This window comes from Colius striatus, chromosome 2, assembly GCF_028858725.1.
Source record: "Colius striatus isolate bColStr4 chromosome 2, bColStr4.1.hap1, whole genome shotgun sequence".
NCBI lineage: Eukaryota > Metazoa > Chordata > Aves > Coliiformes > Coliidae > Colius > Colius striatus.
This window is the reverse complement of record NC_084760.1, coordinates 68,418,870-68,707,227: the sequence shown is the minus strand read 5'-3', so window position 1 is coordinate 68,707,227 and position 288,358 is coordinate 68,418,870. Positions and strand designations below refer to the sequence as shown.

Here is a 288,358-nt window from a genome sequence, read left to right as displayed (position 1 = left end):
GATAAGAAGTTGCTTTAAACCTTTCTTGGTTATTGAGATTGCTATTAGGAAAGTTCATTTTCTAATGCAGGAATTTTTTTTCAGTTGAGACATTCAGTATATGAGAACATTCTGTGGTATTCAGTGAACGAGTTGAGACATTCTGTGGTCTACAGGTCAGGACAGAGCCAGCAATGCAGATTCCAGGTGATTTCTCTGAATTTATAGAATATTTTAACCTTGTGACAGTGTCTCTAGCTGTCAAGTTTCATAACTACATGTCTGCTTCCATGCAGATGTGCGCATTAGGTGGTATATTTCGACCACATTTTTTCATAATTGAGGCATCAATACTTGAATAGCCTCATTGTGTCATACATTCTCTTTCCTAGGTCACTTTTTCCTCAAAGCAGGCAGCATTTAAGGAGATTAATTGATTTTTGAGTGTGAGTCAGCAAATTACATGTTGTGTTTTATCTTTGTCATACACAGAAAATTACTATTACAGTGTGTCAGTAATTCACAATGACATAGAAATTGGACTGAAGCCGGCACGTATCACAGAGTGGTGAAAAATGCTCATTATTCGATTTATATTTATGGACATCAAGAAGAATTAAAAATAAATCTGTAGGTATTATTGAGGCTTTTGCTGTTTTGCCAAGGTAATCCCTGATTATTGCACATACTTAAAGAATTAAAGAGCACAAGCTCAATGCCACTTAATGTAAAAAGTCTTTCAACCCTTGCACTGTGAAAACTTACTGGATTGCTATATTTTCCTTACTGGAAAGTGCAATCTTTAATTTTGTAGCTGAAGTTTTAGATATTCCTTACTCTTTGTAAGGTATTGACTTCTTCTCGTAAATGGTTCTCAGTAAGACGCTGAACCTAAATACATGCAGTAAAACCTATGGGAGGAAGTTTTTCCAAATGGTTTCCAGTTTCCACAAAGGAGCTCTTCCTGAACTACTTACCACTTCAAAACTATGGTTTTGGGTTTTTTAATCCTCTGATCTTATTCTGTAGCAAGTGTGATGCACTGATTATCTTGTAGGAGGCAGTGAACTCTGTCTTCTTACTCCTTTGATGCTTCTTGTGTTTGATTGCATCTACACTACATCTCCCAGCCAATAGCAGGAGCAAGGCAAGGGAGAGAATGTAAGTGGAGAGAACCTCCTGGGCTTACAAATGAACAAAGCCTTGAATCATCATTTATTCCACAGTTACAGTTTATGATGCCCTGGATGTATGTGGAATCCCAGAAGAAAGTTGGTTTCTTTGACTTTTCTCTGTCTTTGCAGTGATGCACCCTGAAATGAAAACAACCATGCAAGCTATTTTGGGGTGTCAGATCTCCTTTTCAGACTTGTTTCTGCTCCTTAATCTTCCACTGGGGTAGATCTTCAGGTATTCTGGTCTATAAAAACACATAAACCCTTCTGTTCATGTAATTTATCTTCCTTTCACACAGACTTTGATTAAAAAATGCTTTTCTTTTATGCCTGGTAATAACCTATATACTTTACAGCCTCACCAGAGCCAAAAATAAGAGGCAGAATATGGCCTCTGGACTGAAACTGAAAGAAAGTTTGACTCACTATATTCTGACAGGATGGTAGAACATCCTTTTCTATTCCTTGCCTTTTCGCCATGTCGAATTGGAAGAACCTCTCTTCTGTATATTTTCTCTTGTGAGATGGAGGGACAGAGCTAGGTGGATGGAGGACCTACAAACTTGTTTCCCAGCCTCCAAGCTGACACAATGGGCACCTAGAGTTATGCAGTCAGGGACATCTGAACTGTTGTGCTGCCTCCAGATGTGCACTGGACCTACACCTGTGTATGAATGTCTTGAACAAGAACACATACTGAACTGCACAGAAAAACTGACAAATAATGAGTCACCAAGAACTACAGTACTGGTCTGATTCTGAAGAAATGTGAGAGCAGATTGGCTGAGCTGCTATCAAAATATCTAGAACTGTTTAGACACTGAAGAAAAATTATTTTAGAGGCAAGTAAGGGAAATAATTACCCAGAGAAAAATTGACTTAACAAAAATAGTCTACTTGAAATATTCAAATCAAGGGGAACGCAAACAGTGAAAGTTTTTGTTAAGGTTAATCAGTCTATTTCAATGTATTCATTCAGTCCTCTTTGTGTGTCAGAGAACATAGTTGGAAAAAAAGAACTTGTAGGAGGATATACTTAAAATACCATCAAACAATAAATTCTATACACATATTTGTATTTTGCTATTATAAAAATACACAGATTACAGAAGATCAACTTTAGCTTTGCAGTGGAACTTTCTATCTAAAGGATTTGCTAAGTGTAGGTTAAAACAAACAAACAAACCTCCACATCAACAGAAATTGTAACAAACCCCTATAAGTTTGTGTGATTTTGAAAAATGTGTACTTGTAGAAAAGCTATTTCAGGACACAGTCCCTAATAAAGATGAGACAAGTTTTTTATTCCCTCACCTCTTTCCTACATATCTTACAATCCTAGCAAATACCAGAGAATACATACCTCCAGAAGTTAAACTCTTTCTAATTAAAATCAGCTCTGAATTTTGAATGCTTATTGCAGGTAATAGCCAGCAAACTTCACTTTTGGCAATGTCCTCAGTCAAAGGGAGAACTGTGAGGCTAGACTTGTTTCTTTAAAAAAAAGACAAAGAAAAGGAGTGAATGGAGGAACAGCCTTTTGTACTGTATTTGATACCTTAGTGTAATTGTAGCACATCTGTGTCAATAGAGACACTGATTTCCTTTATGCTGCTGGCCATCTTTTGTACGGGAAAAGTACAAGTCTTGCTTATAGTTTTTTGAAGCAAAGAAAGTGTTAATGCCTGATCTAGAGGATTAGTTTTTATCTGTACTGTGAAGAAAATACGAGGTCACTGCATAGACGTTTGCAGCTGATAAAAATGAGTGGAATGGGAAAAAGTGAGCAAGGCAGGTAATTTAAGAAGACCTGGTGGTATTGCGTTATGTGCATTTACACATGACAAGTGAAAGGCTGTGTGTTTCAGAAGCAGAAAGGTGTAGATCCCACTTAGTGAGGGCTGTGCCTTGAGAAAGAAAGCTTCAGAAAGGACGGGGAATGGCCAGGGTTTGAAGGATAATTGGTTGAACATGTACTCCTGGTTTTCCACTGAGGCTAAGTAGCTAGCACAGTCCTTGGCAGTGTAGCAGAGAGAATCCAGTAAGGGGGTCATGCAGCATTAGTGTGCCTGTTACTGGGCTTCCTTGTCTTGTGCTGGTGTTAATACACTTAGAAAAGGAGAGATGAGAGAAGAGTGAGTAGAGAACTCAGTAGATCTCCCTGAATAAAAGGTAAGATCTCACATTCAACCATTCAGGTGACTCGGGGTGACTTAATTACTCTTAATACACCCAGGAAGATTTGTAGTAGTGCAGTTTTAATGAGCTCTAATAGGGGAATTGGGCCAATTCATATTGGAAGTAGAGTTCCAGATTTTCTAATGGGATGGTAATTAGCTCCTGGGACATGGCAGTCGTGATAGATTTTCCATCACTTCCAAGACCTTAAATCTGATTATTCACTTCTCTATACAATTAGTTTTGACTGCAGCTTATTAAAGTGACTTGGGAATTGTTGGGTGAGGCTATCTGCTCTGGCTAGGGGAGTGTTTTCTATTTTAAACTTACTTGAAGTTGATGTACAGTCCTAGTCTGCAGAGAGTTCCAAGATTCAGTTTTGCTGAAAGTACAAATGGCCTTTAAAATTGCAGACCCCTGGAACTTGTGTTGGCAGGAACAGAAATGCCCTCCCTCATGGTTTTTCTCTCAGGCAGCATTTAGTTTCTTCAGTGTGGTCTCTGCTTATCCTGATCATCTATGTCCTCACTGAAACTCCAGTAACACCTGGCAGATCACTGTATTCTTGCCACTGTTTTTCAGCAGCACTTGACCATGTGAGAGTAATTCTCTGCACTCAGTGGTTATATCTATTGGAGAGTCCTGTAAACTCCACTGAATACTGCCATAGTATTTTTGATGTGACAGAATGGGAAATCAACTCCAAACCTCTTAAATGTATGTATGACTGTGGAAGGACAAGATGCAGCTAATTCAAGAGAACTACTTCTGTAACCAGTCCACCACTGTTCAGTGTAAGTCTGTTTCTTCCAAAGCTGATTATAAAAAACTGAAGGCAAGTACTGTGGTTACCTGGACACACATAATTTGCAGTGGTGAGGAGAAGTAATGAAATTGCCTTTTATCTCAAAAGAGATGGATGTCTGTGGGATGCATTCTACTCTATGATCATAAAATCATAGAATCACAGAATCATAGAATGGTAGTGGTTGGAAGGGACCTTTAGAGATCATCTGGTCCAATATCCCTGCAGAAGCAGATTCACCTAGATCGGGGCACAACCTGATCCGTTGTTACTTGCATGGGTTTGTTGTGGTGTGAAAATACAATATATCCTGTGGTGTCCTTCCCATAGATGGGCTTGTGTTTTACAGAAGTGACTTGTATCACGTCTCAACAGTGCAAGAGGGAGCTTCAGGAAAATCAAAGTTCTGTCTAATTTTTTAAGAGACAATGTGTCTCATAGTGCCTACAGTTTTCTCCCTGCCCTGCCTTTATTTTACTTCTACTCTCTGCACATCAGCTTCAGTCCTCCCTGCTGGGCTGAAGAGATGCCATCCACAAGAAAACTCCATCAATTCACTGGGCACAGAAGAAGTTCTGGTAGAATCCAGAAGCAATCTAAACCTGACCTTGGCTGAATGGGTCATCTAAAGATAACAAAGCATCCATTATTGTAGCAGGTTTACTTGCATTTGTTCCATCTCACAAAAAAATATCTGTAAAGGGAATGGTTTTTATTAGCTGTAATTTTAGCTAACTACATTACTCCCTGTCAAAGTAATCTCTCCTACATTTATGATTCCCTATAGAGGCATAAATCTCTTAATATTGTGGTTCCTAGACTAACTGGCTGGTGGTTCATCAGAACAAGGTTTTTGTTTATTTGGATGTTACAAAACCAGTGGGTTTTTGTTCAGTTTGGTTTGGAGGAAATTGTACTAACACAGGGAAAGGTGTTAGTTCTCATAGCTGGGTAAGGTAGCTTTCCCAGGCTGCTCAGAATCACACAAGAGTGGTACAGTGAAAAAAAATTAAAAGGTCACTTTTTCTCTTTGAACATTTTGAATGAGTAGGTTCAGAGAAAGGGTCTCAAAGAGACCTCTGCCTGCCTTTATAATTCAGTCCTGCTCAGCGTTGCATTCAGTTAATTTTTTAATCACCCCTTTCAAGACTGAAGCAATCATGCAGAAGAGGAAAAAAATATCCATGGATATCCATTCATGGATGTGGTGACAGATGTTGTAGTTTCTTAAGTTACTTGTATTTCTGATGTACCAGTGGTCTCGGCTGTAACCTAAGTATGGTTTCTCTGTTGCTGGATAGTCCTGCTCTTCTCTCCCCACTCTCTCTCCATGGTGCCATCCCAGACTGAGCCTGTCTGCAGTTCTCAGAGGACCCATTTCTACAATTGCAGTAGAGTATGCCACGGATATGCCAAAGTTATAAATGACCTGAGTTGGTATTGTCTGCTCTCTGTGTGCTTCTCTATGTGCAGACTATACCTCTGGAAGGGAGAAAACAGCACAATCTTTGTATTGCAACAAGGTTCTAAGTTGCAGAAAGGTATCTTGCAGTGCTGACATGCTTGCATTACATCTGGACACATCATATGAAGTCTGTCTGTGCTCTCTCCAACATCTCTGCCCTCTTCTTCCAGTGTATGTTGTGGACACGTGCCCTGACAACCTTGAGAGGTCTGATTTTGTCATAGAAACCACAAGTTAAAGCAACAGTATTGCTCATAACATGTCAGGAGTCATAAACCAAATGGTTATCTCTTCAGAACAGAAACATTTAGGAGTATCCCTCCACTCTTTTAAGCACCTATAACATAATAGTTAGAAAAAATATTCCACACTTTTTTCCTATGAGGTGAGGATGTGAAACTTCAAAAGACTTGTTATCTTCATTATTTTGGTATAGGGGATTTACATGAACTGACTCTCACCGTCATAAGAAGTGGATTTTTATCTTGCCTTTCTATCTGTAGGCAAAAAGTCCTTGGCTACACATACAGCTGTCAAAAAGTTCATACAATACTTTTTTTAATTTTCCATAGTTCTGGGGCATCTGTCACAGGGTCATGCAGTAAATATTGATTTCCTGTATGGCACTATAGAGACCTTCTGCCAGTCCATTCAATACTGGCTATTTAGGGTTCCATTTTTGTTACACCAGGGTGATGTAGACTCCAAACAATTCTTTCCTGTCCCTTGAGCCAGGTAAGGAACTGTTTAAGTAAAAGTAAAGCTAAGTACCTGTAGATGTCAAGGAAAAAGTCAGACAAATGACAGAAATTGCAAGTCCTCTTCAGTTAATAGATAAATAACAATTCCATCCCACTACATCTAGAGGTTTCAGAGTGGTGGGAAGTGAGGAAGATGGGGGTTGACTCTTTGAGCTGGTTTGACTGTTCTGACTCCTTGCTACTCTCAGCAGCCACAAAGCACAACCACAAACTTCACTGACAGTGTGGCTGTGGAAAAAACTACAGAGTGTAATGAGTTTTCTCATCTGGGAACATGAAGGATGTGTCATGCTGTTCCCTCAGAATGAATTTTTAAAGTTCTTCTGGTGCTGTGTACCTTTATTGTATATTTCCTCACTTCCCCTTCATTCAGGAGACATTTCAGTGAAGGGAACTCCATGGGATTTATTACATCTTTCTAACTGCAATGCAAAGAGGTACAAGAGCATCTTCTGCCTCTCAATGAAGCTGCAAGAATGAAAAAAGCTGTCTTGTCTTCTAGCAGTTTTTTTTTTTAAGTGAAGAAAAATTTTGAGGGGAGAAAGAGCCTTTATTGGTGTCTCCAAAAGAAAAAAACCTGTGGTAGAGATTTGTGTTAGTAGAGATTTTAACACCAAAGAGTACACACAGGAGAAAAACAGTATAGTGCCCTATAGCAAAAGATTGCAAAGTTGCAAAAAAGCAACTTCTCCATCCTACTAAATATCAGCAAATCCAAACATAAAACACAGCTCACAGTAAAATAGGTTTGATTAGCTTTGCTGCCCATGGGACTGCTTGTTTATATCGAGGTAATCACAGTGATTTCCTTTAATGAAATTTCTGAGAATAAAGAAAAGCATTTCTGTTGATTTTGGGACAACAGCATTGATTTTTCATCTCCCATACTCCGAGGATGTGGAGGTACACCTTTGTTCCTCAGCTCTAATGGGTCCACGCAATATTCCATTCCAGGATTTGCCACCTTGACAGACTGATGAGCTCAACAGCACAGTAGAGAGCTGTGAAGCAACACCCAATAATATGAACTAGAGTTTTTACCTGCAAGGAGTCTGATTGACCAGGTGTTTAATATTTAGTGTTTAATATTAATGTCAATATTTACTTTAAAATTATATTACATCTATTTATATATAGCAGTAGTGCAACTGCGGAATGACACACCTGGGAGAAGAAGGAAATTTGTATGGTTTAAAATTTGGGCGGCACAGACTCACCCAAGGACTTGCAGGGAATGGCATAAGGAGGGGGGAAGGGAAAGCACAGAAATGAGTAGGCTGGGATAACAGCATAACCTCCCTTTCTGCTGATCCTGCTGTCACATTATCTCCAGGCTTCAAGCAGAGATCAGGAGACCCAGCAAGCATATTTATGTGGAAGCCCCTGCTATGTGTCCTCAGGAGCACAGTGACAGTCCAGTGACCATCAACTGAGGTCTGGTTCTAAAAAGAGTGACTTGGATTCCTTTCTTGTGATTGAACTCCGATTGCAGCAGTTAAGACTTTCCCATGGTTGAACCACTACAAATGTCTCACTTTCCCATAGGCCTTCCTCAGTGTCCATTAACATGTTGCATTGTCTGACTCAGTCATCACACTCTTGGTGGTTTTCTTCCTTCACCCAGTGGCCTGTTCTGTTTTGTTTATCAGCATCTCTGTCAAATTTTGTTTAAACTATCCAAGGCATTGAAAAGGTATGTGGAGGATAGACAGATACATATAGAAAGCCTGACTCAAAATGTAAACTAGATGGCTCTCGAAACTGGCAGTGGATGGTGCAAATTTCCCATGCGTTAACAGTTAAAAAATAAAGAGCAAAGATAGGGAAATAACCATAAAACATTCCTTCAGAAGAATGGGGTTTAGTGGGAGGTGGTTCTCTCAGCACACAGCAGCTGAGATCAATATATTTTCATGCCAAATTTTTCTTTTTACTACTTGATGTGTTATCTGTCTTGGACAGCACCATAGTCCTATTTCAGCTCATAGCATGGACATCATGGAGCTCCTCCCAGAGATGCTGCTCTAGAGCAAGTTGTGTGGTATTATACAATGTTCCCCTTCCTTGTTTTTAGCCAACTTCATTATATTCTGCTCTGCAGAGACTTTTCTGCAGCTGTTCCAAATTGCCACAAGAGTAAATCAAGAATTTGTGTTTCGGTGTGGGTTCCTTCAGTATCTGAAAGGGGACAATAGAATAGCCCAGACCACTGGGAGGACAAGAAGTGTGGTTTGGATACCAATTTATTATCCAAATAATTCCATTTAGTGATAAGTGTTAGCTCAAATCTCTCAGCTAGCAAAAGTTCCTCCACAGCCTGGCACCCTCCTAAACATTTTATTCAGTCTCTCTGCTTAGGAATAGAAACGTTTCCCAGGGTTGTTGGCATTAACCAGAGGTGTCTGTTCAGATTGTACTTTTTGAGTAAGAATGGACTGTCACAAAACTGTCACGAAAGTCACTTCTTTTTCAATGGAAAGAAAATAATTCAGTGAACATTCTAGTTTGATTACTCATCAAAACCAATGGCATGTTTGGTATGTACAGACAATTTCTAGTGACAATCCAGCAAGTCTGAATCTTTTTAGAAGAATGTTGTTAATAACAATATTATTCCCTTATTAACATAACTTTGAGGAAGAAAAATGTGAATACTTTTTCTCTAAGAGCTGACTCAGGCAATAGTATTTTCTGATTGGGTATCTGAGGAAAACAAGTTTTGATATTACCTAAACAATTCCTTTTACAGATTTCAGTTGTGCTGGAAGCACATTTACTTTGTTATCTGTAGTTCTGATCTACTAGCCTAACGTACTATAAACTGCTGCTCCAATTACTGTCAGCAGTACTGTTGAAAACACATATTGGATTTGTGGGAATTCTTACTGAAAGTTTACTTGCAGTTTAATACCAAAGGCTCAAGTTGAAGCATTTAGTATTAAAAATCTGTCTTGTTTCTTAATGTCATACAGGAATAAAAGCCAGTGTTTATTTTCATCCAACTTTATTTTGATAATGGGTCCCATTCATGGTACTTTTTTCTGCAAGTTGTCTTCAGGGTTTCTGGACATAAGTGCTCTGCTTAGGGCTGGGTGAGTGGTTCCTTAAGGCTAGTAAGTTCCACTACTTCATACACAGTTCTAATTGCCTTGAAATTACAATAAATATCAGCTCATAAATTAATTATTTGCACCTGCCTACTAATACTAGAGTCAATTTGGAAGAAGGCACCTGTGGGATATTTTTTATTCTTTTCTTGTGAGTGACAAACATGGATAGATAATCCAAGAGGCTTCAAAGAACTAGTCAGGGAATTGCTTATTTTCCTCATGAAAAGATTCTGATATATGAAAATACTTCATTTTTATTAAGATCAAACAACCCTAAAAGGTCACAAGTCCCAAAACTATGTAGGAATTTTCTTTAAGGACTAAAAACAGATCTTTTAATTACAAGTTCTGTATTTTTACTTTTTGCCAATGAGTTCCTATTTTGTTTTTATGGTGGGTTCAAGCCATTTCAGTTTCTGATTTCCTTGATATGTAAAAAATTTATCCAAGTATCTTGAAGTTTGTTTATTGAGATGTATTTTATAAAATTATAGCACTGAAGCATTTTTGCTACTTTTTAATATTAATTGGGGCATTTTAAAATAATTTTCAAAAACTGAAGGCAATTTGATCAAGTTGTCCAAGTCAAATAACCCGTCCTTTGCCAGAAACTAAATGTGGATATTTTTAGATCAGGAGGAAAATGTTTTGGAAATGTATAAACTTCGGTATTTCTAAGACAGCTAAAACAGATACTGTCTGGTTTGCAGACTGAACATTTCCAAAACAGTACAAGGAACTGCAAGATTTAGTTATGATATGTGTCATCTCTGTGAGAGTATTTTATTCCTACTCTGTGAAAAAAAAACACCCTAAAGTTTAAAAATAAATAAATCAACAATATAAAATGTTTCATGGGAACTCCCTCCAGAAAGCTATATGTCAAAAAACATGCAAAGATATCTGAAAGACTTGAGGTCATATGATGGAAAATACGACATTAAGATGTTGAATTGCTTGGTCTAAGTGAGGGGTTAGAGGGAGAATTCAACAAACTGTAAAATGGGATCAATTTACTCCTCAGTACGTTCACAAAGTACGGAGGCTCCTTGGAGAGATGGCTGTCAAGCACACAGAAATAAGTGAAAACTATTGAAGTGAGTCCATAAAAGGCTTATGCTTTCCTCTTGCTGAAGGGAGATACTCTTCTAATAAAGGAGAGGCAGGACCAGTGTGGTGGGGAATGCCTTAAACCAGGTACACACTAAACTTGTATTTCTCAAACTATGATGTTCGTGGAAAGGCAATCTTGAATAGTTGGATTTACTTTTTAAAAGTTATTTTTCATTACTAGTAAATATTTCTGGAAAGCATGCATTTCTTTGCTTTTGCTAACAGCAGCTGCTTATGCTCCAGAGCAGAGGAGTCAGTGTTTAGACTTGTAGCCAGTATATGCAGATGCTTTTTACTCTTTCAGTCTGGTGAGGCTTAAGGGCTGCTCCGGGTGGAGAAGTGCTGATCAACATGGCAGTACCATCAAAGGTGGGGATTTACTGCTGATAGCTGTGAAGGCATGGTTTGCGTGGTCTCAGATGAAGTTTGTTTGATAGAAGTGAAGGATGATCACTTGAAGATGGATAGACTGAGAGAGATGTGTCTGCAAAAAGCTTGAGGTACGTTGGCTTTACTGTAACCAAATCTAGGAGTACTGGTTCCTAGAGTCCTGTTATGAGACATGGCTTCCTCCATCTTTGACCTACATTGCAGGGCCACTCTGAAGGAAAAACTTAAACAGGATGTAATAAATACACTTAATAAATGTAAGCAGTTTGTTTAGCCCCTTTGGAATGGGACTCAGTACAGGGTGTAATACTCTGGAAAGAATGGGAAAGTGGGTTTTTGATGTCTTTTATCCTAAATGAGGTGGACATATCAGAAGAGTTTGACCTCTGAAGTCTTTCATTCTTTCAAGTCTGTTGATACTAATGAGGCTCCGAGGCAGAATGGTCTCCCCTTTTCTGTTACATCTTTGCTTTCTTTATGCATTCCTGGCTCCTTACCTCTTTGTTCTGCACACCAAAAGCTCATTTACTTGTTTGGGGTTTTTTGCTGGCTGTAACTGCTGGGGTTCACTTCCTTTCTGTGCATTTTCTTCAAAAGCCTTGAAATGTCACATAGCTATGTGTCCTGCTGAGATGCTCTTGTCTTATTAATGTACCAATGGGTGTTTTTTAATGAGAAAACATGAAAGTACCGTAAGCCTTCCTCTGCAGCTCTCCAAACAGATCATGAGAAATTGATGAATTGTGTGAAGTCTGCAAAGACTTGGGAATTCATTTTAAGACTGTTTGGCCACATATGCACAAATGAGAGGTTTTTTCTTCAGGAAATGTTTTGAAAATGGCTTTTCCAAACAGCATACTTTGACTAGGGCTCAGGGCTCTGAGGCTGAACAAAACCTGACACAGTATGCTCAGAATAATATGACCAGTGAAATAAAGGTAACTTATGTCATGGACAGAGGCTTGTATTAACTATTTTCACTGACATTAATCTCTGGAGTTAACAATTTGGGGCTCATATATATTCTCTAGCAACAGCCATCAGGTGCTTATGAGGTGGGTGCCTACTCTCCACTGCTTATCTCCCAAGGAAGTGACACCACATAGCCCCATTGATAGGGAGGAGGTTCCTCATCTCAAGGCTGGGCTTGTGACTCTGCTCGTGTGTTGTTTATAGACCAAGGCACTAGTCATCCCAATAGTGCTTTTGAAAATTTGGTAGGTGTTTCGTTGTAAATTTAGGAGCATTACTTTCAACTCTCAGCCTAAGTTGATCTTTGCTTTGGTTCCACTTTTTGTTCCATGATGCTGCAGTCTGCATTATATCATCATCTTTGTGTCTAAGGGTCATCTGCCAGTATGCTATTAGGGAGTATGGGGCAGAGTCCATTTCATATCACCTACAGGCAATTCTGTGTAAGAAAATGCAAAGTCACCCAAGATCAGAAGAAAAGTTCACCTAATGGAACCAGGAGTAGCTAAATGGGGAAACCTGGAGAGGAGTATAAGAGCAGAGGAAGCCTATAGTGATCTCTCCCCAGAAAACTTTCCCAAGATTCAAGCATTTTTGGCTCAGAGACAGAGCGTGGTAATGCCTTTGTATTCAAAAGTCCTAACCACTTTTCATTGTGACTTTGCCCTTTTCTGAACATACATACATTATTACATGTATTCCTGTGCTAAGATGTTTTGCAGCTTAGCCATATATTGTATCATCAAGAGTCTGTTGTTCGCTTTGAGCTTCTTACCACCTGCTAATTTCATGTAATGCCCAGAGCTACATGTGGGAATTTTACTTTAAGACCAGAGGGTCCCTTGCTTAGCAAGCAATGCGTACAGAAATGTGTGCTGCATGGGCAAATGGGAATTGTAAAACAGATTCCTCTGATCAATGCTTTGTGAAGGCACATTGTGCTACCACTAAAACCATTACTATCACTGTAGGAACAGTTTCCAAAGAGTAACTCACTTTATATTGTCACATACAAAAAATTAAATTCTGAAATGTAGTGTGAAAGCTATGGGAAGAGGTGTGGGAAAAGGATGATGAGGAAGGCTCAGATCAGACCCGGTCTTGATATCTGCATTAAATATGATAACCTAAATTCCATTTATATTTGGGTCAAAAGTTCAGAAGAAAATAAAACACTAGAGAAAAGCACAGCAGGGAGTTCTCTTAAAAAATTACATATCGAAGTGTTAAACTTTCCTCGAAAATAATAATAGGAAGACATAACAATACCGCGCAAGCAAGATTGAATACATAAGTTCTTGATGACAACAGATCTTTAAATTACATACAGCAGCAGGGAACAGCCAGTGTTAAACGACAACATATGCATATCCGCATATTGACACATGTTCTTTCTTAAAATCTGGCCTCCTGTGTTGGTGTTTTCATTGGCAGCAGGGAAATAAATTTTTGCCTAATCTCTTATTTTCATTCCTGACAACATCTTCCTCTTTCCAGCTGCTAGTAGTTACGAGATTGAACTGGTGCCTTGGCCTTACAGATCTCATAGTCCCAATGAACTGTGCTGTTTCCTCCATAGGCTCTGTACCTTCAGTTTTAAGGGGACTGTGTGCATGAGCAAGGCTTATGGAACAGACATCTTGGTGAGGCAAACCATCAATGCTGTGTGCTCAAATGAACTTTTCTTGCTATAAAAGCATATTATTAGTTCCTTCTGTATCATACTTTGTGTGTGTCTAAATCTTATCATGATCACAAAATCAAAGGGAAACCACTCAGGACCTCTACTATTCAGGTTTCTTTATGCCTTGCATCCATCCCTTCTTCCATTACAGACTCACACGTTTTGAAACAAAGAAGCACTGTTTTGATGGATTAAGACATTAAAATTTGGGGAGTTTCAGAGATCACAGTAGTATGCAAAGCAAATGTAGAAACATCTATTTTGAGGTGTTTTACACATCACTTTCCTTGAATGTCATCCCTGCCAACAGGAGTCTGAAACAGATAGTGGCAGATCAACCAAATTAAATTAAAAAAAAAAACTTTTCTAGGACTGCGAAAATAGTATAAGACACTGTCAGAGATCCACTCCCCCTAACTGCTCTGACCAGATGATTGTCCAATTTCTTCTTTAAAATCTCTACTGGTGGAGACTCCACATTCTTCCCTTCCTACTTGAAAGCACTCCCAGTGTCAAATTTGAAGCCACTAATTCTGTCCTATTGCAACAGGCATTGTGAAAAGGCAGTTTGCTGCTTTGCAGTAGCTTTTTGTGTACATGAAGCTTACAGTTTGCTCTCTGCCTTCTTTTTTCCATATTAAATCTCTTTCATCCCTTTCATCATACCTTGCTTCACACTTTCTCAAGATGTCTTCCTTGAAGTGGGCTACTGCAGTAAGCCCATGGCTTACCATGGAGCAGAAGTTTTAGAAATGTCTTTTAATCTATTTACATAGCTTAGTATGACATTTAGCTTCTTCCATCTAAGGCTGACCATTAGCTTCTTTGTGACAGAGTATATTGTAACAGAAATGGCAAATCTGTGGTTCCTGAGCCACATGCAGTTTGCGAGTGGATCACATATAGTTTCCCTGTATTGGGCTGTATAGGGTACCTGGAAGCATTCCCTGTGACTAGAGCCAGAAAAGTGGCTGAAACATTAGAATTTGTTTCTTCAGACTGAAGTGTGGAAGTCTCTTTTTCAATTTGGATTGAATCCTGCAGTACTCCTTAAGAAATTGTGCTTGAAGAAACTGGGATGAATCTTGGCGACTGAAGGCTGTTGAGGAATCAGCCAAGCTACCATTCTAAGACAGGGCAGTGATTTCCCTGGCTGTCCCTGCTACAGAGAGTAAAATTTAGACAAACACTCTTCATTTGTAGTACTTGTATTCAACTATGAAGGCAGTACTGTCAAGTCAGAAATTATCTAAGCTAAAGGTATCCAAAGGGACAATTTCTGCTGAATTGAGCCCATCGGGTATCGCTAGGATGGAGAAAAAGGACAGCCAAGCAAAGAATCTCTGGGATCCACCTCTGTGGTACATAACACTGCAATCATAAAGCACTGCCTAGGGGTAGGCTTAGGTGCAAAGTACTAAGCTGATGTCTTAACAACCAGCACCAAAGTCTTGCACAGCTTGATGAGAAGCCTGCAAGGGCTGTCCCAAGTACAGACATGCATGTGCAGCTGTACATAAGCTCTACTCTATTGGTACAACCTTTGAATGAATAAACACTGATAAGAGACACTTAAATTTTGTGCCTGAGCCATGTTTTGACAGCTGTCGCTTGTACTGCCTCCCCCCAGGTCTATCTTTTAATTACATCAGGTTAACACAATGTTTCATCTGTCACCCTTGGCTGATAGCAGAAAGGGACAAATTCAGCCATGGGGTGAGCAGATTTAGCTTTTCCTGCTACCAGTACACAGTGTTTGCTGCTTTCCACTCGAATCACTCGCTACCCACAGTCACTTATGGTTAGAAAAAGAAATGGACCCGTCTAAGGGTTGAGCAGTGGTTCAGGGAATTGTCATGGGCTTTGTATGACTTTGTAGTTCAGCGAGCTACGGCATTTTTAGCTGAGTCTGCGGCATGTGGTATGATTCTAAATACCAAGGGCCAATTGTGTTTTCATCAGCTAAAAGGGTCTGAGAATTGGCTGTAAAATGAGGAAAAAAAATAATCTTAGCACTTGAGTGATTACTTAAGTTATGTTCCCATCTTTCTATAGTCACTTAAGTGTTGCTGCAAAACGGAATTGCTCAAATATTCCCAGATAATAAAAGGGAGAGCCTTCAAGATTAATGTTCCCTCTACGTGCAGACTGCTAGATGGGGGATGGAAGTAGTTTGCTTTTAATGACATATTTATGGAGGTTATGCTGGGGAGCTGATTCAGTATCAGTATCTTCAGTGGTGAGTTCTGCAGTGTTGCTTGGATCTTGCATGTGAATAACGAGTCTTGGATATACTCCTTACAAGTGGGCTGCCTGCTGGAGAACAAAGAGTGAAATCAGTTCAAAGAACAAAATAGCTTGGAACATAATGTATTTTTTTCAATGACCCTGGAAAATTAATTTCCTTTGGAAAATTTGTAACTGGGAAGGTCTCTGAATAGATTCTTTGCTGACTGTTACAGAACCGATGGAGCAAAATACATTATGGTACAATAAATGTTACAGCTTGCATGTATAAGATCTCATAGTATTGCAAGGTTTTGGAAACACAAGACTTCTAATTTTAAGATTGGTTAGATTATTTTCTACTTTCACGTATGCACTAATATGCACTAACAAATTAATGTGCATACTTAGTAGTTTCTTTGACATGAGTCATTAAGTAAAAATAATGACATTTGTGATAGTGATAATTCATTGGAGCTGAGTATTTGTTATCGTTTAGAACCAGATTTTGCTTTTTCTTTTTCTCCTCCCAGATTCAGGAAAGGAAGAGGAAAGGAAACACCTATTTTGTTTTATGTTTGTTTGTTTGCTTGTTTGGGGGGCTGTTAGTGAAATAAAGGAAGAGGAAGGTCCACTTCCATGCATTTCCTTCAATCCCACACCATCCTCCTGAAGAAACTATCTGCCCATGGCTTGCATGGATGTACTCTTCATTGAGTGGAAAACTGGATGGATGGCCAGGCCCTGACAATGGTGGTGAATGGAGTTAAATCCCTGGCTAAGCAGCAGGGCTCAGTGCTAGGGCCTGTCTGTTTAACATCTTTATCAATAATCTGAATGAGGAGATTGAGTGCGCCATGAGTCAGTTTGCTAATGATACCAAGCTGCGTGGGTGTGTGGATCTGCTTGAGGACAGGAAGGCTCTTCAGAGGGACCTGGACAGGCTGGAGCAATGGGCCAAGGCCAATTGTATGAGGTTCAACAAGGCCAAGTGCCAGGTTCTGCACTTGGGCCACAACAACCCCAGGTAAGCTACAGGCTTGGGGCAGAGAGGCTGGAAAACTGGCAGAAAAAGACCTGGGGGTGTTAATCTAAAGCAGCTGAACACAAGCCAGCAGTGTGCCCAGGTGGCCAAGAAGGCCAATCGCATCCTGGCTTATATCAGAAATAGTATGGCCATCAGGGCCAAGGAAGTGATTGTCCCACTTAGCACCGGCATGGCCACACCTTGAATACTGTGTTCAGTTCTGGGCCTCTCACTGCAAGGACACTGAGGTGCTCGATCATGTCCAGAAATGGGCAACGAAACTGGTGAAGGATCTGGAGGACAGGTCTGATGAAGAGTGACTGAGGGAGCTGGGGGCGTTCAGTCTGGAGAAGAGGAGGCTGAGGGCAGACACAATCACTCTCTACGACTACCTGAAAGCAGGTGGTTGCAAGGTGGTAATTGGTCTCTTCTCCTGAGTAATGAATGATAGGACAAGAGGAAATAGCCTCAAATTGTGCCAGGGGAGGTTTAGATTGGAAATTAGGAAGAACATTTTCACTGAGAGGGTTGTTACACACTGGAACAGGCTGCACAGGGAAGTGGTGAAGGCACCATCCCTGGAGATATTCAAAAGATGCATAGATGAAGTGCTGAGGGACATGGTTAGTGATGAGCTTGGCAATGTGAAGTGAGTGGTTGGACTCCATGATTTTAAAGGTCTTTTCCACCTGAAGTTATTCTATGATTCCAGCTCTAGCCACCTCCCCAAAGGCTGCTACAGTGAGGGTAGGGCTCTCTGGCTGCCTACCGGACGCCTTTCGTGGACAGATGGCTAGCGGGGAATGTACATAGGACAGACCTAGGGGCTGGTGTTAAACAGGGTGATTGCTTTGCTTTTGGGTTGTCACTGCTGTGTGTTGGCACAAAGTTTACAAGGGGTTGTTTTTTTTTTTTTCACTTAGAGATAGCTTACCCTATTCCCCATCTTTGCCATGACAGGCCTCCTGCTTTGATCCCGGACTGCAATCTCTCACACCGTGAGGGAGGAAATTGTACATGACTCAGCATTCTCTGCATTCTCTATTCAGAGGAAAATGTCCTTAAAGGGATTTTTTTGCTCCCTTCCTTGAAGACATTGTCTGCAGGTTAGGTGAGTGGGTTGGAATGAATCACAGAGGAGAGAGTGAACAACCAGTTTGAGGTCATCTTTTTTCTACCTCCCTTGTCTCTTTTCTTCAGTTTTTCAGTCTCATTGAACATCTTTCCTGAGAGCAAAAGGAGGCAAGCAAAGCACATCTTTCATTTTCTTTTCCTAGTTGTCAGTCAAAAACTGCTCAGACTTTAGCACCCATTAAACTGTGAGGAGTCATTCCTCCGCTTCTATGTTAGTTCCTGCTCATTTTGATGAAATGCCTCCCACCTTTCTACTTTTGTAGAAAAAGAAAGTATCTGAAATGTTCTGCAAGCTGACATAAACCCAAGGGACCTTCCTGGGGGAGGGAAGATGTTTGTGCTAGCATGAATGATATGGAGAACCTTCCACAAATAGCTTGTGCACACTGCAAACCTGACAGTTCCCTGTAGCAAGAAATGAAAGACTCTGGTATGTAATGTGTACTGCAGCTGCTCAGGAAACTCCACCTTCACCTCCTTACTGCCGCCTAGCCTGGCACAGGCTCTCCTTGGCTTGAGGGCCCTGTTCCACCTAGACCCAGTAGGGCAGTATTTCCATCATGGCAGTGGCACTGGTTATCTGTTTCTCATTATCCCAAGAAGTAGTAGCTCTGCCCTTAAAACCGCCTCCTGATAGAGCTGCTTTGCTGCTGCTCTGTGTTGCAATGGACAGTTACAGCTGCACTGAGGTGCTGCCAACGTTGCTGCAAGCAGCATTAATTTTGACTGAAAAAGGTGCTGGTCGTTAAGGGTTATGCCCTTTCCAGGAACTGCTCGCTGACTCCTCTGAACCTTGTAGATATCAAACTTTGCAATGATACTGCAAACTCATCAGGAACATGAGGCAAAGCTTTCTCCCTTCTCATCTGTGCTTTTGTCTTGTCCTTTCTTCCAGTTTGCATAAGCCCTTTGCTCCTTTCCTCTCTGCGTAGTAGATAGAAACATTTGGCTTTTTGCAATCAAAGCAGCTATGGGGGTCTCAGTGGGATTATTTTTACATGTAAGCATTGCACAAGTCCAACTCCAGGAAAAGGGGCCAATATTTTCTTTAACACATGCTGGTATAAAATAGGAACAACTCTTCTGAAAGCTTAGAAACTGAGATGGCCTTGAATTAGATCCAAGGACCTCAGATTAGTTACAAAACTAAATCAGAATGAATGTTCTTTTATAGTTATGCTGCACAATGGTCCCTGGACTTAGTGAACCTGGATGTCAAATATATAGATAAGAGTGATCTGTACTGAAGCAGAATAAAGGGCACATTTACCTATCCGTGAATTAAGTGTCTGTCCTTTGCTGAATTCTGCTGTTACTTTACTGCATTTTAACAAATGTAGGAGCAAAATCAGATCTCTGCTACTGAGGAAAGAAGGTCGTAAGGCAAATTCAGTTTGTTTTACTCAGTCTTGTTCCTTTGTCAGAAATTGGTTTCTTCTCTGCTAAAAATGATGCTCTAATGTTTCTTCTGCTACAGAAACTTACAGCATGTGCCACAAAGGTCATCTGTCCCTCTTTTTTAAAGGCTGTCAGGGTAGTGCCTTTCTTAACATTGTGAGTTTTAACTTGCAGAGTAATAACCTGAATAAATTGTAAAGAACTCCCATTGCCTTTTGTAAAGAGATTAACAGTCCTTTCATGCTTTACATAACTGCAGCATGCTTTGGAAAGGGAGTTACATCTCTTTGAGTCATTATGACCAAGACAGCTCAGGCTGCACTAACTGCAGGCAGATTTCCAGGCGAAGAGAGAATTGAGGCCTGCAACATTTTGGGAAAGACAGCATTTGGGAATCACAGGAGCCCCAGGATCTACACTAGGCAGGAGCCACTTGTTCACACAGAGGTACTCCTCTTAGGATGATTGGCACTGTTTTACCCACCAAAGAGGAAGCATCTCCTGCTGGCTTCCTACCAGCAGGCAGAGTCTCTAATTTTGGAAAGCTAAGTACAGGCTTGCATGCCAGTCCTGAAAAGCTACCAACCCTGACGTGGGAACAAGGACAGGCAAATCTGTATGGCTCTAGCCAAGAATAAAAGCACATTCACTTCTGAATGGAAACAATTTCAGCACATGGTGAGCTGGAGAGTCTTGGTTTGTTCATCCTGGAGGAAACTCAACGGAGATCTGATTGCTGCCTCCAGCTAGGAGAGCTGAGGAGATGGAGCCAGGCTTTTTCCAGAGGTGCACAGTGACAAGCACACAGTGGCATCAGTCACACACTGCAATGAGACAAATGCCAGTTTGGTACAGGGCCAAAAATGTCACAGACAGAGGGATACAGCACAGGAACACATTGCTCAGGGAAGGTGGAGGGTCTCCATCCTTAGAGGTATACAAAATTTGGCTGGACAAGTCACTAAACAACCTGCTATCACTTTGAAGACATTCTTACAGTGAATAGGATGTTGGATGAGACAAGATCCAGACTCACTTAAATTTTAATTTGATTCCATGTTGTTAAATCTGTTATTTCTTAACTGAAGTGACTGTTGAAAGTTCTATTCTATTTGCCTGTTTCCTTACCTTCATATTGGAAATGGTATTTTACTTCCATGAATATTATGTCCTTTGTTTTTATTGTCATTTTTAGTTTCAAAGGCACACTTGGGGGTCTGCAAGTCATAAAGAAAATGCCAGTCTGTGGGAAGACAAGAACTGAAAATATTGCAGGACAGTAGTTCAAATATTCTGACACTGCTGTAAAAAAAAAAGGAAAAGGTTGCTTGACGAGGGAATGAAATTATTGAGTATATTTTTCAATTCCTTCCCTTCTTGTAGATCTCCAGGAACAAAACAGTTTTTTTCATCTAGCTAAGCATCATTTAGTGGGGCAAGAATACTGCTATCTGGTTATTCCCAGTCACATCCAGATGAGGATTTGCTTGAAATGATGTAGAAATGGCCCAGTGTTGACTTATACAGATCTTGTGGGCATTTTCAATGTGAGGCTGAATTTAAACAATTACAGTAGCCATGCATGGGGAAGGCAGTATAGGACAGCATGTTCTGCTTACAGACATTGAGGGATAGTTCCATTTCCTAAAATGTCAATGATGTAAAAAAATATTTCCTCCTGTATAGCTCCAACCACCTCCTTCTACTTAGACCTTTTACCCTTAGAAAAAGTATTTTTTTTTTCTTCTTTCCAGTAGTAACGCTGAAACATTTCATTACCCTTCCTGCAGGCAAAGTCTTCCCTACATATGGATACATGAGAATGGTCAGATAATGAATGAACTGATTGGCTGAACATCTGCAGGTGCTTTATAATGACAACAATTAAGCTTTTCTGAAGCTATTACCATATTAAATTAACTTACTGCAATGCTATTAATTAGAATTCATGTTCTAGAAACGAATCAGTGCAGCAATTACATTGGTATTTAATGACCTGTAAAAGGAAAATATAAAAATGGTAAATTTCCTCATGTAATTAATTTAAGGCTTGAAGATGGTGGCTCAGACTGCTCCCCAGTGTAACGCCAGCCACTTCTGTACTTCTGCAACATGAATGAATATGACCCATGTTATCTCTTATCTTGAAAGAATAATTATTTGGCATCTGATAACTAAAGCTCTCAATAGTAGAAATTGGTTAAAGTTCAGCTGATCTCTCTGTGAAGTCTGACATTTGGTATGATTTTGGGAAAAGGTTCACTAAGGTTTGTGACTGAGGTTGTCAGTTGACCTCAGCAGTGTATATTTTACAGACAAGATCTACCAGTGATTACTCTTTTGCATAACATTTTAAGGCTCTCTTTCTACTGCTTTTCTATTCTGCCCTCCCCCCCCGCCCCCGTCATCCCTTGGCAGAAGTAAGCATAAGTACTTTCCACTTTTTATTTGCAATTGATTCTGTGACATGGTGACTTCTTCAAGGTACTTCCTTGAAAGCTGAGACAGGTGTGTCCTGCCTAGCCCTCTGAGGAGAGACCTCTCTGTCTTTGGGCACAGAAGCCTTTGCAGCTGTATGAGTTTCATGAAGCAGTGGGCTTGTACTTCTGCATGTGTACTCATCATGAACCATGCTTGGAACCTGGTTATCGCTCTTAAACAGAACTGTTAGGGTGGGCTCAAGGTGTCTGGCAGCCAGTCCATCTGGGACCCTTGAAACAGCTCTCACTTGTTATTTTCCACTATCTTACAAATGGGAACTCTGGATACCATCCAGTCATGAATTACAGTGTTGTGAAATGAGGTAAAGAGAAGAAGCTGGAACAACTGAAACACTCTTGGGTTGCTATCTGCAACAGCAGTAGAAACTGGGCTAGACAGCTCCTACCCATGAGCTATCATCCAGCACAAGCTGAGTTTGTAGAGCAACCCACAGCTGTTGCTTTTGGCCTGAGGAAGCTCTGTGCCACAGCTTCTTCCATCTCTCCTCCCTGCTGTCTGAGCTGTAGTGTTAGGAAAGGGGATAGTTGTGATGCACATTACCTTTCTGTAATACGTGGCCCTAGACCCTGACTGCTTGTCCACGCATTTTCTGTTGCAGGCTTTTTGTGGGAAAAGCAGAGCAGTGGCCGAAGGCATATACAAAAAATTCTCTGGATGAGAAGCTGCCATACTTGCCCTGGGATCTTCCCTAACAATGCCTACTTTCAGACTAATTTTCTTCCCCTGGTGAGAGAGGAGAAACTGTGGGATTTTAATGATTCGTTTTATTGATGGATCTGAATGTTTATTGTTGTTTTAACTATCAAAATGTACAGAGGCTGGAATCTATCCAGAGAAAAGAAGATAGTTTCTTTTATTTCCTTACAGTGTGTGGGGCAATGGCAAGGAAATATTTCCATCTTTATTACAATAAGCATTTGCTTGAGAAACAGTGGGGCACAGAAGTCTACATGTTTGAAGAAAAACAGAATGACAGTAAAAACCAGAAGCTGAATGTTGAAGTGTCTTCTTATTTGATGCAGGTTCTTGGCTTTCTCATCTTCTCTCTACCTATGCTTTGAAAGTCAAAACTGTTAAAAATGATATCTTACTAACCCAGAACTTCTTGCTCAAGGTCTCCTTTACATTTGCCTTTACATTAGGATTGATGTAAGGACTCAGCATATTTATTTTTAATTGCAGTTAGAGTGTGTGTCTACTTACTTACGCGAAACTACAGTTAGAAATGACATGCCGTGTCTGAACTCTCAGGAAGGTATTTCTGTTTAAATAGAAAACATTATTTAGCCCCAAGTGTTTTAAAATCAGTCTTAATCCCTTTTGTCTCTTAACCAGACTGTAGTACCCACTAATTGTAGAGTTATTTTCATATACGTGAGCAGGGACACAGAGTCTTGACAGACTGCCCTGGTTGTCTTCATAAACTTTTAAGGCAAGCTTTCAAACCTTCAGAGCAGACACAATGTAAAAAAGAAGTCAGAAGGCCCATAATTTACGTCTCTCTTCTTGAATATCTCTAAAAAGGGGTGATGGGGTGTTGCAAAAATGGATTAATGGATTGTACTTAGAGCTTTGTTATCCCTCTGGCTAAGCTATTATAAATGTTCTGGTATGATCTTTTGCTTAGTCTTTCTGTTGAGCTGTTGCTGTAGACGATGTTGCAGTGGACTGTGAGAGAGAAATTCCTTGGTGAGGCTCTCACATGGGGTTCAACTTCTGAAACAAATTGTGTTCTGTATTAGTATTATTTTAATAGCTATTTTGTGAAAATGGCAGTGTGCTTGAACAACTTTCCTTTTGGCATGGATGGTGGAGGCTCGGAATATAAAATTTCTTATCTCACTTTGGAGGCTATTTGTCCAAGTTCCAATTTATCTTGGAATGTGTATTAATAATTGAATCTGACCTGGATTTTTTCCTTGTAAATTTGGCACTAACTACTGTGTCCCTAATAATGGAAGCTTCTTGTATTATGTTAGGGTGCTAAAGTTTACTAGTGAAAAAGTGTCACATGTCCCACTGTTTGTTGTGTGGACTTTCACAGGGTGCAGGCAAAAATCCTAAAGTTCTGCATAACACGTTCTCACTGTAAAACCTGCAGTGACCTTTCTGTGGATACACTTTGCCTTGGCAAGTTGGTAAATTCAGGAATCCAGGGCGTGGGCTGTTCCTCTGAAGCTTAACGTTATGACCCAGGGGGTCTGTCCATCTTGACAGAGCCGTCCTTTTTACTCTTTACACACTGCTTTTGATGATTAAACAGAGCCATCAGTCATCAGAGTCAAGTATGGGAAACAAAATCTTGAAATAATTGTTCCCTACTGCATAAGTGGGGATTTAGTTTAAGGATCTGAGCCCACACAGCATTATGGGTATTAATTTTAGATAGTCACCTTTTTAAAGCTTATCCTAACCTAATTAAGTGTCTGTTTTCCCCTTAGGGCTGGCACTTTTACTAGATGAGATAACAGCTGCATCTCTGTGAGAAGCCTTGTGAAGGGCAAAATATTTGTTAGCAGTTGCTATTTTCAGCCTTGCCAGAATAAACAACAAGCTAGGCACCTGCAATCATTTCTTTTTAAAAGTCAGCACAATTTGTGCATACTCTGGGGTGAGTGGGGGAAGGCACAGAGAAAACGGGCAGGCTCACCCCACGAGGCTTTGGGAAGGTGTGTTAGAAAGAGGTGATAGGCTCTTCAGTTTGGAGACATATGGGATTGTTGGGTGATTAATAATGCTCTTCTAGCAAGGGTGAGGAACACACAGAGAAACAGTGCTTTGAAATTATTAATGCATCTTGGGACAACTCAGTGTGAGACCCAACTGGGCTGTAAATAAGAGAGCTAGCACAAACAAATTGGGGGAGTTCAGACAAAGGCAAAGGCAGGAGAAAAGAAGAAATTACACTTTTATTCCTTTTTCTTTTTTGTTAACTAACCACAACTAGATTTCAGAACACATAATTTTAGGCACTGATTGTCTAAACAATATGTCTTCATCTCAAAAACAATTAGGCTTTGAGCTTAATGTGCCTCGGAGGGTTACATAAACTAGATCTAGGATAACTTCTTACACAAGAAAAACATCCCTGACTGTGTGGGAGAGCAGATGGCATTTAAGTAAACTGTATTTGCAGGAAACCCCTCTGTGCCATTGGATGGCAAATGGCTACTGTCACTACCATTCCCTTGCTTTGGTTTCTGGGAAGCTATAGAAAAAAAATAAGTGCTTAATCTAGTGTGTCAAATGCTGTGGTGATGAGGCAGAGAGGGTTAATCTGCAGACAGGTACTAAAGGGGTCAGCACGGTTGAGCTGCAGTATTCTGCTACAGGGTTTTGTAGAGAGCTCATGCTAGGTGGCAACCAGCAACTTTTACTTTGCAAATGTATATTTTGTGTCTCTGAGCAGTGCCTGTGGTTAGTTTGCCACATCAAACCCCAGCCTGGGCTACAGGGGAGGAATAAGGGGAGATTTGTGGGCTGGCTCATTTCTCCAGAGTAGGCAAAGAATGGCCAGGAGCGAATGCAGCCACAGGTGTGTTTGGATGGAGAAGAAGGATCTACAGCTGCTCTCCATCGCGTGGCTGAGGGTATCTCATGTTGGGGAGATCTGTGTGGATAGGGATTCACTGCTGAGGCTCCTTTAGGCAGTCTCATATTGAAAGACAGTGGAAAATCCACACCAAAATCCGGCCTTGAATTTGACACCAGATGTCTCTGAAGTGGTAAGATCTATCTTGTACTGGATAAAGGCATTTTGGAAGAGTGTCATAGCCCTGGAAACAGTCACAGCCTTAATGGCCCTGATAAGCCTTACCTGAGACCACTCTGCCCATGGCTTAAGGACTCCATTTTATCCCTTGGGGCTGTCGCTCCCTACTCTGGTGATGTTGCAGCAGTGCTGATCTCCAACTCCATGTGGCTCTTGAGCTAGGCCCATGTCATGGTTTGTCTCTGCTGACAGTCAAAGCCCAGGGAAACATTCACTGCTTTGAGTGAAGGCAGAGCAATCAGCCAGTCCAGTGGAGGGTTAGTGGATCTTTCTGTAGGTCTTAGGCTATTTATTACCATGTATTGAGGGAAATGGAGTGGACTTAAGGTAGTTTGTCTGGAGTTGATCACTCATTGCTACTCAGATGTATTGAGTTTGAAAAGAAGGTATTTAAGTGTCTGTTTTCTGTCTACTCTGCTTGGATAACATGTCACACTGTTCTTGGTCCCTCATGGTCTAATTCTTTCACCACAATAATCCTTCTGCCTTCATTTGTCACAGGTTACACAAGGATTTGGATTATTTTAGAGACTGCTTTTGTCTTCTTGTTACCATAGAATTTTTAAAGAAGGATGTGTAGTTGAGAGTGGTAAAGATGAAAATGCAGTATTTAATTCTGTTGCCATGAGTGAGAGTCTTCAAAAAGTCAGATTTTCTAGGTCAACAAATGAATATTTATTATTTGAAAATCTATTGTGAAGACGAAGAAGCTCAAAACTTGACATTGATGAATAATCTGTATTGTTTCTGAACTCTGAGGTAGCTAACGGAAAAATAAATGTCCTTTTTATACCTGAGTGACTCTTGGGGGTCTAAAGGAGCCTGGTAAAACTATATGCGCTGCCTGTTTGTAGAACTAGTGCTAATACAGAAAAGTGAAGGCATTTTAAAGGCCTAGTGATCTGTTTTCCCCTTTGGATAGTTTTGCAATGTTTCTCAGCCTTTCACAACTTCATGGTAGGTTGGGACATTGTGGGAACCTAGGAATGGAGATGCCTGGTCACTGAGCCTTCCTGTTACAAGCAGCCCTTCTGAAAACAGAGCTCTTCCAGCACACTGTTATTAACTTCACCTCCTAATTTGCTTGGTTCATCCATACAAATAAGCTCCTCTTGCTTTCGAGAGGGCATTTTCAGTGGAGCTTGTGGAGAAGCAATTGTCTTTTTTGCCCTGTACTTCTTTACCAATGCCAGTGTAGGGGCCTGAAAAAGAATATTTTAGAAAAATAACACCAACTCTGTGCCCAGTACTTTTGGCACTCCAGAGATGGACAGGGTGCCATTCATGATCAGCCAAGAGGTGCAAAAGAGATGCTAATACAGGCTCCTAAGCTATCTCAAGCTTCAAAGTTCACTGCAGTTCTACTGGAAATAAAGACTGATTAACCATGGGTGTAGTTTGCAGAGAACCATAACTATGATTTAAAAGAATCTAATTTAAAATCATAATCCTTAGTTGATCTGGGATGGCTTGACCGTGAGGTCAGCCTAAAAGTATCCCCAGTGTTACAAATCTAATTAGCCCGATCTGATTTCTTTTCTGAAATTGTGACTAAGGTGTGTGTTGTGAATCATCCTTTCTCCATCTGCCTTCTGGAAGAAGGGCTATGTTTCTACCACAGGCCCTTGGAAAATAACAGAAGCCGTAAGGTCTGAGAGAGTCCCCAGTGCACAAGATAAAAGGATGGAGAGAGGGTGTCTGGGATGCAGCTGGCTGGAAGGGTTACTTTAGCAGTGCAGGGATCATCAGCATGTTGTCAAGGATGTGTCACTGGGACAATGCATCCAGCAAAGGCTGGGAGTACAGTGAGGAAGGGCTACTGTACAGTGCCCTTTAGTTATACTCAGTACAGCCACTCTGTAAAGTCCTAGATAAAACTGCTTTTAAAACTTGGCATATCATTATTTAACTAAGTTGTTAGTTCCCAACGGAAAGGTCTTTTCAGCTTATCTTTGAAAGACAGGGCTTTATTGCGCTCTGGCTCTGTGATAAATTCTCCAGTTTGCCCTCTGCTAAAGGGAGACCTGACCCATAATTTACAGCTTCTTACTCTTCAATTTGTGTACTCTGAGGGCTAGCACTTTTAAATGTGGTGCATCTGAAGAAAATTAATCTAAGAACAGCTTATTAAATATATTTAGGAAGGTGACAGATACTCCGTGTTGCCAATCTGTAACACAGAGATCTGCCCCTCCCAGTCTCCTTGCTTACCACTCCTGGAATTCCAAGTTGCCTCTGTTGTTAAATGTCACAGGTTCCAGCTAAAAAGCAACATTAAATGAATATGTCTCCTCATTGCAAAAGCACACAACTCATCTCTTTTGCCTAAGGGAGAGCAACACAGAAGGCAAAGCTCTTGCTGTTGCCAAGAATCCCCCAGTGTAAGCTCTTGGGAAATCTGACTTAGTAAAGATATTTTTTTCTCTTTCGTTTGCAAGTTACAAATTCACTTTTCCGATAATAGATTCAAGCCTAAATAATGTACCAGTTGTTACTGAACCCAAGCAAATAGTTACCCAAGCAAATCCACTTTGGATTTAGCTCATTGTACTTTATCCCTTTGAGAACAGAAACCAAGTTTAGAATCAAAAGGTAATTTCTTATCACGGACCATGAAAAAAAGAGCATAACACAAAAACATGTTTTGTGCTACCCCAGGATCTGTGGAATTGCTTTCTATAGGGCAAGTGTTAAGAAAAATCACATTAAGCTCTTGCATCACATCTAATGATTATCCCCGAACAGTGAAATCAAACTGAATCAGAAAATGCAAAATAAATTTAAGAGTGGTACTGTCTTTTTCTCTTGTGAAAGAGGAATGGACTAATATGGTTGTGAGGCAAATTTAGAACTAAAAGAACCAGTTCTTACTCTGATAATCATGTCTTTAAATGTGTATTTAAAGTATACATTTTGGTTGGTTTAAGCAAAAATGATTTGAAACCACGAAGTTAAAGAACTATCTGTTTGATAGATCTTTTTAAAAATCGAGTATGAATGCAAAGTTCAGAATGATTTATTAAGCACACTAAAGCTGGAGTCATGCATAAGCAATGAAGGAAGGCATGCTGTAGCTCTGTTCTGGCTTTGTAAATTCTGCTCCTGCTCTTGATCATAACTTTTAAAGCCATTCTCCAGTTATGTTTCTCTTTGCCTTTACTGAAAAGCAAATGTTGGGCCATCTGTGATTTGCCATATGCTTTGCTTAACAATAGTATTGTTTAAACTTGGGATTATTTAAAAACCCATTTCTTGAAATACTCTCTCCTTGCAATGCAAAGAATCTTCTTTTAGATTTTATAGATTCCACCACTGTTTGCTGAGCCATGAAGCTTAACTTTTGCCTTTGATTAAGTCGTCACTCAGCTTTATTCATTCTGGTGCTCAATGCACGAGAATTTGTAGTTTGCCAGATAAGAATAAACTGAAAATATATTTTCTGTAAGAAAGCTTTTATAGGTATGAAAGTGCTGACTGAAAGTTCCAAATGAATGAATGAAAAACTCTCAAGTTTTGCAAAGCTTCTGTCTTTTGCATGATATGTGTGACTTGGCTCAGCCTTGAATCCAAACAGTATTGAAAATAAAAGGAGGAAAGGATACTGCAACTTTTTATTTGGGGGAAATATAATCTGAATCAAGCTGTGAAAATTCATAAAAAGCTTGTACAAATTCGAAAAGAGTATGCTTAAATGATGATAGGGAGGTAAAATGTAATCAAAGGATACACAGGTGGAAGGAAATGGTAGAGAAGGGTTTAAAGCAATAAGTAAATTGATTCTACTGGGTTGAGTGAAGAGTAGGTCTCAGGTCCAAAAAACAAGGTAAAGATTGGAGATTTTTGGATGTGAAGACACTAAAGCACATTTTGTTTTCACCTTCTGCTTTATTTTTGAAATTTATTTGAAGACCTGCAATATCTCTGCCCTTCTGACTACACTCAAAACTCTCTACCATGTAAGGTCGGGCTTGGAGGGGCTCTATCATTTGGGGAAAAAGATCATTTCAACATTATGCTCTTTCATAGGGAAAAGGGGCTTATACCTATCCCTCCTGTATTGCAATCTGGGATCTGCCATAAGCTGAAGAGGAATATGCAGTTCTTGGATGGGGAAAAAAGAGAGCTGTGCTGGTCTACCCAGGCATGCACTAGGATCCATAGGTAAGGCTTGTAGGTATTTAAGTCCTTTTACCTGCCCACTCTATATGAACCGTTGGATGCCGAGCTTGGCCTCTCAAAGTGGTGAGCGAAAACAAACTGCTTTCAGATTAAGCCAAAAAAAAATCAAGATGGCAGTGAGAGACTTGGTAGATACATGCTCTGAGCTTGTCACAGATTCTCAAGAAAGTTCTGTACGCTGCTCTGGGAAACTTTTTCCATTTCCATGCTGGTCTCCAAGGCTACGTGGATAACAGTGAATAAGGCAGGCCAAGATCTATCTTCCAGCCCATCATGAAGTATCACAGTAATGATCATTTCCATATTATCACATGGATTTTTTGTCTACACAAATGGCCTTATCTGGTCTGTTTCCTAGAAGCTGTCCCTAGCCTGTGCTGTCCCCTAAACCAAGCTTGCAGATGTGGGACAGAGCTGCTGGGTGCAGCTAAAGCCCAACTAGTGAGGTGCAGGCTGCTAAACAGCATAGTTGTTCATTCACCAGGGCATAGGTCTGTGCTCTGGCCGTGCTTAGTTTATTAGTTTTGATGTAGCCTGAATACTATGTCCCCATAGGCATTTGAATTTCTTTCTGATTCGGATTCTTATGTCATCAGCAAGAGCCAGTACTTGAGGCTTCACAATGATGATAATCCTCTTCCTGATTATCCCTGGAAGGAAACTTCTTCCTAAGCACTGATGGTGAGAAATCTGTAATGTAAGTTGTTTCCAGCCTACACAGGAAAGCAACTACTATTTAGTGGAAACGTATCTTCCATCTGACTCATGTAAATACCCACTTCTCTATAAAGCATCTTGAACTGCTTGTCTTGTTAGTGTAGTTTTGTAACAGTTAAGTGATCCTGTTAAGACAAAGTTGTTCAGGGGTCTGAATGAATCTGATCATACTGCTCTGGCTTAAAGCTATGGTTATTAAATTTCTGTGTGTTCTAGTGGGTCTACCTTAACAGTGAGTAAAGTTGAGTAAGGAACATAAAAGATTTCTGTAGTCTCATTTTAAAGCCTTTTCTTTCTATATATTTTTTTTCAGTTCAACCACACTTGGTTCTATTAGAAATTTGGTCGCTTATAGACATAAGCCACTGAGATATGTTGTGTTCACTTACTCATAATTTGTTTTTCTGGACAGACTGTCCTTACTACTGATTACCTGCATGTTGCCTGACTGTTTTCCTTTTGAAATCCAAGATGAAAAATGCTGTAACAAATAGTCACATAAACATCCCGTAAGTATTTGGAAGTTAACAAGCCAGCATGGATTTGTCAAAAACAAATTGTACCTGACTAATCTACTTTTTTCTATGACTGTGTAACAGGCTGTTTGGATGGAGGAGAATCAGCAGATGTCTTGACATTAGGATGCTCTGACATTCCTGCAGATAAGCTGAGGAACATTCTCTGGATGTGAAATTTCTCATATGGTTGGTTTTGTGTTTTCAGTACATAGCTCTCCATGAGTTAGTGTCCAAATGCAAGTAAGTAGTAGTGAAACATTTGTAAGGGTCTGCTACGATTCTGGACGTACTCAATATTTTCATTAACAGTTAATTGATGGAAGAGGAAGGATGTGTATTACACTTGCAGATAAGAGTAAACAGGGACTGAAAGATATGTGAAGTAGTTCTTCCTACCTACTAGGCCCACAGGAAACTTCCACTGGAGTAACTATATATAGCTCAGGGTACTGTATTTCAAGGAAGATGTGTATGGCTGTAATTGGAAGGCAACAAGAATGACCAGTGGCCTATGAGAGAAGGCTGAAAGACCTGTGGTTGCTTAGTCCAGAGAAAAAAAACAAGAGGAAAGCTAAGTCTCAAGTACACAGAAAGCTCCCTTAAAAAAGGAAGGGAATAATTTGTTCTCTTGATCTGTAGTGTCTAAGATGAAAAATAATGCACTTAAATTGTACTGGGGGACACTGACATTTTACACTGGGAAAAACTTTTAACATTCAGCATAATGAAGCACTAGCATATGTTGTCTGGGGAGGATGCATTATCTCTTTTACAGTTTGGTTTTTTTTTTTTCAAACTGAACTAGACAAAAATATGTCAGGACTGATGTAATTACAAGTTGATTTTTGCCTAAGGGCAAGGGGATGGGTTAGATGAAGTCCTGAGTCCTTCAAGTGTTATCACCTCTAGTTCTGCATGCCACTGCTGAACTCAGCACTTCCATATTCATGGAAGTCTAAAAGCTGGCTGAACACAGAGGGAGCCTGAGTTTTCACTTGGACCTCTCCCCTGTGCTCTTCTCTAATCCATAAAATGATGCCCAGAAGGGGTAGATCTAATTATGTTCCAGTTTAGAGGCACAAGTATTAGGGAGGTAAGAGATAAAGAAGCTTGGATAAGAAATGTCTTGCCTTCCCAGTGACATCCTGCCAAGTGTACCGAGCTTAGTCTTGTTATGCTCCCAAATGGCCCATCTATGATTGCATTAGCACGAAGTATCACCATCTGAGAAGAGTTCACATGCAGAATTCATTGAATTAAAATTTAAGGCAGTAAATGAGGGCTTATAATGTATTTGCAACATTATCAGTAGCAGTATTGCCAGCATATTAGTGACTATGATGGATTGACTACTGGGAAATTCATTAAATTTACAAGAGTCTCCCCAAAAGATTCCACTGGCTAAAATACTAATTGCTGCCCTTGGGAGCACTTTGGCCATTTAGTTTCCAAGCAGAGCTTACTCTGAGAACAGGATTATGCTACTGATGTTTGCTTGAATTTAGAGTAGAGTCAATTTATGTTAGGGTTTTTCAATGTTGAGAATAGTTTCTGTTTGTACAAAGCTTGCTGCTTTGCTAAACACAAGGCCTGTGAGAGATAATTTTATGAGTGAAAATACGAGGTGCCCCAAAAGCATAAATATAAGTGACAAACAATATTATACTTGTGCAATGAAGCTTAATCTAAAGGCTGTGATGGTTGTGGTTGTCTGGAGGATGTCAGTGACTTCTGTCTGTGCAGCCACCTTTGCTAAAAAGAGGAACATTGCTGAAACTTTGAAACAAATGTACAGAAATTCTCTACTTTCCTTCTTAAGCTGATGGGTTACTTTGAGGTTAAAGGATACTGTTGCAAAGTCAAGTGTATTTGCATATTTGTAAATGTGTTCAGGAGAAATTCTCCAGAGATAAGACTGTAACTCTCTTCAGAGGTGTGGGTCTGTGGGATTGTTCTTGAATAAACTGAAAGTGGAGTGGGTCATACTCTGATTTGTTTTTCTTATTTGTAAATTTTGATCCTGGTTCAGACGACTGGATATGGGTTGAAGCAGAACAGACCTTCCTCAGGTGCTGTGATTGTATCACAAATTGCTTTCTTGTCTACAAAATTGAGATCTGTAGTAACTTTCATGAGTCACTTACTGCAGAGTCAATTTCTTTCACAGAACAAAGTACAACTCAACTACAATGTAGAAAAGCATTTTTGGATGAGGTCACTGATTTTTTGTGTTTTTTGAGACTCTGCATACTAAATACTAAATAAAACAGTCACTATAATAATAATTATCAAAGGCCAAGATCAGTCAGGAAATTGGGGATTTGTTCTTCTAGTGCTGATGGGCTGTTTTCTTCGGGGACTGTGAAGTCCACCACCTGAATCACTGTCTGTTGTAAGGTGAGCATTGGGGTAGAAGAGAAGTTTTCTTGCACTTCTGAGTTTTGTTTCACAGCTCCAGGCAAACCTAAACACAGTTGCAGTGCTAGCTGGCATAGCCTTACCGTTAGAATACAGTTTTTCATTTGGGCTTTTGTTTTTATCTTGCACAAGATATCATCTTGGCTTGTCAAACCAAGGAAATGATTTACTTTATTGTATTGCCCTGTTCTCAGTGAAGTACGATGTGATTCTCAGTTTACCTGCCATATGGCCAGTTCTTCTTAAAAATACAACTGCATGAGCAATTTGTGCCCAAGAACATGGGAAGGGAGCACGTTACTTACAAAGTATGTAATCAAGCAGTGTGATCCAAACCATTAATTAGGTGACATCCTTCTCTATATTTGGACAGTTTACTGGCTCTAGGGTTTCAAGTGGGAGCTGTCACTTACACTTTCTGATAATAAAACTTAATTGAAATTTCATTCCTGTACCAGCAAGTGCCAGGTCACCAGATGGTTCTTAATTGTTATGCCTACATATAATGAGCTGGATTGCAGCAGACATTATTTGTGCTAATGTTACTGGGACAATTGCTACGTGTACTTTCTGAATTTTTAATATACATATTGTTTAAATAATGAAAAAATAATCACTTCAGTATTTATTAAACAGCTTAAAGTAATGAACTTCCATGGGGTACTCTTAATTTGGGTTTTTTTTTGTTGTTGTTCTGTTTTCTAAATCACCAGTAAGACCCAAACAGCTTTTAAACTACAATAAAAATTGAGAAGTTAGATTAGGAGATATTAGCAGGACAAACAAATAGAGGAAACCTGCTCATCATTACAGGTTTATGGCAGGCAAGAATGGAGACATACTGTGCATCAACACACTTCATAATTCTCAAACTCTTGCTCAGTCCCTTTTAGACAGAGAAATATACTCACTGTGCTGGCCTTAGAAGAAGTATGTGTCATCAGCTTGCTCATTGCAGCAGAGGCAGGCCTATCTATGGCAGAAAAGGAAGATAATCACTGAAGCCCATTAAGATGACAAGCATGAGCTGGACCCTGCTTCCTTGCCTGCCTGTGTCCTTGGAGGTCTTCTCCCTTTTGGTCGTGTACATAAAGAGTGGTAGCTTCCTCTTTCTATGACTGCACGTGGGATAACAAAGCAATAGGAGGTAACGGGGTTGCAGGGCAGGAATCTGACCTGCTGACTTAATGGTGAGAGCCAGCTTTCATGCAGAAATTGACATAACTATTATGTCTCTTCAGGAGCATGATGCTGAATGACAGAACCAGCTACCTACTTAGATGTAGGAACTAAGAACAATCCCAAACACATCTTTTGGAAGATAGAGCAGAATAATAGATGATACGGTGCCTTAAGGATTTCCTGATCCATTGCTGGACTGGGGATGGGAGATTTCCTAGATGATGCATTTGAGCAATACATTTGCATCAACAGACAGCTTTGTGGTGACCCTCCAGATGTGCCTAAAGGTCTTGTTAATGTTCCCCTACAGCTGTCAGTGTGATAATGGAGAAAGAGAGAAGTAACCCCTGTCACCACTGATGACTTTACAATAAACTTTCTAAACTTCAAGTGCAGAGCTTCATTTTTGCATTTTTTCCATTGGTTTTGCTTTACTCTGTTGTCTTTGAGGTGGCAAAGGGTATTTAGTGGTGTGTGTATTTCTACATGTACTGCTTACAGAATCACAGAATGGTGGGTGTTGGAAGAGATCTCCAGAGATCATCTAGTCTGGTTGGATAGTGCTAAGGCAGGTTCACCTCTATCAGGTCACACAGGAACATGTCCAGGTGGATTGAGAAACCTCCAGAGGTGACTTCACAACCTCCCTGGGCAGCCTGTGCCAGGGCTGCCTCACCCTTACAGGAAAGAAGTTTCTCCTCGTGATCAGATGGAACTTCTTGTGTTCCAGCTTGTGTCTGACATCTCTTATCCTGTCACTGGGCACTACAGAAAAAACACTCACCCCATTCTGTCAACACCTGCCGTTTAGGTATTTATGGGCATTGATAAGGTCCCCTCTCAGTCTTCTCCAGGCTTCTCCAACCCCAGGTCTCTCAGCCTTTCCTTTTCAGAGTCCCCTGATCATCTTGGTAGCCCTCCACTCTAGAAGTTCCCTCTCATTCAGGCAGTTCTCAATCCATCTCATTGTTCTCTCATCCAACTCACACTGCCTGAGCTTCCCTATGAGGATGTTATGGGAGATGGTGTCTCCCATAGCAATAACATCAGACAGTTCCCTCAGCACATGTGGCTGCATCCCCCCCATGCTTGTTTTTAACTCTTTGTCTAGAAGAACTACCAAACTGAAAAGAAAGAGGAAAGATCAGGAAGTTGAGGTGTTTTGTGCAGGGATGGGTTATTTTATAGGAGTCTAACCCAAGATGTAATTTCTGGTACATAAGTAATTTTTACCCAGATTGTCTTAAAAGACAAACCCTTTGAGTTGAGACGGTTAAGATAGTTGAGATGCTTAAGTTAACCAGGGATTAAGCAAATGAAACTAGAGCTCCTGCAAGAGAGACTCATGTCTAAAACTTACTTCCTCCTTCCCGTTCTTGTCTGTCTTCATTTTTATGTCCTGCAGGTTGAAATTCAAGGCCTGTGACGCTGTTGCAGAAAGACATACTTTCTTTGACCTGGAGTGCAGGGAGCAGCCTCCTGTTGTTAGTGTTGCATCAGTACAGCTTTAGTCTGTTTTATTCTGTACATCTGATCCATAACTTTGGTATTTACGCCAGTTGTGGAACTGTTGGCAGGCCTGTGTGAGATGGCTCCAGTAAAAGCAGGACTGCTGGGATCTACACTATTGCTACACTCAAACCAAAACAAAATGTGCATCTTCACAATTCTTCCCATTGAGATCAGAAGTAGAAGTAATAAATACAGTGAAGGAAGTTGTTCTCAAATTATTTGAGACCTTAAGTGGAATGGGAAAGTGCTTAGAAATATTTCTCAAATGGTTTCCATAAACATTCCTCAAATATCTTTCCAGTGCCAGGTTTGATCTGTGTTTAAGAAGGCAGGGGCACTTTCTAGAAAATGAGTTTTGTCTTCACTTTGGTTTGTTAGAAATCTCACAGAGGCTGGAGAAGCAAAATTTCAGTTCCATTCTGAGACTTAAAAGAAGACAATAAAGTTTCAGAGGACCATCTGGAACTTAGTCCCCCAACTCACCACCAAACTTCTCTAAGACTGCCTGTGACTCATTTTTCTGGACATATAAATGCCAGTGGCAGATAAGGGATGTTTTTTTATACCAACTTCTGTACTTCTAAAAGGTTTCAGAAAAACAGAAAGCAAATTTCAGTTAGAACTCTATTGCAATTAGTGCTTTCCTCAATACAGCCCTTGACTGTATCAACCCAAACTAAATTTACACAGCATGTATGTAATTTGACAGAATTTACCAACAGATAAAAATCTGGGAAAAGGACACAATTAAAAAGTGGTGGTGTAACAGTGATGATACTGTGCAAGCAGTGCAAGGTTTCCAAATCTGCTGCTCTCATTGAAAATTAACCATATTTCCTGTTTTAATGATGGTAAATCTGCTCCAAGATTTTGTTCTTAAAAATGGGTATATAGGTAATGTGCTGAAGCATGTTGCTTTCAGGTTTTTGCCTTTCTGTTGAAGGACACTGTACAACTGATCAGACACTGGTTTTGAGAGAAACACCATGTATCTATTCCACTTTTCAAATAGAATTGAACCATGTTTGGAAGGTTATGAAGCATCATTACAGGAGCAACAGGAGATGAGAGGCCTGCAACAACCAAAAGGCTCTTAACAGTGTTTCAGAAGAGTACAGCAATATCTATGAATGATGGCTATGAAGATTTTCTTATGTATGATAATTCTATTGCTGACTTTCATTATGGATAACAGAATTAAAACCATATGTCATGGTATATCAGAGCTTCTAGGTTAGCAAGGTTTGACCATGTTTCTTGAAGAGTTTACTATATGTATCATTAAATTTGATCAGCATTATCATCAATACAGCTGTAGCCCAGTGTTGGCAACAGCAGTCAAGAGTAAGCAGATTAAATGTTAAGGGCTGCAATGTAGAGAAGATGAGACCATGATCTAGTTGTTCCTGGTTTAAATTCTGTGTCTGGCATGTTCCTGTGGAGAAAAACTCTAAGCAATGCAGTTACCCACAGGCAGAGAGAGCAGGATTGAGATGAAGGAAGGAAACATGGATGTAGAACAATTTACAGATTTTAAACTTTTTTTGTTGAGAATGGAAGAAGTCAGAGATAGTGCAAAGAGTGGGAAACTAAGGTGCATGTAAGAAGGAAAGGGAAAAACCATGCAGAGCCCAGCAGAAAACGAGCAGAGCTTTGGTTTGATATCAAAGATGAGAACAAGCCACTGAAAGTATCTGAGAAGATTTGATGTCTGGATATTTTTTTTTTTTAATGATATGCAGGACAAGATGAGTTGTACAGACAGCATGAAATACATGATGAGTGGAAGCTAAATCTAGCAAGGCCTATCACAATATGGATTTGGAGTGGGGTAGGGGAGAGTTGTCTCTGAAGTGAAGTTCAGGAGGTACCATGAGGAGTAACAGGCACAACTGCATGATGGCACTGAAAGTTACAGGAGAGTCAAAGGTTGTGTACTCTTGATACAACAGCAAAAGGGGTGGGAAAAACACTGAATCTGCCAACAGTTAAAGACAAGTTGAAGAGGAAAAGAGATGGAATTTCCTTGACACCAAGGGAGTGTCTTTCAATCATGACACCACTAAACTTTCCAAATGGCTCGGAAAATATTTGTTGAAGCGTGACTTATCTTCTTTCAAAAACATTTTTGCATTCCAAGAGATAATACTGTTAGAGCCCTCTGCATGGGTTTCCATTCTGAAACCTTCCTTTGAGATGACTAATTCCCATGGAATTTCAGGGGATTTGACCACGTAAATACCTTCACTTCCTTTTGAAAATCTTCTACCTTCTGTTAATGGATATATACAGAACCAAGTTCTTAGTTGATTTAGCTCAGATACTGCAATATATGAAGCAAATCAACTAGACTATCACTCAAAATGTTTGAAAAATGTCTATGATTAGAATACAAACAATAAACATTTGAAGTCGTGGATTGTTTATTTTTTTTCCTTATGATTTTAGGGTTTGGTGTTTGATTTTTATTCAATTAACTGTTCCTGAATCAATTTTTAAATGTTAATTTAGTTAAGAGTAACGTGTATCTCAGATGTTATTTGAACATTTCCTCAACCAAACCCATGGTTACTTTAAACAATTGCTAAGTGAATTACTTGCAGAGGTCTCTGCAGAACTAAAGATTAATACTATTTTCTTCAAAATGAGACATCCAAATTCATCCACTAGAAACCATCAGAGAACCCTGACTACCCTTCTGGGAAAATGCAAGCAATTCCATAAAGTCAGGGGAGGTTTACATTATTAATTTTCATATAAAACTCAGACAAGTAAAATCATAAAAGCCAAAACAAAACCAATTTTGTACAGGTGAATGTCAACACCAAAGAAAAAGAGGCAGTGAAACTGCAGCTCATCTGCGTGACTTCAGCATTACAGAACTGTGTACATATAAGGAATTTAAAATGAGGAAAGAGTATGAATGTGAACAAACCTCAAATTAAAATCAAACAGTGCACTGACTAAAAGGGAGGATGGAAAATGCAAGCAGCTAGCTGGTAGAAAACATTAGCTATAGCAGATGTGATTGCCATTAGCTCTAAATGCATGTTAAATTAAAGCCAGCATCTGTTCTCATGGAGATGGTCCCAGTCATCTTAAAATAAAGGTTTGTCTGGAAATCAAAACTTTAGAAAATTATTAAAGGCAGGGTCTGGGAGAGGTAGATAAACCTGATGTCTGATAACCACAGGCAAATGTTCATAGTCTTGAATAGTCATTTTGTAGCTCTGAATGAGCAACGTTACATTTCACAGGAGCTGGTGAAGATCCTGCATGGAAGTTAACAAAACTTTTAAAGGATGTGAATGTAAAAGTCAATGATTTGACTTCTTTCTAGAAAATCAAAGCTGACCAAGCACTGAAGTAGATGCTGGTGATAAATGCCAAGAAAAGGAAAGCAAAGTTCCAAAGATTTACAAATAATCACTAGTATTTTAACTCTGAGCAGCGTTTACACAAAGAGAAACGAAATTATTACAATAGCAGACATCATAAAATACTGAGACCTAGAAAAAGGAAAGTAGTGAGAGTAAGTAACTCAGTCAAAAAATTCAATTGCATTGTTACCATGGCTGGATGTAATTTCAGAAAGCTGAGGAAAAAGACTTCTGAAATGACAAAGGGATTACAATTGCAAAATAGAGGGTAGGAAATATCAAAGAAATCAGAAATAGAAAAGAAACTGTGTCATCTTAATCAGAGTGCTGAGAGCTGAGGAATAGAAAATAGAGAAACATGCCTGGGTGGGACTTGTTGAAGTTGTTTGTAGCTGCTGACTGAGTAATAAGACTGATCAGAAGTCTTAAGAGCAGGAAAACACTGCAGTAGAAGAGGTAAAGTGACCCAAACTATCAGTATTTGGTATCTTGCTCTTCCCATTGCACCCATTATATAGTACTGCCTACCTAAATACATAACTGATCAGAAGATTGTCACAGCAAACTTAGTTTAAGGTCATACATTTGCAGAATTAATGTTTATACCTAACGAGTTTATTTCTTGGTTTGCAACGTGTGGTTAAACAGTAAGTTCAATTGTATTTGAGATTATTTAACCACCCTTATTTTAAGCAATAAAACTATGGTTTTATTCTCATCTACCTTATTTATAGAATATTGTACAGATTTAAAGCAAAGATCAGTTGCTAAAGCAACAAGTCATAAGAAAGAAGCTAGATGGCTTTGTTTAATGAGGATCTATAATAAACGTAAGTAATTACTTCTCACATTTTAATTTCAGTGAAGTTTGAAGTCCAACAAGAATGTATTACTTGATTTTGAAAGAACTATACTGCTTAATACTGTGGAACAAGATAATTTTTAGAGTTAATGAATGAGAACAAAATGAAAACTACAACAAATTCAGTCAAAATATGATTATATAATGAAATCTCTGGGGGCCATGGGAAATTAGGAAATAGGGAGCTTTTAGTAAATGTTTTTGGTTTGTGACACTTTGCATTGTGACTAGCCACTCACGCTATCAAACACGTAACAAAGCTGTAACAGGGACTCTGTGTTTATGGGGACTGCTCAACCTTCAGTAACAACTGCAAAGCTCTTAAAGCAGACGGCAGGGAGACTGTAAGAAACCATTTTGGTTTTACGTCAGCCTCTCACTGGGTAAGGGCCCACACTGTTATGACTAATAATTAATAATCTTTCCAGGAACTCTGATGAAGAACTACGGATTTAATGCCTGTGGAAGAAATAACTAATCTTGCTCAAAAAGCTGAATTTTCAAATCAGGGGTTTGTGTGCAGTGGGACACAAACTTTGGTTCTTCGTATGACTTCTCTTTCTCTAGTCTGTGAAGCAATCCTTAGGGAACAATTTTAGGAAGATAGTTTTGCAATGCATTGGCTTTCTTAGGACTGAATCAGAAAAGCAGTGCAGAGATACCAGAGACAGTACTGACATTTCTCCTGCTACTTCACTTAGACACACCAGTTCTGCTGCTATGGTTTTCCTTCTTGGGATGCTTATGGGGTATCTGAAGAACAGGCATGTATTCTGAAGTGTCTGTGCTACTTTTGGGAAGGCTGTGCAAGAACTGCAGGCAATATGCTATTGTTACTTGCTTCTCTCAGTGTATTGCCATGTCCCCTGAACAAACATAATCCATGCATTTACAATTTAGAAATTATGTCTATGAAAAATTGGTGTCATACCTCCATTAGAAAAATCTGTTATTGAACCTTTGACATTAACAACTTGATCACATGGATACAGAAAGCAAGTTATGATGCCAAAATTGGCTAGCTAGTACAATGTACTAGCTACATTGTACTACATTATACATTATGTATAAATAACATAGAATGTAGATTATCATAGGATCTGTATAACAGGGAATTCGTTGCTGCCATATTTTTTTTGTATTTTATACTGATAATAAATATATCTGTTTCAGTTTGTTGGGTTGACATAAAGAACCTCTTTGTCATTGGCAGGTACTTCTTGCCAATATATGGTTTCTTAGTTTCCAGTGATAAATCAGTGACACAAAGCTCTGTTTGAATATTGAGTAGAATTTTGTTTACTCTCATATCGTAGGTAATACCTGAAAAGATTATTATCTCAGAGGGTAGAAACTATCTGTTAATATCTAAAACCAAAGTTAAATATGTTGAGCACGATGCTGATGTTCTGTTCTTCTGTAACGTCTCCTATTGTCTTTGTATATGCATTTTCTGCCATTTTCATAGTTCTCCAGATAAAATTCTAAACACTTTTACACAATAAACATTAGAAACATTATCTCAAATAAAATTAGCTTAAAATAGATGAATTTCCTTATTTAAACAAAATAAATATTGTTCCTACCGTATTTGCTTCTGGAAATTGAAAAATGGAGACAGGACAGGGGATAGAAAAAGGACTGGGAATTTGCCTTTGAGTTTCAACCCATTTGAGATTGAAAATGTTTTTATAACTTTATTATAAAATAAACTTTATTTTTTAAATAAGCTTTTCTCAAGTAATGAGCTTCAAGTCGTTGACTCTCATGCACACAGCCACACAGTCAGAATGGTTGGGCAGCATTGTATTTTAACGTCAGTTTTGCCCATGAGAACTGCAACATCTTATTCCATCAATAAAATTAGAATTACTGCCATCTATAAATGACAGTCTGAACCCATGTGCTGCAAGGAAGTCCATGGCATTGCAACAAAGGGAAAATATTTTGGTCTGGAATTGGAGCTGATGAAATAGAGGCACCCTAAATAACATTTAAGAATTGCCCTGGCCTGAGAGTTGTTTGATATACGGGCAATTTCAGCTGCTTACTTTTATATTAAAAATATTAGTAGTGGTGTTCACAGAAGTCAACGCCAGATACTTGAATAATCCTCACAGATGTTAGTACTTTAAATAGGATAAGTACTGTCATTCCTGCAAAATAAACACATAGCAGGATGGAAATTAAAAAATCCCTTCAAGATGTTGAAGTGTAAACACAGGCTCTTGCAGTAACTACATGAAGAGCTACAGTGAAAAACAAAAAAGTTGGGGAAAGGAGTCATATTGTAAATTACAAGGAAAAGGGGAGTCGGCAATTCTGTCATTTAACTCTGAGAATAAATGTCCTAAGTGATGAGATAGGAATGTAAAGCTAGCAAAGGAGATGAACTACCCAAAGAGAGTGGAAAACGGGGGGAAAGACCTAAAAACTAAGGTAGGAAGTTTGAGCTCTTCTCAGATTTGAGCTGAAGGTCTCTGAAATTTTCCACGGGGATATGGTCTCTAAAAAACTGAGTAGTTAAAGAAAAGTTGTTAAGTTTGGTGATTAAACTGGAGGTGAACTAGAAGTTATAAAAATCAAGCCAGAAATAAAAAAATGAACATGATATAGTAGTTCAACCATTCCAACAGAAATGTGACAAGTAGTAGTTGAACCAAAGGAACAGAAAGTAGGATGTGGCAAATTCTTCACTACCTCAAATCCTTAAATCATGATGCAATACACTCCTTTGTTCCGAGTTTCTGGACATAATAAGGGATTTGTGATGCACTGAAAATATACTTCACTCTTCCCTACTCTTTGCACACCCTTAACTCTTCAAGGTCAAGTAACTTCCATCAACCTCTTAAAGCTCACTCAGATTACACAGATTAACTGTAAGCAATAATAAATGATTTTGTAATAAAATGTGAAAATCTGAATTAAATGATGAACCTCAACTAAGAAACTCTAAAAGGGCTCATCTAGTTCTGGTGACTGTATTTAAGAATAGAACAATGAAAGAACTACATTGTTATTCAGACGCTGACAAAAGCCTGTGCTGTTGCTGGCTGCGAGTTTAAGTAGTTGTAATGAAAATGAAGCATGGAACTCTTTTCATGAGGAATAAAAACTTGATGTTGAGTTAGGAATGTGTTTGGTGCTGTTGTTTCTGTAATATCACAGATTCATAGAATAGTAGGGGTTGGAAGGCACGCTAGAGATCATCTAGTCCAATCACCCTGCTAAAGCAGGCCCACCTACATCAGGTCACACAGGAATGCATCCAGGAGGATTCTGAAAACCTCCAGAGAAGGAGACTCCACATCCTCCCTGGGCAGCCTGTGCCAGGCCTCCCTCACTCTCACAGTGAAATAGTTTTTCCTTATGTTTAAAAGCAACTTTTTGTGTTCCAGCTCCTTTGCATTACCCCTTGTCCTGTCACTAGATACAACATAAAAGAGTGATGTCCCAACCTCTTGACATCCATCATTTATATATTTGTAAATATTAATAACATTCCCTCCCTCCCCACCATCCCCACCCCAGCCTCCTCTTCTCTAGACTAAACAGCTCCAATTCCCGCAGCCTTTCCTCATATGAAAGATGTTCCAGTCCTCTGATCATCTTGGTGGCCCTGTTCATCTTGGCTGAACTCTCTGGAAGTTCTCTGTCCCTCTTGAGCTGAGGAGCCCATAACTGGGCACAGGACTCCAGATGAGGCCTCACCAGGGCAGACTAGGAGGGGAGGAGAACCTCCCTCATCCTCCTGGACACTCTGTTCTTGATGCATCCCAGGATGCCATGGGCCTTCTTGGCCACGAGGGCACATTGCTGGCTCATGGTTAGTTTATTGTCAATCAGGACTCCCAGGTCTCTCTCTGCAGAGCAGCTCTCCAGCAGTTTGACCCCCAGCCTGTACTGCTGCTTTTTCCTTCCCAGATGCAGGACTCTGCACTTGTCCTTGTTGAACCTCATGAGGTTCCTCTCTGCCCAACTCTCAAGCCGGTCGAGATCCCACTGAATGGCAGCACAGCCTTCTGGGGAATCAGCCAGTCCTCCCAGTTTGGTGCCATCAGCCAACTTGCTGAGGGCACACTCTGTCTCCTCATCCAGGTCACTAATGAAGATGTTGAATAAGACTGGCCCCAGAACCAACCCCTGTGGAACCCCACAGACCACAATATATATCACTTCTACCCTGGACAAGTTTTGTGGGCACTTGCTGCATTTTCTGCTTCTGTCTTCATCTCTGCTTTCGACAATGTTACATTTCCTATGCTCTTTGGACTACTTTTGTTTTAAGATACTGACACTGAAGTCATGCTGTAGGTACCACTTCAGAGCCATTCATTAGATTGAAATAGTTTATTTTAGAAATACCTTAAAGCAAACCCACCAATGTATTAAATGTGCGGGATAAAGTCTTAACTTGTACACATTGCAGCTAAATGTAGCAGGCTTTATAAAGTTTAAATATCTTAATCCAGATAGTGAAAACTTGTAATTACATTGTATATCCTGGAAGCTTACTTAAGACAAGTTCACTGATGTCTTTGTGTTGATTAAGGACATGCAGTTCTCCCAGAAAATCATCCTCTTTGTCTGACATGCTGTTTGCCAGGACACTAGGTTCATGATCAGACATGTCAGATGGCAACTCAAAGCTAACTAGAGTTATTGGCTGGCTTTTTCCTGCAGCAATCTGCCCCTTTCCTATACTCAGAACAGAATGGGAGCTAACTTGTTCACTCCTCAGTGTAGATACTTGTTTAGTACGCTGACCATTCCCGTTCTCTTCCTTGCTGCTCTGTTGGGCTTCCTGCTCTTCACCTAATGATGCCTCCATTCCAGCAAGGTTAAGTGAATCTACAGATTCATCACTAGCTCTCTTGCTGGTTTTTAAACGGTTTCTCTTCAAAGACTGGACTGGAGATGAAGCTGAGGGCACTGGCAGAAGACCTGAAGTACTTTCAGGTCTTTGACTTGTCTTTGAAGTTCTGGACCTGCTGGATTCTGGCTCTGCATCTGACCAACGTTGCTTTGGGCTTTCAAGCCACAGAGGTTCAGGACTGCTATCAAGAGCTTCCAAGTTTCTGCCCATGCATTCAGCACTGGTGAAATCTTCTGAATAAACTGTATCCTCGGGACTAGCAATGAAGTCATCTGAGTATATGAATTCAGAGTTGTTTTCAACACTCCTGCTGGGGCTTGGTTTATGATCACTTACAACAGATGCATCATCATGCTCTGTGATTTTACGATGGATTAACTGTATTGCTTCCTCATTACTTCCCTTTGCATTCTCATCTGATGGGAAAGCTGCTGCAAGTTGGCTTTTTGTATACTTTCCCTTGTGAGAAGATTTCAACACACTTTCCTCCAGTAAGGGGACTGTAGTTATTTTGCATGAATGTTCCTTGCTTTCAATTTCATCATTGTTCAGTAGACTTGCAGCAGTCTGTCTCTGCAGGTCAGGGGACACATATCCTGTCAAGGAAATGTACTCTGTGAGAGCACTGTTTTCTAATGAAGTCTGAACAGCTTTATCAAGACAACTATTCTGCTTCGAGCTGTTTCCCTTGCTACGTCTGTAAGAAACAATATGCTGTTCCTCAGAATTTCCGAGCAGCTTTCTTTTGGATAAAGGGCTTTTCTCTTTCAGCATCTCCATTTGCTTTTTCCTGTACTGCTCTCTCCTTTCATGAATTATCAGCTTATCAGGGTTGGTCTGCTGTAGCCGTAGCCTCAGTGTGTTTGTCAGCCCATACAACAATTTTTTTCTGGGAGGTCTGTTTTCCTTAGTTTTGCAGTTCCTTTCAGAGCCTGTCTCTCCCCTAAGTACAGTTTTCTTAGGTCCTTTCCCAGCCTGAGAAGACCCTGGTGAGATAGCCTCTTGCTGGCCTTGCTGGAGTCGAGGGCTGGCAGCTCCTCTGCTCCCTCCAGGCCCCACAGGTGCCTCTGCTGGCTTGAGGGCAGATGAATGACTGTGGCTGGGGGGCCACGAGGCCATGCCAGCACTCCCCAGGGCCTGGTTGAGTAATGCAAGATGTGGGTGGGCAGCATCAGACGCAGTGCCGTGGGTGAGCACCAACAGCTCTGCCAGCAAGGCGCTGAGAAGTGGCAGCTGTCCCAGGGGGTTGGGGAGCTGTTGAGAGCTCGTGGGGTGCAGCAATGAGGGCCCAGCACTGGACCGTGGGGGGTTCTGGCCCTTGTCTTTGTCCTGCGGTCTCCAAACCTTGCCATAGCACCACTGCCCAGCAGCTGGTGCTGGTGGCAGATGAGGCTCAGCAGCCTCACGGCTGTAATAGAGCACAGGTGGGCAAAAGACATTGCCCTCTACCTCCTCATCCTCCTCCTCTTCTTCCTCCTCGACCCTCGGCTCAGGGGGGGCAGCAGGCTGCGTGACATTGCCGGGGGTTGCGGGGCTCGGCAGGGGCGGCTCCTCCCCGGCCTCCAGCATGGTGAGGCGGTAGCCCAAGTCCAGCTCCCCAACAGTGCGGCCCGCGGCATCCTGCAGCGGGAAGAGGCCACGGCGGCCGCAGGAGTCAGGCGCCTCGGGCCGCTGCAGCAGCGCGGCGGCGGCGGGGGCCAGGGGGACGTCGCAGCTGCCGAGAAGGCGGGGAGGGCCCGGGGCGAGGCCGGCGGGCAGCGCCAGCAGCAGCGCGCGGAGCGGGCGACAGCGGAGCGCGGCGCAGAGCGAGCCCCGGCGCCAGCGGAAGAGGCAGCGCTTGCCGCGGCCGAAGGGGAAGGGCTGCCCCGGGCCCAGGGGCGCCGCGGCGGCGGCGGGGCGCAGCAGGAGCGGGGGGAAGTCCAAGAGGCGCAGCGCCACGGCCGGGCAAAGCGTGGGTCCCGGCGCCCACACCCGCACCGCCTCCACCCACAGCTCCAGCGCGAACAGCCCCTCCGCTCCCCCAGCCGCCGCCGCCATGTCCGACCCCGGGCCGCGCTCTCGCGAGAAGCGTGTAAGAGGAGTTCGGCGGGTCTGCCGGCTCTCTCGCGAGAGAAGGGCGGCGAGGCCGCCGGGGGCAGAGCGGGCGGAGTCGCAGGGCGGGCCGCTTACAGCAGCGCGCGTTTGCAAAGCGGCCCGTGAGCTTTGCGAACGGGCAGGCGGCGGGTTCCCGGGAGGGGCACGGGAAGCGCTGTCAGCAGCGTGGGGGAAGCACGGCCCCGGGGATTCGAAGGGGCTGCTGAGCCTCTGAGCCCACGGCAGGCAGCGCTCCGCGGCCTCCTGTGTGCCGCCGATGACGCGCGGCAGCCGTGTTGGTGCGTGCCCTGCCCGGAGGCTGCGGTGATGGGCTGCGAGGGGCAGCGGACACGGCCGGCGGGAGCCCGGTGCTCCCTGCTGTCTCCTAAAAGTGCTTTGTGTAGAGATGCAGCTGCTGCTGCGCGCCTGCCTTGGCTCAGAAGGCACCGGTCGAGGCTTTGGTCGTGTTTTCCCCCCTGGGGATGGCGGATAACAGCCAGGAGCTCTTGGGGAGGCACGAAGGGACCTGGCGGTGTTTTATGCTTCTTTGTGGCCTCTTCCCACCCCAGGAGAAACACCGAGATCTGTAGGGAGGGTTGTGTGCTGGAATGTCTCTGAACAGTTGAGGGCTCATACATACCGGAGATTTTAAAATCTGTGGTTCTACATTAGTTAGTCACCTGTAAATGTTGCCTCTTCATATTGAATGCCTCCATCTTTTGTAATGCCTGACTCCCTTGGACATGCGTTGATAAATTCCTGTTTTATCTCCTGTTTGCATGTGAAGTGGGAAGGAAGTGTTGGTGAACAGGCTTGTGGAGGGTTTCATTCCTTGCCTCCTGCCTGGCAAAGAGTTCTCTTCCCTCTCTGACTGCAGTTCCCTGACACCAGTCTCCTTACCACAGGCACAGTAAATACTTGCTGAGCTGGAAAGAAACTTGTTTTTTTCAGTTACTAAGTTGACCTTAAACCAGGATATTCAAAATGGATGGCATTTAGTTATAGTACAACCTTGCCATTTACCACCAGATAAGTAAATAAATATGAATCACCTCTCACTTTCTGTTTTCCACCCCATTCTTGCCTCTGCTCTATCACAATCACGTTTCAGAAAAGCAGAAACCTGTGGGAAATGATTAAGGAACCTAACCCTTCACTGTTGGTCAAGTCTCTTGATCACTGTTATTTACAGGACACCTTTCATTAGCAGTTACAGAGTTCAGGAGTTTAACCTCTAAGTTGTGATCAGGGCTTAAGAAGTAAAGAATTAAGTTATTCTTAGTTGCTCTGCTGCCTGTATTCTAAGGACAGGACTCTAAGAGTTGCAAGTCCTCTGCTGTCAAGGCTGCTAGTGTTGGGGTATTGCCACTGTTCTGACATTGTGGTGGATGAAACAAATGGCCAGTCTGTTTCGCTGCCACATTCACTTGCCATCAGTCATCTGCTTTCCTTGTATTTCCTTTTCCACCAGGCTGTTCCTGTCCCAGGAGGACCTGACAGTTTGTCGTTCTCTGTAAAGGAAGGATGACAAAAGACTACCTGGTACACTGAAAGTGACAGACATCTCTAACAGTGGTCAAGTAGTTGCTCACGAGATCCCCCAGGAAGACAATGGATAAGCATTTTGCCCATTTTACAGATGGGCATACTGTGACTATGACATTTAATCCAGGATTTCTAGCTTCTGAATTTTGAAACTTCCAACTCATCACTATGTATGGTAACTGTGACTAGTGTTAGGAGGTAAGTTATGGAGGAAGTAGAGCCTTGTTTTAAGATGCTGAGCCAACAGTTTCATGTGTAACTGAAATTTTCAGTTTCGTGTCCCTGAAAATCAACCCTATTCCTCTGTTTCATTCTGCATAGACAAAATAAATAAAAATTGCTGAATACTTGTGAAAACTCTAGGTTTTAATAATCCGTTTAAGATCGGTCTCCAAGTTAGTGACCAAACAATTATTTAAATAGAGAGGGGTATCAATTTGTAAGTTTGTTCTTGTTGATGTTCACGAGAACATATTTCTCTTCAAAATAAATACAAACCAACATTTTTTAATTGTGTTGCAAGTTAAAGACCTTTTTCTTTTCAATAGTCCTAGTTTCTACTAACTGCCATCTTAAGGAGACTTGTGCTAACAATTCTTTAGGCTGCGTGTCACAAGAGAATGGTTTAGAAAACAGGCATTTCACTGAGAGGCAGGATTATGGAGCCAAGTGCCATTACCCGCTACAGCCCTAAAGAAAGGTACATATGGGGATCTACAGTATTTAACATTTAGTAATCTTTCTAAAGTAGCTCCTGTTCTCAGTGCAATCTCTTCAGTCCCCCTTTCTGAGAACTAGACTTCAATTCTTTTCCTAAAGGACTGGAAGACTGAGGAATTTTGCTGATTCAGTGAAGTCTTTCACTGACCTTATTTGTATGTTTGAAATACTAACATTTTGTCTTAAAAAATCCCAGCCCAGACAATTGGTGTCATTAGCAGCAACTCAGCAACTTTGCTTCAAGTCTATCTTTTGAAGGCTCTGAAATGCCTTCTTTTGCCTTCGATATCTGTAAAGTTTCAGATGCATTGATCTCTCTACATGAAGAGATCTCTCTATGCAGTTTTATACCTTTTTATGGGTGAAAAAGTGTGACTATAGAAAAAAAAAGATCTTGAGAAAACATGGATTTTGCTGGATCTACAATTAAATCTACTCGTTCTGATATCATTCTACAGATTGCATTTTTACGGCTCAGATGTTGGAATAAAGAGCTGTCGTTCACCTGGATATAAAATCGCTTTTTTCTGTGCAGGATCTGCAGGGCGATGCTTGGAATTTGTGCAAATATTTAGCCTGGTGGCACTCTAATTCAGAAGGGGGTCAGACAGTCTGTTGGAATATTCAGCTGCAACATAATAGCAGTTCTTAAAATACTCCAGCTTAAAATGCCATCCAGAGAATACTTATTTAGTCTTTTCTCAGTTGTCTGTTGAGTCAGCCACTTGTGAAAAGGCAATAAACAAGAAGAAATTCAGGAATAAGGATGGCAGCCTTCACTAACTCAGTTTTCATGAGCTCTCTTCTTTAGTTCAGAAAAAAATGCAAAATTATAAAATACATGAGCAAAGCAATTGAGGGTTTTGCAATATGTTGGAGTTTCTCTCATGAACAATCAAGGAAAGGTTTTGAAATGGAATAAAGTCAAATGAGAATGTTAAACCTATTCAGAAACTACTGTTTGCATATGTTTCTATATATTGTGCAGAGTTTTGCAGGCAGATTTGCTGTTCCCTTTGTCTAGATTCTACTTCATGATTCTTAATTCCATGCCGACCCAGATCTAGTGATGTATGCAGCAGACTATGGACTGTTGCAGTGGTGTTATCAAAATGCACAGGCATTTTGATATCCATCAAAATGAAGGACGCTGTGGTTTCTCACCACATTGCAGGAGGTACTCTGCTGTCCACAAAGTGCCATGTGAGCTGGATGGTCAGAACAGCTGGTACAGAATCTACTGAGAAGTGTAGCTCCAAAATACCTCCCTTGCATCGCTACCATGAAGATGCTTGTTAACTCCTCTTACTTCAGTATGATAGCTCTCACGTTTATTTTCATTCTCTGCTATCTTTAGCAGACTTTGAGAGTGTTAAAATAAATGTTATTTAGCCGTGTGGCCCTTCTCCATTTGGCAAACACCAGTCAGTTCTTTGCCTTTTTAATGATTTCACTGCTGTCCTTGGAATTTTCCTTTCTCAGAGTGGTGAGAGTTAAGGCTTATGGCAGAGTTATTCCTGCAAAGTCAGCAGGGGTGGCACACAGGATTGTTTTCTCATTACCTCAGGGGGAGAAAAATGATTGGCCTTTAAGATATGTGTGAATCTGTGGCTTTCACAGCCAGCTTGGAAATACAACCCGTGCCAGCTTGCCTTCTGGTTCCAAATTTCTTCAAGGATTAATGAGACTGCGGCAAAACACAGCTTCTCCTTCTGTACTGAGCAGTCTTCATCATCTTTCTTGGATCTGGGGAAACTCAGTCCAAGCAGACCCTTAAAGGAAACATGGGAAAATCTGACAAATATTTGTCAGAGAATGATGCTGTGAGAGCCAACAGGAAGCAGGAAGTCACAATGTCACAAATACAGGAGCTTAGACGACGATACTGAACCTGACAGTGAGATGTATCCATAAGGGTCACATCTGAGGTGATTTCCTTTCTTTAAAAAAAGTTCTTATTAAAGCAAATAGGCTTTAAAAACAATGAAGGGTCAACCTCAGGATTTATCCCATTGAATTGTCTTTGCATGATGCCCAGCAACATTCAAAGCCAATTTCCTTAAATATCTGGGTGTCATTAGCACATGGAGACTTTACCATCAGTCTTTCCTTTTATTTGATATAAACCATCATGCATTCGTTTGTTATTAATGGAAACCTCATGGGTTTGCATGCTACCATTTAGCATTAACTAATGTATCATTGTTTAAATTGTATGTGTCTCCAACTAATAGCTGGGGAGCTCTCAGAAAGTTCTCAAAAGCATAACATTATTTTCTTTGGCTGCAGAGTTGCACCCCAATACTTTTCATGCACATATGTACTGGACAACAAAAGGATTACAGGTGCTCAGCCATCCAAAGAGGACACTTTAATCACACAGCAGCACAGAGAAAATCTGTACCAAAAGTTTTCTTCAAGGCATGAGGATCCTTACAATTCCTGTTGTAACTGCAGAGCAGGACAGGTCATCAGCCCCTCTCAGGGTTCAGCATTCTCTCTGTATGCAGTGCTTTTTCAGACTCTCCACCACCTAAAAAGTAGCGTTCAAAGGATTCCTCTAGCTCAAGCTGGGAACCAGTGAGGGTAAATTGCAGTTTAAATCTCTGATGGTGCTTCTGACAGCAAAAGTGCTTGTGAGCCTCAGGATGGTTCTTAAAGTCAATTCAATAGCTAGACAAGATTTCATTTAAATAAAAAATTGGAGATGTCTGCAAATATTTGAGTAGGAAACAGTTAGTATTGTGTGCATTGTACCATCACACTGATGACACTCTGTTTAATCTGTTGTAATTACCATTGTAAAGTATGGATTTTTTCAGAGGTTTATGGTACAGCTGTTTTGTTCACTGCACATTTTCAACCTCTAAGCTGTTTCTCTTTTTCTCTTTAAAAACAAATCATGGTAAAGTTGACTGCATTGAGAGCTCTCCTTTAGAGAGAGCAAAACAAAAAGAGTCAGAGACGTTATTCTTCAGAGCTGGACCAGATCCTCCTCACTGGTTGTTTGTGAAGTTGAATGATACTCGAATGCCTGTGCCTGGTGGGAAGGGGGCAGAAACATTCCATCCCACTTAGTGAACACAAGGTACGAAGCTTCTTGTTGAGGCTGTACAAAGAGGAACCAGTTAGCCCTGTATTTTTCATATCCTTTCTTGTTGTCCAAAGAGACACGTGGCAATCCCATGGTTCAGTAGGGTGGACCATGAGAGAGATGGTTCTCTAATGAACGTTTGTCTCTGGCTTGCCTGGCAGTGACATTTCCACTTTAAAGATGAGATCCTTTGAGCTTTGTTCCAGGGGTGTCAAAAGCAATGTCCCTCTGACATGCTTCATCCCTTCAGGCTTCTTACTCTTACTCTGCCAGGTAGCAAGTATGGAGTACCTCCCTGGTGTCTGCTGCTTTCAGTAACTTGCTGACTCTTACCATGGGGGTGGTTGTGATGTGAAACTTAAATATGTGGATAGGGCAAAATCATGGCTTATTACGTTGCCTTATTGATTAGAAGGAAAGAATAAGCTGTATTTTAGGATGATAAATGTGGGAATCTGGAAATCTAGATTCAAGTAGCTGTAGATTTCCTTGGGAACAACTAACTTCTCTATGCCTGAGTTCTTTCTGTAAGACATGACCAGTGTTTCATAGAGATGCTGAGTGGGTAACTACCTTTTGGATGGGAACAAATCTCTGGAACGCACAGAGCATGCAGCATCCTTGCCAGCCCCACAGGCCCCTGCCCTGAGGAATGATAGCAAGTGACTATCATCTGGATTGTTTAGCTTGCCCCTGAAATGCAGTACCACCGCCCTGTGGTGGGCAATTCCTTTTTGCAAGGCCTAACCAGCTCCTTCCCACACTGCAGGAGTGGGCACTGCAGCACAAGGGGAGACACTCTGAGGGGCCAGTGAACCTACACATCTTGCCATGGTGCCATGAGGACTCTTAGATGCTGAAAATGTGGCAGCCTGCCTGAGCTAATTGTCTGCCCAGCTCTTGAGAGGGCCAGCCCAGGCACAGCAGTGTGCTGACACAGCAGCCCTGCTGCTGGTTCCTCGGCTGCCCTGAGCCGGGGCATCCTGGGGCTGCGCTCCGTGGCAGAGCATAGCTGTGCCCGTAGGAACTTTTCACAGGTGGTTGCGATGCTGGAAATTCACTGCTATGCAAATAGCCCTGTGGGCTACAGTTAGGGAGGAAAGTGAGCTTGTTTTGCCTGTGCTACACTGTGTAGTTTGCATGGGCAGAAAGACAGGGTACTGTCTGTTTTAAGTCTATGACACAAGGTCAGACAAGAGCTGTGCCAGGGCAGAGTCCTAGTCGGACAAATTGCCCTCTTGTCTAACTCCAGTGACCTTCTCTGAGCTAATTCAGTGCTGTCTTTGGCTCAGTAAGTTCAGCCAGAGCAGCTGTGATTGCCCTAACACAAGGTTTCCTGGTTTCACTGGTAGGTATTTTCAAGCTTATTGCTATTTCAGTGCAGTTTCGTGCGTTTCCTATTTGAACAGTTCCTGTCGGAAGCATGTATTGTTTGGGAAGACGTGGCATTAATTACTGTGTGAATTATTTGTTGTGTGGGTACCATGGAAGAAATAGATGGGAACTATTCCAAATGGTATTTAATGAGCTCAGTCATCCAAGATCCTGATTTCCATCTCATAAATAATAAACTGTCCTCAATATGCTAATTCAAATTTGCCTTTAAATTGCTTATTTTAATTTTGCAGAGGAAATAATCAGGAAGAAAAAGTTCTGAAAAAATACAATCCTACCCTGTTTCTGTGGCAGGGCATTCAGAGGTTGCAGCATCTCCCCTTCTTCCCCATGCTAAGTCCTGAGACAGTCAGCATGTGACAAGGCTGGTAATGGTTTCATGCCACGAAGAGTGAAATTTGAAACATAATGAATGAAAGTATATATGAAATCTTTGCTTCATAAAGGAAGGGTCCTTAATATAGCCTCACGCAGCGAATTCCTTGCCATCTCCTTTTGATGGGATCTCCAGTCTCAATTTCCGCTGCTGGTTGTTTGCTGCGCAGGCCAATGGAGGCCAGAAGTGTTACTCTGACAATAGACCTAGCCTCTGGCAAGGTAATAGTGTGTGCTCAGCAGTGACCCATCTGCTTCATCAAATGCAACATCAATGCTCTTTTAGACAAGTCTCATCTAGTCTTGTAGTGGCGGGTGAGGGTTTTTCATACAGCCATGTGTATGAGGCATGAACGGCTGGTAACTGGACTAATGATTTCCAACTCTGCTGACTATAAATAGAAATATTTCTGCTCCATGTAGGCAAATCATTACACTCAGAGAGTTTGGTACCAATAGAACATTTAGCCATGAGATTTTTCTGTTCTGAAAACATCCTTTTCAGTCTTTTTTTTTTTCTTTCCTCTCAGCACTTTTTCTTCAGTAAACACATATGATTTTACATGAAGCTCTGGTCTGTGGGCTGTCAGCAAGTCCAGACTAAACAGTAGTACACACCATAGCATAGCAATAATACTGCAAGGAAAGAAAAAGAAGTATATTTCGGACATGTATTAGCTAGTCATGCATCATTCAGATTTGTTAAGGTTCAATACTGGATAAACAGACAAGAATAGAAGGTTTAGATAGTCCTGCAGGCACATCTTGCTGGAAACGCAGTTGCAGAAATTTCATTTCAGGAGACAATGCAGTGAAAAAACCCCAAACAGGTTACTCTATTTCCTGCCCTGGAAGGAATGGCAGCTTTTTGAAAACATTCATATCCTCAGTCAGGCATTGCAAATATTAGCTCTCAGTTCCTTCCAGGGATAAAACGAGATAAAAATAGAAGTGACTCTGAAACCTCCCAGAGGCTGACAAATGCATTCATTCATTTCTTTATAATGACATCTTTCATGAAGGCCTCAACACTGGAAATTCTCAGAGGAGGATTCTTTCCCCCCAATACTTTCTCACTTCTGTTCAAAGCTATCTGTATCACTGCATGCAGGCAGGGGGTAAAACACTTTCTGAAAACTCAGAAACTGTGCTTTTGTAGGCTGATCTTAAATGGGAAAAGAGCATGTTCTGCTGAATCCACCAAGAACGTGGTGATCTGGAACAGTGTGGGAGTGTTGGGCTGTTGTGGGACAGCCCATGGGAGAGGGGGTAGCTGTCTATGATTCTCAGCAAGGGGTGAGCACAGTGCAACCCCTGCACCACAAATTTGGGTGTGAGAAACACACGCTGCACAAAAAGGGTGTCAGCTTTGCAGTAGCTTTCATTTCACTGTACTCTTCTCATTTGGATGTCTTCCCAGGTTGTCCATCTCCACTCTAAGGCCTTTGTTCACCCTGCTTAGCAGAGGCAACCTAGTCACATTTGTTGTAGGGAGGGAGAAAAGCTCTTCTAGAGCTGTTGGATCTTCAGATTGACTGACTCCCTGTCTGAGGAGCCTCTTTTTGTCTGTTGTTGTACAGGAACCAAGGCCTGTTTAGCTGGCTTGGTTAGTGTTTAAAATTGAGCGGGTTTATCTTGATTTCTGCACTTCAATCTTTGGTAAGGTTGGCAGGCAAACAGAGTAGTCAGTTGATTTATTTTTCTTACACTTAAATTGTAGGAGGTTTTTTTATCAACCAAAGTGTAAAGCAAAGGCCAGTGCGTTGCTTATATCAATACTGAATTAAAGCTGAAGCCTGAAATAGTATTGTTATTGCAGGTGGACCAAATGCAGACAGACACAGAGATGAATAGAGATGAACTCCAAAAGACTCTTTCACTCCTCAAACTATAAATGAGCCTAGACTAAATCGCTCAGCAGCAGTCATGTACATCTGGAGATATGTACCTCAGTATCTGCAGAGCTCCCTCCATGGCAGTCGTTTCAGAGCAAAGGGATCAGCCACGCAGCTGAACTAAAGATCTAGGACTGAAGGGCACTTCCTGAGTCATGCAGTCAATGCCTCTCAAGCTGCAAAGACATGCTGCAGATGCGCAGGCCTCTGCGCTGTAGCTCATCTCACCCTGGGATGCTGTACATTTCCAGGCTTCTCACAACGAACTGCGAGTCTATGCTAGAAGACCAAATGCCACAATAATTGTGCCATAGGAGGAGAACAGGAGAGATCAAGGGGATTTCTAAGTCCTCCTGGCTAGCAGGAGATTTGCTGGATGACATTTGCAGATGCTTTTAAACCATGTTTTATGCTGCAGAGGAAAGCAAACAAAAACCTTCAGTCTCTGATGAGCTATTCTAGAAGAGGATTGCTTACCCATTCCAAACCTGGTGATTAGCTCAACTCAGAGCACTTGAACAACCACAGACAGCTGATGAACACTGATACCTCAAGGACTTCTGGTGGACCTTGTATCTCTCAGTGACCACGTTTATACCCTTAACTGACCCAGTATGAAGTAAAATACTCTATCTTAAACCCCTGTGGGAAAAAAAAAAAAAGGTTAAGTGGGTCATGAAAAAGTATATTGTTCAAGAAAAACGTCATCCTTGGGAGTATAACCTTAATTACTAAACTGCACTGGTCTAATTTTACTCCTATAATTTCCTATGTACACAGCAGGATCTCCAGTGAAGGAAGGGGGTTTCTGTTTTATAAACAAAGGTTTTGCTTTGTAATGCACTATTATTTGGCACAGTCCCTGACTGTATAAAAGGAAGATCTTTAAAAAACATGCTGTGATCTTATCTGATCTGCAAGCTGAAGGATATAACATCAATATAATTTGTGGTAGAATTTTTGCATAGATGTGGTGAAGTGTATTGGAAACTCCTCTGAAATCACACGGGCAAAAAGGAGACGGTATTAGCTTAAATAAGTGGGGCTGTTGGCTAAACAGCTCCATGAAAATGTGTTCATTCAAGAATATAAAAATCACAGTTTGCAGATACTTAAAGCTGGGTAACAGAAAACACTATGATTGTGATTTTCTGTCACTAAGGTTGGATCACACAGGGAGCCAGTCACTACTTACAGAGAGTCTCAGCTCTTGTTCGCAGGTTTATGTGTGTCTCTGTGACTCCATCAATGGTATCCAAAAGCTGTTCTTGGTGCCAGAGTAAGGAGGGCTGAAGGGCTTGGCCCCAGAGAAGGGGAACTACTCTCAACCACTGCTGTCGCAAACAAAATTAATTGGCTGCTCTGCTGATATTCTTGAAAGGAGCTACTAAACGAATGGACATTGCCAGCACAGTTCAGGAGACCAAGCAAAATTATCATAATAGACCCTTCTTGCCAAAAATTCTGTGTGTCACTGAGAGGCGCTTCCCTTGCATCAGAGTGGAGATATGTATTTGTATAATTTAAGGATGAAGTGCAGCTCATGGTGTCAGCGAGTACACTCATACCGTGGATCAAAATGTACTGTAGCTTCTATAGTAGTAATTCTGGCCCCTTTTCACATATTCTATGTTTGCTTGAAGAAAATAAGCTATGCTGTACTGTACATAATAAAGGGCTTCTCTAGCTTCTCTTCCTGAGCAGTACTTATCATTGTAACCTACTAAGAATACTAGGGAAGCTGGAAACATCAACTTTACCCAGACAACCCAAAACTTTCCTTTATATTGTGACAGTGGTTGCACCTTCTGGAGCCTTGGTGCCTTAAGGGGATGTGTGAAAACTAGAGATAATATAAGGCTCCAGATCTGGAACTGAAGCTTTCCCAGTGTGAGAAGTGTTGGTATTGGTTATGCTCCATGTCTAGCTGCTTTTTAAGTTGCAAAAGATTTCCATTTCTAGTATAACACCTTGTAAAAAAAGAGCATGCACTGACTTCTCTTGTTAAAATTCCTTTCTGTTTCCTAGGGGGTTTTTGCCCTTTATTATTTAGGAATGATGGAGATCGGTGGAGCTTTGTAAAGAACCTTTTCAGCAAGGGGGAAACATATTAATCACATGGCAAATCCTGCCTTCTCTCTGATGAGCTGCCTCTCTGTGCTGGCATACAGGCCTGTCAGTGCACTGGGGAAGCTATATGCACATGTGGGCCACCTGATTTATGAGTTATCTTGCAGGGATGGAGATGAGCTGAGAGATGAAAGAGTGAAAAGCAGCAAAATTCTGCCAGATACAAAAGGTAAGTGAGCAGAAGGAAACTCGGAACTATTAATTTTCACTGTCACTTCCTTTGTTACCTCTCTGGACAAGTGTGATACCCAAGTTAACCACATTGCCCGTTTTTCTTGTCCTTGGCTGTATTTGTATATTTTTGTTTATCGTTAGGTTTTGTAATGTTATCAGCTTCCCAGAGTGGTACCCTAAGTACAGAGTTTCTGCTCAAAGCTGTGAGTCTCCAAACAGGACAAGTGTTTTCTTCCCTGAAAATTCAAAATGTCTTTGTTTGCTCCTAGAGTCCTCCATGGACTGCTATTCTGGTTAAATTTAGGAGCTTAGTTCCGGAGTCTTTCCTCCATGAGGGAGATCAGGCTTCTTCCTTTAAGAGCTTGCTCCTGACCAGAATGACAAAGAAACTGAAACAAGGGCAGGGTGAGGTTAGGGAAAGTTTGTGCACTTATGTAGCTCATTAGAGGACTTTGTTGCCCTTGCTACTAAGCCTTTTGGTTCTGCCAAGTTTCTTGATGAGAGCTGCAGGAGTAACAATAGCAAAGTAGGTCAGGAGTAGATCTTATAAATCTACTCAAAGGGCCAAGAGCACAGTTTCTGTAGAAGAAGAAGAAAAGAGAGAAAGGGGGGAAAAAAAGAAACAGAAAGATTTTAGGGTGAAGGACAGGAAGGCCAGAAGTTTAGGTAGGGTTTTGTATGTGGACCATGATGTGTTATTATGCATCTGATTACAGGTTGTTTTCTTATAGTGTCTTAAAAATTCTTCAGTTTCTTCAGCAGGGCTTTCATTAGTGCTTCTGAATCTCTTATTCTGCAATTGCTGTCAGCGGTAAGACCAGTCTGGCTACCTGCAGGGATTTTGACGATACAGTGGGTGAGCAATGTGCTGGCCTGCTGTATACACATTTCAAGCCTGTAGCTGCACCCCTACTGAGACCCAGGGAAAAGTAGCAGCAGAAAAACAAGAGCTTTTTGCAGGATGGACAGTTTCCTTTAAAACGTGGTAAGCATGTGATTTCTTTAGAGAGAAGAAAATCAATAGAAGGATTTTTTTAGGTTGGGAAAAACACCATGCCCAGTGTTGTCTTTGGAAGTGAACTTTCAAACACATCTTGATTTGGGCAATACACACTGATTGCTTATCCAGCACGCACTCAGCATACAACTCGACTTTCTGTTCAGCTGAAAGTTTTGCCATGCTGGCAAAATTTCATACATAGAGCTGGTGTCATGAGTTTTTCATATTTAGGTCTAAAATCCTAGGAGGCTTCTGTAACACACAGTTTAACCCATGATGCACTGACCTGTAATCTGATTTTAAGCAAAACCTGACTGTGGCTTTTCCAGCGCATCCAGAAATCCAGCTAGCTTCCAGCAAACAGTATACATCTACATTATACATGTATTTCTTCTGCTTGGCATTAGAAACCTCATCTGCTGTTAGGGATTTTGCCATTCATTTCTTTTTGAGTGCCTTTAATTTCTTTTTCACTTTTTCTAGCAGTTGGAACACAAGTTTCAAAAAGCATGTTATTGTGATACACTGTTTTTGGATGGAGTAAAAGCCATTTAGCATACACATTTCCTCAGAGAAAGTGGGACTGAGAAAGGAACAGGATTTTTCTTACTAGTGTCACCCTTTCCTTTAGACATTTCCCCTTAAAAATATTTCACATTTGGGACAGCTTCCTGTGGATCAGGCACTTTCTGTATTTGGTGATACAAACCAGGGCTTTTCCCCACCCTCAATCAAGCTGAGTGCAGAACTGCCTGCTGGTTTTTCCCTATCAATAATTAATACCTCAGTTGATAGGTAATGAACATTTTATAAGGGCCATTTAAACAAAATAGAACAATGCCTTCCTTGTATCTAGCAATGAGAGACTTTTTCATCTCTCTTCTGCAAATTCTCTCATTTTCCTTCAGAAAGTTGGAAGCCTCTGCCAAGAAAATACAAACAGGAGACCACTATCATCATAACATCAGAACGCTCTCAATTTAAACAACTACATTTCTGCCTGAACTGTTTTACCTCCTAGTGTTATAAGGACAGCAAGAAACTTACTGAGAGTTTAGGGAAAAATATTTCTCTTTTGTTTTAATTTTTACTTCCTCCTTCTGAGTATTTCTTACTACTTAGTCTTAAGATTTACCTACAGCCTGTCAGTGAGCTCCCTGTCATTTTACAATGAGGGTACAGGCCAGTTTTAAATATACAGGTGCAGAACTCCAGTACATATGCAGGAGTCATAGGTGTACAGCAGTAAAGCAGTTTTGATGTGAGGGTTGGGCTTTTGGTTTTAGTTTATGTGAAAATCTTGGTAGTGGCTCTTTAGACAACACTACAGTTATCTGGAAAATAGGTCTGTTGTGGGTGAGGGTAATTCTCAGCCACAAATTCCCTCTTCCTGCAGCTGCATCCTACAACATGACCCGGAGGCCTCTGTAAAAGCACAGATAGATCAGGGAAGGAGCAGGAAAGTCATACACTGAGGACTTAGTAGCCTGCAGGGAGTGGTAGTGATGGATAGAAGTTTATATTTTTGGTAGCAACCAGAAAAGTCCACTGTGGAGAGGCCTGGGCCCACTGGCTGCACTTGTTTCTGTATTGGAAGAGTTCACAGGGAGTAGCATACCATGAGTGACCTCACACAGTTGTCAGAACTGACCAGCCTTGTGAAAATCTTCCTGCATATTCTCACTACTACACCTGATAAAATGCCTATTTACTGTCCTGACAAAATGTTCTCTATTAAGGTGGAAATGTGAAACACCGTTTTGCTTGGCTTTTGTCTGGACCTGTAGCACAGCTGCAAAGGTGCTGTGTGCCGTTTCTAGATTGCTGGAGGTATCTGTCCCACATGCAAGGTGCCTTTTGTTTCTCTTTGCATACTCTTGGTATTAAGCTGTTTACATGTTGTCAGCCCACTCTCAGGATTCCCGTGGGCAGCGCTGGTACCTGAGCTGAGTCACAGGATGGTAACAGCTGTAGCTGGCTGATGGCTGATGCACTGACCTGTCAGAAAAAAGGCCAGTGAAGGAAATGCAGTATAGAAGCTGCAGTTTGCAATGAAGGTTTTAATTAATTTCTCTCTTGTCATTTTGTGCTTGATTTTTGCATGCTTTTCAAATAAAATATAACACTTTCAGAACTACATCAGACTCTAATCCATTTTTGTTATATTTCATGCCTTTTCCTCACACCATTGTTCACTGGCTAGCATTTCCCAAGTGTTTTCTAAGGGAGCTGAATAATCTTTTGATTGTAAGTAGTATGTTATAGTTGATGCAGTTTTACATAATTTGTTATTTGTGGTGTACATTAATTTAATGTTCCTTATGACTTACAAAATTGTCTTTAATAATAAATTATGTGCTTACTGAATAGATTTTCTTTTTCAAGGAGCTCAATACTGGGGTTTAGTTAAAGAAAACTCTGACTGTCCATCATCCTTGTCCCTCTCTTTTGTAATTATTATTATGTTTATTTTCTAGGTCATTTTCAACCAAAATTATCTGGTAGGACAATGAGGAGTTAAGATTTCGACAAAGGAGAACTGATAGACCAGTTACTATTATGGAGACAGGCACAGAAATATTTGGAATGCTATCAAACAGTTGTTATGGTCTTTTAGCTCCTCTACTTGAATAGGGAGAGACAACGACTCTGTTTTTTTTTCCCACTTAAGTTTGGATGATGCATGTATATAGATTGCTTACTGATATGATTCAGCTGTATGAGCAGAATAACAATGATCTTACTGTGTTCTCTCAGGAATATTTCTCAAAGATTTCCTATATACTTGAATTTTGTCTCCCATCCCATTGCTCTGTCTTTTAATTAAATTTTACCCTGAATTGATTACATCTAGATTTTCCCATGGGGCTGTAGCAGTGAATTTAGTTTCATTCTCCTATCTGTAGTGCTTGTTGTTTAAATCTTTTCTCTCTCTCTGTCTTTTTTTTTAAAGAAGATTTGCTGATTGCAATTTGATTACCTGTTCAGCTCTTTACAAATTATGTTATTCTTAATTGAAGCCTAGAAATAGAAATCCAATAAATGGCTCTAAGTTAACCTCAGAAACGTTTGATTTTGTATTATTCTATTCATCTCAAGATTCTGTGTTATAGTAGATGATACATTTTAAGCCTCTAGAAAATATTGAATTAAAAAATCAACAAGGCAGAATACTTGCATTTATTCAGTACTTCTCCTTAGTGACTGAAAATGTGGACAGATGCTGAGTCTATTGTCATTTTCTAAGACAACAGTTATCTGGTGGAAACCAGGTCTTTTAAAGTCAAATTGTCAAAAAATCTTGTAAGATGTTTAAAGGCAGATTTACACCAGCCAGAGATTCATCATATATAGGGAGGCAGGGTGGGAGGGAGCGTTATCAAAGGGAAAAGCTAATTCCCTCTGTCTATGTCTCTGAGTGAATTTTTCTTGTGGGCAAACCTGGCTATCTGCAGCAGAAATGTGATATTCTTCAGTGCTTCAAGCTGTTCTGAATTCTCACTCTAGCAGTAAGTTGTGCTTAAACACTTGTTTGACTGGAAAGGCTTTTCTCCAAGCATGCTTTCCCAAAGCAGTGGTCCCAGCAGTGTCACCTGCAGCAGAGTATCCCCCACGTGTTTCGAACAGCAGCATTTCCATATTAACCGTATGCTGTGAGACACTGGAGCTGGCTGCTGGTCACCCTTCAGTCCCATGCTCCTCTGTCTTCTGATACATAGTACAGAATCCTTATACTTCACTGCAGCTTAATTGAATTACTCTTGTGTCACCCAGGCACTGTGATGCTATTAAGAGCTGGTTAACATATATATGAAAGCCATGGCTCACCACTGCTCTTTCTGTGACATGTGCTCTTCTCCAAGGCTTTTATCACACAAAACCATTAAAAACTCGTGACTGCTTCTGAAAAGATCCAGAAACAGGACTAACAAGTAAAGAAATCAAAAGGCTCCCACTTTGGATTTCAGATGGGAGGATAATCTCTTGTTTTCATCACTTTTGTTTTCTGCTCCTTCTCGGCACTCAGTGCTAAAGGAGTTAGTGCCTCACTGGCTTCACACTGAAGGCCTCTTGCTGCCAAACACCTGCAATCAGTAGCTGATCATTTGGCTAGGAAGTCAAAGGCAAGACAAACACAATGCTGAAACCACACCTCCCCCCCTTCTCTGAACGTTTCAAAGCTGCAGTAAGAGCACCCAGTGGTGCCTTCGAGTATGCAGTGACCTGTAGGATGCATGTTTGTCTTACATGTGCTCAACAATTACGTACAGAGTCTCTGTGGAAGGTAGCACATCCCTCCAGGATCAGAGAGAGCGTACTGCTCATTGCTAAAATAGGATGATGACGACAATGCTGTCAAAGCACACCGAAGGCCAATTTGCAATATGTTGCTCATGTTGTTCACTCAAGCAATTATTATAATCCGTTTGCCCATAAATGTGCTCTCTGTTGTTATATCATTAACTTTAACAATGTCAACATGCTCCCTGTATGTGGCTCCATTAGATGACTTCATAGGCTAAGAGTGTGGGACACGTCTCATACAGGGAAGAGTATTCACAGCCCAGGCTTTACCGATGCCTGAGGAGATCAGAAAGTCCTACGGATGCAGTCAGACTGCGGAGAGGGGCTGGCTTTGCTGCAAAGGGAAACGAGGAGCCACCTAATCTGCTGCTGCCTGAAGGAAGATTTTCTGCCAGAGGTGTGAGTCTTGGTAAAAGGCCACACGCCCTGGGAGCACTGGTGCCTGAAGAACCGTATAGGCAGAGCAGCCACATGAGAGATGCTGCTTTCCTTCTGCATTCAGCAGCATTACTCCCAGTTAGTACCTGTATAAGAAAGAGAGGAGATGAACCGTGTTTTCAAGGTTTTCTGCTTTTCAGAGTGCTGTGAAGAGGTTATTTTGAGGCTATTAGCCACTTACACGTATCATAGAAATAAAAGAATACAGACTAGCAACCTCAGACTGCTCTCTTCTACACAGAGGTCTGCTTTTAGGACTTGGACTGTATATAGAGAATCTTTACAATCACAGAATATATAACACAACCTATGAGTTGTAAACAGAAACTGTTTTCCTCTCATAGTTCACAATACAGCAATTAAGTGTTTGGGTTTTTTTCTTTTTCACTGAAGTGGGGAAAACCTTAATACTGGTTCTCTTACCTGCAGATAAAATGGGTTGCTCATTTTCAGTGGGATTATCATCAAGAAGATTTCTGTGTAAAGATGGCTAGTATTTACTGTATTCAAGATGTCTACGTAGATTTAATAACACCTACTTATCTAAAGGGCTAACAAAAACTGTCCCTTTAAATGAAAGCTATGCAGTGCTGAGGGATTTAAGACATTACTGAGCAGACGTCTTTGGCTAATAGTGTAAGAAAAGTGACTGAATTGCTATCCAAAGTGCAGCAAGGCTGCTCTGCTCTCAGTGCCTAGCTCATGCTGCAGAAAATAGCATCCTTTCGTCAGCCTCCCTTGAACTGCACAGGGTCTCATGGTGCACCCTTTGGTTTAGGGCTTGTCTGGAAGTGCCTGCTGGGGGATAGCTGGGGTACTTGCAGCTCCATCTTACAGCATTTGCAGTAGAGGTAGCCACTGGCTATATTGGAAGTTCCTTGATGTCTCTGTGGCCTTTCCTTCTCACAGCATTGATAAAGAGCTGGGAGAAAGGATCTCAGCCTGGCTTGCTGCTTCCTACATTTTGGAGAGTGTCCAGTGGATATCTGGACAATGCAGCTGAGAGGAGGATGCCTAGCGTCATTCTTGCAGTGTGCTATGTTGGCCCTAATGGTTAGTGATAACTAGTATACTAGTCACTGATGGTCGTTTTCAACAGAAACATTCAGGTACTGTGAGGATGGACTGCAGGCAGACCTCTGTGCACGATGTTGCCCAGTTTCCTACTTTCACTTCTGCGTCTAAGTTGTTCATGTTTTTTCTTGGAGCATTTACATAATATTTCAGATATATGGAGGATATATTTTACTTTCTAAAAAGAGTTGTAATAGGTTAGCCATTCTACATGGACTGTGTTAAGAATCACCAGCCAAGAGCTGATTCTTATCACAGCTTTTGAGAGATTTGTGCTGTCTTTGGACAAATGGCAGAAGCCCAAAGAGCAACAAACTCAGGCTTTGGTGGGGATTTGTTTTAAGGCCACTCCACATCTGACACACATTCTCTGTTGACTTTCTTGTATTTGCTGCATCCTAGCTGTTAATATCCTAGTCATCCACCCTATTCCTTGATCATGGTTTATCACTGGCAATTAAGTGGCGGTAAAGTAAAAAAAGGAGACTTGTAACCATGTCAGGTGCTAGTGTTGGTATGTCAGTGCAAACTGCCCTTCGATGGTGGTTTACTCTGTGTGGTAGCAGCCCAGGTGCTCATCTCTACAGCTACCTGAAAGAAGACTGGAGTGAGGCGAGAATCAGTCTCTTCTCACAAGTAATGAGTGATAGGACAAGGGGAAATGGCCTCAAGTTGTACCAGGAGAGGTTTAGATTGGAGATTAGGAAGAACTTTTCACTAAGAGGTTTGTTAGACACTGGCAAAGTTGTTAGAACTGGAGTCACCATCCCTGAAGATACTTAAAATATGTGTAAATGAGGTGCTGAGGGACATGGTTTAGTGGTGAGCTTGGCAGTGTGAGGTGAGTGGTTGGACCTGGTGATCTTAAAAGTAGTATCCTACCAAAATGATTCTATGAGTTGCCTGCTGACACTGTAGGGGGTGAGGGAATGTATGGCAGAGGAGAAGGCTGAGGCAGTTTGGGCTGGTTTATGGAAGACCTTGTTCTTTAGCCCAGACCTGGGCATTAGTCTTAGCACAGTTTCTATCTATTAGCAAACTATCTTCTATCCAAACACAAGTGCAGAAATAAATTCAGAAGTTTTAATGGGCTTTCAGCAGGCTAGTCACTGAGCACTGTTTTCAAGCAACTGACCTTGGGCACGTTTGCCAGTGACACAAAGGAGGGCAGAGTTGTCTTTCTCTCTCTCATGTAATCTAGTACAGATGGATGCTTCTGCTTCCACAGCTGGTGCTGCAGGTGTGTAAGCACAGCGCTACCTGAAAGCCGGAGGACCTATGGGCCTGGGCGAGACAGCACATCGCCCTCTGCTAAAACTCTGCCTGAGGAGCACTGCTCTTAACCCCATGCTGCTTCTCTTAGCAGCAGCAAAGGTATTACTGATGAGATTCTCAAGGCTGACTAGAAGCCTGAGTTATATAGCCACTAATGAAATTAATGACAGCTACAAGGCTAAACCCGCCAGCTTGCTTTGGGAAAGCCATCTTCTCTCTCTCTGTGCTTGTTTACTGGAGACCACTGCTGTAAGGAGTTATAAAGTAGCAGAGGATGCAGCAGTATTCAGTTGCTGCAGGAGATAAAGAGAATGAGATGCTTTTTTTTTTTTTTAAACTGGCTGCTCTCTGCCAAAGTCAACAGGGCTACAGCAGTTTGCTCCAGCTCAGGACTTGGATCTTTCAGGCTGTGTCAGAGTATCTGCCATTTCCCTTTGCAGGCAGGTGAAATACTACTGGATGTAGGACAAGATCTTGCAGTCAGGGGATTTTGATAAGTGAAAATATATTAACAAAATATGGTCCTCATGGGGGACTTCAACCTCCCTGATATCTGCTGTCAAAGCCACACAGCCAAGCACACACAGTCCAGGAGGTTCCTACAGATTGTTGGTGACAACTTCCTGTCACAGGTGGTTGAGGAACCGAGGAGGGGTGTGCTGCTGGACCTGGTACTGACGAATAAGGAGGGTCTGGTTGGGGATGTGAAGGCTAGATGCAACTTCGGATGCATTGACCATGAGATGGTAGAGTTCAAGATCCTGTGTGGAAGAGGCAGAACACAAAGTAGGACTGTGACCCTGGATTTCAGATGAGAGGGATTTCATGGGATAAGATCCTAGAAGGTAGAAGTGCCCAAGAGAGCTGCTCAGTCTTCAAGTGCCACTTTCTCCAAGCCCAGAATCAGTGTGTCTCCACATGTAGGAAAGCAGGAAAAGGAGGCAGGAGGCCTCCATGGATGAGCAAGGATCTACTGGGACAACTCAGGCAGAAAGCAGCCATCTATGAGAGGTGGAAACAGGAGCTGGCTTCTTGGGAAGAGTGTAGGAACTTTGCCAGAGCATGCAGGGGTGCAACTAGAAAGGCTAAAGCCCTTCTAGAATTAATCCTAGCCAGGAAAATTAGGGAAAATAAGGGTTTTTTGGGTACATGAGCAGCAAAAGGAAGATGAGGGGGAATGTGGGCCAGCTGCTAAACACAGAGGGTGCCCCGGAGACAGAGGATGCAGCCAAGGCCAAAGTACTGAATGCCTTCTTTGCTTCAGTCTTTACAGCCAAGGCCTGCCCTCAGGAAGCCCAGTCCAGCAAGGACAGAAGGATAGCCTGGACAGCAGAGAACTGCCCTGGGTGGAAGAGAAAAAGGTTAAAGACTTATTGGCCAAGCTTAAGGCTCATAAGTCAATGGGTCCTGATGAGATGCATCCTAGAGTGCTGAGGGAGCTGGCTGATGTGACTGCATCATTTTTGCACAGTCATGGAGGACAGGAGAGGTGTCTGAGGACTGGAGAAAGGCCAGTGTCATTCCAGTCTTCAAAAAGGGCAGGAAGGAAACCTGGGAAACTACAGGCCAGTCAGTCACCTCCACCTCTGGAAAGGTGATGGAACAACTCATCCTGAATGTTGTCACTAAACATATGAAGGAAAAGATGGTTATCAGGGAGAGTCAACATGGCTTCACCAAGGGGAAATACTGTTTGACCAACCTGATAGCCTTCTATGATGGTGTAACTGGTTGACTAGATGAGGGAAGAGCAGTGGATGTCATCTACCTTGACTTCAGCAAGGCTTTTGACACTGTCTCCCATAACATCCTCATCAGAAAGCTCAGGTAGTGTGGCTTGGATGAGTGGACAGTGAGGTGGATCAAGAGCTGGCTGAATGATATAATCCAGAGGGTGGTGATCAATGGCACAGAATCAAATTGGAAGTCTGTGGCCAGTGGAGTTCCACAGAGATGCGTTCTGGGGCCAGTCTTATTCAATATCTTCATCAATGACCTGGATGAGGGGACAGAGTGTACCCTCAGCAAGTTGGCTGATGACACCAAACTGGGAGGACTGGCTGATTCCCCAGAAGGCTGTGCTGCCATTCAGTGGGATCTCGACTGGCTTGAGAGTTGGGCAGAGAGGAACCTCTTGAGGTTCAACAAGGACAAGTGCAGAGTCCTGCATCTGGGAAGGAACAACCCCATGCACCAGTACAGGCTGGGGGTCGAACTGCTGGAGAGCAGCTCTGCAGAGAGAGACCTGGGAGTCCTGATTGATAATAAACTAACCATGAGCCAGCAATGTGCCCTCGTGGCCAAGAAGGCCAATGGCATCCTGGGATGCATCAAGAAGAGTGTGGCCAGCAGGTCAAGGGAGGTTCTTCTCCCCCTCTACTCTGCCCTGGTGAGGCCTCATCTGGAGTCCTGTGTCCAGTTCTGGGCTCCTCAGCTCAAGAGGGATAGAGAACTTCTGGAGAGAGTCCAGTGCAGGGCCACCAAGATGATCAGGGGACTGGAGCATCTTCCTTATGAGGAAAGGCTGCGGGAACTGGGACTGTTTAGTCTAGAGGAGACTGAGGGGGGATCTCATTAATAAGTATATAGATGGTGGATGTCAAGAGTTTGGCACGTCCCTTTTTTCTATTGTACCTAGTAACAGGACAAGGGGTAATGGGATGAAGCTGGAACAGAAAAAATTCCATTTAAATGTAAGAAAAAACTATTTTACTCTGAGGGTAACAGAGCCCTGGCACAGGCTGCCCAGAGAGGGTATGAAGTCTCCTTCCTTGGAGGTCTTCAAGACCCGTCTGGACACATTCCTGAGTGACCTGATCTAAGTGGACCTGCTTCAGCAGGGAGTTGGACTAGATTATCTCTAAAAGTCCCTTCCAACCCTACCATTCTATGACTCTATGAAAAATCAATGCAGGGCCTTGCTCCTGTCAGCATTTGTTGTGTTTCTCCCCCCCATACACACATATCCCATTCCTTCTTTGTTCACTGTGATTGCATCTGCATCGCTATGGTAATTGATGAATGATTATTTAATTTACCAACCTCTGGATGTGTCATTTTAGTGTTTAAAATATTCCATCACTGTCAGTCATACACATATGCGCAAGCACATACAGTCTGTTGCACAGGAAATACTATGGGTGCTTGATATTCTTATTTTGAGATAAATCTGTTTACCTGTCTCTTCAAATGGGACGTGAGAGGTTTATCTACTGTGACGATGGCCACAAGCTAAATGGTATGTGCAGATAAACATAGTTGTATTATTTCATGTTTACTGTCACTATGTGTCAGCTGTCAGCCAGAACACTTGAAATGATGGCAGCACCATTTACACCCCAAAGGATTTCTGCTCAGTTCTCAGGTCTTAAGAGTTATTGCATGTTCATAGGAAATTGTCATAAGAAAAACGGTATTTCATGTTTTTAAGAGCCAGTCTAAAAGTGTTACCTTGGAGGACTGAAAGGGGAAGAGCAACTCTTCCTGGTTTTTCAAAGGAATGATGGGCCTTCAGCCATTTCAAGTCTTCAGGTTGTTCTTGGAGTAGTTCCTGGAGGAATACTAGGGCAGCTTCATGCTCTTCCTTGCGTGTGATATAAATGAGGACTAGTTGGAAAAGTTAGATCAGCATCTACTTACATCACATTTTCTCCCAGCTCTCTACCTGTTTTGGACAAGTGGGAGAAGCCCAAAGGGCAATAAACTCAGGCTGTGGTGGGGATTTTTTCTAAGGCCACTCCTTTGTGTGCCCTTAGTGCTTTGATGAACTGGACATTTTCAAGAGATCCCCAGACAACCAGGTACATTTTTGCATGGAGGAGACTCAGTTTTATTCTATCCAAAAGGAGTGCATCTGACTTCAACTCTGCAAAGGGAATACTTTCCCAGTAGAATTTACTCCAGCTGCAGGTGAAGCAAGTAGTTTTAATAAAGTTACTGGCTTCAGGTTTGGGGTTTTTTTTCTTCTGTGACTACTTGAGGAAATAAGGGTGAAAGAGCTGAGGGACAAGTGACAATATACATTCAGGCATGATATGCCCTTATGCCTGCTGAGTGGCTGTAAGAGAAATGACGTGTTCCTGTCCTGTAGCTGGTGGATCCTGAGACCTGACCATTTCACGGGCACCTTGCCTGGGGCCTGCAGAGGAAGGTTGCCCAGGCTTGAGGAGAAGGAAGGGATTTCAGGTACTCTGGGAAGAGCTATGAGAGGTTTAATGCTTTGCTCACATGGGAAAACACAGCAAAATGGACTGTGCAGATACCTCATTGCCCACAGACTGAAGGAGGTAGCCTGCTTCTTTTGCCCATCCTCTGTGCCGTCCTGGGATACCCAGAGGTAAAAATTCCAGGCCTCAAGCAGATGTTCCTGCCTCGCTTAGCTGACATGTGCACATATTTATACAGGCAGACTGTATTTGCAATGACACAACTCAGAAACAGCTGTGAAGCTGAAATCTCCTGGGAACACTCCACTTTGCCCAATCCTTGTCCCTAGGAGTAGCTTTTGATATGGTGGCTATGCTTCATTGTAGTTTCGTATCTGAAACAGTGGGACCAAGAACTTCTAAATCATGTCCTATTGTTGATATACAAGCATGCAGTGATCCAAATAGGTAGTTTTATTGCTGGTTACGTGAGACAATAACTGGTTGTATGATGGTCCCCAGTTAATCTGTGGTAAGGTGAAAGAAGAGGCACTGATTGGAATGAGTTGTTGTATCCCACAGTTGATTTAAGGCTGAGGTAGGACCTAGATCCACCCAAACTGTGAGACTGTGTAATCCCTCTGCAACAAATGTTTCATTTCATTGTCCCCATCCAGAGCAGGCTGCCTTAAAAAACAAAAATCTCCTTCCTGAGTCCTGATGATCCCCTGAGCATGAAGCAGTAGCCTTGGTAAAGAGATGGGTGAAGTATATACCCTAATAATCCTGAGCTCCTGCAGCTCTCTTGAAGTCCATGTTAAACTGGAATCTCTGCTCCCAAACTCTGAGGAGCCTCATTTAATCCAGGCTTAATTTAAAAGCCTCTACAGTTCTGCATGTGCCCATTATGTGCTGCACTGCTGCTCACCTGGAAGCTATTGAGTGTCCCAAAAGAAAATTACACCCATCTTACATGCGTGAGTCATCTCTAACAGCTGGGTGAGAGGCGATTTTCTAGTTGTACACAACTTTAAGCCTTTTTTTCTTTTAAAAAAACAAAGTGAAACATCATACAAACCCTTTCCTGTTCTGCACAGAGCTGAAACCAAGTTCCTTCTATTTTTATGGGATAAAAGACTGCAGAAAGAAACATCCTCACTTAGTATAATCAACAGTTAATTAATCAACTCACATCAGGTGAAAAGGAGTCAATGTTGCTGGCCTCCCACATTCCAGAAAAGTACCCTGACCACAGATATATCAGGGATCTCCTTTACAATCTTTGATTTTTTTTTTTAATGCAAAATGGAGTAGTGTCAACCTGTGAAAGTAAGCAGCTGACTTTGTAAGTAGTTAATAGCTTGGTGATTTATAGTACCTGCCTAGTGCACAGGGGTCCTAAGTTCAGGCCTGTGAGAGCTCAGGACTTTAGGCTATGGTCGATTCTAAGCCTCTCTCAGTTTTTGACCATAAATCACATCCTGGAGATGAAAAATCTGTCCTGACAGAAGTTCTGGCAATACTACTGTGTTTCCCTGCAAAACACTTGTTTCGGTCACTGTTCTCTGATAAAAAACCTCCACGTTTATCTGAAGAGCTATCTCTAAGTGGTAGCATTGGGTCTTTCAAAGAGGTTAGAAAGATTAAATTAATTTTGCTGTATTTTGGATTGCAAAGACTTTTGGTAGGTTTCCAAAGACCTTTTATTTTCAGGGTGGCCCATTTTATATGTCTTGGTGGTGTCTGATGTGCATTTATTGGTATCTTAGCTCTTCAGAGGACTTTGGGACACAAGACCCTGGTGCACAGTGTAGTAAAAAGAGAATTTCTAAAGCATGAAATTTCCACTTCCATGTGGATGAAAAATGAGAGGAAATAGCTATTTCCCCCATTTTTACTTAAGAGAAATCTAAGAATACTTGATGCCACAAGTATTGGGGTTAGCTGATGACAAAGGATAACGTTGGTGGCTTTACTGAGATCCATGAGGGCAGAATAAAAATGATATGAACTGTAAAAACAAAAATGTCATTCTAGTGTCTGTGGTGACCTCCAACATAGCACAGACCTGGGATTCCTGTGCTGACCTGATTGGGAAAGGAGAGAAGCAGTCTTGCTTGCTTCTTTCTAATGATTACTGTCTTGAAAGTGTGTCTGAAGCTGCCTTGCTTATTTGCTCACCTGAGGACTCTCCCCTGCCTTCAGAAGAAGTCTGCTCAGAGGGTTTCTGTGTGGGATCACTCAACTCCTAAACAAATGAAAAAAAATGATGAATCTTTAACAAATCCTTCCCTTCAACTGTTTGTCATACCAAGGAGATAAATAACACTGTTAGTTCCACCCCAAGTGCTTTTTCCCAAGACAAATCCTATCTCAGCTACTCACAGAGAAGTGGCATTTTCTATTTTGCCCAAGAGACCCTTTTAACCCATTCTTGGCTGCTGGCTGCAGCCTATCGTCTGGGATTTGGGCTCCTGATTGCAGCAGATGAACACAGAACTCAGGACTATAGGACAACACTTGAGCCTTACTTTTATGAATCAGCCTAGCAAGAAGGAGACAAAAGCATAAAGAGAAATTAATCTGTTTGTCTGCTTGTGGGTACTGTACTAATGGGGATAAAATTAGTTAGAATAGTGAGGATAATGTAGGCAGACTGAATAGAGGAGTGGTCTTAGCAGTAATGCTGTAAGTGCTGACCAAAAAGATATTTCAAAGGGCCTGTCTACTCTTTGCATGCAGTGAATTCAAGGAGAGAGCATTTCCTTCTCCCCACACTAAGATTATCTCTGTGCTGAGCAGTAGCAATGTGGTGCAGAGATGGCATCATGCCTTAGTCCCGCATATGGAGAGCAAGCATTTGGCTTGTGTCAACTGGATGCTTTAGCACAGACACTGTGTTACCCTGTACTGGCTGTGCTTTTGCTGGCTCTGGAGTGAGCTCGGGCATCTCTGCTTCACACCTCCATGCACAATGGAGGCATTTCCTTGAAGGAAAATCTTTGGGGAACTGTAGTTTGCATTGCCCAGAGGAATTGCCTACATGTGTGCACAGGTTATATGTCTGTTCTGTGTCTAATCTATTTTGTCCCTTGAGATCAGGCCCAAACTTATCCCTGAGTTTGAGAAAGAGTGAACTCACTAGCTTACATATTTTTATCTTTACTTAAATATGCTTAAAATGAATCTTGTACGCAACTATCTTTACTTAAAACTCCAGTGTTCATGACTAGAGTCAGCAATTTTAGTTTTCTACTTAGGAAGCACTGATAAAACACGAGCAAGGGCATAAGAGTCCTTTTACTCTCCAAGTACCAGCTAGGCTTTGTTTGTGAGCTTCTGAAGTAGCCAGGGACACAAGAGAGATGAGCACACTTTAATGTTATTCCTCTCAAGTGTCACCTTGGGGTGACTTCTTACTTATAAAACTGCTTGAGGTTGTCTCTAGCTAAGATCGCTCCAAGGCAACACTTTTGATCAAGCATGACAGTGAAGTGCATTCACTGAGGCATGACATTGAATGTGTCCCGCACAATAAGTAGCAGCTGGATACAGGGACGATCTGCAGCAAATCACTGTGGGCTCTCCCACAGCACTGCTATCTCTCCCACGGGCATCCAGTGGCAGCTGGAACATGCTACTGGCCTCCTCCAGTGCCACCTGCCAAACTTGGGTGTGAGTTTCAAAGGCAAAAAGAGCAGCATTCTTTTTGATCATTACATTTTGTCTGTCTGTTGGACCTTCATTTATTTCTTAACACTTCGGCAAGTAACAGCTTTGCTTTGCTTTTCCCCACCCACCACTGGCTGTGTATTACTGCCTGGTGTGAACATTTTCAGTACTCTTTGCTTCTACTTGCCAAATACAGTAACAGGGGAAAGGGGAACAGACTTACACTGGTGGCAGTCTCTCCGTGCCTCTGTTTCTTTGCGGAATGGGGAAATGCTGCCCTTGGGAGGTTTTTTTTTTTCTGGCATTTTTTGCCACATTGTGTTGAATTGCCACTCTACACTGAGAAAACCCAGACTCATTGTAATTTTCTCTTTTGGCACTGATGGGTTGTAATACTGAGGTGTAAAATCCCGAATCCGTTTCCAAGCTGACAGGAAAAGGAATGTATTGGCAAGCCAGGATGGTGTGTACTGAGCACAAAGAAGGGTCAACATACAGTTTAAACACCATATTTAAACATGAGTTTCTGTCTCAACATTAGGCAACATTTTTTACTGTGAGGATGATGCAGCACTGGCACAGGTTTCCCAGGGAGGTTGTGGAGTCTCTAACTTTGGAGATATTCAAAAGCCATCTGGACGTGGTCTTGGGAAACCAGCTTTAGGTAGCCGTGCTTGCATGGGAGGGTTGGACGAACTAACCTCCAGAGCTTCCTTCTGACCTCAACCCATGTGATTATGGACTTTAGGCTGTTATAGCCATAGCCCTGCCAGGTCATAAGGGAGATAGGGTTTGTGAGTTAAGTACTAAGATATTTTAAATATGCCAATAATATTGTTAGGAAAAAAATGGACAGACTTTTGGACATAAGCTTTCACTGTGCTCTATATGCATAAAATCTTGGCTATTTTTATAAATACAGTGACCATTTTAATAAAAGATACTGACTTTATCCACATTTTTTTTGGCTTACTATAACCACAGATATACAATGCAGATAGCCCTCAGAACTGAGGAGAAAGGTGATTAATTCCTTTAGAACTTATGCATAGCAGCCACAATCAACAAATGTGCACCCAGATCAGAATGCACTCTCTCTGATACAAATAGCTGCTTTTTCTGTAGAAAAGCCCTCAAAAGGGCTGTTTCCTGAAAGTCTTCAGGAAACAGTGGAAAAAGGCGTGCTCATTGCCAGTTTGAGTCAGTTTATCAGACAGTTTCTTTTAGTTAATATAGTAAGTTGTGCTGAGATATAAGTAGTATGAAGGGGCAGGCAAACTTTTAGCAGAATTGTTCTATTAGGCTTTTGGAATCAACTAAGCAGATCCCTATGACATAGATGTGACCAGAAAGATACTTCAGTGAACAATATGAATTACAAGCATGAAGAGCCTCCAAGATCTAAGCAAGTAAGATTCTCAGTCATAAACTCTGCAAAATACATGGCAAAGCAGGGGTTACGTTGCAACTTCCAGTTTAGTGCTGCTGGAAATTGCTGAGCCTACAGCCAGTCATTGCAGTCTCTCCTTCCTCAGCCTTGCCATTTAGTCTCATACCTACCAAATGTATTTATGATGCATTTCCAAAATGTTTAAATAGTGCCTCCCTCTCAAATATGACTGGTTTGTCAGAAACTGATGCCCCCCTCCATGTAAAGCTGTGACTTTGTGCCAAATAAGATTAACTTGAGGGAAATTCATCCAGAGATGCAGAGGTTTGTAAGACAGGAAAAAAAAAAAGATAAAGAGGCCATTTCATGGCTTTCAGATTGACTTCTTTAATGACATTTTCATTAACAGCTCTTGCTGCTAAATACCATGAGTTTGTCCCTTTAGAGCTGTCTGCATTAATAATGTGTGACTCTACTGGGAAACGATTTACATAAAACATGTTTCTCGTTACAGAGTGTGCTGGGCCAGTGAGAGGAGAAGGAAGGTAAATGCACTCTGTAAATGAAGGGCAGTTTCCTATGTCAGGCTGTGAGCAGCCGTGAAAAATCTCCTTCTCCTCCACCACTGCTCTGGCCCAAAATGTTTCCCAGCTCAGAGTCCACATCGCATCAAAATAAGGGCTTTTACAGAGGTCTGGCACAGAGTACTGAAGGGCTGGGATAGGCTGATTCAGATCAACACTGCAGAAAAGCTGTAGACAGGAGTGACCTCAGCTTCCCCTGGAGGGCCTTTTCTACACGTTTTGTATCACTTCAGCAGTGCAAAGTGGCCAGAGTCTCTGATCAGTTTTCCACATTTCTCCAGCTTTAAGGGTCATAGAAACAGACACCTATTTTGTGGTCTGTCAAGTTCCAGGCAGACACCAATGTGAAAACAAGACAAGTATAAAACAGAAAATGAAATAACCCTTTTTTCCAACTTGATTGAAAAAGATACTCCTTGAATTTCTTCCTGTATATGACTGGGACTTTACATTATGACTATTTCTCCAAGTTGGATACAAGGCAGCCTGGTCTGTTTGGTGCTGAGTCATTCCCTGTTTGCTTTTTTTCTGTTATAGATTAAATGGTTTATGTTGACTCATAAATAAAGAGAAGTACAGCTTCATAGCCTCTTCCCTCAATGCTGCAATAAGTTAATAGGAAACCTTCTGCTGAGACTCTGCTCTCAGGGTGGATTCCAGTTAAAGCAGATACCAAGTAAGATCTCAGTTAAGTTGGGGGTTTGTAAGAGTTAGTCATCTAAGCTGTACAGTGCATGGTTTTCTAGAAGGAAACAGTTACCTCCAAAATTGCTCATTCTCTTATCAAGGTCACATATTTTAAAATGAGATTGTTTTCTGAGCATTCTTATCTCTCCCCGTTGACTATGGAGAAAGATATGGATGACTTAGCTTAGAGCTGAAGAATTTCAAAGGCTAACTTGGTAGCTGGGGAATTTTTTGAAGAGGTAATGGAATGGTTTGGAAAACAAAGCTTCTGTGAGTTTCATTTTATATTTTAATGTCATATATGCATGTACATAAAATACATACACTTAGCATGTTTTAGAGTGAAACAAAAATAAGATTGCCCACAGAGAGTCCTTGAAAAGGCAAAAATAATAATCTCTTGCCTGTGGTGGACACATATGCCATTGAAGTGATGTTTTATAGATGAGAAATTTGATTTATGGAAAATACCATCTTGGACCACTTAGAGGAAAATAAGGCTTTATTTATTTATTTATTTATTATTTTATAATGAAGTAAACCCTTTTTGTTTCTTGCATCTTCATGGTAATAGTTTCGCTGTTCAGATATAAACGTTTTGCTAGTACTTTTGACAGGAGGACTAGCCTGACAATGCTGTTAAGAATCAGAGCAGAAATCAAAGACTTTGGAAGATAAGCACTTTTACTTCACGTACCGTTTTTAATTTGACAGTTGGAAATTAAGGACTGTGTCTGAAAACTTACTCTGCCACGTGGATTCATCTCACAGAAAATGACAGTGAAAATGCAGTTAATGCTTTTTAATTGGTGGGTTTGATTTGGGGGCAGTAGGGAGGGCAGTCTCGTGTTCTCAGTCATGATGTCTTCTGTGAAACTTCATGCATGCCAAAACGATCTGTCTGCAGTGGTTTATTTGCTGAGTTTGGGCTTGTACTTGTAGGACAAACTTTCTTTTCAGCAGAATGAGTTATAAAAGCTGCAATTCAAATTGTTTCACATTTTGCCTTCCTTTATCTAATATCTACTCCAGCTAAAAACACAGTAATCTAAAAAGCAAAGTATCCTTGATTTTTCCTGGGGGATTTTACAGATCAGCGTTTCTAGTAGTTGACTGAAATATAACTGCAGCTTTTGGTTCTTTAAATAGCTTTGATGAAATGTTAACGGTTCTTCTGTATCATATCTGTAACAAAGCAGGAAGATTAGAAGTGAGGTTTAGCTTCAGCAGATCATATTGTTGTCTTTTAAATTAGTTCTACTGTGGGCATAGTGCCTTTAGTTTGCTTAATCTGTTAAACCATTTTTTGGTAAATTAATATTTTTAGATGATGAATATAAATAATTTTCATCTTCAGCTTTCATGTTGTATGTTTGCTGAGATGGATTTGCAAAGGCATCAAGCCAGCATGTAATTCCTGTTTTTATTAGGTTATGAAACAGAATCTAGCCAGAAGATAGAATGTCTTTAAGCTGTAACATCAGCAGCAACAGACAGACCTTAATACCGCTGGACCTAATGGAATTAGATTTCATGTATGCTTAATGAATGCAAATGTCACTTAATTTTTACAGCTTGAGTTGTAATACATTGCATGTGACACATCTGCTACTGAAAAAAACATTCAAATGTGTGATTCTTACACCCAGTGTCCAATTTCAGCACTGTAAAATGTATCCTCTTAGGGAAGAGGAACTGGAGAAACATGCCAGCAATATTACTGCATAATTTAAAGCAGTCACCAAAGAGAAATGCTAAAATATGCACAAGGCAATTACAAGCGTTGTGTATGTTTTTATTCTCCTTTGCTGCTGTTCAGCAAGGAGTAGTAAAGAGATTTAGAGCAAGTGGCAACCATAGCAACAAGGAATTTTTGGTTCAACCTGGTGCTGTATAACTTCTGGCACAGAAACACATTTCAGGATACTTTGTCAAGTGTTGATTCTTCCAAAAGATATGTGCAGCAGTTTCGGTTCTGCCTCTTGGGGACTGGTCTCACAAAGATACATGAGAGCCAATTTCAGTGCAAACCCAAACAGGAATGATTACAGTCTGGTTATACCAGAACTGGTCATAGTATTCGTTCAGTGGTGGATCCTTGGGTTCATTTGCTCCATCCAACTGTAGCTATGCGAAGTCCCAAGCAGAGCTTTGCTCCTCTGGTCACACCAACTACCCTGATCTGAGGGTACAAAGGGCCCTCTCAAGCACAGCTCCTCAGGACTGATATTTCCTAGAATGTCTGTGTCCTTAAACTTTTGTTTGTGCTTCCTGACATGTTCATTTTGTTTGCAGACAACTAGGTGGGCATCAACCCTGAAAATAAGTCAGTGAAAACTCAAGAGAAGTATGGGTGGTATGCAGAACTTAATCAAATATGCAAAGAGCACAGAAAATGTATTCAGTTGATGAGGCTCTAGAGGTTCTTCAAAGACAGTCCAGTGTTTAGTCATTGCACGTTTCACAAAATAGAGTGGATATGTGTTGTGGTTTGACCCAGATAGCAAAGAAGCACCATGACAGTCTCTCACTTGGTGCCCCCCATTCACCCCGCCATCCTAATCTATTGAAGATTATGGCAGACATAGTAGCCATAAAGAAGTCTGCTTACTGATCACAGACTAGGCTGTGCAAGGTCAGAAGGATGTGGGACTATCACTTAAGTGGAAAAGTTGACCTTCACAGCTAGACATGCAACTGAAAAGTCCACTGCTTCTTGTGACAAAGAGTTAATTTGCACAGTTAATTCTGCAATGAAAACAGCAGCAAAATGACAGGACAGCAAATGGTGTGCAATCTAAAAGACGAGATTGATGTTACTGCAGAGAACATGTTAGAAACAACTGTCATTAAATGTCATCTTTTTTCTAACTCTGTTGGAGGCAATTCTACTTCTCTGTATAAAATGGAGTGGTTCCACATACAGACTTAGAGCCTGCTGAGGGCTTTTTAATTTTCTTTAATGGGCCAGACCCATCATTCAGTTGAGGTACTGATACATGGAAGCCATTTACATTAATAGTCTTGTTTTCCTTAACTTTTCCTAGTGGTTACCTTAGGAAGACACTGCATGCCCCAGGTCTGCAGACCCCAGACTGAAAGCCTCTCTGTGATGAGGTCTTCCTTGAAAGATCCTTAGACAGGCATGAATTGCTGGCATTGAACAGGCAGCTATGTGCTCCCAGGAGTAGCTGGAGTCCTTGGCCGCTAATCAAGGGACTCTCTCGTATTTACAAGTAATTTGCCAACTGTTTGTTTCCAGACATGTAGAGTAGGGGATAAGTCCTAGAAACGGTGCTTGTGGAGTACATATCTGACCATTTTATCTAATACTCCTTTGAAAGTTACTTATCATCAGATGCTATGATAGCACATAGATCTCCTCCACCTCATTACACCTTAATTTGAGATCCCGGGACTATAAAATTGTTTCGTAAATTATCTGGAAATAACTATGGCTGACTCTGCATCCTGAGGGGGAAACCTATTGCCTTCTGGCAAGACATATGAAGTTAACTAGGTTCAAGGCAGCACATTCTTAAATGCTTTATCTCTATACGTGCAATCTATGCATCAAGTTACAACCATAGGAGGTAGAAGAAAAGCACTGCCATCACACTTAAGAATATAGATGTTTAGAAAGGAGTGAATTAAGTGAGGCAGAAATCTGTAGTCTGCTATTTGATTTTTTTTTTTTTTTCAGTAATACCATTTTTTTGGAGAGCCTGGGATAAAAACAAGCAGAAGGTGGGTGGTGGTATTTGAACAAAATTCCCAGCAACTATTTCATGTGGATAGCCTTTGTATTGTGCAGATTGTTTTCCTCAATGCACACATTGTTTCTCGCATTGGAGCACTTAAAGCATATCTAGCAGAGTTATACATCTTCATAAATATTTGATAACCCTAATTGTGCAGCCTACACCATATTTTGACCCTTGGGCATGTAGAGCAAGTAAATGTGCATACCACCCATATATAAAACGTTAAGGTGATAAGGGAATGTGTGAGATTGCCTGAAGCATCAGTTTCAAGCATCAGCTCTACTTGTGCTGTTTCAAAATCAAAGGAAAAATATGTTCTTATTTTATAATTAAAGTGAATTAGGGTTAAATTAGTTCACATTATTTGTTAAATTAACATGAAAATCACCAGCTTCTCATTGTCACTTCTATTCTAAACACTCGTCCTTCAAGGAATCTTTCACATGTGAGGGAATCTCATCTTCAGAAATGTAACAAGATAAGAAAGAGGTTTGGAACATAGGATGGTCTGAATATCATCTTGATTCTTAAAAAAAATCTTGCTAATCATGAGTTTAATTTATCTTGAAGAGAGGTGAACTATAATTATAGCTCCTAGAGATAAGTACAACAGGATTTCTTTATTTTCTGCTAAATATGTTTTTAATCTAAAAAAAAAAAAAGTGACTATTTTTTATTTTGAAAACACTGCTCTGATGTGTATCAGTAGGGTCCATTCTTCCTGAATCAGTGATAAATTGAAATACTAATGCTGAGAATGAAAAATCTCATTTTTTCACTTCCTCTCTGCATCCATCTTAAATGCAGAAAACTTGAGATCATTCTTTTAGGTGGTCTTAAGATCAGAATTCCCATCTGGTGGAAAATTCTAATACTTCTTATTTTCCTTCTTCATGACTTGGAATGATAAGTTGAGAGAGTTTAAGGAAGTCTCAAACTTCTAGTCTCACATTTGCTCATAGTTCTTGATTAACTGAAATGAAAAGCTTATTTTAATTTTATGTATTTATTTTTAAACCTTGAATGTGTACAGAAGACTGAGAATCTGAATCTTGTGAGATTTTTATTTCCAAGTCCTCTGTTTTCAATTTTTCTCTCCAGGTTGAGTGTCTTAATTGGACTGAACCTGTTTGGCCACACCACAGTCATGCACTACCCATCTAGGTGTAATGTTTCAGACAAAGGGGCAGCGTGATAAACTGTCCTCTTGGGAAAGCCTATGGTGTGCTGAAGTCTTGTGTGCAGCACTGCAGCAATTCAAATAGATGCAGCTTAGTGCTGAACTGACACACCACAAATTCATCTGAGACATTTCTGTTCAGGCTGACATAATTCAAAGGCATTTCATTTCGGTGTTCTAATGAAAAAGTGAAAAATTACTTTTACCCAGAGAAATTTTGACTTTATGAAGAGCTGTATTTCTAGTTATAAAGACAAAAGTACCTTTCCTGAACAGCATAAATCAAAGCTGTTTTCCTGTTTACAAACATCCCAGACTTGCCTACTGGATACAGAAAGCAGAGCATGTTTTCCTGTATTTCAATGTAACTGCTCGGGCTCAACTGTCCTTCTCAGTCTGGTTGAAGGTAATGGGAAAGGACCTACACTAAAAAATAATAATACTCTCTTTTTGCCTTTCAAAAAGAAGAAGATGTATGTGAAGACTGGAATATGCTGCTTTAACACATTTCACATCATCTAGCTTGAGCCCTTGGCCTTCTTGTGTATCTTCCTCTTCAATCTGTCACAGTGCCTGGGGCCATTACCAAAGTGAAGGTGGGAGGTGATCCCAGTGGAACCCTTCTTGCTGAACATGAAAGTCCCCAGCCTCCATGAGCTGAGATGATCACCCTGCATGCCAGTTATCATCAGAGGAAGAGACAAGCCCTTTCATGGCTCAGTTCATTTGCCTTTTGCTGGCACTCATATCAGGACACAAGCATCATGCCTCACAAGTGTGTTTGTTCCCCTTGTCTGTGCAGGGACTCAAGGCAGCTATCACAGAGGTAAAGGTATGTGTTTTGTTAAATCAGTCAAGGAGCCTGTGACGATGTCTCCTAACTCCAGACATAAGGAAGTATGACAAGTATTTCAAAATTGGTAGCAATCCGTCATTATAAATGCTTCACTGAAACCGGTTTGTTACTTGTTAAGCACTGTTGCATTGACATTGCTACACTCTTAATGAGATACTCTTAGCCCTGAGAAATGTTAACAACTGTGAATGAGTGAGTTTCAGATCCAGGAACCGTCACCTTATGAAAGTAAAACATTTGCCTTCAGCTTCAACAGAACTTTTCTTTTTATAGTAAAACTAGCTGGTGCACCCACAAGCAGTTTTAGCAAATGTCTGTTTTCTGAGTGGTCTGGCCTGTTTTATACAGAGGCGTCCAAGACCCATCTGAACTCTTGCACATGAAACCATAAATCTGAGAAGGTGCATTCAAAATTAGTTATCTACCTGAGGTTGTTAAGATTTTTTAATTTGCTTCTGAAAGTGAAGCCTTCAGTGGCAGCTCAGAGCTAAATTATATGGACTGAGGGGTTTCCAGGCTTTTGAACACACAAATGAGCTTCACAGCTAAGGAAATGTTCTTCTGAACCCTAGCAGAAAATTGACTTTAAAATGAAGCAGAAGGAGAGAGGAGTTGAATATGGAGTCTTCTTTTTTTAAGCTAAGAATCTGCCTGCTTTTCTTCACTGTAAGAAACCATATTTGGGAAACAATTCAGCATTTTGAAAGCATCTAGCATGATTTGAGATACTCTAACAGTATTCTACTTAGCCACCTACCTCCCTCTCCAGTGGGCAATGGCCTTCCAGAAGTTCTGTGTCAAATGTGGCTTGGATGTCCTTGGTGCTAGATATATCCAGTATAATTTACATCTCACCTTAACAGAAAACATCCAAAACTCACTGTGTGAGCTGAAGAAACAAATAAAGTAGCACCTATGTATTGCTCTTATTAGGCATTTGCCATCCTGCACAATATCAGTAATATTTTCCTATATTAAAAAACCAAAACAAACAAAGAGGAAGTGCAAATGAGATTTCAGTGAATTTATATACATGCAATTTCACAGAATCACAGAATGGTAGGGGTTGGAAGGAACCTCTATAGATCATCCAGCCCAACCTTCTGCTAAAGCAGGTTCACCTAGATCAGGTCACACTGGAACATGTCCTAAACCAAATCTTCTGAGTGCAGCAAATATGCATTCTTTGCTTGAGAATGACAAATATATGAGAAAACACTGCATTTTCTGGGGCAGAGGAAGAAGGCAGCCAAACCTCTGAAGTAAACCAAAACCTTTCAAGACTTTTGTTCTATAACACTGTGTTTGGCTTCCTGTAAAAACTAACATTGAGGAGTGGAGGTGATAAGTAAGATATCTCTAAAAGCATTAACTGATGTATTGATGTATAATCTTCTGGAACAGACTGCCAGTTCAGCACTGTGCTGTGCCCTGTAGTGCGCTTGGGTGGCACTTGCAAGCCAGGCTGCTTTCTGGATAGGGAGGGCAAAGCAGAGAAAGATGAGAGTCACTCCTATCTGCCTCTGTTTGCAACTGAAGCCATCTAAGGAGTGCTTGATGTCACCTACATAGGAAACATTTGCAAGAAATCAGAAATTTAAGTAAGCTGAGTATTTTTTATGAATTTCAGTCATTACTTTCTTTTTTGTTGGTGTACAGACATACAGTTTGATCTTAGCAAAGTAGTCATAGGAATTAGTGTAAAGGGAGGTATTGTAGGACATATTTTGGAGCAGGTGTGGTGGTACCTCCCCGTAATAAAAGTGATCAGTCTGGTTGCCTGCAGTCTCACATGGTAGTACCTGATGTTAAGTAACATTTAGGCCACTTGAGACACATGATGTTAAACCTAGTTGTCTGTAGAGGTAGGAACAGTCCAGCCATCGTGTTTTTCTGAGTGCTTATTAAGGACAGAATGTGCTGCAACACTAGTGTATTTATTGCTTTTCATCTCCAGTGTATGGACATCTTCCTCTTATGAGCAGAAGTAAACACTGGAGTTATGCCAACACACTGGCACCGAGAGCAATGCTAGCTGCTCTGGTTAGAGACTTCTAGGGAATAGGTGGACAGCTCACCCTGACAGAGGTGCCTTGTGCTGTCTAAAAGCAGTGGGCTGCACCTTGTTTTCAGGTTTGCTGAACCTAATATGATCCATAACATCAGGAAGTGGCAAAAAATGACAGTGTACTCACAGAGTTATTCAGGCTGGATAGGCCCCAAGGAGGGCATTTTCTCCACGTATATTTGGGTCAAAAAAGGCTCTTTGTTTTTTGCATGGTATGCATGTGTGTGCCTTTAGTGCCTGTGTGATTTGGATGAGGTCTGGTAGCACATGTTTAAAAGGAGCGAGCTGGACACTGGGGCTTGGGACTTCCCCTACCAGAGCTGTCGCTGTATCTTCAACTGAACCAGCAACATTCCTGCTCTTCCAGTCCTAGGATTTCCCTCAGGTGTGTTCCAGGCTGATGAATTTATGGTGTCTTAAAGGCTGATAAATGACTGATTGCCAACATGAAACAGATGCTTCTTCTAAATTTGGGCCTTGCTTTTGAGGACAGAACAAATGGATTAAGCCCTTTCATTACATTTGCCCTCTTGAGAGATAAAATGTCTGCTTGTCTTCTGGAAGACTGGCCAGAAGACAGTGCAATTGCTTGTGACCTATTGCTCTGATTTTGCTCATTGCTGCAATCTCACATCACTTTGCAGGGTTTTGGGTACATGTTGTTCTATGCTGAAAATCTATTTGATTTGGGAAGACTTCAATAGAGGTTTACCACTGTTCTGTACTTTATTAGATGATCATGCCGGCAGGTTGCCATAGCTGCAGGTGCCAAATAGTCAGAGCTCTTAGTTTTCCATGAGGAGTTCAACTTCTCTGTTGAAGCAAAGGAAATATTTTTTTCTTCTGCCGTTTACAGCAGTGGTTTACATCATCATTACTGAAGAATGTGTAGCAAGAACACAGGAAGTGATTCACCCATGAGAAACAAGTATAAAGACAATTTGGAAAACTGTCATTTACATAGACTGAGGAAGAGGTCTGATTTTATACTGCCTTACACCTGCATTATTTGCAGAAAAAGAGTTGTATTAAGATGTAAGGCCTTTTATTCTATCCTACTTTTTTCATATGTTATTTTTTCAAGTTGTACCTTGCACTGGTTTAATGAGTAGTTTAGGTTTCTGAAGCCAGTTTTGTTCTATGGACAATAAGAGACACAGCCATAATGATACCAGCCTTCTTGAAGTCATCACTCTCTCACAGTTGCCCTGAGCGAAACGTTTCATATCAGTAACTAGTGAGCTTTTACCATCACATTAACCAAATAATCACAGCCAGTTGGAATTTGCACTAATGTAAATCAAAAGTGGATCAGCTTTACAGCATTGTGACTTTAGTGCCAAGAACACTGCTAATCTATGTTTCTCATATTGACTGCTCTAACATGCTCACTTATTTCCCTCCTGTAATAAAAGAGGTCCACATTTCTGTAGTAAACCCTTTTGTATGTGCATTTACCACATGTTATATTAACTCAACAGCTTATATTACACCAACAGTTAATCTTTTGCAATTTGTCTTCCCTGACACATAATGTGTTTTTACCAGCATGTTCAATATGTGTTAAAGTGAGCGTTCTTGAGCAGATACAAGCCAAATCTGTGTTCCAAACCAGTTCAAGAGGTGGGTTTTTACCCCTTGATATGGTGTAGCTTATAAAAAACCAGACATAATGCTAGGCTTTAGGAGGATGGCTAGGAAGTTTTTGGTAAAATAGAAATGATGAAGAAAATAACTGTTCAGTCTCTCCAGGGTTTATAGGACAAACAATGGTAGTAATATAGAGGTTTTATATCCCTCTGCTCTGTTTCATTGGTTTTAGACAACGAACTTAGATGAAGCCATCTTTTGTTAGTATTAATGAAGGAAAGATTTTCCATATAAAATAAACTTTACTACTTCTAGACCAAGAAAGCCAACAGTACCCTTGTGAGTAAAGTGATATCAAAATCTAGACCTGCTGACTTCATAAATGTTTAAAAAAAGCCCACCAAAATTCAAGCTCTCATAACATGAAATAAGGAATCAAAAAAAATGAGCTAAAAGGGAAAATAATTTGTAATTAAGACAGCAATTTCAGTTTCAAAGAGTTTATTTATTTTGAATGAGTAGTGTCATTTCTTTTTAATTATGGAGATTGTATTGCTGAGTTTTCTCTAAGCATCATGAGTTCTACTACTATATATTTCAGATAGGAAACTGATTGCTTATGTCTGAGGTATAAACTTTCCATCTTTTTTTTTTAAACACTAACCAAGAGTAAGTTGCAGACTGGAGAAACCAGAAGAAACAGTCTTATGGTAATTGGGCATCACCCTTGCTGGCTTGCAGCAGCTGAGCTGGGCAAAGGCCATTCACACCCCAGAGACTCACCTGTGAAGCAGCTAAGCCCTTGTTTCAGCTTCAGATTCGCCACATTTCCCTACTTGTGTAAATCTGGCCACAGTGCAGCTTTGGCTTCACTGACTTTCCTATGGGTCCTGGACAGTCTTGCATTTTGGCTCAGTGATACTGAACCCTCTTCCCACTGCACTACTGCTCCTCTCTGATGTTTCTTACTGTTTTATTTCTTCTCTTCCTCTCCTGCTACCTGAACTCTGGGCTTCTCACTGACCTGGCTACAAGTGTCCTGCCCCTTGGTTGTCTGTCATCTCCCTCTGATTTCTGCCTGTGGCAAGTGTCTTAATGCTCCCATTTTCAAATGACCGAAATAGTCCATTTTCTCAACAAATCGTTTCATTGGTGCCAAATGCCCCTGTCTGTGCACCCTAATCGTAAGTGCTACAGGCCTGTCAAGTCTTGCACATCTGAAGCTTTGCACTTTGAGACCTCTGAAGTGGAAAGAAACAAGTCTGTTATTAATGGACTCTGCTTTCCCCTCCAGAGCTGATTCTTATGGATGACCTACTGCAGCATTTCTCTAATCTTCCAGCTCACCTTCCTCACTAGTTTTCAGACATATGAGTCCATTAATTTGAGTAGTACGTGTTTGAGGAACTATGGATATTTCTCAGCAAGCCTGGAAAGGAGGGCAAGCAGGCAATGGGCTCCAAGGGTGTAGAAGGAGGAGTTGGGAAGATATCTTAATTACCTAGGCTCATTGAAAAGAAGCCAGAGTATTTTATCTACATACCTGGTCTTTTAAGTGATATTGTTCACAGTCTGTGTTATGAGATACAGAAGTTTCCATGACATCATGCCTGTCCAGATGTCATTGGGTGACAGCCTCATCCTGATGATCTCTTTTTTCTGTATGCGTTTGCTGATTAGTCCTTCTGGAAAAGGTAAAAAGGTAAAGACCTTCTAAATTCAGAGGGAACTGACTACATAGCAACATGAATAGAGCATCATAAATCAATCTTTCCTCAGGGGGAAAAAAAAAATATCTCTGCAGACTCCAGCCTGCTACAGAGGGAGCATAAATATCTTTTAAATACAGGAAGTAGATCATGTTTCTGGAAGAAACTTTGCTCTCCAGAGTTTATGTGTTACAGATCTTCTTTCACAGAAGTTAATGTAAAGCTGGGCTAAAATTGGTATAAGTGAGTTCAGGCCCTTTGTCGTAGGCTGAGATATTTATAAACAGCTTTGTCTTCAAACAATGTGGGGCATCCATCATGTGTCTCAATCTTAGAAAGTAGTGCATGGTTCTGAGGAGCGGGACTGGAGTTTAGTTTGGTTTGAAGGAGGCAATATTCAAAGAAAAATGTCTCCTTTGCTCAGATTTCCATGGTACCACACCAAGCATGTGCTAAGGGGATTGTCTCTCCCCATTAACCTTAGCCAGTGCTTCTGCTTCATCAGCTGTGTAGGGACTCTTACTGCCTCAAATATATTAAGCTACATATTTCTCCCTGGCAAGCCCGGGTCAGCTAAGGAACCAAAGGAATTCAGTAAGTTAAATTTTGTAAGGAAATATGTCATAGCCATAAAAAAAGAACTCCCTACAGAAATACACTTCCAGCAATGAAGTCTGAATGAGCTGTAGGAAGAGATATTATTTACTGCTTGGGTAAAGAAAGACTGAAAATTAGGTTGAAAAACTATAAAGCCCTAAAGCACTTTGACCAACAAGAACTGGTTAGAAAACAGAAATTCAGGTATTTGAAAATTGATGTTCTGAATCAGAATCAAAGATTTAAAAGTATTAAAAAGCAAATTCCTACTTTAAAATATTTTGAAAATCCTTAATTGTCTCATTCTGGTCACATATCAATTATTAAACATAATGCTTTAGTATTTTTAATAGAAAGTCAAAATAATCAGGTTAAATGTAAATAGTTTTCCCTCACAAAAGCAATTTGGCAATAACAGGAGGGAACAGCTGATGCAAATGCAAAGCTGTGGAAATTACTTATTTAAACTTTCACTTATTCATAACTTGGCCCAGATGAATGCATTCCCTTTGAAGGCTTCACTTCTGAAGAAGCTTTATAGAAACATTTGTCCACCAAATATATTTTAAACAACACTAGGGTAATAATTGCGTCCTGCCAGAGTGCAGCAGGTTTGGAGTGTTCCTTCCAGCAATCTGAATCCTCCCAAGTACTTCATGAAACAGCATTCCTTGCAAATGGGCAACTGTCCTCTCACCACGTTGGATTTTAGCCTCCTGATTGCCCCTTTTGAGCAGTAAATCACAGATGGAATTGTTTTACTTTCTGCAAATATATATTATCTTTTGGGGCCTTCAAAACTGTGACCATTTGCTATAACTAGACATCTGTCTCAGCTTTATTCTCTCTGCCAGAGCAAAACACAAGCAAACCAGCTTTCTGTTAGTTAAAGTTTACTTTTTCCTGTAACTGCAACAATTAACAGGACTCATAAAAATAAATCCTGCAAGTTGCTGGGACTTTAAATAGTAAATGTGACAGTCCTTTCATATTTATACTTCTCTTTCTAAAAGCAAATCTTTACATCTGTGATAGTGCTCTCGTTTTCCACATAGAAAGGGCAGTCAACTAACCTTAGAAGCCAGAATCATAAGACTGACCAAAAAGACTCTTGCTGAAAGAACACAGTGAAAAATGGTTTGCAAACCCCTCCTTTTCAAACTCGCAAGTAAGAAAGCTGAAGCCCTGGGATAGGTCTCCTCTGTTATTTTCTGCAGAAGATCTTTATGGGAATAAAGCATGTGTAGATGTATAGTAGTAAGAGATAATGCCAGTGTATGTTTTGTTGAATTTTAATATGAATCTTTTCATATGGATAACTTAGTCCAAGTTTCTACAGAATTAAATATTCTGTATTTGTCTTTTTCCTTTTTTTTTCTCTCTCTGTTTTTTTAAGATGCCATAGAAAGTAATTTTAAAAACTTATTGCTTTAATAGATTTTATAGGAGCTTCTGTAGTGGAAATATTGTTTCTTCTTGTGTTGTACAGTAATGCTTTAGTATATATTTTTTTTCTTTTGTGCTTCAGGTTTACTAGCTACAAAATGGAAATAAGGTGTTACCTCCAAAGAAAAGCAGTAGACAAGGAGCAGTATAAAAGATCAAGGTACTAGTGCTCTTCCTGTTTTTATTCTTTTTGACGCAAATGTTCAGCTAAATATAAAGTGTCATGATAGATTGTTTCCATGGCTGGAGAAAATGGTGATGGAATGAACATTTTCTTTTAATTTCTTCTTTGTTGAGCCAGTCTTGTTTTCCTGACAGCACGGGATTTCCAGCTGGTCAGTGTCCTTGCCTGCAGTGTTGAGGCCCTTGCTGCTCAGCACGTAGGTGCAGAAGTCTCTTTGTTTCAGTTTCTCTCAGGACTGTACGCCTAGTGTTGTCCTGACTGATCTGGTGTTTCTTGGCAGCCTTCTTGCTTAGCTTCTCAGTTTCTCTTTGTGTTTGTAATTGATACTTGAGCCTTTGCAAATAGAGCAACCTTTCTGCACACATATGCCTTTGTTTTGGGTGATCTGGGCTTGCTTGTGGGACAGGGGATGCCTTGGACCCGCTTCCTGGTTCTGTAAGGGCTCTCCCGGAACAATCTGTACTCTGTGGTTAATGAAGGGCAGGAATTATACCCAACCTTTAGCACTGTTTTAAGAGGATAATGACACCTGTTGTAAAACACAATTATCAGTGATACTGCCATAGCATCTGATCACCTAATTATATATTTCATCTTCTATTCATAGAAATAGCAGCCATGGAAGAAGTATAATTAATATTGCAGCTAAGAAAATGTTCTAGCAGCTGTAATTAGGGTTGGATAAACTGTTAAATGTGAATAAATAATCCAAAATGTCCTTGATCCTTTCGGTTTGTGGATGAATTAGGGAGTACTAATTTCCCTCTTTTCCTCTCTTTTTCTTTCTTCTTCTAAATGCAACTGTTACCAACATGGCAGAAAATGTCAGATTTCCATCACATTCCAATTATTTGCCTAATGGGCTAGAATTGCTTAACCAAACCTCGTGGTGCTGATGGGTAAAACTTGCTGAAGACTGCAACAAATAAAAGCGCACCAGTAATGGGAGCGGATGGGGGCAAATCCTCTGGAGGTATGAATTTTAAAGGCAGCTGATGACCTGCCTTCAGTTGTCACTTGTGTCTGCCAGCATGGGAGACTGAGCACTGGTCCATGTTCCCAGGGCTTCCCAAGGTTTAAGGTGAATGGAGTCTCATGTGAGTAAATAGCAATTAATAGCAGAAGTGCATTTTGTCAAAGTTTGGAATTCAGCATCAGTGGAGGTGAACTTCCATCACTTTTACCAGCCTGCATAGCTACTGCTCTGCAATTTCTGTTGGTATTTTTACCAAGGAAAAAAGGGATCTTGTATGCTGTTACAAAGTAAGTGGGAGAGTAATTTTCAGTTTTTCCTTGGTGTGAATACCTCTGTAAGGTCCAAGACAGTGAAGAATTCATCTGCATCACCACAGCATTTGCTTGTGTCTGGTGCACCGAGCTCAGACACAGATGCTGCACTGTGTTGGGACTTTAAACTCAGTTTATTCTTTTTCCTCTACTTTTGTCTTCTAAAACTGTCAAGATCACTAGTTGCCTAAAGGAAAGGCACACAGAAAGCTATTCCAAATTGCCTGGAACGTACTGAAAACGTTTCCTAAACTGTTATTCTTTTGCCACCATGAACTCATCCCTTGAGTGGCTGCTCTGAATGAATGATTTGAAATCACTTAAAGACAGCCATTGATTTAGACAAATTTAGTCTGTGAATGCTCAGCCACAAAGGTGAGATTTCAAGCAACCTTCACACAGCATTGGCAGAAAAATCATAGAAGGTATTTCACAAGCTCTGGCTGTCACTCAGGAGGGCTGGCTTGTCTGCAAGCATATCTTGAATTTCACTGTCATTAAGTGCCTATTGGTCCAGTAAGACGCAGAAGACATACTGCAGTGTTCTGTTTGTTGTTGCAATTGCTAATATAAATTAACTAACATTCTAATTACCGAGATCTCGAGACTAATAATTTGCATGCTTTATTTTCCAATTGGTAAAACTTATTTGAGACCCAGAGGTGCACAAACTCTATCTATTTAAATGCCAGTTTTGAAAGCCAGAGGCTAACTACAAGTACTTCAACATATGTGCGGGGGTGTCAGAAGCATTCGGGCTCAGCCTTGAGCTGACTAAGCAGAGTTTGCAACTTAGCCTAGAGCTTATCTCCTCATTTTGGCAGAAGCGGCAAAATTTATGATCTGTCCTGGTGACATTGGAAACACCCTCATGAACGTGTTAGCTTTTCAGATTCATGGTTGACAAGATCAGGTCTCACCTTGAAGAAAGACCAGAAGAGATAACATTTCAAGGTTCTGTAAAAACACTGAGAGAGTATTCATACGGTTTTTTTTAAGGAGAGACTCCAGGCAGGCTATTCTCCAGAGATAGGTAGGGTATTCTCAGGTGGTGGGACAGGTGGTGAGAGATGCTAGTTGTATTGATCAAAGATATTGTGACAGAAAACTCATAGAGCACTCTCTTTGCCTGACCTGTGTTCCTTCCTCTTTAATCTAAACCACTGGCACTGCTACATTTGGTATTCAGATATAAATGTTTATTGACTCTGACAAGATTACGAGCCAAGGAATGGTTTAAGACGTGACCTTAGCTACAAAGGCTGCTGGGTAGTTCAGCTTGAGAGATCCATCATTTGTGCTTTTAAACCTCAGCCACCCTGCAACTCACAGTGGGGCAAACTCAATGAATCAAATGAAAACAAAATCAAAGCGGAGTGCAGAGAGGATCATTAATATCATCTTGGTTTCCTTTACATTGGCATAATTAACATTTATACATAAACATGAACTTGTTGACATATTCTAAATAAGTAACACATGAAAAATGTCTGCTGGGCAGGTGGTGAGCTGTACTGTGCAAACAGAGGGGTGGCAGAATATGATACCCATGTGTTGTTCATTTGCTCATTTGTCCTTCTAAGGTGCCTTGTCCTTGCCCTGAGTTGTAGTGGAGGGGACTGTTTCACATGCCATCTAGCACAGTGTTCCTCACAGAAGGGAACAAATTGAAAAATACCACTGCTGACAGTGTTCAGCCACTACTGCAATATGAATATCTAATACAATTTCATGAGAGGTTTGGAGGTGTGATGCCCCACATACATAAATGCAAGCATGTGTATGTCTGAGCACTTAATTAAATTACACCAGTAATCTGATGGGATTTTGATCTCAATGATTCCCAAACTATAATAGCACCTCAGTCTTACCTACTTTAGTCTCTTACCTACTCTGTCTGCCCAACAAGTTGACTAGTCCTTAAATCCACCTCATATCTTCCCAGATTAAAATTTCTTGCAACACTCTGAAAAATACATGTATCAGACAGTAGATGTGGTTTACTGCAAAGGGACTCTGCAATGTTTGCTGATGTCTTTCTGAATCTCTGATACTGTTTTTCCTGCCTTGCTTCCAGCTTCTAAACTGCATCAAGAAAAAATTCAGTAGGGTTGAATATTTATGACTTTTCTATATAAAAAGTTCTGGAGCTGACATGCAAAAAAAGGGCTTTGCAGTTATGAACAGGAAGAGGCAGTCTGAAAGTGGAGGAGAGGTCTTTTCGCTGCTGTTAAATTCCAGCCTGTGCAAAAAGCAGCTATATTGGAAATCAATAGCAAAACCCCCATAGACTTTGATGGGAGAACAATTAGGTCACTGTTGGTTGTCTTTGAATTCCCACATTGGGTATGTCTATTGTTTGCTTGGCTGGCATTGTCTTGAAAAAAACTACTGGGCTTTTTTCCTATGTTCTGGGTTACTTACATTTATTAACTGCAGTATTCTTATACTAAAGCCTACATGTAATGGACAAGAGTAGACCAACCTTCTTTTATATTGTATGCAACTTGTTTTCTGGACCTACTGTGGTGTAAAAGACTGCTAGCACTGCAAAGTATTATTGTAACACCTTGCATAGTGCTAATAAGCACAGTTATTTGAACCTTACTGTGCTTTCCTGTAGGATTATTGTGAAAGGAAGAAAAATAATAGCAGTTTGCCACAAAGATATCAAATAAATCTCCTTTGAGGTACTCTGACACTTTCTAGTGGCAACTTGCACCCACTTGTTGTATCTTCATGGGTGCCTCAGGTGCGAGTAAGAATTGGACCAAGGGTTGCGGATTCACTCATCTGCTGGAAAGCAGAGGGTGTGGACTACGGCAGGCGCCAGAGACTGTGCTGTATCAGCACAAGTACTCCTGCACTGTGAGTTGGGTCAGAGAACTGCAAGAGTTGACAACATTGTATATACTTTATTATTGTATTGTATTTATTTTTGCTGAGCTGGATCTGCCCATTCCTTTGATAACCCCATAGCCAGATGACCACTCCGCAGAGCGGAGGAGGGAGTGGAGATTTTGGTGAGTTGAGAAGGAAGGTGGGCTCACTTCTTTTCATGGGTTAGCCCTAAAGCTGCAGTGTGGTTTAGCAAGGGTGTAGGAGCCTTGGCATCTTATGGGAGGACTCAGGAGGACCCTGGTCCACAGGGATCATCCTGAGCTGAAGAGCACTGCTTTGTTTGCTGGGGCAGGGCAGAGACTGCACAGTGGCTGCTTGGGGTGAGGAGGCTGTTGCCTGCCTGGGCTCCTCCCTTACTGGTGGATGAGAGTCAACATCTAGCCTAGCCTGTTACAAAATCACTAAGTTTAGAGGAGCTGCCCCAACTCAGTGAGCTGAAGATACACCTCTATAAAGGTGTGTGAAACCCAGCTTTGCTGAGGAGCAGGGGAAGCACGTGAGGAAGGGCTGGTGGCCACTCTTGCATGGATGGAGGGCACATTTTCACACATGAGGTCCCCCCTCTGTTCGCTGATCCTATCTGAGTGGTTCTCCTCAGCAGAGGGGAAATGGTGATGCCTTCCTGCTTTGTCAAGGCAAGGCTTTGTGGTGGGCTCTGTGCATGCAGAGAATAGGGGGTCCATAGGACAGGGGCAATGGTAACAGTGCAGGCAGGCTGCCATGCTTCTACCTCTCCAATATACATGTATTTATTGTTTTCATTTTGTTTTTTCTTTTGTTCTGGGTGTTTTTTAAAAGCTTATATAAACCCTTGCCCTGGTGCTGCCCTGGCACTGGGAAAGCAGAAAAGGGCCTCCTATTTTAAGAGCCAAATATTCATAAACATGTCTTGAGTGTTTTTCCCTGCATAATATCCTCTTTCTGTGTGCTTGTTTGGAGAAGCTGTTCTTCACTTCTCTAAAACACTTTTGTGCAATATTGCTGTTGCAGAATGGTTACCATGTCCCCTGCAGAGGGGACTGATTGATCCCTACATATACACGTATATAATCTGTTGAGTGATCCTTCACAATAAGAGGCACTTTGCAGAAGTAAATTATTATTACTATCATACCATTACTTCATTCCTTTGGAACAAGGCCATTTCTTCCCCCTTCCCCCACCAACTATCAGCATTCCCTGCTAGACAAACAGTAGTGCAGATACTCTCAGGATGAGTCACCATGCTGCTGCAATAGGACAGCAGCTCATCCTCAGATAACAAGCCCATTTGCCAGTACAATCTGTCCAGTCACCACTGACTCAGAAACTGGAATCTAAAGGTTACTCTTAAATCAGCTTTGGTATGACTCTGCCACTAGGCTGCCTTAGCTTGCCCAACATTTTCACTAATTATGAAAACACCAAGCTGCTTGCTGATGTCAAAGTAGAACCTGTGTGACTGCATCAGAGTCTGAATAACTACTCTAACAGTCTATCCTATTGGAAATAGTTCCATGGTAGAGTCTTCCAGAGCTGTATTGGAAGAACCACCTCATGAGTGAAATGGCAACCTTAGAGCTATTTGAAAGCCATACTTTGACATTTAGAATCATATAATCATAGAATGGTAGGGGTTGGAAGGGACCTTTAGAGATCATCTAGTCCAACCCCCTGCTAAAGTCACATAAACACGTGTTGTCCTGAAGATGACAGTCCCAGCAATGGGACATCCCTAGCAGCAGCTCAGTGTTTTCACCCTAGCTACCCCTCACCACCTACTGAGGACTCTACTCAGTCCTAATACAACCCTGAAAGAGTTACCTGTAGATCTATCATTGGTTATCCAATTCAATGATAGGCACAACTCAAAAACTTATTTCTGGGCCTCATTCAATAGCTTCACCAGCTTCTAGTAACTTGCAAGCTGCTCTTTGGGAAGAATTTTGGGTGGGGTAGGAATTTGTTCCTCAAGTCCTCCTGTAGCAGTAATGTCTGCCATAATGTATTTTCATAGAATCGTAGAATGATAGAGTTTGAGGAATGTTTTTAGATCTTTACCTTCTCTTGATTTTCTTGTCTGAGGGGTGCCTACCTCTCTTGTTGTACTCTGTTTAGTCACTCTGGTATATGTGAGAGCACACCAGGTTCTGTAATGGCAGGGTTCAGCATAGTTTAATATGCTATGATGTCTGAGCCATGGGTGACGGTAAGTGATCTGTGTTCAAAGACTCTAGCAGACAGTGATTTGGAGACTGACTGCTGATACCTGTGCCTGTTTGCCTGTTCTGGGGTGTGATAAAGGGCTACATCTCTACATCCAGAGCTTTGTGCTAATATGTAATGGAAATCACTGCAGTGTCGAGAGTAGACTTGTTCTGAGCAGTATGGCACACGGATTCTTGCCAATGAAATTCCTAGGTAACTTGAAAAAGCTATTGAAAGCCATATCCAAAACACAGTGAGGAATATAGAACCTGCTTCCCCTTAGTAACTTGGCTGATTTCACTACCTTGATTTAAGAATCAGCAATGAGAAGTGAAGAGGCTAGAACTGCAAGGTGACACAAGGCAGGGCAATTTCACTGAGCTAAATGGAGCTGTGACAACATACAACAGTGAGCCATCCAGTTCAAGGCCTTAAAAGCTTTAAGTTGATGAATATTCCCTGCTGATGGATGATTAATATTGCTACACTTTGGTACAATGCCTCTGAAGTTCAGTACTCTAGTAATTTAGCACATTACATGATCCTCAGGCTTGCCTCACTTTTATTCAACTTTTTTTGGGCATCAGAATTCATTCTTATTTTTACGCTGCTGTAAGTCTGGAATAAAGCCACAATACAGTGGCAGCACGCTCCTTCAGGTGCACATTTGTGCAAACAAGGAGAAGTGTGTTTGTCCCTGTCTGAAAAGTCCTTGCTGGCTTGATAAGTTGGATGTTTTTCAGGTTATTTTTATTTATTTGCTTTCTTTTTCTTATTGCTCACTCAGTACAGCAAAAAGGCTAGCCACACTTACAGTATATACAGATGTACATGCCTTGCTCTCAAATTCCCTGCAGGCAAGTGATGATAAAAGTAGAGGAAAAGAGAGATGGCTTTTAAAGGATGACTTTAGGAAACAAAATCCCACAAAAATAGTTGCCGTGTCTGGTGTTTCATCTGTGAATAGCCAGGGAAATTAATTCAAATGCAAGTGGGAAATGCATCCATATCTTTGGGTAGATGAAACTGATTTTTTTTGCACAGCAGTTGGCTCTTTGGGGCCAGACTTCTACCGTGGGTTTCTTCATTGAAAGAGGAAAGAGGTCATTGCTGGAAGATATTTTAAATGAAACATCAAATGTGCTCTTTTATTGCCAAATAGTTCTTGCTTTTCTCATTACCTGTCAGATCTCCCCTTGGCTTGAGAGGCAAGTGTCTTCTGAGGTCAGTCTCCACCACATAGCAGCTGGGCTGTTTGTTTGGCTAACTATTTCCAAGACTTACTGCTTTCTTTCTGTGAAATATGTTTGCAGTTTATTTGATCTGATTGCCTTTGGCATTGGTTCTGAATGGTACTTGACCTAGTGCAATGACTGCACCATGGGATATTTATATAAAAAATCAATGTTTGTTTCATTAGTTCCACAACTGATGCTGAGATCCTAGAGTAAACCTTTTATTTGCTTTGGATATTTCTTCCAGAATGTTCTTATGCATACAATTTCTAAGAATCCGCTTGTTAAAAAGAAGAAGCTAAAAAATGAAATAACTACTGACAAAAGCCTAGCAGGACACTCATTTTGGAAACTCTCAGTCAGGAGCATAGTTGTTAACTGCAGGTTATCTATGCACACGGGGAGATAATTTTGCCTTGCTCTTAGTAATGGAGGCAGAGACACTATCCCTTTGGTCTCTGGTGTCACCTGGATGTTTTTATGCAAGCTCAATTGCATTTTCTCACTGTCATTTCTTGCTGAGACTGAAGATTATTTGGCAAATGCACATTTCAAACTTATGCAACTTTCTGCTTTATCAGAAGAAAAAGAAGTAGAGCCTGAAAGTCCCATTGGGGGATCTTGAAAATAGGAGAAATACTAGGCAGTAAAATGAAGGGTTTTTCTGACCTTTTTTAGCCGCCTCTTAGTTACCTTGTCTGAATAGACTTGCTTGCCATTGATCATATAAATTAGATGCTTGTCGTCTTTGAATCTGTGGTGCTTTACATATATCTATGGGAAAGTAAACTCTGTCTTCCAGAGAATCAGTTGCAATTTGTGGTGTGACATGAAAAAGTAACATAGTTGGTAATCATAGAAGCATTCTGGTTGAAAAAGACCTTTAAGTTCATTGAGTTCAACCACTCACCTAACACTGCCAAGCCCACCACTAAGCTATGTCCCTCAGCACCTCATCTACATTGCTTTTAAATATCTCCAGGGATGGTGACTCTACCACCTCCCTGGGCAGCCTGTGCCAGTCTCTGACAATCCTCTCAGTGAAAAATCTCTTCTTAATCTCCAATCTAAATCTCTTCTGGAACAATGTGAGACCACTTCCTCTTGCCTTATCACTTGTTACTTGGAGACTGACCCCCACCTCACTACAACCTCCTTTGAAGTAGTTGTAGAGAGCAATAAGGTCTCCTCTCAGCCTCATCTTCTTCAGACTAAACACCCCCAGCTCCCTCAGCCGTTCTCCATCAGACTTGTTCTCCAGACCCTTCACTACCTCTGTTGCCTGTCTCTGGACATGCTCCAACACCTCAGTGTCTTTCTTGTAGTGAGGGGCCTAGAACTGAACACAGAAGTGCAATCTCAGCAGTTCCCAGTACAGGAAACAATCAGTTCCCTGATCCTGTTGGCCACACTATTGCTGATACAAGCCAGGATGCCATTGGCCCTCTTGGCCATCTGGGCACACTGCTGGCTCAAATTCATCCACTGTAGATTAACACTCGCTTTTCTGCTGGACAGCTTTCCAGCCACCCTGTCTCAAGCCTGTAGGATTGCCTGGGGTTGTTGTAGCTCAAGTGTAGGACCTAGCACTTGGCCTTGTTAAACCCCATACAATTGGCCTTGGCCCATTAGATAACTCATCCCCTAAAACTATTGATTTCCCTCCATAGCCTGTGAAGAGAGCCTAACTTAGCTTAGCTCAGTTGTAAATGTATGTTGACAGATGCCTTAAGGTCTGGTGAATCCCACTCTTGATAGTTCTAAGGATGCAAAGGGGAACTGAGGATACTTACAGTTTGCAGGAAGTGCCAACTCCAGATATAGAACAAGGGAATAGCTGTTCAAATTAGACACAACTGACAAATCAGCCTTAATTCAGCGAATAGCTAGTAACATCACACTCAGCACAAAAAGAACATGATGTTTCCTGTTCTCTGTGGGCTTTTTTAGACATGGGAAAAAATCTGATATAGCATAAAATTGTCACAGAAGACAGCACATGGCCGATGTCTTACATAGGTTTAAAGGAAATTCCCATGACCGCATTTGACCTTCCTGTGTTTTAAAATACAATCAGCATCTATATAGTTGTGCACCTGTGTTTTATTGTATACTTCACACATGATGAACCTGCTGAGTTATGCTAAAATTGGCAGGATGCAAGCTGATATACCCACCAAGGTAGGAGAAAAATTAAACTGTGTGTAAAATATGTACCTTCACTTTAACAAACTTGGTTTAGCTATGGCACAGAACACTCATCAGGGTACCAAACAGAATAGTCATTTCAGTGAATACAGAAAGAATGCCAGAATGTGGTTTTTGAAATACATGCTCTTGATACAATTCCCTTGTTGAGTACTTTCTTCAAGGAAATAAACATTGTTGGAAACTGTCCATTTTGCTACCAACTCATTCATGCACCTGAGTTTCAAATGGTTCATTTTTTATTCTGCTGGAGGAAAATCTTACACATAGGGGATAAGCTCTAAGCTACTGTCTGATTGTATGAAAAATAATACTGTCTCAAATCACAGATTTTTTTTTTGTTATTATTGAATCTTTATTACTTCAGTGAAAAGATTATATGACATGAATAATTCTTCTGATTGATAGATTAGGGCCAGAATGTCCAGACCCTTGCAGCATTGAGTATCTAAGACCCAATCTTACAAGATTCTTTCCCACTTTTAACACCAGGCACTGTGCTCTATCCTGTTGATGTCTCTGGAAACAGATGTCCAACACACAGTTAAGAACCTGTAGAAGTCTTAGAAGAGCTGGTGTTTTAGCTTTCAGGTTGTAAAATGTATGTTTTAAATAGAGCACTAAACCCCCAAAGCCTGGGTTCTAGTTTCCATTCAGATCTAGACTAAGTATTACTTAGTCTAGTTATCTGGGAAATTAATCATATCTCAGAAGAAAGGTGTACTATTTGACTGAATTGAGCAAGTTTAATTCCCAAGATAAAATGTACTCAAGGTACAACAAACGCTCTTATAAATGCTTTGAATTTAAGTAGGAATAAATCACACATAGAAATCAAACGGCCTTTTATTTGTTCTTTTATTTATTGACAGAATTATACTTTTGGTAATGAAGAGTGTAGATCCATACAAGTAGTGCTCACTTCATTGGTTTGACAATAATTTTGATTCTAAATGTTTTACTGTGTCTTCCTGCAGTTGCAGAATTCCTGGCTAAATGCTGAGGACACATTTGGTCTTGGCTGCTGCAGTTAGTAGCAACACTGTTGCAAAAGAAAGAGTGGGCAAGTATACATTGCCAATGTCTGTCTTATATTTGAGGCATAGGATCAGGAGGATGGATCGCAAAAGTAAGGTCTGAAACTATTTCATGGAAAATACGAATATGATTCCAGGCCTCTGCATAAGAGTTGCCTCCTGGGCAGAAAAAGGGGACCTAATCTCACCTAATGTTAGACAGTTGCAGTGTAGGTGCCTATCTTCGGGATAACCTTGTTCATAAGAACTAGAGAAAGAGATGCCTAAAAGTCATGACTGATTTTCCCTATCCTACTGCCTGTGTTAGGATGAGATTGAAAAAGCTGCATTTAAAAAAAGCCTGTTTCCCTGTTGACTACAGAGAGACCCTGAAGAACAGTTGAGCTGTACATGTCTACACTGCAATCATCTACAAGTTGAGGGAGGTGAATGTTACCTCTGTACCTCTTGTCCCAGGACCCCTCTCTGTCCCTGCAACTGAGTCAAACGGCAATATTCCTCTGCTGTGAAATACTTTTCTACAATTCTCTCAATCTTTCATCTAGCCTCCAGATAACATTGAAAGATGCTTTCAAGAAGCCTCAGTTTGAATTAGGTGCCTAACTTGAAGCTAGACAAACTTAAATTACCTGATGAACTGATGAACTGATATCTCATTGATTTAGACTTGATTTCTCTACCTTTAAGCAGCATGTGGGACAAAGCACACAGACCTCAAATCTATCAAATACTCACAGGAATGAAATATTGCATCATAGGTAGAGTGATTTTAAATTGTTGCAGGTTAACAAGTAGATTGTAGTTTTATCTACTGTTATGGAGAAACTATTGGAACCAGTGGTCCAAACCTTTGTTGTAACCACATTACAACGTTATTATCTTCTCTGAGGATGTAATGAGGATGAATTAGGCAATAATGCAAATCCCTTTATGCATAGGATCATTGTTTCTGTACCCTTTGGGTGCAAAGGCTAAGATAAAGATCTAAGTCTTTTCCTCTTCTTTCCAGTAGCTTGTCTCTTTGCATCCTAAGTTTTATGATTTCCTCAAGCTCATAAATCTTGTTCAAGAGTTTAGGATTGTAAGGAGAGAAAAATCACTCTATCAGGTGAATTTACTTCGTTGCTCCTCATTGCCCTTGTGTTCAATTATTTCCATCCCTAATGGTCTTGTTGTTTTCCCTGTATATAAATCAAGCTACACTGACCTTCAAAAGTAAGTATATGAAAATCTGATGCTTTCTTTATTGCCTGCTTGAGGATGAGCTACAGAGGTATTTGATGCTATTGGTGTCCAGGGAAAAGCACCTGAAAAAAAAGTTATCTTTTTCTAAAATTTTTTCTTGATACTGTCTGTACCTTCTACCCTACATCCTTAAAAAGAGAGATAGTGGCATCTTATTCTTGTTGTATTGGCCTGCAGTTGTATCTGGTCAGCAGATATCTTGGGCCATGCCAGGGGAGGTTAATAGATCTTGGGCAAAGTTCCATCAATTCTCTATCTCTTTCCCATCTAAATACTTGCCTTTTGAAAGATCCTCATATTTCACACTAGTAAGGCTTCCTATTTGCAGCTGTAATTGTTTTGCCGTGGCCTTCTTATTAAGAAACTGAATGGACAATTTTGGAGAGAGGAGATTTTAACTTATCTTTTTTTACACGGGAGTTTTCTTCTCAGTAAGTTGAACTGGAGTATAAAGCCCTGCTTTTTGAGTAAGTGCATATGAGTGCTTAAAAGAGTTGGCAGGATTTCTTACTCCTTTCCATTTCACCAACTGGAATGGTGTTTCAAACTTAACATGAACTGTTGGTATGCTTCCCAGTTCCTTCGTTAGAGCAAGCTTGATGGTGTCGCCTACTCATTTGATTGTCAGCTTTTTCCAACCCGTTTCTTTTTCTTGTACATTTAAAAGCACAAAAGAGAACAGAATCCCAGTTCTACTGGAGATCTTTGGGCATTGCTTTGTTAAAATAACAATAAATAATGAACTTCTGCAGCCTTTCAAGCCACAACAGAGTAGGTCAAATGTTTGAACTGAGGTAGAAAATCCCACATTGATTTGGAAATTGTATTTAAGGGTTTTTCAAAACATAGGACTATGTTTCAACTAGTGGAAGAGTCATAATTTTTATGAGGTCAATGTATCTCATACTGATTTAACTATTGCTGTTCATTTGGATAGTAATGATTTGGAATGAATAAGACAGCCAAAGATTTTCTAGTATAGATGATGCCTCTTCTACATGATTTGAAAAAGACCAAAGCTTAGAAGGAGGGAACATCAGAGACCGTAAAATAACATGGGCACAAGAAACCAAAGCATGCATCTCACAGGGAAAAGATGTTGCAGCTGGAGTACTCAGGATTTGTGCTTCGATTTGGGACAGCCTAATTAGGGGAAGGCATAATGCCAACTGCTCATCTTTGTGCAAATCAATTGGAAATTTTGTATACAGAGATCTTGGCAGCAGCACTCTATAGGTCAAAGAACATTTGTTTGCTTTCAATTGATTTTCAAGAAATGAGTGCTTTTTTCTTTTTAATTCATTTATAGAGTCTAACTATCATTGCATGTGTGTCTCTGAGAAAACTCACTAGCTTTGTCACTCACTGGCTTTGATTTGCCTTGTTTGATTTATTTCTTTTAATTCTTTGATTTTCCTTTTTCCATGGGGGGTGAACTTTGTGCTCCTGTTTCCTGGTCCATGGTACTGAAACCTTTTACACAAGAAGCTGGGACACTGACCACACAGGTGCAAGCTTCCACACTCTGTCCTGGCATGTTGTTTGTGAATACTGTTTTGCATTACCCAGACACCCCTGGTCTCATTAGATACCATTTAACAGTGCCAATGAGCACCAATTTTGACGACAACTTCTGCATCTTGACTGCTTACCTGCTTTGTGTTGGTTTGCCACTCGGTTTATTTAAGACAAACTTCATATAGGCATGTAGTAGTAAAAATACATTGGGTTTATTGTTCTGGAGTTGTGACACAAGGTAAAAGGCTCTGTAGCTCATCAAGTTGTCCACACTGTTCTCCTTTGTCCAAGAGTACTAGTACAGCCAGCACCTAGGAGGCTGACTTACACTCTTTCACCTCCACACTTTCCTGCTTTAGTAATTGCTTACTGGAGTAAAAAAATTCTGTGGTTAGAACACTGGATTAAGATCCAGGAAAGACATGATAACTCTTAACTTGGCCACAGATGGTCCTTCTGATCTTGGACAATGTTCAGTGTCTCTGTGATTCCTGGGAGAAAGAGCTCTTCTCTGTCTTACAGGAGTGTTAACAGAGAGTTACCTTGTTTGCGTTAAATAGGTCCTGCTGAAATTGTGCATTGTCTGAGGTGCAGAAGGTAACATATGAGAGTGAAACAGAAATTATTATTAGGGATGGGCTGAACACCAGGCCCAAGGCAACCAGGCTATGTTACTTGGTTTTGTAAAGATAAATTGATTAATCCTTATGAGATGCTGAGATATGTGGAAGCCTTAGAAAATCACAAATATAAATACACCAACTAGCAGAATATATACTTGCAGCATTCTGAAAACATCTGCCTTTTTTTTTTCTGAAAGTGAACCAATTGCTTACAGTATTTTTTTTTTTAATCTGCAGAATTACAGAGTGCAATATTCAGAACTGGGGAAAAAGGTTAAATTCAAATAAACTTCAGGACTGATTTTTTGACCAAAAAGATAGCCCAAGATGAAACTTGGAAGCTAATGTAATGGCCATTTACAGTGTGGGGGCACATTAGGGAGGGCTTTTTTTCCACTCACAGCTTTCCTTTCTAAAAAGTATTCAAATGCAAGAGCAACTTCTACTTTAGAAACACATCCAGAAGTAAATCTTCTTTCACCACTGCAGTAACAGAGCTAAGTCTGGGGGTGAGGAATTGCACTTGCAGTTCTCCATATGCTGCTTTGAAAGAGTCACCTTCACACAAAGTATCAACCTGTTCCACACTGCAAAGGTGAGAATGTCCTTTGCTTCCTGTAAAACACACCATGCTTCTGGTGCTTCCCCTTTTCTGCACTAATCAAAGTTCTTGACACTGATTTCTTTAACTACATGGGTGAAATTTGAATGAAAATTGACATCTCATCAGTTCCAATCTGACTGAATTAGCCTAGAACAGGATTTTCTTGATTTTCCAAAGAGCTCAGTGTCCTTTAGATTCTTAAATGAGACTTTTTTGCACAAACACTGAAGTACAAACCACAGTGATGAGGTGAGAAGTGTTTGTGTTTTTCTGAGTATCCAGCCAGAGACATCAAGAAAAAAAACCTCACTTCTCTGATTGACCAGGAAACCAACCTCCCTCACACAGTTAGTTTCTATTTTGCCAGTGTTTCTGGGAGATGGTGTACCTAGAGTGGCACACTAAGGACTTACACCAGTGGCTTACCTCAGGAACTCTGCAAATATGCTGGAGTTTTTGTAGTGTAAACAGATTCTGCAGGTGGATGTCTGGCTGTGAACAGCTTTGAAAAGTGCTTAGAAAGCTGGAACAGCTTCATGCTGGCATACAGAACCACAGAATGGTAGGGGCTGGAAGGGACCTCCAGAGATCATTCAGTACACCTCCCTGCTAAAGCAGGTTCCCCTCCATCAGGTCACACAGAAACATGTCCAGGTGGATTTGGAAACCTTCAGAGAAGGAGACTTCACAGCCTGCCTGGGCAGCCTGTGCAGGTAACCCTCACTCTCACAGCAATGAAGTTTATCCTCATTTTGAAGTGGAACTTCCTGTCAACTCAGTACTTTTAAACTAGGGACAGGCTTGGTTACTGCAATAAAAGGATCCCTTACTCACCTGACAGCTTCCAGAGGGAAGCAAAGACAGGTCTGGGGCATGCGAATGTGGATGTTGGAAGTGATGCTGGGAACTCTCTGATTTCATTACTCTCCACTCTGCTGAGCAGCAAATCATCTTCTTTCTACCCTTCTCTCCTAACTTCCCTTCTTAGTTACCTCTTTTCCCCTCCCTCTTTTTACAGAGAGTAAAATCACATCCAGGGTTTCTGCCTCATGATATATTTCCCTATGTTGGAGGAAATTATCGTTGTTTATGAATTCCAACTTGCAGAGACCAAAGACCTGAATGATAAAGACTTCTAGACAGAAATAAATGCATCAAAAGCCAAGGGAAATTATCACAAAAATAATCTATCTTGGTCTGTCATGTCCATTTTGCCTTGAGAAGATCAGAAAATCACACATACTTAGCCACATTGCTAACAGTAGTCCTTTGACTTCAGATTGGGCTAAGACCCTAACTTCTACCAATTTTTTTGATGTTGTCATGATGCAAAATGAAGTATAGATTCTTAGTAAAAGGCTTACTAAAGGCAGATAGAAAGATATTTGTACTAAATCTATGGACTTTTGTTGCTTTATCAAATTCAAACCACTTCAATGACAGTTTCATTTCTGTTTTTCTTCCATTTGCATTTGCTTATTTTTGGATGTTCAAGTGAGCATTCCTGAAGTCTACAGCCTTTCAGTCAGTGCTAGTCAGAGGAAATAAGAACAACACAGATTGACAAAGAAAAAAAAAAAACAATCAAAGAACCCTTCTTTAGAGTTATAAATCCCATTTTGATAAGATTGCATTTTACAGAATCACAAAAGCTTAAGGGTTGGAAGGGACCTTGAAAGATCATCTAGTCCAACCCCCCTGCCAGAGCAGGTCCACCTAGAGTAGATCACATAGAAGGGTCATCCAGGTGGGTTTTCAATGTCCCCAGAAAAAGAGACTCAACAACACATCTGGGCAGCCTGTTCCAATGCTCCCTCACCTGAACAGGGAAGAAATTCTTCCTTGTATTTCTTTGGAACCTCATGTGTTCTGGCTTATACCTGTTTTCCCTTGTCCTATCATTGGATATCACTGAGAAGAGCTTGGCTCCATCCTCCTAAAGCTAAGGAGCCCCAGTTCCCTCAGGCTTTCATCAAAAGGAGATGCTCCACTTCCTTATCATCTTTGTGGCCCTGCACTGAACTCTCTCCAGCAGCTCCCTGTCTTTCTTGAACTGAAGGGCCCAGAACTGGACACAATATTCCAGATGTGGTCCCACAAGGGCAGAGTAGAGGAGGAGGAGAACCTCTCAACCTACTGCCCACAGCCCTTCTAATACACCTTAGGATGCCATTGGCCTTCTTGGCCACAAGGGCACATTGCTTGCTCATGCTCTTCCTGCTGTCCACCAGGACTCCTCTTTAAGAGTTCATTCCCCAGCCTGTACTGGTACAAGGGGTTATTTGTTCCCAGATGCAAGATTCTGCACTTGCCCTATTTGAGCTTCATTAGATTTCTCCCTGCCCAACTCTCCAGCCTGTCCAAGTCTCATTAATGGTAGCACAGCCTTCTGGTGTGTCAATCACTCCCCTCAGTTTAGTATCATCAGCAAACTTGCTGACAGTGCCCTCTGTTCCCTCAGCTAGATCGTTAATGAATATATTGAACAATACTGGTCCCAGCACCCACCCCTGAGGGACTCCATGAGACATAAGCCTTCAAACAGACCCTGCACCATTGATCACAACCCTCTGCCTTCTTCCCTTCAACCACTTAACAATCTACCTCACTACCTGATCATCCAGCCCACACATTCTCAGTTTTGCTGTGAGAGATGGTGTCAAATGCTTTACTGCAATCAAGATAAACCACTTCCACTGCACTACCACCATCTATCCACCTGGTTACACCTTCATAAAAGGCTCTCAGGTTGGTCAAACATGACTTCACCTTATTAAAGCCATGTTGACTGCTCCTAATGACCCTCTTGTCCTTTAAATGCCTGGAGACAGTACCCAGGATAAGTTCCATCAACTTTCCAGGGATGGAGGTGAGGCTGACTGGTCTGTGGTTACCTGGCTTCTCATTCTTGCCCTTTTTGAAGACTGGAGTGACATTTGCTTTCCTCCAGTCCCCAGGCACCTCTCCTGTTCTCCGTGCACTTACTGAAGATGATGGAGAGTGATTTAGCAATGACTTCCACCAGCTCCCTCAGCACCCGTGGGTGCATCCCATTGGGGCCCACAGATTTATGCATATCCAGATTCCTCAGTCGATCCTTAACCCAGTCCTCATCAACCAAAAAAACCTCCTCCTTTAACTTGTCTGGGGCTCCTGGGGACAGTCTCCAGCAGTATAGACAGAGGCAAAGAAGGCAGTCAGTAACTCTATCTTCTGTGTATCCTCTGTCACCAGGGCACCCGCCTCATTCAACAGTGGGACCATGTTGCCTCCAGCAGTAGTTTTATCTGCAATGTATTTGAAGAAGCCCTTCTTGTTGTGCTTGACCTCCCTTGCAAGGTAGAACTCCAGTGAGGCTTTAGCTTTCCTAGTTGCCTCCCTACATCCTCAGACAACAGTCTTATATTTCTCTCAAGTGGCCATCTCTTCCTTCCATGATCTATATACTCTCTTCTTCCACTTGAGTTTACTCAACAGTTCCCTGTTTAAACATATGGATGTCCTGGCTCCTTTTCTTGATTTCTTACCTGCTGGGATGCTCTGATCTTAAGCCTGGAAAAAGTGATTGTTGAACAGAGACCAACTATCTTGGGCCCCTTTATCCTCTAATACCCTGTCCCACAAGATATCCCCCAGCAATTGCTTGAAAAGACCAAAATTGGCCCTGCTAAAGTCCAGGGTTGTGATCCTGCTTGGTATTCTGTTCCTACTGCACAGGATCCTGAACTCTACCATCTCGCAGTTGCTGCAGCCAAGACTGCCCTCAACCTTCACTGCTTCAACCAGACCCTGCCTGTTCATGAGCACTACAAGATCCAGTAGTGCTCCTCTCCTAGTCGGCACATCCACCATTTGCATCAATAAGTTATCATCAATGCATTTGTGAATGTTTCTGCTTTTGCAACAGTTGATGCATTTATTTTTTTTTACACAAAAAACTGATCTCCAGGCAACTTCATCTGAAACACTGGAAATATCTTTGTTCTGGAGTGAGAAAGACCTTTATCTCTGTGGGAACAGGTGGCTTACAGACCACTAGTGCTTGTCACCTGGGGTAGATAAGCCTACTACACTTGATCCTTTTATTTCTATCCTGATGATGCTGGCATGAAAATTTTACACACGTTTTCTGGTGAAAAGAGGTCAGTTTTAGTTGTCGTCTTAAATATAGTCGCAAATTTCAGTTGAGCATTTGAATACCCAGTCCAGACCTGCTTTTGTAAGTGAAGAAAATCTCATAGCCTCTTTTTGTACTGTTTTGGCACTTTCTTTTACGAAGGTGTCAGCCTCTGGCTTGTAGTGCAATTATTGCAGTGACACTGACACCTATATATTGGTGCTATTAACACTTCCATTTCATGTCCTCTAGATAAGAGATATCTCTTAGAAAGCCTTTGGTTGAGTTATTTCCCTCAGGGTGTGCCTGCAATGCAAAAATAAACAAACTGTAGGGTTTCTGGCTTTTTAAAGCTGAAACAAAAATCTTAGTTGTCTTTGTATGTGACACATTCAATGTGTGCTAATTTTCAGTTGAAACTGCATTTGTTATAGATGTTATTTAGTGTGATGGTGTTGCTAGAGAGACACAGGGAACTAGAAGAGTTCATATTAAATTACTGGAGGAAATTCCTCTTTAAAATGCAAGAATCAGTTCAGATTGTTTCAGTAGGTATAGAATCTGGCAGTGGCACTTTCTGGCTGACTAGCTCTTTGAATTTATGCTCCATCAGCTAGAGCCAAGAGGGAGAAGTTGAAAGACTGTCATGACATCAGTGGGCATTTTTGCCACTGAAATGGCATGGCTGTACGTGAGAGTAGATATTATTGCTGCTTAATAACAGCAGCTGTCCTGGAGGGAAGTAGAAGAAATGCCCTTGCTGTGGAATTTCCACATGGCAGAATATTTCAGTGTCTCTAGGACATTAGTAAAACTATAACCACAGAAGCTCTCTCAGAGGTTGATGAAAGAAAAGTTTGCATTTCACAAGGTCTGTTGCTTTATGCAGTTGCTTTAATCTGACATAAACTTTAGCTGCCATTTGTGCTGCCATGGGGTCATGTTCCCTCTTTATACCTATGCCTGCTGCTACCTCTCTTGTGGTGACATGAACTTTGATATGATTCATCATGAATCAGATGGGAGAACGGATGAAGCTGAAAAGTACCTCACCTGAAAGTATGATCTGCTGGGTCACTTGCATGTGCTTGCCCAACACTGGTGTTTGGCACAAGAGAGGCACTGAGAGCAAGGAGCAAGATGAAGGAATTCACTGGCCGTGGCCTTGGTTCTACATCGTACAGAATAAAGAAAGTGTTCTTCAATCACAGGTATTCTCAGAAAGTGCTTGACAACTCCTACTGCAGAAAGAAACTTGAGTACAGTCTTGGTTTGTCTAGTCAGAAGAGTGGGTGAGGAGCAGTCAGTGAATCTCAGGTCCTGACTGTCATGCCAGTTCATGACTCAGATACACAGAGGTGTACCGGGATCAACAGCAGGCTCAGATTTTCTCATAACAATTCTCATGAAGTGCTTAGTTCAGTCTGAATCAGAAGCAACTCTTTCATAGTCAGCAAAGTTATGCTATCATAAAACCAACATGACAGGACAATCAGGTCTTATGTCAAGAATTATCTGGTTTCTTCACTTTGAGCATTCCCAACCATTTTAGCTTTGCTTTCCATGTCTTCCCCGTGTGGTGTTGTCTTGTTTGGCAGACTGGGGTTGTTTGATTTTCTCCTGGTGCCAACCATTTGTCTCAATATTGGTTTTATGGCTTGCTTTGAGGAGCAGAGGGCTGCCAGTGCTCCAAGGCGGGTTGGAAGCCTCCCCTGTGTGTAGTCAGGGAGAATAGGTAGATGATGCCTTAACAGCAAGGTGGAAGAGGAGGCTTTGTGCTCTCTCCTTTGCTCTCACAGGCACTACAGTGAAAGTCTCTTAATGTCCCCTCTTCTGACTTGTCCTTTTCAATTCCAATTTCTCTAGTTTGAAAGGGATTTCTGTATTAATTACTTGATCTCCCCTCTTGAAATTTTCAAAGCAAACACCTAACAACAAACACACATACAGACATGAACACATCTATGCTTAATCTTTGCTACTCATATTTTTTTTAAAAGATCCTGAGTAGACTGCGGTTTATGAATCAACATAAGGTAGCATGAAAAGAGAGTAAGATAATAGTCCTCATATAAATCTCTTTTGCAGGAAAATACATTCCTTCATACTGAGAGCTCCTGAAATGACAAGTTTTAATAAGCTTGCTTCCACAATTTAAAAAGAACTTTCCACAGTATTGGTTGTAACACGTCTACCTTTCTCTCCAACCCTTGCAGCCTCCTGGTAAAAGAGTCACTGTCTCAGAAAATTCAAAGGTGCATCATCAGAGTTGCTACAGGACTTGAGTCAACTGTTTTAAGTTCATTTAACAATTTTTTTTTTTAACATAGAGGAACCATCAGATGCAACCTAGCAGATGTCCAGATATCAGTGTCATTTGCTGTCCTGCCTGTATTTTGAATATATTTTAGAGGGAAAATACTGTGTTTGGCTTTTTTCTCAATGTTGCTTTTTCTCTTTTGGACAGCTTAAGCTACATAAAGGATTGTATCCACCATAGCTTCCCATTGCTGTCAGTTGACTGAAAAGAAAAGCTGAGGCTAAATTTGGGCATGCTCTCTCTTTCAGAATACATTTAGTATGGAGCCCCTTTTCTTTCTCAATTCAAACATTGATTCTAAAGTGTATCCGTGAATCACTCTTAAAAGCAGCAGTTGTGGCCATTTCAAAGCATCATCTGCTTAACAAATTCCAAGCAGATTGACCTGTTTCTCCATGCTAAGACTGTTTAATTGACTTCTTAATTTTAGAGGATGCTTCCAGACAGTAGCTTTCTTATTTCTAGAGCCTGATTTCGATGCCCTCAAGTCAGTAATAATTTACCCCATATGTGCTAACACACCACTAAGTATGAACAAGAGTATCACCATCAAGCCTTACGTAAACTTGTTTCAGGCTCACCCAGTACACTTTGTTTTGTTCTTTCCCCACTCTTATTTCTTTCTTCCCTTTTAATTTTCTTACAGTCTTGTAATTTGTTTCAGCAGCTGATCCTGTGCTCTAGAACAACTTTCTGTTACTGCTCTTTGACTTTCCACATTGTTCCAGGTGGGATATTAGAGTAATGAAACCTGTTGTTAGTCAGGTGTAACGTTTAGGCACCGCTAGAGTAGCAAGAGATGTTGGGTTTACATCACCTTGAGGTTCCTCACTACTGGCTGATCTTCCACTGCCATGAGCCTCCAGATGTGAAGCTGGCAGAGGCAATTGACTTATACAGCTACACTACGACAGAAATACCCAAGAAACTATTTTAAGCACCAAAAACAACATAACTTAAAGCAGCACAAAATTGACTGTGGCTCACTATGCAACTGCAGCTTTCTCTGCCCAGCACTGCCCTCTGCTCAGCCCACTGGGTCCTGGCTTTGCAGCCTGAGAGAGGGGGGAAGCAGGATCAGACAATGGAGACCTGCAGTCAGTTCTTAGTTGTGTCCAGGATTTCCTGTCACCTTGAATATGTCCTTTACTTATCTTCTGTTACTATTTCCATCTGTGAAACAGAGAGTACATGCTTCAGCTCTTCATGGAATCATTGTGAATGTAAACCCAAGAAAACATTCAAATACTATTATAATAAGTAATAATCCAGGTAATGTAGTCCATGATTGGGGTGGAACAGAAGTTCCTGTTTCTGCAGATGGCAAAGCTTATTCCAATTTATTTTTATATTCTAGAGGTGCTCCTGATTTCCTAATTAAGAGTTTAATAGGGAGAGCTCTGCCTCCCTGCCGATGCATTGGAACTCAACAGCAGAGCACGGGCAGCTCATGGGTAATGTCTGTTTGTTACAGACTTCTTGGGGTTTGGCTTCAGGCAAAACGTGTGTGTAGCCATTAAAAAGATGAACATGATATGTGGAAAAAAAAAGCATTTTGGTGCCATTAGAGACTCAAGAAGTTTTTTCTGTCCTGGGCTTGATCCTGTTCCCATTTGAGGTAATGGGAGTTTTGCTGCTAATTTCACAGGGAGCTGAACTGGTGTGAGTAAGCTAGCAGTAATATTTAAAGAGAAGCAATACCAACTAGGTAATCACTTACAGAGCACCTTGGGGAAGGCAAACATATTTTGCACCTTTCTGTCTGAAAACACAAGACTCTGACTAGGCCACATAGCCAAGAGTGGACTGCAGAAATTAATTAGTGTCTGATGTTGGGGTTCACTAAGCCTTAGAAAGAGGCTTTGTTCCCCTATGGGTGCTTTTATCTTCCTCTATGCTCCTTCCCAAAGGATCCCTGCTATTCCCCTGGAAACCTACCTCAGGGCTTCTGTCTGAGCTGGAGTCCTTGATTTACCCTCCCACCATCACCATTTTTCTTCAACACCCATCCTGTTTGCAGCAACACCACTTCCAGTACTTAGTGCCTTGTAACCCTGCTGCAGTGCTGCTGCCGCTGCTGTATCTTTGCACTACAGGGCTACCAAGAAGCAGTGGCAGAACTGAAGTAGCTTGCTGCGATGTAAATGGGAAGGTACTCTAGGCCTTAAATATGACACCTGCCTTGTTGCTCATGAGCCCTGTATTACACTGTTTCTAAGCAGCTTCCCAGCACATGTAGGACAAGACTGCTGTAGGTCAGTCCCAAGGAGATGATTTCTGCTTACAAAGTCTTTGCGCTGGCCTGTCCTGAGTGGGATGCCTTGTGCCACAATTGTGAACAAGGCTGGCAACTATGTTTGACTTCCTCAGGAGCAGCCCGTGCATGAAAGGGTGCTGGCTCCCACTCCCACCTTTTGTCACCACTGTACAAAGCAGATCAGTGCCTGTGTTGCCACATTGCATGCAGTGAAAGCAACTGTGCTCAAGGAGCTAGACAGAGGCGGCAGAGCTAAAGCTGGTTTGCTATATTTAGCACTTAACCAGAGTAAGCTACACTTTGCATGAGGGAAGATGAATCTTTCTTACTGCTCAGGACAGATTTAGGAGTATGCATAGCAGCATTATCTCATGTTACTATGTCTTCATTATTGCAACAGTGGCCTGTTTCGACTGGCTGTAAGACAGCACTTCATGAGACATGAGGCGTAATTAAAATTAACATTCAACTGCCAAAACAAATAACCAGACTAAATGCATTTTCCTTTATTTTGATCTGTCTTTGTTCTCCTACTGTGTGGAGTTACATGGTCTTTCAGAACTGTGTTCCCAGCCCTTCTCAAGTTTGGAGTAACCTGGTCAAGAGCTGATGATCACTTCTGCATTGAGCGTCTGGGCTTAGCTCCATCCACAATAAGAATATATGCAAAATGAGGTGGGAGTTCCTGTTTAGGGAAAGGTGAAAGGCATGGTGCAAAAAAAGAAAAAAAAACCAAAAACAAAAACAAAAAACCAAACCAAATAAATTTACAGCTTTTCTATAGCTTGACATGGAGTAACAGTGTTTTGACAGGTGAGGCAGTATAGCTCACTGCACTGAGAGAGAAACTTCTGAGTAGCCAGAATCTCCCTTTGTATGTGTATGAAAAGGCAAGTAGACTAGAGAAAGAAAGGATTTTCTCCTAGTATAGTCATGCTTGCTCAACAAAACTTAGAAGATAGTATCTACAGAAATACCAGTCTTTCAAAAGCAACAAGAATTAGAGCGTCACTCCCTCATGTACTGATTCTGTGGAAAACTGCCTGGAAACCTGATCCACATGCATGCTCATTTTTGGCTATTATGCAAAGAGTAATTACATTATCAACCAACCAGTAAAACAGGCAAAAACCCGTGGTGAATGCTACTGTTCCACTGATCTGTTTAATGGATGAATGATCTTTTCATTTCATCTTCATCTGACTTGTAAAGAAAAAAAGGCAAAACAGAACAGCAGCAATAAAACTGCTGTTTGCATTGTTCTATGAGAACAGAGACCAAGTCTGCACTAATAAATGCATGTGACTAAATTTAGCACTGCATGGACCTATGTCCTAAAAGCAGTACAGCCTTGTGACCATTAAGTTGCTGGACTCCAAAGACCTACCCCTCAGCAATTTGCTGTTTTTGGTATTGCATTGCACTGCCTGACTGGCACACCTCCTCTTCTGGCTCCAGAGCAACCTCACCAAGTTTAGGCCTACTCCATGATTATTTGTAAATGTAACCAATCTCTGAAGCAGTATGCCATTTTTCATGCAGGGAGAACCAAGGGAAAAGACTAATGTTGTCTGGCATTTGAAAGCTGGTTGCTTTACCTCTCTCTCCTTTTCAGGGTACCAGATTCTTGCTGTACGACTCCAAAAGAAATCTCCCTGAAGAAAACTAAAAGACTTCTACAACACCAATAAACTTTCAATCAGGCCAAAATGGCAAGGTTATGCTGATGCCTGGCTGCTCCAGTTCTCCTATGTCCGCAGTGTTAGGCTGTCTGATCCACTATTTGACATAAAGTAACCTCCTATGGAAAATGGAAAGAACAGTAACAAATGGACATGATAAAACTGAGAAGAGAAAAGCTGTGCTTTTAAATTTCTCAGATAAACAAGGAGTTAAACATAAAATAACTACAACTGAAAATATCAGGGCTTAGCTAATGCCAAATGTGTCTATCATAACTCCCCGTGGTGCCCCACCGGTGATCTCCCCAGCCCAGAGAACTTGAAGTACCTCTCTTTTTCAGGCCTGGCAAGGGCAATGTGCCTCCTCGTGACTAGATCACTTTAAGCAACCTAAGTTGCTGTGGGTAGCAGAGCTGCTGCAATTTACACCAGCTGGCTGAGGAATAAAGCCTCTGTTATCATGTTCCCTCTTGGGCTGACTACCCCAAACTTTTACCGCTCAAACCTGGTGTTGCCCTTGTGCAGAAAAACCTGCCCAAAATGAGCATGCAACTGCACAAAGCTGCTGTTGCCATGGCTCTTTTAGGATACCAAGCCTCACTGCCAAATTCATGCAAATGACTCATTGGTGCAGAACAATATCAGGTCAAAGAACTCCACAGTTTGGTCTGAATCACTTATAACTTAAGTATAAGGAAGCCTAGAGGTATTTGCAATGTTTCTTCTGTGGCCTGCTCCTCTCTGAAGCAGAGTACTCAGTGAATTCACAAGTTTTAACATAGCATCAGAAGAAGCATAAAGGTAATGCCAAGTGCTAGGCAGAGTCACAGCAGAAAAACAAGCCTCGCCAAACTGTTAGATATCTCATGATAGATGAGTCAGAACTTTTTGTTTCCTGCCACAATTACCAATTTGGCAGGCTGAAAAATAAGAAAATGGAGGTATGGATGGCAAGATATAGGTTGTGATGCCCACCGCTTTATGAGGTAGATGAAAGACAAGATAAGGCAATTACAAAATACCAGGAGACACATCATGTGGGCAGTGGGTGTGTCCAGGTTCTTCAAGCATTTCAGCAATTAAAATCTGAGTTATCATTCTTTCCAATGGTTTTCAGTGAGTAGAAGCAGATGCCTTCTGCAAAGAGAACTAGTAGATACATCAGATACTTGACATATCTGGCACCAAATGAAAGGCAAAGATTTAGGCTCTAGTGATCCTGAGCTTGCATCCTTTGTGAAAGTGTAGAAAACAGTGTTATCAGTGAGATGTCACAGCATGGAGCAAGAACAGGAGTTCAGAGGCCCAGGTTCAATATTACTCACCTTTGCTTCTCTCATGTGAGCCAGATTAACCAGTGAATTTATTGTCACATGTATGTGATCCAAGTAAAGGTTCAGCATCTACCACAAAACCCCAAAGATAAAGAGCTAAATACAGCTTTGAGCCATGTGTGAACCATCAAAAGTAAGTGAATTTGCATTTTGATTACACTAGGTATAGTTTGGCGAAGTAAAACAAATGACTTCTGTAAGATTTGTGAATCCTCTTGTGAATTAAAACATGCTGTATTTCAACTTCAAATGTTGGTCAGAAGAGCAATGCTATATAATAGCCTACTGAATAAGCCGTGATTTTTTCTTGTTCATTCTGTTGTTTCAAACTGAAAACCTTAAAAACATAAAATGGGAAACGCGAGGTAAAATAGGGGCTTGGATTTGATTGGTACAATTTGAGAGGTAACTCAACAGCTTAATAGCAAATTCACAACATCCATACATGAGGACATTCTTGACAGTATGGCATCTACATTCTCCTGTATTTCAGGAAGGAATTTGGTATGAACTGAAAGGGAAAAGAATTCAGAGAAAAGTGATGCCGATTATAATGAGAAATGAAAAACAGATCAGAGCAAAAAAACCCTGTTGAGTGTGCTATTTCCTTTATAAATGAACTGATTGAGGAGTAACAGAGTGAGAGTGTATGTACCAGCACTGATCACACAGCATGAACTTTTCACTATAGTGGACAAAAGTGTAACAAGATACATTAGCTGAAAGGCAGACGGTTCAAACTAGGAATAAGGCACACATTTTGAAAGTAATTGAAACAATTTACCAAGGACTTTGGTGAATTTTCCATCAATGAGAATACATGTAGAATGACTGGAAATTTTTCAAAAAGGCACCTAGTTAAAACAAAAATTAATTCACCGAAGTTCAATGGCATGTCATTTACAGGAGGTCAGGCTAGATTATCACAAATGGGCTTTTAGGACTTTAATTTCTAAGAATTTATGGGAGATTGAAAAAGTATTAACAAATTTTTTTCCAGTAGAATGTCCTTAACAATGACCAATCTCTCTATCAATGGATTTTCCATGCTTTCCATCACTGCCTTAAGTCTTTCCCAAATAAATTAGATTACTATAGGAAGATCAATAGTGGTTTCATAGTGTCTTCTCTTTTTCAGCCTGCCTCAGCTATTGAAAGAGCTATCTAGTCTAAATATATACAAGCTTTAATTTCATTTGAGAGGCAACCCATACAATTATATCTCATTAAACATCTTAAATGTTTTAATGAAAGCTTTAATGAACATAGTAAAACTGCCAACTAAGAAATGCCAAAACCGTAAAACTTCTTAAAAAATTAGCTCTGAACATTTCTCTATCAAGAGCTAAGTAGTTTTACAAAATAACTTTGTTTACAGTTCTAATTTCAGATTTTTTGAAGTTAGTCAAGTGCAAAAGTTCTGTCTGGACCATGTGGAAAATAACCTTTACATGCTTCAATAGCTCTGCTGATTTTCTTTCATCTTTCAAATACTCCCAGCTTGTCATGTGCTAAAATCAAGTCTGGAAAATGTCAGTCGCAGACAAATTAATAGCAACCAAAAAAGAAAAAAAAAAAAAAAGAAAAGAGGAATGGTCATATTAAAAAACTGAACTCAGTGATAATTATAATGGAATTTTGATGCATATTATCAGTTTGCCTGACCTAAGATCCAGACACTGAGAGTAGACTGACAGCAGAAGTTGCTCTGGAGATGGGCTGAAGCAGCCTGTCTCCTGATACTTAGGCTGTCTTTTCTCCCTAGCTGACTTCATTCGTATGCCTCATCATGCCAATTCACTCCAGTCTTTTCCCCTCCCTCCTCAGCAGAGTCAGATGTTGCAACCTATTTGCAGTGACAAGATTCCCTTAATGGGTGAACTTTCTGTTACCTGGCAGGAGAAATTCCTTGGGAATGAATACATTCTCAGTATCTGTGAAACAGCTAAGGGATTAGAGATGTCTTTTCAAGTCATGGAAGGTTTCTGATAAAGAGCACAGCAGTGCTCTGCTGGAAATGGCAGAAGAGTACCGCTCCCATAAAAGACTACAGGAGACGGAACATCCATGTTAGATATTGCATATTATTGCCCCAGTCCCAGTGAAAAGTGATGTATGTGATGGCTGCAGATTTCATGGGGCTTATGCAAGTCAACTCATGCTGCTGCAGAGTGGTTATATGTTACCCAGCATGACAATGCATAGAGAATTCGGTCTGGAAATATCCATGGTACAGAGAGATCAGCATGATGCAAGATAAATTCACTTTTCTGCCTGCCTCTCTTCTTTCAGGTCCATACTCTTAAGGTTTTGCGTCCATTGAAAGACCCTCAGGTGGAACCTGTGGTAGAAATGTGTGGAGCCAGGCACACTCTTGTCTCATCACCTCTAGAAGAAAGCCATTTGATGGCTTTCCAACAGCTCCGCAGCAGAGGAGAGCTTACTACTGCCTTGCTTTACCATAGTCTTACCCTTGAAGACACATCCACTGCCAGGACACTCAGGTTCCGCTTCCTGTTACATTCAACTAGAGTGAACCTAGCTTATTGACTGAAGTGAATTTCAGGTGAATAAACAAACAAACAAACAAATAAAATGATCTGTCACAAGTTAAACATTGAAGAATTAGTGAAAGAGTGTGGACTTAAAAGAACGACTCTTTATACAGTGAATGGAAGCCAAAATGTCTGTGAATTTCATTTCAGAATCCAGCAGAAAAACTGCCAGCCTGGTTATAGTAAAGATGATAATATTACATTGTTTAATCTTATCTGGATGCATTCCCTCCAGTGGTTTCCTGCTGGCAAACCACAGAGAAGAGAGGCAGTAGTAAGTAAAATAGAGGAAGTGAGATGAAATACAGTCTGCCTCTTTGGTTAATAGGGGATTCATGTGAAGGATATTGCTAATTAAAACCAATAGTATTTTTGTCCATCTGGGCTTTCAAAACCAGTTTCAGAGGATACAGAGGACGTTTTGTTTCACTGAATTGCTCATAGTTTAGAGAAGCCACTGGGATGAAATATTAGTATGGTGGTAAACTGCTTGTGCTTTAGAGAGCAGCACTTGAAATAGGCACTTTACAGATTGTGAGTACATGATTTCACCACATAATGTCTAAATGAAAGGGCAGCTTGGGGTTAGAAGACGAAAATGCACCCTCAACCTATTCTGAGGTACAAGAAACTGCCAAAGAGTAGTGGTTACTGGAATAAGAACTCTCATGTCCCCAGGCTATGCCTGTGTGGCTCCAGGGCTGCTGGATCTACAGAAGCATGAAGTCTGGGGATTTGTCTGCAGTGCTGGCCTCCACACCAGCCTGTGGATAGCAAGGTGATTCATAGGGAGAGCAAGAAGCCAGCACCTGCCTCCCTGCTGGTGCTCACAGCTTTCCTCTGGTGTGACCAGAGGGAGTTGAGGTTGCTCCAAAGACCTAGCCAGAATTCCCTTATAGAGCATCTCACTTCATTAACTGCATCAGGAAATGCTGAGCAACGTCAGCAAAAAATTTGTAAGTGAGATGACATCTTTATATGTCGGTGAGATCTTGTACTCAGAGCTTACTGACTTCACCTGGATTCTAGGCTTGTGCCCAAGGCTGAGGAAACAAACCTAAACTTTCTTCAGCTTGCCTATTCATGAGTACCTTGTGTCAGCAAAACATGCCTCATCATGTGGCTACCGGATGTTTTCTCCACCTCCACCTCCCGTATCACTTCCAAGGATCCCACTTTGACCCACTTCCCCAGTGACAAATGTAAAAGTCCACTTTTGTTGTTAGAGTTGTCTTTATGTCACTGGAAACAGTCTGTAGGAGTGATGTTGGAACAATTGTCCATGTATTAATAGTGTCTGAAAACTGGCTTCAAATGTGGCTGAGCTGGGTACTTTGAAATGAAATACGAATGGAAGAGGTAAAGAAAAGATACTGCGGGAAAAAGCCGGCATCCCTCTTAATTAGAGCTGTCCAAGCTGTGGCCTGTGGACTGTCTTTTGTTTGGCTTATGTCTGTCTTCTGTTCATACATTACCTGACACATAGCTGAACTGTTATAACACCTTCTGGGTGCATATTGTCAAAGGCTGAACTGTCCTGCTTTAAGTGAACTATCCGAAATTTACAGCAAGTGAGTGTCCTTCACTAGATAACTCAAGTTAAAAACATGCATTCTGAGAGATTTAGAAGCTGAAGGAAAGAAATCAGTCTTCTTATTCTTCCCACTCTTTTCAATTACATTGTTATGTTTGTCAGCTCTTAGTTTAGGCAGGGGATTCCTCTTACCCCATTTGCTCTTGCATTCTTGAGGCTTGAACAGTCCTTTATTGTTTCAAGAAGCTCCTGTTTACCTCTTTTCACCTGTGTTCTGGTTTCTGGCCCTTGTTCTTCTCTTGTTGACTCCCTGAGGGTACACAGATGGTAGCTTGGAAGCCAAGAGGAATGATACTGGAGGAGTGAGAGAGTGAGGGGAAAAAAAAGTAAGAAGGAAGAAAAAAAAGTGCAGTGATCTCAGTAAGCCTCCAGACTCTCCTAACAGCAAAACCCTAATATGTATCAGTGTGCTGGATCTTGTCGAGATGCAGGTAATGTATCATTTTGGGAATGCAGTCTAAACAACATTTAGCCTGTTGGCTGTAAACATTGAGAGCTGTTAAGGTGTCACAGTTCCATCATGAAATACATTCTGTCAGCTGAGCAATACAGTTTTATTCACAAGCAGTGGCATAGTTACTCTGCTCTTTAATGGTGGACATCAGCCTCAGAGGCACCATGCAGTAGGATGCCCCAGCACTTCTTTTGTCCAAGTTAAGCCCTCTCACACAGGCTGCGGGCACAGTGTGCAGAGGGGTGAGTTCACCGTGTTTGCAGCAAGGAGTTAATCTCTCCACTGCAGTCTGGTGGGGATTGACTAGCATTTAATTTTTTATTATTCAGAGGATAAGGAAACGCCATGACTTGCAGATAACTTCAAGCAGGTTTGCTTTTTTTCTTTTTAAGCATAGTGTTCTTTGGCACAGTAGGTGAAACATCAAAATATCCTTGGAGAAATCTGATTTGCATCCGCAGCGCTTTATAAAATGAGCCTTTAAAAGAAAACCCAGCGAGTGAACAGAGGTACCGTCCTTGGCGCAAAAATATTCCAGCGCTGTTTGTTACCTATGAGTACCGTGCGCTACCAGCTTCCTAAACTGGCACGTGAAACGTAGCTCGACTCAAAACACATGGGTCAGCGTCACCGACGAGAACCAGGCAGCCGAGAGCCAGTCCCAGCAGAGTTGGGTTAGCCGTGGCAGGGGCAAACGGAGCAGGGCGAGAGAGCAGCCCCCGCTCGGCACCGGCAGCGGCAGCAGCAGCGGCAGCGGCGGCGGCAGGGGACACCTAGCGGCCGATGGAGGCTCGTACAGCCTCGCCTACAGAGACCGTCCTCGTTCGGACGCAGGCTGCAGTACTGTGCCGTGTGGTACCGTACCCTGCCATGCAGTGCCGCGGGGCACCCGGTAAAGCCTCCCTTTCCCGGGAAGAGCTCGGCAGTGAGCTCTGTCAGGGCCTGGCAGGGAACAGAGGGCTGGCTGGCTGACAGCCCTGCTCGGGCGGCCGGCCTGGGACCGACGCTGCCGAAAGCAGCCCTTCGCTGGAGAGCATTCCGAGTAGCTCGGTATTAAGGCGGTCTTATCAAGTGAGGGAGGGATATTAACGACTGGGTGAGGAGCTGTTCGCGCAAACCCGAGCAGAAGGACTCTAATAGCTAGCGTGGTGTGGGGGTGTGTGTATTTTAGCTGAGAAGATCGAAAAAGTGAAGAGAAATGAGGAAGGACTCTTGCTAAATAAGATCCTGAGAGAGACTGGAGAACAACTGTTCTGGACATTCGGTTTTCCTCCAGAGAGACAGATGTAGTGTGCAACATGAATGACAGCAAGGAGAGAAAATTCAGCAGTTGTTGCAAAGAGTCTGAACTCCAGAAAGGCAGCTTGTCCTCGGAGCAAAAGGGACTCCTTGGAATAAGCAGCCAGAGCACTCCAATAATGAGAACTTGGCCAGCACAAACATCAGAGACAAGTCCTGCCGTACCACACTGTGCACACTGACACCTCTCCTGATTCCTCGTCTTGCCATTGACATTTTCTGGGCTAGCTTTTAAAGGAATGAACCTTCCAGGAAGGACATTGTCCATATAGCATGATTAAAGTAGAAAAAAAATACACTTCACTTGCAGTGTTTTGTTTTGTTTTGTTTTGTTTTTTCTTTTTAAGTATTTTTCTTTTTCTGAGGGATATAAAGGATAATATTAAAAAATATCATTTTAGCCAAAGCAATATCAGTCAAGAAGGCATCCAAACACTAATGAACATTTGCCATTGCTTTTAGAGTAAATGTTGACACCTGCAAAGTTATTCTAAAAAGCCTATGCTTAAATTTATGATAGTAGACTGTATTCCTTGATTGAGAAAGCACATTAAAGGAACAGTTAAGTACAATAACCTAAAATCTAGCCTGCCCTGAGTGTTTTGGACCTTTGGCATACATTTGGCAGTTCCTTTCCACTAAAACCCTCTGCTTAGTTTCCAGCAAAGGACAGGCAGTGAGGAGAAGTTAGTGGTGTACTTGTCAACATGCAGCCTCCTTGCCAGAGCTGAGCAAACTGGTACAACCAGAAAGTTACATACCCATGAGAGGTGGGCGCAGGCAGAGGGGAAAGCAAGAGAGAGAGGACTGGAAAAACATTAAAGAATCCTGGGTTGTTTTGGTAAGGTTCTGTAGGAGTAGACTTTATTCCAATGACATTGCAGGCCCCGTAATTTAGGGTAACAGATGGGAGCAGCCACATCAGTCCTGATAACATCTTCTATTTTGCAACCTCTGTGTGGAAGTGATTGCAGATATGGCCCCTTGCAGAACTGGCCTGCAGAGTAGAAATGGGGAAATTCAAATTCAATAATCAGACTTTGGTTTGTTTACCAGAATACATGGAGGAGGTTGGAGGAAATGAGGATACCTAGCCACGGCTTATTTGGCAGGCAAACTAAACACGTTCAGGGCCATACAACACAGAGCCAAAGCACCGCTGCTCCCGACCTTGTGCAACTTAGGACAGGTATACAGGAGGCGGAGCTCACAAGGCGATTCTGAGGACTCCGAGGGAGCCTGTTTCTTCGCTTATAGGTATCTCCGGTTTAAGGCTCAAGGTCCGAGCGGGCGCTGCCGGACGCAAACTGAGAACGGAGAGCCTTTAGTTCTCAGTTCGCGTTCCAAGAGGGTGTCATCTGGGCTTTCGTTGAGGCACTCCATCCCCATGGAATGGCTCAGAAGCCCGGTCACGGCGCTGCTCGCCACCCCGAGAACTCCCAGGGGAAGGAGCCGAGGGGTCGCAGAAGTCCGAGGGCGGACAGGCTGCAGGAACGTCACCAGGGCGGGTGCGGGGGCGCCAGGGTGGAGAGGCCGGGCCAGGCGGCGTTGTCCAAGGTCTTGAAAGAGAAGACGAGGGCCCGTGCGGGGCCGAGCCCGTGACCCCGCGCTGCACCCGCACCGCCCCGCCACGGCGCACGCCGGGGGTCGGCTGGGCACGGGGTCGGCTGGGCACGGCAGCGGCTGCGGGCCCGATGCAGCTGAAGGACCGGGCCGGCAGTCCGCGCTCACCGGCACGTTGCCGGGGAGGGCCCTTGCTTGCCTGCCTTCCCCCCTCCCTTCCTCCCTCCCTCCCTCCCTCCCTCCTTCCTTCCTTCCCTCCGTCTCTCCGTCCCTCCACCCCACCTGTTGCTCGCTTTCGTTCCCCGCCTGGCCCCGGGGCTCCCCTCCCGCGACCCCGCCGGGGAGGGCGAAGGAGGGGGACGCGGTGAAGGAGGCAGTGGGCACGCCGCGGGGCGGGGCCTGGCGTTTCGGTTGCGCGACAGCGCGAATGACCAATGGGGAGTTGGCATTCCCCCGGGGCCGGGCCGGCGAAGCCAGTGTGAGGCGGGGCCGGGCGAAGGGGAGGGGCCTGCGGGTGTGCGAGGGCGGGCGGGAGCGCGTGTGTGTTGGTGCTGCCGCCGCTCCCGCCCCTGCCGCCGCCTCTCCTGCCCGTCCGGCGGCTGAGGCGCACTCGGGACCCGGCGGCGGGCAGAGCGCGAGGCAGCGGGCGAGCCCGCGGGACCCCAGCGGACGACGCTCCTTCCTCCTCCTACCCCCCCTCCGCCCCGGCTCCATTAGTGGCTCCAGCGCCCCGCAGGCGGCGCGTCCCGCCGGAGGGGGGAGGAGCGCGCGCCGCTGGCGGGGAGCGGAGCGGAGCCCGTGTGCACGGCGGAAAGGCAGCGGCGGGGGGCATGGGGCACCCACGGCGCCAGCAGCCGGAGCGCGGCCAGCAGCAGTCGTAGCATCAGGTAAGGAGCGGCGGCTGCCACCGCGTCTGTGCCCCGCTGCGGTGGGAGGACGGGGAGCGGTGCCCGGGGGAACGCGGGCATATGAGTCCTTTACCTCCCGGGAAGGTGTCTGAAACAGTTTGGAGAGGGAGGAGGGTCCCATCTCCTCTCCCCTCAGGTGTCATTGGGAGGCAGATTCGGCTTCTCCGGGTTCAGCAGGAAGACAGAGGGCTGTGGGAGGCGAGGAGCGGCGATAAACCTCGGGGCCCCCTTCCCGACCAGCAGCCCATCCTCGCCCCAGCCGCGATACCGTCCCCGATGCGGCGGCCGCTCGCTCCCGCACGTCGCCTGTATAAACAACGTTGTGATCTGCCCCATAACTAACACGCTCTGTGGCCGTGGGGACGGCAGGGCTGCCTGTCGGGTCGCCAGGCACCTGCGGGACCGGGCTGCCCCCAGCTCTAACAGCCCGGCGCCCGCTCACGTCGCTTCCGTCTCTGAAGCACACTTCAAGAATAATGGCCATTAGGGAGTGAGTTTGCCTGCATGGGACGTCTCTGGGGTATAGCTGTTTCTCAGAGCAGACGGAGAGCAATGGAGACTGCCACTTTGGGGTTTGCAAAGGGAAAGATGTTCTAGCCCCCAAGGTTTCCTGAAGTGATTTTAATGCTGTTTACTTACTTATTGTATACCCGGCGCAACCCGTATCATTTTCCACTCTTTGTTACCTTGTAATACTCTGAATACGTGTTCAGCGGTCCCTTCTCCAAACTTGGTCTTCAATTCTTTACGTGATAGTCCGTTGAGATCAACTTAGCTCTAGGTTTTGTTTTCCTGGCTGCGTAGCTGTTCTGCGGTGCTCCGCAGCGTTTTGCCGAGGCGGTGTATGTACGTGCGGTGTGCGTATGGCCGTGTGAATGGGGAAGTAGCATTACGCAGTCTTGACAAAGACAACTCTGAAGTTGATGAATTTCAGATATGGCTGTTAGCGTCCGCGAAGTAAGTCAGTAAACTTGCTTAGTACTTGATGATGGATTGTTTTAACACATTAGGAGTTTCAATATTTGCTTTCAGCCTGGCTTTACCAGAGGAAACGAGTTTTATTTTTTGTGATGCAAAAGACATGCAAAGTTAAGGAGGATTGCCTATCTAAATTCTCCGGAGCTCTTTTGTGCGCAATTTTCACTTCTAAAAGTTAACACTAGATGGCTTTCTTATATCAGATATCCCCAACAGAGAAGGAAAGCGTGTAATGTGTCTCTGCAGCCTACTATTTCTGTATTTATCTACTTTTTTTTTCTCCTCTGCATGAATGGTAAACTACCGTCTTGATCAGTTCTGCACTGACCAGACCAGAGCAGAATTGGAAATTTGCTTACTAGCTGACATAAGTCATTGTTTTGGTCAGCTCATCTTGCTGCTTGTAGACATTATTTGATATATGTACTACCAATATTTAAAGGAAGTTTGTCTAGTTGGAAGGTAGCTCTGCAAAATATTTAGGTTGCTTTAAAGTAAAGCAGCAGGATAAAGGGGGATGTTTGAGAATGTTTAAAAAGAGGAAGCTCATCAAAGTAACGGAGACCGAATGGATTTTCCACTGAAGGACCATAGTGCATTAATACTATTTGTTCAGCTATTTTTACCCAGATTCCGTACATTGCTCTCTTAGATGGAAGCATTTTGAGTTGAATTCAGAAACATAGTGCATCACAGCCTGCTGGATCCAGGAGTGCCTAGGCCTGATGCCTTATTAATCTATTTCTTTTGGTGTTTTTTCCAAAACTGTGCCTGTTGTCAATGGAATGTATTATTTGCTCTCTGCTTCTTTTGTAGTAGCTCTGAAATGCTTCAATCTTAAATTTGATCTTTGAAATATCTTTTATTATGGATGCAAACATGTTTAAATCATCAAGAGCTCTAATGCATTATGGATACTTAAAACATCACTTAGGCTGCACAACAGTTGATTTATGGTTTATGTAGCATTCATGTAAAGCTAGATTTCAGAGAGACCTCTGAATGCATTGTCTTGGTTTTGCATACCCTGTGGGTATGGCCAGCAGCATTCGGACGTAACAAGGAGGAATAGTTGTTTGTAAGGGTGCCACACTGTTTCAGTAATTGTATTAGATCAATTAAAGATTGTGTCATTCATATATACTAGGAGTATAATGTGAAACCTAAAAATAAACAAAACCTCAATTCTTTGTAGCTCATATTTGCTTACTGTGCAAATCTGATTATTTTTAAATGTTTCTGTTCTATTTTTCCTTAAAGATAATATGGGTTTTTTTACTATAGACATTTACTGACATACCATTAGTGAAGTGCATTGTGAAATAGTCATGCACATGAAGAGTCAAATGAGGAACTAAGCTAAGCAGTGGTCAAACAGGCAAAACCATCTCTTTCTTTGCTATTTGACCTTTACAAGTGAACTGAGGCCATTAATTTTTTTTTTTCACTTTCATCTTCATATTGGACATAGTGATTAGGAGTTGCACCTGAGCTTTTTATGTGTATATCAGCAGCTCAAACTGCAGGAGAAAGTAAATATTTTTTTCTCCTTGCCTTGTTTGGAATTAAGATTATATTTAGATGGATAGATGTTAAAATATTTTCAGTAGGCTCATACCTTTTGCTGATGAGTGATCTGGTTTGGTAATATTGAGTGAGAAATGCTATGTTATTATGAAAATGTAAGTTAGAGATTGTGGAAAGAGGGTGGGGCGCTGGGTTATCTAGTTTCTCACGTTAGTCATCCAACTGCCAACAGTAGCTGTATTGACAGAATGAAACAAAATCGTGGTTTGACAAATGCTCTTCTCCTTCCATGCAATTTTGGCTTTGCAATTGAAAAAGCTTTAAAATGTTTGGACTGTGAATTAGTGGAGATGGCTGTTTATGTATTGCCATATTGTACAAATATTAGATTTTTTTTCCATGTTAGGCAGCGTAATTTATATTTCATTTTTTAAAAATATTACCTCTTGCAAAGTTAAGGTACACTTCAGTTTATCTCTTCATTTTTTAAAGGAACTTTTATCCTCTTATAAATCTGAATAGTTCAGGAAGTTTAGGGTAAGGGTGCACCTCTCAAGTCTTTTTCTACCTTGTTTTTTCTACCTGGATTATTTTGAGGAAATACCATGACGACTGGCTACCAAATCCAGGAATCCAATAAAAATTCATGAGGATTATTGTGCTGTGTAGCTCTGACGATAGAATTTGTGTTTATTATATTGAAAACTATGCTTCACATTTTTCTTTTAATTGTAAAAATACTACTTCGTCACATGGATTGCATTAAAAATAATATGAATTTCTCATGACATTCAGTGATGATGCCATATGACTGGGTTTTTAAGAATTGTTAGGACTTCTCATGAATAGCTGTCTTTTTGTTTGTTTGTTGTGAAAGAGCAAACTTAATGTTAAACATCTGATTTATCCTGACAGAAGTAAATGAGAGAGACCCTGCCTTCCTTTGTAGTAAGGCACTGAACCCAGACTGAAAGCTATTTTCAGGCATAATTGAATGAACTAAGGATTGAGAAGGATTATTATAACTGGTGACACTCTTCTAGTTTTTAGCTAAAGACAGGACAGCAGTAGGCAGAACTGTCATTATGATTATTTTGCACTATAGTTTGTACTAGAAGATACGTAGACTCATGTTTGGATCATGAAAGTGTAATTACATCAGCAGTTATCTACTCATGATTTATAAGTGGATGCTTCTGATTTTCTGGAGTTTCTTAAATAGTGATCAGTTCTCACATAATTAAAGGTTTTGTTTGAAAAATGTCTTGAATCCTTATGGAGATAATCTTTTGAACACATAATAAATGTAAGCAGCTGCCGTCCCATCCTTTTTGGATCTACAAGCAAACAGCTGTATTGGATCTGATGCTTTAAGAATAGTAAATGTTTGAAATGAGGTAGACATTTGTTTTAGTTACGGTTAACTGAGGTTTCTGTGTTCCATAGGAAAACAACCTGTACTCACTTTTTTTTTAAAAAAAAAAAAGCTAAGACATGTAGTGTGGAAAGATACCAGAGCTATTTTAGAAGCAAGGGAATCTCAAAAGAGGCAGAAGGAAAGGTAGTAAATAGTCCTGTGGTAGCTAGGAGGCTGGAAGATGGCAGTAGCTGAAGTTGTCATGACATCCCCTCCCCCTCAGCAGCTCAAATGAAAATCTGAGCACAAAACTTGGAGTTTTGCCATTGGCTTTGAATCTTTTCTTATATAATGTCTTCATTTGTTGTCCCGGATCCTGCAAACTGACATATCCAACTCGACAGACATTTGTATAATACTGCTATGTTATTTGCTATTCCTTCCTGGAGATACTGACACAGTGGCAGTACATTGTGATAATGTCTGCCTGCTACCTCAGCTTTTAGGTAGGCTTTTGAACTGCAGGTATTTCACAATATGACTTTTCAGACTTAAGTGATATTAAAATTATTTTGTGATCTATGTTCAAGGACACATAAGGGAGATACAAAGCCCTCATACAACTCAACAATTTGCCCTTCCATTTCCCTTCTGGGTCACCAAACTTAATTTTAAACTTCATACAATCTGTGATGAAATTATAGAACTTTTACAAATTACATAAAAAAATAGATTACAGTAATTAATAAAATGCATTTATAACAAAAGATACTCTGAGGAAAACAGGGGTTCTGTGGCAGGTTAATTCAAATGGAATAACGTGTGAGGTTTTTTAAAAAACAAATATATATTCTTAGACACCTTCATGCTGCTTTTTTTCTGTGGTTTTTTTTTGGGGGGGGGAGGAATCTCTTGGGACACATTTGCTCCATGTATGTGAGAGGGAAAGGAGATTGTAGACCACCTTGGATTTCATGTTGGATTTTTCACATTCAATTCCGTGAAATTGGAGAAATTGTGAAAAGCTGTGAGAACGAAATGGCAATCATGGTGAGTAAGGACAGAGTAAAGCTTTCTATAGGTGTTGTAAGTGCACATACCATTAAAACACTTTTGCAGTTACTTTCTCTTTTCACATGGGGGAGTAAAAAGGAATCCTGCAATTAATGCACAGTTAGCAAAACTGTCTCAGTTATGTCTCCTATATTTTATGGAGAAGGCATTTCTGAAGGATCTGAAATTTCAGTCCATGTTTAGTTGTCTTTTGGTGTGGGTTTGGATTTTCTGTTTGTTTTTTTTTTCCCATTTACTTAGGGAAATTTGTATTTGTGTTTTTTCTCTTTCACCTGAGAGTTCCAAGTTATTTAATCACACTCTCCTTCTCTGGTTGTTTTCATTTTTCTTTTTCTGTTAAAAAAAGTAATTATTTCCTACTTTTAGATACCTAAAGTATATTCAAGGAGAAGCGTGTTTTTTCTAGCCTTTCAGCACTGGAAAATTAATATCTCACATGTTTTAGTGTGAAATCTCATTGCAAAAAAAAGAATGGGGGAGGGGAATATGTCTGTGTATATGCATACATTTTGATGCAGGATATATGTATCATCTATAGTGTGTAAGCAAGCATATGTATTTTGCTATGTTGGTCTTGTTTATTGCAGTGGCCAGCTGCTATTGAAGATTTTGGAGCAGTTTATGGTGATCAGGTTATCCTTACTGTTCTGCTGTAGTAAAGTAAGGTTGTCAGGACAACAGCTTATTATTATTGCTTCTGGTGATTTTTTTCTATAACAATGGAGGGAGCCGTTTCAGAGAGTGGCTGCCCTGCCACATTGGGCTGCAGGATTGCCAGCTGTGATTTGAGTCCAGCAGGATGCTCCAGATTTGTCATGTAAAAATTGTAATTGATGATGAATGCAAACCCAGTGTGAGAATAATTTTGTTCATTGGACTGATGCAAAACAACACATTGTATTTACAAACCCATGGCTTATTTTCTCGGCAGTGTTGCCATTACTTTTCTGTTCTCTTCCATCTGAGACTCAGAGAAAAATGTTTTGTATTCGACAGTATAGAACCTTTGATACGAGTTGAGACAAGGTAGGAATTAGTTTAAGTTTCTTACGCAAATGTGCAGCAGTCTGGCACTGGAGCTAAGAGGTGAAATTGGTTTGTCATGTCTTCAGCAAAACCATCATGTGAAGTTAGTGTTCAACAATAAGCTGTACAATACCTGTTTTAGTCTTGTCATATTGAAGAACTGCTGTTCTTGTTACATGGTAAATGAGAAAAAAAAGCGCCTTTTATTACATATAGCAAGCCAAATTACTACAAAGTTGCTTCTCTGTGTTCAGTCACAGAATCGCAGAATCTTAAGGGTTGGAAGGGACCTCAAAAGATAATCTAATCCAACTTCCCTGCCAGAGCAGGACGACCTAGAGTAGGTCTCACAGGAACTCGTCCAGACAGGTTTTCCATGTCCCCAGAGAAGGAGACTCGACAACCCACCTGGGCAGCCTGTTCCAGTACTATATATCACAGTGGTCATATATCCAAGAGATACAATAATTTCAACTGAAATAGCTCTTAGATTGCTGACATGTTCAGGCATGGGAACTTGTTGGGATGTTCATCACAGAGAATTATATGAAGAAAGCTTTGAGATTTCTTTGATTTCATAACATGTGCTAAGACATGGGACTTATTTTGGCATTTCCATAGCTTCCTTTCTATTGCTGAGATAAAGATATCACTTAGTTTGATCTTCAAATTCTTTGATCTGTCTTGAGCTGTAGGAGTCAATTAAGTGATGTATAGGTAGTTAAAATCCTTTACCAAGACAGTAACTTTCTATTTCAAATTCCCTTTTCAGATAACTGAAACAACAGTCCATTCACAGAGTAGTTTGGCAGAGGTACACAGGCATGTGCATTCCAATTAAAAGCTATTGGGATAAACCTGTCAATGCTCAAAATATATCTTCCTTTATCTGTCTGCTGTTTTTTTTTAGATCAGGCATGTATTCCAGAGGTGGGAGTCTTCTCCCTCTCAGTTTTCTCTGCAACTTGCTGTCCCCTCCACCAACAGCTTTATATTTGTACATCTGGTTGAATCACAGAGCCTTGTTTGCATTTCAAATGAGCCTTTTTAAAGGTGATGAGACAAGGTAGGGTAAATATACTGATCAGTGTAATCTATAACAATGTGAGAACAGATTTGCTCATTTTCAATTGTCTTCAAGTGTAGAAATTGATTAGTTCATTACCTGAAGGAATCAGGATAGATATGATAACCTGAATTGGTCAAGAGCCGGACAAATGGTTGCTCAAAGCACTACACTGAAGAACCCCAGGCTATGAAATATAAGTTGAGACCCAACCATGTTTGCTATGCAAGATGAAACTTGAAGTGTTACAGCAGAGGAGTTTTCTCAGATTCTGAGCTTTTACTGGCCTCTTACACTGAACCACAGGGAATCATTATTTTTGGTGGATATTTTTGAGTCAGATGCAAGCACTACTTAGTTAACAGTCCATGAGATTCTCAGATTTGATAATTTTGCTAATATCAGTGTTTCTTTCACACTGGGATACCGTGTGTTTTTTCTCTGCAGTTGTGCAACTTTTAGGATAAAGTTTCTATGAGCATAATTACCCTTGAAACTTTTTTTCTATCACATTTAGTCAAACAAAAGACTTAAAAAGTCTTGAGGCAGAAGGAGGTGTTACACTGTGTGATTGCGTAAGTCTTGTTTCCTTAAAAAAATAACTCTCAAAAATAGTTTACCATTCTTTCCATCGTAGAATCACAGAATGGTAGGGGTTGGAAGGGACCTTTAGAGATCATCTAGTCCAACCCCCCTGAAGAAGTAGATCCACCGAGATCAGGTTGCATAGGAACGTGTCCAGGTGGGTCTTGAAGACCTCCAAGGAAGGAGACTCCACAACCCCTCTGGGCAGCCTGTGCCAGGGCTCCATCACCCTCACAGTGAAATAGTTTTTTCTTATATTTAAGTGGAATTTTTTGTGTTTCAGCTTCATCTCATTACCCCTTGTCCTGTTGCTAGCTACTATAGAAAAAAGGGATGTCCCAACCCCTGACACCCACTATTTAGGTATTTGTAAATGTTAATAAGATTTCCCCTCAGTCTCCTCCAGACTAAACAGCCCAAGTTCCCGCAGCCTTTCCTTGTATGAAAGATGTTCCATACCCCTGATCATCTTGGTGGCCCTGCGCTGGACTCTCTCCAGCACTTTCCTGTCCCTCCTGAGCTGAGGAGCCCAGAACTGGACACAAGACTCCAGATGAGGCCTCACCTGGGCAGAGTAGAGGGGGAGAAGAACCTCCCTTGACCTACTGGTCACACTCTTCTTGATGCATCCCAGGATGCCATTGGCCTTCTTGGCCACGAGGGCACATTGCTGGCTCATGTTTAGCTTATTATCAACTGGGACTCCCAGGTCTCTCTGCAGAGCTGCTCTTCAGCAGTCCAACCCCCAGCCTGTACTGGTGCATGGGGCTGTTCCTCCCCAGGTGCAGGACTCTGCACTTGTCCTTGTTGAACCTCAAGAGATTCCTCTCTGCCCAACTCTCAAGCTGATACAGATCCTGCTGAATGGCAGCACAGCCTTCTGGGGAATCAGCCAGTCCTCCCAGTTTGGTGTCATAGTGGTCTACAGCAAGTGGGTACAACATTTTGTGAAGTATTTTGTTTCAACTTTGAATTTCACTGATGCATTTTTAAAAAGTATTGTTAAATATCTGATTATATCACTACAGTGAATGCAGAGAGTGTATCTTTATGTCGGGTAATGGGCATACAAACTGTGTTTTTGTATTCACAGATAGTTAATTAAATAAATGCCTTGAAATATCTTGAAAATACTGTAGCTGAGTGTTAAAATAGAAATTAGATATAAACCAGAACATTTATCCTGGGAAAACAGACGCTTAATGGTAATGGTTTTCCTCTTTCTTATGTGCATTGTACCCAACAGTTCACTCATTTTACAACATTCAATATACCTATAGATGAGAGATGTTTAAAGTTGCAAGTTAGAAATTCTCACGAGCCACTTTTCTTCTGTACTAGCTATCTCAACCGCATCTCTCAGTACAATTGTATGAATTCTTTGTAGCAGCTACAGGAATCACTGTGGGGAAAAGTATTAACAAGAGATGTCTAAAGTGTTCCCTCTGTGACTTAATAACAGGTCATAAGGTTGAAAAAAAACCTCCACCAGACAAACCGTTCTTCATGGACTCTCAGCAAATGCTATCCAGACTCTTAGGTGTACCTATGGGTCACTGTGTGAAAATTTGCTCAACTAGAAATCCCCCTAGTAAAGGTCAACAGATCTGTTACAGCTGTATATGAATTACAGATCAATAATAATGATAAATAAGTTTAGCTTTCATTTAAATAATTCTTTGTATTACTTTTTTTACAGTGTGATGTCTTTCCCATTTCATCAAGCACATATAAAGAGAATAATGATATTGTTTCCTCAGTTGGGTGGTGAAGTTAGTTTTTATTTTCATGGACTGTATTTATGGATTCTGAAACTTAAAACTTTTGTTTTATGCATGAACATAGTTTTCTTCAGTCCTATGTTTTCTACCATAATAGCATAAAATCTGGTGCAACTCTTTTGCTTTGGATTTCTTTTTCCCTAAGCAGTAATCAAAATGACTTTGTGGGAAGTACCTGAGTACCTTTTATATGCTTATCAATAGTCCTGGGACTTCTCTGTATACTGCTGAAACTCAAAATGCCATCAGATTAAATATAATATTGTCTATGGCAGCTTGCCCATCATCTATATTGAGTTTATCCAGACTTTTAGCATGGCTTTCACAGCATCTATATAACCAGGTTGCAATATTGATGTTTAGATGGGAAGACCGGCTGGATTGTCAGGCTTAAAACATACTATTTCATATTCCATCTGGAGACTGGTTAAAAGAGGAGTACTATACTGGGCCTTACCTTGTTTAGTACTGTGATCAGTAACCTGGAAGAGGAGACAAGTTGTATCCTCATCAGTTTTTTGTATGACATCACATTGTGGGACTAGTTGACATTTTTGAAGACAGTACTCTGCAGTTGACAGAGGCTGGTGGAATGGACCGTAGAGAACCTTATGACATTCAACAAGGATAAATGCACCTTCTTATGCTTTGCAACAGTACAGCGTGGGGACTAGCTGCCTGGGAAGCAACTGTGCTGAAAGTGACCTGCACATTCTGACGGAGATGACTCAGCATGTCAACGTTCACTCTGACAGTGAAAAGTGCTAGCAGCATACTAGGCTTTATGAACAGGAGCATAGCCAGTGGATTGCTAGTATTCAACATTCCTTAGGTCACTATGTTGGACATACTCCCATCTGATCTTGGTTCCTTAAATACATGAGAAACACTGAGTGAACTGAATCTAGTCCAGAAAAATAAGGGGTCTGGAGAACATAAGGAAAGGGAGAACTGACTTGCATAGCCTGGACAACATAAAGCTCAAGGGATACTAAATAAATGCTTCATAAGGTGACACATAAGAGATTATTAAGAAGGCAGAGCCAGGCCCCTTACAGAGATACACGACAGGAGTGACAGTGGTTGTAATATAAAATAGATGAAGTTCTGATTTGACGCTAGGAAGCAAAAATCATGCTGAGGAATTGGAGCAAGTAGTGCAAGCAGGTTGTGAAATCTACATCCTTTCTACTTAAGATCAGACTGGCCAAAGCCCTAAGAAGCTTGGTCTCAATTCAGTGCTTTTAGCAGGAGACTGGGTTAGACCATATTCTGTGGTGCCTTCCAGTGTGAATTATGGTATGAAATATCTTAACTTTTTGTGATAGTTGGTCTGATAATTGAGAATTTTATTTGTTATTCCAATGTACTTTGTTTTCCCTTCCTTATAGCACAGAATGCTTGTACAGATTATTACTCTAATATGGTATTGGGAAGATTTTTTTTTTTACAAGACTAAAATAGAGTATTATGTACTCATTCTTAGTTTAAACCATTTGACTAGAATTCCCAAATAAATTATTGGCAGTTCCATATTTTATAAGTGTTGTATTTAACAAAAGAATAAGCACTTAAAGAAAACAGCATCCTTTCAGGTTTGCCTTCAGCTACATTTGCTCACCGTGCCACTGAATTCTAAAACGTGATTAGCAATACCAGAATTTGAATGTGTGAACTTCTATTGAACGGTGCCTTTGGATCTCTTCCAAAAGATCGTTTTACTGTTAAAGAGCAGGACATGTGAGTTTGAAGTTGGCTTTCAGCCAGCAGAGCCTAATTTTAGTACTGTGAAAGTTTTGATAATCTACGCTAGTTATACACATGACTGGGAAAAAAAAGTTGTGATTTGTCAAATGATTTTAGAAATCCAAATTAAAGTGCTTCAGTTTTGAAAAGAGCTGCTATTTGTACCTTTTGTGTTCAGTCTTAACCTTTTAGCTTCATTAACTATAAACAAGAGCCAGAAAAACCTCAGAAGATTTAGATTATTTCCGTTCTTGCTCTTCCAACTTCACAGTAATTATACTTTTAAGTATTTCTGTGTTTATGAAAGCATGAACCAGACCTTCACAGCTCTGTTTAGATTTCTATAATCCATTTCATTAAGTGTTTAAAAATTCAGGCGTTTGTATATCATTCAGCATCAGTATGAAAGACCATTGTAAATGCATGCTGACTTAAGCATAGCAAACAGGAAAGGGAATGGAAAGAATTTCCTTTAGGGTAAAATGGCTTAAAGTTGAAATATCCCTGATAGATAGCGCTTGTGTTTTGGTGGAGAAGGTTACAACTTGCCTTCTGAAGGCTTTTTCTAAAAGTGAGAAGACATGAAGAAGCTTAGTCTGATGCCTTTTTGAGTCATATTTCCACAAAAAGGAGTTAAAACGTGAATTTTATAAAACTGGTGGATCTCCAGAATTGTTGTATTAAGACTGATGATAGGTACAGATCAGCAACCCCAGTCTGAAACCTCCTTTGTCCTCAACTGAACTATTTGTTTATTTTCTAATCTAGTTGCCACAGAAAACAAGCACATCTTTGATCTCTTTCATGATTCAGTCACACTCTATTTTGATTTACTGATGGGTTGGTGTTGTTTTGGTTTGGTTTTGTTTTGTTTTCTCTCATCTCATATTTGCAGTGGAAGTCTGTTTGGAGACTGCAAAAGACTAGGATTTTCTGCTAACCATGTGGAGCACATGGTGAGATTGCAGACCATTTATTTGATTTTACCAATATCCTTGTTTAACCTAAATATTTTTTTCTTTCTTCCTGATGCTTGTAGACAATTTACTCTGCCAGACCTCGTTTTTCTTAGATTAGTCTAGCAAAACTTTTAGCTAGTCTTTAAACAAGACAAATGCTTAGTTTCCTCTTGTACAGTACAGTGTCTGGGGATCAGAAGTTGTTTCTCTACACTTGTTCTGTTTGGATGGTATTGTTATAGCTAGTAAGAATTCAAGCAGTGTTCTAGACAATCTTTCCAGTGGCAAATAAATTGGCATTAAAGCTGATCAAAATTTTATCCTGTAGTTTTTGAGGGAGTGGCTCCAAAGAAAAAAAAAAAAAGCAGAATGAAATTGTTACACAAAGCTTACTTTGTGCTTTCTTGGTTATATTTTTTTCCTTCCTTTGCACTGTCAATGCTTCTCAACCTTGTGTTTTATTCAGTTTACATTAGTAGCTTCCACATTGTGTTGAAGTCATTATTGAAAATATGAGGTGACACTGATTCCAATCTTGGGTTTCATGTAATGAACTACTTTAGATTGTTTGGGTTTTGGTGTTTTATAGTTTTGGATTTGTTTTGTTTTGTTTTTTCAGAGGAGTCTGTTGTTTCTTCACTTGTTCTGTTTTCAATATGGTACAGTGCTAGATACCTTCTTTATTCCAGTTTTGGTTTTTTTATACCATTGATGATCTTATCTAGGGACTCTTTCTAATATATAGAGCTGCAGCTCCCTAGTCAGCCTCTCCTTGATGCTTGTGGGAACCCAGCTGAAGCAGATGCTCTTGCTAAGTTTCTATATATTTATGTATCAAGCAGTGAAAGTAATTTAAAATACAGTGGTAGCAGTATGTAAGGCTTTCTCATCTCAGCAATAGTTGTAGAAAGTTGTAGAAATACATGAAAAATAGGCTTCCAGAATTGCTGTGGAATTGTTTTGTCTTTGAAAATACTCAGTTTGTCCAGTTATTTATTTAAAACATTCCTTCAGATTTCAACTGGACATAGATCTGTTCCAAATGAATGCCCCACTCCTATGATTTTTATGTGGAATTGTACCTTAAATGCAAAATGGTGTCCTAACATGTAGCTTTGATTAGTGCAAGAGCAAGGTTTTCACATGCAGAACAGCTTCCAAAATTGTATACATCTCAGTAAATTTACATCATCTGACACTGAACCTTCAGCAAATGACTGTACTGGACCTTGATTTCTTATGATGTAACTAGTAATTTTGTTTCACCTTTGCTGAATCTAATTCTAGGTGCTGATACCAGAATCAGTAACTGTCTGTCTCCAGCTGGTATGTCCTCTCAAATTTTTGAAGATCTGCTTTCCCAGGGTGAATATACATTGCAATATGGAACACAGTAATTGGTACTGGAAAAGTATATAAAGTGATATTGTCAAACTGGAACACCAGGAGGTAAACTGTGGGTTTCCACTTAGTTTGCCCTATTCTTGCAGGGTACTAGATTCAGTCCCAAAGTGTGTTTTACCTAAAATTTTGAACAGCCTGCCTAGAATTTTCATAGCTGTGAAATATGAGCTTCTTTCCTGTAAATTGTGTTCTTCTGTGCAGTCAAACTATTTTTTTTAATTTTTATCGAGGCTGGCACAAGTGCAAAGGGAATACACAAGACAAAGCAGACCTTCTTGGAACCTATATGTCAAACCAAGTTCTGCAGCTGGCCAGCTCACAAATGAGACAGAGTTGCTGCTTTTTTAGGTAAATGTGCTGTATAAAACCCTCAGAACTATATAATTCCAAATAAGTCAATAAAACTCTATAGACATTTGTAATTATGCTGAAAATTGTATTACAGGGAGCAAGGATTTTATTTTTCTTAAGTCTTTTGCCTCTAATTCCTGAGCCACTTACTCATGATTTCCATTCATTAGTGGGTTTAAAAAGTCTGTTCCTTGGCATTTTTATTTTCATAGCAGGACTAAGCTTTTTAAATTAATCTCCTGATCATCCTAGTTACCAAACTACATGATGGGGTAGTTTTAGAGAATGTCAATTATATTCCTTTGTAATGAAACTAACCCAAATGAAATGTTGACCTTAGCATAAACTACTTTTTTAATTTGGAATACTATACAGTGTGACTGAGTAATTAAGAAGTGGCAGTTAAAACCAACATGACTGCAAAGCATCACACGCTTTACAAAAATTTAAGGTTACTTGCTTTCTTTTCACAAATTAATGTAAAGGAACAAAGTTTATGGATTAAACACATTTCCGAGCATTCAGGAGGTCATTTTTTTCTCTAAATAATTCCATTCAAGTCATATCACACCTGTTGGAGTGAGTCCAGGGAATCACAGAATCTTAAGGATTGGATGGGACCTTGAAAGATCATCTAGTCCAACCCCCCTGCCACAGCAGGGCTCCCTAGAGTAGGTCACACAGGAAGGTGATCAGAGAGCTGGAGCAGTTCTGCTATGAAGATAGAGTGAGAGAGTTGGGGTTGTTCAGCTTGGAGAAGAGAAGGCTATGGGGAGACCTTACAGGAACCTTAAAAGGGGGGCTAATACAAAGCCAGAGGGACTTTTTACATGGGCATATGTAAAGGACAGGAAAAGGGTTAATGGCTTCAAGCTGAAAAAAGTGATTTCAGTTTCAAACTGAAAGATTTAGATTAGATGTTAGGAAGAAATTCTTCCCTGGGAGGGTGGTGAGGCACTGGCACAGGTTGTCCAGAGGGGCTGACTGCCACATCCCTGGAAGTGTTCAAGGGCAGGTTTGATGGTGCCTTGAGCAACCTGGTCTAGTGGAAGATGAACTTGTAGTGGAAGTGAACTTGATTTGTGGGGTTTGGAACTTGGTGAAGGTCCCTTCCAGCCCAAAACAATCTATGTTTCAAAAGTATTGTGTCTTCATTTTGGCCAGCTCACTAAAATTTAGTTGAATCATCTTGAGACATGGTTACTCAATGGGAAGGGCAATTAAACAAAACAAGTAAAACTCACAAAAAACCTCCACACTACCAAACAAGTGTGATTGAGAACTGTTATACTGGAGTATCAGCAGTACCTACTTTGCTCATTAAGTTGGGAATTTTTGGTTTAGTTTTTTGATGTTCAACTTGAGGTGGAAAAAAAAAAAAAGAATCCCTTGGACTGGGCCCCAATCTATCCTCCCCTTTCTTCTCAAGAAGGCAGTATGTCTTTTAAATTCTTAATAGCAAGATCACAGATTAGCATCTTGTAATGGTTACTTTTTTCACTGTTTCATTTTTAGAGCTTTTGCTGTAGTAGTTTGACTCTCAGATTGGATTACACAGCAGTGTTTTGGTTTACATACACCAAAATAAACAGTTTCCTACTTTTGCTTTGTATTTTTCTGTCTCTGTACTATTTTTTTTTTGTTTTTTTTCAATTTAAACTAGAATTCAACAGAATTGCAACTAATTGCCAGTAGCTCAGTTGATTTATAGCAGTAATAAAAAAATTCTCATAGTTGAGCTGACCACAGTAAAACTTTGCATTTATGAGATGTTATGAAACCTAAAACCTGAGCTCCTAATAAAACGTTTATGGCCTTCAACCTTTTTGGCAATAAATTTTTTAAAAATCTATTTAGAACACATTTTTTCTTAAACTTGAATACTTTCCTCCTCCCACATACTGTCTTTCATTCTACAGTAAGACTTCTCATGCCCTTCACTCGTGCTTTGCCATTACTCAGTTGTGGAGCAAAAAAATCACTTATCTTTGCTTAAAAAGAGTAGGCCTGTGGTACAACAGCATAACTCACTTAAGCCCGGGATATTTTACTAGGCCCTGAGAGGCATAGTGTGTTATTTGCCTCTCCAGAGACAGTGCACACCTCCTAGTGAAAGACCACTGACTGTCAGCTCATGTGTACCTTGTAGCTGGGAAATGTGCTCAGTTTTGCCTCCTGCCTGTCAAATTTCTTACTTAGTACTGCAAAGAGGATACATTCTCAGCCAGAGTAGACCAACAGCACAGGTTGCCCCTTGACCACTGGCAAATTTGTGAAGTGTCTTTTCCAGCTCTGTTTTCTATGGGACTTCTATAGTATGGGACTATGGGACTGAGTGGTGGGGGTTTTTGTTGTTGTTAAAACTCTTTTTCCTGTGATAGCAAGTCCTTTTAATAGAAGAGTAGATGATAAAATGCTGTTTGCAAATGTATAGAGGATGTTCTTTACTGTGAGGATGGTGAGGCACTGGCACAAGTTGCCCAGAGAGGCTGTGGATGCTCCATCCTTCGAAGTGTTCAAGGCCAGGTTGGAAGGGCTCTTGAGCAACCTGATCTAGTGGAAGGTGTCTTTGCTCATGGCAGGGGGTTTGGAACTAGATGATCTTCAATATGCCTTCAAACCCAGACCATTCTATGGTTCTATATTGAGTCCTTTCAAGCTAGTTGGACATTAAATGTGTTACTGTCTCATCAGTATTATAGGAAATAAAAATGTTGCAAGAGGTTCCAAAATCAGAAAGTCTATATGTGGTTAACAAAGGTGATGGGTTTATTTTCTTGTTTGTTCAATGGATTTTTAAATGCCTAAACAATTTTAGGGATACAAATCTTAGTTGATTTTTTTTTTCTCTATTTGATACCCAATTTACATAGCAGGGTTTTTTCTTGAATGAGAAGAATCACCGTCAGTTCGTTCTTGTGTTTTGACTAGTACAGATCTAAGTTTTGTGGTCATTGATATTTTGAGTAGAATATTTGAGAGTTTGGACTCTATATTAACCCAATATCAAGCTTGATTTGCATGTCTTTCTTTTTTGGTTTTTTTGGGGGTTTTTTTGAGACTGTTTTCCCATTATTATATTGGAAGCAGTTTAAGACAAAATGATGACCCTATTGGTGTAGGAGTTTACAAGTGAGTAACTAGTCTGAATGGGTTAACCTTGTGGCCTTAACAGAACAAAAAAGATGTGCTGAAACTTTTAATGCTATCTTTTGTGATTGATATATGAGAAAAATGGAAATCTTGCCAAGTGAACCTCTTTTTGTATGGGATTGTCACTGCTCTGCTTAGCTGGTGCAGACTCTCTTTTCAGCTGTCACTTTCCATGCAAGCGACGGAGCCTGTGCCTGGGCTTACTTCTACTTTCCTAGTCCAATTCTTATCCAAAGCCAAGTCTGATGCCTGTAAGGTTATTGATCATTTGTCTCATCAGAGTGCCAAGGTCTAGAATCCTGGCTTTTTTGTGTTTGGGGAGTTCACTGTCTGTTTCTAAAGTACCTGTGTTTCAATAATCAACACTAAATACTATTTTTCTCTTGTGTTAAGAGATTAAAAAGAAAAAGTCAGTGCTAATATTCTATTCTCTTCATAGTCCAGAATACATTAGATGGTCTTTTATGTTCCATTTTCTTTCTGAAAAGTATGTTAAATTGAAAAACTTCCATTTCCAGCAAAACGCAGCTGTGTACCTATTTTGTTCTTGAAAGTATAAGCAGCTTAATAATTGTACAACTGATAATCATGACTGAAACAAGAAATAATAATTCCTTTGTGGGAAGGAGAAAGAAGCGCTGGGTGATATTTAGGATATTTGTGATAGCTGCAAACTGTTTATATTGCAATTGAACAGTTGTCAATTTTTTCAGTAATGCTCAGTCTTGATGTGCTGTTTTCTTGTCAAGCCAGTCTCAACATTCTAGTTAAGCAGTAGGAATTTCTTGAGTAGGCCCTTCTACTAAAAAGAAATACAACAGCTGTAATGCTTTTGGGTTGGGGAGCAGAGAAATCTTTGCCAGATGGGAGAGGGGGGAATGTGTAGGGTGTGTATGTGTGCATGCCTGTGCACACAGGTGAAAGATAGAAAAAGAAAAAAAAAACCAAACCATAGCTGTGAGTGACTGTTTCATTATCTGTTCCACACATGCAAAAGGAGCAAAACACTCTCAGATCTGAAATAGAGCGTTGGTTCTTTTTTGATCTTTTGTTGATACATAGTTTATAAATTAGCAGAGAGAGTTTATCCTTGGTCTGCGATCATTATGATTGGTTTGGGATTTTTTTTTCCAGATTGTTAGGTATCCATTCCTGGTGGAAACAGTATACTACTTGATTGCTGATTTTCATTACTCTTCCATCATATTGCAGTTTTTAGAATGGAATATATTGTATGTGGTGTCCTTAATGGATATAATTTGTTACACAAGTGCATTATTGATAAAAAACAGTATGGTGGTGCACACAGTTTTGAAGTGCCATGTAAATCAGTTAGTGTTTTCCTGTAGCATTCTTCCTAGCATTGATCAAAGCTTTAGAATAGAAGGGTTTGTCTTGTTTTAATGGTTGAGATAAAAGATGCGTTTCAAGAACTTTGGCAACTTTGAAAGTTTGTTTTAGGTCAGGTTATATTGCTCTTAGTTGCTGAATGTTTTCAAGAAGACCAAAAGGCTGTGTTTACAACAACAGTGAGGATCAAGGTACTGAATGAATGGGAGAGACTTGTTTTTAAGGCAGAAGATGTGGCCTGTCATGATGAAGAAGCTATTGAGCTCTGCTCAACTTGTGCTAGCCAGCAGAATGCAAGAAAGTGCAGAGCCTTGCCTTGGGTATAAAAGATAGCAAAAAAACTTGAGCTCCTTTTAAGTTTCTTTAAGGTATACAACACTTATTCCTTAATTTGCATTCTGTCCTATGCATAAACTAAGAGTGTGAACCTTAAATTAGAGCTATTACAAGTAATGTTTGGGGAATGTTCCTGGTTTAGAAAACGCACATTGAGAGAATGAGTTGTTCTCTTTCTCTCAGTTTCTCTCAAGGTAGTAATTTGCATTTTATTTCACAGGAAACTTGAATGTATTGAACTATATTGTCTTAGCGTAGTCTCCTATTTTTATATTTACATTTATATTGAAGCTTTTTAAAAAATGTCCAGAACCTGCTTATTATTGTTTTACTTAGAAGTAGGTTAGGTCATATCTGAATCGTGTTGAAGCCTGCTAAATCTTAACTGGTGGAGTTTTAAATTGAGATTGTAAATGCCTTTTCTGGCACTATCTTTATTTCTGTAACATGCTGATATCTAAACTATGAGCAAAAATATGGGGAGTGGATTTGTCTCTTGGCTAAGGGGTTTTTTTTCTTCTCTACCTTATAGGTGACTATTACTCCTATTTCACAGATACTGAATAGCTGTAACTGCTCCACAGTTAAGGAAATTTATGTAAGTTCAGCAGCAGATGGTCTCATTAAATACACAAACTCAGGCACTGTCTTACTAAAGATGGAGAGAAAATTACTGTATATGGCACATGGTGAAGTGAAACTGTTATCCCTGCTAATTATTCAGTAATTTAGATATGTTGTGTGTTTTTGTTTGATTTTTTTTTTGTTTTTTTTTTCTTTCCCCAGACAGTAAAGTCTATAAAAATCCATGACAAATACTGCTTTCACATATTTCTGGTACAGTAGATGAACCTTGTTCTTAGCCTGCCTGCTGTAAACCAAAAAATTTCTATCTGTGCCTTTCGCCGTCTCTCTTCTTGTGCAATAGTGCCTTTGGGATGCTTCTGGTTTGATTGGCAGGCTGTCATTTTTAGGCATGTTTGAAATATAGACTGTGTGTTTCTCATTCAGAACCACACAGACTGTGCCATGTTTGAAGTAAGTTATTGAAGCTTCATCTGCAAGAATAATGGATTAGGAATTGAAACTGGAAATTTTGTACAATCAAACCTTTGTGGGTTTTTTTTTAAAAGGGAAAAAAAAAACCTGTCAAGCACAAGTGGGAAAATGAATCCAAATGAGCCAATCCTTAGTAGAAAACCAATTTTAGTTTTAAATTTCTTTATTGACTATTCTTCAGTAAAGAACAAATGTCTGGCAAACAGCAATAGAGGTGGTAATTGTAATTCCCTGTATTGAAAATACTTGTGAGTGAGCTTTCTCTGCAGCTTTATCAGGGAGATGAGGGGTGAGGGCTTGGAGAAGAACAATAAACCAACCAAAAAAACCACCCAAATCAAAACCAACAACTTCCTCTGTCACCCAATAGGTAATATAAGTGACTTATTTAGTAACTTCACAGGAGCTCTAAATGAATGAGTGGTGAGCAAACTTGACTTTTTTTCTTTTGGTCAGGCAAACCGAATGTACCCTGGACTATTGTGTAAGTATACGAATATTGGGCTCTAGTTGCAATGAGGATTCAAAACATAGTACAAATGTTTCTGTAGTTCAAGTAATTGAAGAAGAATTAATTTATAATTTGATCAAGTATGTAAAGCTCTATTATCTCATTCTGACTTCTAAAAAATGTTTACTCAAATCAAAATCGTTATATGAAATCTAACTGAATTTTTTTAGTATACAAGACAGCTGACATATCTTAAAACATCCATCCTGAAAACTTCATCAAAGGTATTATTTCCCTCACTTAATGTGTTAAACAGGAGCAATTTCTGTCAGTGAAAAGCTTTCTTTGGCTTCAGTGAAACTAGAATCAATATGTACGCAAAATCTATCTCCAAATCCTGTTGATCTATGGATATGGATTTGGGATGCTGAAAATTTTGGGCTTCTTCCAAGTTAGTCCCTCTGGGCCTGAAAGAGGGATGATGTTCTTATTACAGATGTTATAGTGTACTTATTAGCTTAGACGATAATGCAGGTCTCTGTACTCCTCAAAAAGCTCACCATTAATTATTTTTCTATTGTGTATTTACCTTATGCCTTCCTCTTTGATTCGCATTGCGTGTGTGTTTAATCTGGCTTATTCCACTCTACTATTATGCCATGTAATTGAGTGTTGACTGTAAAAAGCAATGATAGTAAATTATGAGATTCGTATTCTTGGAATGGATTTTATGACCAATCATGCTATTTTTGTCTCTGATACTCAAAAGGGAAATGAGAGACATTCAAATGCAATTCTGAGCGTTGACGATTTTTTTTGTGTTGTTTCAGAGTTAAGTTTGAAACAGCACTGTACAGGATTGTGAACAGGATTTTCCATCAAATGCATAAGTGCAGTGTGTATGAGAAAGCACTATGAGTTCATTATTGTGTTGAATGAAGAAATTATCAAATTAATTCCTAAATTCAGCAAACTAGTTTCTTTAAATTACTGCACATTTCAGTAGGAGAGGTGAGTGGTACCTTTAATGTCTTGAATGAAGTTAATATCGAGTTTTGTTCCCCACAGGTCAAGAGGGATGTAGAGAAATTTTGGAGCACTAGTAAGGTAGCAGAACGCCCATTGCATAGAGTGAGTGATCTGCCAGGAAAAGGTGGCATAACTAGGCTGACTTACTCTGACAAGGAAACAGCTATTGGGTGACCTAAGAATATACCATAGTTGTTTGAAGGATGGTTACAAAATCACAGAATCTCAAGGGCTGGATAGAGATAAATTTTTCTCAGTGGCACCATACTGGCCACAGACTTTGATAGGGTATGCTCAGGTTAGACACAAGGAAGAACACTATTGAGAGGCCGATATAACTACAGAGCAGGATGACTGGGGAAGATGCTGAAATTTGCATCTTGGAGGTCTTGGAAGACTTAGCAAGACAAAGCCATGCCTGACCTTTTCTAGTATTGATGACCTTCTGCTTTGAGCAGAAGGTTGGACTGCATGAATTCCAGAAGTCTCTTTTGGCCACTCCAAAGCTTAAACTTCTCAGTTTTGGTTTGTTTTTTTTTTTTTTTCCACCCTCTAGCTGCTTTCTTTTATTACCCTATTCTAAAGTGACTGTGGCTTGTAAGTTTATTTGAAAAAGCAAACAACATTCATATCCTACACCCAGTAGAGGCATGTCCAGCCCTTAGTAAGGCATTCACAAATGGTATTCACAACACACTGTTATATTTGAGAGAAAATTATGATACCAAAAAAAAAAAAAATCCCCTCCACTGATAGCAGTTGAAAATCACCCTCCTTTTCATTCTAAAAGAAACAAAGCTTGATAAAGAAATGTTTTGGAGTTTTCCATGATACTTAGAATCTCACTTTTCACTCAAATATAACCAATTATCTTTTCACCTCAGTCAAAACTTAATGACAAATAAAATACTAAACAGTTCTATGGGAACAATATATTTTTAAAATAGTATTATTTCTGAGAGTAGTGTTCACAACACTGTAACTTAGTTAAGTTCAGTTTATTTCACACCTGTTTTATGATCTGTGAATATTTTTTGTGCCTTTGCTGCTTTTAGGCAGGTGTCCTAAGTCAGTTACCTCACTCCTCTTTAACTGGAAATTGTCAGGTGCTATCTTATCCTCTAGTTGATTTCTTTTTACTGTCTGCTTTTCTGTGGTTACCATCAGCAATTTCTCTCATGTTTAGTAACTTCAGTACCAGACTGTTAACTCATCTTTTTCATTAACGTTTTCAGCATTTACACTTTCAATAGGTTGTCTCCTTTTTGTGTGTTTAGGCATTATTAAAAGTACATCAAATGTCTTATAGCTGTATTCAAAAAACACAGAAAAAAAGAGCCCATCTCTTTCACTGTGGGATGTGATGCTCTGCTGTGGTTATACCAAGCTAATCACATTTCAACTCTTTCATTCTTCGTTTTTTGTGATGAAGTCTGTCTTTTTTTTTTTTTTTACTTTTGTACTGTGCACGTGAAGACTAAATGCTGAGCTATTCTTGCTAGAGAACAGAAAAATGGCAAAGAAAGACAATAGATCTGAAAGTGTTCATACTTACCTACTCTATCTACTGTGTTTTCTGTAACTTGTGGTCCAGGTGTGATATTTTGTAGTGCTGGAATTGATAGTTTCATGCTTCTTTTGTGGTCCTGATTATTACATGCTTTTGTTGTGTGGTCAAAACGAGGTGTTGCAATAGGAAAAAAAAATGCCTGGAGCTGAACATTGTTTCATAGAAGAAAAATAGAAAAAGGTGGGACTAAAGATGTTGTTCACACTATGTACGTGAAAGGCAGTGTGTGAAGTGGCATGTTGAAAATGATAAAGAATTAGATATATGTGCATTACCTTCTGTTAAAAAACAGTTACTTTCATATGAATTGCCAATTTATTGTAGGTAAAAAGACATCTAGTAAAATGATGGGCAATGTGGGGTGTACGGTTTATTTCTGACAAAATCACTTTGGTGTAGTGCACAAACTCCCAATTGAAGAGGGAAGTTCAAAAGGTAGACCTATCTCTAGCTTATGTTTTCTGTTTTCTTAGTGGATACTATTCCTTACTTGATGTGATATTAAAAATGTGACAGAGCTTTTCAGGCTAGAGCAAGATTAGTTGATTTTTTTAATTTTTTTTTTTTGTATTCAGGATAAACATGTAGTTACGTTGAGTGTGTGGAGGCCTAAGGACAGACCTATTTATACAGCTATTTCTATTATAGTATACCACTTGCGTGTATTGCACTGTCCACCTTCTGTGTTTCTGAGCAAGTGCTGTTCATTATCCATCTCAGAGAAAGAATCATCCAAAGTTACAGGTTGCTCAGCAGGTTCAATTAACAATTCTTCTCAGCAGTCAATCTGAGACTTAAGCAGACAAAAGCTGAATGGATATTGCTGTTCAAATTAGTACTGCTGTGTAATTAATTGCCCTTAATTAGCAAATCTTTCTTAAAGTATTCAGACTGCAGTGATGTAATTTGTTTTCCTGGGTAACTGATCACATAAGATGACAGTACAGCTTTGTGTATGGAAAGCTGCTTTTAATAAACTCCAGATAATGGCATGTTTCATTGAAAGTGTTTTGATTGAAACAGTGGTAATATCTCTGCTGACCCTCAAATTGTCTTAGGCCCACCCAGTCCTCCCAGCTGGCTTGCTGTTGCTTTAAGATTTGAGGTGGATGTTTGGGCAGTGCGTTCCTCTGGTAATTGAATGCCATTCCCTTTGCTACACTTGGCTAGCTGCTCTGAGTTTGGAAAGGCATCTGCTGGGATGCACCTCTCCTTTGCTGTGTGCACAGGGACTGATATGTAGAACTAGGAGCAGTGTTTACTGTGATGGTGAAATAGCTTCAAACTGACCTAAGCTGGTGAGTTTAGGCCAGCCTGGATCAGAGAAGGTGTTCCTTCCACAGAGAGGCAAATTTAACTTTGTGATACTATTTTTATACTTGATAAAATTTTATATTGTGACACTATTTGTAACAGATGTGCTGTGATGGTATGTGATAGTGATAAGAATTCTCTATTTCCTTTTAAACTGAGTGGTATGTGTAGCCTACTACATGATTAGTGTCCTCATCTGCTTGACTTATTTTAGAATATGAATTTTCCACAGACCACTGGACAGTAGAGAATTCTAGATCTGGGAGAGATGAACATAAGTCTTACTATGATGGATATTGGTATTTTTAAAACTCACAAACAAGTGTACAAGCTTATATGCCAGGCATTCTAAAACACTGCAAGTTATTTTTCATTGTGCTTGTGCCTTTGGTACAGCACTTCAGAATACAGAGTTCAAGAAAGATCTGTAAATGGGGAATTCCAATTGGGCTTTCAAATAGCCCAACATATACTCCCCCCAACCCTTTGTCAAATAAGTGAGGGTTTTGGAGTTGTTTTTTGTAGCCAGAGTTGGCTGGAACATTCATTTGTATGCATTTATCTGGACAGCATAAAATTAAGGAAGAATGTAGAAATTTAGAATTAAAACCCAGCTCACAAGTCAAAGTATAAAAGTATTGTAAAATCCCTGGCTTTGAATGTGACAAGTTTTAAAGCAAAGATACTGCCTTGTATAGCTTCCATTTAGGGCCATGAAAAAATACTTTTTGACTGTGTTACAGCAGGAACTACACAGAAAAAGGAAAGGTAAAAGACAGAGTTTGGGGAGAACTGGAATGCAGTACAAAAAAAAGGGAATGGATGATCAGGGATATTTGTTGCTTTCTTGAGTCTATGCTTTTATTATATTTGAATTTCTAAATCTTGGTGCCATTTTTCTGTCTTATTAAACAGAGCTAAGGGAGAAAAAATACAACGTTGATCTTGTTTATGGCTTCTTTATTGTGTGTCTTTGGTTTTCTTCACTGTAAAACACGCTGCTACTTCCTGAGCATTATTTTCTCTTTCCCAGTCTGTATTTCAAAAAGAAGCAGCATGTTTTCTCTCTGAAATGAAGAATTACAATAGATTTCATGTATGAAACACCTGCACAGCAGGAAGTAAAACAGAACTTTTTAGCTCTCACTGTTTTGTGGCAACTTTTGAGTTGCCCTTCCTTTCTGTAAACAAAAGGAGTTGCTTAGAAAGTGGGAAATAGACTATCTACAGGATATTTTCTGTATGAAAGGAAGGAAAAGTGCCTTTACAGAGATCAGCCTATTGTGTTACGAGTATTGGGAGTTATATGGAGTTAAACTGAGTTTAGTGTTTGGAGAGGAAATAAACAGCAAAGCACATGTAATCGCTTCAATCTTGACCCTGAGAAGTTCTAGATAGCCCTAATAGTTGCTGAAATCAAACTAGAAGTTAGGATTTGGGACCAAACCAAAGCACTCCACATCCTATGTGTAACCTGTGATCATTGTAAGAACTCGATCAAATATCGGCTACACTTGAAAATAAAAATTGAGATATTATGACATCTGGCCCTTATGTAAAAACAAGCAGTTTTGATATTTGTACTTTTAATGACTGATTCAGGCTACTTTTGCGTATCTGTCTTCCAACTGACTGTCTTGGAAATATGTTGTCTTTGCTAGAGAAATGTCATACATAATTCAATTTTTCTTGAAGGTTATGTTCTCAAATGTATATGTAGAGTGTATATATTTTCAAAGTTCTGCTTCACCTGTGAAATATAACTATAATCTGATATGAATCAAGATATCTTATTCTTTTCTGTATTATGAAATTAACTTCTGTCAATAGCTGTTTGATTTTTCTTTTATCTTCTGTAGCACCAGCAAGAATCTTTATCACCAGTAAGAATTGTGGATTAGATATTTAACTTTAATTCTTCTTAAGCATTAAAGAGTAATCTGGCTTTCTTGAAACCTCAGATGTATATATAAAAGCTGATAGGAGAGACAATAGCTTTGCCAAGAAAAATTGATAAGGCTAAGGAAAAATATGCTTATAATATTACTTGTCATTAGCTGTATCTGTTTTATCTGCAGTTCTTTTACTGTAGCACACTTGGAAATGGAAATTTACCAGATTTTGTCATTTATTTCTTCTCCCTATATTAAAAGTAGTTAAGATTTGAATACCAGGAAAAGGCAATTGTAAGCACGTAAATGAAGAAAGTAAAAAATCTTACTTACTTAATAGATACTGAACTCCATTTTTTGTTTCAAATGTGGTACTTAAATACAAAACACCTTATCAGCAGTTTTCTCTATTACAGAAATATATTGATTTTTTATTCCTGTAAGATTAATCCAGTTCCTCACAAAGGAATCCTAATGTCTGAATATGTCAGTTTAATAGGGCAAATAAAAGTAGAGTGTGTGCATGTGTGTAGGTAAATGGCAACTGAGAATGGTCTATCCTCAGATGCCCTTTGGTGAATGGAACATGTGCCCTGTCTTTGCCCTTACAGAAGAAATAGAATGATTCTTTTGCTGCCTGCATTGTGATTTACGTTCTAGACCAGAAGTGTCTTTCTACTTCTTTGCTTTCTCTCTGTATTGTTTTAATTATTTCTTAATACTAGTTAGAGGGTTACTAAAAGAGCTACTGCCATTGTGAATGTGACATTGTCTAGGTGTAGAGGAATGCATAACGTTTCTTAAAGTTTGGAGTCTTGAAGAAAGAAGTGCCAAATCAATCTAGACCAAATGACTGAAGGCATTAACTAGTTTTTATGGTGCTATGTGGAATTTATTTTGCTGGAATAGGTATAATTTTGAACATAATATTTTTTCAAAGTGAATAGTTTCTCAGATGTAATTATTTTCTTCTCATTAGTCTTTAATTAGCAAACTATTAGGTTTATATTTCACATATAAGAAATTAGTTCCTTGGACATCTTGGAAGTGTGATAAATCCAACTTCTTTTTGTACATACAGGAGACTGAATTAAACTTTCTTAGTAGATTTGCTAGGCTTATCTTTCAGAGATTCACTGCTGTTTCTCCCTTCCCAGGAATGTTCTCCTGTTTTCACTCAGATATCCCAGCAGAAATACAGCTCCTATAGCAGGAGTTGAGCATGTCCAGGGTACAACAGTATAGATTGACTGTGACAAGTTAGTGTTCTGGACAGAAAGAACTGGCTTTGGAGCTTGTAGCTGTAGTGACCATCTGTATAGTGTTTCATAGCACTAGAAAGCCTGCTTGGAACTAGACTTTCCTCACTAGGGTGCTGCTGGTCTACCTTTCTTTCTGGAAACATTTTTTTTTTTCTGTGTAGCCAAAACTTTTTGGGTAGAGAAATAAAATGTGCATGGAAGAAAATCAGATGTCTAGTACTCATTCTCTCTCTGCTTTTCATATGATAACAAAACAGGAATAGAAAATATTAAAAGGTACAACATAAGTAATATCAAAGGTTCATGCAGAAAATTCACGATTTCTTAGTTGAAAATGAGGTGCAGTGGCCACAGTTATGAACACCTGACCTTTTGCCAAACGGGAGCACTAGTAAGGATTGACCTTCTTAATCTACTTAGGAACTACTTCTGCCTGCATTTCATATCTTCTTGTGTGAACTCTTCTCTGCCTTGTCACTTGCTAAGTAGGCTTCCTCAGTGACAATTCCCTGTAAAAGCAAGTCTCTAGTTTCCAATTCCAGAGGAAACTGAAAAAAAGGAAAAGACCAATGAACTAGCACAAAAAAAAGAGCATACATTAATTCCTGGAGGATAAAGCAACTCCAGTGGGCCTCTGGAAATAGCAGAAGATGAGACATCCAGGAAAAACAGATGTTTGATAATCACCTTATGCACAGGAGCCTTATGATGTCTAATACTACAGATAAATTGTAAAGTACATTTAAGAAAACAGGTGTAGTTGCTCCTGATTTCTGATTTAGAATATGTCTCTATGTAAATTTAAAGGAACAGACATGACGTTTTCAGTACTTTTTTCCATTTGTAGATCTTCTTGAATGTAAGGGAAAGCAACACGTTGTGAACAACACAGTTAGAATGCTGGTGAGATAATTATTTTGAAAATATATTAAATTATGTTTATTTTTGATTCTTAAATATTTTTTTTTCTGATGCAGTGTTCTGTGTAAGAGCTTTGGATTAAAAAAAAAAAGGACAAAGCCTAGTGTTTTCCCTTTTTGACTGCCTCACAAAAGAGCTTCATAATCCTCTAAATCCTGCTTTGCTCTGTGGATCAATTGATTCTGCTTTCTACTCCCATAAACAGGCAAGCTGGGAATTGTCTTTGAGACAAGTATTTTGAAGCTTGCTCTTCTAATGACTTGCAGTGTATCAAGACATTTTTATTTTTGTTAGAAAGACAACATTGATTATATTGTCATAAAACTGCCTCTTGAGATGGAAATGACTTTCTTTTGGAAAATTAACCAGATTCCCCATTCTAAAACCAATGTTATTTCCATTTTTGTAATTGCTTTCTTCTCAGGTGTTTGCTTTTCTAGTTCCCTCTCTGTGCCAACTAATGGCTGATGTTTCCGCTTATCCAGATAATACATGAATCCAAAAGCTTCTCTAGAAAATAAGGACAGATTTTGATAGTTCTTATATTTCTGGAGAGTTTTATTGAATATATATATGTGTGTGTGTATACATACATTTTTTTGCAAATAAAAATTGAGCAGGTTAACGAAAAATATGCTTACAATATTACTTGTCATTAGCTGTATCCGTTTTATCTTCAGTTCTTTTACTGTAGCACACGTGGAAATGGAAATTTATTATATCAGATTTTGTCAGTTTTTTTCTTCTCCCTGTATTGTTTAATTTGATTTAGTTTGATTCAATTTCAGTTTTACATTGAAACACATGCATCCAAGAGTGCTGAGGGAGCTGGCTGATGTGGTTGCTAAGCTGCTCTCCATCATTTTTGAACAATCATGGAGGACAGATGAGGTGCCTGAGGACTGGAGAAAGGCCAGTGTCACTTCAGTCTTCAAAAAGGGCAAGAAGGAAGACCCAGGAAACTACAGGCCGGTCAGCCTCACCTCCATCCCTGAAAAGCTCATCCTGAATGTTATTACTAAAAAAAAATGAAGGAAAAGATGGTTATCAGAGGGAGTCAACATGGATTCACCAAGGGGAAATCCCGTTTAATCAACCTGATAGCCTTCTATGATGGCGTAACTTGTGGGCTAGGTGAGGGGAGAACAGTGGATGTCATCTACCTTGACTTCAGCGAGGCTTTTGACACTGTCTCCCATAACATCCTCATCAGAAACCTCACAGTGTAGCTTGGATGAGTGGACAGTGAGGTGGATTGAAAACTGGCTGAATGACAGAGCCCAGATCAATGGCACAGAATCAAGTTGGAGGCCTGTGGCCAGTGGAGTTCCACAGGGATCGGTTCTGGGGCCAGTCTTGTTCAACATCTTCATCAATGACCTGGATGAGGGGACAGAGTGTACCCTCAGCAAATTGGCTGATGGCACCAAACCGGGAGGACTGGCTGATTCCCCAGAAGGCTGTGCTGCCATTCAGCGGGATCTCAACCGGCTTGAGAATTGGGCAGAGAGGAACCTCATGAGGTTCAACAAGGAAAAGTGCAGAGTCCTGCATCTGGAAAGGAACAACCCCATGCACCAGTACAGGCTGGGGATTGACCTGCTGAAGAGCAGCTCTGCAGAGAGAGACCTGGGAGTCCTGGTTGACAATAAACTAACCATGAGCCAGCAATGTGCCCTCGTGGCCAAGAAGGCCAATGGCATCCTGGGATGCATCAAGAAGAGTGTGGCCAGCAGGTCAAGGGAGGTTCTACTCCCCCTCTCCTCTGCCCTGATGAGGCCTCATCTGGAGTCCTGTGTCCAGTTCTGGGCTCCTCAGCTCAGGAGGGACAGAGATCTTCTGAGAAGAGCCCAACACAGGGCCACCAAGCTCATCAAGGTATTGGAACATCTTTGTTATGAGGAAAGGCTGCAGGACCTGGGGCTGTTTAGGCTAGATAAGAGGAGATTGAGGAGAGAATCTCATTAATATTTACAAATATCTAAATGATGGATGTCAGGAGGTTGGGGCATCATGTTTTTCTGTTGTCTCCAGTGACAGGACAAGGAGTAATGAAAAAAATCTGGAACACAAAAAAGTTCCATTTAAACTGAAGGAAAAACTAAGTATGAGGGTGACAACACTGGCACAGTCTACCCAGAGATGTTGTGGAACCTCCTTCTCTGGAGATTTTCAAAACCCACCTGAACATGTTCCTGTGAAAACTGATCTACACAGACCTGCCATAGCAAGGGATTGGACTAGATGATCTTTAGAGGTCCTTCCCAACTTCCACCATTGTATGATTCTGTGAAATGTCTCAATGACACAGACTGCAGTATCGACTTGTACCTTGGACATAGAGGTATATGTATCATTTATAAATTGTGATAACCTTCAGTTTAAATTGATGTCTCTAGTTTGTCAGAGTAGACTAAAATATATGCCACTGTATAATTTGTACAAGAATATATGCTTTTGCTTTCAATAAAATGAGAATTTATCCTACTGGACTTCTTTTCATTTTTCAGCTGTTTATTTTACCATATGCAAGGATTGTTTAGAATTTGGATACTTTTATTTTTTATGAGCTTTCGATGTTCTTACTGTGTCCTTATATTCTTTCTTCCAGGATTCATGAATAAAAAAGTTAAAATACTTGTTTTTGACTTTAGTTTTAGCTTGTACTTGAGTGAAGTTTATGTTTGAATTTTGTCTTTTTCAGGTGTAGTTTTATAGATTAGAAATAAGATTTTTCTTTTTAATTCTGATGTCTCTAACTTTCTGTTGGCAAACAGATTAGTCATCTAATGATGTCGATCAACACAACTAGTAATATATTTGAGTTTTGACTCTCCCCTAAAAGCTGCATTGACAAAAGTGATTGCACAAGCTCTAGGTTATAACTACAAAAGGAGATTTTGCTACTGTGACTTTGCTAATAAAAGTAGACTTAATTGGCTGCCTAGTTTGAACTAGGCCTGAAGTGGGGATAATATAAACTATTCCTGCATTACATCTGTACGAGCTTCTTGTTTGTGTGTTAATAGTGTCTGTAATATTTAGATTTGCAGTTGACTTAGAATTCTGAGGCTTTGTCTTCTTTTCTATTGTATGCACTATTTGGTAAAATACTTACTAGAATTATTTTTATCCCGTTGTGATGACTTAGTATGGGAAATAACATCTCTTCCTGCTGTATGTGTGTTGTTTTTCCTTTCTTTCAATATGAATGTAGTATTGTATTTTTTCATGAAATTTTTTTACTGCGGTCACTCTAAATTCAACTCTGTTTGAAACTGTATTAATGCAGATATAAAACAAAAAATACAAGGCACCTTGTTGGTATGTGATAGTTTTATGCTCTGTTTTGAACAGACAGACCTGAAATATTTTTACTTTACATATAACTTCATTCAGAAGTAAATGTAAAAATATCCAATGTCAAATTTGCGGTGTTAGATGTTTTATTGACTGTGAGTCATCTCACAGATTCTCATAGAATGTTTCTAATCTTTTTGGATGAACTGACTATTGTCTTAGCTTAAAACATTTTATGGAACTTTATGAAATTCTTCTCATACTTCTAATTGAAAATATTAAGCTACTTGTTTTTTGTAATACAGCCGTAGAAGTAGCTGTAAACCCTTAACATGACCTTTGAATCAAAGCCATAATGAAACAGTCTGATTGTTCAACATCTGCTGGCTCATGACCTCTTCTCCTAGCAAAGTTTTTTTTCCCAGTTATTACCAGAAACTTACACACATAACCACTTTAAATTTTCTGTTTCACCACATACATATAGTATGTATTACACTATGCTGAATTTTAAAGCCATTGACTTGTTCTTGGTATTCTGTTTTCATGTATAAATTAGTTGATTCTCATTTTAGACAAGCAGTCATCTAAGATTTGTTTGTTTTACTTATGCCTTAGTATTATAAGTGGATGTGTTCACCTAAAAGTAAAAAAACCCAAACGTTTCTCATTTGACTTGCAGATATCTCCATTTTACTGATATCAGAAAAAAATACTCAATTTGGCATCCTTTGGGAATCCTTCTAGCCAAAGGTAAGCATAATTTCTATCCAGTGACAAATATATTTTAGTATCTTTGTAGTATTACTCTCTTTGTCGCTGTACTACTGTCTTGATGTTTGACATGTCACAAACTGAATTTCTTGGGGATAACTAACGCATGTTGACAAGCCCATAAGAGAATCGTTTATATGGCTCAGCAAGCAAGTGAAGTTTAGTCTTTTTTGAAATCTGTAACTTGGTAATTTGCCTCTCATTAATGTTGGAAAGTATGGTACAATCACTTTGAGGCAAAGCTTATTATACAGCTGTTGTTACACAGAAGGGTGATTGCATTCCGTAATGCATTGGATAAGCCAAAAATAAAATAGTGATTTGGAAATTCTTAGCTTGGTCTTGCTCTGGAAAAGAGCTACTATGACCAGAAATAGACACTAGCATAATATGCTGAAAGTGTCCTTTGTAAAGAGCTAATTAGGCTACTTGTAGAAAATCCTGAGCCTACAGTTGCCAAATGTCGTGACATCTTGATGTTTTCTGCAACAGAAATTAAGAGATGCAGTTATCCTCATATAGCTCTCAATTCTGCAGACTCCTTGATCCAATCCAACTGGCTCATGAGCTTATAGGCTCAGGTTGTCTGAACACAATCTGTCATCTAATGAAGACATGCTCCCTGCAGTGCAGTGAAGAAATGAATGATTTCTTGGAACATGAACACCTTCCTGTTCATGTGTGCATGCATATTTACTTCTGAATAAAAGCTGCTTTTGGGAATTTAGAGATAAATTGTTTATACTCAACAACATGCAAACATTTGGGGAATATTTCAATATGAACTTGAAAAACTTGATCAAATTAATTCATACCATTTTCACTCCCTGGATTCCCCCAGAATAAACTACAGGGAAAGCTGCCACATGAATAATTCTTCAGTTAATATATCTAGTAATGTGATCACTGTCAGACATTGTAAATGTGTACTGTAACTACTTCTGTTTGAAAAATTGAGTATCATTAATGATAATAAAAAGAGTAAAAGAAAGCGTGTATAATTGTGTGAGACTAGTAAGAATTTCAGAATTATGCTTAGTTGCAGTTGAAAGACTTTTAAGTCTCTTATAAATTATTTGTACAAATCTAACTTAAAAGAAAAGCAATGATATGTATACAAAAATAGCAACATGGATTTCTCATGCTACAAGGTGAGAGACACAGTAGCAAGAGGGAGAAGTAGCTGTGGGAGATTCTTTTTGTAGAGAAGAAATGGAATGGTACAGGGCCATAACGTGTCTCGTGTTTCATTCAACGTTGCTTGGGTAGTGTAATGTCAAATGTATCAGAGATGTATACCAAAAAGTAAAAGTAAGAGGTAATTAATGTGGATTTAAGGCTACACTTTGGTATATCTCAGGATTTCAGGATTTTACAGCAGCTGTAGAAGAAAGTGGGAAAGTAAAATGCTAAATTCTTTTGTTTGAGAAATAGTCCAAATATTCCCACTTTCATGTTAGTGCTGAAGTTACCCTTCACAGGATATCACTGGAAGAAGTTCTGTGCTCATGTTCCCTTCTACCTCCTTTCTTTCTAGATGAATACTATGAGGATACGGTAAATGTGAAATCAAATTAGGTTAAAAGCAGACATGGAAGCTTTAGGCAACCTTCTAAGCTAGGCTGCTAATTTTTGTAATAGTCACTTTTTTGTCTTTTTGTCTTTTGCACAAAGACGTGATATGCCTTTATACCTAGGAAAAGTGAATGTTCTGAGAAACTAGACTAATTTAGCTTTTTTCCCCGATTACTGTTATAACTGAATTTTGGGAGTTTGTAAGAGTAGGTAAATTTTATATAAACTATAGACCATGTAGGATTATAACTTAAGTTATGCTTCGTATTTTTAATGTATTCATTCTAGTCTCTTCATTTCCAGTCTTTTCAAGCACCATACTTCAACAGTAAATAGTGTTCCACTGCTCTGTGTTCTTTTACACAGGAAAAATGTAAAAGATCATTACTGAAGCTTACTAGAAACTTCTTTTTTCTGACAAAGATTTATTTTGCATGATCCTTTTTTTTCCTAAAATATTTCTATTTTGGGGCTGGAAAATAAGAAGTCTTTATTTTTCTTTTTTAATGGAACTATCCCAAAATCTTTATTGTTTCTAAGGTGAATACTAAGCTATGTTTACCTATGAGGCAAACTAAGCTTGTAAAATGTGGTGTTCGCACATCTGATGTCCATGTTGGTGGCCAGTTTTTCTTGCTAGGTGTGATCTGGTGTGACGCAATAGTTTTCTTTCTCACTGAGGCAAGTATAGTCATGTAGTTGTCATGATGGACATCGAGAGACCTGACTAGGGAGGCCAGCCAAACACTGGAGACAGAACAGAGAGAGGGCAACATTTCTAAGAGCAGGTGCTAGTGAAGTACCCATCTCTGTTGAAAATACAGGACAGAATATTACAAGTATTCCAAATGCAGACTTGAAAGTAGTTTCTGCTTTATAATACTCTACATACAATTGCAATCTGTACTTTTTTTATCCCAATGTAGTAGTTTTCTGTCTGTATCATACTGATGACACCCGTAACATTTTTTTGTCTTTCACTTTATTTAAAATTTATTGCGCATTCAGACATTTCTATGAAATAGGGTAACTGCTTTTGGACAAAGCATCAAAGAGCTAGGGGAGCCTGAATAATTGACCTTCTGTGCCAGTGGTTTGACGTGGTTGGCTTATGCTTTGATGCAAGAAACAAAATTGAACTTTCTGTCCAGCCACCTGAGCCTCTCTACCCTCTCTGCACTACAGTACTTTTAGGTGGATACTTAATAGCTGCATGTTTATCAAGTGTATCAAATGTCCAGTTTATCAAGTGTTTATATGAAGTGTCTTCTTTTGCTCATTAACTTAATAGTGTCTTTGCTTTATTCATCTAAGACTTTGTTTTTCAATAAATCATCTGTTTTTTAATACGAAATAAGATGACCAGACTCCCGTATTACTGACCGTGATGAAGCTCTGCCATATTAATAGCAGTGTAGAACATACCTCTGAAAATCACACCTACTACTTTTCATATAAACAACATGTTTTACTTCAGCAATAGTCAGAGAGGACAATACTGTAACGTTTACATTGTTTTGTGTGTTGTCAAGAATATCTGTGTTTGAATAATGCTAGTTGTGTAGTAAATGAGAACTTAACACTGGTAACTCTAGTCTAGTATTGTACGGTAACCACTTCTAGTGTTGCATTTGCTTTCTCTTATCGCTGGATACTTAGCCAAGGCATAGCAGCAGTTTTAAAGACATCTGGAAGAAGATGAAGAAAATGTAAATCTTTTTTTTTCTTTTTTTGATTGTTCGAAGTAATAATAGTTGTAATATAACAATACTTTAAAAAGAGCGAACATTACAGATGTCTAATCTTGCATGTACTAATATATCAATGAAGTGCATTGCTTTTCTTTCATAATTTGCAAGATATGTAATATAACACTGTGGTTTACAACTTGGAGGTGAAATTTGTGGTTTGCTCATCTGTGAACTAAATATGCATTTTCTTAAAAATTTTTTTGTTCCATATATCCTGATAAAATTCTTATGTCAAAGTAACTTTGTGGGTATAGCTTACAATTGAGGTAGCACTGGTACTGATTAGCAGTTTTGATAATCTTGATTTTGAAATATGAAGACTATAAGAACTTATTCACTCTTTTTTTGGCCATAAGTACAGGCTTAAGAAGATAGAAAGGGAGTTTTTCTCATTGTAGAATACTGATAGCGATTTTGTACCTGTAGGAGGTTGTTACACATTTATTAAAGAATGACAGCACTCAAAAGTAAAAAACATTTGAAACTTTCTGTTGAAGAGGTATTTTAGGATCACGCAAAATAAAATGTTTGAGAAATGTTTACAATTTCAACTATTTTAAAAGGATTCTATATTACTTAAATTAGATTGTTTAGCTCTTGTAACTGCACAGGCCTGCCTTGTGTATGTAGATGTATTGTTAAGGTAGAGGAAGAGATAATAAAATTAGAGGCTGTACATCCACGTAGAATATGTAAGTGTCAGATTTAAGTGATAAACTTATCCATATTTGCCTAAGTCATTATCTGCTTCCTGGGTGACCTTTGATTTGAAGTGTCAGAATCAGTAAACCTAAATGCAGCATTTGGTCTTAGTTTTGCATCCAGTGCCATATTTCCTCTTAATAATAAAAGTAATATTACTACTATTAATAATTTAAATTAAATCCACCCTTCTTCACCTTTAGCTACTGATAAACTGAACCACCAGCTACTGAAAAACTAGTTCTCTCAGATTTCTGATAGTTATTGTATGTGGGACAACTTAGCTGAGCTTGAAGTTTGGCATTTTGTTAGTATATTTGTGACCCGGGAAAGAGCCTTCTTCTAAAGACTTTTGTGGATTTATGTTAATTAATGAAAACCTAAGCTATTTTGAATGTCAATAACAAGTCTGGCTCCTTTTTCATTGTCCCTGATCAGACACTGATAAGATTTCCACTTGAGCCTTCTCTTCTCCAGGCTGAACAGTCTCAGGTCTCTCAGCCTTTCCTCATGTGAAAGATGCTCCATTCCTTTAATTATTTAGCTTGATTTGCTCCAGTAATTCCATGTCTTTCTTGTACTGGGAAACCCAGGACACAGTACTTCAGATGTGATGAGTGAATAATGATGGAATCCTTGCTGTAACCAGTAAGTGAAAAATAACTAGCTCGAAATGCAGATAGGCATGCACCATTTTTGTTAATAGCAGTGTAATATATTCAGTAATTCTACATGGTGCCTGTTATCTCACATACTTTTCAGTCTCTATGAGAAGAGACTTCCTCTGTGAGAAGAATTAAAATATGCTTAGGTCTAAGTAAAATATGAAGCCGCTTTGTTTTTCAAGGCATGGTGTGCTGTGTACTTTAATTTTGGATTGTTACACAGTCATTACAGTCATAATAGTTTTTCATCTGTCTTCTGAGTGGAAAGGTCATGGGTAAATGATCCAGTTAAAGTTTTTAGATCACATGCTACAAAATACTGTTAATGCTGTAGATCGTTTGTTTGATTTTGTAAAATCACATCAATCTGCAGAGAGCAGAAGCTCAAAAGGTTGTGATCACCAGCACAAAGTTCAGTGAGGGTCCAGTTACTAGTTGTATTCCCTAGGGGCCAATACTGGTTTCAATACTGCTTAATGTCTTCATTAGTGATCCAGATGATGGGACAGTGTGCACTCTCTGGAAGTTTGCTGATGATACAAAACTGGGAGGAGTATATGATGTCACGGATGATTGGGTTACCATCCAAAGGGACCTTGATAGGCTGGAGAAATGGGCAGAGAAAAACCTCGCTAATTCATCAAAGAAGAATACCAAATCGTGCAGCTGGGGAGAAAGAACCTCATGAAGGAGAACATACTTGAGGTCAACAATCTGGAAAGCTGCACTGAAGAAAAGGACCTGGAGATTTGGGTGAACAGTGAGTTGAACATAAGACAGCAATGTGGCCTTGTAGCAAAGAAGGCTAATGGTGTTCTAGACAATATGAGGAAAAGTGTTGCCAGCAGACTGAGGAGAGTGGCCACTGGTGAGGCCACACCTGGAATACTGTGTCCAGTTCTGGGTTTCCCAGTACAAGAGAGGTGTGAACATACTGGAAAATATCTAGTGCAGGCCACAAACAAGGTTAAGGGATGAGAGGAGCATCTCCTGTATGAGGAAAAGCTGAGTGACCTGGGATAGTTTGGCCTATTGAAGTCTCGGGGGGGTCTTATCAATGTGAAAATACTTAAAGGGAGAGTGTGAAGAAGATGGAACCAGACTCTTTTCAGTGGGGCCCTGTGACAAGACAAGAGGCAATGAGTGTAGGTAGAAATACCTGAAATTACATGTGAACATAAGAATAGATTTTTTTATTGTGAGGTTGTGAATTCTCCATCCTTGAAGCTGTTGAAAACCTAACCAGACATGGCCATGAGCAGCCAGTCTATCTGACCCAGCTTGAGCAAAGGGGTTGGGCTAGATAATTTGCAGTGGTCCCTTTAAACTTCAGCTATCCAGTGATTCTTTGTGATTCTGAGAATTTATAGCAAAAAAAGGAGAAATTGATATATATTTTCCAAGCAGAAAAAAGCTAGAATATAATAATTCAATGAATCAAAAAGATCAAGTCAAAGTCAGTTGCAGTTTGTTCTTAATCAAGTTCAAGTTGAAGGAAAAATGCTCAGGTTGTTTATTCGTTGGTTAGTGAGCTTAGGTAACAGAGAGATAAACATTAGATTTTTTTTTTTTTTTTCCAGGCTCAGTTCTTTACAGTGGAAAGACTTAATGGGGTTTTGGAAGCATTTTTCAGGATCAAAATGGATTGTCTGAAAGAACTATCAGTACTTTGAATTTTGTGAAACTGGCTATTCCGTAATATGTTTACCCTGTCTAATGTCAATGTTCTTGTTCTCAGTAAATTTTAGTCCTAAAATACCAATAATATGATACAGATGACCTCTTGTTATATTTGGTCTTCTCTTGGGTAGCCTGTCACATCCACTCCTATCTAAAAAATGCAGACAGCTTAAAATAATCTCTTGCAGGCTGACCTGGTCTGGTTATTAACCCAGCACACTCTGAGCCCTGTCTATTTGCAATGATGGAGGGGAAGAGGAGGGGGCAGGAGGTGAGGAAGCATCCAGTTTAAAAAATTTCACTCCCAAGTACTCTGTCTTTGTTAGTCCCCTAAAAAAATACCAATTGCTGCAAACAATACTTTGTAGTTCTTACTGGTTAGACTTCTTTCATTTTTTTCCATTGTCTTGCCATTTCAGTCTTGTTATTTAGCCTGGTAACCTGATTTGCTGCCTCATCAAATTTCTCCTTATGAATGGAGTGTGTAGCCTGCTATGCATGGCATAGCAGGGGGTGTAGGATGGTGGACTGGAGAGACTGGTAGTGAAAGGAGGAATACAAGATTTTCCCAAATCCTTCACTTCATATAGTGTCTACTTGTTTATGGTTTTTCTGTTTCATCGTATTGCGAATGAGAGAAAGTGGTATGGATGGAGAGGGATCATACTTCAAGAAAAAAAATCTTCCTGTTTTGCTTTTTTAAAAGTTTATTGAGATTTCTCTGTTAGTGTTAAGACCAGTGACATTAACTGCTCTGGACAGATTCGGGAAGGGCAGGGCTACATGCCAGCAAATGCTGAGGATCAAAGCACACTACTACAAAACTACATTTGTAAACGTTTTTTGAAGTGGTTATTTCTAAGAAGGGCAAGAATGCATGCTTCTATTTCATTTAATTTTTGTTAAGCATATATAGTGACTTTCTTCCTGGAGGAAAGAAAGAGTTCAGCCATTTATGTATGTGACATTCTTCTTTTGCCATTTGTCTTCTGGAGATAGTAGAAAAGTCATCTTCATGATTAGTAATGATGATGAGAGCTAATTATGTTTGGGTGACTGACAGATTAAGACTATTTCTACTTTGCCTTTATTTTTCAGCTGGCTCCAAAGTATTATTCACAGATATTTACTAATTTCTCTTACTTAGAGATGAATGTTCCTTTTGTATCGTATTTAGAAGCCAGATACAAAGAATGTGACTTTGATTTTTGATTGTTTTCATCTTTCCCTAAAGTAGAGAAGAGAATGTTTTAAGAAGACAATGTTTAGAAATATCTTACTGCTCACTTTGAAATTTAGGATACATCTAGATAAATTTCTTTGGTTTTTTCTGTTTTTTTTTTTTTCCACAGGTTTAATGGGAAACTATTTTCTAAGAGGAAGACAAACCAATGTCATACTCTATCCCTTTTGCTTTACATACACTAATTATTACATTTGGCAGTTGGTAGCTTTGTCTGAGAAGGAGGAAGAGTGAATTACACGACAGCTGTGTGCATTTCAGCTAACTTGTTCTCCAGGGCAGCCAACATTTACAGTACTTTTAGTTTCAACAAGATCTCTGGTACTTTGCATTTAATATGGTTTGACTTTGAAGCAGTGTTATTGAACTACACAGTAGAAATAAGTGTTTGGAATACTTTGGGTTTTTTCTTAAGCAGATTAGTGTGTGCAACCATGATATATTTTAAGTTATGGAAGTGTGTTATTACTCCATGAAGTGGAAAGTTGTTCTGTCATAGGATTATCATCACTATAATGAGTTATTGAGATTGACATTTTGTATCAAGGTAATGAAATGTTGTTACTAAAGTTAAAATGAAGGCTATTTTTAAATTTAAGCTTTTTTTTTTTGTGAGTTAGCAAAGTGTCTCTAAAGAATAACAGTGAAAACATTAGAATTAGCAGACTGTTTACTGAAATCACATTGTAGTTGACAAGTGTGTCTTAGGAAATAAGGTGATTTTGTGTTGAACATCTGTGTTTCTATTCCTGTTGGCCTTGTTAGTTTTATTTTGGTTTTTTCCATTATTAAGGTCACACAGAAAACTAAATTAGAATTATCCTATGTGGTACTTCTGTGTGGCTTACAAAGAGGTATATAGTATCTGGCTTCCAGAACTATATACTGAAGTAATTATTTCATTGCTGGCAGCTTCAGGTTTCCTGGTTAGACAAAAGTGAACTAAAGCACAATTTGACACCAGGTACATTCATGACAGAGGAACATCATGACAGTTGCCAGTGGAACAGCTACAAGTCTACAGAAAGAATAGAACTTAGTGAAGTTATACCTGTGGCTGCATTTCTGAAGCAAAAATTGAAAACTTAGAGTTTGGTGCTGCTGTGATGTATTGTATGATTAATAACTCTTTAATGAGTTATAAGTTAGTTTTAAAATGAGAATAAATAAAGGTAATTATTTTAGAAAGATCTTGTGGAAACATAATAATAATAATAATAATAATAAAAGCTATGGATGAACAGGTGTTTGGTTCAGGGTCACATGAGGTGTAGCCCACTATTGGAAATAATGGTATCTTGGAGTATTGGGATTAAAGTGAGAGTTCCATCCCTCTAAAACATCCATATCCTGTGTCTCTTCTTTGTGAACATCCAGATGAAGTGAATGATGTTACATTAATACTGATTTGCATGCATCTGGTTGATTTACAATCAGTTTAATATCTTAATTAAATTAATTTATTTTTACTCATTTTGCCAGAAAAATCAGTCCCTCGTAATAACTCTTCCAGTGCTGGCCATAAGTTCAGTGGATGGATGATGAGGGACTGGTGATAACATTTTATTGAGGCATACATTCTACTGCATGCCCCTCAATTGCCCACATACTTCTTTTTCTGGACCTTTCTTTTAACTCTTTCCTTTTCAGTTTCACCCACTAATGCAATACTCTCCGCTATGTCTAATGCCTGCCCTAAAATGATAGGGAGAGGCCATGAGGTTATGGGCACATGATCCACATAGTTGCTAAAGAGAACTGAGTCTAGTAGACACATGCAAACCTCTTGGCCCTACTGGTGCATAGGTATCTGGTATATATGTATATACCTAAGATACATACATTTTTTTATCTGGTATGTATTTTAGGCATAAGTATTCATATGCTTTGTAACCTGGTGATCAAGTAATCCAATCTTGCTCATGCCATGGGTAGAAGGAGGACTGCAAAACTGACTTATTTTGGATGTAGAGACTTGAATACACTGTGAAGGAAATATAATTTTAATTATAATTAATCGGCAGTGCTCTATTTAATTGTCTAATCCTATTAAGAAATATTTTCTCCAGCAATTTTCTTTATAGCTAATTTACTTTCTTCTTTTTCCTTTTCCTTCCTCCCAACTCCATGCCTAGATTGAAAACATGTAACTTAAGTTTTTTAACTGACAGATGTTACTGGGTTTTTTATTGCTCTTACTGACTTCTAAATATCGACTTTGATTAAAATATACTTACTGTCTCTTTTCAACCCCTGATAACCGTGCTAGCTAGCGTGCAAACAGCAAACCCTATTATTTTGATTCAAGTGTTGCCACCTTAATGGTCTATTCCTTTTTACGTAATACATTTCCCTTAACTATTCTACGTGGCAACTACCCAACTATGTGGGCATACAGCTTAGTGAAGATTGTACGGAAATTGTTTTGGTCTTATGTTTCTTTCTTCAGTTAGCAGAAGTTGAGCAAAGTAGAGAGATATTTCTCTATTTATGTTAAGATTACAGGATATAAATAAATAACCTTGTTTCACAGCATAGAAGGAGATCTTAGTGGTATCCCATACCTCCTATGAAGTCTATCTATGTAATGGATTGGAGGTCGGTAATTTTTTTTTTGTTTGAGCACTTCAATTCTTATGCTCTAACCAAGGCAGGATGGAAGTCTCTGAATGTATTCTGTGGACAAATCTTTGCAGTGTATCATTCACATAATAATTTATTTAGTAACATACATTCTTTATTCAATAGTTATAAAAACTACTTATTAATTGAATCAGAAGACATCTGGTTTTGATACTGATTCATGTTTAAGAAATCTTTCAATTGACCACATATGTAGGCTGTTGAATGATATTCATTTCTTCTTCGGGAGCAAACATTTCCCAAACATTTCCAGAAATTACTGCCTACTTGTCCATTTCCCAGACCTTGAAATCTACTTCTGTTGTCTAGTCTACAGTTGTTAGATGTCGATAATAGATAGAATTGGGAAGATTTTTTTTTTTATGTGAATATATTGGTTTCTAAACGTTTTTGTATTTGGCGAAGGAGATCTGCACTTTCCTCTAGATGCCTCTCCATGTAAGAGTTACTTGATAGTTTCAGTATTTCACTGGGGTGTTGGCTGCTGAAGTTCCCTTTTGTAGACTTGTTGCGATAAGATTTAATTTACTTCCCTGTATTAAACAGAGAAGTGAGAACTTATTTCTTACTGAACTGTAACATAACAGGAATATTCACTTATAAATTTCTTGCTTAGAATGGAAACTGTATATTGGGCAGAGTGTATTCATTTTTTAAATTATAAAAATAACTTTTTTTTCTAAAAACAATAAGCAAACACCAAGATCATGCCCCTAAAAAATCAAACCAATAACCCACAGGCAAAAAAACCCCAATACAAAACCCAAGACAAACGCTGCCAAAATGAACTCAAATCCAGTTCTTTCTCTGATTATTTCAGGGTTGGAAGATGTTTACTGTTGTATTCTGTGTAGCTGATCCAGATAATTTTTTTTTTCTGTATTTTTACTTTGGTTCTACAGTTTTCCACAAAGCTGCTTTTCTCCAGTATATTCTGAATTTTTATGTTAATGTGTACTCTTTCCCCAGTCACTTCATGCTGTCACTGGGGTTCTATAGAGAGTTCAATGGAAATAATGCCTGTCTTGTTTAGCTTAAGCACAATATGCTACTATAGTCGTTTTACCCAACTTTTTATTTATATGCAAAGCAGTTTGCATTGTGTATTGAATTCTGTCCCATTCTAATGTAGAATCTTTGTGCATGTAGGAGCAATTAATTGTATATTGGTAAATCACATTAATTTTTTGTGCATTTGTTTAATAATCTGTATTGGTTTAAGTTACAAATGTTTCTGATTTCTGCTTTAATAATTAGTTTGATTAAAATTTATTAAAAATTAAGAGATTCAACAAGTATTCAAGTTACTGTTTGAGCACCAGCCATGTAAAGAACTGTTGCATTAAGATGACTTGTTTTTTTGCAATTTTTTTAATTGCTTTTGTCTAACTAGACTAGTTCTAATATTGAACTATTGATGTATTCTTTAAAAGTTTAACTAACATCCTAGTTTCTTAAGTAGTTGGGAGGAAATTAGATGGACTTACTGCTTTATCTCCAGATGAGTTGACAGACATGTCTAACAGTGTGTCTGTCGAGCCATAATGTTAGCTGCTTGCACAAACTTGTGAGGAAATTACGTTCTTAGAGAAAATACAACAGTAAGGAATTATTCCTTTCTAAAGTTCTTCCTTGAGTGGTTCTTGCATGTAACAAGGCCACTCCTTATGTGCAGCTGGTACTAGACTGAAGGGACTGTTCAAATAGGAGCTCCCAGATTCATCTGAAAGTAAAACTAGGCAGATGGGGAAGGGTCAGTGTTTTACCTGAGAAAGGTGACTATATATCTGCATATAATTTTCTATAAAGACTAATAAATTTATCTGCTACTTCTTGCTATGACTTATTCTGCTAGTTCTATCTAACGGATATTTGTTGGCAAGGAATAATATTTGGCTTAGTTTCAAATATTTTAGGACTTTCACTGTATTAGAATGGACTAACTGATTCGCTTTACTTCTTTTAAGAAGCGTTTTATTATTAATCAGTGGAAGAATTGTTTTGACTGGAACACTAGGTCTAGTCTTTATTATGAAAAGGTAATTTTTGAAGTGTCTTTGCAAGAAAGACCTAATTCCAGTTAACATATTACTCATTTTATGAAATGCAGGTTTCCAGGAAGATATGGCAAAATAATATAGCATTCCCATTTTATCTTCAAGATGAGTTCTCACATTTATGAAGTACTTACAGTACTTAAAGTACATTTACTTCAGCTATTGTCTTGATAAAGGTGTTACTTTTTTTCCTTGATATATGTTCTGTTTGCTCAAATTATTTTGTGACTTCAATATGCATCTGAATGTTTTACATAGTAATCTCAGAGTTTAACCTCAAAGATTAATTGAACACTGTAAGTAGCTTGAATCAGTTTCTGAAATACTTATTATTATTTGTTAAAAGCAAAGGCTAAATACTTTTATTTCCTGAAAATATAATAGATAAAAATGTATTTTTTTAAAAAGTAATTGTAGTTTAAAAAATGTGTGGTACAGTGCCACTAAGCTACTTTACATTGTTTTCCATATTAATATCATGTTTTAGTTTATTCTAAAAATGTGTAATTTGTGATCTTTAAGATCTTACTTGTGTTTATTAATTTTCTTAGTAGGCCTGCCAAGTTTTGTAACTGAAGGAAGATTGCTGGCAGTGTTCCCTGAGGGACTTTGTTCCTTGGAATTCTCTCTAGGCTATTGTTCGAAGTAGATCATTTACTGACTTAGGTGTTGAGTGTAGGTACAGATCCTTCTTAAAAGGAAAACAAACAATATTTAAATAATCATACAACATAGTGGGCATTTTAAAAAGTCCCCGTAGCTTCCTTACTCTCTGTGATGGGTTAACCCTGACTGCACACCAGGTGCCCACCAAAGCTGCTCTATCACTCCCCTTCCTAAGCTGGTCAGGGGAAAGAAAATGACAAAGGCTCATGGATCAAGATAAGGACAGGAAGATCACTCAGTTACCATCATGGGCCAAAAAGACTTGACTTGGTGAAATTAATTTATTGCCAATCAGAACAGAGAAGGATAATGAGAAATAAAAACTAAATCTTAAAACAGTTTCCCCCTACCTCTTCCTTATTCCCGAGTCTCTGCCTCCTCCCTGCCCAGCTGTGCACGGGGCAGGGAATGAGGTTTATGGTCAGTTCATCACAGATGGTTTTTTCTCCCCTGAGAGGAAGTATGGGACTCCTCACTTCCTCTGCTCCAGCTTGAGGTTCCTCCCTACAGAAGACAGTTCTCCTCACAGTTGTCCAATATGGATCCTTCTCATGGGCTGCAGTTCTGCACGAACTGCTCGAGGTGCAGTCTTTCAGGAACAGTGTGTGGGTCCCACATGAGGTTACAAGTCCTGTTAGAAAACCTGATCCAGCATGGGCTCCTCTCTGTCCACAGATTCACAGGTCCTGCCAGGACCTTGCTCCATTGTGGGCTTCCTATGGAATCACAGTCTCTTTTGAGCATCCACCCATGCTGGTGTGGAGTCCTCTCTGGGCTGCAGGTAGATCTCTGCTCCACTGTGTCCTCCATGGCTGCAGGAGCAGGGCCTGCCTTACCAAGGTCTTCATCACTACAGGTTGCAGTGCCTGGGGCATGTCCTCTTCACTGGCTTCAGTGTCTGTGGAGTTGTTGCTCTTACATTCTCAGTCCTCTTTCCTGCTGCAGATTTCCTCTGTGCGGTAACTTTCTTTGCCTTCTTAAATATATTAATACTAGAGGCATTACCGCTATTGCTAATTGGCTCGGCCTTGTCCAGCAGCAGATCTGTCTTGGAGCTGACTGGCACTGGCTGTATCAGACATAGAGGAAGCTTCTGGCAGCTTCCCACAGAAGTAAACTCCTGTAACCTCCCCAGGTACCAAAACCTGGCCATGCAAACTCAAGACACTCCCTTGGAAAGTAAGGTAACAGGTACTAGTAGCCTTGTACAATGTCTCATCTAGTCAAGAAAAGAGAAGACCTAGGGATGATCTTATTAATATTTACAAATATCTAAATGGTGGTTGTCAGGAGGTTGGGGCATCCCTTTTTTCTATGATATCTAGCAACAGCACAAGGGGTAATGGGACCACGCTGGAACACAAAAAGTTCCTTTTAAATATAAGAAAAAACTGTTTACTGTGAGGGTGATGGAGCCCTGGCACAGGTTGCCCAGAGGGATTGTGGAGTCTCCTTCCCTGGAGGTCTTCAAGACCCACCTGGACATGTTACTATGCAACTTGATCTAGGTGGACCTGCTCTGCAGAGGGGTTGGACTAGGTGATCTCTAAAGGTCCCTTCTAACCCCTACCATTCTATGATTCTATGATCCAACTGTCTGGGGCACACAAAAGATGTATCATGGCAGAGTACAAAGGACAGATGAGTAGATATTTATTAATAAAGAAGGAAAAAATATTGAGATAAAGGAAGCAACAGTAGTGACATAGAAGACAAAGCATTCGGCAAGGAAATTCCTAGTGAAATGTGATCAACCTAGTTAATGATAGGATGAAAGGCTGCTACATGCTGAAACCGCAATTCACAGGCTTTGGACTAGGATTTTTTTTTTTCCCCCTCAAGACTTGGCATTTTGGATAGAAAATATGAGCAGATTCATGAATAAGACTGATATGAAAAATAAGAGTGAAACTGTGCAGCCTACTTTAAAGCAGAAGAGCATGGTTCCTTAAAACATAGTTTTAGTGTGTGTCCTTCTCAGCCCCATTCTCGGAGTGCTCTGCTACAATCTACCAACTTAAATTTTACTAATTTATACCACTGCCAATGTAGGACTCATGTAATCGAGCCTTACTGAACTGCAAGTAGACTTTTAATTTTTCTAAATATGGCTTTAAATGATTACTTAGCAAGTTTGCCTCCCTCTGTTTTTGCCCAGATTGCTGCCTAACCTTTTTATTTTAATATATAAAATATATTTATATATTATATATATATTATATCTATTTTATTATTTTTTTAATATATATATATAAAAAATATATTTTCTCCCACTCTGGCTGAGTGGGAGAAAAAACAAGTCTTGTTTCATGTAAAATCAAAACTGTTGATCAGAAATTTAGCCTAAATTTTCAGAAACGTATTTATCCTCTAGAGAGAAGAGATGGTTTTCCTCCTAGATACCAGTCTTTAAAATATTCTAGAGCTGATAAAATACCTACTAAGTTCCATTAAAGCCTATAAAACAGTGTTTAGAGTAGTTAAAGAATAAGATGAGAAGTTGTGATTATCTTTAAACGTTATACTAAAATTTACATATACTTTTTTTCGAAATCATTGTTGACATAGACTTACAGACTAATGAGAATATAGGTGCATTTGTACACAAAAATATTTTTGCTTACTTTATGCACACACTGTGGTGCAAATGTCTGTTTTGAGGGATGCAACCTTGAACATGCACAAAAATTTTCTCCCATATAATTTGACTGGAAGAAATTCAAACAACTGAACTATACACTCTCATAGGAAAATAAGTATTTACTAAAATTCTGTGTGTCTTTGGGTTTGTTTTTTTTTCTTAAGTGAAAAACGATTTATGACAATTGATGGTTAGTAAGTCTCTGACTATTTTGATATTCATGCCTTCTGCATTACAAAAGATTACTAATCACTCGTATTTCATTCAGACTAGTGCAAACTGACATTAACTTATTGTATGGATGTTTTGGTGCATCTTTAATTGCCTTGATTATTGGGTTTTGGGTTTTTTTATTCTCATGTACATTTGTTTGTTTAAAAGGGTTTGAAAAGATAGCTGAGCAGAATTTGTAGAAAATCCTTTAAAATCACACACATTATGAATTGCCCTAGATAAGAATACTTTTCTTAGAGGATCGTACATAATATTGACATGAATGGCTGACACCTTTTGTAAGCAATTTATAATTACAGCTTACAAATACTCTGTCAGAGTTCAGTTTAGGGGAAAGCTTTTCTCAAGGTTATAAAGAAAATAGGGTTTATTTGATAATGTCCTGAATTTGGGGGGGGAAAAATAATCAGTGTTACTTACTGAAATTAGGGGAGTATGCATTGGAAAGGAAAAGGAGTGCTATTTACTCAGGTTATATGTCAAATATGTAGTTTATCTTTTAGAAATTTTGTATTAGATTATGAGTCAGAAGCCTAACAAATGTGATTATTCCTTTCTCAATTCAGGTTTTTAAATAAATCTATAGTTTCTATAATGCAAATATGCTGGAAAAAAAAAATATGCACTGACATCAAGTAAAAACACAGTTCCAGAAATGTGCAGTCTAAATGAATGATATACAGTTTGTTGGCTGACCAGAAACATTGTGCTAAATCAAGGCCAATAATGGAATTCAGAGGCAGATTTTTTAGACTGTTACACTGCATTACTATGCCTGTGTGTGAAGACTTTGGATCAGTTAATTATAGCCTCCTATTTGAACATTTTCATTTACATAAGGAGCAGAACTTGATAAATCAAGTAAAAATTCAGTGTCTGAATTATTGCATGGGGTGTTATGTAATCAGAATTTTAAAAGCAAAAGCTAAAACAAAATTGGCCCTGTAAAACCAAACCACTCCAGATGAAGATGAATTTATAATTAACATTCCCCATACTTACAAACAGTTGACCACAGTTATATTTTTCATACTTCCTAATAGTGTTATTTCTCAGTAGTGTGTTCAGAGAGCTATTTAAAGGTAAATTGCAGATTATTAATTTATTAACTGTTTCAGTCATCCATCTTAAAGCAAGACTTCTTTTTCCAAAATTTTTACCCTTAGGCACTTTTATCATAAAGCAGTAAAATTAGGAAGATGATAGAATGCTTATGATAGCTTATACCTATGATTTCATGTGTCACTCCAGTCAAGATTTATTTTTTTACATGATCTGAAGAAAGAGATAAGATTTGAGAGTAGCCCAGGCAGAGGGCAAAGAAGTGAGATTTCTGAGTTATTAAAAACTTATTTTTAGGATTTTATCTTTTTCATGCTAAGAATCTGAATTCTTGTGGACATTTTATTTAATGTCTCTCTAACAGGAAGGAATGAGACATTGAATCTACATTCCTTAACCCCAGTCACAATGATGACTTTGTCTGTAAAATGCAAATGTATGAGAAGTCTTCTTTTCAGTTTAGGAAAATGAAGTCTTGCTGACCTAGCTCAGAATAGTTGAAAGATATGTTTTCATGCTAGGATTTTGAAGACAATGGTTTTCTTCCTGATTCAAATGAAAATATAAAGTGTATTTTTGCAGCAGGACAATTCCAGAATGATCTCTGATGTGCTTAAATGTAACGAACTAAAGGTGAAACTGTAGAACAACGATTAAGCTATCTTATTATTTTATTTTGGATGGATTAAGTTTTTTGACAGCAATTTGATTCTAGATTAAATATCAAATGATCACTGAACAGATGGGAATGACTTCTTACTGCTGTGAAATTGTGCTGAGTGGACTGCTGAAAAATGAAGAACAGTATTCTGCTAGCAACTGTCTCATTCCAGCTACTTTTCTTCTGTTTATGTCTAGAGTTGTGTGAAAAGGTTTTATTGTAGAGTCACCGACTGTGACTCTACAAAACTGTAGGTTGGCTGTCTCAAAGGTACTCGTTTTGACCAGGCCTTATTGTTCAGTGCCAGGTAGTCCTGGCTCAGTTGCATGTGCTTGGAAGTGTCACATGGACACAAGCTACCAAATTATTTACTAACTACCAAGATATTTAATGTGTTTTGTTGATATTATGAAATGTTTTCCAAATTTAGATTGTAAAATTAATAACAAAATTGATTTTATGTAGTAAGACTGTACAAATCATGTGTATTATGGTCACCAAGGATTTAAAATTATTTTTTTCTTTAAGAAATTTCTGCTTTTTTGGTTCAGAGAGGAAAGCATAGAAAAAAGTGAAATATCTATTCTCAAAAAATAACAAGATTTTGATGTAGACTGACATGAAATAATACTTTAGAGCTCTAAAGCAATGCAGATGTACATGAAAAGTTAATTGCTTACATTTGAAACTGTAGAACCTGTCAGTTGGAAAGATTCAGAAAACTAGCCAGTAATATTATCAGTTTATGCTACCTCACAGTTCATGCCAATTAGCAAAGAATCAAGGTCAAAGTAGAACAGTTTCCGTAATAAACAATGAAGAAAAGGACTAATATTTCTTACTTCTTTAAAACTTATTTTACTTTAATCAACCATTTCCTTCATTACTACTAAAAATAATTCAGGATGATGGTATCAGAGCCATTCTACTGCCAAATGACATAACATAAAACTTATCTTCTGTTCTATTTGCTTCTATTTCTCAGGAAAAGCTATTATTTCCATAAAATGTCCCTCTATGGTCTCTTCCTACTGAAGAGTTTTGATCTCTTCCACACTGGAATTTGAGTTTTTGAACGCCCCATCTGTTGTAATAGGCAGTGTTCAATGTTTCTTTGCAAATTAGTTGGAGATCAAGTTCTTTTAGAGGTTTTTGGGGTTTTTTTTTTTCCACCATTCTGAACTTTTGTGAGGGCTGAGGCTATTCAAACTCTCCTTTTCTTTAACAATGAGTTTGACTTAAGCCCTTCTTTTCCCCTAGGAATAAGCTAGCTTGAACTTTTAAAACTGCATTTATCCACTTTGTGATTCCCTCTTTGCCCAGAGGTTGTGAAGTGATGGAAAAAGAGCTGTTTACTGTAGTAGCTCAGTTTCTAAAGAGTGTGTGAGTCTCCAGTTGCATTTTGTAATTACAGACTGTTTTCTTCCATCCTGGAGGAATGTGGCTGTTCAGAATAGCACAAAGACACACTTCTGACAGGAGCCCAAGTCTGACAAATTTTGAGAAACAATATGTTATTCTAAATACTCACTTGGTAAGAACTAGATGATAGCCACATGAAGCTGTAGAACAACTGGCCCCTAGGCTGGCTGTCTCAGGGGTGCTTTTTGTGCAGACTGTAATGTTCAGTACCAGGTGATGTTTTGGAAATCTCAGGTGAGTGCAATAGGTCTAGCAGAAGAAGGGAAGAGAATCAGCATATTGCCTTTGTGCATTTAATTGGGAAAGCACAGAATGTTTGAGGAACCATTGGATGATGCTTCCTATAAGCAGAGAGGCTGTGTAGTGCATTTGTATTTCATAGAATTGTAGAATAGTAGGGTTAGAAGGGACCTTGTCCTGGTTTAGCAAGGAGCAGCTTTTGCTTGGTAACAGGGGGAGCGGGTTGCAGTGAAGACCCGGTAAAAAGTTTTTGGACTCTCCCCCGGCTCCTGGGTTCAGACCCACCTCCGGCCCGGCTGGGCCAATCTGGCGCCTTTGCCATCACTATTTAGGAGACAGGAATTTGAAGTGCTGGCAGGAGGTGTAAGAGTGATACGAGATGGAGTCAACCACGCAGACCCTTCAGCCAGAGAAGGAGGAAGGAAGGAGAAGCAATAGACCAGAGACCCCTCTGCAAGCCGTGGCGAGAATGCAACTGTGCCCCTGCAACCTATGGAGACCCATGGCAGAACTGAGAGTTACCAGCAGCTCCATGTGAGTGAGCCCGGACGGGCGAGGGACTGTGTGGGGAGACGGCCATGGCACAGGCCGTGCTGGAGAGCCTGCATGCCGCAGAGCAGCCCCACATGAGAGGTGGAGAGGAGCTGCAGCCTTTGGAATAAATGCGGAGCCCATCTGTCCTGAGAGAAGCTATCAGGAAGAGACTGACTGAAACCCCCACTCCACTGAGTACTAACAGTCTTATTGTTGGTAAATATTTTTGCTATAGAGTTGTATGTCCCTATTATTAAAATCTATACTCCCTCTTTTGGTTATCTTACTGAAGTGTACTAGATGTGGGGTTTTTTAAGAGGCCCTTATAAGTCATATGCAATATGTCTTATAATGAATTGGGGACAATATTTCTGGTGGAAGCATCATTAATGTCATTCTAGTGTGAAGAGTTTTGCTGTTTGGAGCAATTATTTGATCTCTGGATACAATGTCCAATATATGGGTTTGTTAGCTCATACAAACAACAATGCAAGTAGTCTGACCTCCAGTGTGAACATGGCAGGCTTAATCTCTGCCTCTGCGTGAAGCAGCATTTTACTATGAAGCAGTTATAACAGGAACATATAAAAGAAGTTTCTTGTTCTGGCTAAAAATGGCTTTGTGCATTTCAAAAGCTCTCTTGAGTACTGTGTCAATCTGTAACCTGCTTCATGGAATAGGCAGCCTCAGCTGTTTAATAGATTTATTGTTTCAGCTTTTCACTGAGTGGATGAAAAAGCTTTATTTTGGGCCTCACTGTAGCAGGCTTGTAAAAAGTAGAATTGCCTCTTATGACTCTGAAAAGTCAAAACTTGCAGTCTTATTCCCCTTTACTGAACTATTTCTCCTCTTCCAGTACTTGATTCCTTATTAAACTTAAGTGCAGCTTCTGAACTTCCTTCCAGACATTTGCCTCTGAATGTGAATTAACAGTCAAAATGTTAGCATATCTCTCCTTTCCTATCAGTCTTGCAGTAAAATCCATTTTTTCAGATACCCCAGGAGGTGCCAACTCCAACATTCTTATTTTTTTTTCAGAATAATTGAAAGCAATTGCAGACAGCATGAGAAAACAGCCTTAAACACATATTCCCCAAAAGATATAAGTTCTCTAGAAAATACAATGCTAATGTATTCAGTCAGGAAACTGTCTAAATATGTTTTTCTGTTAGAAATTATCTTCTATTCCTGAAGTTTTAAGTTTTTTATTTATTGATAAGTTTTTATAATGATGTTACTTAACTGCTTCTGTTTTTTATTACATTGTTCCGTCTATAGCTATTTGCTATATATTGTGAGGGCAAAATTCTTAGTGTTACTTTTTTTTCAACGTGAAATGGGCAAGATATTTCATAATATGTGTTTTGGTGGTGGTTCCCTCTGCCCCTTCCCAACCCCCCCCCCCCCCCCAAAGTTTCCTCTATACTTTCTATTGGGCAGAGTGCTTTTTTTTGTTGTAATTTCAATAATACTTTTTGTGTGGTGAACTAGAGTTAGAACAAAAAAGATAATATCTGATGAGACTAAATCTGGAGAAAATAGAATATGTTCCTTTCATTGTTTTAAAATAGTGGAATACACTTCCATTATTTCTTCTAAATCATAGAATAATTTGTCACTGAGTTACTTTTTGTTTCCACCAATATTTAAGAGCTACATAAAAAAACTCAGTTTCAGGTGGCAGGTTATTCTGCAGCTGCTGACTTTCCTTTTGGATTATGCAAATGATTGCTTAGAGTCAGTACATTGTAGTCCTTTTTGTTATGTTTGAATGATGTGAATGTGGTACACAAGTCCTATCTTTATCTTTGTAAGCTTTGCATTTGAAAGTGACTTGGTACATTTGTTGTTTACCAAGTGGATTGTCATAGTTTTTGGTATCCTGTTGAGTGGGATCATCGTTTTAGGATCCTGTTGGAACAGGACAAAGGAATAGTCTCTGCCTTCAGGATTATACAATATAAAAGAGAATACATGCATTGAAGCATGAAGGGACAATTCAAGAATTGGTGAACATGTGACAATTTTTGAGCCTGTAGACAGTACTATTTCTACTGAGGATTCAGAGGTTGAGAACTTGCTTGAGAAGACCACTGAAAATTACCTTTTTGTTGATTTTAAATGGAACTTGTTTCAGTATTGTAAAGGGAAAGGAAATAAACTTTACTCTTCCAGAATAATTCATGCTCTGTCTAATTTGAAATTTCTTACTGAATAGATTCTGCTAGCTGAGAAAAAGTACGTCACATAAACACAATTTTAGTCTCTATTTTATAAGCTCTTGAACTACGTTGAATGTGCAAAGTACTATACAAAATATACTTGTTTATCTGCTGATATTTCTTTATGTGAATCTTGTTTATGACATACCTGTATCATTATGTCTTGAACACTCTTTATTCTCAAAGATGAAACTGAAATTAAAGTTCTATGCTATCAATATTTTAAGGATAAATATATTTACAAAGAAATTGTAGTTGCTATGAAATGTTGGAGGCACAGAGATAGGTACATCTAAGACATTGTCCTACCTTAATGTATTTAGAGTCATCCAGTCTGCCATATTTCTTTCTGTCCTGAAGAGGTATTGTGCATGCATGTAAATTATGTTCTGGATCTCATTTGAGTCTCACTGTAGAAAACAGGTTATTTAATGCTCAATAAGTAGAATTCTTTTTTATTATCCTGCCCTTTGACACCTGGATTCATGAATGGATAAAATGAAAGGAAACAAAACCTACTTGGACTCTGTTTATTTAAAAGTTTCTTTGATACAAGATCTTGATTGACAGGTACATAACTTGTATTTGCAGTTAGTAAAAGAATGCCCAAAAAAAAGGGTAATGGTTAATAATAATCTGAGGAGTTTGATTTTTCTTTTTTTTTTAATTCACTGAGGGATAACCTATGTTGCTTGATGAGAATCTTGAACAGTGTTTTTTTAATGACTTGACTTACAATATATAGAAGCAAATATTCAGGAAAAATAATAGAAGATATGCTAAAGAGAAACTACTGGGACTTTGTGATAAGTATTCTTTGTTCTAATAGGTTACACCAAATAAAGTATATATTTTATAACTACCTTTTCAATTCTTTTAATAAATGGCTGTAGTATATGAAAACAAAACAAAAAATCCCCAAAACCCGACAAAAAGCCCAAACCAATGATGGCTACTAGTGACTTCAGTATTTAGTAGTTGGAAGATGGATTTATTAAATTGTTTTCTCTGGAAAAAACAGGATGATGAGTGGAAGATCTTGACTATAAGACAAATACAAGTCTTAAGATTTTTGAGGGGTTCATTTTTTATGATTAGATTTTATACAATTCTTCCTATAGATGATGATGATGATTTTCTTAGCCTGTGAATCAAGGAGAGAAGATATGATTGGAGATCTCTTTCTTAAAAGTAAATCAGCTTTCATTGAATAGTACCAAACAGCTCTGGAAAGTTCTCTTCTAAAGATTCATTGCTCCAAAGTTAAACATTTCATCTCTGTCTCAATATTAACATGTATGTACTGTTTTCTTTGTTGGAAAAGGGAACTATATTGGAGAATGGAACTCTATTTGGAGAACATAGTGTGATTTTTATTTTTTTTCTATTTACACCAAATCTTGCACTAGTCTCAAACTAGCGCAGTTCCAATGTTTTATAAGAAATATGATGGTCTTGCACCAGCACTGAGAATCAAGTAGGCTGTTGTTGCTCTTACTTTATAGCTCGTTTCCCCCCAGCCTCCACATTGGCCAAGCTGTGGTATGATTGTTGGTAGATTTTTTTCCTGTAGATATATTTCTGTAACTATGTCATTTCAACAAAGGATTCTTCTCAATTTCTGTTCTTGCATTTCTCTTGCAAGCAAAGACTGTAAATGTGGAGGCAATATAGCACAACTAAGGAAATATGCAACAAACTACACAGTAGTTCATATGTATTTCCATTAGACAAATTAGAGACTTGACATCCTTCTGCCTTTTGTCTATATCTGCATATTAGTCAAGTATCTGAAAAGTACATATAAGAAGTAATAATTTATACTTGAGTTATAGCTTTAATGGTAAATTTGATGTATAATAATTTGAAATATTTTTTCATGAGCTGTGATCATTATTTGTTCATTGTATTATTTAAAATCCATTTTCCACAGCTGCAGTCTGAATGAGTGGCTCAATTATAGTTAGTGTTATCCTTTAATATTCACTTTGGCTCATAGAAAACTTTGAAAGAAATAGTCTATTTAAAGACAATAATGCTTAAATATCATGGTTTTCTAAAGATATTTGCATGAAAAAAATGTATGAAGAACTCATTTTCCTCTTCCATACGGTTATCTGCAGTAATAATTTTCCTGCATGATGACATAACTGTCATGTGATGTTATATCACAGTTCAATATGACCAGAATTTTCTAGCTTATACACAAAAGTAAGTAACATGACTTGAAAACCAGGCATAGTCCTCACTTTGGTTCTAAAAATTGGATAGTGTTGATTTAGGAATCATTAAAAAACAAAAAAAAAGCTGATAGTAGATATACTGAAAATATGTAAATCTAAAAACGTTTCACATGTCTGTTTTTAAAAATAAGCAAACTGAAATGAGTTTGAGCTTTCATTAAAGAACTTTATTGTATGGTTTTCTTCATTTCCAAAACTTACTATTTTTCTGGTAGCTACTTTAGTTTTGGGCAAAAAAACTTGTGGCAAAGTTGTTCAGTGAGTTATCTAGTCCAGAATTTGTGAAAATACAGGCAGCTCACAAACCATGTTCATTTCTCCTTTTCACCATTCTTTTTCATTGCACTTAAAAGTATGCACCTGAAGGCAGAATTTCCTTGCAAACTTTGCTGTCCCATAAAGTAGACATTATGTAACTGCTACTCTGTTATACTAGCAAAATACCTAATGCTACTCTTCTACTGTGTCTCCCTTTGAAGAGTGGAAACTAACCAAACTGAGCACACGGAAAATGCTCTGTAGAATCAATTGAATGCAAATTAAATGTCTGATCTTCAGCATTTGCCATATTATTCCTGCCTATACTCCTCTTTTATCAAATTGCACTTCCCATTTCTTTTTTTCAGTAGAGCTTGAGAGTCATGGTTTATAGAATTGTCATCTTGATAAATAGTAGAGATTAATGCTTTCATCCAAATTATGCATTCTTTTTAGGATGATAACATTACATAATAATAGGGGCAGATTTCCAAAGTCTTGATCAACAAAATGATCACAGAAAGACTTCTTAAATAATTCATTTCCATCTATCAAGGCTGACATGAGGCAGCGTTACCAAACAGCCTTCTTTTGACAGGATAGTCCAATAGTACAGTTCTTATTCATTGCTCTGCTACTGGCATAGGAACATTTGTGGGCACATATCCAGGTCCCCAGGAAACTTGGAATCATTCCATGTTAAAGAGCTGTAACTCTGGCTAACAAACCAACTGCTGTATTGAGCTCAGAAGGAAGTCTTTGTAGCTGTGTGGAAGGAACTTAAGTTATTTGCATAACATCCAGCAGCCTTAGTGGGAACCATTGGAAGGAGCATAACAGCAGGGTAGACATCCAGCTTTTCTTTTCTGACCATATCTGTCAGTGATTCCCTTCTTAAATGCTAGGATGAGATGAAAAGAGAGAGAGAGAAGAACTTGACAAAAAGGACTGTATAGGCCTGAAGAGAAGGATACTCATGATCATATTGATACCGTTCTTTATGGAAATAGTAGATTATTAAATTCAGCACACAAAATCATCTTATGTTAAATATTATCAACATCTATAAGGGAGTGTTTGTGAATTGCTGAATTCTTACTATGGAGAGAGAAAAACCTTGAACAACAAATAAAGAGGAATATAGTGCTATCATCAACATAGGTCAGCTGTCAACACGTACCTAGTTGCAGGACTCTTGTTGAAGTACTTAGGAAGTTGCAGGATTGGTCATTTATATAAAAGACAGGCACATTGAGATTCTGTGACTTTGTCAATAATGCAAACCCTAGAGTTTTTCCAAAGTATTTACTAGTATACCTTAAATATATTGCATCATGTCTCCAAACATTCGTATTTCCAATAAACTGTCAATATACAGTTCTAAACCAGTCATTTCTCTGGTCTTCTGCCACAACAGCTTTACACTGTAATGAAAAATAATTCATTAAAAGCTACCTTTTGCAATGTACCTTTTCAGGTCCAAAACATTCAAGGCGTATTTCATCAAGTATTTAATCAACAACCACCACCAGAAAACAAAACAAAACAAAAACCCCAAAATCTTGTTTTCCTGTGGCCTTCAGGCCCTCTTTTGTTTGACAAATACAGCTGTTTGTGAGGCCGAACAGCAAATCACATTGTGGATTTGAGTTAAGAATAACTAAGGTGTTATTGTGCATTTGTTGCACTTTCCTTCTGCCTCCCACCACCTTGTCCCTAATCTCATTTCAAGATGGATTATGTTCGTGGCCTGATTCACTAGTTTTGCACAAATTTTTAGGATGGAAAAAAGAGTGGGGATTCTGTTTGGTTAGTTTTGGTTTAGTTGTTTGTTGGTTTGGAGGTTTTAAAATACTTTTTATGGTAAGGGAAAAAGCACTTCTAAGTTGGTTTTACCAACTCTGTTCTTCAGTGAAATAAGGGAATAATTCATATTCCAGGCTAGTTTGACCTGACCTGTATTTAAACTCCAGTAAATGCATATCACGCTTATTTCCAGCATCATAAAAGTTCATTTTGTTGGCATTTTTGTTCAAGGAACAAAAGCTGAAAAGGCAATACATAACATGCTATCTTGTCTCTCTCTTTAATTTATACGGTAGGTTAAAGGATAGTTTCTAGCTGCAAACGAATCTTCACAGCATTCATCATAGTAATTCTTAAGACCATTAAAGCCATTGAAGATTTATTTTTTTAACCTAAAAATTCCAGTTTTGTAATCAAATAAACACTTATCAATAAGGCTACTACCTTTTCTTATTTATGGAGGACAACAGACGTGTTCTTCAGCAGAGTAATTGAGTTAACAGTCTAGGTTTCCAACCAAATGTTGTAGAAACAACTGTAACTATTTTACACAGCTAAATAATAGTTTACACTAAAAAAAAAAGGAGGAAGGCAAGTAGATCTCCCTTTAGAGAGAGAGAAGATGGGAAAAAACAAAATAAATTTATTAATTGAATTAGTTAATAGTAGAGAAATTACTCTTCTTGAAAATGTTCTTTTAAATGGGCTAAAACACTTTTCTTTGTCTATCTCATTCGTATATTTTAGTTACATTTTCTACCAGTCTTGCCCCAGTAACATTTCTGTGCCACTTTCAGGCAAACTTGAAAAAGGTGTCTTTGAGATGACTATGTTCTTTCATGCTGTGTAAAGAAAAAAAACCAAAACCAAACCCAAAACAACAACCCTCAGTGATTACAGTGTGTCCAGCGGGTTGAGGGAAGTTCTCCTCCCCCTCTACTCTGCCCTGGTGAGGGCTCATCTGGAGTCCCTGTGTCCAGTTCTGGGCTCTCCTGCTCAAGAGGGACAGGGAGCTGCTTGAGAGTCCAGTGGAGATGGCCAGGGTACTGGACCATCTCTCTTAAAGGAAAGGCTGAGAGACCAGGGGCTGTTTAGCCTCGAGAAAAGAAGGCTGAAGGGGGCCTTAAAAAGGCTTATAAATACTTAAAGGATGGATGTTGAGAGGATGTGTCCAGATTTCTTCCTGTATTGCCCAGGGACAGGACAAGGGGTAACTGGCACAAGATGGAACACAGGAAGTTCCACTTGAACATGAGGAAAAACTTATTTCCTTTGAGGATGAGAGAACCCTCGCACAGGCTGCCCAGGGAAGGTGTGGAGTCTCCTTCTCTGGCAGCTTCCAAACCCACCTGGAGGTATTTCTGTGTAAACTGATGGAGGGGAACCTGCTTTTAGCAGAGCATTGGACTGGATGATCTCTAGAGGTTCCTTCCAACTCCTACCATTCCAGGATTCTTGGCAGAACTTTTTCTGCTATTCAGCGTCTGTGAACTGGTTAGCCCATGAGAGAAATGTGGGCTCAAATTACTCGCGTCCTGTGGGCATTGTATGAAATTGTTGCATTTGTTGGGTTTTCGAGAGGCAGATGATATAAAACCATACAAAGCAAGTCTCATAAGTTCCAGTTTCATGGGATATTGTGTAACTACAAGTATCATTGGAATTTTACTGTTTTGACTATAAAATTTTTTAATACACTTTCCCCCTTTTTTTTTTTTATGAACAGATAAAAGAAATTTCTCTGGATTAACACTGAATGGAATGTGTGTGAACTGAAGGAAATGTTTTAAGATTGTTCTCCGGACAGAAGTTGTACAAAAATGGTATACTGAAGTTTCTGCTTGCACTTCTGGGAAGACTGTATCTGTATTTTGTATTGCAGTTTATTGGCCGATAAATGACAATGTAATAACAGAAGTAACAGTAAATTTATGCAATAGTAACAGTTTCCCTTGCACTGACTGGACATGAGTGATCAAAGGTCTTTGCAAGAAGATAAGCACAAAGTTAGCAGAACTTCCTCAAAGTTCAGGGACTCTTCAAGAACCATGCAATCTGATGATTATTTTGCTAGAAAACTTAAAGCCTTGAATGGTAGCATGGGTCCTCCTGTTTCTTCAAATCCATCTAGCAAAAGTGAAAATAGTCAAACAAATGGTACACCAGCTGTGCCTAAAATGGGTGTTCGAGCAAGGGTATCTGAATGGCCTCCAAAAAAGGATTGCTCTAAAGAGCTGAGTAAAGCTGCTTGGGAAAACAGACCTCCAACAAGTTACGAAGGTGTTGGCTCAGTACTTCCAAATGGACAAAATGACCAAAGTGATGGACAGCAAGAAGAGCTAGAATTGGAATTTACTGAGGGAAAATATTCAATTGGAGATCTTTTTGTTCATTCACCTCAAAGAGGACTTCATCCCATAAGGCAAAGAAGCAACAGTGATGTGACAATAAGTGACATTGATGCTGAAGATGTGTTAGACCAGAATGCTGTTAACCCAAATACTGGAGCAGCTCTTCATAGAGAATATGGCAGTACCTCTTCGATTGACAGACAGGGTTTGTCTGGAGAAAATTTTTTTGCAATGCTGAGAGGATACCGAGTGGAGAATTTTGAACATAAAACCCTTGCTCCATTTGGATTTCCTGAGTTTTTCCACTGTGATCCTACAGTTTCTCCAAGTCTCCATGCTGCTGCACAGATTTCCAGGGGAGAATTTGTCAGGATTTCTGGCTTGGATTATATGGATAGTGCCCTACTTATTGGTCGAGACAGGGAGAAATCTTTCAAGAGGAGGTTAAAATCAGAAGCCGTAGAAACATCTCTATTTAGGAAATTGCGAACAGTTAAAAGCGAGCATGAAACTTTTAAGTTTTCATCTGATCTGGATGACAGACTTGACAGAAGTATTCGTTCTTGGAACTGCCAGAAATGTTTTGCACATTATGATGTTCAGAGTGTTTTGTTTAATATAAATGAAGCAATGGCTACCAGAGTAAATGTAGGAAAAAGAAAAAATATAACCACTGGGGCTTCAGCTGCATCACAAACTCAGATGCCAGCAGGCCAAACGGGAAACTGTGAATCTCCCTTGGGAAGCAAAGAGGACCTCAATTCAAAAGAGAATTTAGATGCTGATGAGGGTGATGGGAAAAGCAATGATTTAGTATTGAGTTGCCCATACTTCAGGAACGAAACTGGTGGGGAAGGAGACAGACGGATTGCACTTTCTAGGGCAAATTCAGCATCTTTTTCTTCAGGTGAAAGTTGTTCTTTTGAGTCTTCTCTGAGTTCCCATTGCACAAATGCTGGTGTTTCAGTACTGGAAGTACCAAGAGAAAACCAGTCCATTCACAGAGAAAAAGTGAAGCGTTACATCATAGAACACATTGATCTTGGAGCATATTATTACCGCAAGTTCTTCTATGGAAAAGGTAAATTTTTGTAATGCAACTGTTCTGTGGTATACATGCATTTGGTTTAAGTTGCTTAGTAAAGATTTTTTTCTTCCTTCTTCTCTATAGAGAGACCTAAGTGTTACAGTATTAAACTGTATTAAAGTCTTTACTAAAATTAAGCCTATTATTTTTGCTCTCCCAGAGGGATATTAAACAACCTGTGGGTTTTGTATAAAGTTATGTAATCCTTGTGTAAGTTCACTAAGTGTGGGGTCATTTAAATTCATTCAGTGAAGTGAGCGTAAACTCACTTCACTGAACCAAACTTTCTTGGTGAGCAGGAGACATTTATATCCAGCAAGTGCATCGGAAGTAATGATACCTGGAAGGGTTTTCTGAAAGGTGCCTCCAAAAGAGAAGGTTTTATTCTTGAAGCTTCTGTCTTCTTTCTTCTAAAGGTGCTGCCTCGGCACCTTTCATGCTGTAGGTACTTATGTATACTCCTTAAACAGTTTCTAGTGCTATTTAATTTTTCATCTTAAGGAAGATTGTTTTATGCCTTTCTCCTAGCCTTTTACTCTAATCTTTTAGGAAAAGTTCGGAATGCAAAGTTCCAGGATACTCTCCTGAGAAAAGAATTGTCTTGACTTGAGTCGCCATTCATACAAACTGCTTCCACTTTGTGATCTACTTTGGCTGTCTGTATTTGGTATTGTGTTGTGCAAATTACTTCTCTGTCCTTTCTGTATTATGACTTACTGCTCAGTCTTTCTGCTGTTGTTACAAGGAAAAAAAAATCAGCTTCCGTCCTTGAAAAGACTGTTACTGCTCAAGTCTTCCTGAAATCATACTTCCTCTGCTTTCTAACTATATTTGAACACCAGGAAATAAGCATTGTGCTGTAGTTCTTCCTGTGACACTTTAGAGAGGCTTGAAAGAGGATCAAGTTCAGTGCTTGTTTCACAATATAATAGACACCTAGAACATACTGTCTGTAAAAACACTGTATGTAAAGGTTAAGGAAGAAAAAAATCTGGATCTGTCATGGAAGAGAAAGAAGGAAGACCTAGAGCTAAGCAAGGAACAGGCAGTAAATTCAGAGGTTCAAAATGCCTTTTAAACTAAGCAGGTTGCAAAAGATAAAAACGTATTGAGGGAGTCAATATGAAAGAGGATGAAGGGAAACTAGTAACAAAAGGGTGGCATTTTTTGAGGGGTAGCAAGAAGAAAGAATTGTCATAGATGGAAATGAAAGGAACTTTGTCAATGGGTAAAAGTGGTGGCAAGACAGGAAAAAAAGAAGACATTTATATCATGGATGAGTTACATGTTCTGAAGGGCTGAGCATTTTTTGTGAAGCAAATCTTGTCAGAGGTTAGAAAAAGAAAATACAGAGAGTACTCAAAACCACTTTAAATAATATGCAATAAACAAACCTTTTGATCTTTCTGGAAAGGTGATGCAAATGTAATTAGATTTAATTAGCTTCTACTATTGAGGATATATGATCTCTTGACTAAAAGTGAAGTATGTTTATATGGATATAGTATTAAAAGGTTAAGAAGTAGTATCGGAGAGTTTAATCCTACATAGTATAATACTAGGAAGACTGAATTGTTATTGATGTTGTTACTAATTGCTCTGTAGGTAAAGTTCTTAAAAAATAAATGTGATGTGATGCATTTAATATGCAATAATAAAGTGTGACCTGCTTACCTTTACAATGATATATAACTCATGCCCCCTTTCACATTATCGTTGTATAGTCCTGTAATAGAAGCTATTTGAGAAAAATCTCTATTGGATGGCTTTCATGAGACAGACAGCAAGTCAGGGTAAATATGCTCATGGGTCTAAACTAAATTTTCAATACCTATTATCTCAAGGGATCAAGCACATAAGGAATCTCCAGATTATTTCCAACTGAACACAGTTCTCACCTAAGCAAAGGTTATTGTGGATAGAGAAAATAAAAGAGGTATTTTGCCTGGGGTACCAAAATGTCTTACTGCTCTACTGATTTCCCATATAAGAAAAAGTGACATTTATATGCCTTCTGAGTCTTACTTGATGCCCTTCCATGACAGTGAACTCTCCTAGCTGATTGTTCATTGAATTGTAGATTATATAGCACAGTTGAATTTAGCAAAATAATTCTGGAAGGATGAAATAAAAATTAAGCAAACAATAGTCACTCGTATATAGATGTATGTAATGCCACCAATTTTCTTTGCCTTTAACAAGATATCTCTGAAAGGGAAATAACTTTCTGAATATTTGATTTAGTTCACAGTTTTATAATTGGCACTTGTCAGCATACAAGTTTTATTTCTGTTTTAAGATGCATGGAAGCAACACTCTGGCATGTGTAGCACTAATTATTCCATCCCCTTTCAAGAAATGAGAGATTTGGAATGCAATGTCTTCTGAAATGAGCTGTAGTTTTATACTGCATATTTATAAGCTTTGTAACTATTGTTAAAATCAAATCCAACACAACTGATGTAAAATATGTTAATGTTTATGGAAAATATATTCTCAGTTTTTTTGTTAAGGTTTGTAAAAGCTAGAATATTTTCTTTTCTCTCATGATTTTTGTTTATTAATGGAGTCTTTTAGGAAACTGTATTTTTGTGAGATAAAAGGGGATGAAAAGCTATGCTGATTTTTAAAAAGGATAATTCAAGTATGTTTATAACCATTGATTTGTCCTTTTCCCCTTGTGCAATTATCCTTGTGATATCTTGAGATTTGACTGTTACTACAATGGTTTTTATTTGAGGGCCACTTGCAACCATTTCTTAATTTCTAATTGTGTCTATCTGCTAATATGAACCTGAAAAAATATCCTAAAAGAGACACAGAGGCTTAGTAAACTTTTGGCATTAACTCAGCTTTGTATATGACTGTTGTACCAGAAAAAAAATTGGCAATTATTCTTCAAAATGAAAAAGTGAAAAATGAGGAATATTTTGCCACCTCTCTTTAAGCAGCTAAAAAGTAGCACTTATTTTTATCTCTTCTTTCTAATTGATAATTTAAAATTAAATATATGTAAATGAACTTCATGAGTTTGTACTTTATGAGGTTTAAAAAAAGCCTTGAATTAAAAATATTTTTTCCAAATGCCAGAATATTGGTTGCAATTCTATTCTTAAATTTGCTTCAGCTATTTAACTCCCATTCTTGAAACTTCTATTTTATTTGTAATGTGTTTACAAGTTTCATTTTTTTTTCCTCAATAATACTGCAGCCAAGAAATCTAGTAACAGTGTAATACCCTTTTATAGGTTGGAAGGCAGTCAAAGCCCTAAATGAGAAGTTTACCTTTTGTCAAAACCTTGAATATGCATCCATGGAGAGTTTTTATGTTGTTTAAAGTGTTTAGCATCTGAATCTCTCCCTCTCTTTCTCTTCTTGCCCCCATCTTGTAAAATCCTGTTCTATTTGACAAATTTGCCCAATTAAGGCTCAAAGTTTGAATTTAGCACTGGTAAATACATGAGGTATAATCTATCCATGCAAGTAGAATGCTCAGACTAGGGAACGAATGTAGCTGGTGAACACGACTGAATAATTTTCTCTATGCCCTTTTGATCCCAGATATTCCTTCCAAAAAAAGGTGCAAATTGTAATGTGCTGCTACTCGTTTTCTCTCCAATGGAAGATCAACTGTAATCATGAACATATTTCATAGACAGATTTTTGAAAAGCTGCAGGGAACTTAATTTAAACTTGATTTGACAAATAAGACTGTCATTTATGTAGAGATAACTATCTTTTTTGTATCCATTCTGAGAGAATGTATAACTTCTCATCGAAAGACATTTTGTGAAAATTTCCTTATACGTGTCTATAAATACATGATTAAAAACCCCAAACCAAGCATCAAACTACTAGCAAAGTGCTTTGGAATCCAGATAATCTTAAAAGTTAGTCTATTGCTTCATTACTATTTAAAATATGGAATTCTAGCATGAATTGTATTGGAAGACATTTATGGAGGTTATCCAGTCTAATTCTCTGTTTAAAGCTGCCTTTAAAAATAGATTCTGAATAGGTTGCTCAAACCTATTCCCCTTTAGTTGACTTGTTAGCTTTTGACTGTCTCTAAGGATATCTCACAAACTCTCCTAGCAACCTGTTCCTGTGTTTGACTCCCCTCACTGAGGGGCTGCATCTTGTCATGACTGATTATATTTTCTCTCTGTACATCAGAGTCTTTTGTTTATATACCACATCAGCTAGTGGGTTCCTGCAATTATTGTCCTGCTTAACCTTTTCCAGGCTGCACAAGCCCACCTCTTTTAGACTCTTCATCTTTTATATGCTCCAGCCTCCAGTTGTCTTGGTAATTGTATGCTGGCCTTCTCCCACTCTGTCCAAAACTGTACACTACTCCTTATTTGGCCTCACAAGTGCCAAACAGAAAGGAATCATTTCATCTTTTGACCTGCTGGTATGCTCTTGCTAGTGCAGCCTACTAGAAAGTGGTTAGCCTTCATATCTGCCAGGGGTTCTGCTGGGTGCTGTTGCAGCCTATTGCTCACCAGAGACCCCTAACCCTTTTCCACAGGGCTGCTCCTGAAGCACTTTGTCCCCCAGCCTTGCTCAGTTCCAGATACAAGTCTATGTTGGTCTTCATAAAGTCTTTGTCAGTCCATTTTCTCATATTGTCAAAGGGAGGGTTTGTTTTAACATGTCAGGTTGAAAACTTCAGTGGATTAGGAGTTGGTTCACGTGCATCTCAGCTGTCCCAACTCAGCAGCAGCTGCCTCCAGGGGAACAGGAGAGAGTAAGAAGCGAAGCACAGACACCCTACAGCTGTAGGACTCTACCTGTGTGGATGAGTTAACTGCCTTTGCCCACCTTTGTAAAGTACTGCACAGTTTACACATTTCAGTATCTACCCTATGCTCATATTACTCATTTGTTAAAACCCTGACAGTTATTCGCCTTTGTTCCCAGCTACAGCCGTAACTTAAACTACAGCCCTAATATAAACTGTTCTCCTTGAGCTTGATCATATACACGACCTTATTCAGGATGCACTCCCTTCCATCATTTAGATCAATTGAAAAAATAACAAACAGTAATAAATCCATTATCAGCTTTTAATAAACCCTTTAGCCTTTAGTAATTGGCTAATGCTTGGAATTCATATTACTGATCACAGTCCTTTGAGGCCAGCTGTCCAGCCAATTTATGTGACCTTGTAATTTGCATGTCCAAACCAGGCCTTTTCAGTTTAGCTACCCAGATACTGTGGGAGACTGTGTAAAAAGCATTGCTAAAGTACAAGTAGGTGACATTCATCGCTCCTTCCTCATCCATAAAGCCAGTCATCTCATTGTAGAAAGTGACTGGGTTGATCATGCATGATTTGCATTTGGTAGATCTATGCAGGCTGTTTCCAGGCACCTTTTTGTCCTTCGAGTGGCTGGAAGTGTCTTCCATGATAATTTGTTCCTTAATCTCCCTGGGAACTAGGGTTTATGGTGACTAGTGTATAGCTTGCCAGAACGCCTTTCTTGCTCTTTTTAGAGATGGATATAACCACTTTCTATGACCTTTCAAAAGTGACAAAGAATAGCCTTATAGTGATACTGTCTAGCTCCCTCAACATGTATCTGTTTGGTCCCATGGACTTGAGTGTGTCTAGTCTGCTTAAACGATCTCTAATTTGACCTTACTTTTCTGTCAGTTGTGCTTTACTTTCCCAGACTGGACCAATTGGCTCAACGATGAATTTAACTAGTCATCAATGTCTGAAGAGTTTCTATCCTCAAAAAAACCTTGAAATTAAGAAACCTTAATTGTTTGAAGTCTGTTAGCTTTTCTTGAAGTGTTTTAGATTTCTCAAAGCAGTTTCTTACAGCATCAAGCAAAATGATTCATTTCACAGTAACAAAGAAATGCAAAATAAATTTCATAGTAGCAGCCGTTGCAGTAATTTATGTGATACGAGTGACCATTCTGCTCATCAAAGTTAGTATTTTGTGATTTATGTACTTATCATTCTGTTCAGAAGATCACAACCCAATGTATTTACAGATCTCAAAACTCAAAAATATTTTTCTTACTGAAGACATTTTTAATCAAATGTTAGGAACATTTTCTAGGAGACTCATATTTCATTATTCTCTTTTCATTCACTCTTGTACAAAAGATCATCAGAACTACTTTGGAATAGATGAAAATCTTGGACCTGTAGCAGTCAGTATCCGAAGGGAGAAGGTTGAAGATGCCAAGGAGAAAGAAGGATCTCAGTTCAACTATCGCATAGTTTTCAGGACAAGTGAGGTAATGTTCGTGCAGTAGTTCTGCGAAGGAATGGAAAAGTTAACTTAGAGCTTAGATTACTAGTTGTTTGAGGATATGTTGCTAACTTTGAAAGTGGATCTGTTAATGGGAAAGGGATGTGTATTGTACTGCTAGTAAATGTAGTTACTCTTGGAACAAAGCTTTTTTCTTCTGTACTGCATAAACTTTTTCAGTTTTTGAGCAGACACCCAAAAGCAGGTAAGTTGCCTTAAGGCAACTGCAAGGTGGAAGCAAGGGAGCATATGATAAGAACAAAGTTGAAGATAAGTTTGGATCAAGCTGCTTGATGTGAAATTTCTAATGATATAAATAGAAGACTATGAAATATAAGGGAAAAGGAGGGGAAAATAGGAAAGCTAGTACTATGACTTACTCATATTTTTGTGTTTTGTTTCAAAATAATTTCATAGAAGTATTTTCCTGTGGGATGTTTTTATATACTTCAACATATATGATTTTTGAAGGAATATTAATATGTTGATTAAAAGACTTGTCTTATTTGGAAGAATAGCTTGCTTGTGATCATTGTGGAAGGACACATCTCCACTTCTATTTCAAGCAAATTAGACTCTCTTGTAAACTAATTTCTTTATCACAGCAACTAGCTTTGACTTGTATGAAAACACATAATGTTGTTATTGCAGCAAATAACCATAAATTTATTGTGATTAGAACATAAAAGAGTGCTAGCTAGACCTGGTGTCTCTGGATTCATATGCTTTTACAAACAGACAATGGAAAAAATATATATTTTTAGGCTAGCTTTTTCTTTTATTGACCAAAAGGGTCTGTCTCTGTATGTGTATGTGGAGAGGTGATTCAGCTTACTTCTAAGAAATTACTTTCTTTTTCAGAAATCCAATGAAGGTAAAGCATAGTTTAAAAAAAAAAGAGGTGAATGGGTTAAATGAAGGTGCCATTAGATATGGCTTACCTTGCCCGTCCAACTACTGTGCCTACTAGGGCAGTATGGCACTAAAATTATCAAATTTTAGTTTTCCTGGTGTTTTAATTTTTTTTTTATTTAAAAAGTAATAGTCTTAGGAGTTAGCATAACTTAAGGTCACTGGTGAATTTCTTTAAACAAAAAAATGTGTTTATCACAAAGACAGTAAGCATCTATTTTCTCTTTGAAAATTCTTGTCATCTTTTTACTTAAATTAAAACTAGGAATCTTTCCTTCCCATTCTTTCTTCCATGCTTTTACTAAAACCTCAAGTTTATATCTTTAAAAGTCATCATAGTATTGGAATTAAAAATGTTTCATGTGTTTTACCTTTATGGCAGCTTACTACACTCAGAGGAGCAATTTTAGAAGATGCTATACCATCTACTGCTCGGCATGGCACAGCAAGAGGTTTGCCACTCAAAGAGGTACTAGAGTATGTAATACCAGAGCTGAGCATTCAGTGCCTGAGGCAGGCATCCAACTCCCCCAAAGTACCTGAACAGCTGCTTAAACTGGATGAACAAGGGGTATGTAGCACATGACCTTTCTTTAAAGACTGTTAATTTAGAAAAAAAGAAAAACCCAAAACTTACATATTTTTCAGATGATGTTAATAAAAATGGATCTGTAATGTGAAGCATTCACGTTCTTGGTTTTGAAGATACTTGTGTGTATCTATTTGACAAAATGAGATTTTTCTTGTAAATTTATTTTTTTAATTATTTTAAAAATCTGTTGCTGCTCAGGAAAAAAATATTGCTGTATGGAGACTTGCTTTAGATGAACGAGAGAAAGATCATAACTAAACTTCTAGCATCAGTGAGATGTAATTTTCACAATATTTGTGCTTTACTGTGTACAAATGCTGAATTCAATTGACAATGCATCTAATACTTTATTTATATGTACAGGTAAGGGGGTAAGTCTCTACATCTAAAATTTTGGGATATTTTTTCACAATAACATTTGCTGATTAACTTGAAATAGTCTTACTTGAACAGAATGATTCTGGTTTCAAACAACTGAAATTGTGATTGAGACTGATGAATTAACTGCACAGCAATGAAATAGTCATATGGCTTAAACTGGAGAGAGAAATTATGATACTTACTTGGTTCAATAAAGTGAATGTACTTCATTCAAAGCTAGTGATAAATTTACAATTTTTTAATATTTCGTGAAGGACAGGCTTGTGATGGCTTTTAAAACAATTTTTAAGGCAAGTTTTCAAAAAAAAGTCTTCATTTGACATGAAGATCGCACTTTCTAGGCAAAAGTCAGTGTCTATTCTGAGATTGAACCAGCTGATGTATCCAACTGATTAAGAAGATGGTATCATTAATTTTTTAATGCTATTTCAGTTTCAAATTTAGTGATTGCATCTAACATTGGTAGTCCAGCAGAATTCTTTTGTCTCCTCTGTTGCTGTAACAATTGCTCAGAACTGAGTAAATGCAGAATAAGGAAGAGAACTGGTTTTTTGCATGGATTGCTAAGCTAGTTTTGAATGTACATTTCACTGCTTTTATTCATTGTAGTCTTTGAGGAGAACTTTCAATTGAAAATTCGTTTTGACAAATGTCTTTATTTTATCCTGTGTTTATCATGTCTTCTGGTAAAACAATAAGGGGAAATCGGAAGCACTCAATTCTGAGTCTAAGAGTTCCTGATGTGCTGCTGTGCTCTGTTTTTCCTGTCCAAGCTGAATTTTATATAATAAATAATATTCACTGCTCAGAGAAGCAGTATATTCTAGACAGTATTGAGTACTGCTTTATTTGACGTGACCTGAATATTTCCCAAACTCAAAATTGGAAATGGATATTATCCATTGAACTGACCAAAGTAATTCTTTAATCATCAGCTTCTAACTTGGAGATAACTGTACATAACACTTTTTAAAAAATTATTTTGGCTGATTAATTCTGAAAATTCAATCCTGTTGTGAAATGTAACATTACTGTATCTTATGTGCTGCTTATTATGAGATAATTACTTGAACATAGACTAAACGCTGTGCATAGAACTGGTATGAGATCCATTTATGCTTTTAATCCTCTTACATACTTGATGCTTTCACTTATTAATCAAGTCAATGTAAAAAGAGCTATGCTTGGCAACTGGAGGTGATGACTGGCTGAAGTGTCATGAATTCAAAAATACGAATCGTTATATAGAGGATAAATACTGTCACAGAATAGCATTCATTTTGTGTAACAGTGTATTACATGTTTTCATAGTTCCTTGGAAGACTGAAGATTGTTTTGGTGGTTTTAATTCATTTTCCGTCTGTTTCATAGTTTTCAGTGAAATCTAGTATGGATTATGGAGGAAACGTATGGATAAAACTTTGTCTCTCAGATGACTAGAAAGTAGATGCAAATTGGGTACTTGATAGAATTTCAATATTATAAAAAAGAATCCGCATATTGCCAGTTTATTCTGGTGTAATGATGATTACCATTAGATTTGGCTGTGCATTTAGAAGAAAAGGAGTCAACTATTTATCTATCACATGGACAGGATTTAGTTTTAATTTTTTTTAGCCTCTCTCTAATTCTCTGCCTTGTTACTTCTCTCCATTTATACTAATGCTTGAGTATTGCGTTTGTTTTGTTCCTCTCTCATTCCTCTGGGAATGTTTACTTTTCTCTAGGCCAGAAGCTGAAGTTTACAAAAAGCTCCCCAAAATTGTGAGCTTTGATTGCAGTGATGTTTAGTGGTTATGGAGTGTTTAATCTCTTGAGGTTCCTTGCCTGAAAACTTCTAAAATCTTCACATGATGAAAGTCAACAAGTTCTTGTTACATGATAAAGAATCTACACTATACAAAAAGACAACAAACTGTGTCAAGATTCAGTAGTGAGCAAGTCATTTTGAGTTGGGAAGGACTGCTATGCACCTTTAATGTGTGTCATACTCAAGTAACTAAATGGATTTAGAAATAATTTTCTGATGTCAGTTTATTAAATTGTTCTCAGTGTTAAATTAAATGTAACATTTCTATTTTAGACATCATGACATTAGAACCATGTCTGCAATTATTTGCATAAAAATACTTGCATAAACATGTGGTACCATTTCAAATCTGGCAAACTTTATCAGTTTTAAATATTCTGATAGTTTTCCGTGCCAGTTATATGCACTACATAAGAAGATCCTACCAAAGCTCATTTAATAATGTCTTTCCTAGGCACTGACTTTTTAAAGGGACCTTGATAACTGCTTCTGCACAGTCCCTGTGATCTTGGCATCAGAGTGCTTTTGATGTCTTCTAACTTCATATTCATATGAGTGCTACTAGCACACAGATAGGAGGTTCATATTACTGCAAATGAACTTGCAGCGGTTGTCTTGTTTAGGGACAGTGTTATGGGAGGATCAAATCTGTACATAATTGCCTAGTGTTTTAAATACTTGTCTATGGAGTAAAATCCCATGATTAATTCCTTCCTTGAACTACAGTTTCAGATCCTCATCTTAAATGTCTCCTAAGACAATGTTTTAACCACGAAATAGTAGGTTGGAAGGTAGATGTATACTTCAATGTTGTTTGAAATTATACTGATATTCGTGGACAAAGTCAATAATGACTGATGTCTTCAGAAAGAACAAAGGAGTATAACTGTATATTTCTAGACTGAATATTTTACTGAGAGGTTTCTTTACTGTTTGTTGTTGCCCCTATTGTTGGTGGCTCAGTGTTTAACTTGGTCACTCCCCAATTCAAGTGTCAAGTCAAGGAAATTGACTTATTTTGCCTGTGGTTTAACTATTAACTATTTCATACAGAGCAGGGATAGAGGTAGTAGTGTGCTCACAATAATTTTGAGTCTGCTGTGAAGTGTCAAGAAACACTGCTTCCTGTAATCTAATGTTTATGTGTTAGTTTCCTGCATGAAATGTTCATACTACCTTTCCATGGAGTAAAAGAGTCACCAGTGAGCAACCTAGACCCTTTTTTTAAATATGTGACTCTCTCCAGGTAGTGCTTCAAAATAAGGAATCAAACAACGAAGCATTCTGGATGCTTAGCATCTGCTTCCAGTGAAAAAGAATTGAGAAGAACAAGCCAGTATCTTAATCCCACCCTGCTACAGAGTTCAGTAGTCTGGCTAGGGCACCTCCTACAGCGCATCTATAACCCAGAATCAACTTTTTTATTTCATATTGTCATCCCTCCCATTCCACATCAATTGTTGGCATAGGTCCTATTTCTTCTATGTTTGGTACTGCTCAGGTGAAACCTTATTGCAGCATTTCTCATTTGTGTCCTTACTAAGCCTGTTCTTTGTTCCTAACTGCTCCTTGGCCAGTGGCCTCCTGCCAGATTGTGTTCCACAAGGGCTTGCCTCTATATGAAACAGTTATCAAAGAGAGTGGATGGATTGGGGCTCACCAGAGAGGTTGTAGGTCATACATCATACATTAGTCTTATTCCTGTTGGGCTGTAGGTTTTCCTATATCAGTAGGCCCAATTCTGTAGTATGCATTGCCATAAATACACATCTTCTGAAACATGGAGTTAGGGGTTTTTTTGCTAGTTAAAATGAGAAATTCTCCTACTGATAGGCAACTTGATAGTATGAAAAGAACTTCAGGCCCAATTGATGTAATGGAAGTGTTTTGCTATTGAATTTAATAGTCTAACATTTCCCCGTTAATTCATGTTCATATATTTACCTTTTGGGTATGAGATTCTTAGTGTCAATGATGCTACCTAAGTTCTTCATTAACTTGAACATCTTGAGGATTTTTTGTGTATTGATTGTGTATGAAGGTAAATAGTTAAGCCGATAATGCTGTCAAGTTAAATCTTGAATTGCATGGGAGACAAAGGAAGAGTACTAGCTTAAAAAAGGAGGAGCATCATAAAAACACAGAGGACTAGGTTAGTAAAAGTATAGTGAAAGTTTTTATTTCTCTGGGGATGACAATGATTTAGGTAGTATTTTGCAGGGTTTTTGTTTGTGGATTTTTTTGTTGGGGTTTTTATTTGTTTCTCTTTGTTATGTTTGAATAGACTGTTGGCAACTGCCTTGTATACAACTTTCCACTTAAAATGCAGCAATGCAGCATTTATTGAATAGGAAAGTTAAGGATTATTTGAGGTCTGGAATGATATTTTTGACACTTCCTTCTTTCATGTATGTCTGTTTTCTTGACCTTTTAGTATTTTCAACCTGTAACTTTTCCTCAAAATTGCTGTAGTAAAACAATGTTGCAGTAGCGTGCCTGTGGATTTCAGTTTTACAAGGTACTTAACGTGGCAGACCATGTATTACATATGACTATGGTGAAGCAGACTGTTCTTGTCACCTTTGCTTTAATAGGACTATATGCATAACACACATATTTTAGACACTAATTTTGAAGTTTGGTTAACAGAAGTCTACAGCTAGAGAGTTTATTTGAGTGATGAATATGGATAAATGTCTTAAGGGAACCTGGCATGAAGGGTAGTCTCTGTCAATCTGTGAAGCTCTAAAAGTTGTCAGTTAAGAGTAATAGGACTAATGCATTCACATGGAGGTTTCCTGTTTGTCATCTTAAGTGTGCATAAAAGCTAAGAAAACAAGACAGTACTCTGCTCAAGAAGTAATAATCTCTTTTTATAGTTTTTAGAGTTGTTTTTTTTTAATAGAAATAATTGATATATTTTTAATGTTCTATAATTAAGACTCTAGTCTGTTTAACAAAACTATTTAACTGCAATCTGATTTCTAGCTTCAAAAATTAGGAATAATTTTTAACAATGGACAATTTTTTGGGGAGGACAAAAGATTACATGTTACAGAAATTACTGTTCTGAAGGCCTGTTATAACTGAGCTGAATGTTAAAGGGTAGAAATAAGGGAAAATAAGCTCACCTTGTTTTGAACCTGGGAAAGATGACAGTTATATAAAAATTGCCAATTAAAATTCTCATACTATAACATCCAGCAAGATTTTCTAGATAAATAAGTCAAAAGTCTTAATGTACTGCTTTTATCTGTACTTGAATAGTGGCAATTCAATTTTCTTTCAAGGTAGTTGTTAGGGTTTTTTGTGGTGTTTTGTTAGGGTTTTTTCTTAATTTCCCAAATCAGAACACTATTTTTTTCACTTTCAGATAACTTCTGCCAGGAGTTACAACAATCTTAATATTTTAATTGTTAATATTTATCTTAGTATTGTTTTTCCTTTGCTTCTTTAATTTTTCATTTCCCCTTTTTATTTAAATTTCAGCTGAGTTTTCAACATAAGATTGGTATCTTGTACTGCAAAGCAGGCCAAAGCACGGAGGAAGAAATGTATAACAATGAGATGGCAGGACCAGCTTTCGAAGAGTTCCTTGATCTGCTGGGCCAGAGAGTACGACTAAAAGGATTTAGTAAATATAGGGCTCAGCTAGATAATAAAAGTAAGTTATGTTTGTGACCTATGGTTGAAACTGTAATTACCTAGTTGATCTTCTGCAAATCCTATTTTGTCTTTCCATGCTCTTGACTTTGGGTTTTGATTAGTAAAATGATTACCATTTTGATATGGTAAATGAGGAAGATGAAACATGATAAAAGCATATGTCACACCTTGTCTGAAAGGTTATTTGTTTTTTCTGAGGCATCAGTAGAACTGAAAATCAAAGCAACAAATTTCATTTGTCTACACTTAGTATGATAACCATGAGTGATATATTTTATATATATAGATAGATAATGATTTCCCTGCTACACTTTTACATCTTATCCTTAAAAAGGCAAAAGAAAACACGTATTTCAAAATATGGAGTCATGACATGGGACCATTTTCCTTATTTAAACTAAACTACTGTGCTTCTTTTTGTTGAAAATACATACTGGTGTTTGTATTTGAGTAGCAATCAAGTTTTTGCAATTTTCTAGTTTCATGTGGATGGTATGCATGTTATTGTTTCACAGTTGATGAACGTTCATCTTCCTAACCATTGAATTATTACTGCCATTTCCACAGATGTTTCAGTTTCTCCAGGTGGTTTAGTATAGTAATTGAATTGTACAAATTTGTTGAATTTTTGAAGTATTGCAGTTAAAGTCAATGATATGTTAACACAGATCTTTATTAGCACTGTTTTTCAGTGCCTTTACATTTCACTTAACTCATTCTTAGTTTGGAGTAGCTTTTACAAGATTTTGACAACTGATCACTATGACCCGTGAAATAAGGATATCTAGTTATTCATCTACTTTATTGTAACATTTTCTAGATATAGATACTAGATATAAGGAAGTAAATTTTTTACTGTGAGGCTGGTGAAAGACTAGAACAGTTTGCTAAAGTTGTAGATGCTTCATCCCTGGAAACATTCAAAGTCGGTCTGGATGGGGCTTTGATCAACTTGATTTAGTTGAAGATGTCCTTGCTCGTTGCAGAGGAGTTGGACTAGATGACCTTTTATGGTCCCTTACAACCCAAACCCTTCTATGATTTGATTCATGTCCTTATTTTTGCTGTAGCTTGCAAATTATATCCTGAAGATAGATTCATTTTTATATACTGTGTATGGTCTGTCTAGAATAAAAAAGCAGTATATTTGTTAGCAAAGTACCTATTTTTGAACTATTAAATGCTGCTACTTGTGTATATTTAACTTACTCTTCTAATCAGAGAGGAAAATTACTTGAACTTAGAAATAAGCTGCCAATAGGGAAACTTAGAAAGATTTATTTAGAGGAAATTAAGGGAAGGTTGTCTTGCAAGGGATATTTTGCCTTTCACAGAATCACAAAGGTATAGGAATCTTGTCCTCTCCATTGCTTCTCTGTTCCTCCTGCCACTTGTCCACCTGATCTAGCATGTTTCTTAGGACTCTCTGTCATGTTTTTGCTACTTCAACATCAGTCTTCATTTAATTGGGATACATCTGAATTTTCCCTTTTTTGAATGGTACATTTGAACATTGATCAGTGTCACAAGTCATAAAAGGATTTCTCTTCCATTATCAAAGTTGCCGTGCCATGATTGACAGTCATCTCCCATACAGCATTGGAGAGAGATTTAATAATTTGTATTAGAAATTATAGAAAATATTAGTGTGTGTACATTGTGATTGGTAGTGCAGATAAACTGTCCATAGGCCAGTCTTCAGCAGGTAATGAGATATGTGAAGTTGGTGATAAAACCTCATGCTTTTGCAATGAAGGCAGACTAACTTCGCAACTCAAGAAGTCTTTCATATTCTCCATCTCTAGTAGTGATGGGAAATGGTGAAAAAAAAGTGAGCTGAAGCCTATGATATATTTATAATTTGTAACTTATAAGGTGGACAAGCTGCAATTCAGTAGCCTTATCAACCTGTGTAAGCACCATTTTTATTTTTATTAACATTATTGCTTCTTTGCTTAAATCCATGCTTGTTTCACTTCAATAATTCAGGCTTGATAGACTGTTGTGTCCTGTTTCAGTACAGAATAGTAACTCATTTTTCAAATTAATGTGTAGAAATATTTATTAACATGCTGTAACTGTCAGGCTTCTAGGATGGATTGATAAATAGGGATGAAAAATTTAAAGGCATAAGAGGTGTTTTGATTTTACCCTTTTTCCCCTGAATCAGAGCATGACCAAATATCACCTAGTAATTTTTACATATTAAATTATATGCTGGTCTGTCAAGCAAATTCAATTTCTATATTTGTCATCTTTAGTATGAATGTACATTGCTGATTGGCATTGTGTTTGTATCATTCAGTAACAAAATTCTAATGTTTTACTAAGACCACGTGCCTTTAATGATATTGGCCTGTCATAATATGTTCTCATAGTTTGCAGCAAAGAGAATTGAATTAAGAGAGGTCACAAAGATAAATACTTTTTTTCCAAAAGATATCTACTCTTATGTTAAATGTAAAATACTGACTTAATTATACTTTTTTGTGTTATGATCTTTTTTTTTAATATAATGACAGAGCAAGTATTTCTGGATGTATTTATAATTGAATAATATCTTGATTGTAGGTTGGGAATAGTGTAATAATTTAATCTCTAGTAGCTACATTTTTGGAAGACATAAGGTTTTGATAATATTTCTTGCTCAGTTTTTATAGGGTTCACATTTATTAAGTTTTTCTGTTCTCAGATATTTGACTACCTATAGGTTATTGCTTTAAAGGGTTGTGATTTTTTAATTTAGTCTGTGTATTTAGTATATTTATAAGTAAGTAATTGGTCCATTTCCTATGGAATATAGAACGTAGAATGTTGTGGTGGATTGGCCTGTCTGGCAGGTAAACTCCCACGCGCTTTCTTGCTTACTCACTCCCCAGCAGGATGGAGTGGAAAATCAGAAGGCCAAATGCAAAAGAAACTTGTGAGTTGAGATTAAGACAATTCAGTAAGGGAAGGAAAGAAAGAAAAACCCAAACACTGTTCCCCACCGCAACCCCAAAACCAAAAAATCCCACACCCAACACACCAAAACATGCAACCCACCAAAGCAACAACCACCCATCCAACCAAAAACCCCCACAAAAACAAGTAATGTGAAGGCAACTTGCCACCTCTCATCAGCAGGCTGATGGCCAACCAGACTCTGAACATCATGGAAAAAATCTCCCCACTCCAGTTTTACTGCAAAGCATGATGTTATATGGTATGGAATATGTCTTTGGCCAGGTCATGTCAGCTATCCTGTCTGCATCTCCTCCCAAGCTCTTGCTCTCCCCTAGCATACTCCTTAGGATGGGGAACCGTGTTATAAACAGAGCAAACTGATGCTCTGCAAGCGCTGTTCAGCAACAGCTAAAACACTGGTGTGTTATCAAGACTGATTTGATCATATTTAGAAAACACAGGACCATATGGACTGCTATGAAGAAAACTAATTCCATCCATGCCGGATCCAGTGCAAATGTGAAGAACATGTGGAATATATTAACTACAAACATGCTTCTGCCCTTTTTTAGTACACTTTTAGTGGCATGCTATATTAAATCCAAAGATGAAGAAATAAGAAAATTAGAGGAAACTTAACCAATTCAACACTATATAGCTTGTCTAGTATGTTTTAAAACATATCAATCTACTAGAAATTAGGAATAAAGTATTATTATTAGAATATTAATATTCTAATTTATAATAGTCATACTTCAAGTATAGAATATAATTGCATTATATTTACATTTAATTTCCTTATGAAGAAAAGAGAAAAGTGAAGGTGAAAGGAATTGAGGAAAGGTTGCAATTTTATATCTACAGAGGAGTAGTTGTGTTTCCCTTCCATTTGGTAAAAGGTGCTTTTCTGAAAAAGGGAGTTGTTACATAACTGAAAAAAACCCCCGAAATTGTCAATTTTTATCAAGATTTTGAAGTAAAACTAATTTTCAGAAAGGAATGAGGTGAAAAACTATCAGCCCAGATATCATTTTTTTTTTCACTAAAGTTGTCAGCTAAGTAATGCTTGTAGTGGCAACCATTATGTAAATATATTCACAGCAGGCCTTAGTAGGTGTTCAGTAAAGCATCTGTTGAGTTAAAAGATTTCAATTTGCTTAGTGCAAGCGACTAGATTTCAGAAGAAAACTTGCTAGCTCACTTCCAAAGTTAAGGTGCTAAATCAAAAATATCCAAATAAGTAGGATGTTGTATTAGGAAAGAACTGATTTAAGGGTAAGGTATCTGCCTTCAAAATTCATGGAATGGTTGGGTTTGGAAGGGGCCTCCCGAGATCATCCAGTCCAGCCTTCTGCAAGATTCACCTCAGATCACACAGGTACACGTCCAGGGAAGTTTTGAAAACCATCAGAGAAGGAGACTGAACAATCTCCCTGGGCAGCCTGTGTCAGTGACTCCTCACCCTCATAATGAAGTTTTCACTCATATTCAAGTGAAACTTCCTGTGTTCAAGCTTGTGTCCACCACCCCTTGTCCTCTCACTGGGAACTACAGAAAAAAAGACAGGCCTCATCCTCTTGACACTTGCCCTTTAGATATTTATAACCACTGATAAGAGACCTCCTCAGTCTTCTCCAGGCTGAACAACCTTAGATCTCTCGGCCTTTTCTCCTAAGAGAGATGTTCCAGTCCCTTAATCATCTTGGTTGCCTCCCTGTGGACTCTCTCCAGAAGTTCCCTCTTTCTCTTGGACTGTGGAGCCTGGAGCTAGACACAGTTCGCCAGATGTGGCCTCACCAGGGGAGAGTAGACGAGGAGGAGAACACCTCTCAATCTACTGGTCACATTCTTCTTGATGTACCCCAGGATGCCATTGGCCGCCTTGGCCATGAGAGGACATTGCTGCCACATTTTTACTTTCTGTTATAATTTAGTTTATATTTAAAGGGACTGGTTTGTGCAATATCTGTTAAGATAATTTAGCTTAATTTAGTATCTAATTGCAAAAAGAGTCAGGGAGTAGGGTTGCTGAGATCAGTGTAGTTTAAGCAGAGAATTGTATTTCCCAAATAGTTAATTTCCTCTTTTTATCTCAAAAATTCTGTCTTAGTAAAATGCCATGGAAAGATTACAGTGGAATTGTATTTTCAACAAAAAATTTAAAATAGAGGACTGCAATAATATTTGCTTATTTTTAACAACTTTCAAGTGAGAAAATTAAGTGGAAATGCTGTCTGTTTTTTACGTAACTAACTTATACGACACCAATACTTACAAATGAAGTTAATTTTATTGTTGTATAAGCAGAACTTAGAAAGCCAGTTGTAAAATGAATGTGTTTAAAATTATACATACACAAATGTTTTCAAACATGCAAAGGTTTAGGGCCACAGCTATGGTATGGTTACCCTTGAAGTTTACACTTAATGATGTTTATATATTTTTAATTGGAGAACTAACATGGGCACTCGATTTCTTTTTGGAAAACAGTTGATATTTAAAACAAAACCTTAAAGCCTTAAACAATGTGTGAAAGAGAGTGATGTAGTAAAACTTTTTTTAATGTGCTGTATACATCCAGAAATACTTCTATTTACATTAATAAACTTCATAAATAAAAGAAATTAAAATATTAAGGCATATCATATATGTAATGTATTTTCTTAATTTTTAAAGATCTGAAAAATCCCAATAAAACTATTTGGCATTATACTACAATGTATTACATACATATTTTATGGTTTTTAAATGTCTCACCTACAGTATGTTTTAATAATGAAAATATAGATAGCTATACTCTAATAGCTAAGTATTTGTTCTTTTTTTCATTTGATGAAAAAAAATATTCAAAATTGTATCATTTAGGCTTCAAGGAGAGCAAACTCTTTGGGCAGTTTCTTGTAGGCCTCTTATATGTCACTGCATGAAACTGGAGAGTAGATCTTTAGCCAATTGGGTTTGCTCTATTGAAAAAAAGGTTTAAATTGCATTAATAGATTTAAATCAGAGCGTACAAAGAGTGATGTCCTAAACAGTAGTATGAATGTTCTGTTTTACTGACCACCTTGTGATTATATTAATTTTCAGCTGATTCAACAGGAACACATTCCCTCTATACTACCTATAAAGATTATGAGTTAATGTTTCATGTATCAACAATGCTTCCATACATGCCCAGTAACAGGCAACAGGTATGTTTTTTAACTTTTAATTGTACATTTACATTATAAATATTTGACATTGTTTTGGGTTTTTTAAGTAATACTGATATAATACTGAATCGGTTTAATGAAGTACGGCATAATTGTATTTTTTTTCTTGAAATATTATAAAGCATTAGAAATATCATGAGATTTTTATACTATATAATTGAGGCACTTATCTCTCCCATTTTGGATATTATTAAAAGGTAATGTTGCCTGTGGTGAATGGTTATTTTCAGTTTGGACTGGATTTGATCTTAATTTGATTTTAAACCTTGAATGGAATGAAGCTTGAGTATAGTCTTATGGTTAAAAAGTGCATGTAATAAGATTTTTTTTTTAAACTGTTCCACTTAATTCCTACATTACAGATCTTGAAATACTTATTACTAGAGCTGACACATTAATAAGTGCTTAACTGTATCCTTCAAAGTGTCTACTTGTGTCAGCTTTAGTAATAAGTGCTTAGCTGTATCCTTCAAGGTGTCTGCTTGTGAAGACAGAAGACTGCAGGGTACATATTTCTGGAGAATTCATTTTGCTTATGTAATAATTCAGAGTATTTTTAAAGCATTAAGGATGGCTAATAAAGAGCACAGCATCCAAAGTGTGCAGTGCACCAGTAAGGTTGCTCTGTCTTGCCTGTCTTGGATATTACTTGTTACTGAATGGAAAAGTACAAGCACATTTAGTATAATATATCAACAGTGACACTTAAAAAGAAAGAAAGCAGTGTAATTGCTCATAGGTCAGACTGATAGTTTGCAACTTTCTGTGCTGCTACTCTGCATATTTCTATGCCTACAGAAAACGTTTCCGATTTAGTTAGTTAGTTTTAGAATATTCTTTCATTGCCATGCAAGAGATAAAGATTTCAGTCACTTTGGAGGGTTGCCATGAAATAAAGATGCTGTCTCTCTGTTTGAACTGCACACAAAAATGGTTACTGATTGTGAAACTATATGTGAGCTGTATCTTTCATGTCTACCCTATCAATAGGTCTTGTGGGAAGAAAAAGATGTGTCAAAATAGCAAGAAAAAGATACAAGAAAATGACTGAAATTCTTGAGAAGGGATAAATGAAAATCAAATTGGAAGAAAGAATATCATGTCATCATGTTTTTTAAGTAGTCATTGCATAATAGTCTGAACTGTTTCAAGTGAACAGTTGAGACAACTGCAACTTTTACACTATTACACTTAAGATTTAGGTGGAATTTAAAGAAACTAGATTAGGAATCAAAAGACAGAAATTCTTCATAAGGTGAATAGTAGGAATGTTTAGATGCCTCACGTCTTAAAATATGTGGCTTTCAGAAGACAGACTATTCACTGATTTGAGATTGTTTCACTTCTCTAATCTTTCACTTACACCTTATTAAAATAGAGGCTTAGTTTAATAAACACATTAGGAGTTGTTTTGTTTATAATTGATCATAGCAATGTTTGACTAGAAAACACATGTAAATAGGAAAAACTGTACACTATTAAGAAAATATAATATACTAAATGAACTTGCCTTAAAAGAAAGAAGATAATATTTTCATAGCTAATCACAGGCAGTGGCAGTAAATATGGCCTTACTTGGAGTTTGTTACTTTTGTTATTGTTTTCCATAACTTTCCTTTGTTTGTGAGAACAGGATATCCGCTTGCCACAATCCACTAATTGTCGTAATTGTTTGCTGTTTGTCAGCTTCGTTGCTGTATTTCTCAGCCACCCCCTGTTACTATCCTTTCATTCTTCTTGTGACTTCCTTTCATTCTCATCATTTCCTTATGAGTCTGTCTTTGTAGTCAGGTGCCAATTCTAGTGTATAGCAAATTCTCCCAATTTTATTTCCATGGTTCTCCCCAGCAAAAAACACTCCTTTCCTCAGTGTTTTAGTAGCTCTCGTATTTAATTATTCATGGTATTTTGGGTTCCACAATTACTTTGCCTACCTGAAGACCCACCACATTATTTTTTTAGGTGCTGGGATCTGATAGTATTTGCACAGGATGGACCTTGTCATAATGAATTGTGACAAGCACACCCAAATAACTGAAATTTAGCCAGCCTTAATGTGGAACAGGAATCTATAATCATTGTTTAGTTTGCTTTGATTACTGTTTAGTTCCAAAATACATACTGAAGTGTGAAATGTATCAGCAGTGTTATTTCTCACAAGCTAGGATAAAATTTGATTAGTCTTTTTCCTTGAGACATTTTTTAGATGCTAAGGATCACAGATGCAGTTTCATAAGTTGTGCTTGAGACAGGGACATACAGGTGCTGTGGAATATGAATGTTGTTTGTCTCTTCAGGGTTTGGCTCACTAACTCTACATACCCAAGTAAGGGGAAGTTAGGGACTGTGTTAATTTTCCTCTTAGGTTTTGTTAGCAATTAAGTTATTTTTTGCTAACATATTGTGTATGTACTGGCGATAAGGTTATTGCATCCTATCCCTGTGTCCCTTGTTTAGTAATGACTGGGCAAGATATTGAGCCACTCTTCATCATCTATGACTGTGACCTTCAATGAGCAAGCACTGAGCATTGCTTACATTCCAAATACTTGTGAGCCAGAAATAGGCCACACCAGAATTGTTTGTTGCTTCTTCCAGGACATAACTACGCCCTGCTTGGTCCCTGACCAGGACATCCCTCTAGTTTTAGAGCCAGCAGGAGATCCAAAGAGCAAGGTAATTTTCACTTTGGCTGCAACATAGGCTGGGAAATTTCAAGTCAACTGCTCCTTCCCTAGGACAGAAAAGACTACCAGCCCTGGTGTGGCCAGTTCCTTTTCCTTTAGTGGCCTTTTCTTAAAATCATAGTTAAAGGCTTTTACCTTTTAAACTTTACCTTTGCAATGTCCCGTTCCAAATCATTCCCTTGCAAGTTTCCCATTCACACATTTGCAGTCTGCTTGCTCCAAATCAGTTCAAATAAGCAGTTTTTGTCTGGCTTATGAAAATTTTAAAATTAAACAGATATGTGTAATGACATAAACTTGTTGAATTTAAACTACTGTTAAAATGCTTAGGATAACAAGACAGGATAATACCAAACTCAATTAGATTACGCTAGTTAGTAGCGTGATCTGATGAAATGTCTTTTACTGTTTTTTTCTAGTTAAGAACAGAAATGAAAAATAAAACTATTTCAACCATTTATTTTAGATGTGTACTAAAATAACTTTGAAGAGTTTCTTATTTGACTCTTACAATTTCATCATTTAATTGAACAAAGAATATTCACTGCTGCTTCAACAAGAATTCCTTGTTGTTTTGCAGTTTGACTAGTAATTAAAGTTCCTCAGAAGTGGGTAGATTTTTATGACTAGGCATAACCTGGAATATGATAAGTTTTAAGACAGTACTTTTCTTCAGATCTGAAAATTAAGAATCAAGTAATTAAAATCTCAAAATGGATACTGTATCTATAATTTGCTATAAGTAATTTTAATCTAATGAATTCTGCTTTTCTGACATATTTTCCGTATTGGACTCCCCTTTTTGTGTCTTGTATTCTTACATAAAATGATATCCTTTTGGCTGCCTACAGTACTTGATTTGTTTTCAAATTCTACAATGCCAATTTAGACTGATACTAGAATGATGTCAAAGTGTGCTTGATGTCTCCTCACTGTAAGTAATCCTTTGTAATCTGTGCACCCTGTTGATGGTTCCTTTTGTGCTCTGCATTGGCATGAGACTCCTTAGAGTATGTTAGAAAGGCAGATTTTAAAAAAAACCCAACAACCTAATAATACAACAACCCCCCCAAAACCCCAGACCTGCACAGACCTCAAAATGGGAGAGGAAAGGGAAACTGAGAACCTGGGAAAAAAATCCAGGAGGTAAAAGTTGGGAAGAAAATCTGTATTATAGAATGGAATCTAGAAAAGGTTTTCTTCTAAATCTTTTTGCTTAGTTCCAGTTTCCTTCGATTCCTTTTTCATTTTCAATATGCTATCCTTATCTTGCATTTCCCAGGCATATATGTGTTCCTTCCTTCTTCTCCAATCAATACCTTATTCTTTTCCTATTCCTTTATCCTATCCAGAGCACTTCTTTCCATCTTTCAGATCACCCCAGTTTACTTCTCTCTCCTTTCAAAATTCTTTACATTGTGATACTCTGCACAGCCACAACTGTGCTTTGCCTTTGCATTGTGTTGAAGTTCACTAACCACTTATGCATGACAGATGTTTGTTACACTGACTTATTTCTCTTAAAATTGTTGAAGAAGCCACTAAGATCTCTACAAGCTTGGTAAGGTTCTTAAAGATGATGACTTGACTTCCTGTTTCCTATTTTTGTTCCTCTTACAGGTTTAAGCTCTTGAAAATCAGTGTAGGGATAGGATCTGGAGATGGACATAATTTTGAAAAGCCTATTTTTGTTAGTGAAATTTCAAACATTCCTAAAACTTACCTCTTATTTATTGACTGTTAGTCTTGCTTAGGCAACATATGATAGCAAGCAGAATGTCTTAAAGAGGTCTACGGGAATAAAAAATAATCTTGGAAACAGTGATTGTCTGAGCTATTCATATAACTTTAAACAGGATGTTCCTTTCTCATTTTTTGTAGTTTTACTCTGTGTAAATGTATAAACGTAGACATGAACCACTGTAGCAAGAAAGAGTAATTGGACAGTTATATAACAAAGGCAGAAATTAATCACCTTGTACCTTATAATTGGAAGGTTTCTTACAAAATTAACTGTTGTGTAATTGCAACCTATGAGATAATAATAACCTCTAAGCATGAACTCGTGCTTCAAGACTGTGGTCTAATTGCATGGTTCACCAGCTCAGCAAATTAAAGTATACCTGACATGCTTAGTTCTGTGATCAGTTCTACTGTAATTGTATGCAACAGGATGTATATCTTAAATTGCTCAAATAGCCTGTTATTTGGATTTTAGTCTTAAATACCTGAAAACTTGACTGACCCACATGACTTATACCAAATATTATTCTTACATATGTTTTAAATTTTCATCAGGAGTCTTATTCTTTTAATTTACATTTTGGATTTTGATTACGATTTAAATAATACAGATATACTCAATGCTTTCAAATTGTGGCTTTAGCCCTTCTTATTACCTTTAGAATACCACCCTTTCTTTTATTTTAGGAGACATAATGAAACATGGATCTTAGACTTTAGCAGTGTAACTTTGCTTTTTTATGTGGTAGCTGAAATACTAACTTTTAATGGAACTGAAAAAACACAAGCAAATACACTTATTAGAAAGTTTATGTTCTGTAAAATCAGCTCAATAGAGAAATTTAAACTTTTTCTGTCATCAGGTTTTTAAATAAATTTATTCTTGTATCCGTTTTTGTTACACGTGAACTAAGGTAAAGTTTTAAGTGTCTGTATGCTTTTATGCAATGCAAGGTCTTTGGCAGACTTTGGGTCAATATTTAAAATGTAGAACATCCTAGACTACGTTTTTTCTATCTGGTAACATATATGGATGTTTTCTAAGCAAAGATGTTTAAGAAAAAACCCGAAACTTGAGAGGTACAATATATTTCCGTGTGGAAAGCAAACATTGTTTTACTGTGTCATTTTGTTAGGGGAGAGAGAGAGAAGTGGTCCCTAATTTTTTGATACATTTTTTAGTTCTTATTAAGTTTTAGCCTGTAACAAAGATTTAATACTTTTAATTATTCCTTAAATATGTTTTGATGTCAAAGCTACCAAATACAAGAATAAGTTTTTAGTGAATGAGTTTCTAATAACTATTGTTTCTTTATGAGTCTCAACCCAGTTCAAGTATGCAGTTGTTAAAATTTGTGCTAAGTTTTCATGATAATTTATTTTTAAAAAGAATTAAGATGATTATATTAAGGACAATGTTTAATGAAAATGCAAGATAGAAAAGGAAGTTTTATTCAGAAAGAAAAACAATATAATATTTTTCATATAGAAGCGAATATTACACTACAAATAGGGAGCTGATGTACAGTTCTCTGGATAGTGAGAAATGTCAAGTCAAGTGATGTAACATTTTTTGATTACTGAAGTGATGTTCTAAACTAAGAGAAATATAATTTTCTCATAGAATAAGAGAGAAATGAGCAGAAACCATGCAGAACGAGTGTGGGAATGTGGGAGAACTCACTAGAATTTCTGTGAACTTAGCCCAATTTCCTTTCCCTGTCTTTTTACAGTTCAGTCTGATATCCTTTATATGTAACTATCCAGGATATGATTAACTAAAATTTATTTCTAAAAAATGAATCTTAATTTGTGTTGTTTTGGTTTGCTTTTGTTTTGTTTTTTTGATAAAACCAAGGGGATGTAATTATTTTTTTTAATAACTAATTTTTCAATGCGTGTTTCTTGTCTAGCTGCTAAGGAAAAGGCATATAGGAAATGACATAGTTACCATTGTCTTCCAAGAGCCAGGAGCACTTCCTTTTACTCCAAAAAATATTCGTTCCCACTTTCAACATGTATTTGTCATAGTCAAAGTGCATAATCCTTGCACTGAAAATGTGTGCTATAGGTGAGTAGAGCCTTATAACTATTTAAGTTTGTTATTAAGACTACAATGAAACTCTAGTACATTTTCTTTAGAGGTTGAAATCCCAGTGTCACCCTTGCACATATCCAGAGTTATGTGGTACAGTTTGTAGAACTAAATGCTTATAAGCAAAACTCTGTGTTGTTGATTTATGAGCACAAAAAAAGAATATAAGAAGTTACAGAAAATAAGATTTGCAACCAAAGCAATAGAAATTAAGTTAAAATTTGTAGGTGTTGCACATTTGCTTTTTTAAATAAAGTGATTTAAAATACAGTATTTTGGAATGCTGTTAAACTGTGTAAATCCCTGACTATTACAATATGACATCAGGATGAGTCATGCACATGAAGGAGGACTTTTGGAGAGTGTAAAATATCTAAAATTTCAGATGACCTTAACTCTCGCATTTAAGTTAAAATATCATGAATTCTAGCAAGGTAACTGGAGTGGAAACTTAGATCTGAACTGACTGAGAATTGTGAAAATAATAAGGGCTCAAAGAATAACTGTGCAGGTTTAGCATTTATGTTATTCATTTGTTGTTCATAATTAAACTGAAGTAAATCATGATGTTGTGTCATATTACTGTCTTTTAGTTGTCTTCTAGAACTTAAGGTATCGTTTAGAACTTGATTTTGTTTCAGTAGCTTTTTTGTGTTAAATAATACTTGACACTTCATAAGTAACATTTTTGTTATTACTAAATGATGTCTGTCTGTTGTGACAAATATGACTGCATTTCAGTCTCAACTCATAGTAGTTGTAGGTAGTTTACACAGTATTTTGAAATTTTTCTGTTGAAATGCATTATGTAGATATCAAGTGTAGGTATGTTTTTATGTGACAAAATATTCCTATTTCTTTTGCATCTTACAGATATTTTGAAATGTTATTAATATAGAGTAGGCAACTCAAACAGGTGAAGAATGCTCCCATTATAGACATATTTGACAAAAAATGCTTTTTCTTTGACTTTGCACTTTATTTGTAGCAAAATGTCTGAGTATTACAATAAATTCTGTTCCTGTTTATATATTTCTTGCAACTTTTAAGATCATGCAACTGAGTGACAGCTGAAAATGATACTCAGACTTACACAAAAAATCATTTAAAAAATTATTTCTCTCATTCATGTCTCACAAAGAATTTTTATATTTATTCCATTAAAGAAAGGAGTCTATGACACCCTAAGAAGTCATCTTTGGTATTTTTTTGTGTTAGTATGATACACATTCGTAGTGTCTTTTATATATCTAAAAGAAAAAAACTTAGACAACTCAATCAGGTTTTTTATGGCTGATATGTCTTACAATTGACATGTTAAAGCTAAACTGAACTGTGTAAATGGACTGCGTAGATCACAGTTATCTGCTTATCTGATTTTTTTTTTAACTATTGTATGTTTTTTCTTTCTATTTCCAGTGTTGGTGTTTCACGATCAAAAGATGTACCTCCATTCGGTCCACCCATTCCCAAAGGAGTAACTTTCCCCAAATCAGCAGTCTTTAGGGACTTCCTTTTGGCCAAAGTTATTAATGCTGAAAATGCAGCACATAAGTCTGAAAAATTTCGAGCCATGGCCACAAGGACACGTCAAGAATACTTGAAAGATCTGGCAGAAAATTTTGTTACCACAGCCACAGTGGATACTTCAGCAAAGTTTAGCTTTATTACTTTAGGGGCAAAAAAAAAGGAAAAAGTGAAACCAAGGAAAGATGCACATCTGTTCAGTGTTGGAGCAATTACGTGGAATGTGATTGCACGAGATTTTGGGCAGTCTGCTGACATTGAGTGTCTCCTTGGAATCTCCAATGAGTTTATCATGTTGATTGAAAAGGAATCAAGAAATGTCGTGTTTAACTGCTCCTGCAGAGATGTTATTGGATGGACATCTGGATTAATGAGCATCAAAATATTTTATGAAAGAGGAGAATGTATTCTGCTGTCTGCAGCAGATAATTGTACTGAAGACATCAGAGAAATTGTTCAAAGACTGGAGGTAAGTACAGTTTCTGAACTGGAATTTGCATTTTTTTAAATCAAAAGTTACTTGTTTACATCTCCTTTGAGATCTAATTAAAACTGTCCTATGTTTGTACTATGGGAGTATTTTCAGTCTTCAGAAAGCATTGCGAACATTAATCCTCACAACAGCACGAGAAGTGTTATCAATCCATTTTCAGAGATGAGGAATCTGATACCAATAACATGATAGACTTGCCCCAGGGTATGGATGGTTTCACTGTTGAAAGCTAAGTTTTTGTCTTCTCTTGCCATAGCCTGTTCTCAAATCACAATTTTGTAGGTAGAAATAGACCTTAATTTAAAAACATAAAAAATCTTAACATGCAAAATAGTCTCATTTTGATATTTTATAATAACTTCTGTGAATATATGCCAAAAAAAAAAAAAAACCTATAAGTGATTCTGCTGGTTTGTTCCTCTGAGCAACTGCAGGAAGTAAACTAGACCAATTAATGCCAGTTTTTACAGCTGACTGGCTAAAGTTTTTCAGATGCTTGATGGCCCAATTGTCCTGTAATTGTCAGTCAGTAGAAATGAACTGGCAGAAACTCCAAGGTAAAAGTGCTGATTCATCTGTTTCATGTGGTTACACTTCACACTTTGATTTTAAGTGATCTAGATGGTCTGAGTTTTGCTTATATTAGAAAGCTTCATACTGAAAGGAAACCATTATGCTTAGCATTTTCACACTGGAGTAGTTGGATTGCAGCTGGTATTTTTTAGAGCCTCTGCAGTCATCTTTAGTGTTGCTCAATATAATGCTCTTCAATAATATCCTTCTTCTTCCAAAGTACAATTAATTTTATAATAGAAGAATGTCTTTAAACTCTTCTTGGTACTGTTACAATATCTTTTTTATTGAGGTCTTCAGTTTGACTTAGACAGATATTTCCCCTCTTAGAAATAGTGTAAATGTAGTACACTCCTATTAAGTATTGCTAAATTAACAATATGAATTGCTTAACAAAGGTGGAGAACAGGACTCAAAGTTACAGTGAAAACCTCTGTTGTCATCAGTGACAACTGTTTTTGCTAGTTTTTTGCTTATTTGATTTTACAAAACATGGAAATACACTGTTTGATGAGAATAGATCTTTGTAATTCACAAAATGAAATGCTTATCTATATTTAGATTATCTATGGTCAGATGTTGGGTTAAATAGTGAGAAATTTGCTTTAAGCCTCAAAAACTTAGCGTCAGTTACGGCCAGGTTATCCAAAATGTTATCTTCAGGTATCTATTCCAATGAACTCTGCCTTCTGTCTTTCACAACCACTTATTCAAATAGCTTAAAAGCTCAAATAGCATTGCTTAAAAGGATTTCCCGTTACTACTTGATTTAAAACCTTTTTTCATCCATGTCTCTTACCTCATAGTTTTCTTCTCTTTCTCTGCTTCTTCCTCTCTTTTGAAAGCTGCATATTGCTGTTTTCCATTAGCTGTTTTACGATATTGAATGCTTTCTACAGTCCTTATATACAAGTTGATAGAGAAGCAGAGTTGACCATTACTACTCTAAAAAAGAATTTAAAACTTGGATTCCGTTTTCCATATGCATCCTTTAAAAACCTTTTAAGTGACTCAAACACAGCTAAAGTCAACAACCACATCTGCCAGCAGATACTAAAGACGAAAGCTGTGACATAATAGCAAACTTCAGTGACCAACCCAGTGATTAACCCTTTTCAGTCACTACTAAGAGCTTTTCTTAAAACCAGTGAGTAAAATGTTGCAGTTACTAACCGAGCTTGTCAAAGAAATATCTACATTTTATTGTCTGTGTTTGAATAGTCTAGATGAATAAGAAATCTGTCTGAATATGATTCTATGAATATCCAGATTAAAAAAAAAAAAGGATATGAAAAACTGAGACTATAATTTTTATTTACACCAAAAGAATCAGTTCAGGAATTGGGAATCCCTGAGCAAGGATTTGTAAATCTATAGTCAGATCTGTATCTGTGAGGGAAACTATCTAGTGATATAAAGTAGAAAGAGCAGCAAAAGCAAACCACAATTTAAGTCGGTAGGCTGCATTTGATGGCAGAAAAAGCTGTGGTTCTGAACTTCAGGATAACAGAGAATGGCAGAGTTATATACGAGTAAATGAAAGTTATGAATGGATCTTTAGAAAAGATGAGTAGACAAAATATCCTTAGAAGTTCTCTGTCTTTCAGTTTCATCCGTATTAATTGCATACATGTAAGTGAGCAATTAGTTAGTGCATCGCCACATACTTGGTAGAGTGACAACCAGTAAGCAGAATGAGCTATCTTGAAGTGGAGCAGCACTATGTTTTGTGTACCACTACTATGTAACATGCAGTGTCACATTTTAAGGGATATACTTGTGGAGGACTCAATCTCTTTGAATACTTTGTACTGAGAAGAGATAAATCTTTGACAGGAGTGTTTCTCTTCTTTCTGTTTTAACCTTTGGCTATTTAACTAACTTCAAATGGATGCTCTGAGTTGGAGTAATCCATATACTTTGGATTGTGCATTCAGTCTGCAGTATTCTAGAATTGTGACATAATGATAAAGACATGCGTGCCCTCCTCCCCCTCACCCCCCCAAAGAAAGATAATATTGTTTAGTTACATAAGAATAAAATTCTGTCTCTCAGCTGGGCTCCCGACTAATAGAATGTTCTTCTTTTCACTACATAACTAAATATTGGAAGTATTTTCAAAACTTGTAACAACAGTGTAGGGAAAGTAACAAAGTGCTGAAATTTTCATTTTCCCTTATCTAGTTTATAAATTATGGGAGCCTTGTTGAACATTAGTTATGATTTAAGATAAACCTCAAAGCTGGGAGAAAAAGAGTTAAAGCTTAGTGCGTTCAACATACTGCATAGCTCCAATACAGTTATTGGAGTTATAAACACAACAGAAAGTTCTATTTAAAATGGAAAGCTTCTAAAAGATACTAAAAACTCAGATCTGAATAATGAAATAGCTGATTTTTTTGGATAGGAAGACCAAGAACATGATTTTGTAAACAAAAACTCCAGAGTACATTTTGCACATCTCAAGAACGACTTTTGCATTTTAACTGTGAAGTCTACATCTTCAGAAATAACAGGAAGGTTTAAAGTGCTACAGTTTAAATAGCCTGAATTTGCAAGACAGTGTTCAGATCAGATCAGATCCTTGCAAGATCTTTCTGCAAGGTTTCAAAGCTCATAGAATATTAGCCTTTAATGAGTGAGAGCTAATATTATTTCATTACCTTGAGTTTATTGCAGGTTGAAACTGTGAGCACGAATCAGTTCCCTCAGATCAGCAAACTTGCAACAACTCATGGTTTTGTAGTACTTTGTTCTCATGTGTGCAAGCTATTTTTTTCTGCTGAGTAACAGATATCCATATAACAATATTCTATAAAGACAATAGTGCTTTAAAACTAAGGTACTGAAAACTGTGACTTTCAGCCTCTGACCAAATTGCAGGCATAAGTTATACAAACACTCCAAAGTTTTTCCAGTCAGCCATTGGATTGGGAAGGGAGCAGAAGTTAGGCTTCTCATCCCTGTCTCTAGAAGAGACTTGGAGAAAAGATTTTCTGAACAGGAAGTGTAAAAAGGAAACTATGGAAGTAACCTTTACTTAATACTTGCTATGTGTTAAGTTCCTTTGTCAGTGATGGAGATGTACTTTCATAATAGTTGCCAGTGAAGGAGACAGTCCCATCCATTCCCTGCCTGCCACCCCTTTGGAACACTGTTTTGGAAAGCACAGTTTCTTTCAGCTGCATCCTATCCCTGATCTGTCTGTATGGCTGTACAAGGGCTAATGCAATACAAGGGACAGCGTAGTGGTAATAGGGTCATAGGTCAGTTTAAACCTCCCAGGAAACTGGCAAGTCAATAGCCTCTGACTTGTGTAGTGAAAGATGTGGCTTTGTGACAACTTTACCTGGTCACTGTGCAAACACTTCACTAGCTGCATAGTCCCAGTTCCTTGCTGTGCAGCCCTCAATTAGGTTGGGTCTCACTTCTGTAGGAAGCATACAATAAACTAGTGAACTAGGCTGCCCATATTCCAGCTCAAGTAGATGATGGAGGGGAGTGGAGACTGACTGTTCCAAAACAGCCTCCCGAGTGAAGCTCAAACTACATAAAAACCTTTGCAAAGACATATCCTTTATAAGTGACTATACAGGATGCTAGCTTCCTAACTTGAGGATCTTAAAATAGATGCTTAAATTTGAGTAATATGTGTATCTTTGTAATGCATGCTGAAAGCAACCATGAACAGCATGAACAACTTCTTGGAAAAAGGTGCACTGTGGAACTGCTCACCTGACATTGGAAAAATCCCTTGATCTGTATCATAATATATGCACTTTAAAGGGCAGATATTTGCCTTGCTGAAGTGTTATAAAGCACCGTGAGATCTCTGAATTATATGCATTAGGAAGAAAGATTTTGGATGGTATTGTTTCACATTAATTTTTTAATGGTATTTTTTTGTTCTGATTGTACTAATGGAACTTAAATACATACTGGTCTTGTGACACTGACAGAAGGGGATGGTAGGGTGACTCTCAAACTTGCCTGTTAATGTGGACTAGAATTTGATATTCTGTGTCTGTGCAGTACCTCAGGACACACTATTGTGATTTTGGGCTAGTCTATAATGACAGACTTAGTTTTCATATATCTTTTGTTTCTAAATATGGAAGTAACATGAAAGCTATTATCTCATTTTAGTGATGTCCTCGTCTGAAGATGATGGTAGTTAGGAATCTCACTATAAGACAGAATAAATTAAAATTACCTTCATTGCTATGTTTGTGAGGAAGAAAAGCTGCTAAAACTTAAGCATTTTACTCATTTTGACTGATATGATATCTAAAGTTTAATACTGTCGAATACTGAAGGACAAATGCCTGCACATCTGCAGTCAGTCAGCCAATGAGAAGGAAATAAGTGACAGGACAGCATTTTGCTTGCATTGTCTTTTGAAACTAAAGCAGCATTTAAGTTTTAAGTAAAATAGAAATGGTACAGTGTTAATGTTGGGCAAGGAGGAGGGAACGTGACATGGGTCAACTGCTTGCTCTGGAGGTGTAAAATTTTTAGCATTGTGAAATGTTTTGTCCATTTTGTTTTCACAGAAATTGTTATTCAACCATAAATCTTAATTTACTATTAGTATGTTAAAGATATTTCATGTCAAACCATGCATGGCTTTATAGTGTTTGTAAACAAAATTGTTTGTGCATACTAAGGAACAAGTGTCCTGACAATACTGTAACAATCTGATAATTCTTTAGATAGTGACCAGAGGATGTGAAACCACGGAAATGACCCTCCGGAGGAATGGGTTGGGTCAACTTGGATTCCATGTGAACTTTGAAGGAATAGTGGCAGATGTGGAGCCCTTTGGTTTTGCATGGAAGGCAGGCCTACGGCAAGGGAGCCGTTTGGTTGAGATCTGTAAAGTGGCTGTGGCAACTTTGACTCATGAACAAATGATTGACCTTTTACGTACATCTGTGACAGTAAAAGTGGTGATTATTCAACCACATGAGGATGGAGCACCTAGAAGGTAATGAACAACAGTTCTTAATGTGACATTTGTATCTGTTTGGATTTCTTTCTTTGCTACTACTTAATAGCTGTTTTATTGAAGGCTCTCAGGAAATTCATACTGTCTTTCATGTTTGGTGATAATATTATTTGGGCTCTTAAAACATCTTTTCCCCATTGGCTTGTAATAGAAAGTAAAATGGGATCCTGTAAGAAATTTAATGGGAAATTTATTTTTATATGGCTTTAAAAGTAAACTTTAGTGTATCATGACTGGGCTGCTGTGAAAGTTTATGTGACTTATATTCTTCCACAAGAGGATTTTATATTTTAATACTAAATTTGAGCATTGGGAATCCTTCTCTGAAAACTGTACCTTTTTTGTCTTTGAGATTTCTCTGATTCCTGACTATTGAAAAAGACTTGTTTAATTTTTTTTCTTATGTTGAAATTTTAACAACAACAGTAAAATACTGGGTTTTGGAAAAATATGAGACCAAGTCTTAGAGTCTTCCTCACTTTTTACAGGTATCTAATTTAGTCATATTAAATAGTGAATTACGTCAATGATGCAATCAGTTAAAGCAAAGAAATCTTGCTGCAACGTGAAATAAATGCCTATACTCGGGAAAAGACTGTAATAAAGAATATTATAGTGATTTTTATATTGCTTTAAGGAATGAAATGCAGATTTCTTTTTCAGTGTTCCTTTTTGGTGACAAGAAAGATTTTTTTTCTCTTGTCTCCATTTTTTAATATTTTGAAGTAATTAAGAACTAGCGGAAAATTAAAACTTTACAATACTGTGACTTTATTTACATGCCTTGTCTAGGCACTATGAACTTGACTCATTCTAAATGAGAATTGTGCCAGAGTAAATGGAATCCCTTGTCTTCTTGGAAAAGGCCAACTTTAAATCTCTTGTTGAATTTTAATTTACCAGAAAAAAAAAAATAGATGTGTTGCTTTTGGCAAGACAACAAGCCATAAAATTTTATGTAGCATGCAGCACTATGAAGTTCGTGCCAACTGTACACAAATACTGTTTAATTGGTGGCAATTCTCCAAGTAGTCATTGGCCTGATGAATGACACAGAAGTGCCTTCCCCTGCCTGAACCTGCATGTCGATAGGTTGGGTTCCTTTCTGAAGAAAATGCTTGTGAATGTAGAATACCACCGTTTTGCTTAGTTGGATAGAAATTGTGATTAAGCCTCACTTTGCTTAGCTTTGCTCTTCTCACCATCTGCTTCTGGGTATGAATTTTCACTGACTTGTTTGGTATACATTTCCAAGCTGTTTACAGAATATGAGCCTAATGAGGTGATCCTATTATGTTGAAGGTAAAAACGTGTATTTTATAGGCCCTGGTGGACAAATACATACTGTACTGATTGTTTATATGTATCTTGTTTGATACTTTTTTAGAAATAAAATGTTAAAATCCCAGATCAGTGTGATGCATGGCAGTCAGTCTGTGTGTAGGAGTTTGGACTGAGTGCTACCGAACTGGAAAAAATCTACAAAGGCTTTTCTTTTTTCTAATTTGTTTGCATTTTTAAAAGCGTGTGATTGATTACTGAAGAAAATTATTTTTTAAAAAAATGAAATTTACATCCTAAAATACAAAAAAACGCAAAGCATTTATGTTTAAGTTCTTTTCAGCCTCATCTCTCTGGTATAAAAAAGAGATTCAGTAATGCCTCTTTCTCTCAGCTATCAACTTTTCATTGAAACAAAAAGATTCTAATTTTCCCCTTTATATCCCCAAAATACAATTAATGATTTTGATTGCTCAACTTGAAAGGGATCTGATACCCAGTGAGTTTTGAGGTTGGTTTTTCTCAATGTTTGTAATCTAAATGGAGCGCAGAGAAAACAATATAGATATTGAGTGACAAGGCTGAGAGTTTCAGTTGACAAACATGATCTATAATACTGTAAAATATATTGATGAGTGAGAGAATGTGGAGAATCGACAAAGGCATAAATTACTAGACCTTTTAAGACAGAAGTCTGTTCACAGCTACTTACAAGTTAAAACTTGTGTAAATTTGTCTCCCCATTTCCTACTCAATTGCTTTTCTTAGCCATCAGCAATATCTTAGCTTGCAGAATCATAGAAACAAATAATAGTTGAGACTGGAGGGGATCTCTGAAGATTGTTGGGTCCATCCCCAGTGCTCAAAGCAAGGTCAGCTAGAGCAGGTTGCTCAGGGACATAGTCACTGGGTTATGACTGAGGATGGAGACCCCACAACTTCAGTGTTCGATCATCCTTACAAGTAAAAATTTTTTTACTTGTGCTTAAGTAGAAATTCCTGTATTGTAATTCACGCACCTTGCCTCCTGGGCTTTCACTGAGTACAAATCTGGGAAGTCTTACTCTGTCATCTCTTCTCCCCATCAGTCCATCAGGTATTTAAACACATTGATAAGATCCTTCCTGAGCCTTCTCTTTCCCAAGCTGAACAATCTCAGCACTCCATTTTATCTTGTGTTTCAGATGCTCTGATCTCTTAGTCATCTTTGTAGCCCTTTGCTGGACTTGCCTCAGTTAAATTAATCTCTCTCTTGAACATTGGTATCAGGTTTACCCAAAAATTTTAGTTTTGTATATAGAACAGGATTATCTGGAGAAGTAGAATCCATTTCATCTTCATTTGACAAGAAGTGTCACTGTCCTTGGAGAATCCATGTGAGGCTATATAGGATAGAATCAGGTCTCTGATTTCTAACACATATCTGTGAGCAACAGTTAAGACAGGTGTGCCAGCTCATCGGGAGGGAACTTTTTAGAGATACTGTCAAGTATCTCTAATAATTATCAAATAACACTCAAACCAGACATATAGATGTTTCTTTCAATGTTGGGAGTCCATCAACCCTTGATCCAAGTACTATGCATGTCTAGAAGAATGATGATTCAGAAGCAGGAGAAAACTCCACGTTTATGTTTCAATAATTATTGTTTTCATTCACAGCTGGATTTTAGAGATTTTCTTCTGAGAAATGATACTTCAGTCTGACATATGTAGAACAGTAGGCTGAAATAAGGACCTTGAAAGCTTGACTCATCCTACAAAACAAATGATCTTCTGGCAGTTAGGGGTTTTTTGTCCTCTGTATTTCAGCCTTACTTCTCAGGACAGGTATTGGTAGTTTATACAATTTCTTTTTACTTTAAATGCCATAATCTGGGGTTTCAAGTTCAGGGCATTAAGTTTTTGTCCATGGTTTGTAGCTATAAAAATACATTCTTATTTTTTTTCTACCAAAAGTAGAAAAACCACTTGAAAAAATCATTTCTGCTCAGCTCTGTCTGCTGGGTTTTAGAAATATGAAGCAATGAGTACTTTCTCTTTAGGTTGCTTATTAGCACTTGTTCCTTGCTGGGATCAAATTCTGAAGCAAGTTTACACAGATTGGACATGAGTGCCATGGAGTGTCTTGGGAATTATACCCTTCAAATGAAAATGATTTTCAAGTGTGCAAGGGTGTTTCCAAAGCAGTCTCAGTACCTTGGAAAAATATCAGCTGAAGTGGAGATCTTTAATCAAGTTCTTAACTTGATTTTTTTTCTCTGTTAGCTTACCAACAAATCATCCTCAGTCCATTAGCCCTTTATATTTCTAAAGAAAACCATCAGAGTGTGCATACACTGAGAATGTTAGCAAGGAACTACTAACAATTAATTTATGTTTTTGCTGCAGAGCCTCCTGTATTAATGTATTTCAGTTTGAGAATAAATTACTTGGAATGTTGAAGGTGCTTACAAAGGAATGTTACAGAGGAAAATTACAGAGGAAAATGCTGCTTAATAAATGCGTTCCATTAGTTAACGTAGATCCTTTGCCTATAGCAGCATATGTAAAAGCGGTCATGAAGTAAGGCCTTTCACTTACTGTCCTGTAAAATTAATGAACTTGAGACAAAGCTCCTGCTGTTTTCAGTTTGCTCCAGCAATTAAATAATCGTGCACAAATTGTGAAATCATATTTATTTGCGTGACACCAGGCTGATAATTAGATAGAAAGAATAAATTACTTTTTAAAACATAAATTATTTAAATTACAAAGTAGTATTAGAACAAACACGCTGGTTATTGTATTCGGATCTGAATAAGTATCCTCGTGTCATGTTTCTTTCTGTGCTGTGTCTTTCTCTTCAGAATTGTTAATTTGTTCTGTTCTCAATGTTACCTAGTGCTGCAGTGCAGTGCAGCTAGAATTATACACTTTTAACAGGAGAATAAATGATCATTCTAATTTGCTTTCAATGACTGGGTCACAGTAATGCTCAAGGACACCACATCCTTAATCAGTCAAATCCAATCAAGAAATTCGAGTACTTTTAAATCCGTTTTAAACTGTAGATTCTGCTAAGAATCTTTTTTCATACATTGAAATGTAGATATCTCTCCTAGCTCAGCTAGCATTATATATTAAAAGGAACTGGTTATGAACTGCTTAAGCAGCAGAAATTTCTAGAAAGTCTAGAAAAGTGAAAAAAAAACCTTCAAGCAAAACTTCCACAGATGGACAAGAAACAGAAGCTCAAGCACAAACACTGTAAGAGATTTAGCAGTGGTTGTTTCCACCTGGGAGCCTGATAAGTAACAGATTCTTTTCCTGTTGTTGTAGGTAATTTTGAAAATGGAAGTATGCTGGTAACTGTGACTGAAACTGCCTGTGGGGCCATTATTAAATGTTACTGCATTTCTTTTGAGGTTATTTTAATCTCTTGAACTTTGCAAACTCTTTTTTACCAAAAAAAAAAAATTGTTATAAAGACTTTCTGTATTTTCTAGTCGAGGTGCATGTTATTCTTAAATGGTTGTGATCTTATTAGATGATTGTGTTCCTAGGGCTTTTCTTAAGTAACAGAGTACAGATTGTTTGAAAAAATGTTTTTTAGCAAGTGGAATGGTTTACTATGTGGAGGAGTTCAAAACTTCTTCCAAGGATGTTTGCTGTAAGTTGTTGGGATAGTGCATAGGGCCTTCAGATTATTTAAATTTCTATTTATTTATTTTTGATTAAGCCTTCTGAGTTTCAAAGAAGTCAGATCCAGAATTGCTGGCAATATGCTGCCAGACTAACAATGCTTTAGGCAAGTTAAAGCAGAAAAACCTATAATGGAACTTTTGATTGTAGATTCTGTAGAATTTGAGTGTACAAAGCTTTTAATTACCAGCCCTGGCACTTAACCTAAGAAGACCACAAACACCCGAAAAAATATAGATTACGATGTTTTTAGAAGTAGCTGAAAGAACTAGGCACTAAAAAAATATAATGATATTAATTGGAGGCTGCATCACTTGCAAAAGTTAATCCTCTGTACTCACCAAAAAATAAAGCAGTAGAAAATGCTTATCATTCCTTACTGTAAGAATTGCTGTACTTATACATTATCAGATTTGGAGAATGAGACGTATGCACTGTTATTTACCCTGATGGAGACTCTTGACAAAAACAAACTCTGTCAGGACTCTGATTATCACCTGAGAGTTTTACCTAGGCTGTTATGTTTTATATACAAGTCCTAATGGAAAGACAATATCACAGTAAGACTTTTTGTCTCTCCTCCTCACTGTGAAGTCTGCCACTCGTCTTGTCTTTGGAAGGGTGGCGGCAGTAGCAAACCAGAGCTTAGACATAAGATACAGGCTGCCCTCTTCCCCATCTATAATATGTAATGCACCATGTGCTTTTTCTCTTCTCTAAATAATCAAACTATCATGATTTAGTTCTGAATAAAACGTTTTTATATTGTTTTGAAAAAAATGGGGTTTTTTTTCCCTGTCACTTTTCATGAATTCTTCCCAGAGCTTTATTCTTCCCATCTTTCTAAGACAAAGATGTGTACATCTGACCTTGGACAGTATATACAATTTGCATTTTAACATCTTCCCTTAAATTCATTGTACTTAAGAGAGTAAGGCTAAGTATGCAGCGTACCTTTAATCCTTGGGAGGCTGAAATTGTATTAAGCATCTTTTTCTATTTTGATTTGCATCAAAACAAAGGAAAACCCAAGTAATATATGTAACATATGATCTCCACTCAGAAATAGTCTAACAAAAGAGTTGTAAACTAAAAAGGTACAAAGTTGAAAAGCACTCTGATGCTTATTGTATTTCTCATCTGTGTAAGAAGTCTTTGAGTTTTTCTTCCATTTAGTTATGAATGAACTCATAGCAGGAGTTCTTTGTAATTGCTCTAGTTTATTATGTGTACAGTTGTTACAGTCAAGCAAAAAAAAAAAGCCAGGCAAAGCTTTGAGTGTATAGAGAGATGTAAATAAGAGTTCCAGACTTTTTTTTTCCCTACGCTTTTCCCTGTTATTCAACACGATTGAAAAAAGCTCAAGAGACATGGTTTTGGCATTTTAAAACTTGACGTATATTCTACTCAATTCTGGATCGATAAAGAGGTTTTTAATTGTAAATAACTTGGGATATATATATCTACTATTATATAAAATGTATTTTTAGGATCCATTTTTTATTTTATCTGGGTTGGAATGCACAACATCTCTGCAGAAATTGCACTTGATGTGTACCTTATTGAAAACCTTTTGGATTGTACTGTGTTTGTCTGGAATAGAGTTAATTTTCTTCATAGTAGCTCATACAGGCCTCTGGTATAGATATGTGCTGAAAACAGTGCTGATGATACAGGGATGTTTTCACTATTGCTGAGAAGATCTTGAGCAGAATCAAGGCCTTTTCTGCTTCTCACGTCACCTCACCAGCAAGTAGACTGGGGATGCACAAGAATTTGGAAGGGGACACAGCTGGGACAGCTGACCCCAACTGACCAAAGTGATATTCCAGACCATATGACATCATGCTCAGCTTATAAAGCTGGGGGAAGACAAAGGAAGTGGGAGGGATGTCAGTGTGATAGCATTTGTTTTCCCAAGTAACCGTTAACGCATGCTGGAGTCCTGCTGTTCTGGAGATGGCTGAACACCTGCCTGCCCGTGGGAAGTAGTGAATGAATTCCTTGTTTTACTTTGCTTGCACATAAGCTTTTACTTTGCCTATTAAATTGTCTTTATCTCATTTTATGAGTTTTCTCCTTTCTTCCAATTCTTTCCTTCATCTCATCAAGTGGGAGTGAGTGAGTGGCTGTGTGGTGCTCAGTTGCCAGCTGGGGTTAAACCACAACTTGGTCCTTTCAGAGCTCAAAGTCTTAGATTTTCATTTGCTATTGTTCCCTCGACTTCATTTATTCCGTCTGTTACTCGTCATTGCCATTTCTTAAGTTGGAGCATAACAGAACTTTTACATCTCCACTATTGGTTTTCCAACTGTTCTTCATCTTACAATATTATGGCGAGTTTTGAAGGCTTTTCTCGTCAATGGCACAAAAATCTTTTTTCATTCTTACCAGTTGCTTCTGAAGTCTTTATGCTCCGTAATTGTTGTCTTTTGATGTATCTGTTTTCCTGTTCTCTGGGATTTGGAAACGTGATTTGCTCTGCTTGTATTCTAGTTTCCATCAACAGACACTGTAGGGGTTGTTACTGCCTTATGGGTCGTATAAGTAAGCTAAACACCTTGGTTGGAAGTTTTTTCATCTTTTATTTCCTGACTAGCTCTTTTCATCCAACATCCTGTTTGTATTCCTGTTGTTTTGTTTCTTTTTTTTGTATATATACAATAATGCAGGTGGAGAGGCTTTTAGGAGGCCTCTAGATTGTTAGCTCACCAACTCAAAGATTCTATTTAAAATGGAATAGTAACAAAGATTGTAAGGACAAAGATTGTATCTCCATAAAGGAGGAACTGCCAGCTTCAACTCTTTGCCACTATGAAGAGAATGCCAGAGAGTTATCACTTGCCTTAAACCAGAAGTGGTGGGCAGCAGAAGTGGGCAACCGCCTTATCTATTGAGCTATGAAACAATTTCAAAGTATAATTAGTATAAAGGATTTTTCCAATTATATCTGTCTTTTCTGCTTCAGTGTGACTACTGCTAAGAGGTTTCTGAGGTGTCAGAACTTAGAATTATAGAATTGTTTTGTTTGGAAAAGACCTTTAAGACCATCAAGTCAAACCACTAACCTAATACTGCCAAGCCCACCACTAAACCATGTCCCTCAGCACCTCACCTACACAGCTTTTAAATATCTCTGGAGATGGTGACTCCACCACCTCCCTGGGAAGCCTGTGGCAGTGTTTAATAACTCTTCAGTGCAAAAGATCTTCCTAATCTCCAACCTAAACCTCCCTTGGTGCAACTTGAGGCCAATTCCTTTTGTCCTGTCACTCATTACTTGGGAGAGGAGACCAACCTCCTTCCAGGTAGTTGTAGAGAGTGATCAAGTGTCATCACAGCCTCCTCTTCTCTAGGCTAAACAACCCTAGTTCCCTCAGTCACTCCTCATCAGACTTGATCTTCAGACTCTTGACCAACTTTGTTGCCTATCTCCGGACATGATCCAGCACCTAAATGTTCTTCTGTAGTGAGTGGCCAAAAACTGAACACAGTATTCAAGGTTCAGCCTCATCAGTGTTGAGTACAGAGGGACAATCACTTCCCTGGTCCTGCTGGCCACACTATTTCTGATTCAAGCCAGGATGCCATTGACCTTCTTGACCACCTGGGCACACTGCTGGCTCATGTTCATCCTGCTGAACTTAGAATTTTAGTCTTGACTTTTTGACCAAAGTTCTCTTAGACTATTTGAATATTTTCCAATGTCTTAAACTTTCACTGTAGGTGATATAAGGAGTCACTGGAGTCAAGGAGTTACCTCCAGGAGGCACTCCAGGGTGTCAGAGAAGAGAAAATGTATGTGTGTCTTTTTAAATACCTGATGAGTCTGAGCAAAACTAAGCTACTAAATCCTGCCTTTCAGTTAAATCCCTACAATTATATTTTAATTAATCTAAGTTTTATTATGTGGATTTAATAGATTGCATGATGACTCCTCAATCTTGATGTGACACTGTGGGAACTGCTTTAGAGCAAGAACAAACATGCACTGTGATAGAAGTGATTACTTTCAGATGAAAAGTTTGAGTTAGAGGAATGCAATTACTTATTGCACTGCTAGATATAAAGACTTATTATTGAGCAAGATTAAATGGTTCAAATCGAAATGATGATAGTAAGTGATAATTTATTGGTGTAATACAACTGCTTAACAGCAATGATTACTTCTCTATTCCTACAACTACCTTATTGGTTCAGATATGTAATACATTGGGCTAAAGTTATATTTTAATCAGTTACTCTAGTTTTGTTGCTATCCTAACAAATTGTTCATGATACAGGGAATCTGTATAGTTGCTGTCCAAATACCAAGGTCATACCCAGTATTTAATAATGGTGGTATATAACAGAAAGAAAGCCTTTTATGTAGGTATCAATGTGGCACACTGCTGATCATAGTGTATGAAAGATTCTAACCTTGCTGTGGAGATGAACATTTACCTTTTTCAACTAGCATCCTTACCTAATTTAGGCCTTTCACAGACCCTTTTACATAACCTTTATATGATGTCTTAAATTAATATTGACAGGTTTAGTTAACATGGTTTGAAAAATTTAATGGACTGCTTGGTAATTGTTTCAGAACATAATGTTCCTTGCAGTAATTTATGAATATTACAGATTTTACAATGGACTCTTAAATTTTAATATGCAGTCATGACCTGCTAGATGTATTGTAGTCATGCTCTGTATAATTGCAGAGTAGATTTTATTAACCAATTTTTTATATAGCATAATATGGCTTTTGAACTGAAGATATTAGTAGGAGTCTCTACTTTATGTTGAAGGATTCATTTAACACCAAACTGTAGTGAAAGACAGGAAGTGCTATCTTTTTTGACTTGTGGTTAAGACTTGGTCACACTTGCTTGATAAGTAACAGGCGTCTACTTTTCAAATGTATTAAATACAATTGGGAAAGATGTTTTATATCCTATACTTGTTCAATATAAACTTTAATGTCTTTTTAAGACCATGAAATATAGGTTTGTCTTCACCTACTCTTTAAAGTGTATTTTAAAAACAGTAAAAATTAAGATTTAAAAGTTAAGTAAAAGCCATCATTCAGTACCAGTGCCAACATATATTCTTCATCCGGGGGAATAAATGACAATATTATACACAGAAGTTAGGTAATGGTCACATGAAATATTTAAAAGGAAATTGCATTTGATTATGTGAGTTTTTTCATGCAAGATAATTTGCAATGTGATCTACAGGGGAGGGGCAGATCCTGATTGGATTGAAAGCATTAAGTAGTTGATTCTCTTTGTTTCTGAGAGAGGAGGTAGCTACAATTATGACTTTACACATCTGTGTACTGTAGTATCTGTTCTTTAGGCAGTGTTTGTGAAACAACAAAGTGCAATTTTTCACATACGTGTTGAACTGATTGGTTTGCCACTATTAAATTAAAATGAAAAGTTATATTTGGCAAAGGAAGCCATATGAAGTATTTCTATATATGAACATGGAAATTTTTGAGGAGATAGTTACAAAATTCATCTTGATACTCTGAATTTAAAAGTAACATTGTTAGATTTGTATAGTAACCTGGAAAAGGATTGTTTTGAAATCCTTTTTCTTTTTCAGGAACAATCTCCTGGACCATTTTTTCATTTGTCAGAGAAATACAATTTCTTGATGTAATCAAACACTAAATTTGACAAAATTTTGAATGCTTACTCTTTGTGGTAAAGCTTGTTTTTGATATTTTTGAGTCATGCTTTAGTTATTCAATTAGCAAGCTGAGTCAAAGTAAATAGTAGTAACAATCCCTTTGGCTTTCAAAACACATGGCTGTTTTCACAGAAAACTCAAAGTACTTTGTTGGAGATACCTAATAAGGGATACGATGAAAATTACATGCTATAACTTTCTCAATTACCAAGACAAACTGTGAAATTGATATCTTAATAAAAGTTGGGGAGGAGGTTTTCTTTTCCTATCAGTTAAGGTCCATATGGATGAAGAAATGGGTGGAACAATATCTAAGAAATCAGCAGAAGCATGATTGAAATTTTAGCCTACAATTCAACTTCCTTGTCAAATAATGACAAACTGTGTATATATGTGAACATGAAAAATTATGCAGTACACTAAACTAATATTAACCTTGCTGTGTCATCTGTGTGTTCTTTATTCCATTTGTTTTGTATATAAAGCTTTATGAAAGCCTTTAATTGAATAATCAATCTTAGGTTATATTTTTTGCTGTAAGAACTTTCTGTGTTCATGTAAAATAGGCCTGTTCTGGAAATTAATCAAGACTGTTGCTGCAGGCTCTTGTCTCCTACACCTTGATCTTATTTGTTGTAGGCAATGAAGGAGGCAGGGAACTTTAGAGAAGAATGGACTTGGGATATAAGCAGTTGAATATTGCAGTAGAGAAGTGTGTTCTATGTGTGCTTCAGCAGTAGAAATGTTTTCACAGTTCTATGTAATTCCCCTATCTCAGCCTTTCTGTGATATTTGTCATTCTAAGAGCCCAACTTGTTTTGTGGCTTTCAGAAATGTGAGAAAATTTTTAAAAACAGATATATGAACCAAGGGAGTTTGAAGTTGTTCTCCTCTGTGGGAGGACACTATTGGGGTGATCATACCTTCATAAAGAAGCCAAATTCAGAAAATCGTTGTTGTGAAACTCTGTGATTCTTCATGCATGTCCAGCTATGATTTTTCAGCAGAGTTTGCATGTCAGATTTTACTGATGCATTTAATACTGATATTTCTGATCAGATAATAGCCTCAAAAACCTAGGAAATCTGAATTCTGCTTTGTAGCATTGTACTGACCCTTCTTCAGCTCATCTTTGTCATGGTGTCTTCTACCACTCTCAGTGTCCTCTCCACTCTCAGTGCTCTACCTTCTATATCTTAATAGTTCTTTCTTTACCTTTTGCGTATGTTTGAGTACCAGCAGGGACTATCAGTGCCACAAAATTCAGCATCCTGAAGCATTTGACTGGATCAAATGGACATATAGAGTATTTAAAATGTAACTGCTACAGTTGCATACACATCTTCTCTCCAACAACCTTGAATAACATAGTTATCGTTTTTATGGTCTCTTTTTTTATCTGCTTACCATAACATTTACAATAAAAATGTTACTTTGTGGTGTGGTTCGAAAGTTTTGGGGCACAGTAGTTTAATATCTGAGAATCTAAATAGTTTATTTGAACTGAACATTTCTGTTCAGCCATTTGTACCAAAATATTTCCAGGATTAGTGCAGTAAACACTTTGCACACCGTCTTGTACACTTTTCTAGGTGATTTTAATTTAGCCAGAAATGGTGAATGTTGAGTTACCAACAAAGGCAAAGCTTGACCAAGTCTTAGCTCAAGCAATAGAGTGAAACTGCTGTTGAGATAGAGGCAAATTTTCACTATTTCTTAGTTACACTTAATGCACTGTATTAAGAATTAAGGTCTTTGCCTTATAGCTATTATTTAATGAGCACTGCCTATCAGACAAATAATGGAGAAGGTATATGGGAATATAAAATACCTACAACAATAATCATTGCGGGCTTAAAAGTGGCTGTGAAGCTTCTATTAACTAATTTCTGAAACAGTAACCATTAACTCAAGTTCATCCTGAGTGTACCGCAAATATCCCACAGGCAGACCGATCTTTTGAGAGACACTGTTACAACTGAGTTTATACTTTCTGGGAATACAGTTAGTATTTAACCACACTGTAAGCTTTGAGCAGAAGTTGTAAGCCACACTGTTTCTGATTTGCCACTTCCTTCCACTTCCCCATATCTGTTCTGGGCATAGAGACCCCCAGGAACTAATACATTAGAAAGTACACTTTGCAAAAAAAATATTTAAAAATATTTAGATGACACTTCATTTGCCTTGCAGTGCATATGCTCTGTCATTCTGTGGGGAAAAGATGGGCTTCTAAAGGAAAGTTCTCAATACCACTAAGAAACCTTTAGTTTCCTTCAAAGCAACAAACGTTTTATAATTTTGGCTATGCAAAATTTTGACATTCATAAATAAAAAGTATTTATTCTGTCTAAGCAAACTAAAGCTGTTATAGAAGAACTTGCTGTTGCCTGACTTCTGAATGCTTTGTTTCTACTAGTTTTTATTATGCAAAATTTCAGCTGCAAACTAATTTCTAAAAGCTTAATATATTCTCCTTTTTGAAGGGCAAGGAGAGAGTTCAAAAACCTTTAAGCACATTAGAGCAAATCCATTATTTTGAAATGTTTCCTACCTCATTGGCATTGATAGTTTTGAAGTATTTAAAGGGTTGTCCAGTGCTAATATGAACACCTTTGGGCACCTACTTCTAACTAGCATGCAAGATTTGTTCTTCTTTTCCCTCCACTGAGACTTATCAACATTTTTATTTGTCCTGCAGGGGTTGTTCAGAACTTTGTCGTATCCCCATGGTGGAATACAAACTTGACAGTGAAGGCACCCCATGTGAGTATAAAACCCCTTTCAGAAGAAATACCACTTGGCATCGGGTGCCGACTCCCGCTGGGCAGCCTCTCTCTCGTGCCTCTCCAATCCTAGGAACATCTGACAGACTGCAGTGCCAGCAGCTTCTCCAGCAGGCTCAGACTGCCATTCCTCGCAGCACTTCCTTTGATAGAAAACTGCCAGATGGTGCAAGGTAATATACTCTCTGTTTCATGCCTGTCGTTTTCCTGAGATGCTTTGCTTTAGGTATTTCTCCCTTGTAGGACTTTGGTATACTTTTTGTTTTCTGCTGAGGTTTGACAGTAATTCTGAGGTTGTGTTAAAGAGCATTCACTGAGTCCAGTTCCTTCTACTTGAAACAAGTGACTTTTGTTGTTTGTGATAGGAATGGACTGTACTGTTGAGGATCCTATTACTGAGGTCAACTGACTTTTCCCTTTAGTCTCAAATTAATAAAGCGGGAAACTGCCTTGTGACTTCTTGATCTAAACAATGTCCTGTCCATTACCTTTTGAGAGCCTATTCTAACAAATAATGAGTGTAAATAAAATGAACTCATCCCTTTAAAAATTAATTATTTAATCTCATTACCAAGCTATTGGCAGAGTTTCAAAGGGTTCTGTAACTCATTACTAGTCCTTATGCTTTGCTTTAATTTTAATTAAACAAAGCAGAGCTTATGATTTGAATATGTAACACGTCTTAGATGATGGGATGGTGTCCTTAAATGTTAGCTCTCTTCTAATTGAAATTCTTCATAAGATAAAAAATATTTTTGAAGTTAAAAAGTTGTAAATATGTTTGCCCTTTGAATTATTTATGAAAACCATACGTCTTGAACAGAACTCTCTGTCCTTTATTGTTTGCCATTACTTATACGTATGCCTTTTTCTGTGGTGGTGATGCAGTTTTAATTTCCAAGGAAAAAAATACTGCATGTTGAAAATATGAAGTTGATATGAAAATCTAAAATACTAGTCTTAAATAGCTTTAACAAAATCTGGATGAAATAATGAAATAGCCCTATTGATAAACTATGTTATTTAGTACAAAAGAATTAGTGACTTAGGTAATAGTAAGGAGACAACATATCAAATGTCTTGAAATTCTCGAGGATTTATAAAGCTTTATTAAGCATACTGTATGCCTATACAGAGGAGAAAAAAAAATGAAAACTTTCTGACATGCTACTAATTTCCAAAAAAACCATCACAAACATAAGTTGTGCTTCTCCTAACACTCAGTGAAGCATGCGGAAAAAATGCTAAGTCATGAAGAAATGATTGTATCACTTTAACAAAACAAATGCAAAGCAGAAGTACTGTTTTGGGCAAGACATGATACAGAGTATGAATAATGAAAGAAAGGAAAATGGTGTGAACATGTGGATCTTGAAACATTTAAAGAAGGTACCTAACTGGCAAGGTCTTTTCACATGGGAAGAAGCTTAAATGGTGGCCTGGCAGAGAGATGGACTTAAAAGAGTTTGAAGTAAGGTTAATTAGTACTTATTTGTAGTCTTGCAAGGGTGAAAATGTATACTCGGGCAAGGAAAATGATGAAGAGATTTTGGAGAATCAGGGATTCAAGATCAGTTTAAACAAATCAAAGAGTACAGGCAGGGAGAAGCAGGTTGATAAAACAGGGAAGTTATAGAAACTGATCGGAAAATGAGCTAATAGTGAAGTCACCGATAACATGACTTGGTTTAGAGATAAAAAGAGGAAGAAGCAACAGAAATGTGGACTAGATATAGTAAAAGACTTGAGCAGCAACAGTTCAGTTGTTGTGATATGTAACAGTTAGGTGCCCTTGTCCCTGTCCCTGGGATCTGAACATCTACGTTCCCAGTACAGTTCCTGAGGAGAATTAAGTGCTTTGAGAAGGCAATTTGAAAGTTTTCATCTTGATCAAGGACTTTCCTATAATTAGTCAGGCATAATACAAGGGTATCCTTGAGCTATGCTCCTGTTTTACAAAATGCATAATTCTGTGACAGCTGCTCATAGCAAGTACCTAAGAATGAAGCTTCAGTCAGATTCACTCTTCTGTTTCGTTGCACCAAGAAGTCTCAATGTACTTTAGTCTTTGGGTCACACTTGTAGGCAACTGCATCCTGGAGTCTTAAATCCATTCCTGAGAGTGGGCAGCTGCAATTCTTCTGTAAAGGAACTGTGAGCGGCATTCATTAACTGGATTTCTGTTTCTCCTTTTGTAGCCACCTTTTGTTTAGTAGGCTAGTAGGTAGAGGCTAGCAAAGGAGAGGCTTTGGGTCCAGACATTCTTCAGCCTGGGACAGTACAAACCAATGTCTCGGGTTTGAGGACAATGTCCTAAACATCAGTCTGGAAGCTGTGAACACATAGGATAGTAACTTACTCATTTCTTAGTGTTGATTCACTTAAGCTGAGCAAGAAATGCAAAGTTCTTAGTGGTGAGAAGTAAAAACATGCAACTGAATTCAACTCTGGACTGTAGCCTATTTCACTTCATTGAGGGAGGCTCAGGCCTGTCAATACTTAGCAGAGAGAGACATACTGAAAAATTAGATGCTACACAATCTAGTTATTGTATATATGTTTAGCTGTTAGACAAAATGTAATAGCTAATGTTGTTAAACTGTCAAGTTGAACATAAAGATGTTTATTGAATGTCATGTCCTTGGAAAAGTGTTAGGCATAAATCCAAAACTACTTCTTTTCACCTCTTTCCTAAGTACACACTTTAATTTCTACATAGAACCTTTAAATAAAAATTTAGACGAGGGGGATATACAGGGAATTCAAAACAATATCACTGAGGGAAATGGAATTGTAGTTATGGACTGATATGCACAGAAGTGAACAATAGGAGGGTGATCAAAACCAAATTTGAGCCTTGCATTTCAGTTGTCTGGAAATCTAAGAAGAGTAATTAGGGACATTGTTAAGACCTGAGGCTTCAAGTTTAAATAATAAATACAAAATAATACTATTCATGGAAATATTTTGGTATTACCTCTTTAAAATTACTATGTCAAATATTGTAATACATGCAAAGTAACTAACAATCATTTCTGATCCATCATGAAAGCTTCTCACACATAAATTTAGAGACCTATTCCCACTGCTCTGACATCTGAATAATTTGGCACTTAGTCTTCCTCTATTTGTGCCTTTGTTATATATTCATTTGGAAATATTTTATTACTGAGAAAATGTCATATACTCAAAAATTACTTGTCTAAGTGTTATGTAACTATAACAAAAATATAAAACCCTAAAATGAATATAATGAAGTGTTCATACCACATCTGCATTATTTGTAAAAATGAACAAATTTTATAAAAGAAGCACAGACTAGTTCAAATCTGAAACCCCACAAATATCTCAGCACACTGTCACTAACTTGAATCAACTTTACAGAAGTTCTCCAAGCAACCAGTCCTCCTCCAGTGACCCAGGACCCAGCGGGAGCAGCCAGTGGAGACAGCAAGTGGGATATGATGGGTATTCATTACTTATTTACTTATTTATTTTAAATCTTGCTCTAGCTCACATGCATGTTCTTTCTCAAGCAAAACTTACCTGAATACTCTATATTATCAATTTATTTGCAAACTCTGTTAGTGTATTTTAAGATGTACAGGTTTGCTGATCTTGACCATAACATATACACCAATAGAATTTTAAAGCCATAGTACTTTAACTCTTTAGGACCAAACTGGTTTTTTACAATTCAAGTAAATATCAAACAGTTCTCAGATTGTCTTTCCCAGTAACAGGCCAGAAATCAGCTAGTAACTCAGAACTGGAATAAAATAAATAATATCTACTCCTTTTGCTTCAGTGGAAGGATATTTAATTAAAACATTACCTTTATAGTCTTCAAAGGTTTTATTTCCTACTGTATTTTTTCTAGTGATGTACATTCCCTAGCATCTCTCCACAAAAAAGTAGCACTCTTTTGCAGGTCTCTACTCCCTAAAAAGCTGTTTCCACATCCCTGTGAATTCCTTCATGCTGAAGTTTCCCAAGTTAACTATCTGTGTATAAGACAGCACCCCAATATACTGTCTGTCAAAAGACTATTACGTGAGACATCTTTTCTAAATTGCTTTAGATTTATCACGTAGTTGTATAAATACAGCTGCCAAAAACACTCACTCCTGTTATAAAATATTGAGCTGTGGTTGTATTTACACAGTAGAATAGAAAAGCATTCCAGACTTGTCACGTGGCTTTCAGAACCAACATTTCAGAAAAAATAAATGTGTATACTGTAAACATCAGCTTGACTCATTGTCTTTAAGCTAAATATTGCTTTGGCATGACTGCTGGTAAGATATTCCATGTATATATGCAAGTAAGCAATACCTTGGAGATTCCCTAAGGAATTTCAGAATACTAGCAGAACTCCCTGGCAGCTAAATGGATACTAATAATTTAAATAAAACTATAGCAACTTTTGATTTTTTTTTCCAGCACAGTTATTTTTAATGGCAACCTTGGATTTAGTGTGTTGCTTTGTGAAATGATTTCACTTCTGCAGTACAGAAGAGAGCAATAGATTTGGTACTAGCTTACATGTTCTCAGTGTGAAAACCTGCAAAAACTGCAGAGTTACTTTTTGTGGGGTTTAGTTCATAAAGCAGTTAAGCACACAGTACTGTAGTTCTCCATTGCAAAAATGCATATATAGCCCAAAGAATGCATTTCATCTTAAAGTTCAGTGTCTTCTTGGAACGTTTACACTTAAAAGTGTGCTATGGAAAAAAAATTGCATATAAATATTTCCATGCAGCATTTGGATATGTTACAATACTTCGTGGAGGGGATGATGATTGTTTAAACAAATCACTTACAAAATATTTGCTTTGAAGAGTAAAAAGCATTGCTCATCGCATAACAGGTTTCCCAGGAAATAAACCCTCAAAACAACTTAATTCTCTGCTTACATTAAAAGGTGCCAGTCCCCTTTGCTCCATGAACACCACCAAGGTTCGGGCTCACTGGAGTGTGAAGGAGGCAGAGAACGAGAGGAAACTTTGGAAGGAACTAGACATTCTGGTAATAAAAAACACTGTATCTTAAATGTTATTTACAATGCAGTGCCCCTCAAAGTGCAACCACCTTTTGATGCAGAGGTTTAAAACACAAAGAGCATGTAATATGATAGTGAAAGCAGGGACTGTTACAGACAGTCTAACTATGGTGTGGGATATTTAGATAATACTTGAAACAAAATACTCCTGAACTTCAGAAAGCTTCATGAATAACGAACAGGCTGAACTTCATTTAATTATCATTGGAAAACTAGGTCTTAGGAAATTCTGTAAAGACACACGTCTCTCATTCCAAAGAGTGTACAAATTTGAAACCTGATGCTAAGCCATGTGCCTTTTTTTCTTTGTATACCATAGTCAAATTTTAGCATTCAGAAACTAAAACACTATTATTTATGGCAGAAACCAAGTGGCACACACCATCGACCAAAGTCCTGAGCTCCTACAAAGACCGGGCTTTACAGAAGGAAGGCAGTGGCAAGGAGTCACCAAACAAACTTTCACATGTAAGTCTCTAAAAAAAACCCAAAACTAAACTCGTGCTGGACTTAAAGAAGTACATCTTAAAAATACATTCTAGTAACAGGAAAACCACGGCATGTTTTGGGAGGCAAAGTGTATACTCACCTAGATGTGGGGAGAACTGAATGTATTTATGAACTAAGGACTACATGAGGACTTGGGACTGGAACTGGGACTCCTCTACTGAGGAGATAACACTCAGTGGTGTATTTACAGCTTCATTTATACTGTGAAGTATTTCATAACATTTACCAAAAACCATATTCACCATACCACTTATGAGATTGTGTGAAATACTCATGTGGTATAATTATCAATAAGCACTATAAAAATATTGTTTATATTTAGGATAGTGAAGATCTGAACAGAAAGCTTCACAGTGGCCTTATGCTTGTGTTTGTTAGTTTATGCGTATGTGTAGTGCAGGTGCAAAAGAACTGTATTGTACAAAGTAAGAACCAGCATTATTATAAATATAGTACTAATAAAATGAGGATATTTTGTTGCTGGATGCTGTAAAACAGGAAAAAAAAAATCACCTTGTAAGGGTGTACTTCTGTGCATTTGTTTTGTTCTTTTGTTCTTGTTCAACACCATACAGGAAATTCAAGGGAAGGTTCATGTATGAAATACTATTTCTGAGGCTAATTTTATACCTTTGAACACCCTCCTTCCACGACCCCCATGGGTCTTTTTTCTATCCATTTTGATTCCATTTTACATTTACAGTAATAAGTGACAAGCCTTTTCTCTGGTCACTTTTCTCCAGGTTCCTCCCCTTGGTAAAATGATTCACTGTATTTTTATCAATTGTTCCATTGTTTTTAAGATGACAGCCATCTTGTAAAGGTTAGAATGAATGCAAATGTAACCTCTCTTTTTTTTCTGAAACAACTTTCTCAAATTTTGAGGCCTGTTAATTTCCATATGGAATAGAAGTATCATTTCTGGACAGCCTGCCTTGTCTAACTACTTTAATGTATGAGCAACAGCTGTGTTTATATGCATCTGCTAGGAGGAGGAACTCATTAAAAAAGTTAGTCACCCTTCCTGCTTATATTCTACCTAAGAGAAGTCCATCTGCCTTTATTCTGACTACTCTGTCACATAGATAAGTTAATACAACTCTCTCTAAAAGTTCTTATTAAGAAAAACCCCAACAGTCCCCCCAACTTTATTGACACAGATGCCTGACATTATTATTCCACTTCAATAGCCATGCTTAGTTTAGGGTCCAGTGACATGCGTTACATTCGTCTGGTACACATACATCACAATTGGCTTCAATTTTACTAGCCACACATCCAATTGGATTTAATCCAATAAGCTGCATATATCATTCACGCTGAGAAAAAGCCAAAGATAATGCAGTCTTTGGTGTTTTTCAGATTTACAGTAGAACTTGTTTAAACAAATAATTACCAGTGCCTCTAGCTTTAGCAAATGCTTATTTTAACTGTTCAGAAATGCAATTTTATGGATGGTGAGCAGGTCCTATAATCACAAAATTCAAGTGTGATCTTAAGATTTGTCATAGAAGATGGAACTAGAGCCTTTTTATTTGCAATGACATCAACCTTTAATGTGTCTAGCCAGCTGTGCAATTTGTGTAATAGAAACTGGTGATATAATTAGCCATTTTCATACTTTGCAGTCATATTACAGCATACTGTAAAAAATAATGAAGTGGTCTTTGAAAGGCACAAATTCAGTAATTTATATGAAAATAAAAATATTTTACTTGAGGGGGGGCTTTTTTTGTTTTGTTGTTAAGATTGGAGACAAAAGCTGTTCAAGCCACTCAAGCAGCAACACTCTATCCAGTAATACATCCAGCAACAGTGATGAAAAACACTTCGGTTCTGGAGACCTGATGGATCCTGAGCTGCTTGGATTAACATATATAAAGGGGGCTTCTACTGATAGTGGAATTGATACAGCTCCCTGCATGCCTGCTCCTCTCCTGGCCCCTTTGCACCTCACTGGCAGCAGGTCTGGAGTACATTGTCGTACTGAGCAGTGGACTGAATCTTCTGAAACTCCTGGGCCAGATGATGATCCAGCTAAAATATATGCTGTTCATAGCTATGCCTCTGCTATTTCTGCCAGTCATACAGCTGAAGGCAGTATGGGAGACCTAAGTGAAATCTCCTCTCATTCCAGGTATGTGTTTCTTACAAATTTAGGGGTTGTGGGTTGTAGATTAACATACAGAGAACTTTTTTTTTTCATTGTTGTTATTTTATTTACCTTTCTTTGAAAGTGTATTTAACTGATGTGGGAGTTTTTTGTTGTATTCAAATATCCATGTGAGCAATTTAGAGGTAAATTTTTATGTCTGCCTAAAAAGCATAGCTAGCCCTATGCCCAAATATAATGGAGAATTTATATGTGATCTTTTACACATTTACTAGATTTTTAAAGTTGGGAAAGATCCACAAGTAAAGTAAAAGTAACAGTTTGCACCTAGAACTTATTTCACATACTTTTTTTTTTTTTTAGTAGAGTAGGAGTTAATGTTGAGGCAAATCAGAGAAATTGAAGTGGACAATTTGTACATACAGTGAAACTGCTTTGCATACCATCCCCCCTAAATTGCATTATTGTGATGTACACTTTATAATTTTGTTTGCTGAAGTGAATTTCTGATGGATTTTTGACTCTTCTTGTTCTTACCACTTCAATGTGTACAAGGTATTTCTATTGAAAAACAAACTTTGAAAGTACACTTTTACAGCTGTTTGCCTTTATCTCCCAATTTATAGCGACTTTGAATTTGAAGCTTTGGTTATGTGTTAAGGTTTTTACTGTGTAACGGACAGAAGGAAATGTATTGTTTTTCTTTACCTCTTACCTCTTGTCCTATTTTCAGTGTAAATTACTGCAGGAAAATAACCAAATAATATATTGTCTTCTCATTTCTTTTTATGTTTAACACGAATTAATTAGCCATGTATACTTGCTCTGACTTCTAGTGGTTTTTGTTTTCCAACCAAAACAATTTTATGATTCTATGGTATGGAATACTGTATAGACTACTGTGAAAGCTAGGTAAATGCTTTCACGTTAGCTTTTACTACCCCTGTGATAATGCAGAAACTCCAGATTTACTCCACTTTGTGTGTGTTGAGATTTAATTTTATATATTGAATCTTCGAAAGTGCTAGAAATAACTGTGAAAAAGCTCCACTGAAACATCAGGAAAAACTACTTTGCTGTGAGGGAGTCCTGGCACACACAGTCCAAGGAGGGTGTGGAATCTCCTCTGGAGGTTTCCAAACCCACTTTCACATGTTCCTTTGTGAACTGATGGAGGGGAACCTGCTTTGGCAGGGGATTGGACTGGATGTTCTCTAGAGGTCCCTTCCAACTCCAGCCATTCTGTGATTCTATTTGACTTCATCGTAATGAGCTGAAAGTGGCTTCTGCTGTCTAGAATATGTATTCTCAGCACTTGGGCAGTAGCTACTGTATTTAAAATGCCAGGCAACCATTAACTAATCTGTTGCTCACTTCTATACAGTAAATATTTTATGGATTAGTTAAATATTGCTTTTTAAAAAAAGAAAAGCATATAGATTTTAAGTGAGTTTACCTGGGCATTTCCCAAGTAGTCCTGATTGCTGAGGTGACAAATCAAATTAGGATTGCCCAATTCTACTTTGGTGGTAGCAATATTTTCAATTGATCACCTTCTAATTTGTGCACCAAATCCTTTTGCTATAGGAACGTGTTAGACTTACATAATGTGACCCAGTTGTTTTGTTTTAACTTTGCTTACCTATTCTTCAAATTACTTTGAAATGATAAATAATTTCACAATTGGATTAAAAAACTGGCATCACCTATAGAGAACCCACAAGCATGTGTTGTTAAACATATCTCATCTTATAGCTGTGATGCTGCAACAATGATGTGTTCAAAAAGACATGAGAAAGTTGAGTTAATGTAAAAGCATGTGATATCTACTAGTGAATCCTACATATGTTTTCCAACTGGTAAGACACTTAATTTTTATTCATATGCCATAACAATGAAATTCTAATGCTATCGAGTCATTCATTCACAATTATTTTATGAATGAGTGATGAATCAATAATGAACTTGCTCTGCCATAGATAAACAGTGTAAAACTTCAAGAAATAAGCCCACAGATGGGTAGAATGTTGTTGATCTATAAATGCAACTTTTCTTTATTAAAGTTGTATTCTGTTCACTGAACAGATAAAATGCAATGCACAGGAAAGATGTTGATTGGTTGAAAGATACTGGCCTGGTGCTCTAACCATCAGATAAATAACCTCCTGAAAACACAAGCACTGTAGCATCTAACTAAGTTTTACAGAATTAAACCTGCTGTGGGAAACAGTATCTCAAACTACAAGACTGACTTCAGCTATGCCAAATATTATGTCTCATAGCTCAGTTATTATTGGTTTTCTCTCCTCTATTTTGTGTTACTTATACACAGGAATGATCAAATACTGTCATGTTACTGTAGCTACTTAACTTTTGGTTTTGCTTTGTTTCTTACATAGTACAATTTTTACATCCTAAAAATAGATACTGCTTGTTTTAACCATTGCATTGAACTCATTATCTAAACATGAACATTTATAGGCATTTTATTTCTTCAGTTCAAATAATATTACTGTATTTCAAACCTACAGAATGAGATTGGATTCTCAACTTTTCTTAAACTTAGTTACAAATAGAGATCTAAAATCCTCTGGATAATGTCTTTTATTTCAATTTGATATGTGTTTTACATTGTGGTTCCATGTTTGCTTCATCTTTATATTTCAATTTTTCATAACAGAATTATTTTCTTCATCACATCTTCACATAATTTATTTGCGTATTTGCAAGCATGGCAAGCAAAAAAGCTTTTAACAATGCCCACACTATTTTCTTCCTCCTAAACCTCATAATCTTATTTCTATACCTTTTGGGGACGAAGAGTGATGAGAGAAAATGAATTGAGTTTAAAATTAAATGCACGTAATAACTGTGATCAAAATTATTAAATCATTGCCTTAATGATTCAACTTTCTTCCACAGTAGGCATTTAGGTTTGATCTAGTGACATCTGTGCATGTTCATTGCTTGTATTTGACTCCTCATGGACAGGAAAGTAGCTGTCTATTACACTTTCAGCAATACCTTCTGGTCCTATGTGAATTAGTCCAATGCTCTTGGGCTTAGATTAAAAGATAGCACTGTGTTTGGTATTGGTAAACCAACTATGAAAGACAGGAGCTGCTGCTACAGGTTCCATCCTCTAATATTAGGCAAGGCACTTGGTTTCCAAATGCTTTACTTACTTCACCACCAAGATGAAAGAATAAATTTATTCTTCAAGGAAGTGTTTACTTTTTAAAAAAAACTGTAGTATCTTCAGTAAGAGATTTTGTTACTGCCTGCTAGTGCTATTATTCATAATAAAAGAGGCTATTAAAATTATCCAGGGGACTGTTACTGTTGAACTGAGATTTACTACTGTTGATATTAAATTCTCAATGAATGACACACGCAGCTTAAACTAATGCGAACTGTCAGTATTGGCACAAAGTGGAAAAGCAGGGAAGTTTTATAATTAGAGGGATATTTGGGATATTCACCAATTTAGTCCTCGATGTAAATAGAATTATACCAATAATAATGTGTGTGTACACATATTTACTTAAAATTGTGTGCACAAATTCTGTATGTGTCTTGAACTTCATCTTTTAATTTTAATTCATATCGGTTTGTGCTGACATTTCAGCAGGTTGAATTATATACATTACTTGCTTTAGAAACTCCTCACAGTTCTATTCTCAAAGGACTTTAAAGTATACACTTAAGAATTACAACTGTGTGCCTGATGAAGCATTTCTGATTTGTTTGTTGTATAGCAGATGTCATTTTTGCTTTTGTGTGTTTTCTTTACTTTTTCAGTGGGTCACATCACTCGGGAAGCCCATCAACACATTGCTCCAAAAAGAGTGGCTCCTTGGATACCTCCAAAGTCTATATAGTGTCACAGAATAGTAGTCAACAGATTTCTGGGTCAGCTTCAAAACCGTACCACAGACAAGGAGCAGTGAGTAAATATGTAATTGGATGGAAAAAATCAGAAGGAAGTCCTACACCTGAAGAGTCTGAAGTTTCTGAATGCCATGAGTAAGAACTCTGTTTAACTTTTTTGTGGGAAGAAGTGTAATGAAAATAAATTGTAAAGTAGGATAGAAAAATGAAAAATTACAAATTCTACTTCACTTTCAAATGTTTGTAGCTTTTTTTCTGTACTTCTGTGTCTCAAAGGTACATCTAAAAAAAGACAAAAAGACAATAACTGCACAGGATAATGTTTTCTCCTCTTTGACACAGCCACATTTTCTTCCCAAATAAAGCTAGCTAGCATGAATTTCCAAGAGTGTGTGTAGGCAAAAACATATGGCTATGTCAGACATTCTGAGTTTCCATTTTGAATGGGAAGATACAATCTTTTTAAGGTCTTAAAGACCTTTTCTACAAATCTTCAGGAACTTTGTTCAGCTGAAAAAAAGCTTACTTCCTGCTGTTTCTGTATCAAGCCCTGCTACATTGTTGTCTATTACATTGGCTAGTACATTATAGATGAAAGAGATGATCATAAGTGTGTCAGCAGCCGTTTGAACCTGCTGTTTAAAACTAACCTTGAAATTCCTGTTATCTTCAAAATAATCTTCTCAGGTAACCTCCTTGCTTTCTTTTTGTTCGTAAGCTATGCAAGTTCTATCTCTCAATAAACTGTAGTCAGTCCTATGTATCTCGATAAATTGACAAGGTGACATATAGCGCCAGATTTTTGAATGTGTAATATGGTTTACTATTTGTTTAGTGGGAATGGGTTATTTGCCTCTATTGTCTTATATTTGCATATATATGTGTGGGGATTCATATTTAAAAATATTAGCTGGAAAATGTGCTATGAAATCTGAGCCTGAAATTAAGCTCTTAAATTCCTAATTTTCAAAAGTGGATGTTATTACCTTCCTGTCCTGGTTATTTGTGTTTCATTTTGTTATTGTCCTTATAATTTAGGCTTGGGTTTTTTTTCTTTACAATGTTTTAATTGCTTAAATTATTCAGTTGTAGTAATGTTTGCACTTAGAAGTGGTAACATCATTGGTTCCCACAAATTTTTGCATGTTGAAATTGATGGATTCCTGAGACAAATTCTCTTTATCCTGTATGGAACACTGAAAACAAAATTGCATAATGAATCATGGTATTTAGACTGAAACCTTGAAAACAATTTAGAAAAGTATCTTCAAGAGCTGGTTTTGTTTAAGAAGCAGGAATTGAATAAGGTAGCACTTCATAGGTCAGAAAATATGTTCAGATTTTTTCCATGGCATACAGCTTTGCTTTACCGCTTTCTTTCTAGGAAAGCTTTCTGTACATCATAGAGAGAAACACCTCTGTGAGGATGATTATGTTGAAATAAAATATCATCTCTAATTAGCAATGATGATGAAAATCAGGTCAATTGCTGAATGTTGTGCCACTATAGGATATAATTCACTGAGAATTACACTTTACTGTAGCAAAGCTTGTTTCCTCTGTGCTAAAGACAGTCACTGATTATGCTGCACTTGGCAGTAAGTAATAGCTTCAAATGTATGTTCTGTGTGATTGGGAATCTCTAGGCCCTCTGGTTTGCATTTCTAGAGTAAACCTGTTAAAATTCTTTCTCTCCTTTCTCCCTGGAAGGAATTTAAAAGATGATAATTCACTTTGACAGTCTTTTATTGACTATAAATACATTTTTATATGCTTATAATTAAAGAAGACAGCTGTTTTATTTATCTAAAGAGCTTTATGAAATTACTTCTAATAGAACACACTTGGCACATGGCATAATTGATTACCAATATGTTTCAAACATTGCCATTGATGGCCATAGCAATTTTGCCAGATTGTGAAGCTGGATACACTATCACACTAAAATATTCATTTACTTATTTGCTAAGGAAGTGAAAGTTAAAATATTTTGTGATGGACTATTGGAAGCGTTTATATAAATACAACTTTAAAAATAGAGAAGTGAGATGTGTATAAAAGAGAGGTGCAATCCAGGAGAAGCATCATGTTTTTATGATAATCTTTAGAATTCCTAAAGTTGCTTTTTCAGTGTTTTAAGAGTTTCATTTTGAAACCAAAAACAGTTTCATAAATATTAAATTATTAAAAAACCTGTTCTAAATAGGACTGTGTTCTGTCAGGAGGCAACTCTAACAATTTTTACTTTGTGACAGAAAACGAATGCGGTCTTTCAAATCCAAGAGCACCATTGCTTCTCTTGCTAAAAACATCATTTGTCTCAACAGAGTATATGATGATATTGACACTGTGTCTGCATTGAGTCCACTCCAAACTTCGGTCCGGAATGCCATTGTTGAGAGCCAGCAAGTCTTGTCCAAAGAAGATTTTCTGAAGTTGATGCTACCAGACAGCCTCTCTATGGAGGAGGGGAGAAGAAAGGTATTTGTTTAAAAGTATTTGTTTAAGTAGGTTTTTACTTAGCTTTGCAGAGACAAGTGAAGGTTAAACAACTTAATTATAATTTCAAATATTAAAGGTTATATTGTCAAGGTTGAAGGCTGAAATTTATCCACCTTGCATGATATTAAGGCACATGAGTAAAAGTAGACCACTTTCTCCTGCTCTGTATACTCAGTATCAACATTTCTGTTTGAATCACAATTTAATGTAGATATTGGTGGCAACTGCTGAAAAGACATAATTATCTTCAAGTGGGGACCATACACATAATCTTCATAGTATGAGGACAATTGGTAATATATAAGAGTTCACAAAAAGTGGATAGAAAACTTAGAATATACTGCTCCCCAAAGCATACATGATTCTGAATTCTATGCTTAATATGGAATAAAGTGGAAAGCAACTAAATTACTTGAGATAGTTGTCATATTTTAATATTATCTCAATGATCTTTTAACCCACTGTGTTTATATAGTGTGCTAAAAAGAATAATCATCGTGTCTGAACAAAAGTAACACATGGGAATCTTCTAAGTCCAGAGTTGAATTTAATATTCAGACCTATATATTTTTTTAATGTGCAGTATGTTAAGTATGCATTATGCATTTGATTCTCATGGTTAATGTCCTAGAGGTTTTTATGATTTATGACTGATAGAGTAATTGGTTTTTTTGTGATGATTTCACGAGCTACCACCGTTTCTGACTATTTAAATAAGAAACAATGAGTAAGGAGGTGTGGTCGTTGTGAGATAAATTACTGCTTTTCCTTTCCCTCCCAAGACACCCAGACAAAAGCTCACTTAAGTGAGAGATACCAGAGGCCCTGACACACAGGGGATCCTCAGCCATAGGACTCAGCAGTATCTTTGATTATGCCTTCGTAGAGGGTAGTAACTTTGGTATAGGTGAGTCAGTTGTCTTTGACAGCAAAGCCAGAAAGGAATTTTCTGAATATGTAAGATTCTACAGAATCAAATCACGTTTTTCATTTGATTTGGTTTTACTTTCTTCATGGAACAGAAAATAATGATCCCACTAGGTAATGTTTAATTTTTGTCACACCCTGAAAGGAAAGTCCGAAAAGCTCCAACAGTTATCATTCAACATGTTTGGATAGCAAGTGAACAACCTTTATAGACAATAGATGCAGTATATGATTGAGAGAATAAGAATTGAGCGGTAGTGAAGAATTGCATCAGGATGCTTGCTAGAAATCTTGAGTGCAGGAAAGAGGATCAGAGACCCTTCAGGCTTTTAACCCTTTACCCAATGTGGTTCCTAAGTAGTCTCAGGGTGTTTTTTATTCTTTAATCACTCCTTATAGAAGGATGCCATATATTAATTCATTTAAGATGCTGTGTATGCCCTCTATGCATTTGTTTAGGGATGCAGGGATGCTGCTCATGTCCATTATTGTGACCATTTTGCATATATGTTAAGGTTTAGATGACGTTTATTCCCACAGCCCTTATCTGTTTCCAGCAGATCTCTAGAAAGGATGTTTTTCTAGAAAGGATGTTTTTCTAGAAAGGATGTTTTTATTGATGCTTTTCTAGCTTAGAATCCAAATATCTTTCTCCATTTTCTCTGGGACACAGTTAAACATGCCAGTTGAACATGTTCTGTATTATCAAGACAGATGCTTACCTGGATTAGCACTATGAAGTGTAGTTAAGGATTTTATAAAAACTGTGGTTTTCTGCATGATTGAGTGTTTCTGTGTATAAAAGTATAAAATACGTTTAGAAGGATTTATGAGCCAGCATGTCTTGTTAGAAATGTAACAATGTAGATACCTTTAATTCTATACTTTATTCACTGTTTTAAAAAGCTACTGTTCTTAAGCATGCATTCTGCATAGGGAGTGTGCAACTGATAATTATAAAGGAAACAGGAGGGGACATTGAATTTTTATATGGAGGACAAACTAGTTATAATTAAGGCAATAACTGACATTTGTAGATGTGAAGGATAACTGGGTTTGCATTGTTGAAGAATAGCTTATGAAGTTGAATGTACCACTTTTACGATACAATAACATCTTGGTTTACTGTAGATATTTGGGTTGTGATTTAGATGACTTTTTAAAATGCATAAATAGTTTTCACTGAACTCTATCATCCTTTTCTCTAGGCCAGCTTTGTGATATCTGAAGAGACACGGTGTTGAGTCACTTTATTGTCCAATGAATTATATTGCACCCATATATCAGTTCAGAACATTTAACATTAAAGCATAGTAATTTCAAATTAGAGTCTAACAGTTCTATGTATAGACTTGAATAAATGTTGCCACAGTTGATAGCTTCATGTGTGTGTTTCTGGAAAATATAGCTGTCATAAGACTATGGTGGTTTCATTTAACACTTCAGAATTAATAAAACTATATAGTGTGTGATAAATTCATGGTGATATGTTCCAAAATATCAAGAGGAAGTATGAAAATGCAGTTCAGTGATTCTCTTGAGGCCCCAATAGATCTGATATGGGGGAACAAATCTCTGACCTTTTGTGTTAACTCAAAAATTCCAGACTGCCTGCCTAGAAAAATACGCCCAAGAACTGATGATGGGATATGATTGTGTGAATTATTTTAAACAATAATACATGTAGTTATTTCTTCATGTTTTGATGTTTAGTTTTCATTTTATGGAAACCTTTCTCCACGGAGGACACTTTACCGTACCCTGTCTGATGAGAGTATATGTAGCAATCGAAGAGGATCATCATACGCAAGCTCTCGAAGCTCAATGCTAGATCAGGCCTTACCAAATGATATCTTGTTCAGCTCTACTCCACCATATCACAGCACATTGCCTCCCAGAATGAGCCTGACTCCTGGAATGGGAAATCTGAGAAGTAAGTGATGGTTACTGTCATTGCTGAATGTGAAATATATGTAATAAACTCTAACAAATTGCCAAATATTAAATTAGATTTTAGTTTTAAAGTGAAGTTAACAAAATGTATCCTAGTACAGATCTATTTGGTCAGCATACATGCTTATGCTTGCCTTAGAGATGAATTCAGATTTATCATATTTGGAGATAGCATTTACTTACCAAAAAATTTTCATGAGACCAGTGACAGGCAACAAACATTTATCTAAAGGTCTTTCTTGCTATCATTTTATTTTCCAGTGGTGATGTAATTAAACCAAATTGACTTGTTTTATTTTAATGGTTTTGTTTCTTTTGTGTGTGCATCCATATTACTGAAATATTCACAAATACATTCAAAATTATAGCTAAATGGGAGAGCTTCTATTCAGGTGAACCTTTTGGTAACATCTTGAAAGGAAATGTGCAATAGTTGTCCAGACTCAATTTGCTGATCCCTTTCTTTAACATGTTATTGAAATCTTTGCAAATGATATTTCATTTTTAATGGCAGGAAAAAAAGCAGTCTAGGGTACTAAATTAAAACAGTTTTATGAAGATGTGTCTTTACTTGTGAGTTCTTCATAGGCAAGGTCTTTATTATATGCATATCTTGCAATGGTTTCAATATGGAGCAATGAACTACAAAGTTTGTGGTAACTTTATGGAACTAGAAGGTTTTTTTTTTTTTTTGGTAGGAATTTGTGAAAAATACATATGCTTACATACCATAGGCTTAATCTACATAGCCAAATACATACATTTAAGCCACATATCCATATTTAATAAGAATGACTTTTTCTAAATGCTATATCTCCTTAATTCTCAGTTATTTTAGGCTGACCTATAGGGAACACCCAATTTAAGAGAAAATAACAACAAGTCCAAAAGAAAACCCAAATGCACTCTTAGTTATCTACTTTGATATATCATCACACCTAACTGCATTTAAAAAAAAAATAGAGCAATTGCAGATTCTGAAGTCCATAGTTAAGAAGCTGTGGGTGGATTTCTTCAAATTGTAGGCATGTGTCCAGGGAGAATGCAGACAGATGACTTAAAAGAAATAGTAATAAAAAGCAGTCTGACATTCATCATATCCTTCAGGAACTAGCTGCCACTGGCTAACCTTCAGAAATTAAGCTTTACATACAAAACACTCATCTAGTTACAGTGGCCTCAAGTTGTGGGTCTGAATTTTGGTCACTAACCTGTGGTTAATTTTAAACTGACATCACACACAAGTGCTAAATTCCTGCTTTGGATGCGAATACATGCTTGACAGTGTACCTTTTGAGAGTGAAACTATTTACTATAAAATTAATATTAAAAGATCCTTTGCTTTTCTTGATGGAGAATGTAGACCCATTTTGTTTCATTTGAGACTAATTCAACAGATTTTGAAGTCTTATGAAGTAGCTATATATGTAATCAGGTGGGGTTTTTTTTTTCCTTTTACTACACTAGGCCAGTTATTTTTTAGAGTAATTTCTTGTAAAGATAATTGTGCAACATGATCAAGCCTTCAGCAGGCTTTAGTTTTGGAGATTGACACAAGGCAATTAATGGTGTACGCTCAAGCTGTGTACTGATCCTTCAGCTGTGAAATTTTAGTGGTTTGAATATTAGTTCTATCTTAAAAACCTTATTTTCCATTCTTGGAGTTTCTTAGGCATAGGAAGTTATTCATACACATAGTTGGGGAAAAAAACATGAATCTAGTATCCTGTCACTCAAAATGATGCTGATTATTGATATTATTCAAGGTAGTTCATGCTATTTTCCTAGACAGCCTCTGTTTTCTGCCTCTGGTTTTGTGTTATAAAAGTGCCTTTCAAACCCAGCAATATAGGATCTTTTATAACAGCTGTTTCAAGGAAGATTTAATTGGTTTTCTGTAATTACAGTCTGAAAGCAAACACATAATGACTTGCTCACAATTGTTTTCAAAATAAAGTTAGTCAGTATCTCCTTATAAGAAACTAGCTGTCTCTTGTTTGGAAGATTTTTGTAATCACTGCATATTTACGTTCTATAACAGTGGTGATGTCATAGGTTCCTTTTTCATTTAAAATTTTAGCTTGAGGTTGGAGTTTTAAATATCAGGATTCTTAGCCAACACAGTAACATCTTTTGTAAAATAAATATATGTTAATATATAAAAATAGATAGTAAAAATATATTTTAATTTTACTGATACTTCATGTTTGCAGAAATCATTGAAAATAGTGTGGGTTTGCCTGCAGTTCATTTTAGAAGGATACGTTGTTGCATATTTTTACCCAGCATGTGGTAAATAAAATATTGTGGCAGCACTAAGTCTCATGAGATCCCTCTAGCAAAGAAAAGACTGTGATTAATAGGTAAGCAAGGCAGCACCAAAACCAAAGCATAACAGGCAACCTGGAAACTCTCAATTTACTGGGAAATCAGAATTATCAGACAGAATGACCATGCAAATATGGAAACAGAAACTCAACTGTGTGTGAAGTTTACTGAGGGAAGGAAATGAGAAAATGAAGCTATAGGATGTTTTTATTATTTTATCACTGGGGCCAGTGAAATGAAAGAAGACTTGCTTTCAGCAAAGCCTGAAATGCAAGCTCTGACAGTTGAGTGCTGTTGATTGCACACAGTACACAAATGTAGAAAGATTTATTTAATGTTATCTTATTTTTAACTTAAACCAGAAAGCAGAACTCATGTAGCTGAGAACTCGAGTTTTACCTTAGGGACATTAAAGATTCCCTAATTGAGACAGTGCTGTTCATGTTGAGTGATTCTAGCATGCTGTACGTGCTTGCAGGTACAGATCTATCCCTATCTTGCAAAATCATGGCAGCTGAACTAGCAGGGGAAGAATGAAAGCAATGAGAACCATGGACACAAAACTAGTGTCTTAATACAAGTTGGAAACCCAGAAAGATAAATGGACTGACATTGCAGGCACCATGGTCTACTCCTATTATGAATCACAGAAAGAAAGAGGGAAGAAAAATGCCCTGGGTGTTACACTGGCATGATAGTCCAGAGTGTGAGGAAAGCAGCAAGATGTAAGATACCCGCAGTGAGGAAGGTCTTAAGGAATGGAATATTTTGCAATGATACATTATCAAATTCCGAAAGTTCACAATTATACATGCCACAGGGAAAAGTCTCCTAGAAATGCAGTTTGTGTGCAGCAATGCAATTAGATGAAAGTTTGTCTTAAAACTGGCTTACTACCAATGTTAGCTTCAAAGCAAAACTGACATCATTGATAAAAAGCAGTGTTAAAATGGAAGAGCATCACTGTGTATTGATGATATTCAATGTGAACAATTTGGAAATCAGTTTTTCAGTAAGCAAATAAAGGCTGCTGATCAACTAATTTGTACAACCAAAGGAGTATAAGTATTGTCTATCACAGACTCTCACACAGTGAATAATCCACCATACCAGAACATGAGACTATTTTCAATATCAAAAAGAAATGGAAAAGTAGCTATTGGGAGCACAAGTTCTAACAGGAACATGTGCATATGTCCATGAAAGAGTTTTCTAGTGGGCTGGCATGTTAGAAGGAAGATTTTGGGTAGAACAGAAGAAGGGAAACGTTTGGCAGGCAGAAGCTATTATTTTAAGATCACTATAGAGATGTAGGTGATGACTGCAGGAGAGAAGAACAGCAAGCAGACAATGCAATTTATGTCTGCATATGACTTGATATGTTCCTTCAGCTCCAGCAGCTTTTGAAATTATCTGCTTGTTAAATGACATGTCCAGTTTGAGCACAATAAGTGAGAAGTACTTAGCAGATTTTTTTTCGTGATCTACAGTCTCTACTAAAAGTAGCAGTTCCAGCTGAAGCAGGATACTTGGAAGTAGAAAAGTTTAAGTCAGGTGAATCCTTCGTTCTGCATAACTAGCTACTCTTTGAATACAGAGGTATGTGGGACTGATGATAGTCAATTTGAGTGGCTGTTGGAAACAGAACTGACCATATAATTTTGGTGAAAATAAGGATTCTTCTAAGCACTTCATACTTTCATGTAACAATAATAAAAATAAAGAAAATTCCTGTGTAGGATGAGAGTGACACAAGATCATTAGATCAATGATTTGTGCCAAAAGGAGTTTAGCAAATAAAATAATCTTTAAAACTGAACGATAATACTTACATTGTTTCCTCAAAGAAAATAACGGGTAAGTCTGTGTTGCTTCAAAACCAATCTTTTGGGCAATGAAGATAGGGGCCTACAAGATTAGGCATATCCTCCTGGACATGCAGGAGTGCTTAAGCATAGCTGGCCACCTCTGCACAAATGAAAAGGGAAGACAATAGGCAGCTAATGTGGCACTCATACTGAGAAAAAGTGGAGATAACAGTGAAGTAAGAGAAGCAGGGAGGAAATGCAAATATGGGAGGCTAGAAATAATTAATCTCACCCAAAACATTCCTGAAATGCAAATAATATTCACTGACATTCAAAAGCACAGAAGCCTTTATGGTTGGATCTTTTTTTAAAAAAAATCTTTCTGCCCCCATTGCACAGGAATATAGAATTTATACCTTGAATATGAATTATTACGTGGTGGCATACTGAAGCCTGTTCAGTTATTCCACTTAAAATTTCAGCCATCAGCATGCGCAGTTGTATTTTCAGAGCTATCAATATTCAATTCTCTATTCTGGCAGGCTTTCTGCAGTTTAGTTGCTCTGTCAGGTCTCATATAGGACTGATAGGAGCCACTCTAAAGTGAACTGAGGTTCTCACAAAGACAATGCATAATGAAGGATGACTACTAGTGAATATATCACTCCTACACTTTAATTTGGAAAGCCAGCAGAATTGCACTGGGAACAGACATCTTCCTGACAGATTTCACAGTCAGCCTCTGCAGAATGATCACACAAAAGCAAGAGCTGTCCCTTGGGGTCTGCCTGCTGGTCTAGAACCAAAAGCTGGCTTGCCGGCTTTTCAAATAAGGTATTCTGTCTATTTCCACAACAGGGGTGTATAAAATGTACTTGCATGAATAAGGTTCTTATAATTCCCAGGTCATATACTAAAGCTCAGAGATTACTCTTATGTTGAGCTTCCAATGTGTTTGCACCCAAGGTAACCTTAGATACAGTTTTATTTAAGTTTATAAGGAACTGAAAATGTTAGTACAGAAATATGGGTAGAATATATTTGTACATCATATTTTCCATTTCATGTAACATCCACTTTTGCATACTTAGAGTGGGTGTTGAGCGGGATATTTCTACAGAGAATTGTCACTTCCAGTTGTAATATAACAATGCTGTATCTTTCATATAAGTTGTAGAACAAGTAAACACTGTTTCTACTTCTTCAGCATTGTTTTTGCTTTGTGAGACTCCTAATTTTTGACAGATGAGTGCAAACTGCCTTCACTTTTCTGTTCCTTTTGTTTTTTTATGTTTAAACAAGGTTTCTGCAAAGAATATGATTCACTCTAACCATTGCTTTATGTAGTAGAATTCCTTTTAACAAGCTACTGCTTTTACATTCCTAGATCAGAAATGTTTAATTCAAATGAACTTGGGTATTCTTTTTCATTGTTATTGTGACAGTATGTTTTCCTGGAAAACATATTCCTCATAAATATTATAGTCCTGATCACTGGAATAACTTGATGGAAATTTCCTTCTGAAATACTTGAGGGAAAAATACTATTATGATCTTTTTTACTTAATAGAAATAGATAAATCTGAAATAAAGGGATTTTTTTTCCTGACTATACTATATAACAAAAGTACAATATTGTATCACTAGCTTTATGATTAAGATGAAATGTGATTATAACATATGTATTCAGTTTCTCTTTAAAGAACTTCTGGGTGCCTGTTTAGCAGAAATCACATTGTTCATATTGAAGATTGTTATGGATAGATAAGGAAAATACAAAACTATTTAAGATACTTATTAAAATTAGCATCCCCTCTACTAAGATGGATGTTCGTGGTACCTTTCTAAAAGGCCACATACCTGAAAGCTGTGTTTCAACCAGCACTATAGTGTGTACATTTCAATTTATATACAATCTCTTTATGGCATACAATAGGTTGGTTACAGCCCACTCTGGAGCCTCAGCACAGAAGTCTTACATCTTTGCCTAATAGCTACAAATATTAAACTTAATAGGGTAATATTTTCAAAGTGAAAGTGAGTTTTTCATATAGGCTAGAATTTTCAAATCTGTTAAAAGTACTTGATATATTTTGGACTGCTTCTGGAATGTAAATATTTAAGTTTCAGAATAAAATTCTTCATGTAAATATCTCCTATGTTGTTTCACAGTTTTCTTAATAATATAACTTTGTATATCTAGCAACTTTTCTGCTCAGTGCTCAGGTTTAATATGGTATGCTTTAAGAAAGAATGCTGCCTACTCACACAGCATTCACATGAAGATGCAATGAATGCATCATGTGTAAAGTGGCACAAAACCCTTTAGAAACCCTTCCCATCTTATTCTGCTGAAGCTTAAAAATTATTCCATCCCTGCTGAGTATTGAACAAGAAAAGATAGAAACAAGAGAAAGGAAGATAAGCACTCTTTGCTTATATGTCTTTTACAGTTCATTATAATAGCTTCAAAAGTAATTGTATGTCATTGTTATAGGAAGACTAATTATTGTGTTTATTGTTTAGATGAATTCTGGTTCTCAGATGGGTCCTTATCTGATAAAGGCAAATTCAATGATCCTGGCCTGATGCCCCTGCCAGACACTGCCACAGGGCTAGACTGGTCCCACCTGGTAGATGCTGCACGAGCGTTTGAAGGTAACAGGAAAAAACAATGTTCAGTGTACAATTATTTTTAAAAAAAAAACATGTATTGTTTAGCCACATTTTGAATTTAAAAAATCCAGTGTTTGCCTCTGTAGCCCTTTAGGTTTTTTGGCAGTATCATTTAGTGTGGGGTATTCATGATACTTTCAGTATCTTAGGTACAATTCATCCACTTAGGCAGGGACCTAGGTTTCATCTGTAATCAGCTAGGAAAATGAGGTACTTTGAAGGAGAGATTCAAAGTATTTTAAGTCAGATGCTTCAAGTGAAACTAGGAGTAATGCTTCCCTGACTTTGTGTTATGTTTATGAACTCACGTGTGTAGTCCAAATGATGTTGCTGTCCTTCTCAGTTTTCATAATAAGCCCTTGAAAAGCAGAAAAAAATGTACTCTGTTTTCCAGTAGTAGAACTTGAGATGTGGGATTTAGACCATGTTTACATTATAAAATAAGACCCGATTAACAAAGAAAAAAGCCTCATGTGCATCTCTAAGGGCAAAACCTGCACATGATATATAAACAGAGAATGGAGAATATTGATTTGAGTGTAAACATATATGAATCTGTTCAGTTGAATGTTTGTGTTTTGTTGTTTCTGAGGGATATTTTGATAAGGTCACTGTGCTGACCTAAAATTTCCAACTTTTCTTAACTGATTAGTGTTAACTGTTAGTGAATGTGAATAAGGATGACATTGCTACAGCCATCATTGTATACAATATAGGTCTTAAATTTATGAGGAGAACTGGTTGTAAAGTTAGTGATGAGATGTTCTTCTGTTTTTCTTTCATTAAAAGAAACCATGAAAATCAATTTTCTGGTACCTTATTCCTTTCCTTAGTATGAAGAGATTAAATTTCAATTTGATCAAGAGCACTTCAAAACTACCTACTGTACTAATTTAAATGGCATTATTAAAACTCCAAACCAACAATGATGATTAACAACCTAAAATACAATACAGTTTCTTAACCTGATTAAATGTATCTGTGTTTATTACTATTTACTACTACTCAGACGTGCCTGTTGTAGCTGTCAGGAAGTACTGAGATGCTGAGAACCTGACCACTGTTCCCATACATATATTTCATTGCTCAGGAAACATCCTGCTATTCGTTATGGACATCATAAACAAATGAAAACAAATTTAGATTAGTAAACAACTAACTCTGTGACTTTGTACTTGAAGAAGATTTTTAAATGCTAATAAAAATTTTGAGTTCAGATGACTAAAAAGATTATTCTGTAACAGTTATGATCCTATATTTTTAGATTTCTTTGAAAATTTTGATTTTCATTATTTTTACCACTTAGAATCACAGAATCATTTCAGTTGGCAAAGACCTTTAAGATCATTGAGTCCAACCTGTAACCTAACACTGCCAAGGTCATCACTAAATCATGTTCCTAAGCAAATGTTAATGTCAGAATGAAAACAATTTCAATTTTGTAAGTGTTATGTAAGTGTAATTGCCATTTGAATTTGAGAGAGAGAAGTAGAACAACACAGCTATCCATGATGCCCTGTCCTAGGAAGCAGGAGTATTCACTTGTTGAGCTTTAATTGCAAAACTCTTAGCTATAACTGTAGACACTGAAGAACTGACAGTCTTGACTTGCAAGATATAAACTTTTTGGGGTGATTTATTTTATTAACAATTGTAACAATTTGAGTAGTAAATAATAATTAGTTTTTTATGAAGGAGTGTGCACCCACCCCAAACCTTCAATGAGAAGGATCACAAAATGGATAGGACTTGTTTAATACTGATTTAAGAAATTAATGTTAGAGTTGTTCTCTGGTTTGGCTTTGCCAACCTGATATTTCAAAGTTGTATTATGTTCTAGGATGTAGATACAAGACTCAATTTGGGGTTTTTCTTTGGGTTTTTTTTCCCTTTGATTTTGATTTGGTTTTTTTTTTGGTTTTTTTGTGTATGCATTATTTGTCCTTAGTCTTAATACTGGTTTGTCAGAACTACCAATCTCATTCAAAGGTCAGGGTTTTTCATCTGTGATCTCTCTAGATTGTATGTTGACAACTTACATTATTTTGATCAGTTCAACACCCATTTTGTGACCTATGCAATCCTGCATCTGTATGTCTTAAAATGTGATTGTATCTTGATTAATGTTAAATATAGCTTTTTTTAGATTATCATAACATTGGTGTTAGTTTAAGAATTAAGTATATTAGCAAGACTTTAGCTACCATCATCTGTACTCAGTTTACTCATGGCTGTAACAAGAACAGTGGTCTTATTTTAGCTTCCTTCTCCTTAGCTTTTATCCAACTGAAGAATCAGTTCCTGTGTGGATCGGCAGCTTTTTTTTAAACTGTATTCCTAACAAGGGTCTCCACAGGCTTCAAAGTTGCCTCAGTAAGAGGTTTTGTTTAGAGTCTATGTGTTGAGGATCAGTGTCCATAAGCTGGAACACAATGCAAAGTCATTTTAAGTCTTTGGGCAGCCTTCTTTTCCAGGACATAGTTTTGACTCTGATGTTTACCTAGAGATTGTCTTTAGCACGCATGCAGTCAGTATCAAGGGTTACCCTTCAATTTCTTTCATACATGGATAGGCTACTTCCAGTTCTTTTCTCTTATTTTGGTTGGAGATGCAGAAAAACAGTAACCAGGGACATGCAGTTGACGTGCTAAAAGTACACAGTTGAAGTATTTTTGTATCCATCCCTAAAGCAAACAATAAAAAATAGATAGAACTCGATATGACTATAGAGCAAAAGAGGTAGGGTTTTAGGAAGGGCTGTTGAAGTGAAAAAGAAGTTAAAGAAGGAAAAAGAAAGCGAGCATCTTGAACTGAGTAAAGCTGAAGATGTGGAGATTTATGGAATAAACTGTCTCAGAAAAGAATAAGGGAAAAGGAAAGAATGTATTTTTAAGTTCTCTTTTTGTGTTATCCTTCTAATAGATCTCCAAATTAGGGAAGAATAGCTGTCTTTCAACATATGTGTTATGTTGCTGATGGCTAATTTTGGATCTTTTCAATGTTTTGCGGAACAAAAGGAGAAGCTTTTCTACATGTCCATATTTGTTACTGTCATTACAGAAGAGAATTGACACAAACATAAATATTGATTATTACTATGAAAAGAATGTAATACTATTTGTGATAAACTGGGTTTATTGTGCTTAAAAAAAAGATGTTCAATATTTGGTAAATCATGTTGTGGCAATTAACAGCCTAAGAAAATCCCTCTGATAGCTCTGATTTAGTTCATTAAAATAGGTGGTTTCAGCTTCTGAGGTTTTTTTCCAGGTTATTTTTATGAACGTCTACTAGTGTCAATCAGAATGCAGTGTTTCTTAATGCCAATTTATCTTTGCAGAAACATCTGTGCTTTTATAATTAATATTATTGTAATACTGCCATTTAAAATCTTTATAGCTTAATGCAAGTAATGCTACACATAACATAATGAGAAAGAAGTGAAGCATTCAGCATGAAAGATAATTATTTTAACCAAATTAGGATGGTTAAAGTGCTAGAAAAAGGAAAAATGAAAATATTTAGTTAACATTCGGCCATTTCTAGCGCATGCATGTGCAACACTGCTTCAGTGCATATGTCAGTCTCATTTTAGGCTTTTCTGCTCTCCAGTACATCAAAATTGTCTGGAGATTTTTCTGGCCTCTGTTAGACATCTGAGGCAATACAAATAATTCTTAGTAGTTACAACTGTACAGTTCTAATACTTTAAAGTGAGACATAGTTTTGTCTCATCTTTGGTCTTGCTAAGTCAACTGTTGCTTAAAGTTTTGATGTGAAACGTGAGTCCTATGAGAGGTTTGGCAAGGATGTCCCAGGTAAAAATAGGAGCTCTGAGGTTTACATGTATTTTCTTCTGTTTGGTATGCACATATCACTTGAATTGAATAGGAGGTGGCTCTGTAGTTTGGAGGAAGCAGAACTTACGTCTACAGCTTCATAGTTAGAAATAGATTTGATTTTTCTTAGGAAAAGTTAACTCTTAAGTGACGGGAACTTTGATTTTATTTTCATTAATATAGACTCAAGCCAATTCTAGTGAAGACAAATGCACCAGAAATCAGTAGGAAGATTTTTCTCTTTGAAGCATAAGTTCAGCCTCACCATGATTCAGGTTTAAAATCAGTTCTGAATTAAATAGTAAGTTGGTGAAACTACTGCTAAGCATGAATACTTGTAGGGAGATCAGTGAGGTTTTATATAATTATTGCAAATAAAAATGTATCTTCAAAAGCACTTAAAAGTATTCAAAGGCAAAATACTTTGCTAGTCCAGGATCCTGTTGATGTGATAGTGAGATTTGTTGTGTTTCTAACTTGTTCGGAGAATGATTTTGACATTAACCTGGATTTTGAATGCAAAGAAACTACTCTTTAAAGAGCAACACAGGAATTAATGTAGTATATGATTGAAGACTTCTAATTGTTAGTGGCTATGGAGGGACTTTATTCCTCAGATGATGAATGTGAGACTATGGTTTCATATTTTAGAAACATATGAATATTAGAAAATGTTTCAATTATACTAGGAAAATTTAAAAAATATTTAACAATTCTTTTCCTACCCTAAATATTAATATTATCTTTAAATTATGTGGAGTTGAAATTCATTAGAGATCACACAAGAATAAAAAGTTAAGCCACACATTATACTTCATTGCAAGCACCCATAGTTTTGTATTTTTGTTGTTTGTTGAAATAATATATAAATATTTGTAAATATTGTGGTTAAAAATGACATCACGTGATTTCATTACAGCAGCATCTACCTGTTCTTGCACCTGCTTTGATCCATCACAAAAAAAGATGTTTTCAAGTAATGCTGGAGAATTCAAACTGCCAAAACATTATCTCATCTGACAAAATCAACCAGAGAAGCAGCCATCTCTTTAACTAAGCTTACTTGGCAGGGGGGAAAAAAATGCAGATGTTTTTATATTACAGCAGAAATGCGTCCGAGACCCAGTGTCACATGTCACATATCGTTGACCACAGAAAAAATAGCAACAGCATAACATTTGTTGCTGGCATTGTTTTCTTTTTCTATCAAGTGGTAATGAAAATGTGAACAGGATAAAGGTGAAATCAGTAATTAGAGATGTACTTCAAACTGATTGCTTATGCTCTCTTGTTTCTGGCCTATGTATTGTGTTTGGTCTGGGAAGTAGGTTTCAGTTTATCTGTACTAATTAAATCTATTGAACTTAGTAAGTTTCAAATCTGTAAATAATGTCATTTATTATGTGTTTAAAATCATATTCTTAAGTGTCAACACTTAAATCATGTTCATATTTGCTGAGATCCATCAGTCAGAAATAAAGATAAAGGCAGGGCAAAAAATGACATGCAACTTCATTGTATTATAGAATGACTTGTCAATCTTCGCTAATCGTTGAAAGAGATTTTTAGTTATTTCCTATTTTTTTTTGGTAGAACTGTTAAACCAAAATTTCCTTCTGAGTTAAAACAATCTAGCCTGTATTCACTGTTTGGGGGCTTAGAGTTTGAAGGGTTGTCTTTTATCATGCCAAGTTGTCATGCTGTGTCAGAATACTGGGTAGTACTATTAGAGACAAGGGTCCTTACTGTAATGTTGGCGGTGTGTAAAAATGGCATTGCAGGGCTAAGAGTGAGAGCCACCATAAGTTGCACAGGGAACATTCCACTGCGTGTGCTGTATGTGAGGGCCACAGCTGCTCTAGTGGAGATGGACTGTTTTGTTTATAGGAACATTCTAAATCTTATTCCAGGTTTTGACTCAGATGAAGAATTTGGGCCGTTCTGTCATCACACGCCGTTTCTAGGTGATGATCTGGGATTGATGGCTTTTGCCTTTTGTAAACTTTCTTTAATGTTTCCTATGTTTGCACGTTTGCATGATAATGCAAGCTTTGGGCCTGTGGGGTGGTAGAGCAAGGGGAGAAAGGGCAAGGCAGGCATGTTGTCGCCTGAATCTATACAAGCATACAGTTGTGGATTCTGTTTGATAGAAACAAGTGAAATCAATCTCCTCAGAATATGGATTTGTGTTTTTTTAAAGAAGACAAATTAAATCCTAATGAATGCATAATTTTCTCCCATTCTGTGGAATGACGATCTGCATGGCATACTTCTATTATGTGGTGACTGATGTATTTTGGCAACCACACTGTATATCCATAGGTAATTATACCTATGCTTATTAGTTTATGTTCTAGTGTAATCCAATGCAGACAATAGTGTGCCTTAGTAATATATATATATAACAAACCTCAATTGACAAAAATAGTATGAATTTGTTTTCCAAGTATGCAAATTACCATTGAGTTCTGCAAAACCTTGAGACAGTAAAACAGCGCAAAGTTAACAGTGCAGATTTCTGAGGAATCTGATGGCTTTAAGTCCATGGAAAATGCAAGACTTTTCATTGAATTATTATTGTCATTGATTGTAGTCCTGAATTTTCAAATGGTTTTCTGCAGATTTCATGAAGACCAATGTACTGTTCATATCGGCATTAGCTGATCCAAACAAATCAATCTTACTCTGCTGATAGACACCAAAAAATTGCTTTGGGGTTGCCTTTGGATGCAGATGTGGGGAAGCCAACTAGTTGAGAATATACTTTACATCTGCTGATTATCTTCAAAGCAGTGATGTAGAAACCTATATCCATTTCTCTAGCTGAACCAGTATAATGTCTGTAAGATAGCCTTTGATTTTGTATATATGTCCAGCTTTGAACGAAACCTTATGTTACTTTTTTTCAGATCAGAGAGTAGCATCTTTTTGCACCTTGACTGATGTGCAGCAAGCTCAGGGCTTGGAAGGAACACAAGAGTTACCTTTGGATGAGAGTCCCACAGATGGAAAAGATTTCCTGGAGGCTACTGGGTATGTCAGAATCAAAACATGTTTCTTATACAAATATTTTAAGAAAATATTTTCTCTTAATGTTGCAGGTCAACATTACATGCACATTTCACTGCTTTTTGATGGCAGACCTGTTACCTTGACAGATCATGTCTTATCTTTAATTTTGAACAGTGTTGTTTCTTGGAATCAATCTCTCACCAGTTAAATCTGGAAAATATGTAGTATAGTAAGATAAAGCTCTCTCACTAGAATAGATCTCTAATGCAGAATATAGTTAGATGCAGATTATTCAGATAATATTTTTTTACCATATTCCTCTTATATAGTAATGATTTCTTGCACTTATTTCTATTTTTGTTTGAATCGAACTGATAACAGGAATCATAGAATCATTTCAGCTGGAAGAGACTTTTAGATCATTGAGTCCCAGCCCTATCAACCAACAGACCATTTTCCTAAGTGCAACATCCACCCATCTTTTAAATACCTTCAGGGATGGTGACTCTAAGGGTTCCAGTGCCTGACAACCTTTTCAGTAAAGAAATTCCTTCTCATATTCAGCCTGAATCTCCCCTGGAACAACTTGAGGCCATTTCCTCTTGTTCTATTGCTTGTTATTAGGGGGAACAGACCAACCCCTACCTTGCTACAACTTCCTTTCAGGTAGTTGTAGAGAGTGATAAGGTCTCCCCCCCGAGCCTTCTTTTCTCCAGGCTAAACAGTCCCAGATCCCTCAGCACGAGATGTGCTCCAAATCCTTTACTAGCTTGGTAGCCTGCCTCTGGATCCTCTCCAGCACCTCAATATCCTTCTTGTAGAGAGGAGCCCAAACTGGACACAGTATTTGAGGTGCAGCCTGACCAAAGCTGAGTACAGGGGAATGATCACCTCCCTCCTCCTGCTGACAATGCTGTTCCTGATCCAGGCCAGGATGCCATTGGCCTTCTTGGACACCTGGGCACTCTGCTGGCTCATGTTCAGCTGCTGTCAACCAACTCCCAGGCCCCTCTCTGCCTGGCAGCTTTCCAGCCACTCCTCCCCAAGCCTGTAGCTCTGCTGTGGGGGTTGTTGTGGCCCAAGTACAGGACCTGGCACTTGGCCTGATAGAAACTCATGGAATTGGCCTTGGCCCTGCAATCCAGCCTATCTAGATCTCTCTGTAAAGCTTCCCTACCCTCAAGCAGTTTGACACCCAGCTTGGTGTCATTTACAAACTTACTAAGGGAGCACTCTGTCTCCTCATCCAGATCATTAATAAAGATGTTAGACAGGAGTGGCCCCAGTACAAAGCCCTGAGGGATACCACTCGTGACTGGCCACCGAGATTTAACTCCATTAACAACAACTCTTTGGACTCGAACATCTAGCAAATTTTTCACCCAGGAAACTGTATGCCCATCCAAGCCAAGAAAAGACAGTATCTCTAAGAGAACACTGTGGGAAACACTTTGTCAAATGTCTTACTAAAGTTAAGGTAGACAATATCCATAGCCAGTAGCTCAACTCCATAGTATGCAGTAACATTGTCAGCAACAAATGTCTCAGACCTCCAAACAGGTGTTCCTACCTGTCTTTTGCAACTATTTTCTGCTTGCAAATCCATATATTTTTTTTTTCATTTTACAGAGGTAAATTAATAAAGAGAACCTATAACTGAGAACTGCAGGAAACTTTTATGCCAAACTACCCAATTCTTCAAATTCTTCTCAGTGTTTTGAGAGAGATTATTCTCTTCTCTCCACCATCTTCCCTGCTCTGAGGAGTATACTTATTAAAAGCAGATTCAGCAGTATAATCTGTCTGCTAGTATGCTTTAAAAGAAAAACACATTTTTGGTTAGTTTTGCTCTTCAACAGTAGGAATGCCAAAAACGGGAAATGGAAGGAAAAGTCTTCTTGTTTGTTAGACTATCACATTTCAATTTGAACCATTTTACACAAATTACCTTACATGGTAAAGCACATTTATTGTAATGACTTCTAAGGCTACATCTTTCCCCAGCCTAGTGATCAGTAAGGATTGCAAAATACCACTAAAGATATTCCACTTTTAGCATTGACAATTCTTGTCGGATTTGTGCACTTGCATGAGGCAGCTGATTCAGTTTTGTATGTAAAGCTTCTTTCTTCAGCTTCTCTCTTCTAGACTAAATGTTTCATATTATGGCTAATTTAATCTATAATATATATGAAACCCTTTCCCACTGTGCCCCTTGTCATATAGGACATAGAAGTTATTCTCAGTTTTTTTTCCTTCAGTTATGCATGTGATTAACCTGTGGCAGTATTTCCTATGCTTTGACCTTACAAAATATTTGGCTTCATAAAGACATATATTTGTCCATTGCTGGAAACGGCACAAGTGCAGACCAGACAAAAGAACTCCTAACAGCTCTTTTGATTTACAATAAGTGCCGCAGCAGCTTGCTTCAGATAGTACAGTCTTTGTCAGAAAGCAGCTTGTTCATAAACACGGTCAGTACACTGCTTAGCAGCAAGTTTGTCTGTGCAAATAATTCCTAAAACATTCCTTCTTAAAATCATTGTAATTTCTGCCTAATTTGTGTGAAAGACAGTGTCATATTTCAGATATTGCAGTAAGGTTTTTATGTTCCAGTAATAGTCTTTTGCTGATGCTGGTTTTGTCTGTGTTTTCCTAACTATGCCTAAACTGATTTTGTTTCCTTTGCTATCACTGAAAGAGTTGTTCTGCAAAAGCTGCAAAATGTGTTTACCTGTCCCAGAGTAAAGATTGTGGTTTACTTTACAGGGAACATGCACCGAGTACTCTGACTGGGAAAGTAAATCAACTAGAAGTCATCCTCCGGCAACTACAAACTGATCTGAGAAAGGTAAGAGATCATCAGTGATATTATTCTCCTGAAGAGTTTTTCAATGACTTAAAAAAAGTGCATCAGTTAAACCAGGTAGTGTAATTAATGAATGGTAGAGACCAGGGGTTGATCAGAAGGCTTAAGGTGCAGAAAGTCCTGTGTGAATGGATATGTGAACAAGCTGCCTCAAGGCTAATTGGTTTTCAGATCTTTACTCCAGAATAACTGTCTCACATACAGTCATACCTCAGAAAGAATGAGGCACTTTTTCTGTATTTGTTGTACTTTGGATTTAACATGGGCATGGGTATGGACAGGGGCGCATAAGCTAACTAGTTCACTCCAAATTTGTCATCCTTGTGGAATCTTGATCATGGAACAATGACTTGTATCTCATTTACTGTCTAATTTTTGAGCTGGAGACTATGTCAGGACTGATAGAAATGAAACTACTTTTGATAAGGATATAAGGGAACAAATTTAAATTAGTTCTTTTTCTTCCTTAATATATGTTTGAAATCAATTCCTTATGACTTGTGTTCTCATATATGATTTCTAATAGCTAAAAGCTGCTTATCTTTTTAGTGCTTGATTTTTTTCTTGTTAGAAAAAAGAACATCTATAATTTTTGTGTTAGAATAGCAACTAGTTTTCTTTTTAGCTTGCAGTGTTTTCTCAGAATAATTGAAGTAGTTGGAGTGTATTTGAGGAATTAACTTAGAAGTTGTCAGAATGGATTAAGGAGCTCTACAAAATATAGCTGTATGGATTGCATAGAAATATTAACAATAAAAATAAGTGCTGTCATCATGACTACTCACTTCACTCAACTTGTATTTGTTAACCAGGAAAAACAGGACAAGGCAGTTCTCCAAGCAGAGGTACAGCATCTGAGACAAGATAACATGAGACTTCAGGAGGAGTCTCAAACAGCAGCTGCTCAACTGAGGAAATTTACAGAATGGTTTTTCAATACGATAGACAAAAAATCTTAATGACTGGGCTCCTGGAAAATACTTATTTGAACAATGTAACAACTGTATTTTTTGAATTAGCGGAGTAATAATTTCACTGTGTTCACAATCCATTTTAGGTGTTGCCGCTACATTCTCTGTCCAGCTTTATTTGTCTGAAAAGGAGAGAGAACTGTGGTAATTTGTCTTTAAACTCATATGAAGAAAGCAGAGAATAGCAGATATTTGTTTGTGTGCAGATGAATGTAAAAAATCCTTAGTGTCATTTTAGACATTTTTAGAAGATGCTCTGGCTGGGGCTTGCCTGAAGAGGAATATCTGGGGTTTTAGTTCCTGCATTTCAGGTGCGCTGGTGAAGATGTTAAAGCAATTTACATTAGCTTGGGCTTCAGTATTGTAAGATAAAAAGAATAACCAGACATATACTTTAATGTTTAAAAGGTGCTCTATTTTTTTGGATGTACAGTAGTTTTATTTCCACAGTCCACATTGTCATAGCAATAAGAATGGAGGTATAGTGAATAGTCACAATGCTGTGTTTATAAAATGTTAGCACTGATGTGTTTAACACTAGTTTGGATGCAGATACATTAGAGATTATTTATTTGCAGGAACAAATGGTGCCTGAATATAAACAGTGTTCTGATTTTCTAAAAATACACATGCCTTGTAAATGGCTCACTGGGGTTAGCCCACTCCCAACTTCAGTAACTTTTGTATAGTTGATGTTCAGCTAAACAGTTATACTGCTTAACTATTGAAATCATGTATGGTGTGAGCCAGCCAATCAATTGTACAATGCCAAATTTCTTTATCTTTGTACAGAAGCTTTGATCAAGTGTCTTGTATTTAACACCTTTATTTAAGCTTATTTAACCTTAAATTGTTGTTTTTATAAAGTTTGTTTTATCTGCACTATGGTGAGGTCAGTTGGTTGCAAGTGATAGTATTTCTAGCTTGCAAAGACTGTACTGAGGGGTTCTAGAAAATTCTAACAATTGGATGCTGCTAGTACACAATTGATTTGTTTGTATGCTTTAACATTTTTAACTGTTTAATTTCAAATGAACATACATCCTGCTTTTTTAATAAATGTTAAAAATCTAAACCTTGAATTACTTTACCTTGGATTATCTATAACCACTGTCATCAATAATAGCTCAGGTTTCTGTTCAGCCCATTCTCTATGTTCTCAGACCAGAGACAGCCCAACTCCCTAGAGCTCTCATGATCCCTTGTTATCAACAAGGGACTGTCACCATTATCAAAGTTAAATTCTTTGTTGTGCCTTTTCTTACAATGGAGGAGGTAGCTTCACAGGTCAAGGAGCAAAAGCCATTTGGCCTGTTCACAGGCATTGACTAGCAGCCTAGGAGAAAAAAAACCAAACCTGCTTTACCAAAAAATACACCCTAAAGAAAGTTTTCAAAAGTCACATCGTTTTCTCACGTTACTTGTAGCACGTGTTGTAGCATGAAATAGCTTGCCATTTTCTTGTGCCTTCAACCGAGGATTTGATTGCAATGTTAGCACGTGTGAGATGTTCTGTGTATTGCACTGAGCTTAAAGCCTGCACAAAAAAATAAAAGTGCAGATTTGTAAAATGAAATTAAGCTAATGAGAGCATCAGAGTTACCCTTCTGAGAGGAAAATCCCAAAAAAAAACCAAAAGAGTTCAAGATCATGCCTGTATCTCAGTTTCCTTTCAGCAGCTGAATGCTTTCGGGCAAACCTACAGAAAATTGTTGAATAGTTAAGAAAATACATTCAACAAATGCAAGTACAACTGGCTGTCCATTGTTAAGTGCACATTGGCTAAGAAATATTTTGTAAGTTGAACAGATGTCAGCCTCTGCCTTAAAAATTGTTCTGAATGACTGCTCTGAGGAAAGGTTATACATTGGCAGATAATCAAGGCTTTGATATCCTTACATTCACATGAAAGACTATTTTGTCTTTGTATTTTTCATTAAAAACTCTGACTTTTACATATCAAACAACATACATTAAGCTGTATTACCCAAGTAATCAAACATGGCAGTCATGTATTACGCTAGCTTCTGATTTAAGCACCTTACAGGAGTCATTAGCAAACCCATCTGGCTGGAGACCTTGCCAAAAACCAGTGCTGAACAACCTGGGCAATTTGTGAACACATTTCTGTGAGGATTGGTTTGTCCACTAACTGGAATGAACTCTGGAATAAGCTCATTCTGAAGGGATGCTTTGGATTTGCGTAAGAGTTTATAGTCCAATATTTTTTTGGCTTTTTATATCTCAGTTATTGAAAACAAGCATTATTAGAACTGCTTGCACAAAAAGAATTTTTAGTAGTTATTTTTCTTCTTTTCCCATCCAGTTGAAAACATTTTATTTTAGAAAGTGACAGGAAGGTGTCTACAAATGTCTTACTCGCTTTGCTGACAAAACCAGTTGTCTTTAGAGGCACGTGATTCTTCCTTAAGTCACTTTCACCATGTGAAAAAGTTTTTTGTTATTGTTTTAATGACATGTGAATACCATATTTTCAGAGACTGTGATGCAGTTTTTACATCGATAAAAGGTATTTAATTGGACTATATAATTAACTGGTTTTTAAGAATCTTATTAGAGCCATTTTGCTAACAAGAATGCCTGTTTCAGACACATGGAGGCAAAAGCAAAGCCTACACAAGCAACTAGTGTGGAGCACTAGAAAATCTTGTTGCTGACCCAGGTTTTGGAGGTGGGAGGAGATCTTTCAGGCTCCTTGTCCTGTCCCATGACTGGACACTTTTTAGTGGCTGAAATCAGATGCTAAGTGAGCTTTGCTTTGTCTGGAAGCTCTATGCTCTAAGACCAACCAATATAAACCAAAGCAGATAAAATGGGGATGATTGGATAATTCACTTTGAAGATGTGTTTGTGATCTGAAATAAAACAGTAACATGGAAGAGTTTTGAATGTCAGCACAGTCTTCCCAAAGCAGCAGGCTGTGCTGTGAAGTGCTGAAATGCAGAAATCAGTCATGTGAATCAATGCAGATGTTTGCTTCTGCAAAAGGGACAGATACAAATCACTGAAAATTACAAAATGCTCTATTTCTGCCTTAAAAGTGAAGTGACACCCTAACTTATATGTAGATCTTTATTGAAAGGATCCTTACTGAGACATTTCTCACAATGTGGGCTGCTTTTCATTACATATAGCTTTTTCTAAAGACCACTATTACAAACATAAGGGATACTTTTTTGCTTTTTTTCTGTTCCTGAGAGTATAGTCATACTGTGATTTTGGCATGTGTTAGCTTTGTACAGACGCTATCTGTGACCTCTGTGTATTGTTTAATATACATTCTCAAAGCAGTCCATTTTTTTTGTGTGTACCTAAAATCCAGTTATGTGGAAAAAAAAAATGTTTAAAATATTTGTAATACAAACTACCTTATTATAGAGCAGTTGCTTAGGAAAACAGTTTTCAGTCTGGAAAAAAAATAAGACAACTGGCACATGCATTGTGATGTTGTTCCAGCATTTCTTGAGCTCTCTGTGCTGAATAGTTCTAGAGAAAGTTAGTGAAAGTCAGGAAATTTAGCCTAGAAAAGGCTAAGGAAAAGACTGAGAGGGAACCCCATCAATACTTTTAAGTACCTAAAGGGTGGATGTCAGGAGAATAGGGCAACACTTTTTTCTGTTGTGCCCAGTGACGGGACACGGGTTAATAGGCACAAGCTGGAATACAAAAAGTTCCAGTTAAACATAAAGAAAAAAACTATTTTGTATGAGGGTGAAGGAGCCCTGGCACAGGCTGCCCAGGGAGGATGTGGAGGCTCCTCTGGAGATTTCCAGACCCACCTGCATGGGTTACTGTGTGACCTGACAGAGAAGAACCTACTTTAGCAGGGAGTTGGACTGGATGATCTCTAGAAGTCCCTTCCAACACCGACCATTCTGTGATTATATGAATTGATGTTGTACATTCTGAAACCATAGTTCGGAATAGTTCTGAAACAATCAGAACTATTACTTATTGCCAAAACAAGTTATTTTTCACCTCAGCTCCTTTCTTCCATGGCAGAACTAGAAATAAAAAACAATATCTTTCAACTCAAAAGCAAACAAAAGCTTGCTTCTGTGTGTTTGGGAGCAGATTGCACAAACTGAGAGGGAAAGGCATAATTTAGTAGTCCTAGCAATAAATTTGCCAGGAATATAAATCTTTGTCTCAGCTTTTTTCTCTCTGCACACAGGTTGTATTTTTAATTCAATTCCTTGTGCTTCTTTGTTTTCATTCCTCACCATCTCACCTTGCTTTTCTCTAGAGGAGAATCCAATGGCACGTGAGCCAGAACAAAAATTTCTGCAATAGATCCCTGGTCTGGACAGTGAGGGAGAGGCCTCTATGGGTTTAAAGAAATCCACGGAAAGGCAGGGCTGAAGCATTTTGCTGTATTTGCTCCTACATTGTTTTCCACAGTGCCTGCCAAACAGAAAGTGAGGCAGGTACAGTTCTATCCAGCCTTGCAAATGTAAATCTCTGCTATTTTGCAGACTTCGAAGCCACTCACTATCTTGTCACCTTTCTGGCTTTCTGAATGTGTTTTTGAGTTGTGGGTAAAACAACTGGGCAAGAATGTGTATTTCCAATAACTGAATCTAGCAGACTGGATGAGGAATAAAAAGGGCATTTTCTTAGGTGTTATTTTGTTTGTTCTTTCAGTCAGACAAGCAACGTTGCTGACTGTTGCACCAACTTAAGGAAACATTGCAAGACGAGAGGATGAAACGAATGGACCAAATTGCTCATAGCCCTCAATTTTAGAAATCACTCAAAGGTTTCAAATATATCAGTGTTGGAACCATATTTGTTTTATTGGCTTCTCTAGAGAAATAGTCCTATGTTCTTTGTTCCATTTTTTTTCATGTGGGCCTTTTTCCTTTGTTTACCACTGATATTTAAAGGTTTGTTTGCTTCACAGCATCACAAAATTAATGTAGTAGTAGTCATATTGACCTTGTCTTCATTGGAACAAACTGGGGCTGATGAATGATACAAATATGTTAGGTTTGCACAAAGGCTACAAATCTATTTCATATTTTTCTGTATTCCTGCTATACAATAGCAAATCATTAGATCTCAAAAGCTGAAAACTAGCAGATGGGTGTTTTCTGACCAATGTCAAAAAAAACCCACTCAAAACAAATTATTGAATTTGCTGTTGATACCACAGTTCAGATGTCCTTGTGTCCAGACATCAGCTGGAGGTGTTTATGAGAAATCTTCTGAAAAGAGATGATGGAAAGTAAGGAGACAAAAGAAAAATGCCATATCAGAAAGTGAGACATGGAGTGCACCAGTAGTAACCACGGGCAGTGCATGAGTTGTGCTTTTATTAATGACAGGGGACTGTATGTCCAAAGACTAGAACTTTACTAAAACAGGAAATTCTCACATAACTCATCTTTTGTAACTACTGTTTGGAACCAGAAAGCATTGTGAGAAAAAAAAAAAAAAAAAAAAGTGAGGGGAAAAAAACCCCAGAAATCTGGGTAGAACTCAGGTTTGTAGAACTCAGTTATGACTTAATGTCTAAGCAGTGGGGCTTGGTTATACTGAATCCAAATTTAAAGTGTTAGAAGCTCATTCCTTTTTGTCTTTGATTCCTATTTTGAAACTGATGTAAGTGAGGGACAATTTGAGTGGTTAAAGCTATCAATAAAAGAATAAATAAGTGACCCTAGGTTTGTGCAGTCGTAAATATTAGCCTAGCTATCTGAAGTTCTTTTCACTTTCAGTTCAGGCATAACTTTGATAGATAATATTTTCTGAAGAATTCTTTGTGGAAATGTTAGATATTTACATTGCCATCAATGCCATATTTCTCCCTCTACATAGATGTTTTATTTAAGATGATGGATGTTCCTTTCACAAATCCAAGTCATGGTGTTTAATATGAAATGTTTCTCTTCTGTGTAAGAACAGTGCTCCAGGAAGTATATTCTAGGACTAGTGCAACTTTAAGCTTTTTGTGCTTAAGGTTCTGTCTCCTGCCACACAGTTCCCAGATTGTTGGTCTTCGCTTCCTTTGCTAAGAGATGAGTTTCTCTGTAGGAGTTTCAGTAAAAATAAGCACTAATAAAAAAAATACTTCAGACTTGGAATATCTTCATTTTGTAGAAAATATGGAGGGAAGGGGGGTGTTTAAAGGTACAGATATCCTATCTTATCCTTTTCTGTGTTTTCTTCAGTCAGGAAGCTTAAAAAGAAACCTCAGAGGAGCTCAGCACTTGAACAATTCAAAGCCTGATTCCTGAAATGCTTGTGTATGAGTAGGGGATCTTAAACATGAGCACTAACTAATATAAGAATTTGTTCAGCATGCTTACAGTCTGCATACAGACCACAGCAATCTTGTTTCCAATGAGGGTAACGTCATCCCATCAATTCCAGTCCACGTTGGCTTAGACAATGAGAAATGAGTAATCTGCCATTCAAAAGAGAAAGCAAACAGTGGGCTTATTCCTATGTATTTTAATGCCACATAGCCAACAGAAGCTGTATATCATGTAGCCAGAAAGACTCCAAATGGCACCATCGAATTGGACTGTGATTTGTGGTGTGTGTGGCTGATTTCTTTGGAAATATCAGTAAATATATTCAGTTCCTCTGGTATAGTTTGGGTTTAATGTAGTTGAAATTGTGGAAGAGATTGAAACTGGGAAAAAGAATCAGTGCCTTTGTGTGGAATGGTGAATTACATCCAGACCATGTTTAAAAATGAGGTCAAGTGATTAAACCAAAAACAGGATATGAAAATAAAATTTAAGCCTGTCTTTATTAACCATGACCTCAGTAGTCCACAGTTTTTTGGCTCATTGATTTCTAATGTTAATGTGGTTTAAACTTCTTACTAAGCTCTGAAGAATGTTCTTTCAACAGAACCATATCTATTAAATGAGTCATTTGCTCTTTAAAACTAAATAGCTTCACCACAGCATGCAGTAAGCCTCCTAATGTCTTGCCAATTGTCCAGCAAGATTGTTGATATTTATACACAGAAACTTTAAAGGGATGCTGACAGGAGAGTTTCATCATCTGTAAACAGCCTCACTAAGGGTCATGCATATAATCCTCTTGGATTCTTGAAGTGTGAATTCTAGCTAAAATGATGTCTCTTCCTTCCCAATCTGTCCCAGTTAGTTATTGCAGAGCAACCCAGAGTTGTTGAACTGCTGTTGTTTTGGTCTGGTGTTTTTTGAGTGGTATTTTTTGTTTGTTTATTTATTTGTGGGGTTTTTTTTTTTAATAATAAGAGGCTCAAAAACCTCAGGAAAGAAAATGAAATTAATCTTCAAACTAGCACAGATGAGCATCCTTTTAAAATGTTTTTATAACATCATAGAAGTGCTTTGATAATCCTCTTAGAGAAAAAAAAAAAAGAGAGAGAATTAGGCTTGCATATTTAACAGACTAATGTATAATTCCTGAATGCACCACAGGTTCTCCATCAAGCCATGCAGACAGCAAACCACATTGCAGTGACTGTCTAACAATATGGTAATAATGACTTGTCCACATGTTTTACAAGCAATGGTACAAATTCTCTCTCTAAAAATCACTATTTTTTAACTCTAGGAAAGTTCTCAGAAATACCCAAGCTGCATTTTTTAAAGTGATGTGGAAATGCTCACTTATTGTTAATGATATGAACCCCTCAGCCCCTCAATATTGTGAATGAGTGTGAGATTGCGAAGCCATGCTGACAGGAAGCTGAGGTGCTCAGAGGCACAGATATACCTGCATCTATTCCTTGAATATTCTGGAAATATCAAAAAGGTGTTCAGTCTCTAATGCTTGACTTGATAAGAATACATATGAGAGCAAGATAATTGCTGACAGAGATACTCTCATCTCCTGATGGAGACAGATTTTTCTTCCCAGTATTCACTACCAAATTCTTTTTCTCTGTCTGTGCGGGTTGGCTTTTTTGTCTTACTTGTACTGTAGACTTTGAGCAGCTTATCAGACTATATGGTCCCATCTGACACCAGAGGATAGTGTCATTTTCCCTGGCAGACTGCAGGTTATTTATGTCATTTTGTTACAGGCAAATCTCCTATTCCTTTCTGGAGTTTCCAGCCCACCTGAAGGCTCCCTGCTCTCTGTGGCTCCTCTTGCTCCGCTGGCTTTCACCTGACCCAAGTGTTGCCAGAGTAAAGCCTCTATGTTGTCCTCTTGTAGTCTTTTAAACACACATGCAATAAACTGTGAATAAAGACTGAGTGCTGGACCATCTTGTCTTTTGTACTTTTGCCAAGAAAGGCTGGACCAGATGACCCTGGATATTCCTTCCTACTTGGTATTGTATGAAATACAAAAGACTCTATTCTTCCCACTCATGTTGGTGTTTTTGAAACATTTGCTTGTGGTCGTATAATAACTCTGGACAATCTGATGTTACTAGTACTGAGCACAAAGTGTGGATTGAAGCTAGAAATGCAGGAAATAATGTGGATTTGAAAAAAAAAAGAAGTAAACAGCTTAGCCCTATTGCAGTTATTTACAGGGAGAAGGAAGACAAGAAACTTCAGATATTTTGAGGAAAAAACTATATTCCCCATCCAGCTGGTCTTTACTGGCAAAATAAGATTCTTTTTTTTCTTTTCTTCTTTTGTTTTTCTACTGTGTTTTTTTTTACTGAGATGATTCAAAACTTGATTGTAAAACATTGCATGGTGGCAGACAAATGGATTCAGGATTCCTACACTATTTTGGAAGTAAGCATAGAAGTTACTGACTCACAAAATCTTAAGGATTGGAAGGGACCTTGAAAGATCATGTAGTCCAACCCCCCTGCCAGAGCAGGACCACCTAGAGTAAGTCACACAGGAACTGATCCAGGTGGGTTTTGAATATCTCCAGAGAAGGAGACTTCACAACCCATCTGGGCAGCCTGTTCAGTGCTCCGGCACCCTCACAGTGAAGAAAGAAATTCTTCCTTGTATGTCTTTGCAACCTCTTGTGTTCCAGCTTGTACCCATTGGCCCTTGTCCTATCATTGGACATCACTGAGAACAGCCTGGCTCTATTCTCCTGACACCTGCCTTTTATGTATTTGTAAACATTGATGAGGTCACCTCTCAGTCGCCTCTTTTCCAAGCTAAAGAGACCAGTTCCCTCAGCCTTTCATCATAAGGGAGATGCTCCACTCCCTTCATCATCTTGGTGGTCCTGCGCTGAGCTCTCTCCAGCAGTTCCCTGTCCTTCTTGAACTGAGGGCAGAACTGGACACAATATTCCAGATGCAGTTATATTCAATGTGCATGAAATATCCTTTCTGGCATCCAAAGCAGTCAACTGCACAGCTGAAAAGAGTACCCTTTGAAAGTATATTTAAGCTGCAATATGTATAAGGTATTGCATTTTCTAAAAAAGTTCTCTTCTATGAACCTCATATGTCTGGGGCTTCATATTCCAACTCTGATTAGGAAATATGGAGAACTCAAATTTTTACTGGGGCTGGTTTTTGTTCTTTTAAAATTATCTGGTGACATTAAACTTGCTAAGGCAACATTGCCAGAAAAGTAAACACTTTTTCATCTCTAAGTGCATTTTCTTAATTTGACCTGTATGGATTTGCATGGTTCAGAGTCCATTTTTCATACATGCACAGACATTTTTCTCTCCCCTGTGAACAACCACATTTCCTTTCAAGGCCGTTTTCAGTTACTGTCAATTAAGAGGATTTATAGATTGTGACAGAAATGTTGACTGTAAGGAAAGTCTGGAGGTCATCCTGTCCAACCTCCTGAACTAGCACTGCCACTTTACTAGGTTAGGTATGCCTTTGTCTAGCCAAGTCTTACAAACTTCCAAGGATGGTGATTCCATAACTTCCTTGACTAACTTGTATTCAGGTTTTTGGGTTTTTTTTCCTAATGTCCACTCAAGCCACTATCTGGGGATTTTTTCCCCTTGTTATCCCCTGGCAGTACCAGGATTTTGGTTGTTTCATGTGTTTAAATAGCCGACAAATATCTGTATACTACTATTAAATCATCCCTTAGTCTCTTTTTAATCAGATTAAGCAATACCAATTCTCTCAACTTCCCCTTTTTTTGGCATATACTTAAGGCTCCTGACGGTGCTTTGCTGCTCTGTTCTCTAATTTAGTACCATCCATCTCATCCTGGGAGTCCAAAACAGAATATAGTATTATAGTTGAAGTCTTACCAGTACAGATGAGTATATATATACCCTATATATCTATAGATGTGCAGCATAACTGCAGTTTCTGCCCTTTTCCTTCCCTTTCCCACCAGCCCAGTGCTCTTTGGAATTGCAGCAATTTTTTTTCCTTTTTGTCACATCTGGGATTTTGTCTGGCTACAGTTTGAGGACAGGAGATGCTTTGCCACTGATTTCATCTGTGGAGGTGGCAACAAGGGTGAAGACATCTGCAGATGCATACGTGATCTGATAGGCAGTGTCAAAAGTGTTGGTATTGGGCAGAAGCTGAAGTAAAAAACACATAGATGCACCTTCTGTGAGACCCACATTGGCTGAAACTCCCCAGAGGAGTGTGGTTACTGAAAGGAAGACAACCTTCTCTAGTTTAAGACTGTTTTCAAACACTCTGTTGTTATTTGCAGCAAATCCAAGAAGAGTGCTGGGTAGAAATCCTCTCACTATAGATTCCCAAGGAAGATCTGTCTGGATGAAGCCTCCTGCATCTGAACTCATCATGTACATTTTATTACCTGGAGAAGGAAAACAAGGGTTTGCAGCGAGTGGTTCAGTCAGAGCTTCTCTGAAGTGAGTCACTCACTGACAAGCCCTCTTTGTCTCTCTTCTAATTGAAAGGAGCACCAACAAATGAGATCAATCTTCCAGAGTTTTTCCTTGTTTGTGCTTTTGTTACCTTTAATGTTTAAATGTTTATGAACATCTTGAGCAAAATGAGAAATACCTGCTTTAGCTAGCGAGCAAGATCAGTGTTCAGATTATTTGAAGTCAATTCTGTTTTGTGTTCTACATAAAGGATTATCCTTTCATTTTTCATTTTAAATAAATGAGAACAGGAGATGTGCGATGCACTCACCTAACTTATCTTCCCTGAGACAAGTTTGAAGCATTGTTGTAGATGATACATGATCATCTGGAAACAGATTTATATAAACCAGCATTTGTATCCTTTTTGGACAGGTTATTATGTAGATTTAGCTGGATTCGAGATGGTGTTAAAGCAAAGTTTAGTAGCGGGTCTGATAGAGTATCTTGTAAACAAACAGACGGAGCCTGATCTTTCAGTGGGTTATGCTAGTTTACTTCTGGAGTAACTCAATTCACTTAATGTTGTTGTACTTCATATTAGCTTCAAATTAGAGCTGCTCTTTGTTGAATCAAGTCCTGTGTTTTGATTGAGATACAAGGAACTGTTTTAAAAAGTGCTGAAGTCTTTGTTTGCTTTGGAAGATGTTAAAACATGTTAAAGAAAATTACTTCTAGGTTGAATATTTGTATGACAAGTTCTGCCTACAGCAAATCTTTATGACTGAGCTGCAGATCTCTCAAAATAAGTTTTAAAATCAGAATGTTTCTGATTTTAAGTCTTGCTGCTTGTAGCATCAGTGCATAATAGTAAGTGGAATAACGAAGTGTTGTCACACTGCATTGAATTTCTAACCTCCATTTCATCTTCTGAGGCAAATTGATCCTCAAACATTAAGTCCATAAAGGATTATCTGAATAGAAATGTTTTCTGAATACTTGTAATGAAATTCAATGTGCTACATGATTCAAGTAACCAATTAATTAATTCATTATTGTAATAAGTTTGTAAATGACACTAGCAGCAAAGCAGAAGCATCATAAAACAAAAAATAGGCAACAACAGGGATTTTTGCCTATGCTTTTGCCTTACACTCCACAGATTAAACTTTCAAATATAGCAACTGTAGAGAGCATTTTATGATGAGTTGTGCTTTCTCTGTTACTGTATAATGGTTTTGCCTGGGCCATTTTTTGTGGTAGCGGGGGGAGCTATAGGGGTGGTTTCTTTAAACAAAGATCTGAAAGAAGCTTCCCATGTAGCTCACAGGGTTAGGGCCAGTCAGTTCTAAGTTGGACCCCACAGCTGACCTAGGTCTGGCCAATTAGTGATGGAGGTAATGCCTCTCAATAACATATTTGAGAAGAAGTTGCTGTGCAGTTGCTAAACGGCAGCAGCAACGGGGAGTGAGAATGTGAGAACATCTCCACAGACACCAAGGTCAGTGGAGAAGCAGGGGGACGAGGGTGCTTAGGCCCTGAAAGAAAGGCTCCCCTGTGACCTGTGGTGAGGACCATGATGAGGCAGCTGTGCCCCTGCAGTCCATGGAGGACCACCAGGAAGCAGAGACTCACTCACAGCCCATGGAGGAGCCCATGCTGCAGTGGATGGATGCCTGAAGGAGGCCGTGACTCCGTAAGAAGTTCATCCTGGAGCAAGTTCCTGGCAGGACCTGGGAGCCTTTGGGACGAGATGAGCCCACGCCAGAGCAGGTTTGCTGTCAGGACTTGTGATCCTGTGAGGGACCTAGGCCGGAGCAGTCTGTCCCTGAAGGACTGTTCTCACAGTGGGTGACCCACGCTGGGGCAGAGTGTGAGGAACTGCCCCTGTGGGAGGCCCCATGCTGGAGAAGTTCATGAGTGACTGTCTCCTGTGGGAGGGACCCCACAGCTCAGCAGTGGGAAGTGTGAGGAGGCCTCCTCCTGAGAAGAAGCAGTGGCAAAGTCCATCTGTAATGAACTGACCGCAACCCCCATCCCCTGCACCGCTCGGGTGAAGGAAGGAGAGTCCTGGGAAGAGGGAGGGTTGGGGGAGGTGTTTTAAGATTCAGTTTTGTTTCTCATCTCCCTATTCTTATTGTTCCTTTAATAAATCAAACCTTTTTCTCCCCAGGTTGTCTGTTTTGTCCGTGATGCTAATTGCCGCGTAATCTCTCCATCCTTAACTCACAAACCGTTCATTGTATTTCTCTCTCTCTCCTGTCCAGTTTAGGAGGGGGAGTGATATTATGACTTGGTGGACATCTGACTAAACCACCACATACTGCAAGGGAAACTGGTGCTCAGAGCCCCTCTGTCCATCTAGGACTCAGAGAAGAATGGGGACAACTGAAATACGTCAGTATGTTTATGCTTTCATGGACCAACATACTGAATCATCTCTAGGATCTTTTTCATACTCTTAATTGTACTACTAGAGTTGTTTGGATCATTCTTTAAGGTAATAAAAATTATGTGGGAGAACAGAATCAGGATCTCAAGAGCCAGAGTAGCTGAAAGAGCAACACCTGTGCTTGCCTCTTCCTCTTTGTGCTCTGGACTCCCTTGCTAGGGATGTTTTAGTCTGGGGAGACGGCCTGCCTGCTGCCACAGATTTGGGTCTTGGCAGGCTGGAATGCCTCAGCCACCCATCTGTAGAGAAGCTGAAAGCTTCTCCTCATCTCTAATTTATACCTATAGAAGAGTTTGAGAATGTCATTATTTTGACTTAGTAACATTGGAGAAGGCCATGCTACTGCACTGACTAAATTTAATTTCCTTTCTTCAGGGCCTGGAGAGAACTATGTGCATTCTCTAAAGAGAAACAGGCATTGAAAGGCATTGCCTTCAATCTGACAGGAGAGAGCATCATGACTTTTGTGTAAACTAGTGCTGTAGCAGGAAATTCCTGCTCTCTGTCACTCCAGAAACCAGAGCCTGTTACCCCAAAGAGTAATGTACTGGTGCCAGGAACTGGCTTGAGGGTTAAAAATAATCCATAATCCAACAGTGGTTATGGAAAAACTGTGTGTGATATGCCCTATGAAGACACCATATTTTTTTTTCCAAAATGAGTTGATTTTTGCAAGACTACCCTTAGCATGTAAGTATTCCTTTTTTTACCTGTATTTCTCTAGTAGTTTACCTTAGCAGGGTTTGGGAACAGTGATATTATGAGACAGTGCAACAGTTTATACATAAAACCTTGAAGGATACTCCTTTTAGAGTTGTCCTATATTTCAGATCGTTTGGTTTTCCATCCATGTGCTCCCTAGTCTCAAAGGTGAAGGCTCTTTTACACTTAAGCCTTTTAGTGTCTAGATCTGATAAACAATGTAGGGAGGGTAGTCTTGTATTAGATGAATGTCTTAAGGAAAATCTTACATCATTTTCGGCAACCACAACTCAATGAGCTTCTAAAATAACTGGGGTTTCTGCTGCTCTCTGTTTTCTGTGATAACACCTAAGACAGAGTTGGGAGTTTAAAAACTGGAGGAGACTTTCTTTGCTTGTTCTACTCTTTACTCCACAGGAAAACCTTCACCTTTTGTCCTTACCCCTCAAATAAAATCCCAGCGCACTCAGTCAGGTGATCTACTTTGATTCGCTTGCAGAGTGAAATCAATAATCTCATTTAAAAAACTTGCCGAAGGCAGGGAATCTCCTTCATGCTGGACATGCTATCAGAGAAGAATCTGCCATTCTGGGTGCAACCTGACCTCCAGCCTGTGAGGATAAGTAGACTGAGAAATCATCAGGGATTTAGTAGCAAAATCAAATGAGTGGAAAGGTCATGATAAGAACTATACAGATTACTGAGGAATTATTAGGATTATATCACATTTCAGTTTTTCAGTCACACACACTTTTTCCACAGATTTTCTAAACAATTGTGTTTGAGTCAATATATACAGGATGATGAAAGGTATATACATAGGTGAATATGTTGACACACCGAAAGCATAAGTAACAGAAGACATGCTGTTTCTATGGCTTGCTTCATTATACACAGATGGCAGTCAAAGTCACAGTGACTCTGTGAAATCATGAGCTTCTTTGCTTATCACTGAGAAAATATCTATTTGCCTTGATGAGAAGGCTGTTACAGGCTCTGCTGCAGAAGAAAACCAAACCAGCTGAAGCCAGAGTGCTATATTTTGGATTCCCAATGCAGAAAAAAAAAGCAGCAGAGACCTGTTTTCAGAATAGAAAATGATGCTGTCCCAGACTTCCAGTCTGTATCTTGTTCCTATCCTTCAGGGAAGGAATACAAGTTTTCCAAGACTAGGTTTAGGACCAGACTTGTACGTTTTATAATAATCCCTAACCAAATATCAAATGTCCTTTTATATTTAAAGAGTGTAGGATTTCATTAGAGTGACTTCATCTCCTGAGACCTTAAAAAATCCTCATCAATAGTTTTGCAGTAAGTGGCACTGCTGTTGAGGGAAATAGGACACTGCAAATAAAGGAGAGTGCAAACTGAAAAAAAAAAAAAACCAACTTGCTCTATGAACCTGTAAATAATCAGACAGACTTGCTGAGGTTCAATTGCCACCTCTCCCATTCATATCTTGTAGGAGGGTGCAGGGTTCCATGCACTTCCCTTTCTGCAACTGCAGTCACACAGCCTGAGTGGTCCTGGGAAAGTAATTCCACGACATTTGTCAGCTATCAGATTTGAGGAGCTATATGCTGATCCTGAGCAGTCACTTGAAGCCACATAGCACAGGTTAAAGCCCAAGCATTTGAACTCTTTGGTATTCCTTGGTTAATCCCCACTGAGTGCAGTGAATTGGAGTATTTCCCTGCTTGCTGTGACTTTTAGGTCCTACATACAACACATCAGTTCTGGAGATATGACATCAAGTTTGCAACTGATGTAAACCACTACAGTCAGTGATGGGCAATGATAGTGGATTACTCAGCACAGGGTTACATGCCCTCTGAATGTTCTGCAGTGCGTACATTCTGCCTCTGCTTTGCCTGTCTGTAGGGTGCTCATCTGTTGTGTTTTTTGCTGAGATGGTGGTGTGCTTGCTAATGACTTGGATGAACTCTGTTATTCGATCAGGGATTGAAGACACTAAAGGGTATTTTGTGAAGATCCCAGTGGTTGGCAGGAAATACGGGTTATCCTACACATGGCTGCAAATAATGTGAGACCCTCTGATGTTGCCATCACCCAGGGGAAATTAGAAAGTTACAGACTAAAGCAAACAGGGAGAGCAAAGCATGATATTCATTAAGAGCACGATATTGTTCAGTGCTCTTAATGGATGAGCAAAGGTTGGGTATCTGGGCCATAAAGAGAAGCAAGGAAAGACTATGAAGAATCCCTAGAAATGTGGTGAGACTGTGATTTCCTCATAGAGAATGAGGAGGAATGGTATTTTCCTACCACTTAAGTAGAACTGCTGCAGTGAAGACTCCTGACCTGGCTGCTCACACTGCAGACCACCTCATCATTTCAGACACTAGCAAGAGTTGTGCATTCATGGGAAGGTAGGGGAGCTTCAAAGGCAGTTGGGTGTGAACATCTAGAGCTTCTTAAAATATAGAAGAGGGGGAGCTGGTGGCATGTCAGTGCAGCTACAACAACAGAGAGAAGATGAAAAGCATGGGAGTGACTGCCTCTGTTCAGTTATTCCTCCTGGACCTCTGGGCTGATACATCTTAACATTTTCTGGTGGTCCCATGTGGCTTCCCATCCCAGGTAGAGCAGGCTGTTACACCTCCCGTGAATCCCCAATATGCAGATTGCCATGGCCAGATGTGACTCAAGTACCATCACTGTGTATGAAGACATATCAATTTTTGTTTAAGGAATGAAAAAACAGGGGCACAACTCATTAATGTCAGGTTTCTGACTTGTTTCTAGAGGTAGATCTCTTTCCTCAGCAGCTGATTTCTGCTGCCTGAAGCTGCAGACAGCTGGGGTAGTGATGGTCTTAAAATGAAAGTTATCTCAATGTTTGCTTATGCTGGAGCCCTGGGAGAGAGAATTGGGTTTAACTGAGCAGAAGATGGGGAGACCATACTGGAAGTCAGATTCATTGCCATCCCCTACATATATTCTCCTGACAGCCTGCCTTAAGCCAGGTCCTTCAGGCTCTCTCTTGACCCTAGAGAAGCTTCAAGCCAGATTTGGGTGGTTCCATTGGTTTGTCATTTTCTCAATCTGTTAGCTGGTCCAGTGGCACTTCAATATGAATTGGAGCCAGGAAAATGTTAAGTTGAAATCTGTTAATTCCTCTTCCACAAATAAAAGATGAACGAGGCATAAAGCTCTGTTCGCTCTCTAGTGCAAGAAGTGAACAACAAACTCAATTTCACCCGAGAGCAGCCAAGAAAAAGGAGCTGAATTTGTCTTTGATGCCTAAGCATTGACCATAAAATATATGATACTATTACAGTGTATGCTTCCTCCAGGTGCATGGAAGAAATCTCTGTAGCCACAATGTAAGGGACATCCTGTTGCTTCTTGGTTATTTCATGTTGTACAAAGCAACTACTCTTATTTATAATGCGTGAAATGTTCAGCCACTGGAGTTTTCTGCCTGGCTGATTCTGCCTTAATTTACAATGAACATTAGTCTTGTGATTTATGGACTGCCAGATTCCTTGAGTAGGATAACTCCCTTGAGGAAAGCTTCTCACCCACAGGATGGCTGAGACAGAAAGTTTCGCTTGCCTCTGCCAGCTCCAGCCTGGAATCTTGCAAGAAGAAAAGGGCAGGCAGGATGCGCAGGTGGAGCAGCAGTCTTGGCACAGCAGATAGCATTTGCTTTGGGTGAAAGGTCTAACATGGGTTCACTGTTTTCTCTTGTTACTTACTTCCAGGGGCCTCTCTTGAATACATGGATTCTGGCCAGCCCCAAAGTGAAATTGCAGGTCTGTATATATGTCTTCTGAAACTCTTATATGAGAGAATTCATCAACTGGTTTGCAGTGTTACAGCTCAAGGGCCTGTACCTGCTCCTCTTAGGAGCTGAGGTGGAATTTCCTCATTTGAAACCTTGGATCTAAGGTCCCTCACAGTCAGGATTTGCCATTGATGTACACAGAGGTATAAAAGCAGAGACGATGCCAGATCCCACGGCCTGAAAATCCTTGGGAACTAGTTCTCCTGTTTAGTTACCACACTGTTGTGGTGTCAGCATTGTGCTTTGAGAAAGCAATAGCTCCAGAGGAGCACTGCTCAAAGGAACTCCATCTTCAGTGAGCAATTTGGCAGGCACAACGCCTTTGATGACTTCACATTGTGCTCAGAAATACAGTAACTGCTCCTGGCTCAAGAATAAAGTAAAGGACAGAGAAAGAAGAGTTTGATTGTACCATAGATGCTTAGAGTAGCAGTCCTCTCTCCTCCACCCTGCCCCACTCTCTGCACTCCTCCCTGAGCTGCAGGGAGTGAAGAAAGTAGCAGGTTTTTCGGTAGCCTAGATGTGGTGAGTCAGTATGTTGTCATACTCCAATTAGGTACTTAGAAATGTCTCTAAAAGGTATTAATATCACAGCTGATGCTAGTGGGCACTTTTGTTGTCAGTCTTGTAAGTGAGGCAAAAGGCTGTTACAGACAGGAGACCCAAATGTATGTTGTCCAGTTCAGATGTGAAAAGTGAGGGAATTGCTCTGGTTGCTCAAGATCTGTGTGTTCTCTGTCACTGTGCACAGTGCTGCTGTGTCAGGGCTGGCAGTGGAGGAGGCTCTCACAAGCTACAAATCATGTCAGCAAAACAAAACAAGTGAAGACTGCTGGTATATTTACCAGCCAAAATTCCCATAGGACTGGGAACCAGAGGCTCTGATCAGATGTTTATGATGGTTTGTTGTAAGTGCATCACATATGTCAAGAGAGATTATCTGGGGTACATTCTCTCACTAATCCAGCTGGATGCAATCAGCCCATGAGAATTTCTTCCAAAGCAAACTGCCAGGTCTATGGCAGATGCCCAGGTTCAGGAGACTATTTTATGGATGAAAAGGCTTTTTGGTTGGAATACTTCAGGAAACTCTCACATCCTTCTGGAAATTTTGAAAGACTGAAGGACAGTTATATTATTTTGGCCATCTTACATGTCCTCCATTTCCAGGTGTTTGAGCATTTCATGAGACACAGCTGTACAGTCTGTCCAGCTCCTTGT

General features: G+C 38.5%; 2 protein-coding genes across 4 annotated transcripts; one reads left to right on the top strand and one right to left on the bottom strand.

The window, feature by feature from the left end:
• Nucleotides 1-44,758: 44,758 nt before the first annotated feature.
• MAP10 (microtubule associated protein 10) lies at nt 44,759-47,375 on the bottom strand. Its single transcript, XM_010195798.2, has one exon. The coding sequence runs from the start codon at nt 47,373-47,375 to the stop codon at nt 44,952-44,954; it is 2,424 nt and encodes an 807-aa protein (XP_010194100.2). The 3' UTR covers nt 44,759-44,951.
• Nucleotides 47,376-125,276: 77,901 nt separating this feature from the next.
• On the top strand, nt 125,277-270,495 carry SIPA1L2 (signal induced proliferation associated 1 like 2). Of its 3 annotated transcripts, XM_061990990.1 has the most exons (22): nt 125,277-125,610; nt 157,805-157,875; nt 185,928-187,633; nt 193,767-193,900; nt 195,209-195,397; nt 201,099-201,273; nt 207,309-207,412; nt 213,777-213,934; nt 215,378-215,954; nt 221,264-221,538; nt 234,908-235,165; nt 238,377-238,460; nt 239,917-240,020; nt 240,419-240,522; nt 242,313-242,701; nt 246,479-246,703; nt 248,896-249,049; nt 251,711-251,930; nt 258,613-258,744; nt 265,511-265,634; nt 268,386-268,467; nt 269,298-270,495. In XM_061990990.1, the coding sequence occupies exons 3-22, from the start codon at nt 186,169-186,171 to the stop codon at nt 269,442-269,444; spliced, it is 5,100 nt and encodes a 1,699-aa protein (XP_061846974.1). In that variant the 5' UTR covers nt 125,277-125,610; nt 157,805-157,875; nt 185,928-186,168; the 3' UTR covers nt 269,445-270,495. The 3 variants fall into 3 exon arrangements, with proteins under 3 accessions (XP_061846974.1, XP_061846975.1, XP_061846976.1); XM_061990991.1 differs by lacking the exon at nt 157,805-157,875; XM_061990992.1 differs by lacking the exon at nt 258,613-258,744.
• Nucleotides 270,496-288,358: the final 17,863 nt, after the last annotated feature.

Bases quoted from the DNA above. Each gene is read 5' to 3' on its own strand.
- MAP10 (XM_010195798.2), bottom strand. From the start codon at position 47,375: ATGGCGGCGGCGGCTGGGGGAGCGGAGGGGCTGTTCGCGCTGGAGCTG.
- SIPA1L2 (XM_061990991.1), top strand. From the start codon at position 186,169: ATGAGTGATCAAAGGTCTTTGCAAGAAGATAAGCACAAAGTTAGCAGA. The intron at 221,539-234,907 runs GTAATGAACAAC...TTTGTCCTGCAG, and splicing joins GAGGATGGAGCACCTAGAAG to GGGTTGTTCAGAACTTTGTC. The intron at 265,635-268,385 runs GTATGTCAGAAT...TTTACTTTACAG, and splicing joins GATTTCCTGGAGGCTACTGG to GGAACATGCACCGAGTACTC.